This window comes from Eubalaena glacialis, chromosome 3 (assembly GCF_028564815.1).
Source record: "Eubalaena glacialis isolate mEubGla1 chromosome 3, mEubGla1.1.hap2.+ XY, whole genome shotgun sequence".
Classification (NCBI taxonomy): domain Eukaryota; kingdom Metazoa; phylum Chordata; class Mammalia; order Artiodactyla; family Balaenidae; genus Eubalaena; species Eubalaena glacialis.
The window spans coordinates 156,431,175-156,714,773 of record NC_083718.1 but is presented as its reverse complement, the minus strand read 5'-3'; the positions used below and the strand labels follow the sequence as shown (position 1 = coordinate 156,714,773).

General features: G+C 49.0%; 9 protein-coding genes and 1 pseudogene across 18 annotated transcripts in view; 3 read left to right on the top strand and 7 right to left on the bottom strand.

Annotated features, from left to right (window-relative positions):
• FAAH (fatty acid amide hydrolase) overlaps positions 1 to 1,188 on the top strand; it is an 18,890-nt gene extending 17,702 nt beyond the window's left edge. For 2 of the 3 annotated variants that reach the window (XM_061184268.1, XM_061184267.1), the window contains exon 15: positions 1 to 1,188. This exon is cut by the window's left edge and continues 1,239 nt beyond it. The gene's annotated coding sequence lies outside the window, so the exon portion shown is untranslated. The other variant, XR_009700395.1, reaches the window with a different exon arrangement.
• Positions 1,189 to 81,590: 80,402 nt separating this feature from the next.
• Positions 81,591 to 87,823, top strand: DMBX1 (diencephalon/mesencephalon homeobox 1). Of its 2 annotated transcripts, none has more exons than XM_061186631.1 (4): positions 81,591 to 81,753; positions 84,707 to 84,885; positions 86,038 to 86,386; positions 87,372 to 87,823. In XM_061186631.1, the coding sequence occupies exons 1-4, from the start codon at positions 81,600 to 81,602 to the stop codon at positions 87,821 to 87,823; spliced, it is 1,134 nt and encodes a 377-aa protein (XP_061042614.1). In that variant the 5' UTR covers positions 81,591 to 81,599. The 2 variants fall into 2 exon arrangements, with proteins under 2 accessions (XP_061042614.1, XP_061042613.1); XM_061186630.1 differs by having other exon boundaries at positions 81,600 to 81,751; positions 84,690 to 84,885.
• A 17,831-nt stretch (positions 87,824 to 105,654) lies between these two features.
• TMEM275 (transmembrane protein 275) lies at positions 105,655 to 106,188 on the bottom strand. The gene has a single exon (XM_061186629.1). It carries the CDS (start codon positions 106,186 to 106,188, stop codon positions 105,655 to 105,657), a length of 534 nt encoding a protein of 177 aa, XP_061042612.1.
• Positions 106,189 to 118,923: 12,735 nt separating this feature from the next.
• Positions 118,924 to 121,628, bottom strand: KNCN (kinocilin). Its single transcript, XM_061186628.1, has 3 exons — positions 121,478 to 121,628; positions 119,792 to 119,866; positions 118,924 to 119,003 (listed from the first exon to the last, which is right to left on the bottom strand). Exons 1-3 carry the CDS (start codon positions 121,626 to 121,628, stop codon positions 118,924 to 118,926), a joined length of 306 nt encoding a protein of 101 aa, XP_061042611.1.
• Positions 121,629 to 125,887: 4,259 nt separating this feature from the next.
• MKNK1 (MAPK interacting serine/threonine kinase 1) lies at positions 125,888 to 169,182 on the bottom strand. 6 transcript variants are annotated; one of them, XM_061184261.1, is made up of 14 exons: positions 169,110 to 169,182; positions 163,993 to 164,126; positions 159,678 to 159,859; positions 149,848 to 149,949; positions 147,375 to 147,472; positions 144,563 to 144,642; positions 142,928 to 143,001; positions 140,747 to 140,851; positions 137,606 to 137,661; positions 134,489 to 134,584; positions 132,190 to 132,384; positions 131,347 to 131,511; positions 130,059 to 130,102; positions 127,403 to 127,652 (listed from the first exon to the last, which is right to left on the bottom strand). In XM_061184261.1, the coding sequence occupies exons 4-14, from the start codon at positions 149,945 to 149,947 to the stop codon at positions 127,493 to 127,495; spliced, it is 1,173 nt and encodes a 390-aa protein (XP_061040244.1). In that variant the 5' UTR covers positions 149,948 to 149,949; positions 159,678 to 159,859; positions 163,993 to 164,126; positions 169,110 to 169,182; the 3' UTR covers positions 127,403 to 127,492. The 6 variants fall into 6 exon arrangements, with proteins under 6 accessions (XP_061040245.1, XP_061040244.1, XP_061040242.1 ...); XM_061184259.1 differs by having other exon boundaries at positions 127,560 to 128,703; XM_061184262.1 differs by lacking the exons at positions 127,403 to 127,652; positions 130,059 to 130,102 and adding an exon at positions 125,888 to 127,179.
• Positions 169,183 to 172,070: 2,888 nt separating this feature from the next.
• Positions 172,071 to 180,718, bottom strand: MOB3C (MOB kinase activator 3C). The gene is made up of 4 exons (XM_061186627.1): positions 180,587 to 180,718; positions 176,629 to 177,097; positions 174,359 to 174,561; positions 172,071 to 174,040 (listed from the first exon to the last, which is right to left on the bottom strand). Exons 2-4 carry the CDS (start codon positions 177,044 to 177,046, stop codon positions 174,011 to 174,013), a joined length of 651 nt encoding a protein of 216 aa, XP_061042610.1. The 5' UTR covers positions 177,047 to 177,097; positions 180,587 to 180,718; the 3' UTR covers positions 172,071 to 174,010.
• Positions 180,719 to 196,210: 15,492 nt separating this feature from the next.
• ATPAF1 (ATP synthase mitochondrial F1 complex assembly factor 1) lies at positions 196,211 to 223,267 on the bottom strand. Its single transcript, XM_061184258.1, has 9 exons — positions 222,811 to 223,267; positions 218,377 to 218,485; positions 215,223 to 215,273; positions 214,414 to 214,476; positions 211,611 to 211,661; positions 210,385 to 210,432; positions 206,780 to 206,875; positions 204,988 to 205,095; positions 196,211 to 199,019 (listed from the first exon to the last, which is right to left on the bottom strand). Exons 1-9 carry the CDS (start codon positions 223,140 to 223,142, stop codon positions 198,825 to 198,827), a joined length of 1,053 nt encoding a protein of 350 aa, XP_061040241.1. The 5' UTR covers positions 223,143 to 223,267; the 3' UTR covers positions 196,211 to 198,824.
• On the bottom strand, positions 219,389 to 221,526 carry LOC133089051 (neudesin-like; annotated as a pseudogene).
• A 3,580-nt stretch (positions 223,268 to 226,847) lies between the features above and the next one.
• Positions 226,848 to 228,222, top strand: TEX38 (testis expressed 38). The gene is made up of 2 exons (XM_061186626.1): positions 226,848 to 226,951; positions 227,615 to 228,222. The coding sequence occupies exons 1-2, from the start codon at positions 226,915 to 226,917 to the stop codon at positions 228,220 to 228,222; spliced, it is 645 nt and encodes a 214-aa protein (XP_061042609.1). The 5' UTR covers positions 226,848 to 226,914.
• Positions 228,223 to 231,217: 2,995 nt separating this feature from the next.
• On the bottom strand, positions 231,218 to 267,333 carry EFCAB14 (EF-hand calcium binding domain 14). 2 transcript variants are annotated; one of them, XM_061184256.1, is made up of 11 exons: positions 266,142 to 267,333; positions 264,413 to 264,561; positions 258,757 to 258,902; positions 248,465 to 248,563; positions 244,919 to 245,029; positions 242,441 to 242,545; positions 241,215 to 241,406; positions 239,457 to 239,543; positions 236,941 to 237,052; positions 235,770 to 235,895; positions 231,218 to 233,286 (listed from the first exon to the last, which is right to left on the bottom strand). In XM_061184256.1, exons 1-11 carry the CDS (start codon positions 266,321 to 266,323, stop codon positions 233,111 to 233,113), a joined length of 1,485 nt encoding a protein of 494 aa, XP_061040239.1. In that variant the 5' UTR covers positions 266,324 to 267,333; the 3' UTR covers positions 231,218 to 233,110. The 2 variants fall into 2 exon arrangements, with proteins under 2 accessions (XP_061040239.1, XP_061040240.1); XM_061184257.1 differs by lacking the exon at positions 241,215 to 241,406.
• Between the last annotated feature and the right edge of the window lie 16,266 nt (positions 267,334 to 283,599).

Below are 283,599 nucleotides of genomic sequence, written 5' to 3'. Positions count from 1 at the left end.
GGTAACAAGGCTGCTCCTTGATCCTAATGTGGGGAAGGGGGCCTGGGGCCTGAGCTAGGGCCCTGGCCCAGGTAGAGAGAGAGGTGGTTTGGGAATTGACAGTTGGGGGGTGGAAGTGAGCTGTCTCAGCTCAGGCTCAGCTCTGCCCAGTTTGCCAGCTCACCTCTTACTGGACTGCTTTGCCTGGTGGGTGGAGGGTTAGCTCGTCTGGATGACTGGGGGCTTCTTGGGTCCACCAGCACAGCTGCCTCGCTCCTCCCTGGCTCCAGCCCTAACTCGCCCGCTTGCTGTCGGGGATGTTTATGGCCTGAGCCCTCGGGCAGGGTGGGCCCCTGGCTCCAACCTGACCTACTTCATATTCTTTTCAGGGCAAGCTGCTTTCCCAAGGCTCCCTTCTCCACCGAGATTTTCCTGCTTCTCCAGTGGTGCTTTCCCCTCCAAGTCACGTGCCCAGTGGCACCTGTACTTTCTGCCAGTGGCGTCCCTGTCTCAGTGGGGCAAGTCTCAGGGCAGACATGAGGCCTTACCTTGGGGCTGACTAGAAGCCCCGACCCACATGGATGCCTAGATTGGGGTGACCAGGCAGCTGCTGCACTTTGCCCTGATTTCTCTTAACTGCTACGTCATTTTGCCTCATATTCTTCCATAAAACCACGTGCCATCTGCCCCAGCTTCCTGCCCCATTTCTCTCTTTGGTTAATGATAGCCTCGTGCTTTCAGACACGAGGCTGCCGTGGGGGGCCACCTCTCCTCCATTCCTTCCCTGGTTTATTGATGTCACCCTTGGACCCCAGCAGGGCCATGCCCAGCCCCGTGCTTAGTGGTGCCGGAGTTCCTCCAAGCCTGGCTCCCATCCCTGAGAGGCTCCTGGGCCTGTGTGTGTGGAGGATGTTGGCACAAGCACGTTGGCTCTCTTGTGATCAGGGCCGGGGGAAAGGGTAGACGATGGGGCCAAATGCTGCTGAGGGCAGCGGAGGTGGTCAGTGAGGAAGCGAGTACCCCCTGCGTTCCACCTCCACCTCTACACTGTGGTCCAAGCCACCTGCCTCTCACCTGGACACTAATAACCGAACTGGGCTCCCTGCTTCCTTCCTCACCTGTCCGCCAATCCATTCTCCATACAGCAGCCAGAGTGATCATTTAAAAGTGTATATCAGATCGAGTCACCTCTCTCCTTAAGACCTTGCAATGGCTTCCCAATCACCCGCAAATAAAATCCAGTCTCCTCCTCGAGTCCTGCGAGGCCCCACGTGACGTGGCCCTTGCCCACCCCCCTGCCTCCTCCTGGATGTCTCTTCCTCTCGTTCATCGTGCGTGCTCCAGCCACATGAGCACCCTTTGGTCTCTTGATCATCTCAAGCTGGTCCCTGCTCCAGAGCTTCTGTGTTAGCTGTCCCTCTGTTTGGAACACTTGGCGCCAATGTCACCTTCCCTGATCACCCACTTGGCAAACAGTTCCCCTTGACACCTTCTAACATGCCACCCTTTGTACTTTATAGCATTACCACTATCTGGAATCATACATTTTATTTTTTTGTGTCTCCACTCAGGCAAGCTTCCTGAGAGCTGCATTTTGTCGTGCTCAGCCTGATACTCAGCATGTGGAACAGTGCCTAGAAGGTGCTTAGTTAATTTAGTGAACATTAACTGAGCATCTACTAGAGACCAGGCACTGTATTGGATGCTGGGACTGCAGTGATGAATGCGGCAGACTAGGGTCTTGTCCTCTCGGAGCTGCATTCTGGAGGATATTCGTTGACTGAAAGGAGGCAGGGAGGCAGGCAGGTGTGATAGTAAAGACCTATGTATTTAATGCATGAAGTGATAAGGTGACTTTTAATCAGGACAAGGGGGATAGGACATTCTGAATATGAGCCATCTACCTTCTGGGCACTTTATAGTCATCATGTCATTTTATCCTATTAACCCTGTTGTGGGTGTTTGTGTCCCTATTTTACAGAAAGGTCCCACAGCTAGAAGCAAGGGAGTTAGAATCGATATCTGATTCATTCTATGTCAGAGCCTCTGCCTGGTGTCCCATGATGCTGAGGCACAGAGGAGTGACAGCATAAGCCAGCTGCCACCTCTTCCTGTCTGACCAGTCCAGCGGCCTCAATACCCTCTAAGTCACGTGGCTACTTCCTGGTCTCAGCCTTTCCCCTACTCCCCGGTCCACTGCCATAGCTTCTTGCCTGGCCTCGCCTCTTCAGACTGGTCTTCTCCAACTGTCTTTCAGAGGGCAGATGAGTGACCTTTCTAAAAACAAATCTCATCATGCCTAAAACCTTGTGCTCAGTCCAGACTCCTGGCTCTGACCCACAAGGCCACGCTTCACCTGGCCGTGCAACTGACCACTCTGGATTCCTCCCCTTCCTTGGGGCCCTGAGATGGTGCCCAGGGCCCTGCACACCTCCCACCTCCATGCCCTTTGCTCACTGCGCTTGCTCTGCCTGGAATGCTCTTCCTCATGTCTCCACCTGAAGATCCGCCCCCCGTCCCACTATTCCAAGGTAAGGGTGGTCATCCTCTTACAACTGTCAGGCTGTGTTGAAAGGGCTTCTTGGTGCTTCTGTTCATGCTCGGAAGCAGGGGCCGTGTCTTAATAATAGAATCCAATATTGATTAGGTTGTGGAGTTGATAATCCATTATCTCATTGGAAAAAGTAGGCATTATTACTTCCATTTTATAGATGAGGGAACTGAAGTTCAGAAAGGGTTGCTGATTTGTCCAAGGACAAAGATTTGAACAGAGAAGAGTTGAATCCACATGCCCGACTCCAAACTTAGTGTACTTTCCTTGTCTGCGCAATCATCCCTAGAATAGGCAGTAAACACCCTCTGGGTGCCAGGTTCTGTGCTAAGTGACCACAACACTGGAGACAGAAGCCACGTCCAGGCACTGTGCTCCTCTGCTGGTGTCTGTTTACAGAAGGGTTGTGATATTGGAGTTTAGGACATACAGAGGACCTGCCACTTGTCCCTGAAAGGCACCATCTTTTAGGGTCATCCCAGAGCTCCAGCTTGTTGAGAGCCTTTGGGATCCTGGCTCTGTTGCCCACTCTTTCTGCTCTGCCTCCTAGCTTTGTCCATCCACAAATCTGAGCACTGGACCTCTCCAACCTCATCCAAGTCGCCAATAAACAATCAATCAGATCAGAGCCATGGAAAGAGCCGTGGGGTGTGTCACCCCAGACCACCTGCTCAGACAACCTGGGCATAAGAGATTGCCACATAATTAAGTCTCATCAAGTCCTGAGCGTCCCAGCCAGCCTTGGCGAGACCTCCCAGGTTTCCTACACATAGATTGAGAGTGGCGACCCTGTGCACCTGAGGCAGATGAAGTCACCTGGGGTCAGGGCTGTGTGGGGTTTGCCCTTGCATGTCCGGCACCCAGCATGGCGCCTGGTACTCAGTGGGTACCCAGTGAAGGCTTGTTGAATGGAGGAGTGGGTGACTTGTTATTAGTGAACCCTTTTGGCCCCACCTGTTACTTCCTTCTCTCATCCTAAACAGGAATGTCCTGGTCAGCCCCTGTCCTCAGCCCTTTTCACATTTATCTTTCTACTGCTGTGACCTTGATTTGTGCCCATAAGGACAAATAGCTCCCAGTATATATTCAACCTGTGACTTTCTCCTCGTCTGCAAGTCCTCATCCATCCAGTTCCCCATCTCTATACCCCCTTCATCTCCATCCATCCAATAAACGTATTGAACTCCTCCCACAGGAATTACTTCAGGGTAACCAATCAGAAATAGTCCCTGCCTGAATGGAGCTTTCATTCTTCTAGCAAACAGACACCAAGTGCACAATCACATAAAAACACTTGTTAGAAGTGCAGTAAAGCAGAAGCACTACTTTATTTTATCAGAGTAAGCTAAGTGGTACCTGGTTCATCCTGGGTGTGTGTGTGTGTGTGTGTGTGTGTGTGTGTGTCAGGGAATGCTTCCGGAAGGAAGTGACATTTAAGCCAAGAGCTGCATTGTCACAAAAGCCAAGGAGTGAGTGTATTTCAAGAAGGGTGGAGGCAATGGCTTCAAATGCTGCTGAATTAACTTCAGGGAGATTGTTGAGATGATTTGGCATAAACCAGACTGGATTGGGTGGAGGAGTGAGTGAAAGATGAGGAAGTAAAGGCAGCAAGTGTAGATAACTTGAGAAACTTGGCTGGGAGTGGAGGAAAGATGTCAGGGTGGTAGCTATGAAGGATGTAGATCTGAGAGAATCTTTGAAAAATTTTTAAATTATTTTTTTAAGATGGCAGAGACTTAAGCGTGTTAAATGCTGCTAGAAAGGAGCCATAGAGGTAATAGAGGAGATACATCGAGATAAAGGCGGGAAGGGAGGGTTCGATCCATCTATCATTCCTCCACTTAAGAAATATTACTGAGCAGCTGTCGCGTGCCAGGCACTTTGAAAAAGGCTGACACGGTACTTACTTTTATGGAACTTATTTTTTTTAGGGAGGAAGGCAAGAAATAAGTAAATAAGATAATTTCAGCGAATGGTAAGTGTGATGAGGAGATAAAATGGGGTGATGTAATGGAGGGGTGCAATCAGGAAAGGGTGATGTAACAAGGCCCCAGGTGCTGCAGGGGTGGTGCAGCTGCCAGATGGCCTGGGGGAGCTGAGCCGTCAGGGGAAGCCAGGGTTCAGTGAGGGGGGTGGGTGTGGACAAGGGAATGGTGGGGGAAGAGGAGGAAGGACGTGGGGAGTTTGCTGATGAGGAGGGCTAGTTCCAGAGGCCCCTGGGAGACAGTGAAGAATGTCAGAGGGTGGATGACCTTGGGGTTACCCTGTAGGTCATGACTCCACATCTGGCCCTGGGTGACCCTGGGTGCTCAGACTCAACATTACGAACCACAAACCCATCTCCTTCCCACCAAATCTGCTTCTGACTTCCCAGTCTTGAGGGTGCGGCCACCATTCTCCTGTTCACCGGTGACTGGCAGCCTGAGATGTGACAGACTGCTCCCCTCTCCTCCTCTGATACAGAGGACTGGGCCCAAACAGACAAGAGTGGAAGGGCTCCCAAATCAAGTCCCTCCTGCTTTACTGCTGCACATCTTCCCCGTCTTTCCTGCCCCTCGTCCAGGAGGTTACCTCCATCCCCTCACCCCACCCCCACCCCGAAGATTCCTTCTCTGCACGCTCTCCCTGCTGGTAGGGAGCTCCTAGTCCAATGAGGAAACGGGACATGAGTCTGGAAGGGACAACCAGTAAACTGGGGAGGCTGGAATCCCAGGGGCAGCAGTGTGGCCTTGCTTTGGGAATCAGGAATGAAAGTCTAGCTGGGCTGGCGGGGGCAGGGGTGAGGGCTATGCCTGCCTGCCTCAGTCCTCACTTCCTTACATCATGTCCCCTGGGACGGATGCCTTCTGAGCTCTGCCTGCCCCCCAAGTGTCCCTTCCTTTCTTCTCTGCCTGAGCCCCAGACACCCACAGAGTGAGCTGCTAACTCTGGGCAGCCGTGGGCTGTTCAGTCCTTCTCCCTGTGACCTATGAGCCATGTTAAGGGAGTTGGCGATTATCCTTCAAGCCACAGGCAACCCCATCCAGAACTGGTGCGGGTCAGATTAGGGTGCTGGTGGGGTGTCTGATGGGTGGGATGGGGGAGGAGGACGTGAAGGAGGTGCGATCAGAGCCTGGTCACCCGCCCACCTGCAGTTTTGGGCTCCTCTTCAGGCTAGTTTCTGCCAAAGCCCCTTCTTCTGCATGGCCTGAGGAACAGGGGACTTTGTCCAGATAGGGGATAAGTCCAGATGGGAGTGAGAGCTGGCTGGGCGGAGTTTGGGTTCTGTCAACACCTGGGACCGTGGCTCCTGCCTCTTTGGAGAACAGGCGTGGGAGTGTGCTCTGGCTGCATAGCTGACAAATAAGAAGGCAGCGCTCTTGAGGAAGCAGATGGTGCATCCGCACGACGCCTGTGGCGGCTTGGCTGTCTTACTCGCTGGTGGTGCAGCAGGCTCCAGCCCTGAGCAAGATCCCAGGACGCAGAACCGCAGAGAGGGGGCGCTGCAGCAGATGGCAGCCCTGGCACAACGTCTCCGGCAGCAGGTGAGCGGACATTGACCCCTGAGGCCCCCAGCCCTCAGTCCCAGTAGTGGGTCCCACCTCAGGACAGGGCCCCTCCTGTTGCCCCATCTCCTTCAGAAGACAGGGAGCAGCACCCCCCTCAACTCCCCACCCTGGCTCCTTGTGTCCCTGTCAGTTCCTCCTCCATCTGTGTCCTTTGAGCCCCTTGAGGTCGGGGGCGGGGTATTTTCTCTTTCTCCCAGTGCCCAGCACAGGGCTCAGCAGCATTGTGGGTGTTCACCTGGGCTATTTGTTGAAATAAAATAAACTGATGGAGGTGATTGGAGGTAGGAGGCCAGGGCCCTTTCAGCCCCTGAGCACCCCCAGACCCCACTGGGACAGGACTCTGGTCTACACATTCTGCCTCTCACCCTCCCACCCCCCGCCAGCACGGGGCTCTGCAAATGTTTGCTGAGCACATGACAGGTGCAAAGCACATGGGGTCACTGGAGATGGGATCCTCCCAGGAAGCTATGTTTCTTAAAAGGGGGCTTGGACAGCTTGGCTGGGGATAGTGCAAGGCACTGAGGCAAGTCACTGTGGCTGGGCTGGGCCTCGCAGTGAAGCGGTTGAGCTGCGGGTAAGTCAGCAAAGCCTTCCCAGAGCGGCAGAGGGAGCGGGAGAAGGAGAGGCATGGAGACAACTTTGCACCATGCCTGCGGTTTGCCGTGTGGCCTGCAGGATGTGACAGTCCCTTTCTGGGCCTTGGGCTCCCCAACTGCCCCAGGAGGGGTGGGCTGGTGACGTCTTGTGTGATAGTGGCGGACTCCTTCTGGGAGCCCTGGGAGCGGGGGTTGGGGTAGTGCCTGAGGTGGTGTCCCCGTGCTCTGGAGTTCCTGAGTGTCCTCTGCTGTCCCCTGGACGGTGATTGATGGCCCAGGCAGCTTCTCTGCCCAAACTGCTGCAGTTCCTGAGAATGTGTATTAATATTAATTGGGGCTAATTAGTTGGATAAATCAATCTGCCCCCAGAGAGCAGCTACCCTCCCTGGTTGATGAGGAGGAAATCTGGGCTAATGGGGTTGCTGTGGCGAATCCGTGTGATGGAGAAGATTCCTGTGTGCGTGGGGAGGCCGCATCTGTGTGCAGTGGTGGGTTTAGGTTCCTTTACTGCAAACACCAGGGTCTGCTTGTGTGTGCCTCCTGCTGGCGTTTTATTGTGTGCTGGATGGGTGTGTGTCTGGCTGTACGCTGCTTGGGTTTGGTTACGGGCCTTGGTGTATGTGCCTGGCTGGGTGTGTACGTGTTACTAACTGGCATGTATTCATCTAAGTATGTACGGCTGGCTTGGGTCTGCATGTCTGGCTGAGTGTGTACACATGGGGTCGTGTGTCTGATGTGTGAGGAAGTCTGAGTCTGAGTGTGTCTGGGCATCTGGTTGGTGTATGTGTGGGTGTCTGGGATAGGTAGTTATTGGCTGGGTACCTGGAGGGACTTGTCTGATTGGCTGGAGGAGTGTAAAGGGTTTGGGGTGAGGTTACCCACGGTGTCTCCAGACTTCCCTCAAAGCCTCTTGGCTCTCAGCACCTTATTCTCTTCCCAACATTGCTGCACATGTCTGTCCTGGGCATCTTCCCAATCAGGTCACTCCTCTGCCAGGGTTACCCTCAAGGCCTCAGATGACCAGCTTTCTGACCCAGGCAGGTGGGAGGCTGAAACACAGGTCAAACCCTCACAGGATTCAAACAAATCCAATTCATTTCCATTTAGGAAAATTTCACAAAGGATTCCCCTGGGTCTTGCCTCTGCTGAACCCTGGGGACAGATTCATTATACAGATGCTGAATACAGAAACAGAGCTGTGCAGACCACGAGGGGAGGCAGCTCAGCTGAGGGTGGAGAAGGCCAGATGCCCAGGGAGCTGTGGGGCTCAGCAGGAGAGGTGATCTCTTCTGTCTGGAGAGGGCTGGTGGGGAAGGCTTCACAGAGAGGTGGTGTTGGAACTGAGCCTTGCAGGACATGTAGGAGTTTTCCAAAAGGAGGAAGGAACAGGAAAGGCAGTACCAGAGAGAGAAAAGCCTGAGATAAGGCAGTGTTTCTATAGAATACTTAGAAAATAATATTTGTAGGGTCCACTGGCTGAAGGCTGCTGCCTAGGAGGCTCTGGTCACCTCAGGTGGAAACTGGCCACCCTGAGGGTTGAGGGGTTTTATGACATTAAACATATTTAACAACCACTTTGGAAATATGAATAATAAATCAATCTACTAAAAACTTCAAAATATATTTTCTTTGATTTTCAAACGACACGTGGAGGCAGGACGAGCTGAGCGTGGAGAAGGCCCGACGTCCCTGGACCTGTGGGGCTCTGCAGGACGGGGTGATTTCTTCTACACTATTGGGCGGTCCAAAAAGTGCCTTCAGTTTTTTAAGTAAAAATAAAAGCCACATTTTTCATTTTCACCAGGAACTTTATTGAACGACGTATTCACCCTTTTGTTTCCCTACCTTCTGCCATTTTTCAGGCAACTTCATAATTCCATCTTCCCAAAACTTTTTATATTTTTGAGCAAGGAACTGTTCCAGGTGCCTTTTACAGTCTTCCAGGGAATTGAAATTTTTTCCACTAAGAGAATTTTGTGAAGACCAAAATAAATGGAAATCCGAAGGTGCAATGTCTGGTGAATACGGCGGATGAATCAGAACTTCCCAGCCAAGCTGTAACAGTTTTTGCCTGGTCATCAAAGAAACATGCGGTCTTGGGCTTCCCTGGTAGTGCAGTGGTTAAGAATCCGCCGGCCAGTGCAGGGGACACGGGTTCGAGCCCTGGTCTGGGAAGATCCCAGGTTGCCGCGGAGCAACTAAGCCCGAGCGCCACAACTACTGAGCCTGCGCTCTAGAACCCTCGAGCCACAACTACTGAGCCCGCATGCCTAGAGCCCGTGTTCTGCAGCAAGAGAAGCCACTGCAATGAGAAGCCCGCGCACCGCAACGAAGAGGAGCCCCCACTCGCCGCAACTAGAGAAAGTCCGCACACAGCAACGAAGACACAACGCAGCCAAAAATAAATAAATAAAATAATAAATTTATTAAAAAAAAAGAAACATGCGGTCTTGCATTATCCTGATGGAAGATTATGCGTTTTCTGTTGACTAATTCTGGATGCTTTTCGTCGAGTGCCGCTTTCAGTTGGTCTAATTGGCAGCAGTACTTGTTGGAATGAATCGTTTGGTTTTCCGGAAGGAGCTCACAATAGAGGACACCCTTCCAATCCCACCATATACACAACATCACCTTCTTTGGTTGAAGACTGGCCTTTGGTGTGGTTGGTGTTGGTTCATTTTGCTTGCCCCATGATCTCTTCTGTTCCACATTATTGTACAGTATACACTTTTCATTGCCTGTCACAATTCGTTCTTTTTATAAATTTATTTATTTACTTATGGCTGTATTGGGTCTTCATTGCTGAGCGCGGGCTTTCTCTAGTTGTGGCGAGTGGAGTCTTCTCATTGTCGTGGCTTCTCTTGTTGCGGAGCACGGGCTCTAGGTGCGCAGGCTTCAGTAGTTGTGGCACGTGGGCTCAGTAGTTGTGGCTTGGGGGCTCTAGAGCTCAGGCTCAGTAGTTGTGGTGCACGGGCTTAGTTGCTCTGCGGCATGTGGTATCTTCCCTGGGCCAGGGATCGAACCCATGTCCCTTGCATTGGCAGGCGGATTCTTAACCACTGTGCCACCAGGGAAGCCCCCACAATTCGTTTTAAAAACTGAACATTTTCATTACGTTTCCGTAGAGACTCGCATGTGGAAATATGGTCAAGAAAGGTTTTTTCGCTTAACTTATGTCAACCCAAACATCAAAGCAATGAAATAACCAAACTGGTGCAAATGATTTTCAACGCTTAATTTGGATATTTTGAGTATGTCAGCTATCTCTCACATGGTATAGCGTTGATTGTTCTCAATTATTGTTTTGATTTGATCACTATCAACTTCAACTGGTCTACCCAACTATGGAGCATCGTCCAGCGAGGAATCTCCAGTACTAGACTTCGCAAACCGCTTTTGACACGTTCGATCAGTCACAGCACCTTCTCCATACACTGCACAAATCTTTTTGTGTGTTTCAGTTGCGTTTTTACCTTTCTTGAAATAATAAAACATAATATTGCCGAAAATGTTGCTTTTTTCTTCCATCTTCAATATTAAAATGGCTACACAAAAATTCACCAATTTTGATGTCTTTTTTAAAATGCAGGGTGATATGACAGCTGTCACATACAATCTAACAAAATTGTTTCAAATGAAGTTAAAGGCAACTAAGTGCTATTAGAGCCATCTTACGGAAAAAAACGAACGAACATTTTGGCCCACCCAGTATATACTAAAATGGCTTAAAAGCAGTATAAGTTGAGGCTCAATTCTTTCATCAGATTATTCTAATAATTTCCAAATAATTTGTTGATTTTTAGAAAATTTATGGGGATTGTCTGATGTGGCTGTCATCTTTTGAAGATGTCCCTGTCTTTCAAAGCTCTCTCAATAAACTGAGTCGTTAGGTGACTTGCAGTCTCATTAAGTAGAGACTTTCTCTCAACACCAATGCATCCGTTCTTGGGCTGAGTCTCGCTCAGCTTCTGCTGAACCAGTAGCAGTGACACTCACAATTCCTAGGTCTTCTAATGCCCTCTGAGATTTTATATAGTCAAGCGTCTCTGTTGTCAACTAAGTCATAAAACTGTTATTAGAATGTCATATAAATTACATCAAACCTGATCTTACAGGCCTCGGGAGAACGTGTGTAACATGGTGGTTAAGAGTGTGGTAGTTGGGCTTCCCTGGTGGCGCAGTGGTTGAGAATCTGCCTGCTAATGCAGGGGACACGGGTTTGAGCCCTGGTCTGGGAAGATCCCACATGCTGCGGAGCAACTAGGCCCGTGAGCCACAACTACTGAGCCTGCGCGTCTGGAGCCTGTGCTCCGCAACAAGAGAGGCCACGATAGTGAGAGGCCCGCGCACCGCAATGAAGAGTGGCCCCCGCTTGCCGCAACTAGAGGAAGCCCTCGCACAGAAACGAAGACCCAACACAGCCAAAAAATAATAATAATAAATAAATAATAATTAAAGGTGCTAATAATTTAAAAAAAAAAAAAAAAAAGAAAAAAGAGTGTGGTAGTTAAGAGACTGCTGGGCTGCCTGTGTTCGAATCCTGACTCTGATGCTTACATTTAAAGTAATTTCTCTGTGCCTTAACCTCCTCATCTCTACAATGGGGTGATGATTATAATTATAGTACACAAGTAAGTTAATAAATGTTTACAGTGGGTATACAGCAAGCACTATCTCAGTGATAGTTCTCATTTTAGCAATAAAACTAATGTTGTCCTTGCTGAGTGGGCTTTTAGTGAGTTTCAGTGAATTTATTCTAGTAGATTTGTTCCATTCATCAGGGTTGGTGAAAAGCTTCCTTGGGCCCTTGAAAGCCCCCCACCCCAGCACTGGCAGAGGAGCAGTCCCAGAAGAGGCCTGCAGGGCCCCCATTTGTGTCTCCTGGCCTGCTCTCCCCACCTCTCCCCAGCTTCCCAAGAGGCTGCCATTTTCTCCAGTGGCCACGCAAGGACAGCTGCAGGGGAACGCTAGCCTCAGGGGTCCAGATGGACGCCGGGCACTTGCCCGCAGGGTGCCACCAGGGGTGCCACCTCTCCAGGTAGCTATGTGGGAATCGGGGTTGGCGTTCAGTCTTGGTGGAGTGCCCGTGGACCGGCGGGTGCTGGGTGGTCCTTGGTGGGGCTGGTGGGGCTCCTCAGGACTGGGGAGAGAAGGGCAAAGGGTGAGCACAGGCTGGCCCTCTGTGGCCCCCGAGGGAGTCAGAGGCTGTGCCTAGAGGAGCCCTTTACTTGTTGGGCCGCGAAGAGAAGATGCAATCCCAGGGGAGTGCTCAGGGCAGTGGCTCTTTGCTAAGTGACTCAGAAGGATTTCAATATTTTTAGGCACGGAGGGTGCAGCTGTTGAGGTGCAGTCTAGCCAAATGCTCGCCCTGTCCAGGATGATGCATATCCGGGCCCTCCTGAAAGTCCTTGTGTTACCGACTAGGGTTCTTGGCCTTCCCCAATCAATAGAAATTGACTAGAGGCCAGACAAGAAATGCAGGCAAGGCTTTATTGGGGCCCCTGCTGCAGTGGGGGGAGCGAGAACAAGCAACAGGCTCCCTTGCTTGCTCGCTCCCCGAAGGGGGGCAAGCTTGTTTCTTATATGGGGTGAGGGTAGGGGTGGGTCCCGGGGTCGGGCTGGAGGGGTGGCTTAGGTGTTTTGCCCACCCCTTAGGTGGTGTTGTGTGCAGGGGGCATGCGCAGCACCCTGCTTTTGCTCCCGACACCCTGTTTTTGCTCCCGACACCCTGTTTTTGCTCCAGGTTCTTCAAAAGTGGCAGTTGGGTTTTTGGTCTCTTTGTATGTTTTGGGTCCAGAATTTGCCCCAACTGTGCATGTATGCAGTCATTTTTAGTCCCATACAGTTTCTTTGTATTTTGTTGCTGGAGGAGAAGTGTGTCCAGGTGCAAGCACTGTGGCACAGCAGCAAAGGGGCCCAGGTCCCAGCAAAGGGGCCCAGGTCCCAGCCTGTCTCACTTGTGGCAAAACAGGCTGGGGAGCTCTGAGCTGAGGCACGGAGATGGCAAAATGGCACGGTGAATAGAAGGATTGGGCAGCAGTATACAGGAGGGGAATAGGCAAGAAGAGGCTGGTGAGATGGGCCCACCGGGACCCAGGCAGAGAAAGGGCCTAGTGCAGTGCCTGGCAACCAGGAAGTGCTTCATCAGAAAAGCTCCCCTCCCAAGAGCCATCAGAGGGTAGCGGTGAAGCTACAGATGACTTGGGCTTAAGTGTCCCCACCTTTATGACCTGGGGCAAGAAAGTTAACCTCTGTGTCCCAGTTGCCTTCATTGGTGAAATGGAAATGATAATAAAAGCACCCATTTAGGGCTTCCCTCGTGGCGCAGTGGTTAAGAATCCGTCTGCCAATGCAGGGGATATGGGTTCGAGCCCTGGTCTGGGAAGATCCCACATGCCATGGAGCAACTAAGCCCGTGTGCCACAACTACTGAGCCTGCGCTCTAGAGCCCGTGAGCCACAACTACTGAGCCCGTGTGCCACAATTACTGAGCCCACGTGCCACAACTACTGAAGCCCGCCTTCCTAGAGCTGGTGCTCCGCAACAAGAGAAGCCGCCGCAATGAGAAGCCCACACACTGCAACGAAGAGTAGCCCCCGCTCGCTGCAACTAGAGAAAGCCCACGCGGCAACGAAGACCCAACGCAGCCAAAAATAAATAAATTTATTAAAAAAAAAAAAAAGCACCCATTTAAGGGTTTTGGTGAAGATTTAATGAAATGGGACAGGCAGAGTGCTTGACGTGTTCCTAGTGCAGTAAGTAAGTACTGGGTAACTGCGAATATTGGTGTATCTATGTGTGAACACGTTATATGTTTATGGTGAAAGCCTTGTAAACCATCCTGAAGAGAATGGTGTTGCAACTTTATTCTGAGGGCAACTGAGACCTGTAGTCAGATTTGGGTTTTATAAATTCTGGAAAGGATCACCCAGGCTGTAGTGAAGAGGCTGAGCTGGAGGGGTAGAGTCTAGAGGCAGGGAGGCCAGTGAGGAGGCTGTAAGAAAATTGAGAGACAGAGAAGGTTCTAGGCAGGAAGGAGTCCGAGGAGTCAGAGGTGGGAGATTTGAAGGAGGCAGGACCACCTATTGGCATTGTGTGTGGATAAGAGAATGGTCACTGGGGCTGCACAGGCCAGTGTGAATCCAGGTCCTTGGGTAAACAGCTCTCTGTGCTTCAGTGTCTTCTGCTGTAAAATGAGATAATAACATGACCTACCTCCTAGGGTTGTTGTGAGGAGTAATATGAACTACTATATGTAAAATGCTTGGAATGGGGCCTGGCACGTATGAAGTGTTGTAACACATCTATCTTACATGTGATTGTGTTAGCATTTATCAATCCATGGTCAGAACTTGGGTCTGTCAATATTATGACATAGTATGAGTGTGTTTCGTGTTTGGTAATTGCAATCATTGTTGCTTTTGTTGTGGTCATCCATTTACAATGCTTGGTGTCAGTTTATTTATCTCTTGTAAAAATAAAATACAGTGTGTGTGTGTGAAAAAAAAGAACTTGGGTCTGAGGATCCAGGGTGATCTTGAGGTTCACTGCGTTGGTGACACAAGTATCATCAGTTGGGAATCTCATGAAGAAGAACAGGTTTGACAGAAAAATGATGAGTCCTGGATGACTGTGGGTCCGTGGGTGGGTAAATGGGTCTGAGGCCTGGTGGGAGGTGGGCCTGGACTGGAGAAATGGGGAGATCTGGGCGCTGTGCGGCCCATGTGGCTGCTGAGGTTGCCCAGGGAAGGTGGACAGGTAAGGAGAGAGGAGGGCCAGAGGAGACTGAGCAGGAATTGCTGGAGAACAGGGGAAAGTCACGGGAGTTGAGGGCAGGGAGAGTTTCCAGAAAGAAGGTGTCTCAGAGTCAGAGGCTGCAGAGGAGAGTAAGATGAGGACTAGGAAGAATCCAAGAAGCCTTGGAGCCCCCAACCTCCCAACAAAACCCCTTTGTCTCCCCCTGCTCCCCTCCAGGACCAAGAAAGCTCCACCCAACCCACACTCCAGCTTGCCAGTGTCAGGGTCGCAGCTGGGACCATGGAGGGCAAAGGGAGACAGCTTCGCCTTCTTGAGTGCCCGCTGTGTGCTAGGTCCTTGTCACCTTACCCTTGCCCCTGACCGGAGTCCTGAGGGCTGGTTCAGGCCCTCCCTCACACCCTGAAGGGCTGAGCTTAGAGCAGCTGGGGGGCTTGTCTGTGCTCACCTGCATGGCTGACTCCTGATTGACTTCTGGTCCTTTCCTCTCTGAGGAGACCTAGGCCATGGGAGAGGAGCTGACCAGTGCTGTGGTCAAGGCTGGCTCCCAGCTCTCCTGCCACCCACGCTGGATCTTGCCCTTCCCCAAGGTCAGACCAGCAGGGGTGGGAGGACTGGAGAAGAAGGAAAGGTGGGATGCCGGGCTGAGCCCTGAAGGCAAACCTCACAGAACTGAGCCTCACTTTCCGTAACCCCTGTGTCCCAAGATGTGCATGTAGCGTCACTCCCACTCCACTGGTGTCCCTGCTGGATAGCGGTACGAGGAGGGGGGCAGGCCTTCTCTGTGCCGGGCCCTGGGCTGGACTCCGGGGAGGCAGACACAGAAGAGGACACCCGTGTCCCTGTAGGGCTTTCATGCCAACCGGGAGACAGACCAGGAGACGTTTTTAATGCTAAGGATGAGCACAGGAACATGTGCTGAGCACACTGTGTCCACTGGAGTATGTGGGCATGATGTTGAGTGTGTGGGGGGCCCTGAGTGGAGCAGTATGACATCTGCCCGCCCCCCAACTCCACAGGAGCCAGAGCTGGACCCCAAGCCCATTCTTGGAGCTGCCCCAGGAGAGGCTGGCCCAGAAGCTGCGGGTTGACAAGCTGAGTCTGGAGAGCGTCCTCTGCAGCTACCTAGAGGGGGTGGCGGTCGGGGTCAGGGCCCAACCCCGGGGCTCTGGGTGGAGTGGGAGATGTCACCCGTCGTTGTTCTGCTTAGAGGAGTTGGGGGGTAGGTGTGACCCTGTGGCGCTGCAGCCAGCTTGGGAGGTGACTCATGCCACAGTCATCTGTCACTTCTGCTCTGAGTCAGGGTGGGCAGAGGGGATGGGGTGACTCAGTGCCCTGTGCCTCGCCACCCCCTGAGCCCCCCTCTGGTCTCCCTCAGTGCTGCTCAGGCACTGAAGGTGCACCAGGAGGTGAACTGCCTGACAGATGTCCTGGGAGAATGTGAGGAACAACTGCAGGCATTGAAGAAGATGAAGAAGAGGGAGCGAGGCCTTCTCTACGGGGTCCCCACCAGCCTCAAGGATACCTATGACTGCATGCTGAGCCCTGGGGGTACACGTGCATGTATACACATGAGCATCTGAGTGTGTGACATTGGGCAAGTTACTTAATCGAGGCTGTACAGTTAGAAAGTGGCCAACTGGGAAACCGAACCAGTGGTCGAGCTCCCAAACACCATCTCTTAACCACCGTGCTCTTCTGCCATCTGTGAATTCTTCTAAGGGTGCAGCACTTGTGTCTCAGAGGGCAGGAGAATGCATGTGAGTGTGAGCGGAGTGGGGATGAGAGTCTGTCCGCTGGCTGATTCCATCCTGACCCCCAGGGGCTGGAGCTCATGTCACTTCCCTGCAGGGCCATGACTCGACGTGTGGCCTGGCCCAGTTCCCGGAGAAGCCGGTGGCCAAGGATGGGGTCATTGTGAAAGGGCTCGAGGCCCGGGTAGCTATTCCCTTCGTTAAGACCAACATCTCCCAGACACTGCTCAGTTCTCTGCAACAGGCAGGCCAGGGCCGGGGCTGGGCCCAGGACGAAGAAGCAGCTGAAAGTCCAGACTCAGGGCCGAGGGTGAGGTGAGGGCCGGTCACGCAGACCTTGGGACCAAGGTTCTTGGGCAAGTCTTCTCTGACCTCTGAGCCTCAACTTCCTCATCTGACAACGTGTGGGTGGACTCCATGCTCCCTAAGGGCCCTCAGGTCCCAAGGTTCTGAAAAGTTACATCTCTGTTTCTATTCCAGCTTCTCTCTAATTGTTCTTATTCTCTATTCTCCTCCCCTCCCCTGCACCCCACTCAGCTGTTGGTGTATCTATTTCTATCTGTTTCTGGAACCTGTTCCCAATTCTGATAGCAGAGCTGTGGGCTCCTTGATCCTTATTTGAGGAGTCGTGGTTGGTCTCTCTTGCAGCAGCCCCTCACCTCAGCTGAAGGGACACCAGGAGGTTTCCAGCCCCCTGAGTGGAGCTCACCAGCCCTGGGGGTGACTCTGAGGGAGGTCGGCCTCTCTATGGGCGGGCCAGTCTTCTCCAGTTAAACTTTCCCCTCCCAGCCCCTTTTCTTCTGCTTCCATCAGCTTTGATTGCAGCAACCCCATCCATGCATAGATTCAACCCTTTGAACTTAAAGAAGACACCTGGGGACTTCTCAGGGGGTGAGGGAGCTCTCCTGGCAGGAGGGAGTTCCATCCTGGGAATGGGTACCAACACTGGTAACAGCGTCTGCATTCCAGCCAGCTTTTGTGGTGTCTGTGGCCTCCGGACCACAGGATACCGCCTCAGGCACTCCGTGGTGGGTTCCTCCAGCCCAGCCTGGAGGAACTAGGGGTCTGGTCCACACATCAACTCTCATTAGCTCAGTACTAGGGGAAGTGGGTGAAGGTAGGAGGGCTTCAAATAACTCCTGCCTCAGCCACAGCTAAACACACCATGTTTGGTATGGGTGGCAGTGGAATAGACTGTCCACTCATTCATTACTTCATTAATTCATTCGTCTGTATATGCATCCATCTACCTACCCTTCCCCTTACTCATACATCAACCCATCCATTTATCCATCTATAACAATTCCTCATCCATTCATCCACCCATGCAGTCATCATCCCAGTCTCTATCCATCAAGCAATTCCACCATTCATCTGCCATTTAATTTATTGGACAAAGACAGACACTGGACTAGGTACTTGGGATGCATCAGTGAACAAAATGGACAAATATCCCAGCCCTTGTAGAACTTACACACATCCTTCCTTCCATTCGTTCATTCATGCATTCATTCATCCATTTATCTCTCCATCCATCCACTCAACTGGCCATCAATCAATCCATATGTGCCTCCATTCATCCATCCACCCACCTCTCCATAGGTATTTCCATTAATCTTTCCATCTATCTTGCATTCATCCATACATCTATCCACCCCTCCACCTATCTTTCAACCCCACTCTGAGTACCTACACTGTGTGGCCACTGTACTGGGGACACAGAACACTCTCAGACCTAGCCCCTGGCCCTATTGTGCTCTTAGACATCCAAATGGCTTAGTCAGCAAGTGATCGAGGGTCAAATCTTGTGGGAACTTACAGGATGAAGCTGACATTTTCTTCAACAGAGATTTAATAAAAGCCTAGATTTTAAACTTTCAGAGGCAGGTCAAAGGCAGGGAAGGCTTCCTGGAGGAAGCAGCATTTGAGCTTGGATTTTTAAAATTAATTAATTAATTAATTAATTAATTTGTTCGTTTTTGGCTGTGTTGGGTCTTCATTGCTGCACGCAGGCTTTCCCCAGCTGCGGCGAGGGCGGGCCACTCTTCGTTGCTGTGCGCAGTCTCCTCATTGCAGTGGCCTCTCCCATTGCGGAGCACGGGCCCTAGGCGCATGGGCTCAGTAGCTGTGGCTCGTGGACTCCAGAGCACAGGCTCAGCAGCTGTGGCGCACAGGCTTTGTTGCTCCTCAGCATGTGGGATCCTCCTGGACCAGGGATCAAACCCGTGTCCCCTGCATTGGCAGGCGGATTCTTAACCACTGAGCCACCAGAGAAGTCCCTTGAGCCTGGTTTTGAAGGATGGACATGCGGAGCTGGAGTGGCATCTAGAAGGCTGTAATTCTGTAAGCAGCCTATTTTGCCTGGAGCAATATGTGTGTGTGGAAAGTCTAGAAGGGGAAGTTATGGAAGGAGTTGATATTTTAGAGCCTTGAAGGGCAGTCAAAGAGCTCAGATTATGCTGTGGGCAGTAGAAAGTCATGGGAGGGTTTGAAGTAGCTCCCATTCTTGTGTGCTGGGTCCCGGGGGAGTGCACTGGCTGGGTGCTCAAGCCTCTTTGGCACCCAAGTCCTTCCCTTCAGGTGCTGAGCTGGGCTCTGGGTGGGCGGGGTTTTGCAGCTACTCCGGAGTTGCCTCTGCTGTCAAGGGCAGGAAATCAGGTGAGGTCTTGTCTGCCTCTGGCCACATCCATTTAAAGGCAAACCTGCCTGCCTTTCTCCAAGGACATTTCACTTGTCCTGTATCTCAGACAGACTGGCCCCACTGATGATCAAGGAATCTGGGAGAAGGTTCTGCATGGCTCCCTAGTCTAGTGACTCTTGCCCCACTGAGAGGTGCTTCCTGTTCTTTAGCTTTAACCTCTCCTACTGGTCTCTTGATGTTCTGCCCCAGATGAGGGTCTCCTTTCAGGCACCAGAGTTGCTTTAGCCAGTCTGCCGACTCCACCCATCCTCAACCCCTGACCCAGGTTGGCCCCAGGGTCTCTTCCTTTTGCCCTGATCATGGCCCTGGTCCCCACCCTCCGAGGCCAGGCAGTGGGGGTCCCCAGAGCAGAAAGGATGCGGTGTATCTGCCTTCCTCAGCCCTCTCTGTGCAGTGACCACAGCGGCTGGCCCCATGGCCCGGGACGTGGAGAGCCTGGTGCTGTGCCTGCGAGCGCTGCTGATTGAAGACATGCACCCGCCGGACCCCACCGTGCCCCCCTGCCCTTCAGGGAGGAGGTGAGCCAGGTGGGGAGCAGGCCTGGAGGGCTCCCTCCCCCCGCCCCTCATTCCTCAGTGGCGGGTCTGCTGTCTGACCAATCCCCTGTGAAGCCCTCCTTTCTCAGCCCAGGGTGCAGTGAGCAGGAAGCCCACACGCTCGATCAGTCAGCTGGATGCCCGCTGCTTTGGCTTCTCTGCTGCCCTGAGCCGTAGAAGATATTACCCCCAGAGAGGGACCCCAGCATCATATACCCAACACACACAGACAGCGTACTCAGCAAGTGTGGTTTAGAGAGCCTGGTATCGAGTGAAGCTGGGCCTTTAGGCCTCTAGGTAACCCTGGCCAAGTCACATCTCTTCTCTAGGCCTCAGTCTCCACACTGGTACAATGAAGAGGTTGGACCAGAGGACTGATGGGGTGCAGGTGGGAGCAGGGTGGGCTCCACCCTCTGAGGAAGGCATCCCCCTTCAGTGGTGGGGACTCTGGGGCTCACGCCTATGATTCCCATAGCCGGGGTTTCTGTTGCCTCCATCAAATGGCTGTAAGGGGCGTTCTGTCCTCGAAATCCCCCCTCCCCGACCTCCCATGCCCCAGTGGCTCCTCCGTGCCCTGCCTCCCCTTTGAGAATTGCCGGACCAGTCTCTTCACCACCCTCTTCACCACCATGAGCCTCAGGTTTCTACCACACCGGGTGGCTGTGAAGGTTAAATGAGCTCACAGTAAAGCACTTGGCAAGGGGCTGGGTCACAGTTAATCAGGCAGCTCGAATTCTGTCTCATTTCTGTGTGGGGTGAGGGAGTGGGCATGGCACAAAGGCTTCTCATGCCCTGCTGAGGGGCTGAGGTGGATGGCAGTGAGGGGTGATGTGGTATTCTCTCTCTAAATCCTAAGAGATACAGAGAGAACACAGGGCAGAGCAGGAGGAGCTCCAGGCCCTGACTCGGCCTCTGTCTCCCCAGGTCATCCCCTTCTCTATCCCCCGTGCAGTGTATGCCTTCTTACACCTGTACAGCGGGGGTCTGTTTGCTGATGCAGGGGCCACACTTCTGGAGAAGCTGTACGTCTGCTGGGACTCAGATATGGGGCATGGTGGAAATGGGGAGGTTGCTGGTGGCAACTTGAGTCCTAGGAGGGGAGCTGCGGGCCTGGGCTGGTGGGATGCCTCTGGCTAATTGTGTGACCTTATGCAGCGAGTCACCCACTCGGGCCCCGTCTTCAGGATGCACACATTCCAGGGGTGGTGCTGGTGGGAACAGAGTGTTTCTTTGGGTCTGACCTCCCTCCGTGGCTTATCTACCGAGGGGAAGCTGGGCGGTGGGAGCCAGCTGGTGGCTGAAGGCTGTAACTGACCAGCTCTGTGTCTGTGGTTCCTCTGTAACGGGGACATTGTGGACCCCAACATGAAGGACATGGTCAGCCAGCTCCGCCTGCCAGACCCACTCAAGTGTTTCTTGGCCTGGATCCTGAAGTACACAGTGAGTGTGGGCCCAGAGCGGGAGGGACTCGGCGGGGAAGGGGCCCAGAGAGGACAGGGGCTCAGAAAGGAGAGGGGGCTCCCAGGGGGGTGAGGTTGGGTCAGAGAGGAAGAGGAGGCCCAGAGAATGTGGTGGTTCAGAGAAGGGCTCAACGGGAGAGGAACTGAAAGAGGGGGGATGGGGCCAAAAGAGAGGAGTGCTCTCAGAGAGGGGAGGGGGCTTCAGAGAGCTTCAGCGAGGGGGAGTTTCAGTGAGAGAGAAGGGGATTTAGAGCGGGTGGGACCTAGAGGGGGCCCAGGGCTTGGTGCGGTGGTCAGGGGCTTAGGGAGGAGCAGAGCAGAGCTGCTCTTCCTGGACCCCCGTCCCGGGCAGGCTGGTGTTGCCCTGTGGTTTCTGAATTCGGTCTCCCCCTTTCTCCCCTCCTCCGGGAGCCCCAGACTGGCCAGAATTTGGAAGAGATTCGTGGAGTGGGGTGAGTAGTCAAGTCTCCTCAGGTCCAGCTCACAAGGGTTTTCCATGGGAATTGGATGAGGGTCACGTGGCTGGGGAGGGCTTGTCTGCTGGGGACAGGGCTGTTTAGACTTTGGGATCTAATTAGGGTTTTAGAGTCATGCCTGACATGGGGTTAAATTTAGACTTTTGGGTGTGGTTGGGACTGGGGCTGGGGTTAGATTTGGAGTTGAGCTCTGAGTGCATGCTAGAATTGGGTTAAGTTGGGATAAAGGTTGGGCCTGAGTTGAGGTTAGGTTTGGGTTGGGGTTGGGGTTAAGGTTGGAACTGGGGTGGGTATGTGTTTGGGAGAGGAGGCTGGTTTGGGCTTGGTTTGCTGTTGGGGTTGGCCTGGTGCGCTTGCAGTTGAGGTGCTGTTTGGAATTGGGGCTGGAGCAGCCTGAGGGCTGACCTGGGGCCTCACAGTTTAGGGGAAGGGACCTGTGGTTTTGAGGGGGACTGTGGGTCCCTTTGGCTGGTGGTGGTGGTAGGGCTCTGATCAGGGGATGTGTACTCTTGGGAACATTGGACAGGCAAGGTGTCTCGGCCAAGGGACAAGATACAGGGTGATTCCCAGCCTGCCAGCTGATATGCAGCCAGCATTGAGGCCAGACCCTGCCTCCTGGGTGTCATGTCCCCATTTGTATGAAAAGGAGTCCTCCCATGCTGACCTTTGGACTTCTCAGTCTTCCCCATTCCCCAAGGACACCCAAGAAACTGTGGGAGCAGCACACAGCAGTGGAGGCGATGTATGCCTGGGGAGACCTTGAGGGACTGCCGGAACAGGGGCAGCAGACACCTGAGTGATGACAGGAGTAGCCCAACAGGGGGTAGATCTCTGTCTTGGCCGGCAGGGCATGCCCAGCTGCACCTGGATGGTGACCTAGGAGGTTAATGTAGTCTGCCCCCCTGGGGCCAGGTTGATGCATTGTCCCCAAATCACTGTAGCTTCAGACTCCCCTTCCCATCCCTTCACCTTGGCCCCTGGGAAGACCCTGACATCCCCCCGTCCTGCCCCCATCTCAGTCTGCATCTCACAGCCTGGGAATTCTTCCTGGTGTTTAAGCTGACTCGGCCTGGCAGCACCTGACCTTGTCCTGAAAACACTGACCTCTGCCAGTCTTACCCCTCCTGCCCACCACTATCCCTGCAGGAATATCAGCAAGAGTTCATAGCCAAGTGGATGTCCCTGGACCTGGACATGTTGCTGGCACCAGCTCTGGAGACCCTGCCTTCTATATCGGCTATCCTGCCATGGCATCAAGTGAGAGGGCACTGAGTCTTGGCGGGGGGGTGGTGGGTTGAGACTAGGAGTCCAGGACTTTTGAGTCCTGCCACAGACTCTGTGGCTTTGACTTCTGATGCTATTCACTATTTTTAAAATTTTTCTTAAGTTGAGAAAAAATTCAGATTACATAAATTCACCATTTAAAGCGTACAACTCAGTGGTTTTAAGTAGGTTTTTAGTATATCCAGAATGTCATGCAACCACCACCACTATCTAGTTCCAGAACATTTTCATCATCCTGAAAAGAAACCCTGTACCTGTTAGCACTCACTCCCAATTTCCATTCACTTTTTTTTTCTGTTTTCTTTTGGCCGCGTCCTACAGCTTGTGGGGTCTTCGTTCCCGGACCAGGGATCAAACCCGTGGCCTCTGCAGTGGAAGCGTGGAGTCCTAACCACTGGACCACCAGGGAATTCCCTCCATTCACTTTTTAAATGAACTTTATTGGAGTATAATTTACATGCAATAAAATTCACCAATTTTGAGTAACTTGATGAATTTTAACAAATGTATATATACATGTATAACCACCACCATAATCAAAATATAGACTATTTCCATCATCCTCCAAATTTCCCTCATGTCCTGTTGCAGTTCACCCCACCCCTACCTCCAGCAACCACTGGTCTGCCTTCTGTCACTATGGTTTTGCCCCTTCTAGGATTTCATATAAATGGAATCATAAGGTATGAGGCTTGGGGGTCTGACTTCTTTCTCTTAGCATATCCATTCACTCTTTTTTTTTTTTAAATATTACATTAAAAAAATTTATTTATTTATTTATTTATTTATTTATTTATTATCTAGGCTGCGCTGGTCTTAGTTGCAGCACGTGGGTGGGATCTTCCTTGCGGCATGCGGGATCTTTAGTTGCGGCATGCGCGATCTTTTAGTTGCAGCATGCAGACTTCTTAGTTGTGGCATGCATGTGGGATCTAGTTCCCCGACCAGGGATCGAACCCGGGCCCCCTGCATTGGGAACGCAGAGTCTCACCCACTGGACCACCAGGGAAATCCCCAAATGTTACTTTTTTTTTTTTATTTTTATTTATTTTTTGGCCCCATGGCATTTGGGATCTTAGTTTCCTGACCAGGGATTGAACCCGCACCCCTTGCAGTGGATGGGCAGAGTCTTAACCAGTGGACCGCCAGGGAAGTCCCCCCCCATTCACTCTTAACATGCTTTCTGCTGCCTCACTTCCAAAGGTGGCCTCAGCCCAGCCCACCTGCAAATGCAAGCCTCAGCACAGGGCAGCAACCCATCCCCAGCGCAGGTGCAGGTCTCAGAGGTGATACCATGCAGAACGCAAACCCACCTCAAGCCTGGATTCCTCTCCTCTGGGTTCCCCCGCGTGGCTGCCCAGAGGCACATCCCACACCTGGCTCTGCTCTAGTGCCCTCTGTCTACCTCACTGCTGCTTTGATGCTCACTCCCTGCACACAGGTGGCTGCTGGGAGGAGCTGCCTTTTCAACTCAGGATTGCATTGCACACTCCAGCCCTCTTGGAGCCCCATGTACTGGAGGGCATGGCTGAATCCTCTGCCGCCCACTAGCTGTGTACCTGTGCACCTGTCTGCCATCTTGGTTTCCCATTTGTACATGCGGGATAGTAATCCCCATCTCATGGGGTGGAGAGGAGTCAAGGACTCAGCAACACAGAGAGGGGAGCACAGTGCCTGGCACCTGAGTAAGGCTTTGCAGAGCGGATTCTTTTTTTTAAAATTTTTATTGGAGTACAGTTGATTTCAATGTTGTGTTAGTTTCAGGTGTACAGCAAAGTGAATCAGTTATATATATATAATAATAATCAGTTATATATATATCCACTCTTAGATTCTTTTCCCATATAGGCCATTACAGAGTATTGAATAGAGTTCTCTGTGCTATACAGCAGGTTCTTATTAGTTATCTATTTTATATATAGTAGTGTGTATATGTCAATCCCAATCTCCCAATTTATCCCTGCCCACCCATCCCCTGGTGACCATAAGTTTGTTTTCTACATTCGTGACTGTACTTCTGTTTTGTAGATAAGTTCATTTGTATCTTTTTTTTTAAGATTCCACATATAAACGATATCATATGATGTCTTTCTGTATCTGACTTACCTCACTCAGTATGACAGTCTCTATCTAGGTCCATCCATGTTGCTACAAATGGCATTATTTCATTCTTTTTATGGCTGAGTAATATTCCATTGTATATATGTACCACATCTTCTTTATCCATTCCTCTGTTGATGGACACTTAGGTTGCTTCCATGTCCTGGCTGTTGTAAATAGTGCTGCAATGAACATTGGGGTGCATGCATCTTTTTGAATTATGGTTTTCTCAGGGTATATGCCCAGTAGGGGGATTGCTGGGTCGTATAGTAGTTCTATTTTTAGTTTTTTAAGGACCCTCCATACTGTTCTCCATAGTGGCTGTACCAATTTACATTCTCACCAACAGTACAAGAGGGTTCCCTCTCCAGCATTTATTGTTTGTAGATTTTTTGATGATGGCCATTCTGACTGGTGTGAGGTGATACCTCATTGTAGTTTTGACTTGCATTTCTCTAATAATTAGTGATGTTGGGCATCTTTTCATGTGCTTTTTGGCCATCTGTGCAGAGCAGATTCTGATTTTCTCCTTCCCTCCACCGTGGGGAGCAGGAGACACTTGTCAGGCCGACTCCCTGCACTGAACTGGCTATTGCAAGCAGAGGGCTGCAGTTCCAAGAAGGACCCTGAGGGAGTGCTCACCCACATTCTTTCCCACTGAGTCTTTTCTGAGTAGATAATTTCCTGGGCTTACCTGGATCTTCCTACAGGTAGCTCTTCCTACTTGGCCCTGTACAGCATCCTGAATTTCCCTGTCGGTGTGGTGCCTGTCACCACCGTGATGCTACAGGATGAGGAGGAACTGGCCTTCTACAGGGGCTACTACAGAGATTGTTTCGACAAAAATTTCCAGGAGGTCAGTTTCCCTCTCTGCCTCTCTCCCTGTTGGGGTGGGTGAGGCTGGGGTAGGGCCGTTCATTCCTGGTGTTTACCCTTTACCACTTTGGATGCAGTTTCACCCCACCCCTGAGGACACACTATCTGACCTCCAAGTCAACCTCTGTCCTTGTCAGGGGAGAATACTTTGCAAAAGCAGTGGTTTCCTTAACACTTCTGTAGGGAAAGTCAATCCCAGAGGCAGGGTAAGTGGAGCAGGGCGAAGGTCCCTGGTTAGGAGCTTACTGTGTAACTGAACTGGACACTGCCCCTCTCTGGGCCTCAGTTTCTTCTCCGGGAAAACGGGATTTAAAACATCTACCTTGCGGGTTTGTGCTAAAGTTTAAATGGAAAAAGAGTGAAGCAATTAACATAATGCCTTGTATGTAAGAAGTGTTCAATAAATGCTACTATTACTAATTCAGAGAGGGCTTCACAAAGGAAATATTTCCATGGACCTATTTAATTCATGGTCTAAAATAACAACCCTGACTTGGGTGAGAGAGAGGAAGAGAGAGAGGGAAAGAGAGAGACTGGCTCTGAAAAGTATGCATGTGTCTGAGTCAGACATTAAGTAACTTATTTTTTCTGGAAATTGATTTTAGTGCTAGAGTTACCCAGTGGAACTGCTGACCTGAATTCTGAGAAGATAACAATAATGATACTATCTAATGTGTCTTGAGCTCTTACTCTGTTCCAAGAGCTGTTTAAAAGTTCTGTATATATATTAAATCATTAAATCCCATAACTGTCCTGTGAGGTTTTGCAAATGAGGAAATGGAAGCACAGACAAGTTAAGGGACTTGACCAAAGCCACACACCCAGCTGAAGAGAAGGAGCCAGGACTTGAAGCCATGTGACCTGGCTCCAGAGACAAAGGCAAATAAGGGCTTATATGATAGCATCATAAAGCAATGAAAACATGTTTGAATGCCTACAAGTATGCCTGGATTTCATGGCAGGGACTCAGGCTCAGCCCCTATGTTCCTGGGCCTGTGTTTGGGGTCAAGGCACCCCTTTCAGTGTAATGAGAAGTGTGATGAGACTCTGGGTCAGGGATTTGCACATTCTTCTTTCCTTTGCTGAGAACACTGGGGTGGATACTCGGTTTTATATTTCATCCTTGTATTCAGCTCTCTACACAGGGAGCAAGTTTTATATCTTAACCCTGGAGAATTGCAGCCAAAGCAGAACTGTTTTCCCAGGTTTTGCTGAGAGCTGAGGAAGCCTGGAAATCTAAGATCCAGGACATCTCTACCTTAATATAGACTGGGGGTGAGATATTTGGATTAATGCACACCTAAAGGTGGTGAGGAAGGCTGGACAAGGGCTCTGTGAGCAGGAAGCAGGCTTTGAGTCCACAGACCCTCTCTCTATGCAGGTGGTGAGAGGCTCTGTGGGGCTTTCGGCGGCTGTGCAGTGCACCGCTTTGCCATGAGAAGAGGAACTGTGTCCCCAGTTCATGAAGGAGGTGGAGGCCTTGGTCAAGAAGCACAGGGAATCCAAGTGACAAGACACTCCTTCTCCTGGAGGTCTTTCTACATCCTCATCTAAGTCTGCTCTCGACGTCCCTTCCTTCTCATGAATACCAGATCTGCCTCATTTCTCCTCCTCCTGGAAGCCCACCAGACTTTTTCTTTGTTGTCCCTCTGCATGTCTGCTCAACACAGACGCCCCAGATTATCCCAAGATAGGGAGCAGGATGAAGTGCTTAATAAACACTTTGACTGGCCAGCCTCGTGATCTCTGGTCTAGGTGGGGAGGTGGGGCTGTAGCCTCCTGGTTGTCTTCTGCCTCCAGCTGCTCTCCTCCAGCTCAGTCCCCAAGATACTGTCCCACATTGCAGCAGAGGGGAAAGAGCCCCAAACTGAGGGGTTGGAGACCTGGGTCCAAGTCTTAGCTCTGCTACTGGCTTGCTGTGCAATGCTAGGTAAGTTACTTCCCCTCTCTGGACCTCAGTTTTCTCATCTACAAATTGAGGAGGTTAGATTTGATGAGGTCCATGGTAACTGCCAGTACTTGACTATTAGTGAGCTGTGATTCCTAGGCATTTCTTTGATCAAGAACTTGCCATGGCTCCCACTGCTTTCTAGAGAAAGTTCCATAGAGCAAGGCCAAGGGAGTGAAGCCAAGTCAGAACAGACCCTGTGTTGGGACCTAAACCCTGCTCACAGTCCAGCTGCTAATTAAAAAAAAAAATTTTTATTTATTTTATTTATTTTTTTTGGCTGCATTGGGTCTTTGTTGCTGCGTGCGGGCTTTCTCTAGTTGTGGGGAGCGGGGGCTACTCTTAGTTGCGTTGCGCGGGCTTCTCATTGCGGTGGCTTCTCTTGCTGCGGAGCACAGGTTCTAGGCACGTGGGCTCCAGTAGTTTTGGCGCGTGGGCTCAGTAGTTGTGGTGCACGGGCTTAGTTGCTCCGCGCGGCATGTGGGATCCTCCCAGACGAGGGCTCGAACCCGTGTCCCCTGCATCGGCAGGCAGATTGTTAACCACTGCGCCACCAGGGAAGTCCCCCAGCTGCTGATTTTTTGGCCTGACACCCAGCACCTCCTGAGGGCCTCCACAGCCTCCTATGGCATGGCTCCACCACAGCACAGCCTCCCTCCATCCCCTCAAATGGGAGCCTTCTTGCCAGCACAAAGGGTGCTTCTGCCTCTGTGCCTCTGTTCATACTGTTCTCTTTACATAAACATCATCACTGTTTTCTCTGCCCTTCAAGCCCTATTTCAAATGCCACTTCCTCCAGGAAGCCTTATTTGAGCCCTCCAACTCCCCCATGATCTTCCCTTCACCTGAACTCTCTTGAGGTTCTCCCCCATCAAAACTTCCCCTTCCTCTATCCCGTTCCTCTTTGTAGCCCTACTTCCAATCAACCAGGCAAACTAATGAACTCATTCCTCCCTGCGTTTGATAGCCCAGACTTCCTGGAGATAATATCTCAATGCAGATGAATGGAATTCATCTAACCATCCATCCATCCATCTATCCTACATTTGCTGAGTACCTCCTCTGAACACAAATGATGGAATTTTAGGCAGAAAAAGCCCTGAGTTTAACTAAGATGGAGACCCCAGGAATCACACCAGAAAGGCAGCCCTGACTCCACTTACAATAGAAGGAATCATTTGGGTTGTTCAGGTTCAGGCTGGACAGGGCTATTGCTGACCTCACCATGGCCTCCACCTCTCTCCAGGCTCTACTTCAGAGTCTGAGATCTCTGCTGGAGAAGGATCCTCATGGTTTCCCCTTAGTCAGGGTTCGTAGGGCTGGCTCCTACTCTGTCCTTCCTCCCCCATAAGAGGGAGGTCTAAGAGGCTCAGAGATGTGGGGGGCAGAGAGGTTTTCTATCTCAAGTGCCTCCTGCCTCCTCCAGACGCAGGGAATGCGTCCCGCTGGCTGCACCAGTCTGGGCACCAGGGGGCAGCATTGAGCTTCACACAGTCCAGACATTACCTCGCCTGTTCCCCTGTCATCAGGTCTTTCCCAGACTTAACTCCATTGCGCAGATCGCAAATCAGGAAACTAGCGGGTGGAGATGAGATTGGAGGACCAGGAATAAGCCGGGTGCATTTGCAGATTTTAGGAGATGGGGGCAGAATCCTATTTTTGGCTGAAATCAGCCTGGGGAAAGGGAGTGGCAGATACCAGCCCAAGGGGCAAAGTAAGTGGGAAACCTCATCCTGGGCAAGACTTCCCTACAGGCTGGGCTTCTCTCATTTCTCTTGAGCTGACGTTTGGGGTCAACAATTGCCTTTCTCCCCAGTCCCAGCTCCATCTCCTGTGCTGACCTCTAATCTCTCACTTCCTGCCAGCACCATCTTCAGCTGAAATCACTCCCTGGTCTGTGTGACTGTGGGCAGGTCATTGGCTTCCTCAGACCCTTTCTTCATAGGGGCTTCTCTGAGGCCTGCGTGGGTGCATATGGGACCTCCAGGGACAGGGCATCGGCTCCCTCTCCCCTTCCCACTCCATCAATACTTCCATCGTGGAGGGCTTCATCTGAGTGTCCACATGTCCAGGTTCCGGCTCTGCCTCCTCCGAGGCCTTGGGCAAGTCTCCCAGCTTCTCTGAGCCTCAGTTTCTTCTGTAAGATGGAAATAATGATTACATATGACACGGCCTCAGGATGAGACATCCACAGAAGGTGAAGGCCAGGTGGAAGAGGACATGGGCTGCCCCTCCTCAGCCTTGGAGTCACAATGGGGATAGAGGCTGGTTCAGGTCTGGGAGTCTGTGTCCAGAATTCCCAGGGAAGAGCCAGCTCCTCCTGGGGAAGCCAGTCTGGGAGCCTGAGGTTGGTTCACTCATGGGGAGGAGTTTTGCTCAGTAACAGGAAATTTCCCGGGGGGTGGTTGGTTCTACAAAGGCTGGGACTGAGGCCCCTGACTAGGACCCTTTGAGTTCTGGTCCAGTTTCTGCACTGTGGGATGCAGATAAGACCTATGTCATTTCTGGGCCTCAGTTTCCCCTTTGGCTGCAAGGGGAAGGGGTGTCCATCCCCTCCCCATTCAGTTCCAAGGCTCTGACGGTCAGCCTCGCTTCGCTGCCCAGCGGCTGTCCGGGCCTCTGCGCCCCACCCACCGCGATCGGGTATATCCCCGCGCCAGGTCTCCCGTGGGCCGGACAGACAGACCCGGCGGAGGCGGCCCTCCCCGCCCGCACACTGACGGACAGACGGCCGGACGCAACCCGCCCCGAGTCCGGCTGGCTCCCCGGCCGCTCTGCCGCTCGCAGCTCCGCGCACTGGCCGCCCCGCCCGCCGCCCTCCCCGGGCGCCCGCATTAAAGCGCATATGCAAGCCATGAATTATCAACTGAAAGGAGTCAATTACCGGCTCTAAAAACGAGTGTCTGCGCCCGAAGCGCCCGGGGCCATCCGCCTATTTACGGAGCGATTTCCCCCGCCCGGCCTCGGGAGGGAGAGACTGGAGAGACGGGGCCCGAGACCGGGAGGGAGAGAGTGACGACGGGGAGAGAGGCTGGGAGAAAGAGATCCAGAGACCGGCAGAGACAGGGAGAGAGAAACTGGGACGGGAGGGCGAGACCGAAAGCCTGAGATCTAGAGAAACGCGCGGAGTATCAGACAGGCAAAGGCATCTTGGTTCCTTCTCCCCTGAGCGGAGGCGGGAGAGGTGAAGCCCCAGGACCGCCGAGGCCCGTTCCCTCTCCCCCAGGGTCCAATTCTCCTGTGCTGGGGGAGGCTGGACTCCTGGGGCCCTGGGGATAGATCTGGGGCTCAGAGCGTGACAGGGTGAGGAGCACAGTTTGCAGAGGTGCCTGTCCTGGCAGGACACTGTGTTGTCAGGTGACCAGGAGGAGTGAGTGAAGAACAGGAACAAAGTGAGGACAGAGCCTGATGCACGGTGTCTGTGCGGCCTCTCAGCATTGAAAGAGAAGAGGTGAAACCAACCCCAGTGGGCTCAGGAAGTCTTGTCTGCCTCCCAGGTTCTCACCCAAGCGGTTCCCTCTCTGGAAATGCTTTTCCTACTGGGCTCCTACTCATTCTTTGACTGCAGGCCTCCCCAGCTGCTCTGCCTGCCTTAGCCTCAGCACACACCCCATTCTATTCCATGATCCAGGTGTGACTTTTCCATGTGATCAGTAAGTACCATAAGGGCAGGGCCTTGGTTAGTATTGTGCCCTGTGAAGGGAGAGACATAAGTATTTGCTGAATGAATGGATCAAGGAGTGAGCTGGGCTAGAGGGGACCTTGGTCTGGCCTGAGGATGTGACCAAGGACCAGAGTTTGGATGGGAAAGGCCAAGTGTAAAGCGCTCTGTTCTGATCACATGGAAGGCTTCAAGCAACCTTGGTGCTAGTGTGAGTTCACAGTAACTGAGTCCAGCCCTTGCTGTGCAGAGGGTGAGTGAGAGGAGGGCAGGAGCAGTGGCAGGGAGGGGAGGGGTTGGGGGCAGGAGACCAGAGGCCTGGCTCACCAACACCAGCAAATTGCTGCCAGAGCCCCCAGGGCTCTGCCTTTAGTGCTTCAGGGCCTCTTCTGCAGTGGGTGGGGACAAGGAACCCCCAGGAAGGAGGAAGGAGCAGGGTCTAAACGGCAGAGGGAAAAGTCTAGGCTTGGGAATCAAGCAGAGCCTTTTTCTTCTAGCTGTGTGGCCTCTGATAGCCTCTTAACTTCTGAGCCTCAGGTTCCTTACCTATAAAATGGGGACAGTGCAATCACTTTTACACTGAGTGTAAAATGAGTGTTCTCACATCTGCATAGCACTTTCCCTCAGAGGAAAAGACCCTGCCTAAAGTAAGAATAGCTACCATCTATTGAGGCTTAGAGGTGCCAAGTGCTGTGACTAGTGGGTTATCTTTCTCTTCTTCTCAACAGCTTTCTGAGGTTGTGAAGTCACTTTGCAGACAAGGAAATTCAAAGAAGGGCAGGGTTTGGGAAGTGGTAGCCTCGAGTTTTGAAGTCAGGTCTGACTCCAGAGCCTCCTTAACCCCCGTGCCTCCTAGACTTGGCCCGTGTACCCCTGTCCTGTTTCTTCAGCCCTTCCAGTCTGACTGAGCCCAGGTCTACTGAGGGGGCCACAGCAAGTTGGGCAGGATAGCTCAGGTCCAGCAGAGGCGGCCTGTGGGGTCTTGTTCCCACCACGGTGTGCATGGGCCGGCTTCCGGCCTGATGAGTCTGCAGCCCCGCCGTGCCATTAGCTGGCAGCCAGAGGGGGTGTCTGCAAGCGCCAACGCTGGGGTTCCTGCGGCTGCTCGCCTATTAATGGCTGGTGGCTTCGCAGTGATTTATTAGGGCTTCTTCATTTCCCCTTGGTCCGCTATAAACATATTTATACCACCAGAGTGACCGATAAATTTCCCTTATGAATCCCGTTATCTCCCCCATTAACCATCCGTCACCTTTTATGCGGCCACAATGGGCTGGGCCAGGGCACGGGGGGCTGGGTGGGAGGCCCTCGGCCTGCAGCCCTTGTGCCTAGTGAACTCTTCACCTCCCCCACTGCTCCCCAGACAGAGCAACCGCTGCTGCCTTGGACCTGCCTCTAGGACGAGGGCACGGGCCTCAGAACAGACTGGACCAGCCGGGCCCGTTGAAATGTGGCCTCCTCCAGGGTTTTAGAATAGGGAGGTCCCTCTTGGGGCTACCCTGAGTCTCTCCCACTGTACCTCTGGCTGCTATTCCTCCTCTCCCCACCCTCAGCTCTCACCCTCATCCCTCTAAGTGCAGCAGAAAGCTAAGACACAGTTAGATGTGGTACTGGGGGCCAGATGCCAGCTGGCATTTGCCAAGCACCTCCTCTGTGCCAGTCACTTTACATTCATGATTTCATGTGATCGTCATCACAATCCTGGGGCCAGACATTTATATCTCCATTTGCCAGATGAGGAAGTAAGGCTCAGAGACATTAAATGAAGAGCCCAAGGTCACCCAGCCAGAGGGCAGAGAGGTGATTAGGGGACTTTCTGGCCCTAAAGCTTATGCTTTCAACTACTGCACTCTACCATCTCTTCAGATGCCCTGGTCTAGGAGGGATTAATCCAAGAAAGTTTTCCAGCAGAGAGGGCTACAGAGCAGAGGAGGAAGGAGAAGAGAGGGGAGGGAAAGGGGCCTCAGTGTAAGGCTGGCAGGGAGAAGGGGGCAGGGCCGTGGGAGTGGGGAGTGATCCTCACTTTGGGGAAACCTGGACCCCTGTTCAGAGTTAGGCCCCAAGCTGCTGGGAATGGGGGCAAGGTCTCTCAGAGCCCTAAGGCATCTGTCCTGCCCACATCCGGCAGGGCAAGGGGCCTGGTGCATGGTCTGGGCTAGTAGACTAGGGCTTGGCTTAGACCTTCTCAGCTGTGTGACCTCAGCCTTCTGTCTATACCTGGGCATGGAGGGTTCTGCCCTTGGAGTACCTGATATGTCGGCTGCCTTGGGAGATGGCTGGGTTTTTGTGGTGGGGGGCTGCCTGGGAGTCATGTCTCCTCCACCTTCCCCCACAAAGTCAGCCAGAACTGCTGAGAGCGTCTCTAGAGCTAAGATGACCCACAATCTCCAATGGAGAAGAATCTCTAGACTTAGGTAGACCAAAGTCTACCCTGAGCCTTGGCACTGCTTCTCTGGCCCAAGGAGGATGGGCATAGGCATTTTACGGATGAGGAAACTTCAGCCCAGAGAAGGAAGGAATCTGAGCAAAGAGCTGAGCCCAGGGTTAAGGTCTGGTGACTGGGAGGGGACTCAGCAGCATCAGAGCCAGGAGGTAGCAGAATGGAGCTGAGGATGGGACTGGAGTGTAGCCTGCTGGGTCTGGGTGGCCATGGGATGGGGGTGCAGTTCTATGAAGGCTGTCTAATTACTCCTGTCTCCAGCAGTGCCAGCCTGAGTGGTCTAGGTGTGGCTAGGGCAGAGGGGATTAGGGGCTTAACACCCCAAGGAAACAGATTCTCCTCTGACTTCAAGAGGATGTGGGCAGGTCTTTCTTTTTTCTTTTTGTTTTTTCTTTTGGCCAAGTGGCATGTAGGCTCTTACTTCCCCGATCAGGAGGGGTCGAACCCGTGCCCCCTGCAGTGGGAGTGTGGAGTCTTAACCACTGGACCAGTGAAGTCCCTGTGGGCAGGTCATTCTGGCCATTCTCCTGCCTCCCATGGTCCACAGGGAGGACATGTTGGGGGTGTTCACAAGAGCTAGTCCATCCACTTCCTGCTCCCCTCACCCCAGCACCCAGGTGGGGGAAACAGCCATGCTAGGAGGAAGGAGGCCTGCTGGAGCAAGTTCTGACCCTTTCTGAGCCTCAACCCTAAAAATCTCCAGCTTGGACTCCAGACTCCTTGCTGCCATATGCCATGGGGACACCCCTGCCCTCAGATGAGAGGTCCTGAAGTGGGGACCAGGCCAGAGAGAAGCAGGCACCACAGCCAGATACTCTGGTTGTCTCTCCCACAGCGGTCCTCAGCCTCGCTGTCTCCTGGTCTCCCTCGCTCTTCTTCCCCCTCCTTCCCTTTGCCTTCCCTGTCCTACCCCTACCCACTGTCTGTCTGTCTGTCTGCCTGTCTGTCTCTGGGCTGGCAGCTCTCTCCCCCATGTCCTCTCCTCTCTGCAAGGTTGGAGGGAGGGGTAGGGCAGGAGTGTGCGCGCGCGCGCGTGCGTGTGTGTGTGTGTGTGTGAGAGCGCAAGTGCTCCCTCTCTCTCCCTTCCCACCCCCCTACGCTCTCCTTCTCCCACACTCACACACACACTCTCTCTCTCAGTCATTTTCAATGTCATAAATTTCCACGTCTCTCTCCTCCACTCGGCTATTACCTGCGCCTCCGTCACTGGCCGCGCTCTCTCTCCCAGATGGGCTAGGCCATCTCCGCTCTGCAAATGACTCAGGGAGAGAGAGGCAGGGAAGGAGGGAGAGAAAGGAGCGGAGAGACACCAGGAGAGATTGAGAGCTTGAGAGAGAAACCGAGTGAGCAGAAGACAAGAGACTGAAGCAGAGAGGGGGAGAGAAGCAGCCCCGAGAGACCTCAGCCCCCTCTTACTGCCCCCTCCAAAAAAAGTCGCCACCAACAGGGAGCCTGTGGCGGGGAGGGGGGACCCACCTCGGCACCGGGGCAGGAGGCGTGGTGCTGGCTCTGGGGGTGGAGTCAGGTCACCTAGCTCTGCTCCCCGCCCCACCCCCTGGGACTTGCTGCAAGTCCTTCCCCTCCACTCAGGTTTCCCGTGGTCCTCCACATGCCAGCGCTGTGCTAGTGGGGAATCAGACACCTGGTATTCCTCCCTCCAGCGGCTCACAGCCTAGGGGGCAGACAGACTGGGGGCTGTTCCCTGGGTGGTACAAATCTGCTAGAACCCCGTGGGGACACTTGTGGATGGTGGGGGTGGTGTTCAGAGTTCCCACAGCTGAGAGTGGGCTGCCTGGGAGCTGTGCCTCGACCTTCAGAATTGGAGGCTCTCCTAGATCTGGGCTTCTCACCGTCAGTGTGAGACCCCCTCCTCCCCTCCTGCTATCTTCATAGCAGCTTTTAGATTTCCCAGTCCTGGTCTTTGGAAGAAAGAAGGGCCAGGAAGACTCAGGGGGTTTGGGGGAGAGAGCATTTCCAGGAGACCCCATAGGATGAAGAGTGAAGCAGAGGGTGTCCGGGCAGTGGTGTAGTGGCAGGACCCGGGAGAGTGTGGGGACCCAAGTCCCTCAGATGCTGCCGGGAGGGCCTCAGTGAAGCACCAGCTGGTGGTATTAATGATGGTGCCTGTGGGAGCTGCTGGCGGTGCTGGGAGGACATGTTTCCTGGGCCTGGTGCTGATACCAGAACCTCCTGGAAGTTTCCTGCTTTTACTCTCAACACCTCCAATTTCTTTTAAAATGCAGATATGATCATACCACTCTCTTGGTTCACCCCTCCGATGACTCCACATCCCACCGAAAAGAAAACCTAAACTCCTCACCGTGGCTTCCCAGGCCTAGTCTCTTCTGACCCCACCCTCCCCTCCTGCATCTCCCCTGACTTCTCTCTCCTGACAGGGGCTAGAATGTGCCCAGGGTCTTTGCACTCACTGTTCTCTTTCCACCCGGCTGGCTCCTCATCCCGCAGCTCCAATGTCACCTGCACGGAGGGGCCAATCCTGACCACTCCATCTAATGATGGGTTGATCACCCTGTTAACTCTATTGTGGCCTTCTGAATATTTATTTTGTGGCCCTTTTTACACTCTGTCATTATTCGTTTACTTATCTCTTTGCTTGTTTAGTGTCTATCTCTTCTGATGGATTGTACCTTCCACGAAGTCAGAACCATGTTTGTCCCGTTCCCCAAAGATAGTAACTGCCATATCACAAATCCTCAAGAAGTACTTATTGAATGAATGAATGAATGAATGAATGAATGACGTTGATCTAGGTGAATCCTCCTCACCTTGGTGTGTTGGGACTGACGTTTGAATGGATGTTGAGGCTGGACTGATGATCTCAGGGTTGCTGTCCGTCTGGCAAATTTGGAATCCCAGTGGGATAGATTTCAGTCCAACAGGGAAAGGCATCTTGCCCTGATGTTGGGAATTTAGCCTGTGATTAGGATCAGGCCTCATAAAAGAGTTTTCCTTGACTGAAGCCCACATACAGGAGTCCTTCCACCTGTGGGTAAGCATATATACACAGGCACACACACACGCACACACACACACACACTCTTACCACAGGCTTACTCAGAGCCCTGCACAGAGTGGCCTAAGTTAAGGCACACTCACATGCATACACAGACTCCCCACAGATGCCTGTACACACCAAGGCACACACAGGGACAAGCCCAGTACCCATATTCCTACACATGCCAGACAACCTCACAGGTATATTCGTGGACAGGTGTACACATATACACACACACGTACAAATACTACAAGTACTTATGTGTGCAGACACAGTCATAAAACAACATAATTAAACATTAAAAATGACATCAATGGACAAAACACCTGTTCCCTTGCTTACTGACTCAGGAGTCCACACCATGGAGTGACTAACTGGGCTCTGAGCTGCCCTCCAGCAGGGGATGCACTATGCTGAGTGATCCACACTCTCCTGTCTCATCCCTGCACCTCCCCCTGCTCCACTGCCCCAGCCCTCATGGTCTTGTGAGAGGCTCAGGCTCCAGCAGACTCAGTCAGGGGCCAGAGACAGGGCTCAGCTAGAACCAGGGTCAGGGCTTGGTCTGTGGCCAAGGTCAAGGTTCACTGGGTGACTGGGGTCAGGCTCATCTGGGAACAAGGTCAAAGGTCAGTCAGGGGCTGAGATTTCCTTGATGCCCGTGTCTCTGCACACAGGTTTACCCCCATGTGTGCCATCCCAAGGAGCTGCTGGTGGGAAAGAGACATAGGGTCCTTACCGTGTGTGGGCCTCTGTGGCTGGTGGAGGTGGGGGGAGGGGGGGCCCGGCCGGGCAGATAGCTGTGAGGTACGTTTCCATCTCCGCGGGTCGGGCGGGCGAAGCCATTTCCAATCTGCTCTCTATCATTTTCAATATCATTAATCCCAGACACTCTATTTTCCATGCCTGCGCAGCCAGGCCCCCGAGTGTGCGCCGTGTAAAGTGACACATATTCATCACCGGCTCGTGGCGCCGGCGCCGACGCTGATACAATATTAGTGTTGCCCCCCCGCTCGGGGCGCGCTCTGCCCGGCTCCCCGATGGCACGAATCCATCACCTGGAGCCCGTGTCACTTTCCCCAGCAGCCACATTTGTTTGGGCACTTAGGAGGTAATTGTGGCACATTAGCCGGGGCGGGCAAGGGCGCTGGGTCCCAGGGAGGAGGGGAGGCTGAAGCGTCTTCTTCCATAGCCCGAGCCCACCCTGGCCTGGTGCCACTCCTGGGCTCATGATGGGGTCCCAGAAACCTGGGTTCTTGCTCAGCCTTGGAGGGGGTGGCTCGAAGAAGCCAGGCCCCATCAGGAAGTCTCAGAAGGGTGCCCCAGCTCCCCTGTGAGCCCCAACATTGGGGCTTAGTCTAGATGGGGCCCCAAGCTTGGAGGTGATGGCTTTGAAACCATTCCAGCCATATCTCAGCACCGAAACTTAAGATGTGGCAATGCCAGCCCTCCTGGCTCCATTTCAAGTCCCATATGGGAGAGAGAAGTGGAAGGGAGGCGGGAGGGAAGGGACACTGTGCAGCCCTTGGAAGCCCAACAGTGAGGGAAAAGTTGGCCCTGCCCTGGGAACCTGGGTCTGAGAGGGGAGGCCACTAGTCTTAGAAGGGTGACATGGCCCAGCCCTCAGGAGCCCTGAGTCCAGGTGGAAGGAATGTCACCCAGTCTGAGCAGTAGTTCATGGCCCAGGGCAGGGTACTTTTGGGAAGACTGCCTGGAGGTGGTGAGCCAGACACAGGGACAGCCTCCGGCCAGTGGGAGGCCCAGAGTGGCTGCAGCGGACGGAGGAGCAGCAGCCGGGGTCATTGATCCGGGCAGAGGCCAGGCTGTGCGGGGGCAGGGGTTCTCCCTCCTCAGTCCGCAGGGCTAACACCCATTAACCTCGTCAGCAGACAAATTGCCCGTCTTGTCAAATTCCCATTTAAAATGCAAACTCGATTTGACAGAGTAAACTGAGCGGAGGTGGGAGCGGATAATCCAGTGGAAGCTCATTAGCAGGGCCCAATGAGAGGGCCTGCCGGGATGGCCTAACGAACCTGCCGTGATGAACCTCCCAGCCTTTTAACATCCCACCACCCGCTCGATACTTACTGGCCCTACTGCCCACCCCCCTCAAGGAGCCTGGGGACCCCAGCTGCCTGCCACCACCTTCGGGCAGGTGCATCTGAGAGCTCTGGAAGCAGACAGAGCTGGGAACTAGCCTCTGCCCTCTGCCTGCCCACTCAGTGGCCTTGGGTGGCGACAACAGCAATTGTGTCTCCCCACTCCGCACTGGGGTTCCCACTGGGACACTGTGTGTCTATTTGCTGAAGGCGGCCTGTGAGTTGGCATTATTAACTCATTTACAAATGAGAAGCTTGGGACCCAGCTCGAAATCAGCGGGCAGAGCTTGGATGTGAACCCCAACCCCTCAGACTGCCACAGTTACACTTGTAACCACTGCGCCGCTTTGCCTTCCTGGATTGTAGATGGCCGTCCTCTCCTCTCTGCTTCCCTGGTTTCTGCGCTGTCACTGGCTGTGTGGGTCTAGGAAAAGGGACTTCCCTTTGAGCCTCATTTTTCTCATCTGTAAAAAACGGGCAAACAACAGCCTCCCAGCCCAAGGGATACGGTAAGGAGAATTTTAGTAAGTACCTGGTTTAATGAATACTAATAACCATCCAAGAAATATCTGCAGACAACTTAGCCTGGGATGGGGTGGGGAAGGGGGGTGTGAAGGGGAGAGAGGGGAACTGGGTTTTCCCAGGAAGTAGCTCATGAGCAGACATGGGCCCCTCCTGGCTTCCAGGACCTGGGCACCCCTGGACTCACACCCTCTCCTGCCTTCCCAGCTCCCTGCCTGGGCCCCTCTCAGAGGAAAGAAGCCTGTGTGTGGTCGCTCTCACAAGCCTGGAGTGGGGTTGACGGGTCTCCCACCCCCTAGAGGGAGGTGTCCTGGGGCAGGTGAAGGTCCTGCTCACTCAGCCACTCCTTCTGTCCTGTGTTGCAGTCAGCCTGCTGCTACCTGATTCGAATAACTGGAATAACGGACAGTTAAGAGCCCTGGTTGGGCAGCCGCCAACAGCCGATGGGCTGTCGCTCCATCTCGCCTCCCCAGGGCACCCCCAGCTATTCCTTCAAAGGTGTACGCGGAGCCCCTGAACCGGGCTGGGGCTGCACCTGCCCCTGCCACCACACGGGGCGCTGTGCTGTCCCACCGCAGTGGGAGCTGGTGCTGGGTGACCTTGGGCAGTGGGCCTCTTTGGGTCTCATTGCCTGTCACTGGCATTGCAAGAGCCTTCTCACCCCCAGTCTCTACCCCTCTCCCCGAGTCCTTCACAGGCACCAAAGCAGTTGCTATGAATATTACCACTTCCCCACCGTGACTCCTTACTCTTCCCAAGGTAAAGCCCAAATTCCTCAGCTGGTGGAATTCAAGGCCCTACACAATCTGGCCTCCGTTTGGCCTTCCAGTCTCTCACATGACACAGAGGGTCCTGAACTCTCCTGTCCCTCTGTCGCTGCCGGGCCGTGATTACCCTCATATCCTTGTCCACACCACCTCCAGACTCCGCACCTCCTCTAGGGGATCCTCTTCAGCCCCTCTCTGCACCCCTCCTCGCCTGGCTCTAGCTGGAAGAGACCCCTATGAGACCCTGGGCCCTGGCTACGCGGGGTGGGCTGCAGAGGAGGAGAGGCGGGGTGGGTTCTCAGCCTCCCCCAGTTGTCTGCAGAGCCGTCCTCTGAGGCTGGCCTAATTCCCTTCAGAGCCTGGCTCCCATCTTCAGGGTGGTGCTTAGGGAGCTGAGAGCCCAACGTTAATGCCTGAGAAAGTCGTGGGTGGATTAGAAAGCGAGGCGGATTAGGGCCAGAGCTGGTGGCTGATGCAGGAGCAGAACCCCTCCTCCTGAGGAAGAGGAGGCTAATCCTGCTTAGCGACTGAGGAGCCGGCAGTGCTGAGGGTAGGGGGGCTTCTTCCCATCCACCCGGGGTGCTCAGACCTGCCCGGCCCACCAGGCCCAGCCTGGGCCCAGGGCAGAGCAGCATACAGAAGACCCCTGCCCGTCCTCCAAACTTTTGGTCCACTGGGGTCCCCCAACCATCTCTGCCTTGTCCCCAACACTGCTCTAGCCCTTCATGTGACCCCAAACCTCATCCTGCTGTGCCCACTCGAGCTGCCCTTTCTAGCCACGGCACCCGATTTTCATAGCTACCCGCATGTCCATGAACTGAGCCATCCCTCTGAGACTCCTGGTGCCCCATCGATCCGTGCTGCCCAGAGAGCCAATAGTGGATGCTGCAGTGCTGCCCAGATCCTCCTTGAGGGCCGAGGCACTCATTCCTGCAGCCGCTGGAGTGTTGGCTGCTGAGGGCTCATGGTCAAGTTCCTCCCTGGGGTATTGCTCTCAGCTGCCTCCCCCAAGGTTATGCCCTCTCCCTGGAGACAGTCCACAGGATGTCTGGTCAATGCAGAAGTACAAAGCTCTGGCCCCTTTACCTCCATCTGGGGCGACTCTGAAAGGCCATCCCAGCACCAGAGTTTTCCACGGAATTGGCTGAGGCCGCTGCTGCAACTGCATCACAGTTCAACCTCTCCCTCTGCCCAGTCCTGTCCTGCACTGCTTTGTGGGCTTTGCTCCCCAGAGCACTCCCCAGAGCACTCCCCATAAGCCCCCATCTCTGTGAGAAGTCTCACCTTTCACTTTCCTTTTTAAGTCTCAAGGTCAGGGAGAGAAGATTAGGTTGATCAGTGAAGGGCCTAGATTGCGGAGCTCCTGACCTAGATGCCTGCAGCCCAGCCAGGTGAGGACCGGCAGTCCTTTCCCCAGGGATTAATCCTTGGCCCCTTTGGTTTCAATGGTGTAGGCATCCTGTGGACTGAGCGGGGAGAGAGGTCCTGCCCTGGAGACCCAGTCTGGGATCCTGGCCTGAAAGAGGAGCCAGATTCTGTCTAGGGAGCTGATTGAGGAGAAAGCACCTGGTCTGAGAGCTTAATCTGAGGGAGGAGGCAGGTCACTTCCTATGAACCTGGTCTGAGAGGAGCAGCAGAATTCTGCTTGGGGAGCCTAGTCTGTGGGGCAAGAAAGGACGCTCCTTAGGAGCTGAGTCTGAGGAAGCAGACCAGGCTCTGGACCAAGAGAAAAGGCAGACCCTACCCAGACTGTCTGCCCCAGGACCCTCCACCCCACCCTCTGTCCAGATCCTCCACTGCCAGGCTTGGCTTGCTCTCCCAAGAGTCAGCCAGTCACTGTGATGCCTGAACGTGGGAGGACTGGGTTTCTAAGTTAATGACGGGGTGTGTGTGAGAAGAATAGGAGGGACACCCACTATGGGTCCTTGTTCCATTAGGCTGGAAGCTGTGGCACATGGGGACAGAGATCATCCTGGATGTAAGCAAGGTCTCTGAGAAATTCTGGTCCTCCGGTAACTTGAGAGCAGGGCTAGGGGACTGGATGGATTGACCTTTGAGAGTCAGTTTGGGAGGCGGGGGTCAGTTGAGGGGGACCACTCCCCTCTGTTCCCTACCTTTGATGGACAAATGCTAATGACATTACCAGCGATTGACCAGAAACAAATAAATAATTCAGTTTGGCTTGAAAATGGGAGAAAAGTACTTAAATGCTATTGACAAGCCAGTCCCTGGCCTCATTACCCATGCAGACGCAGGCTTCCACATCGACCATGCCCCCCCAACCCCGACTCCTTCAAACCCCACTGCGGGCAGCCTCAGGCTTCCCTCCCACCAAGCTGGCCCAGGCTGAGTGTGGAGGGTGACCTGAGGAGACCAAATGGAGGGTTGGGCCGTGTGGCTAGAGGTACCCCCAGGAGGGACAGCAGTCCCAACATCCTTCCCCCTTTCCCAGACCCTCCCAGTGGCCTCTGTTCGTGGGAAGGGTGTTCCTGGCCAGTCCCTCTCCAGCCCAGCCCCAGGTGTGCATACACGGGGCACAGGCGTGCACGCACACGCACACACAGAGCCCAGCAGCTGCTGCATCCTCTTCCAGGACAAGAAGAGTGGTGACCCCCGGGGCGGCTGTCAGTCACCGTGCTCTCGGGGAATACAAACTCATTAAATGTTTCCCTGCCTTGTTACAGGGGCCCAAGTCCCCGAGTCAGGCCTGAGGAGGAGGAGGAGGAGAAGGAAACAAATGTGCAGCTGATCCTTTAAAAGCACATCCTGTATTCCTGACCCCTGGAGAAGAGGGATTATCGAGGGTGGGGATTACCCACGGAAGGGCCTCACCGTGGGTTCCTCTGGAGTCAGGAGTTGGGATTTCCAGTTCCTGTGGCACATGGAGCTCCCCCAGGCAGCTATTCTGCAAAACAAAACCTTTCTATGCTAAGGGTCTCCCTCTCTCTTCCTTAGCTGCCTGGGCCTGACTCCCCTTCACGGTGCCTCCGCTGGCATCAGCTGGTCTCTTTAGGGAGAACTAGAGGTGCCATCCTTCCTCTGGCCTCTTCCCTGCTGGCAATACGTTTACGCCAGAGTCATGGAGCCTCCCTAAGCTTCCACAGTCAGAAGCCAACAATGCCCACTGGTTAGAGAATGGGGAGCCTCAGAGACCCTTCAGCCCAGCGGGCAAGCTGCCTCTTTGCTGGACGGCTCCTGAGCTGGACACAGTGGTGGGGAATCTGGGAGGGAGCGCTGTAACGTAGGCCTGGAGGTGCAGGATGCTCCGGTGGGTATGAAGGGCCCACTTCAGCCCAGCCCAGGAAATAGTTCTAAAAGGGACCCCATCCCTTTGTGAGCCAAATAACCTGCTCCTGGATGTGGGCCGAGGCCCTGGTGGCACCCCGATTGCCTATCACTGGTGGCCAGACTTATCTCCTCACTCCCTTTGGAGACCGCACCCCCACCCTGCAGCCTGGAGGGTTTGGGCTGGGGTCACCAGTCCTGGCTTCTCTCCTGGTGCCCTCTCTGCTGCCTGCCCAGATCCTGCTCCCACGAGGGCTTGGCCCCAGAACCTCCCAGAACCAGCCTCTCCCTTCCACTTCCCCCACCCCACAGAAGTGCAAGGACTCTTCCACTTTCCCATGCATGCCCCACCCCCCTCAGCGTGGGCTAAAAAGCTCTGCGCTCCTGCTCATCATCCGTAAGGCCCTTCCTCCTCTGTGTCTCTTCCCACCCTAGAGTCCCACGGGGAGTCATTTATCCGGATAGACTGGCTCTCCTCAGTGCAAACATTCACAGGAGCATTAACAGGCCTAAAACCCAATTAGCCTTCAATTACTCAGGCCTCAGCCAGATTTTCCGTGATGGGGACAGGGGTAAGGAATGTGTTTGGGCCTGCCTGACGGTAGCTCCCCTCCATTCCTCCCCCACCAGGCTCCGCTACTCCCTGCCGCGCTCCCTCCTGCTCTTCCTTCCTTCCATCCTTCCCTCGCACTCTTCTCTCTTGCCCTCCCTTCCTTCCACATCCCTCTTAAAAAAAAGCAGTATTCTTAAATATTATTAGTACATAACTAACACATGGTTTGAAAAAACCTTATTGTAAAAGCGTAATGCAAAAGAATGCAAAGTGAAAAGCTAAATCCCCACCCTACCTCCCGCCCCATAAATCCCAGTCAGTAATTGGGGGTTCTCTTTACTTTCAGACATTTGATTCTATACATTTACACATACACACCACACGTAGTTTTAAATGTTCTTTTTTTTTTAAAACATTTCAGATTGGGACCCTACTATTCATATTGGTTTTTAATTAATTTGGCTGCGCCAGGTCTTAGTAGTGGCACTCAGGATCTTCGTTGCTGCGTGCAGGCTCTTAGTTGTGGTATGCGGGATCTAGTTCCCTGACCGGGGATTGAACCCGGGGCCCCCTGCATTGGGAGCGCAGAGTCTTAACCACTCTACCACCAGGGAAGTCCCCATATTGTTTAATGACCTACTGTATTCACTGAACAATATATCATATCGGCTGCATCTCTCCATGTCAGCGCACAGAGCGCTTCCTTCTTCTGGGTGCATAGTAATCCACCGTGTGGCTGCTCCATGATATATTTGGTCAGTCCTTTCTTGATGGACACTGAGTTGTTTCCGAGGTTTGGGATGACAAGCATCATTGCAGCGACCACCTCTGTCCCTATATGGCCAGTGTTGCTGTGGGACAGATGCCTAGAAGTGGAATTGTTTGGCCCCAGGGGATGCATATTTAAAACGCTGATAATTATTGCCAAAATGCTCTCCATCTCCAGAACCGCCAAGATTGTGCCAATTTGTACTCTCAATTCTCCATTTCCTCTGCTCTCATCAACACTGGGTATTATCTTTTTAAAATTATTTTTCAACCAAATAGGGAAAATGACATCTTGTGATTTAATTTGTACTTCTCTTCTTCCCATCTACTATCTCCCTTCACCTCTCCTTTACTTCCGTGTCCCACTCCCTCCTCTTCCTCCATCCCATCCAGCCTGCCTTTCCTCTCTCTCTCTCTCCCCCCCATCCCCATCAGGTCCTCTTTTTCCTCGCCTCCTTCTCCCCTTCCGCTCCTTCTTTCCGCTCTCTTCCCCACATCTTCTCTTCCCTTTGCCTTCCCTCTCTCCTCCCTCCTCCCCTGGGTACTACAATCCTGGGGGGAGGGGCATCCAGAGAAGCTATTAGCTCTGCCCCCCTAATACTCTGAGTCCTGCTCGCCTCTTAACACCTCCCTGAGCCTGGGCCTCTAAGCCCCATCTCACTCGCGTCTCCCTCTAATCACTAAGGCTTATTTCTGATTTTCTGAAGTGACAAGGAGCTGGGTTTGGGGGAGGGAGGGCTGTCAGCCAGCATCCTCCAGGATTGAGCGAGGGAAGATGCAGGGAGGGAGGCCTGGCTCATGGGATGTGGCAGTGGAGACTCCAGCTAGGCCCTCCTCACTCTATAGGCCCAGATTCTCCAGCCCCTTCTGCCTCGGCTTATGGTGCATATACTTCCACCCTTAGGGTGTTCTTTTAGGCTGTTTTCTCTGGTTTCTTTTGTGAAAAGGAAAGTGACTCCCCCTTCCCCCAGGGAGCTCCCGTGGACAGGCTCAGTCCTCCACTGTGCCCCCTCTTCTCCCTCCCCTGCTGCCACCATCTCCCTCTGCCCCAGCCCTCTGATCCCCAAGGTGGGAAATGCCTCCATGCAGAGCACCCCTCATCTCCATCTCCTGCTTCTTACCCGTGGACATCCCGGCCTCCTCTCTCCTGCCCCAAATCCACTCCTCCAAAAGCTCAGTGAATTGGCATAAATTTAATTAAGGACAGCAAGCAAATCTCTTGTCATTATAAAGACATTTAAGGTTTAAAATATGTGCTTAGAGTAGAGGTCTCAAGAGAGGTAGGATGAGGGAACCAGAACTAATTTGAGGGAGTTACACTTGAGCCCCAGTTCTAGCCCCACTGTGTGACCCTGGATGCTCCCCTGGCGTTTCTGAGCCTTTCCATATCAGTCCCCCAGAACCTCTAAGAGGCCCAGCAGGAGTACCTTACTCTTGCCTGGAAGTGTTCTCTCTGCACTAATTTAATTACATGGCCTAACTGGGCCCAGGCTGGGGAGGTGGTTAATGGCAGCTGCAGAGACAGTGGGTAATCAAGAATTAATTAAGCGTTTCTGGGGATTCCCGAGTCTGGGCCAGGGATTTCTGGGAGCTTGGCTATGGCTGCGCAGGGGGCCAGAGGGGGGGCCCCTCCAGCTTCCCCTGTGCTCTGCCCCTGCCCCTGCTTCCTCAGGAGTTGGGGGAAGCAGCAGGCCCTAGCTCCAGAGAGGCTCTGGGTGCAGGGCTCCCCACTGAGGCGGTCTCTGATCAGTGGGATATGGAAGCACACAGGGGCCAGCACCTACCGGCCAATCCAGGAGCCAGCAGTGGAGTGGGCAGCGTGGAGCTGGACGGGCGTCTGTGCGAGTGGGTCTGGACATTGCTGTTAAGGGCTCAGCCCATGCTGAGGTTGGGGCTCAGTCTAGGCTGGGCAGGTGGAAAAGGAAAGGTGGGGCCTCAGCCTCTGGGCTTTGGAGTCAGGCAGCCTGAGGTGCACGCTCAGCTTTACTACTTGCTACAGGCTGGTGCTCTGCCCCAAGGCCTGTCCCCCAGCTCTTCATGGAGCAGGTTCCTCCCTAGTATTCAGATTCCACAGAATGCATCACCTCCTCAGGAAGCCTTCCTTGACCACTCAGGCTAATTTGCCTCCCCACCCCCGAGTTACTGTCATATTCCTCTGCCTTATTTTCTGTTCACGTATTTCTTGACTTGTTTCTTGTGTGCCCCCTGCCTTCTTCACTAGAATAGCGTTCCATATGCAGGCAGAGCCGGGTCAGCCTGGCTCACAGCTGGATCCCCAGAACCTAGCAGAGCGCTGCCCTTAGAAGGTGTGCCCGGAAGGAAGAGGTCTCTCTGAACCTGTTTCCTCACCTGTCAAATAGGGGATATTCACACTCTGCAGACTCTCAGGTCGTGAGGGGGATTTAGAGCCCGGACTCGGGAAGCGCTGAGCACCGCGCCGGCCCAGAGCTCGCCGCGATGGCGGTCACGACGTGATCAACTTCATCAGCGTCGTCCTTGCCACCGTCATCATCACGGGCGAATTTCCTGCCCCGCCTCCCGGCTCCGGGCCCCGCCGGCTGCGGGGTGGAAGGCGCCCGCCGGGGTTGGGGCCTCGCCAGGCCAGGCCGGCAGACCCGCCGCGGGCCCCGCTCCTTCCCAGGCGCCCCCGCGCCGCCGGCGCTTTGAAGTCCCAATCCGGCAAATAGAGTCAATCAATTATGAAGGGAACAATCTGGCGGCCCCTCGGGGAGCGGCGGCCGAGCGATCCCGGGGGATTAGGCCGCAAATCGCGCTGAGCCTCCCTAAGTGACAGCGAGAGAATCGCACGCGGCGGCGGCGGCGGGAGCGGGAGGGAGCGCGGCCGCTAACCCGATTATGCAGATCCGCGGGGGGCGCGGATTAGGCCGCGGGGGCGGCTTCGCCCTAAGCGGCTCGGGGATTTGGGAAAAGTTTACTCGGGCGGAGGGGGCGGGGCCTTCCCCGGGCGGGCTGCCCACCGCTCCCAGCTGGGTGGGTGGAGGCCGCAGGGCCGCAGAAGAGCCCGAGGTGGGGCGCACCTGAGACGCCGGCACGGCAGCACCTTTCCAGGCACAAGCTCACACACACACACACACGAACACACACACACACTCAAAGAGTTACACACGATAACCCTACGTACATAAGCCCACAAACCCACACACCCTGGCTCGCCATCACCCTTCCAAGCTGCAAAAGCACGTGAGAACACACAGAGGCGTGCACACATGCCCCCAGGCTCAGCGTCCCACGTAAGCCGTAAGCCGGGCCTATGATCGCTCACACACTCACACAACAGTGGCTCACGGTCACACGAGTGTTCACGTACACACTCGCAGACACAGGCAGACGCTCTACCATTCACAGACACACCATCCTGCATTCAGATGTGGTGCCTCCCTGCCGCCCCAGCAGACACCCCCAACACAGGTGGAGATGTCAGCCACAGGATGGCCCATGCAGACATGTGGTCAGGGGCATAGTCCCCCTGGAAGGAGCCTGAGGACAAGCATGTGCCAGTGTCTGTGAGCATGAGTGTTTTTGAGTGTAAGCCTGCCAGGATGGCCCATATTTCTGGAGTCTGGGCCTACTCTTGGGCTTCTGCAATGGGGTGGAAGGGACTGAAGCATGACACTGAGTCCCCTTGGTGACTCTGGCTGGGGGTCCTCTCTGCAGGCTGGGGGTCCAAGACTTTCCTCACCAGGTCCTCTGGGCCTGCTGCTTCCCTGAGGTGCAGTCAGGGAGGAGGTTGGGGAAAGAGGGCAGTAGCTTCCCCCTACCCATCTGGGAAAAGGGCACAGAACCCAGCTCCAAGACAACGGAAGGCAGGCTGTCAGGAATGTCTCAGCCACTTTTCATGTGTAAAGTGTTCAGTGTGTATGATTGGGGTATGTGCAGGGAACACACATGCTTTCATGCTCAGTGTATGTCCATGTATGCTTTTGTGGTTGCCGGTATGTATATCCTTAGCCTCACACCCCTCACACAAACATCACAGCCACATATAATGACTGAGGGCACACAGTGACCACAGACAGGCACTCATTTTGGACACACAAAATGACCATGGACACATATTCTTAACACACACAAACACACACACACACACACACACACATACAGCACGCCTCTGAGAGAGGCCAATCCTTTGCATGGGCAGACAGTGAACACTAAATGGAGTCACCTTCTCAGTCCCCACAGCTGCTGTCAAGGTGGCAGAGGGCAATTACTGTGGCATGGAGGACACCCCACCCCATGCCCTAGGCAGTGATAGAGTGATCCTGTGGCTGACTCGATCAATGGGGAAGAGGGGTCAGGGTTAATGAGTCTTTAGCAAGCATGGCACTGGCTGCTGCCTCCAGCCCCTGTGCTGTGTGCATGTGTGCCTGCGTCCATCACACACACCATTGTTGTCACTGGAAAGAGGGTATATGTGTGTGTGTGTGTGTGTGTATGAGAGAGAGAGAGAGGGTTATTTTCAGAATCTGGGATCCACCTTAGAGTGGTCTGGGCTTACCCCTGGACCCTGGTCAGTGGGGGAGGGAGGTTCTACTGTGGGGTGAAGATGCGCTCTGGTGTCTCAGGCTGCTGGGCATGGTAGGCGGAGAGTCCCCTCCCTGTGTAACTACAGCCAGGCCCCGATGCTGTCTGGGCTTGGTTCCCTCATTGGCCTTCCCTCCTGCAACCTTTCTGGTCCTGAATCCCTTGGAGGTGAAGCTGGAGGAATCAGACCTTCAAGAAGAAATTCTCTTGGGTATCCCTGACCTACTGGACAGGACCTGTAGGTCCAGTTGGCCAGCCCCTCACACCTAAAGTGCCTGGCCCCCCATGGGGCAGTCAGGCCTGATTTCATGCTCAGGAAGGATTCCTCTGGCTGCCAATGGGGCAGATATGATTAGCTGGCTGCAGGGAGGGCTGAGTCACAATTAATCAGCAGCCAGGCTGTGGGGAGGGGCCGCCCAGGCAGGAGCCCACCACAGGGGTACACAGGGGGAGGCCTGCAGGATTAAAGGGAATGAGGGTGGGAAAAGCACCCCCCTACACACACCCAGGGTTCCTCCGGGGGGAGCTCAGTGGCATCTCAGTGGTCCTTAGCTGGGTTGGGCCCTCCTTCCCCCCAGCCTGCCCTGATCCAAATCCTGCTGCACCACCTGATGGATATGTATCCTTGGGTAAGGTACTTCATCTCTGTATGCCTCAGGCCCCATCTTTAAAATGGGGATAAGATAATCCCTCCCTCATAGGATCTATATAAAGGAAATGTGAAGCATGTGGCAGAGTGGCTAGCAGAGAGTAGGTGCTCAAGCTGTGGGAACTTCTGTTATTGTTACTACAATATTATAATTAGTTTAGAAGAGGCAGACCGCAGAAAAAAATCCAACAGCCGATGAAATCTGACACCCCCTCCCCCAAAGGAGGGAGGCTGGGGAGAAGGGAGACCCCTTGGGATCCACGACAATTTCCCCTCCCCCATTCAGGTTTATTACCTAGGAGAGCACACACGGGCCGGGGGAACTAGTCTGGGCAGTCTGCCCTGAGGGGAGGCAGACAGAACCCCCCTCCCTCCAGCCCCCAAGTACAAGTGTGTGAGGAGTGGGTGGGGAGAGGGAGGCCAATCTGAAGTGGCTCAGCGGCTCAGTTGTTTCAGGCCAGAAGCCATTACCTTCCTGGAGAGAGAAGCCCATGGCCCATCTGAGGCTGGGGGCAGGGGCGAGCAGGGTGAAGATTGGAGTGAGACCCCATGTCTGCCTGGGGCCTTCCTGCTGTCTTTTCTCTTCTCTGACCAGGTGAAGAGGCAAAGTCCAACTCACTCTCCTCCAGTTTGGGCATGTTCCACGCTGGCCCTGGGGGTGAGGGTGGGGACCAGCAAAGAGGAAGGGGTCCCTGCCCACAGTGCCTCGAAAATTGATTGCACCTACTGTGTGCAAGGCGCCTAAGCATCTCCTGTTTACTTTGTACCCTCGACACAGCTGGAAACCAGCAGGGATATTCGAAAGAAAGGCATCCAATTATCTAGCCTGGGGGGCAAGACTCGGCAGCAGGAATCAGAGGATTTCCATATAGGGGTTGCAGAGGTGGCCAACAAGAGGGAAGGGGGGTGCTCAAGACCCTGCCTGCTGGGTTTGCACAGCAAGTGTGCTGTTTTATGAAGATGGCTTGCCTGCTTGGGGTGGCTTGGTGCTGATGATTGAGGAAAGGGCTAAAACTTCAAGCTCAGGGAAAACATTCTACTAAATTTCAGGCCTGGAACCCACTCAAGCTCAACGTGGCAATTTCTTGAGTCACCCCCAAGGTGGGTAAAGGGGGACAGAGATGGGAGTGGCAACTTGTGATGGGCCCTGGAAAAATCAAAGACCAGTTCTTATCTGTAAAGGACAAGAGGGGACCTGTGTGTCTCTAGGGGACAAGTGTGTCCCTAAAGAGCAAGGCTGTCTCAGTACCATGGACAGCAAGATCCTTCCTCCCCTTCCAGCCCCAAGTAGAGTTTATCTGTCCATTTATTCACTGGTGTTGGGTGTGTGTTGTGGGGTGGAGGACTGGAGAAGAAATGGGACAAGGAGAGGAATGAGGCTGTGTCCCTGCCACTTACAGGCTGTCAGTAGGTTGAGAAGACAGACTTCTAAGTAGCCAAATGGGGGGATTGTGTCTGTGCTGATGAATCTGTCCTCAGCCCAACTGTTTGTGAGGTAGAAGGTGTCTTTCCACATCAGAAGCTCTCAGAATGCTAAAAGGGTGTTTAAACCATACTAGGCGTCCTGGGTGAACTGAGAAGTCAGCTTTGCAAAGCACATCTTGCAGGCTCCAGCCAACCTTAAATTCTAGCTGGCACCTGAATAGCTTCGTAGCAATTTAAATTTCTTTGTCTGTCCTTTCCAGATCTGGCCACATGAACAGGTCTGAATCACTGGGAACATTCACACCTCTCAAGGCACAGAGCCTAGGGAAGGCAGAAGCAAGACTCTGTTCTGGGTAGGCTGTGAGTAGCAGTGCTGAGAATCTGGTGGTGGTTGAGACTGGCATGGGGCTGATGATCGTGGAGACGGAGACAGCCATGGAGGTAGTGGTGATGGTATTAATGTGCTAACGGCATGTGGGAGAGAGCTGGGGTGCTAATATGGTGGAGGTGATGGGGAAGTATTGGCAACAGTCAAAAGGTGGCAATACTGTAGGCAAAGAAGTAGGCCCTAATGGGAGATAGCTTGGCATAGTAGATAAGAACTCAGCCTGGGACTTCCCTGGTGGTGCAGTGGTTAAGAATCTGCCTGCCAATGTAGGGGGCACGGGTTCGAGCCCTGGTCCGGGAAGATCCCACATGCCGTGGAGCAACTAAGCCCCTGCACCACAACTACTGAGCCTGTGCTCTAGAGCTCGCGAGCCACAATTACTGAGCCCATGTGCCACAACTACTGAAGGCCACGCACCTAGAGCCTGTGCTCTGCAACAAGAGAAGCCAATGCAATGAGCAGCCCGCGCACCACAACAAAGAGTAGCCCCTGCTTGCTGCAACTAGAGACAGCCCGCATGCAGCAACGAAGACCCAACGCAGCCAATAAATAAGTAAATAAATAAATAATAAATTCTAAAAAAAAAAAAAAGCACTCAGCCTGGGTTCGACTTCTGCTTTTGACATTTGCTAGCTGTGTGACCTTAGGCAAGTTATTTTAACTTTTCTGTGCCTCAGTTTCCTCATCTGATAATAATAGTGCCTACCTCATAGAGTTGTCATAAGGACGAAATTAGTTAATATATGTAAAATACTTAGAACAACGCCTGGAACCTGGTGAATACTATGTAAGTGATAGCTGCTAATACTATTAAGGAAGGCAGTGGAGGTGGTGATGATGAGGGTGGAGATGGTGGTAATGAAATTGATAATGGTGAGAACAGGGATTATAATGACAACAACACTATTTACGGAGTACTAACTATGTGCCTTGCGCTATTCTAAGCTCTTTGTATGTAGGAACTTGTTTAATCATTTTAACCCTATGAGCTAGCTCATATTATCCCCATTTTAAAGATGATGAAGGTAACACAGCTAGTAATTGCAGGAGCTCTAGAGCCTGTGCACTTAACCACTTGCTGAGTGGCAACAATGATGGAGTGGGGCACAGCGATAGCGAGTGCTGTGTACTGTGGATGGTGGTAATGGAGCGGGCCTGGGCAGTGGTGGTGGTCCTGTAGGAGGTGCAGGGGCAGTGAAGTCACCTATAGGAGCATCCACTAGCCAAGTTCCCAGTAGTGCTTTCGGCTGCTGAGAGGAGGCTCTGCCAGGTTTCCCTGGTGCTGTGTGTGTGTGTGTGTGTGTGTGTGTGTGTGTGTGTTACTGACCTTTTGTATGGTTCCGCTCTGAAAGCAGGTAGGATAGCAAGGACCTTCCTTTCTGTTCAGCAGCAGGGGCTTTGGGTCCCCGGCAGTGAAGTAGGATGGAAACAGGCAGACTCTACGGGCACAATGTGGCAAAGCCGTGGGCTGGGGCTTCCCATTTGTCCTCCACCCCCTTCCTGGGATTTGGCATCCTCTGACCCCATCACTGCCCAGGCCTTGAGCTGCCTGCCAATGCCTGGCCTGCACTGATGGAGCAGACAGCAGCAGAGGCAAGCTGCCCAGCCCATCACGGAACTCTCTCGGCCTCGCCTGCCCAGCGCTGGCTCTGGCCTGCCTCCCGCTTGCTGCAGCGCTGAGGGGGGAAGCCTTAATAGAGAATCCGCCTCTGCGCCGCCGCTCCCGCCCGCCAGCCTGTCCCTATTATCAGCACCATCAACGGCGGCAAATGACACTCGCGGAATCTTGACTCCAATCTGATGCCTGGTCCCCGGGGCCGCAGAGAGGCGCAGGCTGGCCAGGCTGGGGGGCTGAGGAGGGGCTGCGCTGTAATAGGATGTGGCCGAGGATGGTCTATTAGCAGCGCCGCAACTGATGATGAGCCCCCTCCCCAGCCCCTTGGCGTCCCCATCCCCCCATGCCCCCCCCAGCCAGGCATACAGGAGGCTTGTGGAGGCGGGGGAGCTCGGGGAGGGGGGCTGCTGCAGGGGTTGGACTGGGGCATCTTTAAGCCTGGACACCAGGCTCCCTTGGGGAACCTGGGGGTTGGGGGAGGGAAGTTGGAGAAATGAGGCCCCTCAGACTCTCTCCTTCTGACCATGTGCTGGGGAGGAAGAGGAGTAGGGAGCAAGGAGTCCCTACTGAGGGAGGGTGACTTTTTCCATTCCTACCTGGGAGCATCCGGGGCTCCAGGTCTGGAAGGATTCTCAAGAGACTCCCATCCAGCCTCCTTCTCCAGCCTCTTCTTGAACTCTCTGAGACGTGGGAAGCTCAGCCCCTCCCTGGCCACCTGTCTCATTGCTTCGTGCTTCCTCATTTGGAGTCCTGAGTGGCCTTTCTTTCTTGGTACCAGGGCCCTGAGACCCCTAGGGGTACTCACCCCACAACCAAGAAAACCTCATAGGATGTGGAGACAGAAGGTAGGTCTCAAGTCTGCTTCCCCGAGCCCCTACCCCTCCTCATGGCCACAGATCTTCTGGCCTTTGTGTAATGTGTGTGTGGAAAGGTTCTAAGAGGCTGGGGGGCAGACGGATGAACACACCACAGGGCCCTGGATAATGCAGGACAGCCAGGTCCTAGCCCAGCTCATCTGCTGGGCGACCATGGGAGAGCTACACACTGTCCACCCTAGTCTGCCTCCCTCTCCCCTCCAAAAGGCCCTTGCTGAGAGAGGGAGGTAACGAAGCTGGCTTTTCTCCCACAGGGGACGGGGCGGGTAAGCACTTTGGGAGGCAGGAATCATGGATTTGGGGTGGGACAATCTGTAAGTATGGTCTCCTTAACACCCCCTCCACCCGTGCATATACAACTGCAAAGGGGTGGAGGAAGACGAGGCTGAGAGTAGACTGTGAGCTTGCCCCTTCCCTTCTTTGGGCCTGGCTGTCGGTGCTGGGGGCATAGTGTGTGTGTTGGGGGGTTGGGCTGGGAGGCAGGGTCAGAACACAGGGCTCTGTCCTGCCCTGAATGGGACCCGACAGGCTGGAAGCCCGGGCGCTCTGGACTCCAGCCCAGCTGGACAGGGCTCCCTTCCGAGCTTTGCAACAGGAAAGAGGGGCTGGGCCTGCCTGTGCGAGGACCCCTGGGGCCTGGCTCACAACCATAGCCCCCCGACCCCACCCCCAGGTCTGGACCTCTGACCACAGCACTGAACTCAATCTGTTCTGCCCACTGCCTCCACCATGCCCCGTAGTCCAGAAGCTACAGAAGTCCAAGCTGTTTGCCTCTGCTGAGTGCCTGCCCTCAGTGTCCCAGCGGGGGCCTGGCCATCAATCACAGGGCTGGCTGGACACGCAGGGTCGGATGTGCACCAGTGGATGGCAGGCAGCAGGGGGCACCGACTCCTGCTCGTGAGCCCCTTGGTGGCCTCCATTCACTCTGCACCTTCCCTGCGCCATTTGCTCTTGCCAAGATCACCTGTGCCCTCACCTGTGCACATCTTTCTTTCTCCATCACCTGTGTCTACCTCACCTGTCCTGTTCACTATGTCCTCTCACCTGTGCCCCTCTGCTCTGTCCCCTCTCTCCTCCCTCATCATGTTCCTCTCCCCTGTCCCCTCCTCCCTAGTCTCTGGGCCACAGTCTTCCCCTCTCTTAGCCAGTTTCCTGTGTTAGTCTCTCCACCCACTTAGCCCCTTAGGGGCTAAAAAAGCCAAGATTCAGCCTGTGACATTCCATTTCCCCGACAACTGCTCCTACTTCAGCCAGGCCCTCCCCTTTTCCAATCAGCTACCAGTAGGGAATTGGGACCCCAAGGCAGGATAGGTTCTTTGACCCAACTGGTGGTACAGGTGAGAGGAGGAGGCCTTGTGTGATTTTGGGGAAGAGGGGTCACTTGGCCCCGGCACCCTGGGGAGAGGGTGCAGTTCTGGAGGTCCGGCAGCAGGGGGCGCCCAATCCTTTCTCTATTCTCAGACCCCACAGCTGTAATTGCCCAGAGCCGGAATAGCCCACAGGGGTGAGTGTTGAGTACACTGTGGGTTGGAACCCTAGAGGGCCCTCGGGAGAGTGTGAGCTTTGTACAAGTCTGAATTTGGCCTTGTCTTGTTTGCTTTTTAAAGAAACTCTTACCTGTTTCCCAGAATAACTTCTCTATTTGAACTCCTACGAGGGATGAATGAGCTTGGCCTTAGACCTCTGGGGTAGAGGGAGGTGGAAGAGGTGCTGTCGTTCCTCTGGGGAGGACCACCTCCACTGTCCTCAACCCTCATGGAGACTGGCATTCCGCCTCGCAAATCGTCCCATCTGGGGGAGATAAGGAGTAAGAGTCTCCCCTCGGCTTCCCTAAGATTGCTCCCTTCTCATCTACAGGCAGTGTCCTCCCTCCACTGGACTAACACCTACACCAGCTGGGGAAGGGGCACGCCCAAGCCAAGCCCCGACAGACCTGTCTGGTGCCCAGTGGTACGGAGGCGAGGAAGGGGGCTGGGAGGTGTGGGCCTTCCCTGTGTGACAGTGTGACCATGTCTGTGACACACTAATAAATAGTGTGTACAAGTGTGTGCACAGGTGTGTGTGTCTGTGTGTGTGTGTGACAGAGAGACAGAGAGAGAGAGAGACAGAGAGAGAGAGGGAGAAAACAAGGTTTGTTCTGTTCTTTTCACAGCAAAACCTGAGACAGGTGCTACAGTGCACCCCCTTCTCCCTCCACACACACTTTGGGAAGGGGCTGACCCTTGGTGTGAGGTCAAAGCAAGTGAGTGTGACATTGACTCCAACTAGGTGGAGCAGCCCCTTGGGGCATGCCACCAACCTCCTTGTCCTCAGTGCCTAAAAGCTCACCACTAAAGTTTTGATCTTTCGGAAGGAAGGAAGGCACTGCCCCAGGCTTGCATAATATCATAATAGTCATGGCTCTGGGATGGGACAGCATGAGGGGCCCAGAAGTGACTTGGAGACAGAGTGTGGCAGGGGACACTTGCTGAAGAAGGCTAAACTTGATGGGGAGGGGTCTCCCATAGCCCTGTGACCTGGGGCAGGCAGGAGGGAGGGCCTGGTGCAGTCACTTCAGGCCCATAAACACCTTTCTGGGCCTCCCATTTTGCTGGGAACTGGAACTGAGATCCTCCGTGTAACACCCCCCTCTGCCCCAAGCAGGCCATGGGAGGTTGGTAAATATCGTAATCAGATTAGTGAGTGGAGACGGCAGAGGCTTCGGTGGGAAAATGCTCTGGGTTAGCCTGGCCCCCACCCCTCTCCTGGGAATCCAACCCTCTTGCCCTGCCCAACCCCTCCCCTGTGGGCCCCAAAGCCATCTTGGCTCTTCAGTGGCCTCTGCTGGCCTGGGTGATCCTACCTATCACCTGGCTCTCTCTGGGTTTGGTGGAGATTTCTGCATCCTGGGTCTCCTCAGGCCGGGGGAGAGATGGGGCAGCAGAAAGTCCAGCCCTGCTGACACCCCTCCCCTCCGCTGGCCTGCTTTTCTCAGACCACTGAGCCCAGCAGGGACCCCGGCCCCTTCTTCTGGTCATGATGATATGCTCACCTGTGAGACTGGGATGAAGCCTCAGGATTCCAGGGTGATCACAGCTGGAGGGAGTGTCTGGTGGGAGGCGTGGGTTTAATCAGGGTTGAGTCAGAATCACTTCCCTCCTCAGTCTTCTCCATGAGAAGGTAAGTACAGGTCTGGGCACGAGGGGCACAGGATGCCTGGCCAGACGGGATGGAATGGGGCAGAGATAGCCAGGTATATCCCGGGGAACAGTAGGAACATCAGGTCAGACCAGGAGGGGAGGGGCTGAGAGAACAGGGGTTGGTGTGCTGTGGAGGCTGGAGAGCTGGGAGACTGGAGAATTAAGGATTGGGGGCTGAGAATCTAGAGAGTGGAGATTGGGAAGCCAAGAGGGTGGGAGCTGGGGGTTGGAACTGGGGTTGCGAAATTAGGAGACAGAAGACTGGAGCTAAAGGATTTGGGTCTGGGATACTGAAGATTGGGATATTGGGGGGCTGAGGATTTGAGGTATTGGGGAATTTAGGGGCTGAAGGTTAAGAACCGGGGTGTTGGGGGACTAGAGGATCAGGACCTCAAAAGAGGTTGAGGCGTTTGGGGCTGAGAAATGAGGGGGCCCGTGGAGTTGAACGTGGAGAGAGACGAAGTAGAAAAACGTCCTCACGGGCAGGGAGAGGTATCCATGGCTGGGTGGGAGAAAGTGCTAAAGGTCCCAGGCCAGGCCCCCCTCAGCCTCTAAGACCGAGCTGGGGCCACTGGGGCGGGCAGCGGGCCTCTCCTTTTCGGGCTGTCAGAGCGGGTTAGGCTCCAGGAATTGGTTCTCTGGATCATCTCCCGGGAGCCAGCCCCTCCTGGCAGCTTTGTTTGGCGAAAGCGCAGGGATTAGTGGGGCTGCCCCCCACACCACCTCCCGGCCGCCAGCTCCTGGCGCTTTCATCCCTGAAGGTCGCTAAAGCCGCAGTGCTTTGAGATTAGGTCCCACAAAGGGGCCCCTTGTGCTCCAGCCAAGCCTTGGGGGCAGGAAGGGGAGGGGGTCCCGAGAACTCAGTGCAGACTGAGCCCCTGAGACAAATCCTTCTCTCCTTCCCTGGCGCATCACGAAGGTCTCCCTGGCCAAAGGCCGAAGACCCCTCCCATCTCCCTGCCCCCAGCTCAGAGACTGCGTCTTCAGTGGAGCCTGGTGAAGGGCATTTCAGGGCAGTTAGAGGTGATTCCCGGGCGTCCCCTGCCCGCCCCCGCCCCTCCCCCCCCCAGCATATCAGCATCCACCTGTGGTCATCTCAGGGTGGGGAGGACTAAGGGCACCCAGCGTAGAGGCCAGAGTGGGTCTAGACCATAGACTGAGAAAGAACATCTGTCCCACCTGCTCACTGAGTGGATGGGGAGACCAACCAGGGCTGGAGAGAGGAAGGGGCTTGTCTTGGGTCATACCACATTGCAGGCCCAGCTGGGGCAGGAATGTGGTGAGCTCCCCCTTTCACCCAGGCTAGCGGTCAGCAGGCCTTCTTGATGAGGTGGGGACAGTTTTGTGCTTCCTACATGGAAGAGAGTAATATTTAAAAATGTGGCTTCCAGCATAAAGTTGCCAGCTATTAATTTGTCCATATAAGGGCATTGAGAGAAAACTAGCAACTGCTGTCAGAATGATTTCATAAAAGGATATTTTCATGTCAAAAAAGTTGAAAAGACATAATCCCAAATAGAGAGGATAGAGCTTCATATTGAATAGACAGCTTTAGGAACAATTTCCTACAAAAATCTTATTTTTCTCTTTTCTTGACGTTTGGGTGAAAGGTCTCGGGACTCTTAGACCAGGTGACCTCAGAGGGAGTGCCTGCCCCAAGGGGCTGAGGGTCTTAGGTCCTATGCATCCAAGTCCCCTAGATCCAGGTCTTCCCACCCCTCCATGCCAGGGGTTGGGGGGCAGCAGCTGTTTCGGGTCTGGCCCTGGGGAAGTTGGAGGAAGAGGCCCTGAGATTGGGCTGCTCCTTAGGGGCTCTGCTGAGAGGGCGGTCTTTGCCTTGTCCCCTTCCTCACCAAGGAGACACATGAAGAGGAGGGGAAGGGAGCAGGTTTGACTGCGGGTCGATAGAAGAAAATTTCTTCCTGTCCTCTCGCTCATAAAATGTTTGTGGCCAACATATTGCACAACATTCCCAGAGAGGCCACAAAAGGCAGTACTGGGCTGGCGGGGTCAAATAGAGCTCATGGAGCCCAGCCCCCTGCCTAGCCCCCCACCAGGGTAATTGGGGTGCTGGTGGTGGGGATATGGGGTTAGTCTGAGGAACATTGAAGGTGCTCAATAAATGCCTTGTGAGAAAGAGCCCACAGGCTGCAATGAGAGGTAGGAACTGACAGTATTAGCCAATACTTATGTGCCATTTACCACTTACCAGATACTACGCTAAATGTTAACTCATTTAATGTTAACTCATTTAATGTTAAATGTTAACTCATTTGATCCTCACAGCAGCCCAAGGGGTAAGTACTAGTATTTCCCTCATTTTACAAGTAAGAAGACTGAGGCATGGAGTTAAGTGGCTTGCTCAAGGTCACACAGCTACTCAGTGGCTGAGACTGGATTTGAACCCAGACGGTCTGGCTCCAGGGTCCATGCATTTAACTACTGTGCATGTGATACTGCTCTACTGTAGTCCTGAACGAGGGTTACCTCTGAGTCCCCACGATCGCCTGGCCATGCCCTCCCCACTTCAGGATGCTCCATGGTTTTTCTAGGGTTTGGAGCCATCAAGAGGTGCTTGTCATTTTGCAGACACTGGGTAGAACGGAAGTGTCCCCTTGCCTAGTTGTGGTAGTTTAAACAATATGTCCACAAATTTTTCAATACTTCTTCCTTTGAGTGGTAGAGCTTAATTCTCCTCTCTTTGAGTATGGGTTGGATTTAGTGACTTGCTTATAATGACTGAAAATTAGCAGAAGTGATGTCACTTTTAAGATCAGTTTACAGCTTCAAATAGAAGACTACAGCTTCTATTTGACCTTTCTCTCTCTCGGATCCCAGCCACCATACAAAGAAGTCCAGGCTATCCTGTTGAAGAGACCACATGGAGGAGAACTGAGACACACCAGCTGAGAGCCAGCACCAACCGCCAGTCCTGTGAATGAGCCTTCTTGGAAGAGGACCCTCCAGCCCTAACAAGACTTCAGATGAAGTAGCCCTAACCAGTGTAATTGCAACCCATGAAAGACCCCAGGCCAGAACCACCCAGCTAAGCTGCTTCCGGATTCCTGACTCTCAGAAACTGTGATATAATCAATGTTTGTTTTAAGCCACTTAAGTTTAGGGGTAATTTGTTATTCAGCAATAGATAACTGATACACTTGGTCAACCTCACTGTCTGGAATCGCACCATTAGAGCTTCACCTATGGGTGGGTTAAGTCACTGTCACCTCCATGTCTCTCCCCAACCCTGAGATAAATAACAACTGGCTGATGCTGATATGCTGACTCAGATAACGGTTAGAGGATACGTCCAATCTGGTTAGGGGATGTCATTCTGGGAATGGTATGTAGCCACTTAATCATTCTGAACCCACCCAGGACAGGGGTGGTCACCAATGAGCAGCTTTGACAGAGTTGTATGACTTCACAGCTTTCGTATGTGGCAGCTTCCAGAAAAACCACCCCCTGCTTTAGCTGACAGCAAAGGGGCAGGGCTGTCATGGGGATGAGGGCTTGAGGAGAGCTGAGCTCTGACAGGAGTAAGGCCCAGGTTCCACAGATTCCTGACATTCCTGGGCTCTCTCCATTCCTTGTCTGGTAGTGGCCAGAGTTGCATTCATGAGACCCCTCTCAGCGTCTTCCAACCCGTTTCAGAATCCCCACCCTTGGCTGGCCACTGGGCAGAAGTTAGCACCATGTGACTGTGCACATCTTAGTGTCATGGTATGTAGGTGTGAGTGTGTAAGGGCATGAGGTGGAAGATATTTGTGTGCAGAAGCATGTGCTGGTGGGAAGCATGCATTTGTGCACGTGTGCATTTGATTTGTGGGTTTCTGGGGGGGAAGGAGTGTGTATGCTGCTGTATTTTTGTGTGTACCTGCGAGAGTTTTTGTATACATCTATGAGAATCAGTGTATCTGCATGATGGCTTTATTGGAGTGGGGGCCTGTGCACTTCAGTCTGTGTGCCTGTCTTTGCTGCAGTTGGGATGCGTGTCAATGTGTCTGGCTTTCCACAGGCAGGTACCAGCGCTAGGAGAGCCTGGGCTGTGGTCCTTCAAGGGTTAAGAGAAACAGGCACCGCCATAACTCTTAATCATAGCTTTGCAAGCTTAGCCAGTGCCCCTGTTGAAAAATGTTTCAAAAAGCAAAATAAATGATCTTTTAGTTACAGAAGTATTGATTTTGCCCACATCTAGTAATAAAGAGCAAGTCACCTGTAGCTAAAACTCTTGTAAAATATATTTTATACTCTAATAGTCTGCAGATAGAGTCACCCGCTGAGCACAGATGACAAATCTCCCCAGCGCGGCCTGCGCCCCCCATATTTCACGTCAGGGACGCAGTGGTGGCGCAGGCAGCGACGGAGCTGGGCCTCCCTGCGGGTGAAGACACAGCGGCCTGGTTGGCCAGAGGAAAAGAAAAAGCCGGCTTCCCGGCACCAGGTCCATTCCCCGGGCCCCAACCTCCACACTCAGCACCAACCTGGCTCATGGTGGAGGTTCCAGACCACCTGCCCTGCAGAAAGAGCTCCCCTCCTAGATCCTGATCCCGCAGAAGCAGCTCCCCCAGGCTCTCAGAGCAGGGCTCTGGCTCTCCTCACTGCCTAGCTGCAGCAGCTGACAGTTTGGGAGTGTTGAGGCTGGATCTAAGAGAAGAGTGAACAAGGGGGTGGGGACTCCTTCCTGGTTTGAAGCCCAGTTACCCTAGGTGTGCACACACACGTTCACACAGGTGCCACACGCTGCCCCTCCCAGGCCCCCATGTACACACAAAGGCACACACTTAGCCCCCAGTGTACACATACACAGAGAAACCCTCCGTACATTCAGAGGGACCCCACCCTGTGCAAGTACACACATGGACATTTGGCTTTATCCACGTACCCAGACACACACCCAGGAGCTCATCCAGGGCATGTCCAGTTCCCCCACACAGTCCTGCCGTGTAACTAAAGAACCAGACTGCGTCCACTCTACCCAGAGAGTTCTTTCAAGAAATAGACTTGTCTGAAATGACCAAATAGTTACTTTGCTTTTGGGGATCGCTCCCTTCCTTCATTATCTATGTTATATCCAGATAAATCTGGTCCCGCACACACCCACATATACCTCTCCCCACCCCTCTCTGCAGGTGGGAGGGCAGTTGCTTAGTGAGGGCACCCTGGTCTCTTGGCCTCTTTTACCTCCCAGAGCGGTGCAGCCAGGGATGAAGCCCAGGCCTCGGAGGCCACACACCTGGTTCCAGTCCCTCTTCTGCCCTGATCTGCTGTGTGGCCCTCAGCAAGTTTCTGCATCTCTCCGAGCCTCTGTTTGGATGGTGCCCAACATTTCCCCCCAGCCTTCGTGGCCTCTCTCAGAGAAAGTCCACCAGACTCACCATGTCCCTGGTCAGGGTACTCCTGGAGAAGTCACAGTGTCCTCCCACCTCCATAGCCATCCAGCCGGCTTTGGGCCACCTCAACCCCGACAGTAAGATCACCTGGAGCAAGAGCGGTCAGAGGAAACTCAAAGACACGGCAGGAGAACCCCTCCTCGCAAAGCTGGGAATAAACAGCGTTTTCCAATCCCTGATGGCAACGGGGTGGGTAGAGGAGGTGAGGAGGGTGGAGAGTAGAGGGAACCTCTGGGAGTGAGAAGGTGAGGGGCGAAGTCAGCACTGAGGCAAGGCTGAGAGATGGTGGGAAGGGGCCAGGAGCTTGTGGGGGATTTGGGGAGTGGTTGGGGGGCAGGAGCTGATGGGGGGAGGGGGCCCCCAACAGGTAGCGCTACCCCAGCTAGGGGAGAAGGAACTCGCGCGGGGCAACTAAGAGGGTGTGTGTGGGGGGGGACGCTTTGGGATGGTCGGAGAGCGCCAGGAATCCACAGGGGTATCTTTGAGCGGTGAGGGCCAGCAGCCGGGTGGAGGGAGGGAATAGAGCAGGTAGCTGCCCCGCGCTGGGCTGGGGGCGGGGGAAGGGCTCTTTAAGCGGCGGCCGCGCTAATAACCTGTCCAGGAGATGGCTCGTGGCAAATTGCTTTGTTAGTCTTGTCAGCGCGGCCGGGGCCGCCGTCAGCGCGCGCCATGGATCACGATGATGAATCGCCGCGGACCGCGCAGATGCGGGCGGCCCGCGGCCCTGCCCGGGGCTGGGGGTTGGGGGGGGGTGGGGGTTGGGAGGGGGTGGGGGTGGGGGGGGGTGGGAGGCGGGGTGGGGCCGCGGGGGGCCGGGCCGCCGCCGCCATTAGGTCTCGAATTAGCTCTAAGCCGCCCACCCCCCAGCCACTGCCCGGGGGAGCGCCAGCCGTGGGGGTGGGAGCGGGCCAGGACGGGGAGTGGCAGCGGGGCCCCCACCCCGCCAACCCCGAGCCCGGATGAGGCCTCCGAATCCCGGCAGATCCGGACGCAGAGAGTGGGCCTCCGGGAAGGAGCGCGGGGCGGCACGGTCTCCAGCCTCCCCGGCGAGCCTCCGACATCGCAGCCGGGTGTTCCGGCAATTCGAGGGTATCCTCTGCCCGTCTGGGGCGCCTAGAGAGTGGCCGCATCCGGGCATCCGCCCCCTCCCCTCTGGTGCTGAGTGGGCCTCTCCTTCAGAGTGTGTGTACGTGCGGGGGATTAGGGGGGTTGGGTTTGGCACTGCTGCTCTAAACCGAGTCCATAAATGGCAGGGCTGGGGTCTGCCCTGGGACTTTCGGGGAACCTCGGATTCTCACTCAGTTCCCAGATCTTTTTGCACAGACGTCTGGCACCCGGGCATCTCGGTTTCCAGGCTGCCCGAAGCTCTGTGAGCACCCACTTTTCCAAAGTTCCTAAGTTAACCCCTCCCTTGCCTACCCACCACCTTGGTCCAATTTAGAAACATCTCCCCACACACTCATGCGCGCAGCCCACAAAGGCACAGTCTGCATCCATATGTTACGTATTTAAACCTGTACACACATATGTTACATACAAATATAGGAATATATACCTGCAACTACAACATACGCATAACTCACGGGATAATGAATACACACAAACACACAACACCTCCCAAAATGCACGGCTGCCTCCACTCCCAGCCCCAGTAGCCCCCAGAAAGTCTACTGGGGGTGGGTCCCCAACCAGTCTGGGATGCCTTCCTTTTAAGCCCTTTGAAGGTGTCAGCCACAGCCTTGGGGCGGTGGGTGGGGAGGCTCTAGGAACACGCTAGGGAGGGAGGCCCTGAATCATTTCCATTTCTTAGCTCCTGTCTAGACGGTGGCACCTGCGGAATCATTTTGGTAAATCAGTAAAACCCACCCACATTGTGGCATGCCAAGCTCTCCACCGCCCCAGACCTCCCCAAAGACACCTTCCCCTTAGCCCTCCTACCCTGTTTTCCTCTCTGACTTTCTGTCCCAGCACATGCCAGGGATTTTGTGCACCCCTCCCCACAAGAATCCACAATCAACTCAGAGCCCAGCACTTTGCCACCATGTCTCTGGAAGTGCACAGGGGTGGGAGTGTGAATGAGCAGCCCATGGTGTCCCCTTGTGTAGAGGACCAGTGTGTACCCTGAGGCTCTAGGCATACTGGCCACCCAGCCACCACCTCCAGACCTCTAGGACTGGGACAGCTGGCACTGGCCAGGGCCTGGGTAGGAGGCAAGCAAGGGTTTCCCCAGCTGGGCCCAGAGTCTGTGTGGCAGACATGTCCCTTCAAAGAGCAGGTGCCTAGTTGAGCCCCATGACACACCGCCTGGAGCCCTCAGTAGCCCTCAGCTCACCAGCAGAACCTGTGCTCTCCCTAACAGTCTGCTTCCCAAGTCCGGGCCTGGCCCCAAGTCCGGGCCTGGCCCCAAGTCCGGCCTAAGCGAGGTTGGAGTCCTCACCCCCAAGTCTGCCCAGCAGCCCCTGTCCTGTCTGAGGAGGGTACTAGGGAGGGATAGGTTGGAGTTGGGTCCCTGGGCAAAGAAAGATGATGCTCCCTCCTGCTGGAAAGGGAGACCCAATTGCAGCCAGGATTCCTCTTGTGGGGAGTGCGCTCAGCAAACCCCCCCTGGGACTACCAAGTAGGGATGGCTAGGGGCAGGGAGGGACTCCACATCTGTGCTACCATGGGAGGGACTTTGGTGACCCCCCCTTCATTTGTGTGTCTCTAAATGTGACCCTCTGCACGTGCACCTGTATCCAGGTCTGCGTGTGTGACTGAATGACTAGTGTGCGTAGGGGGTGATAATTTTCTCTAGGATGATCTGTGTGCGTGTGTTTGTGTGTGGAGGGCAGCCAGCTGGGGGCGCAGCGTCCCACCATTTCTCCAGCGCGTGGAGCGAGCACCTGGCCGCTGTCCCGATTACCTAGGCCAAAAAGTCAGCCTGGGCTCCCCTTCCTTTCCCTTCCCTTCCCTCTTCTCCTCTCCCCTCCCTCACAGGGCCAGATCCCTGAAGGGAAATTAAAAGGTTATTTAAAGCCCCCGCCTCCACCTTTCTTGTCCCTTTAAATGGAGCCTAAACGGTTTTGCTTTGGCAGAAGAAATCTTTTCTGGAGCTTGGGGGTGGGGGATCCTGGTGGGAGGGAAGGGTCTAAATGGCCTAATCCTCTTACCGCCCCCTCCTCTCCCCTCCCTTCTGAGGCCCACCGCTCCCCGCCCCGCTCTGAGGCACTCAGTCCCTAACTCTGCCTGGGGATCGACCCTCAAATCTGTCTGTGGCCCCTTCTGGCCTGCCCAGGCCAAAATTCCTGACCTCCTCCACCCAGGCCAGGACTCTAAAATCTACTGGCAGCATCGGCCAGTCAGTATCTCCTGCCTCTCCATGCCTTTGCCCCTAAGGAAACAGCCAGCTTCCAGGAGCTAGACCCAGAAGCATCACAGACCAGAGGGAATGCCAGAACCAGGGCCCAGCTGCCCAACCCTGAGCGTAAAACCCGCGTGCCTGCCCTGTGTCCGTCCTGCACTCAGCCACTTGGATTCACAACCACGCTTGAACTCACAGTTGCACAAGGATTGGTTACACACACAAAAAGGACTTATGGCCATATGAGGCTCTGCAGTTACACGTGGACTTGTGGTCACGGGAGCATGGGTCACAAGGACACACTCCACATGTGACTCACAGTCGCTACCACTGTCCTAAAGGCAGGCCACACAGAATCCCACTAAACAGGGACACACACCATACGCACCCCACAGCCTACCTACCCTTGGCCAAGCACCTCTACAGTCATAGAGCAGCCACACACGGAGCTTCAGTACAGTCCTTTGCCACTCCAGCCGCACCAGCAGTGTGGGCGTTAACCTGCCCCTCTGGCACACAGACACCTTTCAGGAGGCCAGCCTTCGTCATTGCCAGGCCCCAGAGCCAGCTCGAGAACACGTCCTTCTGCGAACAGGTCCTGCTTGGAGGGAGTGGGGCACTGGTAGGAATGGGGAGGATCCCAGGCCCGAGGTTTTCCCCATGTAGGCCAGGCGGCAGGTGTCTGTCCCCCTTGAGACAGGTGCGTGTGCTTCGTGTGAAGCTGAGTCCCAGGCCAGCAGCCTCTCCAAGAGGCCTCCAACTGCCAGACAGGTGACCGGCTGCTAGGAGCGCCCTCCTGTGTATGGGCTGAGTGTGTGTGGGGTGAGCTCTGACGGCTGGTGATGGGATGGTGTGGTGGCACTGGGCTGACAGGGCTGCGGGTGGTGTGGGACTGATAGGGAGTGTGTGTGTGTGTGTGTGTGTGTGTGTGTGTGTGTGTGTGTGTGTGTGTAGCTCTGGACCGATCTCAAAGAGGGACGGTGGGCGTGGGAGTCAGTCAGGGCGCTCCCACGCCATCGCTTGCTGACCCTGGTGCTAAGCGCCCAGCTGCGGGTGAGGCTTTGGGAGGGGACGGTTTCTCAAGACCCCCCTCGCCCTAGGGATTGGCCTATGGCTTCTGCAGACCCGAGAGAGGCAAAGATCTGGGGACCGGGAGGCCGAGACACGGAGATTCGGAGGAAGTGACGGACGCTGATCGGGCCCACAGACCCACGGACTGTCGAACCGGGGCAGCCTAGGCCGAGAGCCGCTCTGCCTCACCGGCGGGGCGGGGCGGGGGCGGGAGAGGCGCGTGATTGGCAGCCACCCGGGCCATTAGGGAGCGCGTGGGCCCGCGCGGGGCGCCCGGGAAACGCCGTTTAAAACTCCAGCCCCCGCCAAGGCGCGCGTAGATGGCAGCAGTGGCGGCGGCGGCGGCGCGGGCCGGGGAAACCAGGTGCGAGCGGGCGGGGCCGGCAGGACCGAGACGGGACGGGGAGGACGCAGGCCGAGAGCTCTGGGGACCGCCACCCCTCTAGTGGTCCTGCAATCCCGGACCCGCTAGGAGGACCGGAAAGTTTGCTTGGGGCCAGGGACTTGGAGACAGACAAACAGACTGCGTAGGGACAGAGGAAGGAGGAAAAGGCCAGGGAGACAGAGTCTGGGAGAGACCGGGAGACAAGCAGGGTGAGACGGAGGGAGGGATACCCAAGGCTGACAACGGAGTCAGAGAGAGGGAGCAGCCCAAGGAGCCAGAAAGAGCGCAGAACTCGAAATTCCGAGGCAGAAAGAGAGAAGAGAGAGCCGTGGGCAGAAACGCGCCGAGGCAGAGACGGAAGCCTCGGCCCGCGGAGACGCAGGCACCCGCAGAGAAAGCTTCGGATCCGTCACGGTTTTGCCTCATTTGGAAGATATTACTTCGTCTCTGAAAAAAAAAATACAAAAAAGGTTTGGATATTAAGCGGAGACAAATCTTTCTCAGTTTGGAGGGGGCGGGGAGGAGGTGGCCGGGGGTAATGCGGAACAGATGCGGCCCCGGGCTTCGCGGAGCCCGGGGCCGGGGCTGGGGAGGGGGTGCGGCCCGCAGCCCAGGACCCCGCCCTGGGAGCGCAGGGGCCGCCCGCGCCTCCCCAGCTTCCGCATCCACGCCGCCCGGCGAACCCCACGGTGACCCGGGCATTACCAGGGGTCTCGCATTGGTCCGGCCCGCGCAGCTCCGGCTCAAACTCCACCAGCGGCGAGTGAGCCTTTTCTCTCGGGATTGCGATTCTGCACGAATTCTCCGGTCGGGGGTGGTTCAGCGCTCAGCCAGCTTCTGTCCTCGTAAATGCAGCCTCGGGCTGGAGTTCCCCAGGTGGGTGTTTGGGGCGCAACGGGCCTAGACCCCTGGAATTCGTTTTGCCTCCCGCGGCCTCGGCTGGCATGGGTCGGGTGAGCTGCGTGTGGAACCGCAGGCTGGGGCCAGCCCCCGGAGCCTCTTCATGGTGCTTCGGGTGGAGCGGTCAAGGGGCTGGGGGCACTGCCAGGGACTCCCTTCTCTGGGCCTCCTAAACCGGGTAGCTGTGACCCGGTTCTGGACGGGGACAAGTGGTGTCCCGGACTCTGCCGGCTGAACTTTCTCGTCCATCACAAGTTTCCGGGCTCTGAGCCGGGGCCGCGGCAGCCCTGGTGGTGCGCGTAGGGGGCCCGAGCGGAACCTCTCCTCCTCCAAATTCGCCCCGGATCTGGGGCCCGAACTTTCCCTGATTCCGGTGTGTGTGTGTGTGTGTGTGTTCCTCATGCTAGTGATTTGTCCGATGAGGGAGTCCGGGATTGAGGGGTGGGAGGAGGCCGGGATCCGCGCCCTTTCCGCCCTTTTTCAGTGTTTCGAATCCCCCAAGCAGGGAGCCCGCGAAGCCTCTTGCGCAGCCTCAGGGCCAGTCCGCCCAGGGCGCGGGACGATCTTTTTCCTTTTAGAGAAGTCTGCAGAGGCAAGGGGTCGATCGGGCTAGTGCTGGTTTTCTAAGGCGGCTCCGGGTTAAGGACGTCGGGGAGAGAGGAGGGCTTTACTGCCTCGATCGGCCTTGCGTGTTGGGGGTTGGGGGGATACTGTTGGCCTCGCGGCGGCTGTTTGCGCCGCAGCCGCGAAATTGTGCTGTTCCCAGTTTGCAGCCGCGACGGCCGGGTGGCCGGGTCTTTCCCACTCGAGCTCGGGATCCTGTGCGCTGCAGGCGGGTTGGCTGGGCCCGGCCTCTTACTAGGAGGTCCTGTCGTCTATTAGTTTTACGTGGGGTGGAGTGAGAGTTGTTTTCAATTTTGCAGGGATTCGTGTTTCACTTCTCTTCATCCTCAGTCTTTCCCCAAAAGAGAAGGCAGCCTGACCAAAGGGTTGGTGAATTTAGTCCCTACCTCCCCTCTCTGCAAACCAGCTGTGCTAATGTTTGTGTAGGCGGTCAGAAAAAAATCGAATTTGCTGCCCAGTGAGAGCAAATTATCCGGACAACTGTCTCAAATCTCTCTCCTCCGTGGCCGGGATAGATACAGTCTTTGGACAAGAGGCAGAGAATCGCTACTCAGGATGGGGGTAAACACCTTCCCCCACCCGCTTGGACCTTATGGGCGCCGACTCTTGCTGCGAAGCGGGAACCTGTGCGTCCAGACGCACAGACCCCGCGTAGAAAGTGGAACAGAAGGGCAAAGGTGCAGAGGAGTGGAAACCCGCCCTGGGCGAAGGCAACCTCGAAGGTGAGCACCCAGGCCTCCGATGGGCTCCACCCGACCTCGGGCTGGCGAGTCAACTTCAAGGGCAATGGGTGAGTTTTTGGAGGACCCCTGCACTGGTCCCCACCACTTTCACGTGCAGAATCCTGTGTATCTCGAAATTGGAGCCGTTTCTCTGCTCCGATGCAAACATAACTTGCTCTGGAGACCCAGCCCCGCAAAGCCCCTCAAACGCAGCTTAGTGGATCTTTAGGAAACAAAAGTTTTCAGAGGACCCCGAGCTGACAGTACTGTGGCCCTCTCAGGCCTGGAATGGGGGATCAGCCCACTGCCCTCCCCTCCGAGCCCGCTGCCCTGAAACCTGGGTTCTGAGGGAATGCCCGATTGAGTTTGGTGATTAGAGCACTTGGACTTGCCCGTAGGTTGCAGAACCTGACCTAGGGGCAGAGACCCCTCCCTCCCCAATCTCTGAGCTAGTCCTGTGCACCCACACATTTTGGGGCCATCCAGATGGACAGACACATAGGGATACACACACATACACACGCTGACCACCACACAGAGTCAGAGGCATGGGTTAGAGTTACCTGGGCTATGGGTGGCTCACTCAGACACATACAGGTGAGAAGTCACACAGGTAGAGGAACACACACATAGGGGCACACAGGCAGATCTGCTGGACACATAGAACTCCTTAGACAGATACCAAATACACAGGTTAAACGCACACGGACACTCACGCATATCACACAAGACACCCTCAGGGCACCCATCAGAGTCCCAACAGCGCCACTTCTCCCCCTCACCCGGTTCAGCCCAAGGGTCCCCCGGCCCACAGCTCCCGCCCCGCCTCTGCTCCCCTGATTCCCACCACTAGCCTGGGGCCTCAATGCTCACTCCGATGCTTACTCCCCCTGTCAGGTCTCTGGTCCTTGAGGAGCTAACCCCCACTTCCCCCTCGTTCCCAGTCCCCGCCCCCCATCCCCCAGTCCCGCTCGGCCGCCCCGCGGTGCCCATGTAAATGACAGCAATAAATATCTAATCAAGGCCCCGGGCGACGACGCCCGTCGCCCGCCAAAGCCCATTACCGAGCAGGCGGGCGGGTTAGGGAGGGGTGCTGGGGGGACGGTGAGTGGCAAGCCGAGCATGTGGTCCGTTCTGGACCTTCGTTCTGCACTGAGTACCCATCATCTCTGACCTTGGGCGAGTCATTGCTCCTCTCTGCGCCTCAGTTTCCCCTTGGGTAAGACGGGTGCTGAGCTGGGCTCTCCGTTATCCTGGCCTGCCCTCCCACCATCCAGCGATCTCTCTTTCCGCTTAGTCACCTCTCTGTTCTTCGGACAACTTATTTGACTCGGCCCAGTGCTGCCAGATGGGCGGGCATCCCAGCTCGCAAAGACCGAGGATCTCAGCTCTGGCCCCGCCTGTTCTTCCAACTTTAGCTGGGTTTCCGGCAGCGGCAGCGGTGGGGAAGAGTGCCCTGGATCTGCGGTCACCAGGCCGAGTGCATTTCCCTGACGGGGTTACTTCCTGAGACCAGTCTACCGCCACTGCAGGCGCTGCTTCAGTGTGTCCCCAGGTCACTGGAGCCCACTGGGTCTCGCGGCCCCTTCCAGCCCCCACGGGTCTGTGCGCCAGGGTTGTTTGCTTCCCCATGGCCGCGCGTCCCTGTATCTATCCATACTTCTGTCCGAGCACGGGGGCATCCGGGGTCTCCGAGTCAGCACGACACACCCCTCCAGCAGCCCGAGGCCCACACCTGGGCCAGGAGCAGGGACTTGCTGTCCCTGTTTCATGCCTGGCCAGGCCTGGGTCTGGATGATCCTGGGGCGACCCAGCTGGTCCCTGCGGGACTCCGGGCTGGGGCAAACCCGGCGAGTGAGGCCGCCTCCTCTGTGCGGGTGTGAGGCGGGAATGCTGGTGGCCCACCCTGCCCTGCTCCACTCCAGCTCGGTCCAGGTCTCCTCGGTCTTCTCTGGCTCTCTAGCTGCATCTCTACTGGAAAGGAAGAGGAGAATCAAGCAATTATCCTGACAGTTCGATTCCCAGGGCCTGCGGTCAGACCTCCCCCGAGCCAGCCTGTCCTCCAGAGCAAACGCTGGATGGGATTCGAGAAAAAACAACAAAAATTGGCCTTTCTCATTTTCTCATCCTTCCCCTGCCGCATTTCCCTGCCTTAAAAAAAAAAAAAAAATTAATTCCAGCCGCCTGATTTCTTTGCACCCCCCCAACATTGAGCACCTCAGAAAAACTGAGAACAGTAGGCGGAAGGGCCTCCCTCAGTCTCGGCCCATTAGCCTGCGGGGGGCTAATTACCCCAATTAGCGGCTGATTTATAATTAATGGCTCGGACCGAAGGATAATTGGATGTTAATGGATAACAGTTTGTGTAGGGAACTAAGCGCCTGGGCTCCTCAAGAGGGCCCCGGGGCCAGGGCCGGGGCCGGGGTCTGTCCTGAGACCCACCCGGAACTCTGGGGATCTCTGCGCTGGCGCTCCTCTTCCTCCCCCCTCTGTTCCCATCCCTAAGCCAAGAGGCTAGGTGAGAATCTCCTTTGAGAAACTGATGAGTTCTAGGTGCCTGGAGACCAGCACCCCATCTGACTTGAGCCTTGCAAAGCCACACACCCTGAAGCCCACCATCTGAGGTCCTTGGCTCCAACTTTAGGACCACTTTGGGGGCCCTCAGCTGAGCTGGAAGGGGGATGCTGGAGATTCTGGACCTCGACAGCCCATTACCTCACCACATGGATCAAGCAGTGTGGGGTTAATGGTAGCAATGTGTGAATCATGGTGCCTGTATCAAATGCCACTGGGGGGTGGGGCATGGCCAAGACGAGAGCAGTGGCCAGGGCTTGGTGTGGGACAGGGTCAGGGCTCAGTCTGTGGCAAAGTCAGGGCTGAAGGAAGCTATGGCCAGGAGGTGGCTTGGCTTCTGGTGGGGACATGGAGTCTTCCCTGCTGGGTAGGGCAGGGCAGGCAGGTGAGGAGACTCTGGGCCTTGGCTCCCTCAGTTCTGGGTTTTGCTGCCCTTCTCACATCTCCCAGAGCTTCACCCAGGGCATTTGACCATCTGACCATTCTGCTAGAATTTGAGCCCCTGGAGCTGGAACTCATTGCATTACCCCAGAGTTCATTGCCTGACAAACAGTGGCTCTATCTTTACTTGTGGGATGAATGTCTCATGTCTCCTGTGCTGGGTAGTGAGTACTTGCTCTGGAGCCAGACCCTGCCTGGCAGGAGCCCCAGATTGGTGAGGTTAAGGGCTGTTGGTGAGCACTGAGTTCACGCTTTGGAGTTAGACTCCATGGATACCATCTTGGCTAAGTTGAGTAGCTGTGTGGCTTTGGGCTCTGTCTCTGGGTTGCAGCTTGCTTACCAGTCAAATGGGATGAGATTGTTGTGAGGATTAAATAAGATGCTGCCTGTCTCAGGATGGCTGGTAAAAAATAGTTATTATGATATCTTGGGTGAAGGGCAGGCAAATGGGCAACTGCAGTTTGGTGAGGTAATGCTGTGATGGAGAGTTCAAGAAGTCACCTGACCCAGCCTGGCCTATCAGGGGAGGCTTCCTGGAGAAGGGGGTGCGTAAGTCTAGTGTGAGGGATCAGGAGTTCTCCACGTAATGCTGGTGGAGGGACAGTGTTCCCAGAGGAGGAGGCATGGTGACTGTGGGGAGCTGTGTCTCAGTGGGTGGGAGGGTGCTGGTGCAGAGGGTTAGGAGGGAGCAGGGTGGGGAAGTGGAAATGACAAATATGTGTGTCTCTAGAATGTGTCCTTGGCTGTTCTCTGTGGTTTTGCTGGCCATATCGAGTCGCTGAATTGTGGGCGCCCTGGCTCACCTTCCTGGGAAGTGAGGCATGGCTGAGGGGAATCTGGTGCCTGGCAAGGGGAGAAAGAGGCTGGTTCCTGGGCTTTCTGCACTTTGGCGTGCCTGACACTGACAGTGGAGATTCGGGGATCTTGGAGGGTTCGGCAGTGACCTGAGAATTGATCTGGAAAATAAACAACATCTGAGAGGGAGCAGCTGGGTGTATCCTCATCTCAGGTCTGCCCTTAGCCCTGGCGCCTGCAGAGTCCTTGGTCAGGGTAAGGTCGCGGTTTCGGTGTCCTCTTGTATCATATGCTCCCATTGCTGATTCCTGGCAACTCAGAAAAGATGTGGGAATAGGGGTGCTTACTGGGATGGTGGCTCAGGCTTTCCAGTTCCCAAACAGGTCAGCCAAGGGTGTCTCACCTTCTCTGAGCCTCAATTCCTCATCTGTAAAGTGGGAATAATAATAGTGCCTCCCTCAGAGAGTTGGGGTAAGAAATTAATGAGGTTACCATGGTTGAGTATCTGGCATGTTCCGGGCACAGAGCTTCTCTTAAAGTCCTGTGAACTAACACAACATTGTAAATCAACTATACTTCAATTAATTAATTAATTATTGTGGCTGGGGCATAGCTTGCAGGATCATCTTAGTTCCCTGACCAGGAATTGAACCCAGGCCCCGGCAGTGAAAGCGCTGAGTCCTAACCACTGGATGGCCAGGGAATTCCCAACTATACTTTAATTTAAAAAAATGTTTTGAATAAAAAAAAAAATCCTGTACCCACTAACTCAGAGCTGGAAGGCGTCTGGGTCATCTTGGTCAGCTACCCCCTACCCACTCACACACATTCATGTGCACACACGCACACACACGAAGGACTCTCTCCTCCTCAGCTTCCTCAGGTGGCTGGCCGATGCTGGGTTACACACTTCCCCCGACCAACCAAGATTTCTCTCCCTCCTGGGGCAGCCATTGGGTCAATGTTGTAACAGAAGAGGTCAGGGATGGTAGGGTCCTAGCCAGGGTCAATAGCAGCCTGGGGTTGGGGCAGGAGCCCTGGTCTGGAGCTCCCGGGTTCATGTGTTCGTGTTCTACCTGCCTAGCTAAAGTCTTTTGGTGTCCAAACTACTCGGTAGGAGGAAAGGCAGCAGGGGCCTCTTCCCCCAGAGGGTCACTGGGGAGCCTCCAGGGCTGAAGGGGTGGTAGCATTTCTCAGGGCAGGAAGTCCAGGGCAGCAGGCCCCCTACAGTCCCTCCCACTGCTGTTGGCACCCAGGGCTAGTCCTCACCAGGGCCTAGCTCTCGGTCACACTCTGGAAATAAATACCAGGTAGATCCTCGGCAACCAGGGTTCCTGTTCTGCCTCTACCCCTTGGTAACTGTGGGGCCTCGGGCAGGTGACTTTACCTCTCTCAGCCTCAGTTTTCTCACTCCTATAGTGGGGGTAATAAGTCCTACCTAGTAGGGTTGTGTTGAAGCTTGTTAACGTGAGCAGAAGAGGGTTTGGCTCACGGTAAATGTTCAGTAAGAGGTAGCTGTCATTGGTAGTGAGATAATGTGTCTGACCATGCTTGGAACAGAGGAGGCAAATTGCTCAGAGAATTTTGGTTCCTCCCCTCCTGCATTCTTTCCTTTCCTTTAAACAAATTTGTTCTGCTTGGTTCTCCACTGTGTGGGGAAATGAGAAGAAATGGAGGGGGAATTAAAAGTTCAGAAAAGGAGAGGAAGAGGCGAAGAGAGATGGGGTAGTTCTGTGGGGTGGCTGAGCCGGGTGTGGCTGAAGGAAGGGTCCACTTTCCTTTTAATCAAAGATGCCTTACGTGTGGTTTCCTAGCAGTGCTGCCGTTAATTTATAAAAAATGCCCCCTAATAAAATTCTGCTTGATTCTTCGATTGGCTGGGCATTAGGCCGCAGCCAGCAGCGACGCGGGGACATAACGGATGCATTTGCAGATTTGGAAAATTAAAGCCATCTATATGGTGCCTGTGGTGGGACATCCGCCGATCTGCTTGCTTAATGAAATATAAAGATTCTTTTAACCAATGTAAGCACAATTCGACAGCTTGTGAAACACGGCCGCTCCATGATGGATGGCTCTCCTGGCTCGCCAGGAATTGTGGGGTGGCACCTTTTAAATATATAATTGATTCTGTTTGGAGTGTGCAGTGGGCTGAGCCCATGCACAGCCCGGCCTGGGGCCAGGGGTGCAGGGCCCTGTTTAGAGGCTCCGACTAGCCCTGCAGGACTCCAGCCTGGGCAGCTCTTGGCCTCCCCCTAGGACCCACAGCACTCAGAACTGGATGTGGATGGGGCTCTAGCTGCTGGGCCTGGCTGAGGACCCCGGGGGACAGGTCTGGGCTGCCCCTTGGCTGGAAAAGTGCCTACCGGGCAGGGTTCCCCCCAGTCCCAGACTTATAGTCCTGCGGAGAGAGAAGGTGGTGGTAGCAGGGCCTGAGGACCATACTGGGCTGTGCTGGCCCTGCCTCCCGTACCATCTCTTAGCTGGTGAGTCTTTCTCATGCATGCAAGATTTATTCTTTACTAAGCACTGGCTGTGTACCAGGCTCTGTGCTAGGTGGTACAGAAACCCAAAATGGGTAAAACAAATCTATTTATTTTCTCTGTGTTGATCTGTCTTGCTCTCTGCGTCAACTCCATCTCTTTGCTTTTTTTTCTTTCTTTCTTTCTTTCTCTTTGTGTTTCTCTCTCAGACCCTGTTCAGGGCCACATGACTTCTGAGGGTACCATTTAGCGTACATTCCTCTGGTCATACACACACACACACGTTCACACACACCAGCCCACAGACATATAGATAACCACAGACACCCACCTAAACACAGTGATGCATACACAGTCGTGTGCCTGGTCACAGTCGGGCTGCGTACACACATGGCCACACGTGATCACTGAAATGAGCTACAGGCCTGTGGCTGTGTGGTACCACATCTGTGCAGCTTGGATGGTAAGCAGCATCATCAGTCAGGGGCCCCTCTGTGGCCTCAGAGGAGACCTGGGGCCCTGATGTCCATCTGGAGAAGGAAGAGAGTGTGAGGCTGGGGAGAGAGGCGCTCAGCTGGGAGGATTCGGGCTTGCACAGCCTCATCTCACGACATACACATGCTCACATGTGCACACACGTGCATGTATGAGCACACACAGTGGGAGAAGGTGCTTTTTCTCTGCTGTTGTCCTATTGCCTTGGATCAAACCAGAGATGCTAGAAGTCAGGGAACGGAACATGCTGGAGTAAGAACCTGTGAGTGGGGTTAGGAAACACCAGCTGGTGGGAGGAACGTCACCTCACCTGTGGAAACTTGTTCTACCACTTCCTAGGTGCGTGGCCTTTAACAAATTATCCAATCATTCTCACCTTCCATTTCCGCATCTGTGAGATGGGAGTGATAACAGTCCCTACCTCCTAGGGCGTTGGGAGGATGGATGGGGATGTCTGATGTATCTGGGGCACTTAACAAATAGTTGTTATTATTAATTCATTCATCCGATCCTCATCTCCTGAGCCCTGCCTCTGTGCCAGACCCTGCGACTGGGCTGAGTTAGGGAATCCAGAAATGCATGAGATACACTTTCTGCCCTCAAGGAGCTCAGTCTAGTGGGGAGATAGAAGTGTCATCACACTACTGGTCCAGGGCTAGAATTAAGAAAAGCCACGTAAAGTGCTTTGTGTGGTGCCTCGCTCAGTGTGTTCAGTAAATGGTAGCTGTTGTTGTTACCATCATTTCTGTGACCTGAGCTTAGTTATGTGCCGCCTGAAGAGGGGAGAGATGCCTTCTCAGGGGCGGGTGGGGAGTGCCCCATTTCTGAGGAGTAGGTGTCAGCTGAGTAGCCTTGTCAGGTCAGTGGGAGGAAGGGCAATGATGTTTCAGGTGGAGGCCCAGCAGGAGCAAAGGCATGGAAGTGACACGTGGGAGTGGCAGGTAATCTGGTATTGCTGGGTACCAGGGAGGGGGAGGGCATCAGGCTGGAGGGGAGGGGTGGGCAGACGCCAGGCTGCGAAGGTTCCGGAGGCCGTCAGAGGGCCAGTGGGCTGGGGCGGTTTTGGGGCCGAGAGAGGCACCGCTCCTGGCGTCCGTTAATAAAGACTTGTCGTGCATCAAAAACTGTGAGGTCAGCAATAATTAAGTCAATTAAAATGTCACTTACCATATTAACAACAGTGGAGTTTTAAGGCCACAAAGCCCCTGAGTTTGGTGGGGGAGGGGCATTCCAGCCCAACCGGGGCGGGGGATGAATAAAATTACTTCTAAACTCTGTTCCCTCTTCCCCACATGGCCCCTGTGACACGTTTTGGAGCCTGGCTCCATCCCCACATCCCTTGGCACACAAAGATAACCCTCCCCCCACCCCCACCCTCAAAAAGGAAAGAAAGAAGGAATATAAACGTGAAGATAACCTGTAATCCCATCTGCTATCTCCCAGAGATAACCTCTGTTAACATTTCAGGGTATAACCTTCCGGACTTTTTTCCTATGCATATTTATACATACATTACAGAAATGGGATCACATCATGCATACTGTTAGCTATTTCTTCCACTCAACAGTATATTGTGAGCATCAGCACATACAGATACACATCATTGTTTTAAACTGTGGCACCGTCTTGCATTGCGGGCACGACCGTTCCCACATTTACTGAACTAATCCTCTCTTGATGGACAGTGAGGGTTCCAATTGTTTGCCATCATAAGCAAAGCTGTCATAAATATTCCTATATCCATATCTCTGCATACTTGAAGGATAAATTTCTAGAAATGGAATTGTTGAGTCCAATGATGCTCTCTCTAAAGGCTTTTGATGCAGGGAGTAAAGAGCTCTTTTGTCAGTGAGGTAGGAGAAGGACCATTTCCTACTCCCCTCACTATCCCTGGGTAATAATTTTTCTTCATATTTGCTAATCTGATTGGTGAAATTCTTATTTTATTGTTTCTATTTTTATTTCTTTGGTGACAAGGAAGGCTGAGCATTTTTTGGTCATATGTCAGACGGCTATTTGTTTTTCTTCCTTAATAAGTTGTCTCCGGAATTCCCTAGTGGCCAGTGGTTAACACTCTACGCTTTCATCGCCAAGGGCCCGGGTTCAGTCACTGGTCGGGGAATGCAGATCCCGCCAGTGAGGCGCGGCCAAAACCAAACAAACAAACAAAGTTGTCTCTTCATTTACTTAGCCCATCTTTTATTAAGGTGACCGTCTTTTTGTTTCTATATAAGAGCTCTTTGTATGTTACGGGTATTCTCTTTTATTTTTATTTGTGCTATTTTTTAAATCAATTTTGCTATGTTATGTATGGTAAATATTTTCCCAGGTTTGGTGTTTGCCTTTTAGATTTCTTTATGGTACATTCTATTATACAAATGCTTAAACACTTTATGTCGCCGTGTCCATCACTCTTTTCTCTTAGATCTCTGCCTTTGGGGTCATGTTTACAGTACATAGAGTGGGATTCTGTAAGTAAGTGTTGTTGGTAGGTGTCATGTGTGAGTGTCGACTCAGAAATCTGTAAATCCAGCCCTCAGCTCCCAACTTGTATATCCAGCTACCAATTTAACATTCTTTTTTTTTTTGGCCACGCCATATGGCTTTCGGGATCTTAGTTCCCCGACCAGGGATCGAACCCGTGCCCCCCGCAATGGAAGCACGGAGTTTTAACCACTGGACTGCCAGGGAAGTCCCCCCAACTTAACATTCTTACTTGGAAGTCAGATCCATATTTCACACTTACCATGTCCCCAAAAAGCCGTGATTTCCATTCCTCCGCTCCAACTTCCCAGAGCCGCTTCTCCCCTAGAGCTCCCGATTCAGGAAAAGACCCATCTTCACTCAGTGGCTCAGGCCAAAAACTAGAGTAATCTTTTTTTGCCCTCTTTTCCTCACATCTTATAACTGACCTATCAGCAGTCATGTCAATTCTACCTTCAAACTATGTCCTGATTCTGACCACTTCTCCCCCCTCCACCCGTACCACCCTAGTGGAAGGCACCTCGGTCGCTGGCCTGGGCTTCTGCAGTGGCCTGGTCTCTTCGCTTCTCTTCTTGACCCTCTGCAGTCTGTTCTCCATACAGCAGCTGAAGTGAGCTTTTAACAACAAATCGTCATGGTCCTCACCTATTCAAGACCATCCAGGAGCTTCCCATCACACTCAGGATAGAATTCAAACTCCTTACAATGGGCCATGAAACCCCCTGGGATCTGGCCCCCTCCTCTCCCTCCCACCTCACCTCCCCCACTTGCCCCCTCCCCCTCTGTGCTCAAGCCACCCTGGTTTCCTTGCCGTTTCACACACACACCAAGCTTATTCATGCCTCAGGGCCTTTGTCCTTGCTGTTCCTTCTGCCTGGAAAATCTCCCACCCCCCACCCCGAGTCCCCCGACCCCTGAGATTCACACGGCTTATTTCAAACATCATAGTGCCCTTTCCTGACCACATGTTCTAAAACAGCCTCACCTTGCCTCTTGTTATGCTCTTCCTCTGCCTTATTTTTCTTCAGAGCACTTATTCTTGTCTGATTCATTACATAGGTTTTTTTGTTGTTTTATAGCCTTCCTCCCTTCGAAGGTAAATTCCATGAAGACAAGGACTTTGGTACTTAGTATGTGGGTGCTTAATGAATATTTGTTGAATGAATATGTGTAATACATGAATGTGTATGAGTATCATGTTTGTGTGTAGATACATCTGCTGCGTGGATAGGTATCTGTGAGAACATCTATGTGTGGAACTGCGGAAGTAATGACATTGTGTTTGTGAATGTCGATGAATCTGTGTGCAAATTTGACTGCTTACGTGAATGCTTTGCTGAGAATGTCTGCGTATGTGTATTTGTGCATGAACCGTGTGTATGCCCATGTGTGCATGTATGTGCTGTGGATGTTTGGTGATGTGTCCACTTCAGTGAGGGTGGGGAGCTGAGACATCTGGACACGTTCTTCCTCTTATCAAATGGACCACATTCCAAAAGTGACGTTTCAGGCCGATACATGGTGGGCACTCAGATGAGGACTGCAAGGGTCTGGAGGAGCCCTGGGGCTGGTGGGGCCCCGGCAGCCTCATGCTGATGCGAGCCATCTCAGCAGAAGGGATGTGCTCTCTGATGCGTTGGCCACCAAAGAATGAGGCTGAAGCAATGTGGGGCAGAGCAGGCCTTGCACAGGCTGTCTGGCCTCAACATGTCACTGCTCTTTCTCCAAGCCCCAGTAGACTCATCGGTAAATGGGGTTCATTGCTCTTGGCCTGCTTGCTTCTTGGGAATACGGTGAGAATAGAGGGAGGCAATGGCAGTGTGTGTATCACAGTCATAGTAACAGTGTTCTTAAAGCTGTGCAGCATATGAGGGTTGTAATCCACTATCTCATCAGAGCGAATGCCTCAGTGTTCCCAGGCCAGCTCTGGACTTGGCCCCGTGTGAGCCTCAGTGGCTGTTTGTTGAATAAATAATAGGTGTGTGAGCAAAATAATGATGTACAAGTGAGTAAGTGCCTGGGTGATTAAATGAAGAGACGACTGCATGAAGCAGCAAACGGATTGATGAATCCCAATGAGTAACATGTTTGAGCACACGCTACGTGCCAGACCCTATTGTAAAGGCTTCTCTTAATCCATGCAACAACCCCATGAGATAAGTACTATTACTAACCCCATTTTGCAGATGGAGAAACTGAAGGTCAGAGAAGTTAAGTGACTTACTCAAAGCCACAAAGCTCCCAGGTGGCAGAGTGGAGATTCCAGCCCAGGCAGGCTGACTCCAGAGCCCAGAGCACTAAACCCTACACAAGTCCTGCTTCGTGAATCAATGAATGAGTGGGTGAATGAATAAATACATGCAGGAGCCCTCTTGCTCTTAGCTGTGGGCAAGGCAGGCCACTTTCTGACGGGGAAGCAGAATCTCTCAGGGGTGAGGTGGGCATCCAAGGCCCGGACCTTGGGTGGTGTCTCTGCCAGGGTAGAGTGTGACCGCATGGCCTCACTCACATCCCCTCCCTCTCCCTGGTCTGCAGGCACATGCCGCGATGCAGCACTACGGGGTGAACGGGTACTCACTGCACGCCATGAACTCGCTCAGCGCCATGTACAACCTGCACCAGCAGGCGGCCCAGCAAGCCCAGCACGCCCCTGACTACCGGCCCTCGGTGCATGCGCTTACCCTGGCCGAGCGCCTGGCTGGTAAGGGCCGTTTGTGGGGATGGGGGCTGGGGGGTGGAGGAGAGATCTGGGGGAAGAGGCTCTGGAAAGTGAAGACAGGAGGAAGTACTGGGAACGTTTACTCTGGGAGACTCAGGAAGACCCAGGTCACTTAGTAACACAGGGAGACGTCAATTCAAAATCTATGTGTGAGTGTCCAGAGCACCCTTGTTTGCCAGCACTGTGCTGGGCCCTGGAGCTGCCCTATACCTTCAGATTCCCTTAACCACCCTGTGAGGGAGGGATTCATTAGCCTGTCTCACAGATGGAGAGACTGAGGTAGGAGGTAAGGGACTAGCCCAGAGCATTCCAGCTAGGAAGTGGCTGGAGTGCCCAGGGAGTCCCATCCGTAACAGCTCCCATGTTTTGATCACTGACTGTATGCCAGGCACTGTGTGAGGTGCGCTCTCTCTCTCTGTGCGTCTAACCATTCAACTCCAGTAAAGGGAGGTTATTATCTCCATTTTATGGACAAGGAAATGGAGGCTCAGAGAGGTTAACTCTAGGCAGGGCTGGGGTAGGAGATTAGAATGTGACATTATGGCTAAAAATCTTGAGCTTTGAAGTTACATACTTGCAGTCATTGTAGGGTCTGCCCACTCACCTCTCTTCTCTGAGCCTCAGCTTCCCCCTTTATAAACAGGGAACGTGGTGCCCATCCCATAGGATGGTTGGGATGTTATTTGAGATAACATACTCAAGGTATTCAGTAAGGACTGGTAGGTGCTCAGAGGAAATTATTACCCAGGTCCCAAGCGAAGTGCCCATGAGGGAGCTGCAGCCTGGTCCCCCCTCCCCCAGTTCAACTGATTGTTGCCCTGCCCTGGTAGCCCCTCAGTGAGCGTGGGAAGGATTTGATGGCATAGGTGGGGAACGTGATTTCCTGGGAGGTGAAGCCACCCACCCCATCCTGTCCCAGGCCAAACCTCAAGCAGCTGGTGAATTGCTCTGACCCTAGGCCAGGTGGTCCTCAGAGGGCTTTAGGGCACTCCCAGGGAGACCAGGTGCCCAGAGACCCATGAGATGGCACGGCAGGAAGAATGTGGCCAGGATCAAGTGGTGGAGCAGACCAGAGAAGCATGATCAGCTGATGCAGTCAAGGAGGGCTTCCTGGAGGCCATGGAACAGGAGTCAGGCCTTAAGAGGGCAAGGAAGGGGGACTAGCATGAGTAAAGGCACAGAAATGGGATGGGATACGAGGCCTGGGTAGGGGTTCCGGCCTGGCAGGGAGGGTGAGGCAGCCGCTTCTACTCCTCTAGACCCTGCCAGGCTCTGGGAAGGGCTCAGTGGATAAACTGGAGCCCCTGGTCACCTTCTGTATATTAGCATGGGGTCATCAGTCTCCACTATGGGAATGTGGGTGCAGTCCTGCCCGGGCTATGGCTGCTTCTCTGGTTTGGAGTGAATTCCCTGTGCCCAAGCTGGTGGTGACATTTGATCCTTACCATGTTCCAGGGCTCACAGAGGAAGAGTCAGGGACAGAGGCTCACCTCTGCTGGTGGGAGTATTCAGTGCTCCCACCAATTCTCTAATCTTACGAAGGAGGGATATGAGCTCCAGGTGGGCCTTTGTAGGGAGGCCTCACCTTCCAGCAGGAGGTTTTGCTGATGGTACCGAGAACCTGGCCTCCCAGGCTGTGACTACCTGCCACCTTTGTAGTCCCTGGAGCCAGCAGCAGAAGGCTGACCTGTTGCTCCCACACCCAGTGTTCTACTGAGAGGGGTCCTCACTCCTTCCCCTCCCACAGCGTGACCAGCATGAGCTCAGGGCTCGGTCCAGGCTGGGATTAGTGCCAGTTTGTAAGAGGTTCAGGGCTCCCTCTTTACACTGAAAAAGGAGCAGCCCAAAGTCTGAGGCTTCCTGGATACCCAGTTGCCTCCTACTTCCTCGTTCAGAGTGTGGCGTTGACTCCCCAGTCCCTGGAGTGCAGGGGAAGGACCTTGGCAGCCCTGTGCAGAGGTTGACACAGCTTGGGTTCCCTTCAGCATAGATAGTCCAGGGTCCACTTATGGGTGATGGTAGGCGGGGAGAGAGAGGTTAACTGTCCATCCTCCAGGGACTGGTCAAGCAGAAGGGTTGGAGGCTAGACAGCAACCCCAGACAGACATCTATGCTGGGAGGTTCATGTTCCCAGCACGTGGGCAGGACTGTGGAATCTGTGGTCCACCAGGCCTGTCTCCCTTCCAAGCCTGTGGTGGTTAGTACCTGCTCTCTTTGTCCTTCCCTCCTGGAGGAAGCAGCTAGAAGGGTCAAGACCACACGCAAGAAGCCTGTCCTGTGTTCTGAGGGCCCTGCCAGAGCCAGGCTTTCTGTTGAGGAGACATAAGAGCAGGAGCCTCAGGTCCTGCCATCAGAGATTCATAGGCCAACGGGGACGATGAGATTCATACCCAGAGGACATAGGATCAAGTGCCAGTGAATTCCATCTACTCAGTCAGACCTCTCCTAACTGAACCTTGCAGATAAGTCATGGCCTGGCTTCTCATGGTTGGGACAGTATTCTGTTGGTATCTAGAATCTAAGGGTCATAGGCTATTAGAAGCTTTGTGACGTGGACTTCCAAATTATTAGCATCATGTACTCTCAGAATATTATACCCTTATTATTCTGGGACTTTAAGGATTTTAGGGCAATGCCCACCCACCTACCTACCCACCCACCCCAAACCAAATAAGGAAGATCCCCCTCAGTCATATTCCTGACAGCCATTCATAGAGATGAGCTAGACCTCAGTGGTCCTGATAGTGAATGACGGGGTGGAGCGATCTTGAAAATCCAGCCACATGGAGAGGAGATGTGTGATTTCCAAGGGGGAAGGACCAGGGTCTAGCTCTGGCAGGACCACAGTGGGTCAGAGCAGGGTAAGATTCAAAATCTATTTCCCATAATTAAATGGGCCCCCTCTCCTTGCCCTCCAACGGCTGTACATTTCAAGACATCATCTTGGAGGCCCGCTATGGCTCCCAGCACCGCAAACAGCGTCGCAGCCGCACGGCGTTCACGGCTCAGCAGCTCGAGGCCCTGGAAAAGACCTTCCAGAAGACTCACTACCCGGATGTGGTGATGCGTGAGAGGCTGGCCATGTGCACCAACCTACCTGAGGCCCGGGTACAGGTAGGACCCAGCTCCTCTAGCTAGTCCTTGCAGGCAAGCACCAGCCCATCAATCTGGCTTCCTGCTGTCCAGGAGCCAGCACTTCAGCCCTCGGTGCCAAACTGCAACTGGTGTCTCCATGAATGCCTTCAGTGACAGGGAGGGTGGGCTGGAAAGGATTGTGGGTGTGTGTTTGCTACAGGGCGGGGTCAACCTTGTCACTCACATTCCCTGCGGGAGCACCCTGCTCCACAACTCTGCTGCTCCCCCCCACTCCTGCTGCTCCCCCTCCACTCCTGCTGCTCCCCCTTCACTCCTGCTGCTCCTCCTCCCACTCCTGCTGCTCCCCTTCCCACTCCTGCTGCTCCCCTTCCCCCTCCTGCTGCTCCCCCTCCACTCCTGCTGCTCCCCTCCCACTCCTGCTGCTCCCCCTCCACTCCTGCTGCTCCCCTTCCCACTCCTGCTGCTCCCCTTCCCACTCCTGCTGCTCCCCCTCCACTCCTGCTGCTCCCCCTCCCACTCCTGCTGCTCCCCCTCCACTCCTGCTGCTCCCCTTCCCACTCCTGCTGCTCCCCTTCCCCCTCCTGCTGCTCCCCCTCCACTCCTGCTGCTCCCCCCCCACTCCTGCTGCTCCCCCTCCACTCCTGCTGCTCCCCTCCCACTCCTGCTGCTCCCCCTCCACTCCTGCTGCTCCCCTTCCCCCTCCTGCTGCTCCCCTCCCACTCCTGCTGCTCCCCCTCCACTCCTGCTGCTCCCCTCCCACTCCTGCTGCTCCCCTCCCACTCCTGCTGCTCCCCCTCCACTCCTGCTGCTCCCCCTCCCACTCCTGCTGCTCCTCCTCCACTCCTGCTGCTCCCCTCCCACTCCTGCTGCTCCCCCTCCACTCCTGCTGCTCCCCCTCCACTCCTGCTGCTCCCCTCCCACTCCTGCTGCTCCCCCTCCACTCCTGCTGCTCCCCTCCCACTCCTGCTGCTCCCCCTCCACTCCTGCTGCTCCCCCTCCCACTCCTGCTGCTCCCCCTCTACTCCTGCTGCTCCCCTCCCACTCCTGCTGCTCCCCCTCCACTCCTGCTGCTCCCCCTCCCACTCCTGCTGCTCCCCCTCTACTCCTGCTGCTCCCCTCCCACTCCTGCTGCTCCCCCTCCACTCCTGCTGCTCCTCGCCCTGTTCCCAGGTGTGGTTCAAGAACCGCAGGGCCAAGTTCCGGAAGAAGCAGCGCAGCCTGCAGAAAGAGCAACTCCAGAAGCAGAAGGAGGCTGAGGGCTCCCACGGGGAAGGAAAGACTGAGGCCCCGACTCCAGACACCCAGTTGGAGACTGACCAGCCCCCCAGCCTGCCCAGCGGCGACCCCCCTGCTGAGCTTCACCTGAGCCTATCTGAGCAGTCGGCCAGTGAGTCAGCCCCCGAAGACCAGCTCGACCGGGAGGAAGACCCCCGGGCAGGGGCTGCGGATTCCAAAACTGAGAAGAGCCCTGGGGCTGAGAGCAAGGGGCTGGGCTGCAAGAGGGGCAGCCCCAAGGCAGGTGAGGCTCGGCAGCAGCTGTGGGTGGGCCGGGGCCCAGCCTAGGGAGGACAACCAGGTCTAGTCGCACGGGGGCCTGGCTACGCGAGGGGGGTCAGAGCAGTGGTAGAATTAGCCTTTGTGGCACTGGACCTGACCCAGAGAAAGGACTTGGCCATAGCAGGCCTGTTCCAGGTGGTCACCCTTTAGTTGCTGAACCCTGGAAAGGTCCAGGGAATTCGGGGGGTCGGGGGAGAGGCTCTGTGGCAGGGGAGGGGTACTTGGGGAGCTCAGGGCAAAAGCTATTTATCACGCATTGTGGAAATTTTCCAGTATTTTAACAACCAGTACCGATGTACCAGTGTATATTGGGTGAGTACCATGTGGGTACCAGAGAGTCCCACATGCAGCAGAGACTCAGAGCTGTGTTTTTGAAGGAACAGAGCTCTGGCAGGAGGCATAGCTCAGACACAAATCCTGGGCTCAGGCAGGGAGGGGATGGGGCTGTGAGCTGAGAGCTGGAGGGGAAGGGGAGCCACAGACAGGAGAGGGGAAGGGGAGGTGACCGCCCTTGAAAAGAAAAGGAGTCTTTGGGTGGGACATTTCTGTGCTACCTGATTTGCTTATGGTTCAGCCATTCCCCATGTCAATCTGTGATTCTGTTGTGACGATTTCAAGAGTAAATAAAACTCTTTTGTCCCACCAAAACCAAACAACAACAACAACAACAACAAAAAGAAAGAAAAAAAAAGAAAAGAAAAGAAAAGGAGTCTCCCCAAAAAGTCAGACATGGGGGCCTTGGCAGAGTCTGGTGCTCCTCCAGGAAGCTTGGGTCCCTCCCTCCCAGGATTCTGGGGGATGCTCAGCCCTGGCTGAGATGGGTGGATATGGTTTCAGCCAAAGCCTGTCCTGTCTGCAGCTCCAAGGGGGTGGCAAGGCCGAGGGAGCCCCTCCTGGCAGACCAGTGCCCTGTCCTGAGTCCTCGATTCTTGGTTCTCTGCTTGCAGATTCCCCGGGCAGCCTGGCCCTGGCCCCTGCAGCCCCCGGGGGCGGCCTCCTGGGCCCCTCCCACTCTTACTCCTCATCCCCGCTGAGCCTCTTCCGTCTGCAGGAGCAATTCCGCCAGCACATGGCCGCCACCAACAACCTGGTGCACTACTCCTCCTTCGAAGTGGGGGGCCCGGCCCCCGCTGCTGCTGCGGCTGCCGCCGCTGTGCCCTACCTGGGCGTCAACATGGCCCCTCTGGGCTCACTGCACTGCCAGTCCTACTACCAGTCGCTGTCAGCGGCCGCTGCTGCCCATCAGGGCGTATGGGGGTCTCCACTGCTGCCCGCACCCCCCGCAGGCCTGGCACCTGCCTCAGCTGCCCTGAACAGTAAAACCACGAGCATCGAGAACCTGCGGCTTCGGGCCAAGCAGCACGCGGCCTCCCTGGGACTCGATATGCTGCCCAACTGACTGCTGGCCTCCCACCCAGCCAGGGCTCTTGGGTGCCCCCAGCCCAGCCCCATGGTTATCCCAAGATAGCTTTCAGGGAGCCTTGGAGTCCTGCTTCCTGTCCCTCTCCCCCTCCCCCCACCAGAGCTCCAGCCCTTGGTGAAGCCCACACCTACGCCCTCTGCATGGCCCCGCTTGGATCCCACGGAGGCTGAATGGGGAGGAGGTGAGAGGCTGGTGCCCCCAGCTTTCCTCGGGGAGGGAGAAGCTCTCGCTGGCTAGATCCCCGCCTCAGCGTCACCTCCTCCCATCCCTCCCTTCCTCCCCTTCTGTCCCTAGTAAGTTTGTGTGTGGAATGTGAGATATATAAAGCTATATTTTCAGGCACCTGCCTACCCCAGGCCCCCTGCCCCGCTCCATCTCTTCTCCTCTGCTGCTCCTGCCTCCACCTGCAGCTTCCGCATCTCACTCTGGCCTTCCCTTCTCTCTGTCTCCCCTTTCCTTCTTCCCTGACCGCTCTCTCCCTGTCTCTGTCCAATTCCCCACCCCTTCTCTCCCCAGCCTCTGTCTTCCCCTACTCTGGATCTTCCCCCATGTCTCTCCTCCCTGCCCCTGCTTTCTTTTTTTGGTGCTGTCTGTGTTGGTGTCGTCAATTCCCAAGCTATGTTTTGTTTGGGGTTGTGGCTTTTTAGTTTTAGTAATTTTGCTTCTTCCTGTTCCTCTCCTTTTGCTTCTTCCCTGCCTGTCTCCTCCCCGCCGGCACCCTCTTGAGGCAGCTGTTCCTTTGCATCCCCAGTAGAGGTGATACGGCCCTCGCTGGAGACCCTGGAACCACTGGAGCTGCAGGCAGGAGGGGGCACTAATTGCCCTCCTCCCCCTAGCCCAGAGTCTAGAAGGGCATGTTCTCTTCTCTTTTCTAGCTTTGAGGCGCCCCCCCCCATACCCCTGATTGAGGAGGAAGGGAGTGGAGGCAGGAGTCAGAGTGGGGCAGGCAGTAGAATGGCAAGGCAGCATCTCTGGCTGCAACAGCGTTCATCCAGGCCTGACCACAGGGCTCTCGACCTCTCTTTGGTGAGACTTCCCTGGGTGGAGGGAGGCAGCAGGGAATGGGTGCTCTCAGAGAAGAGTCTTCAGAGGAATGCGGTCCCACGCCCTGGGCCTCCAGGTTCGAAGTTAGTGTCCAGGGCAGGGGTGTGGCTAAGCCAGGAGGGAAGGTCGGACTCCAGCTCCTGATCACCGTAAGCGCAAACCATGCAGCAGTGCGGAGTCTCAGACTTCTGCTGGCATCCTGTCCCAGAGCCAGCTGTCGAAGTAAGGGCTTCTGTCCAGGTAGTCACTGGCTCGGAAAGGTATGCTCCTGCTTATGGCCAGGAACCCAGCCCAGCAAACTCCCTCTCCAGGTGGAGTGACCTTGAGTCAGCCCATAGCCTCTCTGGGCCCATTTCTCCACCTGAATTAGATGGCCTGTAACGTCCTGTCCAGCTCTAACTTTCCGCACGTCTGTGCTTACAACCTTGCGGGGCAGAAATTTTTAGTTAAATTAATAACAACCACAAAAAGGCTCTCAAAAGCACAATGTATGAATTAGAAAATGACTGTTGCCTTGCTGTGGAGCAGTGGGTGTTGCACGCACAAGCCCCTCCATGGGTACAGCCACAGTCTCTGCATCTCAGTTTCCCCAGTAAGTATAATGGGTCCTTTCAAGTTGAGACAATCTGGATTTGATCCTGTTTTTCTTGAGTTTTAGTCCAGCCTCTCTGGTCACCCCATCTCTAAGCCTTCACATGGTCTCAGGGGCTCAGGGTAAGGGGAGGGAAATGGCTTGCACAGATTCTGGGTCATGATGCCCAACCCTGTGCAGCTCACCACTGAAGCCTCCACACCCTGCTTAGGGAAGTTGCATCTGAAAACCAGGGTAAAGATTCCTAAGGCTTACCTCCTCTCCCAGTGGGAAGAGAGGGGGGTCTACTGGCAGGATTGCTTTGCAGAGTAGTCGATGCCCATGACCCTTGGGGAGTTCGTCTGGGCTAGGGCAGATGGAGAAGGCTTTGGATGGGAGCAAAGTGAGGGGGATGGTAGCTTGGGCCAAGAAAGCTGTTTGAACAAAGCAGTGGAGTGAGACTTTGTGGATGATGGGGAAATGGTGGCTGGCTTCATGAGAGGTGGGGCTGAGGATCCTGAATCCAAGATCTCACCTGGATGTGGCAGGGCCCAAGGCAGGCAGGTGAGGGTTTCTGAACAGGGGGATCAGTTGAGCCAGGATCAGGTATCTGAGATTTGGAAGGTGAATCCAACAGCCACAGGAGATCAGAGGAGAGACTTGGGCAGGGAGACAGGAGGGTAGCAGAGACTCTAGGAGACAATAGGGATTTCTGGTTTATCCTCTGGGATCAGCTCCAGGAAGTTCTGTTTCTGAAATGAAAGCAATCTCATCTAGCCCAGGCATGGGGACTGAAGCTTTTTGCCTGTCCCTGGAGGCAAATGACTGTCACTGGACCTTGGAATCCAATAGCTCTAGACATTACCACCTCCTCCAGGAAGCCTCCCCTGACTTCCCAAGGAGCTAGTCCACCCCGGAGTCATGTTCTATTATGGCAGAACCAGGCCCACCTCCAGCTCAGCCCATCTTCCCTCAGAGCTTTGTCAATACTTCCTCATTCAATTGACCCAATTCCACCAGCCCAGAGAAGGCAAGGAAAGTATATGTGGTCCCCTTCCCCAGGCAGATCTCAACGTAGCTTAGGGGACCAGCCTCAGTGACTGAAAGCAGCTAGAGAGCAAGAGGGGAGAGTACTTGTAAGTGGTACCCTGCATCTCCTATGAGCTTGGGGCAGGCCCACCACACCTGAGACTAAGGCTGAAGTCTCTCCCAGGTTGGCCTGGTCATCTCAAGGCTGAGAGCCAGAGGCTCTGACTGTTCCTTCCAGGAAGGCCTCATTCCTCTCCTCTCCCTCCTGTTTGAGGTCTCCATTTCCCTGCTTCCTCACTTCTCCAGAGCATGATCCAGGGGCCTGGGCCCCCACCCCGACTCCGCAGCAGCGGACTGTACAGACTGCTTTCCAAACCAGCTGTTTTGTGACCTTTAGTGCTTAGAGGTCGTGCCAGCCCGTGGCAAAACCACTGTGTACCGTATTTATTTATTCTGTTAGTTGAAAAAACAAGACTCAAATGCCCCTCCCCTGCTCCACCCCCTGCGTAGTACAGCATGACACTCTGTCCTGTGTATCCCTGCGTCTGTCTGTCTGACTTCCTGTGACGTTGTGACCTGTTCTTTGTCCTACTTGGCTAATAAAAGAGAATCTGGCAGCACAGCCCTCAGTCCAGGTTCATTCCCAGAGATGCCCGTGGTGGGCTGAGCAGATGTCGTCTGCCTGAAGGTCTGCTCACGGTGATCCAGCACTGTGGCCAGTGGTCACGGTGGTCTAGCACTGTGGCCAGTGGGGGAGGAAGGCAGGACTGCCTTGTGATTGGCCTCTCCCTCCAGGGCCCTCACCAGTCTGTGGCTGGCGTGCCACTCTGGGGAGGTCATGGGGAGCAGAGGGACCAGGGCGGGGAAGGGTTCCACCATCTTCTTGGGCTGCTTGGTCCTCACCCAAGCCTGTGTGGCAGGGCTGCTGGGGGCTAGGGCCAGCTGAGGGTATTCGGGGTAGTCTGGGGGAAGGGTATGTAGGACGGAGAGGGGCGGGGGTTCTGTGGGAATGACAGGAAGGCACACTGGATCTAAAGCCAGAGCTGCTCTCCAATGGGATAGGCAGCTTGTGGAGGGAGGGAGCCCTTTGTCCTCAGAGGTGAGGAAGCAGAGGAGGAAGAGGGACTCTGCTGTGGTGGCTGGATGGATTGGAGATTTATGAAGCTCCTTTTAAGAAAAAGACGACTGGCAATTTCCCCTACTCAGCCGTCATGGCCCTTCCCCGGGGTTTTGCACAGAGGGTCTGCACAGGGCCCCTGAGCCAGAAGGGGTGGTGCAGGCTCGGGGTTGGGGTTTGGGGGTGAGAGTCCCCTCTGGGGGTTTCCTGGGAGGAGAACACCGGCAGACCTGACTAGTGTGCAGGGAGCTGCTTGCTGGGCTTCCCAGGGAAAGCGCCTCAGGCCAGAGGGACCCATGGGGCCCTGAGCCCCCATTTCCCAGGTCGCTGCTGGACCCTAGGAGGCACATTCCTCTTTCCCCAGTGGGGCTGAGGATTAGGGCGGGGAGCACCCCCTTCACCTTGCCTTCCCACCTCCCTGGGAGGGGCTGGCTGATCAAATGTCTGCCCCAAATCTCCTACTGCCCCTCCCGGACCTGAGCCCCGCCTGCCCCTACATACCTCTGCCCCAGGTATACACCTTCCCTGGTGGAGAGGGCGCCCTGGGAACTCTGCAGTTCAAATCACTCATGCACTCAGCACTTACTGAGCACCTGCTGTATGCCTGGCCCTGTGCTGGGTACGTAGAAACGAGTAAGGAAAACATGGTCCCTTCTCTCAAGACAGTACAAAACAGGGTTATTTGAGGTTCAAAAAATAGAGAACCATGGGAGTTCAGAAGAGGGGTCCCTAGCTCAGCCCAGGGAGGTCAGGAAGGCCCCTTGGGAGGGGGAATTTTGAGCTGAGTCCCATAGGTCCAGTGTTCACCAGGAGGGCAAGAGAGAAGAGTATCCTGGGAGGCACAGCACACACAGAGCTGCAGGACCTACGGCTGGTGAGCCCCGAGCCCTGGGGGAGCCAGGGCCTGTCCAGGTGGGGCTTGAGAAAGGTGGGGGTAGTGTCAGGGGCTGACGAGGGAAAGGGAAGCTGGGAGCTTGGACTCAAGCCCAAGGGGCATTGGGAGCTATTCCCAGTGGGGGAGTGGGGTGATCAGATCTGCATCTTAGAAAATCCCAACCCCCCCATACCTTTGCTGCATGGTGGCTCGGGAGGAGGTAAGGAGACGGGAGAGGAGGCCACTGTCACGTCCTGGTGGGAGGAGGGTGGCATCAATGTGGACTAGGGGAGGAGGGGTGGGAGGAGGGGTCAGACTGATGAGAGATTTAGGAAGTAGAATTACTATGGTTACTGCAGGCTTGGGAGGGGTCAAGGGTGCTCCTGAGTCTCTGGCTTGGTGGATGGGGACCCTTGGGCTGGCGTGAGGGGAATGAGCCTGAGTTAGACTGGTCTTTGGGGCACCTTTAATTTATTCAAGGGAAGATGTTGGGATGTACTAGATCAGGGCACAAAAGAGGGGTCTGTCTGTGCTGCTTAGACTTTATTTAATAAGTACTTACATAACACTTTCTCCGTGACTGGCACCTCACAGATATTGTCATTTAATACTCACATAACGCTATGTGGTATTATTATCCCCATTTAACAGATAAAGAAACTGAGGCACAGAGAGGTTAAATAACTTGCCCGTGACCACACAGCTAAGTATTGGGCAAACCAAGGAATGAACCTGGCTAACCTCAGAATCCATGCACTTCACCTTGGTGGTTGTCAACAGAGACAGAGAATGAAACCATGTCACTAAGTAAGATCACACAGGGGACTCTGAGGATGGAACCTCAGCGAAACACTGACTACAAAGCAAAGAAGATTCTGTTATGGAGTTGGGACAAGCTGCTCCCGGCTTGCTGTTGACTTTGGGCAAATAACTGCCCCTTTCTAGTCCTCTGTTTCCTTTTCTGTTGACTGGGAATCATTAACTATGTCCAGCCTGCTTCCTGGGAGGCTTAGGTGAGACCAAGAGGAGAAGGGTCTGGAGGAGGCCGAGGGGCTGAGTGGCCTGTGCCCGGCACGCAGTAGGTGCTCAGACAGCCCACGGTGGGTGAGATGAGAAAGGCATAGGGGCTCCCTGGAGCTTCTCCCTGAATCCTCATTTCCTTAGACCTTGGCCCCTGTTTTCCTTCGGTCCAGGGTTCCTTGGGGGCCCTGTGGAAGGGGCACCATCTGAGAGGGTCCTGGGGGATTGACCCCTTTAGGGCGGGGTGTGGCGGGGTCCGCCCCTCCCCCATTTCCCACAGAGCTGCCGGGCCTGGAGCTCCCCCACCTCCACCCCGCCCCATCTCTCATTCTCCGCTCCCTTCTGGGAAAGCCGATTAGGAGGCAGCCTCCTGCCCGCCCCCCTGACAAGTTTGTCTGAACTTCCAACAAAGGCCCTCAGAGGGCTGCAGAGGGAGGGCCCGGCACCAGGAACCTGACACCACTGGCCCAGGATCACCCGGGCAGCCTAGGAGGCAGCTGTGCAGCTCTGCTCACCCTATGCAGGCAGGAAGGTCTCCCAGAGGGGACCTGGCCCCTCCAAGGCCTGGGGGCTGGCAGGCTGGGAGACATCTCCCCTTGGGAGCCCCTCCTAACGGGGACAGGGCCAGCCCCAGGAGGACAGGTGGGGATCTGCATACATTCTCACCCACAGTCACACACACACACACTCCCAACTCCCAGGGACACTTGTACCCTCCCCTGCTCACAACCACACACACACTCACACACGTATCCTCTCTGTGATACACACGGGACGTGCTGACTTCTGCATTGCACCACACAGTCTCAGGGTGTCTGTGTGTCTGTCTCTGCTACGCTTGCACACACCACCCACACAAGCCCTCAGCCTCGCCTGGAGGTTGCACACTTGCCCCACTCCCAGACGTGCACTCTTCCTGGCTTACACTCCGGACAGCATCCCCCCAGTGCTGGGATAGTGGCTCCAACTCCCCCCTACACACAGGCCTCCCAGCCACACTGCCAGCTTGGCGCCTGGAGATACTCCACGATTGCTGCCCCGGGCCTGCTGAAGACACTGCCCAGATACCCGCACGAGAGGTAGACCCGGGCCCGAGCTGCCGTTTAACACCCTCGTTCCCTGACTCCATGCATCCATCCTCACACGCCATCTGCTCTCTTGAGGACACCTTGGGGACACATAGGCCCCTGGGCTCAAGCCCTGTATTGTTCTGATGTCTCCATTTCAAAATCCTTAACTTTTAAACAAAGGACCCTGCATCTTCATATTGCCCCGGACTCCACCAATTATGTAGTGGCTCTCACTCCCTCATCACAATCTCCCTCAGTCTGACTCACTCGGCCCTTCTGAGGCTTTAGAAACTCAGAGTCTCCAGAAAGCTCTCAACTTCTCCCACCTGCCCGAATGCCTCCACTTCGTCTTACAGCTGAGCCTTCCCTGTCCACCCCCATCCCTCACCAGGCAGCTGAGTGTGATGGGTGGAGGGAACCACTAAGAATATACTACACTTCTGTATACCTCCTCCTAGTGCGATCTTGGGGCTCAGTGTCCTCATCTGTAGAACAGCCTGATGATAACACTGACTTCGGGGTTCTTTGTGAGGTTTAAATAACATCTGTAAAACACTTAGCACAAAGCCTGGCATTTAGTAAATACTCAATAAATACTTGTTATTATTGCTATGATTACATTCTTATAAGTGCTGGCGAACAAAACTAGACTGGCCCTATGATTGTCTAGTGGGTAAAATAGAGATTACTCGAATAATCACACATACATAAATGTGAAGTAGCAGCAGTGAATGAGGAGCACAGGTCTCTAACCTCGTGAGGTTTACAGCTAACAGGAGAGGCAATCTGAGGCAAGGATCAGGGATTGGTCTGGAACAGGGCCAGAAATAAGTCTGAGGCTAGAATCAGGGATCAGCCCGGGGCATATCGCTTAGGGGACAGAGGTGGGGCTCAGAATGGGGCCAGGGTCAAAGCTTTGTGTGTGGCTGGGATCAGGGATCATTTGGGGCTGGGGGTAGGGCTCAGTCTAGGGCAAATCACAGCTCAATTAGAGGTCAGAGTTGGGGCTCAGAATGGGGCCAGGGCAGAGCTCAATTCAGGGCAGGGCTGAGCTAAGTCTGTCACTGGTACCAAGTCAATTTCATTTCTAGCAGTGACTCACTGTGGGGCTGTTTTAATAAGCTGCTAGGCTTCTGTGAACCTCTGTTTTATCATCTGTAAAATGGGGAGATCTCTGTCTACCCCCCAGCCCATGGGAATCCAGTGAGCTAATAATGGAAGCGGAGGATTAAACCACTGCCACAGCTGCTAATGATTCTAAGCCTGGCCCCCTGGGGTGCTCCTCCCCCTGCCAGGCTGGGGAGGCTGTGCCATCCTCACCTAAGTCCCCAGCTGTGGGGAAATCGCCACCCCAGCCTGGGATCCGTTCCAAGAGGAGTCTGGAGATTTCACAAAGCCCTTTGAACAACAAAGGCCACAGGAGCGATATTTCCTCCTGGGGGCTGACTGCCCAGTGGTTCCTTTATCTTGGCAACCAGGGTTGAAGAGCCATTCTTGGAAAGAGCTCGTGTGGGGCGTGTGCGGGTGCGTGTGAGTGTGAGCATGTGCTTACAAAGCTGCTCTTTGTTGCCGTCCCCACCTGAGCGGCTGCAGACCTGGAAGCCTGGGTCCTTCAGAGTTCAGCCCATCCATCCCTTGCCTCCACACAGGAGTGCTGGGCAACCAGGAGGGCGGGAACACTTTCTTTTTTACCTTAAGATTTTCCCGGAGGAGAGAACTCCAAGAAACAGGAGCCCTAGTGCCTCAGGAACAATGCAGGCTAGGCTGAGGTGGATGCTTGACAACATGGGAGAGATGAAAGGGAGTTTTGGTTCTTTTAGCAGGTGCAGGGCATCCTCGGCCCTGGGGTCCCTCCCCAGCATACACGGCCCCTCTGGAGGCAGGGCCGACAAGATGCCCGAGAGGCTTGCCTCATTCAGACTTACCTTCAGTCTGTTCTTGGTAAGCCACCTAGAGAGAGACCGTGCAGCCAGCAAGCCCCGACCTGCCTCTCGGACTGTGGGACATGGGAGAAGTCCCTCTCTGGGCCTCAGTCCCTGTGTTTAAGTTGGGCTTGGACTGAAGCCCCTGACTGCGCTGGGTGGAAACTCCAGGTATACAGGCAGGACCTGGAGTAGCTGGACCTGCAAAAGGAGTCTTTCTGCCTGTCTTTTCCTCTCCCTTTGTCCTGTTCTAGCTGCCAGGATCCCACTAAGCCCAAGCGAATGGACAAGGGTGGGGTGGCGGTTGCCTCCTGGAGGGCCTGGTGTGTGGATGGTCTGGGGATTCCTGCTACAGGTTCTCAGAACAGACATCCTCAGGGGCCCTCCAGTTCAGTCCCCATTTGGGCAGGAGTCACTAACACCCAGACCCTGCCCACAAACCCGCAGGGATGGGAAGCTCATTACCTTGCAGGGCAGCCTGCTCCAGGTCTGACTGGGAAGTTCTTCCTCATTTGAGCTGAAACCTGCCTCCTCCTCATCAGGCCTGGCCTGGGGGGTGGGGGTGGTGTGCACACAGAAGACATCTATTCACACTGTTCTGGGACATCCAACCAAACTGGACCGCGTGGCACCTCCCACACTCACTGTACCCCTTCCCACCTGTCTGCTCTTGCTGATCAGGCCTTCTGGGGAAAGCCTGTTCACTCTTCAGAACCCATCCATATGCACCCTCGCCAGGAAGCCTCGCCTGATCACTCCTTAGCCCCTCCCTCTCTTGACCCCTCTTGGCCACCCAGGGACACCCAGATGGAGCTCCCTGAGCAGGACTTGGCACGGGCAGAGCCAGGCTCAGAGTTGTTGTGGAACCAATACTGCACCTGTCTAACTGAACTGGAGGTGCAGCGTGAGGGGCGGGCTCTGCCTGGGACCCTGGGAGCCCAGTTCCTGTCTGGCCTTGCTTTGCGGCCCTGGGCAAGCCCTGGCCTTTTCTGGGCCTCTGTTTCCTGTGTAGAGGTTGGAGGGTAGTCTATTCAGGCCACCTGCCTGCCTTGGATGGCCTTGCTTTCTGAATGTCCTGCTGAGTTTTCTCTTCTGTGTGATATTCACCCCCCAGTTTCCTCAGTTGTTCCATCCAGGGCCTCTCCCCATGCTGGACCACATGACCCCCTGTGGGTGCAGATGGGGCTTGGAGGCACTTGTGGCAAAGGCCCAGCAGCTGCCCAAGGAAGTGGGATGAAGGGGTGTCCAGGGATGGTGCCCAAGGACCAGTGAGCACCCTTTGGCCATGCAGGGCCTCGCCCTTCTCCTTTAGAGATGAGGCTGGGCCTGAGGCTGAGGCTGTAGCCCAGTCCCTGTCTCTTCCTGTCTCTTCTCTTCCTGAGGATGTGGCCCTGTCTTGGCACAGGCTTTAGCTCCCTCCTCTCCGTCTTGAGCCCCAGTGCCCACACTTTAGGGACCACCCGCCACCAGTCTTTGTGAGGTGGATAGGAGGGGCCTCAGTCAACTAATGTTTACTGAGCACCATCTATGTGCCAGACACAGCCTGGGAACTGGGGATGCAGTGCTCAACGAGACTGTCCCTGCTCCCAAGGCACTCATTGCTGGTGGGGAGACAGACAACAGGTAGATAGGTGCTGAAACAAATATGTTTGGGGTGCTGATTAAAGGTTATGAAGAAACTCAAATAGAGAGTGGGGTCAGTGTGTAGCTGAGGAGACGGATGGAAGGAGCAGACCAGAGTGAGGCCAGAGAGGACCAGACAGATCAGATTGACAGCCAGGTGGACAGCTGGTGAGGAAAGAGGCTGGCGCAGGCCTGGAGGCTCCACTGAAGGCTCCACTGAAGGCTCTGGGGGAGAAGGGGTGGGGGGGTGGTGGGATCTATTAAGCTGATGACTCCAGGCCCTAATCCTGTGCCAGGCCTAGGCGGGTAGTGTTGGGGGGGAGGGGAGCACCCCCGCTGGGGTGTAATTTCACGCTGAGGGGCCTGATGGGGCATCCCAGGGACTGATCCTTTCTGGATCAGAAAACTCACTTCCCTTTGTCGCATGCAGGGCGATTAATGCCTTAACCCTTTGTGGGCTGGCCTAGGGCCAGCCCCGCCACCCCCCCCCCCCCGCCCCCGCCTCCAGCCCCTTGGAACCTAGCCCAGAGCCCTTCACCTCCAGCCCCGTCAGCTCCTGGACCCGGTCCTGTCTGCAGAGAGGGAGAAGCTGTGACTGAGGACAGCCAGGGGACAGCTTTCCAAGCAGCTTTTCCATGTCCCTGTTCCCTGGAATGCAGCTGCCCAGGCCCTGTGCCCCCAGCGACGTGAACTCCCCACCCCTATCTGCAGGTTCTCTTATAGCTCAGTTCAAGTCCAGTCTCCTTCAGGAAGCCTGGGGTCTAGTCCACCGGCCACCACAGCCTTCCCACATGTCCTGCGAAGGGGCGCCCACTCTCTCCCGGGGGGCCCCTCCCAGCGGCCATAAGCAATACAGCCATAACTGCCTAGTCCCGCTGACCTCGCAGCGAGGAATGAACACTGCTCCGCCCCACACCCCCAGAAGGCCGGGTCCCCTGACCCTCACAGTCCACGCCTCCAGTAGCACCCCAGGGATAGCCCTGGCCATTCTGTCCAATGGTGGCATTGCAGGCCTGGGCAGCTCACCACCGGCAGCCCCTGCCTCTCCGCCCGCTCGAGATCGCGGCCCCCCTCTCTCCCCGTCTCTGTTCAAAGCCCCACCAGGAAGTTGTCGCACCTTCTTTGGCCCCTCCCCTCGCTCCTCGCAGCGTAACTTCGCCGCATCCCCGGGCAGCCCCGGCGGGTCGCCCCTCCCAAGCTCCTCTGGGGTGGGGGGCAGAGGGGCAGGGACCCGGGCTGGGCCTCCCCTAAGCTCCCCGGGTCTCTGAAACCGCAGCCCCGTTAAAAGAAAGCCCCTAAATGTTATTTACACTTCGGAGTCTTAAAAACCATTAACAAAAGCCACTTAATTCAATTATCTTCCCGGCTGGCTCGGTTCTCAGAGCTGAGCGCGGGCCTCCCCTTGCCGCCCCCCCTCGCCACCCCCCCCCACTGTCATTGTGTCGGGCTAATGAGGTAAACTGAAGCGAGCCCTGTCCCCCCTGACAGGTTTATGAGAATTTAATAAAGCGTGGCCGGGACCAAATGAGTTGCCTCAGCCTGGGAGAGCTCATTGTCTTTGGCGTCAGCGTTTTTGACTCGAGCCGCCCCTCCCCCGCCCCGGCTCCCGCCTGGCTCGGCCCCCACCCCCGCGCCAGTGCCGCCCAAGGTGAGCCTGGGGAGGGCCTGGCAGAGGCCCGCTCGGGCCCCGCCGGGCCGAGGCTCCCCGGGCTGGCCCTGACCTGGGCAGTGTGCCCTGCGGAGGGGCTGCGTGGTGCCTCGCGGACCTGCCTGTCCTCGCACACACACCAGACCCCGGGAGGGTACAGGGACCTCCGGGACTCCTCCTTCCCACCTCCCTGCTCCTGTCTCAGCCACCACTGCCAACCTGAGGCTGAGGCCTGGCTGGAGCCGCCTTGAGCGTGATTCACTTTCTCTTGCTTGTCTGCAGTGACTGGCCAGAGCAAGGGGGCTTCTCTTCCCACCAGGGTACACGGTGGGGACACGGGGCCCTCAGTCATGACCTGGTCACCTTCTCCCTTTTGCCCTGAAAGGTAACGAGGAGTGGAGCACAGCGCAGTGAGTGGAAGGGACTTGCCCAGGTTTCAGCAGGAGGCAGAAGTGCAGATGGAAGAGGCGCCCAGGCTGGGGGCCCCCAGACGCACAGGCAGGCGGGCAGGCCTCACCGGAGCTCCAGGGGTATCTGGAGAAGGCCCAGCTGTCCTTTGTCCCTCATGTCCCGGACAGCCTAGAACCGGCCTTTCTCTGTCTGGCCTCTCAGGGATGCAATGTCTAGGAGTTTCCGGACCATTCAGAGACCCAGAATTCCTTCTTTCCCCTTCCAAAGTGTTTCCAGAAGTTACTTCCTTCTGGGGCTGAAGCTTGGCCTGAGAACCTCACCTGGAAGGTCCTGAAGTCAATGGGGTGTGTGGGAGCCAGTCTTAGGGATGAAGGCTCAGTCTGTGACCATGATGAAAGCTCAGTCTTAGTTCAGGGTCAGCATTCAGTGTATTGATTAGGGTCAGAGTTCAGGTTGGGACCAGATTCAGGGCTCTGTGACCAGCGTCAGGCTCAACCTGTTACTAGAATCAGGCCTTAGTGCATGCATCAGGGCTCAGTCTGTGACCAGAATAAGGGCTTAATGTTTGTCCATGACCAAGACTCAGTCTGTGCCCAGATCAGGGTTCAATTTTTGATAAAGGTCAGGGTTCAAGTCAGAGCTCAGTCTAAGATCAGGATCAGGGTTCACTGTATGGTCCAGGCAGGGTCAAGGCTCAGAATGTGATCAGGCTCAAGCTCAGGTCAGGACTTAGTCTAAAATCAGAGTGAGGGCTCAGTCTAGGACCAGACCCAGGACTTACCTGTGTCCTTGATAAAGGATGTCTGTGTCCAGCATCAGGCCTCCCTCTGTGGTAAGGTCAGGTTCCAGGGATGGAGGTGTCACTTAGTGAATCTGGGTGACTTTAACACCCACCCTCTTCGTGCACACCCAACTCCCTACTCCCCACCTCCTCAGAAGAGGAAAAGGCAAAGTTGTGCAGTCTGGCTGGGCTGTCACCTCTATCCCCTGTCATGTGCCCAGGGTGCCCTCTGGTGGTACTCCCTAGCAGTGCCGGTTTCCTCAGTCTTAGCCCATCCATCTGGCCATCTCCTACGTAGGGGAGCCTGGCCCTCAGGTGCATCCATTAATGTCCATCTAGCCAGCTCTATATTCCTGCGTCACCCCACCTCCCCACAAAGCAGAAAACAAGAATTGACCAGGAGAACTCCCACACGCATAAGGAGCTTTTCTCCCTTCCTGTCCAGAATCAGGCATCTTGATAAATCCCTATTTCCGGCGGCCCAGAACCTTAGCTGTGTGATAACATTCACACCCTTTACTCATTCAGTCGTTTGACAAATATTTATGGGGCGCCTACCTTGTGCCAGGTAGGCACTGAGTGCACAGCTGTGAATAAGCCAGAAGTTCCAACCTCTTGGAGCTCACATTCTACTCACTTCTCCCTGATCCCCAACTCCTAGTGCACAGACCTCACCAGAAAGGCACTGGCATCAGCAGAAGGTTGGGCGAGATTCAGAACTGGGCAACTTCAAGTCCCTTCTCTCCCCTAGAGTCAGAAGTTGGACTACTCTAGGTTCTGGCTCCTGGTCTTCATCTCGCCTCATACGCCTCATCTGGACTCATGGCTTCACTACCACCCACAGGTCAATGGCTTCTGGATCTGCCTCCCCAGGGCTCTCCATCTGGAACTCGGGCCTGCGGCTCCAGCTCCTACAGGACAGCTCCACTGGGTTTACAGACCTTTCATCTGACCACAGCCCTTGCTTTTCCTCCACCATATGCCCAGCTGCTCAAACCAAAATTCTAGAACTTCCTTCCAGATTCCTCTCTTTCACTCCCTTAAACTCCCCTGACAGGGAGACCTCAAAAATGGGTGTCGAATTGGCCCAGCTCACAGCCACCACTCTGGTCCTGACTCCCAGCGTTTCCCACTGCAATGACCTCCTAACCTGGCCCCTCTTTTCCCTCGTGTCCCTCAACATCTATTTTCCACACAGTAGGCAGAGTGAGCTGTGCAATCATAAATCAGATCATGTCACTTCCCTGCTTAAAACCCGCCAGTGGCTCCCATCTCACGGAGAATAAAATCCCAGCTCCTCACCCTGCTTACTAAGCTTTACAGGAGCTGAGCACTACGCCTGCTCCCACCTTCTCCAACTTCATCTCCCACCCTTGTCTCTACAGCCCTTCTTTCTTGGTCTGACACATGGAAGCCAAGTTCATTCTCACCTTAGGGTTGCACTGGCCATTTTCCTGAGCTTGAAATGTTCTTGCTCTAGACCCATGAGTGGCTAACTCTTGTCAGTCAGAGCTCAGCTTAAATGTCACCTCTCAGAGAAGACCTCTCCAGCCATCGAAGTCCCTCTGTCACACCTTCCTATTGTGATTTTCTGCACAGCACTATCAACTAGCTAGTATTTTTTGTCTTGTTTGCTTACTTATTTAATTCTTTAATTCTCCCCCAAGCAGAACGTAAGCTCCTCCAGAGCTTGTTCACCAAGCTATGGGTTCATAGTAGGGCTCAGGGATTATTTGTTGAATTAATTAGTAAAAATGGTCCTAAGTGGTTGCCCTCGTTTCTTCTAGTGGGAAGAGAGGGAGAGGATCCGAGTTCCTGGCCCTTAGTGGGCTCCCTTGTCTTGGCCCTCTGGGAAGTGGCCTCACTGTGCCACCCCTGAGCTCCCCCAGGCCCCAGGCGGCACCCCTCCTTTCAGAAGGACCAGCTATGTGTCCTCCACTGCAGCCCCTGGACCTCTGAGGACATACCCTGGTGCCTCAGTTCTGAATCTCAGGGCCAGGAGTGGGAGTGGGAGGGTTTAGCCTTCATCCCAGGACCCCTCGGCAGTGTCCCAGCGGGAGGTGCCAGTCCCTGCTCAGATTCCTCAAGGTCAGGGAGCTTGCTGCCTCTGTGCCGTCAGAATCATCTCCTCTCCTTCCACAGAAACCTGCTCCCCACCCGGTGGCCCCCTGGAGCCCCTCTCTGCCCTCAGGGCCTGGAGCCTGCCCTGGAGGGGCCCGCAGACGTGCGGGGACAGGGCAATCCTCCAGCCTCCTTGTGTGTGGAGACTGCGGCTGCCCTTGGGCCTCGCTGGCTCCAAGGTGGACGCACTGCCCTAGGGGGGCCTGAAGGGATATGAGGGGAGGGGTCCCTGGGTGTGGCAGGCCTGGAGGGATACTGGGGGGCTTTGCTAAGGCTGGCTGATTGGAAAGTGGGTCCTGGGGTATAGAGCATATCTCCTGGTGTGCCTGGGGAGGGAGAGGAGGCACAGACGGGACAAAAGATGACCTTCAGCTGGCGGTGACAATGGAAGGGAGACTCCAAGGAGCCATGCCCCACAACCCGCCCCCTGCTGCCACCTTGATCCCATTCTATTCACTCACACCATCGATCTGTGGCCCACTGCCTTGAACCCTATCACATGCTCAATCTCCTCCCCAGCAGCCAGGCTCTAAGACAGGATCTGGAAGTCTTCTTGTAGAAGAGGAAGAAACCCTGATGGTGCAACTCCAGGCCTCTGCCAGCAGAAGGGAGAGGGGTTTGGGCTGGGCCTGGCTTTCCTGGGCTAGAATCTGGGGTGCCTCTTCTTAAGAAGGTGGTGGGAGAAGGGTGGTCCACACCCCAAGGCGGCATCAGCAGTGGCCCCTCTCACCTCCTACTCTTCCAAGGCAGCAGGTGGCGTCTGAGGCTGCCAGTGGACCAGAAGAGACAGGTCTGGAGCCTGGAGAGGTGGCCTTCCTTATGCACGCGCGCACACACACACACACACACACACACACACACACGCACGCACGCACGCATGCAGGTGGGGGCGGGGAAGTGCTCTGAGAAGAGGTCATCAGCTCCAGGGGCTAGATGCTTCAAAGGTTAGGACCATCGACCCGTGCTAATTAATAGAGATGACCTGCTCAGCGCCCACTGAGAGGGAGTCACTCTTCTTCAGGTCAGTGGGAGGGAGACAGCAGGAGAGGCAGAGGCAGAGAGGGGGTCAGAGGAAGGGAGGAAGAGCCCCAGGGCTGGTGGAAAGTGCCTGGGCCGGGGCAGAAGAGCAGCAGAACCCAGCCTGGAAAGAGAAAGGGAGGCTGATGAAGCCAAGGGCAGCTGGGCAGGGAGTCATGGCCAGCCAGGGGTGGTGGGCCAGTGCGTGCCACCATCACTGGGCACTGCTTGCCTGGGTCCCTGAAGTGAGAGGAGGGGCTGGCCCAGGGTTGCAGTGTCTTCCCCCCAGCCCCCAGCCCCCTTGTTTCTTCTTGCACGGCAGCCTGCATTTCTCTTCCAGGCACTCTCACCCACGTGGACAGAAGACAGGCTGAGCCCAGACTGCAAGCTCAGCCAGGCCAGGAGAGAGGTGTAGGCTTTGCAAGGCCTGGGGAGCCCTTCTTGCCTCACCATCCCTGCTGGGTGACCCAGCCCTCAACCACCAACACACACACACACACACACACACACACGCTCCCACACAGGTGTGATGTCAGACAGTGTCACCCAAAATACTCCCACGCTCCCCATCTCATACACGTAGCCAGGCTGTCTCACCCACAGTCACATTCATATACTCATCCAGCCCCCCATCCGACACCCTGTTTCCACAGACGTTCACAGGCACCCACAGTCTCAGACAGTCTTTTGTTCACAGTCACACACTCCTCTCCCTGGGGCTCCCTTCCAGGTCTCCAAGGGGGGCTGGTGCTGCGATGATGAAGCACTCCACCGCAGGGTGGGAGGGCCGAAGACTCCAGGGTGCTGGGTCAGAGGCCCCGCAGTCAGCTCCTCCCTCCTGCGCTGCACAAGGGCAGAGGACGACTCCAAAGGTGATTTATTAAGGAGCGAGCGAGGTACAGCGGGAATACACGGTGCGGTTCACACCGAGACCTTCAGGGTGGGAGGAGCCCCCTCACCACTGCTCCCTGTCGGCCCCCAGCTCAGCTCCCCCCGCTCTAGTCGGGCAGAAAGGGTGGAGTGTGCTCAACACAGCTCCATCTTAGGGTTGACCTGGCTCAGATCAGATCCTCCCCCCATTCATCCCAAAAGGTCATGTTGGGGTAGAGACAAGGAGGGCGGGGAGGGAAAGAAGGGGAGCGGGCAGCCCTTCACAGCAGGCGGGGACAGGAGACGGCCCAGGCTGAACCCCTCCTTTTTCCCCTCTTCCTCCCACCCCTTGGGGGCGCGGGCCTCGCTGAGAGCCCCTCAGAGTGGCTCTGCTCACAGTGCCCAGGGAGGGAAGGACCAGCAGCCCCGTTTCCGGACGTCTGGGGAGTGAGGTAAACTAGGGCCCAGCAGACCCCACCCTTTAAGGGCCGTGCCTGGACGCCATCATCACACTCCCCCCTCCTTCCCCCGGAAGTTCCAGAGATGGGATAGAGGAGGTCACCTGTGCCCAGCACCGGACCCGTATGAAAATTTTCTTTTTCTTGTCTCTCCTCCTCCCTCTCTTTTTTCCTAATGGCACTGATGGGAGGGAACCGGGACAGGGGAGTCAGGGCCGGGGACCCGGGCGGCTAGGGGGCGACGCGCTCCCCGGGCAGGTCGCGCCGGACCCCGTCGGCGCGCGGCGCGTAGACGGCTGCGGGCGCGGAGGCGTCCAGGGCGAAGGGGCCGGGGCTGGGGCTTGAGCGGCCGGACGACGCGGCCGAGGCGGCGGGGCTGAGCTGCACGGCCGTGGTGTCCTGCGCCGTGCGCTCGCTGCTCTCCATCTCCAGCGCCACCCGCCCGCCGCCCCCGCCCTGGCAGGGACCCGCGGCCGCCGTCGAGCGCGAACGGGGCGCGGGCCCGCGGCGGCGGCTACACACGCAGCAGGCCGCGAAGAAGCCGAGCGCCAGCACGAGCAGCGCCGGCCCTGCGATGAGCGGCGCGTTGTGTCCCGGGACGAAGGAGGCGAAGGCGCCCACCAGCGTCACGTTCACGCCCGCCAGCAGCACGCACAGGCCGCAGGCGCAGAACAGCGCGGGGGACGGCGCGCCGGGCAGCCGGCCTCGAGCGCGGCCCGCGGGCGCCCGGGCCGGGGGGCCCTGACTCTTCTCCGGGGGCGGCATCGGCCTGGGGACTCCGGGCACTCATCCAGCTCCCTCCTGTCGCCGGCCCCGGCCAGCCCACATGTCAGGGGCTCAGCTCACAGTAGTCCTGTGGGCACAGAGCAAGGGAGAGGTCAGCAGGGCATCTGGGCTTCCAGCCCCACTCTCGGTTCTGTGGCTACATTCAGTGCCTGGGAGTGCAGAGGCCATGCCGTCTGGGCCAGCCCCTGTCTCTGCCTCTGCCTTTGGGAAGCAACGGCTCACCCCCCATGGGAAGAGTCCCTTATCCCACCAGGTCCTTGGAGTTCCTCGTGGCTAATCTTGCCATCTTCCCTCCCTCCCCACTTCCCTATGTCCTCCAGACAGACACAGGTCCTCCACCTCCTCTCCTCCAGGAAGCCTTCTTGGGCTAATTGAGAAAATAGGTGTAAAGTCCTCGGCGCAGTGCCTAGGTGCTCATTGAGTGATAATCATGATCAGTAGTAGAGGCCAGGTGGCAGCTCTTGGGACTTAGACAGCTTCCTCCCTTGAGTGGTGGAGGCCCTAGAAATCATCTGGTCTAGCCCCAGCTCGTCCAGAAGAAGAAACTGAAGCTCAGAGAGATCTAGCGATTTACCCAATATCTGGGACTGGGACCTCATGACCTGCTGCCTGGCCTGGGCGTCACCACCCTAGGCTCTGACAGGCATAGCATTGACATTAACTTTCCCGAATATCAGATGAGGCCCTGGAGTGAGTGACCACATGAGAGTGAGGAGCTCCTGAAGTTTTAGATGGTCAGTGAGAAGAGACAGTCCCTACATGGGTTGGGCAGGAGCAGACCCAAGGCCCCGGGTCCTTCCCAGACTGGGCATTCTATTAGATTCCACTCCTACCCCCATCCCATCCCCCAGGAGTCTAGTGTTGAACCTGGACTCAAAAGCCCAATCACTGGGTACTAGGATCCCTTTCTAGGATTTTCTCATTGTATCTGGTTGTGGGATCTATCACTGGATTCTATAATTCTGGGAACGCATACAGAAGCAAGGGTAATGTCATCAGAGTCTGGGAAGTTTAAGACTTCTATTTGAGAATTCTGCTCTATAACATGAAATCACAGGTATTAAGGCCCTCGAAGGATGAGATCATAGCCATGGAGCTGTGTTAGAATTGTGAAAAAGTGTCGGAAAAGGGCTCTGAGTTGGGGTGGGAGGGGGGTAATTAGATGGGACTACTGGTTGGCACGGAGCATGCTGGATGAGTAACGGAGCATGACCTGGACAAGTGGCCTCTCTATACTTCAGTGTTAACACCTGTAATGTGGGGCTAATAAGAGAACCTACCTGACAGGGTGTGGTGATAACTAAATGCTGTAAGCTAAATCAAGTGCTTAGAACAGTGCAGGACATAGTGAGATTTCCATGTTAGTCATGTCGTAGTGGTGGCTGATAAAGAAGGGGCTCTAAGGTCTCAGATCTGGGGGGGTCAGTCATGTCAAGTTTGGAAACAACAGTTAGTCTGTCCCTCAGATGGAAGTGCCTCAGGGACAGGCCCTAAATTATCCTTCCTGAGTCCAAAGCCTGTACACAGAGGAGTTGGAGAGAATTTGATGATGGGGTGTGTGAAAACGAGGACTAGTGCTGGGGAGGGGCAGCTCAGGTTGTCACTCTGGACACAGGTAGGAATCAGCTTGGCCCAAGCAGGTCAGAGGGTCTGGAGGCCACCTCCGGGCCTGGCCAATGTGATGACTACAGGGCTTCCTCCCCTGGCATCACAGTGGGAGGTGGCACCAGGGGAGGTGACAGCTCTCCTGCGACCCCAGCGAGAAGCTCCTGGCTGACACACTAAGCTGGCAGGAATTCAGAAATCCCCAAATCCTGGCAAAGAAAGCATGTGTTGACCCTTGAGGGCATCTACCAACCACAGATTCCTCAGGAAGCTCCATATTTGCATGAACCATCTTTGATCTGCAGCTGTTGGTTCTGCCAGGCAGCAATAGCAGCTGCTGAAGAGGTACAATTTACTGTTTTTAAAGCAGCTTCACATCCATGACATCACTGAATGATACACCTGCTTGATATTTATTAACAGCCATATCTTACAACTGAGGAAATGGAGGCTCAGAGAGGGAAGTTGATCTGAGTCTAGTGGCTGGACTAAAAGGAAGACCAGAATCAGAGAACACATGGTCTAGTTCACACCGTATGCAATCGTGCTTCATTTTAAAGAGAAGGGTTTGATCCCCTTGGTGTTGATGTGGAGGTAAATCTCAACACTTTCTTCCTGTTGCCCTCAGGAGGGGCTGTGAGATTCCCAAATTTCACCCCTTCTGTACCTCATCATTATCTGACATTGTCCTTCCTGTGGGGAAGGCTCTGTCTGAGGCTGATGGAGGGAGCCCCTGATGGAGGGGATAGTGTCTGGCCTTTCACCTTATCTCACAGCAGACTCCTGAAAGCTGACACTGGACAAGGGTTGGGGGGCGGGGGGAAGGCCTAGGTGGCTAGAGGATCCAAGGCTCTCCTTTCTTTTCCCTTATAGAGAAGACTCTTTATCTTTGGGTTTTGGCAGTTTTACTATGATGTGCCAAGGTGAGATTTTCTTTGTATTTATCCTTTGTGGGCTTCCTGATGCTTCTGCAATCTGTGGCTTGATTTTTGCCCGTTTTGGAAAATTTTCAGCCATTATCTTTCCCCCTATCCTCTCTCTTCTCTCCTTCTGGAAACCTAATTGCATACATGTTCAACCATTTGACATTGTCCCACACATCTCTTATACTCTATTCTTTATTTTCTAGCCTTCCACCCCCGCCCCCCCGCCTCAGTTCTCTCTGGCTATTTTTCTACCGATCTGTCATCCAGTTCACTAATCCTCTCTTCACCTGTGTCTTCTCTGCTGTAAAATCCGTCTATTCAGTTCTTAATTTCAGTTGTTATAACTTTTCAGTTCTAGTATTGCCACTTGATTCTTTTTCATAGATTTCAGTTTTATACTGAAAAACTCCCTCTTATGTATTTTCTTGAACATATTAAACTCTTTGAAGTCCATGTCTGAAAACTCCAACATCTGGATCTCTTGTTTCTATTGTCTGTTTTATTGCTTTTGGTTTTAGGTCATTCTTATCTCCTGTAATGCCAGATCATTTTTTTATTAAACGCCCAACATTGTAGAGATAGCTTGAGGCCCTGGATGATGTTGTCTTCCTTTAGAGAAGACTTACTTTTGCTTCTCACATGCAGCTGAAGAAGGGACAGGCCCAATCTAGGACTGCACTGACTGGGAGCTGTGTTTCTGTCTTCCTGAGTCTGGTCTATATTTGGTTAACCAGTACTCCCAGAGGATAGCCTTTTGGGGCCCCCAACTAAAAGCTGGAGGTGTTTAACAGGGCCTTTCCCCTTTTTAAGGCCTAAATTCCAATTTTGACTTCCCAACTCCATGGCCACTGCCCCCTACAAACTGGAAAATGCCTTAAGGGAAAGAGTGAAATAAAATATTACTTCTCTTCTCTCCAAGATCTTGGCCCCTCAAGTCCTTACTGCCTTGGTAGCTCTCCCATGCCTTTAAACAGATTTCTTCAATGTTTAATCCAGCCTTTTTAGTTACCCTCAGTGAGTGAGTTGGTCTGATACAAGCTAGTCTTTCTTAGCCATTAACAAGTCTAGATGAGAATCTGAAATTAGCACTTTCAGATTGCTAACCAAGTTAGTTGTGTTATGTTGAGCACTTTGCAATAACATCTAATTTAATTTTCACAGCATGAGATTAAGTATTATTGTCATATCCCCATTTTATATATGAGGATATTGAGGCACAGAAAGATTCAAGTTTCCCAAGACCATTGAGTGGCAGTGGTGGTGCCAGGATTTGAAAACTGGTGTCTTGACACCAAAGCCTGAGTTCTCAACCCAGTATAGCGCTAGGTTTGCTAAGTGCTTGTTGAATGACAGAAGCACAGGGCACAGGCTTCTGTAGATAAGCTCCTGTAATCAGCACTTATGCTGCTCAAATATCAACAGCAGAGGAGGACAGGGTGTGTTTTGTGTGTCTCTTAAGGAAGGTAAACTCACTTTGCTCCTTCCTTGGCTTAGCACACTCAGTTCAACTAAAGCAAATACCTGCCCAAGGGCTGAGCTTCCAGGGGCTAATTGCCAACGAATGATTCTTACCTGCTCCTGGGAGGCAGAACTGACTCTGGAAGACAGACTACTCCCAGAGTCTCCACCCCAGGCAGAGAAGAGGCTAAGGGCTGATTCCTGAAGTTTGCCTCCACCCTGGTTAATTGGGATCTGGAGCACGCAGGGGTGAGGTGTTGAGGTCGTTCAGCTATTGCAATTCAGTCTGCAGCACCATTTCCATCTGGTGGACTGTGGCCCTCCAGCTGGGGCTGTTGGATACTGTTTTGTAGCGAGTGCTCTGGCTTGCTCTGCTCTGGGTGTCGTTGGTGCTGTTCACTAAATCTTTTTGGTACTCCCGCCTTCTGAACACATGTTATGATTGCACTTTCTGGCCAATTTGTGATTAGGTGGGGCTGTGTGACTAGTTCTGGCCAATGAATTGTGACATTCGTCACTTCCAGGATGGAGTATTTAATTTCAGAAGCAGGACCCTCCAAGTTGGTTCTATTGCTATCCTTTCAAATATCCCTTCAAACCCTTTCTACCTCATCCCAAGGCCAGTCTTCAACCCCATTGCCTGAGCAGGAGGGAAGGTTATTGCTCTGAATCTTAGGTTTTAGAATTGGAACCTTCTCTTTAGTGAGCACCCCAAGCTGCTGAACCTGTAAAGATCATCTCGTTCCATTCCTTCATCTACAGAGGGGGGACACTGAGGCTAGGTGTGAGGAAGTTCATGGAGGGAGTCTGTGGCCAAGCCAGACCAGAACCTGGCCTTTTCCCACAAAGCCAGGGCTCTGACCATTGCCATTCAGCTGCGCATGACCCTCGTCAGGCAGCCAGAGTCCCCCCTGCCCTGCCTTGGCCTGGGAGACCGTGTGGACTCTATTTGGGAGTCCAGGCCATAAGGCAGTTTGGGGCAGAGACAGACACTAGGGGCTGGGCCTCAGATAACCAGGGTTCTTGACTCTGGTCTAGTTGGGCAACTTGGGAGGGCCAGGAGCCCTCTCTGGGCCTCAGCTGCTGAATGTAAAGGGAAAGATTTAACCAGATTATTGTCTCTGAATCTGTCCTCCTGCTGCTGGTGGTTTGTGAAGGTGGACATGGAAACCAATCAGAAATTACTGCCAATATATCAGAAGATCTCAAAAAACAGTACACTTATCTGTGATATGGCTGTTCTTTGCTTTGGGCTGGGATTAAGTCATTCCCCTCACCCTGCCCTGCAGAAGTAACGTGCTGCTCTGCTGTTCAGGGTGGGGGTGGAGTGGGGGGTGGCTCTGATTTTGGGGAGAGGGGCGCTCACGTTGAACAGCAACTCTGTGCTAAGCACTTTCCCTGCACTAACACATTTAATCTTTCCTATGACCCCGTGAGCTGTTGCCATCCTGAACCCAGTTCACAGTGAGAAACTGAGGCTGGGAGAGGTGAAGAACATTCCCTGGTTTACTCAGTTGTGATAGATAAAGCTGGGATTTGAACCCAGTTCTGTCAGATTGAAAAGCCATGTTGTTTCTGCTACACCAGAATTTCTGCTTACAGAAGGTATAGAGATATTTGATTATTTTAAAAATTAGTAATTGATTATTACTATCCAGCCAATCATCAACTGGGACTATCCAGCCAATCATCAGCTTGGGGCCCAGGGAGGATGGTCCTCATAGGTGGATGCAGAGCTCCTAGAGAGGGGGTCTCCGTCTGAAGCCCCTCAGGTCAGCCTGCCCCACCCAGTCCCTGAATCTGGGATGTCTGTGTTGTTCTAGAGCAGTTACTTGACCAGGGGCAGTTGCCAGGCCTCCTGGTCCCAGGTTCCTGCTGCAAGGGTCCAAGAGCCTCTGGGCAAGGGGGCTGGGGCTTCGGTCCAAGCATCAGGCACTGGTCCCAGCACCCTGTCTTCCATGTGAGATTGAGTCCCTCATTTGCTCAGTCTGAGCTCTTTCCCCTCACTGTGAACCCCTCTGTTTTCCTTAGCTTTGGCCCTTCTGTTCCCCTTCAGTCCCAGAAAGTCTGGGCCAGCCCCCTCCCCTGGCCTCCCCATCCACCCCTCTCCATTCCACCCCCATCCTCAGGGAACCTCCCACATCACCATTACTCAGTGCCAGCTTATTAACTACTCTGGAAGCTCTCAGCTTCTGCCAACTGAATTCTGCCTCCTGGGAGCCCCCAAAGCTGCCACCACCCCCACCCTAGCCAATCCCACGGCTCCCCTACTTCTGCCCAGGCAATAGACATGCGAGAGAGAGAGCGCGCGCGCGCGCGCGCGCGCACACACGCACACACACACACACACACACACACACACACACACACACACACACGCACAAGGCTCACCCAGATTCTCCAGGCTGGAAACAAGAGAATGAAGAGAATGAAATCTGGAGGTGTGGCTTCCCAGCTTCTGCGTCTGACACCTGGGCCCCATGATCCTCATCCCTGAGTGCATGTGCACACACACACATCACACGTGTACACTCAGTGGCCAGACATATCCAGAAACACACACACAGATGCATTACACACTGAGAGCTGCAAACACAGGCCAACACATAGCCAGACAGAAAGACACTCTCAGTTGCCTGCCTATCTGGTAGAAAGAAGCTGTTGCCCAGCAGAGGTACCTCTGGAGACTTCTCTTTGCCTGGGAGTGTGGAGGTGGACTGCAGATTGGCTGCAGTGGAACTGCCCTTCCTGCCCACCTCCTTCCAAGGCTTTGGGAGGCGCTCTTTCTCCTCCAGCCCAAGTCCCCTGAGGGACTTCAGCATCCTTTGCACAACTGCCCCACCCTGCACCCTCTTAGTTCCTTGGCTCCTCATTTCCAACGCCCAATTCCTCCGTTCCATCCCAACTATGCTCCCCCCCGTTACCCCAAGGACCTCATCACCCCTGTCATCACCCTGAATCCTTCCACCTCTGAGAAACCCAGCCATCCTACTCTTGACTAAACCCCATTGCTACCACTATAGAAACACCTGTACAGCACCTACTATGTGCCAAACACTGTTTTAAGCCCTTTATATTATTAACTCACTTAAGCCCTATGACAACCCTATAGATAGATGCTATGGCCATCTCCAATTTTGGATGGGGACAAAGAGGCTCAGAGAGGTTGAATCACTTGCCCAGGGTCACAGACATGGTGATAATATGTGGCAGAGCTGGGATTCAGACCTAGGCTGTGTGTCTTCTAAATCTGTGTTCTTCACCACGACTCCACAGCCTCTTGCTGTTAACAGTGCTCTGATCTAATGCAATCCTGGAACTCTCTACATTTTCTCCGTGAGCCTCTTGCCTCTGCTTCTTTCTGCTTCCACCCGAGAACCCCCACCGCCTTACTTCGCTTACCCTCTTGCAGTTTACCTTGTCTTGCCACTTGTTCCTTTGTCCTTCTGCCAAAGCTGCCCAGTGATGCCTCGACCCTGCATCAGTCCAGCTTTCTGTCTCCTCCACGTTTGTGCCCAAACTGCTAAGCTTTGTAGGTGAAAAGAAAATCACCAGCTGGGCGGCAGGGCCCTCGTGCATCCCTGTCTCTGGCGCCACGCAGGCCCTCAAGGCTCCCAGGGAACGTCCCCCTTCCTAGTCGGTGCTCAGCCCTTCTCACCGCGCCTGCATCTCCTGGAGGCACTCGAGCCTCTCCTTCTTGAAACCAAACAAAGCCCCCACCTCCCCCACACCTGCCTGCATCTTGAGAGCACTGTCTGCGCTCCCTACTGTACCTCCTTCTCAAAGGTCAGTCCACTCCCATCGCGCTTCTGTGCCACCGCGCTCCGAACGTGCTTTCTCCAAGGCCGCCAGTCACCTCCTCGGTGCTGAATTCAGTGAGGATGGTTCAGTCCTTAGCTAACTTGACATCTCCACAGCTTTGGACCCCTGAACCCTCCCTCCTGGGAACATTCTCTTCCTCTTGGAAACAAGCCCATTAAACTTCATCTTCTCCCACAAAGCCCAGACTCCCAGCCGGAAACCTGGCTTCATCCTTGCTCCTCCTCCTCCCTCAGGCTTTCCCCCCCACATTTCCAATCTAGTCCGTCACCAGCCCTGCAGATTCTTCCCTCCAGGGATCTAGAACCCATCCCTTCCTCTCTAGTCTCACTGCTACCCCACTCCACTCTCCTCCCCCATCGCTCCCTGCTGAAACCCCTCCTGGGCTCTCCCAGCCCTGGCTCCCTCCAGGCAGCCCTCTAGATTTTGCTGGAGTGGAGCAGAACTCGCCAGGTGTGGTCAGGTGGCCACGCTGCTCCTGTTGCCTCTACTTTCACCTGGCTAACTCCAGCTCAACCGTCAGAGCGCAGCTGGGACATTGCTTCCTTCAGGAAGCCTTCCTTTGCCTCCGTGATTGGGAACTGCTGTGTCCAGGTCTGTATCCCCCACTGGTCTACCTTGAGGACCAGGATTATATCCACCTTGTTTGCTGCCACATCCCCACTGGAGTGTCTGGGTCTCCCCAGGTGCCCAGGAAATATTGGTTAGACAAATGGTTAAGGTCAGAGGGGCCACTGCGGCCTGCCTTTATCTGTCTCTTGGTTTTGAAGTCGCTCTGTGCCCACTTCTCCCTATTCCCTCCTCACTTTGGGTCTTGAGAGGGTGTGGTGGACAGCTGGGTGGGGACTGGAGGTGGATTCTAGGGCAGATTCTTACTGAGTTAAAGTCCGGGGAGGGATCAGGGTAAAGCAGAGGGGCCCAAGGCAGCCTCTCCATGCTGTGTGTTCCCCTTCTCCTGTTTCCCTCTCTGTCGTTCTCATCTCTTTTCAGAGAACTGTGCTCAAGGCTACAGGTGCTTGACCTCTTGTCTGGGCACTACTCAGTTCCCCTGGGGTTTAGGGCTGGATAGAGTATCTCCTCCAATCCTAAAGCTACCCTCCCCATCGTCTCCCTTCTCCTTTCATCCCCTTGCCCTCCCTCCAGCCTCCCCCAACGCCTGTAGCTTGCACTTGCCTGAGCCGGTCCAGTGGACAGTTCTCTGCCGGTCCTGCCCCGGGAACCCCCAGGGGAGGAAGGATCCCTAGAGAGGAGGGCAGCCAGGGGGGCGCCGACTTGGAGGGGGTTGCTTGGGGGAGCGGCGGCTGGCCCCCCTCACTCACCCGGCTGGCGGCTTGCAGATCCCGGGCTTAGCGGGTGGGCGGGGGTGTGAGGGCGGAGGGGCTCCAGGGAGCAGCTCCCGGGGACCCCGAGGTGCCGGGAGGGCCCTGGTTGTGGGCTGCGCCGGTTCGGAGCGCCCATCTCAGCTTCCTTGCGGCCCCTCGGCTCCCTTGGACCCCCCACGGATCAGCGTTCCCACCAAGTCTCTCCTCTTTGGCTCCAGCTCCGCACCGCCCTTCTCCCCTCCCCGCCTCTAGGTTTTAAGCTTTTCAAGCGCCTGTCAATGAACCGCCAGCCGCCCACACACTCTCCGGTCTGGACTTCGTGAGTCCGGGATGGACACATTGCCGTTCACTCTAGAGCGAGGGGTGTAGGTCTCACTGGCTCTGTCTTCAGTTTCTGGCGGATTCCCAACCCTGGGCGGGGGTGGGGCTTGGGGGGCGGATGGGAGGGGGATGGAGCCGTGGGAGCAGGAAGATTTTTCCAGGGATGGGGCTTGTTTTCAGCAACCCTTCTCCAATCACCCTCCGCAAATCCTGCATCCTAGAAAGAGGTGTGGCCACGAGCCCCTTATACAGCTCCTGGTGGGATTTGGTGGGATTTGTAAGGGTTTCTTTGGGGGTGGGAGCGGGGAGGGAGTGCTTGGCCTGCCTCCAGGCTGGACTGTGTTGGCCAGGACTGGGTGGGAGTCTGAGGTGCTGATTTTCCAGGACCTGGGGGAGTTCAGCTGGAGGAGCATCTCCAACCCCCCCTTCATTCATTCACTCATCCATTCATAAATCCGCCCTGATGTGAACCACGTGCCAGGCAACCTTCATCCTGACAGTGGCCTGGGAGGGACCACTCATCTTCCATCTGCAGATGAAGAAACTGAGGCTCGAGGCCTCACAGTCTGTTGCCCAGGCCCTGGAGGGGGGAGGGGGGTTGCTGAACCAGTATGTGAGTCTTATCCCTAGACTCCAGCTCCAGCCTGGTCAGTCCTCCAGGTTGGCCCAGTGGGGATGTGACTTCCAGGGGGCTGCCTGGACCAAGCACTCCCCACCTTTGGTATAGTCTCAGCACCCAGCCCAAGGCTGGCTAGGCACACCCACAGTTGAGGTCAGAACAGGGCTATTGGATAGAACTGATTTCATTTATTGAACAGACCACTGTCCTATAACCTGTCCCTGTCCCCCCCCCCCCAACGCTGAATGGAGGGTTCCGGACCTGCTCAGAGGGCAGAGGGCGCTTTCCCCTAACACTACCCACCGCACCACCCCTGTCTGCTTGGCCCAAACTCAGCTTCTTCCAAAGCATGGATGGGGAGAAGTCACGTGTCTCCACGAGGCCACTACTGGGAAGGGGTGGGGGTCAGGAGTAGAGATGCAGTTGGCGAGGAGGTATCTGGACACTCACCTGGACTGGGGGAAGGGAGTTCTCAGGAAGCCCATGGCAGGGGAAAGAGAGGAAACAGGCCCAGGCCTTGAGAACTCCCAGAGTTTCAAGGGTCCTTGGAGCCCCACCCAGTTCTTCCCCAAAGGACATAGCTCTTGCCTTTTCACGTGTTCATTTCCTAATTTAATCCACTCTGATGCCCAATGCTGCTCTGTGCCTGGCCCTGCCAGGCATCTGGGATACCATAGCCCTTCCTGGGGGAGATCATGGCTGGGAAGGGTTGATGGTGGGTGAGGGGGGGACCACAATCCCTACAGCTCAAGCACCACCTTCCTCACTTCCACCCCATCCACCCCTAGGCATCTCTTTGGGGTGCTGCTGGTGAGGAGGAAGATGGACCGGAGGAAGCGTTTCTTTACTGATCAAGGAAACCAGGCCTGAGTTATTGTTGATGACGATGATGTTGAGGAAAAGGAGAAGGGAGAGGGAGCAGGCGGGAGGGAAATGCAAGGAGGGGAACACTGACTTCCCTCGGGCTGGAGGAACCAAAGTCTCCCCAGCCCACCAGCATTTGTGAAATTTGTTCTATCCATGGAGGTCTGTCCCACTGTAGTCAGGGAGTTGGTCCCTGAGGCCTGTGCAGAGGGCAGCAGAGGGTAGAGCCATGGGTGGGGAGAGGGAAGAGGCCTGGATGCGAGGTTTGGGACAATCTCTCACCATGGGACTTGATGAGTCCTTTTCCTGCAGGGCCTCAGCTTTCCCATCTGTACAATGGGGTGCTCTCTCCTGCTTTTGGTGTGGTTTTCCAACATCCACTGGGTACCTTCCACGTGCCTGGCCCTCAGCGCCCCCACTCTCGTGAGGGGGAAATAGAGGCCATTCAGAGTGCTGGGGGCTGTGATGGAGGGGAGCCCTGGGGCTGTGGGAGCACAGAGAAGTCAGGGGGAGGCTTCCAAGAGGAGGTGTCATCTGCACTGATCCTTGAAGAATGAGACTCTTCCTAGCTTGTCTTTTGCTCACCGACCAGGACAGAGGCCACATGGAGAAGATGTCTCCATAGAGGTCATACAACTCTGCTTCACCCTGAGGTCGCAAGTGTATGAGGGGTGGCATGGAGGGAGGAGCAATGTTTCCTGTACAGCCTGGCTCCAAACCCTGTACATATGTGGAGCCTTGAAGTGGCTCTCCTGGGAAAGCCTAGGGAATTGTTTTTCCACTAAATTTAAGCCATTTAACATTTATTGAGCACTTACTGTGCACCCTGATGGTAACTGGAAAAGGGCAATAGACAGTAGGTTTAAACAGGATTAATAACTGTTTTGTGAAAAAGAAGACTTCAACCTGCCTGGAGGGTGTCGAGAGAGGGAGACAGAGGCTGGTGGAAGAGGATGAGGAGGGCATTGTGGTTAAGGGGACACTTGGAAGGAGGCCTTTAAGCGTGGGGGATTTGATAGGCAGAGAGGAGCAGAGTGGGGGGCATCCAGGAGAACACAAGCCAAGGCTTGGGAGCTGGAACATGTTTAGATGGTTCAGGAGCAGTGAGAGGGTGGGGAGAAGAGGAAGGCTGGAGGTCTTGTTTGCAGTCAGATCATGAAAAGCCTTAAATAGTGGAGTCAATCCCCAAGAGTCTCAGCGCAGGGCTCAGCTCAGGAGACATCTCCTCCTGGAAGCCTCCAGGCCCGTGCGTCACCTGGGCTCCTGTCAAGGCAGCGACCATTTTGTTTTTCTAGGCTATGCCGCTGTCTGGGTCACTGCTGCTCAGGGCCCGTTCCTGAGCAGCTGCCTGGAGCTTTTGATATTCAGGGGAGTCTGGTCCAGGCCCTCTATGCAGCCAGGGAGCTCCTGAGGCCCAGGGCCAGGCCCAGACCCGGTGTGGTTCCTGTGAGCCTGCGGTTCACTTCCCTGGCCAGGCTGGAGCAAGAGACTGGGGTATCACTGGGCCCCAAATTCCAGAAGATCCAGCCAGTAGATCAAAAAGGGAAGAAAGCTGAGCTGCAGTTCAGAGAGAAAATCCAGGTCAAGAGCTTGAAACCAGAGACACCGTGGTCCAGGCCCCACCCCACCACAGGGAATCCATTTCCAATGACCTTGGTGAAAGCAGGTCTGGCATCTCCAGGACCTGGTTCATCTCTGGTTTGGACGCAGGCAGGCTCTGAGATTGGGGTAGCGGGTGGGAAGAGAGGGCAGGGCAGGGGGCAGCCCGGCAGCCCCTGCCTCAGCCCTCCCCAGCCCCCCGGCCCCCTGGCTTCAGCTTCTCCAGCGTTCTGCTCACGGTGGACAGGCTGCTGCGGGCTCCTGCGGGAGAGACCAGGACAGGGCTCGCTGAGTAGGCAGGTCCCGGGTCAGAGCCACCCAGGGGGACCCGGGGTCAGAGCGGGCTAGAATGGGGAGGGAGGGAGGCGCGGATGGTCAGAGTGGCCCTTCTGGAGGACAGCAGCATGGTGTGGGTGTTAAGAGGCAGGACTTGGGGCTGAAGGCCTGGTTTCTGGACGCACCACTTCCCGGCTGCCTCACGTAACCTCCCTGTGCCTCAGTTGCCCCATATATAAAGTGGGGCTAATTACAGCACCTGCCTCATATGGCTGTTCTGAGAATGAAACAAATTAACATATGTAAAGTGCTTGGCACGGTGTCTGGAATGGAACCTTCTGCTGAGTACTAGGCACTACCACTGGCAGCAGACCCTGAGGGTGGTGGCATCTTTGAGAAACTCTTGCTCTGGCATCTTCCAGTGTGTGGGGATGAGGGAGGAGGGAGATGCCCAGTTTCAGGTACCAGCTCTGAGAGTTGGATTCCTCAATGGGAGAGGAGAGTGAGAAAATAAGCGGGCCTAGGGGAGGGAAGGGGGCAGTGTGGTGCCATGCTGGGCCTGACAGAGAAACCCTGGGGACCAGAGGAGCTGAGCTCAGCTGGGAGCAAGAAGGGTTTTGACTAAGCTCATGGAAGAAATACCCAATGCTGCTGCCTCCCTGTGATTGGAGAAGTCCCCTCTGCACTTCCCTCAAGGTTTCTCTGGGGCCCCACAGAGCTGTGCACCCAGAGGGGGAAGATGGCAGATGGACTCTGGGATTTCTGGAACTTACCTTCTTTATTACCATTGGCGCTGGATCTTCCTTCCCCGTGGTCTGGCCCTGGCTGGGGGTGGATTCTCAGGCTCCCTGTAGGATGAGACCACCCCAAGCCCCCTGGTTACCAAGCCATTCTCAAATCAAGTCCAGCTTTGGGAAGGGAGGTCCTTCTTGTTGTCTACTCTCCATCCCTGCTGCTGTCTTTGCTCCACTACATTCCTTTACATCTCCCACATGATCTGAGCTGATCTGGGGAGAGGAGCGAAGGTGGGAGAAATGGGCCCTGGAAGGAGAAGGTGGCAGATTTTTAAGGAGGTGGGGGTCCCAGGGAGACCCAGGGATACATAGCCCCACAGGATTGATGGAGATGGGAGCACGTATGTGGGGAGCTGAGAAGAGGAGAGGAGCTGTACAAGGGTCCTAAGGTCTCACACACAGCCAGTACCAGCGACACACGTGGGCTCGGCTCCACTGCAGAGTGGGCCACAGACTTACAAACAAAGTGTCTCACACAGTCCTTGGCAGGGGGTCTGCTGGGGGCCGGGGAGAGGACTCACCTATCGTAGGCAGGATGTGGTCCAGGTTGAACCGAGCCTTCAGGAAGGGGTAGGCAAAGATGAGGAGCCCTGAGAAGAGAGACACAGAGGGGTTCCGTGATGGGGAGGGAGCCTGTTTAGTTTGAGCTGCATGAAGCTGTGGGCTGTGAGCCTGGGGGTGGGTTATGGGTGAGCATGGGAGGAACCCGAGTGGCAGGGTTGGGACTGTGGGTGTGTAAATGCAGCCTGTGAGTGTGTGCATCGGGGGTTCCCCAATACCCGGCCCCAGAAGGGGTTGGGGAGCAGTGCCTTCTGCGGAAGGGGCTACAGGCTGGGAAGGCCCAGGCCCCTGGCTCCACACTGCCCGGGTGTTGAGCAGGTGGCTCTCTTCCTTCCCAGCTGGCTGGAAATGGGCCCATTGACACTCCCCAACTCTCTGATGCCCCCCCTCCCCTAGGGCCCCCAGGGCAGGACTGGGGGTGCTCCTCAGTGTGCTCCTTTTCACCCGGACCTGGGGAGGGGGTAGCAGAAGAGTGGGTCCTGCTCTGCTGACTCCTAAGGGTCTGTGGCCCTTGGCCTGAGTTCACAGGTACAGATGCCCAGAGCCCACCAGCCTCGTGCTTCTGGTTCTGCTTGTGGCCCAGGTGGTGGAGTGGGGCGAGGGATGGTACCCAACACCACTGTGGGGAGGTGAGTGGGACTGGCCCAGATAGACGGATAGATGCCTGGACAGACAGACCTGCTGCTGGGACATTTGGGAAAAGAAAAGGAAGCCCTCTCTCTGAGCTGGATCCTGTCCTGGCTCAAGGAGGGCCCCACAGAGAACTCTGTCCTCTTCCACCTGTCCCCCATCAACTCAGCCCCAACAGGCTTCTGAGTCCCAACACTAACCCAAGAGCCCAGGGCTTGGGACTGGGAGCCAGAGCTGGAGCAGCCCAAGAGGAGTGGTCGCCAGCTCCTCCTCCACATCTCCTGGCCCCTGCAGCGTGCTGTGGGAATCTCACCCCAATCTCCCTCTCCCTCCCCATACCCCCGATGGCTGCCTTGCTCACACCTCTCGCTTCCATCCTCCCCAACCAAATTCCTGATGACCCAGCCCTTCCCTCCATTTCTCGTTCACCTGACCATGGTCCCGGCTCCCTCTCCGAGCCCAGCACCTGCTCACCCAGAGCAGCGGCACCAATAAAGATTCCGCCCACGGCAGCTGCAGCTTTGGACATGGAGACACCAATGATGATGCTGCCGGCCACCAGGCCGAGGGCCACGCAGGCCAGCTGCAGGCAGCGAAAGTCTCTGCTGCTGATGGGGATGTCCATGCAGGCCCACCCGGGGCACAGTCTCCAGCCAGCGGAGCCTTTTCCCCTGAAGAGCCCTGGAGGTCTCAGTCTTCTTGGATGTCTCCTTGCTGGAGCTCCACCTTTAGGGAGGGAGTTTCTGGGCAGTAAGATTCTGGGCTGGTAACCCTTGGCTTTATCTGCAACCCTATCCGACAATAGTCTTAGCTAGGATCTCTCCCAGGTCGCCCCAGCTTACTCTTCCTCCCCTAAAGGCCCCTGAAGCTGGAAGCCACTCTCGGGACTTCTGCCTGGTCACATCCTGCCTTGGCTGCCAGAGTTCTGGAGAGCTGGGACTGCCCCACAGGGTCCTCCCCTGCCAACCTCCTCTCGGGAGAGCTCAGCCCGAGCTCCCCTGCCCAGGACCTCCTGCCCCAGCTCCCTGGAGCCTGCTCAGCTGCCACTGAGCCTTGGCCTATTAAAGTTTAAAGCAATGGAGGTGGGAGGGGGGGGGTGGTCCAGAGGATGTGGCTTCCTCAGAGATGCAGGCAGCAGGAGGTGCTGAGTTATTTATGAGGTTGCAATGTGAGCTGCTGCCCACAGGCCCACTAGGGCAGTCAGCCCAGGTTCCACTGTTGGTCCTGGACGGGGCAGGATGAGCGGGTGGCTTCACATGCGGCTCGGCAGCCAGAGATGTGAGGAGACTCCTTGGCCACATGCTCAGGACCCACTCTGCTGTCCCTTTGGTTGGAGGTGCACCTGGGGGCCTCTGCTTGGGGACTCAGAGACAGAGGCATGGAAGGAGACCTGGACGAGGCTCAGGAGACAGGAACAGTGACGGGGACAGGAGGAGGAGTGGGAGAGGGTCCTTCCAAGTCCCCTCACTAAACCCACCTCTCCCCCCTCCTCCCCCCTCCCATCAACCTCTGGGCCCCCAGGCAGGGCTGAGAGGTCCTAGTTTGAGGACGATCTCAGGCGACCCTCTTCTCCTCAGGTAGGCTTCCTTTCAGTTGCCAGTGGGCTGAGAAGGTGAGCTCTTCCATCTGCCCTGGGATCCCTGGCGGGGGGCTGACAGGGAAGAGCAGTGGTGGGTGCAGGGGTGGGAGGAAACACATGCAAGCTAGGGGGCTAGGGCTGGGAAGAGGAACTGGCAGGGGCTGGGTGTCAGCAGTCGGGGTCAGGAGACGGGGACAAGGCTGGTGCCTCCTGACCTCCGGGCTGAGCTCTGCCCAGCCTGTCTGACCTACTTGCAGAAGCCACCAAGTCAAGGCCGGGCAGCGGTAACCCAGCCCAGCCCGGCCCCGCACCCCAGTGCCAGCCATCACAAATTGCATTCTCTGGCCCTTAATGAATCAACACAGTTCCCAGGGTCCCATCACCAGCCCTACTGGCCTCTCTTTGGATCTCCCATCTCTCCCCTCCATGTCTGCCGTCCGATGCAGCCAGGCCCAAGGCCTCTGGCCTCCACCTGCCTCCACAGCTCCTCCTGCCCCCGCCCCCCCCCTTCTCCTCTGCAGCCCTTCTGCTGAGTGTGTACCTGGCCTCTGCCATCTGGAGAACCCTCATCCTGCAGGACCCTGCTTGGGCAGCCCCAGCTCTGCAGAGCCATTCCTGATGGCACCTGAGTGGCTGCATCCCCACACTGAAGTGCCTGCCACCTGTCCCTACGCTCTGTCTCCTCTGTAGACGGTGAGCCCCCTGAGGGCAGGTTCAGGGAGTGAGCACCACTGAATGGCTAGAGGGCACCTGGGCTGGGCTTCTGGACACAAGGACAGAGCTCGGGGAGGGCTTGGACCTGTACGACCACCTCGGGTTGGCAAAGAGGAGGGCCGCGGGCACCATGGGACCTCTGTCTCTAACAGGAGGCTTTCCTGGCTGGGGGTAGGGGCCTGGGAAGGCCAGGGTCATCTGACTGAGCTTCAGCTGAGGGAAGGCCCTGTCAGGAAGCTGGAGTGAGGCCTGGGCGGGGACACGTGTGAACTCAAAGGTGTGAAGAGAGGAGGGGTGACCGCGGAGCACCGATGGGCCCCAGAGCCATGTTCCCGGCCCCCATACGAGGAAGGCCCTGGAGGTGGGCATCCCAGCCACAGCTGCTGCTGCCAACGTCCCCTGTGCCTCTCGCCAGGATGAGGTCTGATTATTCCTCTAATTAGGCATCAAATGACAACCCATGTCTCTGTCACACATAATTTATCCCCCACTGACTAGTTTTAGAAGGAGCCATCAAAACAGTTGTCCATGAAAATGTGTTCCTGAGACATGAAGCTTTGGGAACCTGAACACCCTCCACAACGCCCCTGGCCCCTATTAAGTGTCTGCATAACTCTGGCCGGGCAGGGCCTGTGCCGGCTCCTCTCCTGCTGTCAGGCTGAGGGCGACGCTCCCACACCATCAGCAAAACAGAGGCTCCCCGGCCACATCTCCGAGGTGGGAACCTTGCACTGTGGGCCTCACTTTGCTCATCTGGTGAATGGGGATGGGGATGGCAGGGGCCAGAGTCAGGGATGCCTGTGCATTGTGAGTTTCAGATTCCAGAACACCCTGACTTCTAAAAGCTGGAGACAAATTCTAAATTAGAGTTTTCCTTTGACACTGTAAATCCCTCAGGGCACAGAGGCAGAGCAGAGCATATGGAGGAGAGACACATTAAGCCACCATCAGTTACAAGATCACAGAACCTCCCAGCTCCTTTCCAGAACAGATGGGGAAACCGAGACATGGGGAGGTGGAAGGACGGCTTCAGAGTCCATGATGGAACCCAACGTCCAGATTCCCCGCTCAGCTGGGAAGTACGCTAGCACATCTCTAAATTATCTTATTTGACGTGGGAGGAATTGGCAACCCCATCATCAGAGGGAGACATGGTGTTCAGAAGAATCAGTCAAGGCCTGCGTCGTTCCCGCATGACAGGAGTGTCACTAAAGGCTACTGGAAACTTGTGACACCTGCTCCTCTGTTGATTACAAATGTAGAGAGGGAGACTTGCCAATTCTTTCCTCAATACTGGCCGTACCAGCTCTGAAAAGGAAAGTGCATGCTTGCCCTTGGGTGATGAGCTTACTGTCACAGATGGATGAGATGGGAGCCCAAGGCTCTAGAGCCTGACCACCCCACACTTCCCCATCCCCAAGCTCAGAGCCCTCCTAGCTGAAGCCTCGGTCCTCCAGGCCCCCGGATCCAGAGTGTGGCTAGGCCGTGAGTCACTGCTGAATTCTGTCACAAAATCTCTTTGTCTGACAGGGAGGCCAGGGCTGGAGGGTGCCTGCCTATGCTCTTTCCTTCCCGGAAGCACCAAGTCCAAGGGTGGCATGGGGGTGGGGAGGAAGAGTGGGTGAAAAGGCCTCAGCTTGGTTTAGTTCTGTTTATTTTCCTTGAGGGGTGAGGACCCTGGAAAAGAGCTTGATTAATTCACTGATCCCCTGGGGGACAGGCAGCTTTCTCGGACTGTTTGGAAGCTGAAGTCAGGGAAGTGGCTTCCAAGGCAACTGCTACCATGGCAACAAGGGTGCCAGCCGTGGGGGGACCTTGCTTCTCGCTGCTCCCCTCAGACCTCAGCAGCTGGAGCAGTTGGCATGGGACTAGGGCACTGCTGTTCACCGAGCTGGATCTGGAGAGGGGCAGTCAACCAGAAGGGAGGAGGGGCCCTCAGAGCTCAGGCAGGTGGACACTTGGAGGGAGAAAGACTCCATCCCTGTACTTGAGCCCCCAGACGGAGCTCAGACAGGAGTCCTCAGGGTCCACTTGAATCAGGACGGGCTGGGGCCGAGGCCTGCCGAGACTGGATTTGAGGCAAGAAGCCCGAGGTCCAGGACACTCCAGCCCTCTCCTAAGGGCAGCCCGCACGTGAGCCCTAGAGCTGGGGCTCTGGCTGCCACAGTTCCAGGCCCCAGAGCCTCCCTCAGCACGTCTGCCTCTGCCCAGCAGAGCCAGGCACATGGCCTGGTCCCCAGAAAGGGCAAGGGACTTCCCAAGGTCACCTAGTGAACAGTGGTAGAGGAAGGACTAGGACCCAGGGCCCCAGCCCCCAACCTGGCTCTTCCCGTGGCATAACAGCTGCCCCGTGGGGACAGGGACCCCCGCCAAGAGGGACAGAGCAGCCTGCCATCAGGAGGATCCCACAAAGGGCCAGAGGCCACCAGCCCCGTGTGGAAAGGCCAGACACATTTCCACCCACACAAGCCAAGAAAAAGGTTTCCTCATCTCCATCACTGGGGCCCAGTTGAGCAATTCTGCCCCAGGAGACAACAATAAAAGTAACTACAACCATCACGGCTACTGTAATATTTATTGAGCACTTACTATGTGTGCTTGGAACTGCTCTAAACACTTTACATTCATTAATTTGTAACTTTCACAGTAGCACCACGAGGTAAGCACTAGCCTCCCCAATTTTTGGTTTAACAAACTGAGACCCTCAGAGATTATGTAACTTGCCCAGGGCCCAAGGCCAGTAAGTGGAAGAGCTGGGATTTGAACCCAGGTAGCACAGCTCTGGGTATCAGGTCTCTCTGGAAAGAATTCCAGTTCTACCTTCCTAGCTCTACAGCTGTGGGCAAACTATTTTTTTCCTTTTTCTGCTTGGTTTTTCATGGTAAGGGCGGTAAAATAGCACCTTACCTCATATAACTGCTCTGAGAATTAAATGAGATAATACCTGTGAGCTTCTCAGAAAGTACTTGTTACTTAGTAAGTGCACAATAATGCCAGCAAAACCGAAGTAGGCACAGTAGCATTTAAGCAGAGCTGTGGATGAGAGAGGCCTTGCCAGGTGGACCTGGGGAGTGGGATGGGTGGAATACTCGGTCCAGGAAGCTCCTGTAAGTCACATCCCTGCTGGGCCAACCTGGAGGATTGACCAGGGTGCGGCTGGAGTCCAGAGACAAAAGTCACACCCTGTTTCCCAGTCCCCAGGGACAAGGAGACTTTGGGTCAAAAGGCTCAGATTCTGCAGGCCAATTTATCCAGCCCATCCCACACCGGGTAGATGAAGAAGGGACGGGAGGATGGTAAGGGTTCCTGCAAAGGAAGGACCATCAACAAAAAGTATGTCCTCGTTGACACGGAGGATTCACGGTGCAGAACACCTGGCAGCCTGGCCCATGACCTGCCCCCACAGGGAAGAGCCCCGCACCCCATCTCGGCTCTCTGCTCCCCCAGGGAGCAAAGCTGGCAGCAGCGCCCAGTCTTCTGCCCTGACACTCAGAGCTCCCTCTGCCACCTCCTTGGGAATTTCTAAAGGCGCTCCCCATACAGTCCTCTGAGTCTGGTTCTGAGGATTACCAAGGCAACGCGCACAGAAGCCTTCTGCTCGAAGAACATGAGGACTGTGGATCGAGGCGCCATTTTTCTTTGTTGCTAACTCTGGCAGGACGAGCACAGTCCCAGGCACACGATGGAGCCTCAAGAAAGGATTAGTGCTGCTTCAGACAGACGGGACTCTGCTCCACTTGGGTGGGTGGGCTGGGTTGGGTACAGGGCACGCCTGTTAAAGTGCTTTTTGAAGCCAGCTTGCGTGATGGTTGCTGACACGGTCTCTTCCACTGGATAGGGAGATCCTAAAAGGCAGAGGCTGTTTCCCACTTATCTCTGGGTCCTGGCACAGAAAAGGAGATTGACAAATGTTTGATGAATTTCATTTCCTCACCTAAAAAAGAGAAGCAATGATCTCTCCTTCACCTTGTGTTATGGATCCTCTGAAGTGCTATATTCAGAGGTCTCGACAAGGGGCACCCCCCCTCGGCTGGACCCAGCCCCTCTCTAGAAGGCCTGTCTCCTCCTCAGGGTTGCAGGTGAAGAAAGGACCACCAGGAAGGCACTAGAATTTAAAACAGTTTTATTAAAATAAGCACAATGCATAATAGCATCCTTGTGTTGTAAAAACATCTGACATATGCAAATCGATTTTCTTAGATAACTAAGCAGCTCAGCTGATGCTCAGCTATCAGCTCCCCAGCAGAAGGCACCACATGGCTCAGACCAGGGTGGCTGGGCAGCCTCCGGACTGGCTCCACATCAGGCACAGAGCTCCTCAGTGCCCCAGACCTGCGCTGCCCTCCACACCAGGCTCTAGGAAGGAAGCAGCAGACACACTGGTCTCTAAGTCACTCATCATCTGAACAGCTTAAAACCAGTTAGAGTAATAGGAAATAGCTCATTAAAACCTTCCAAATGCATGGAAATTCAGGAGAGAAGAGTGAACCCTAAGAGCTCTGGAAAGTCCATGGGCTCACAGTGGGAGTTTAAAGTCTCATCTTTGTCGGAACAGCACGGTTAGAAAAAATGCCAAACATTGTAAAAAACAAAATAATACTGACTTCAGCAGCAATCCCAAACAAGGAAGAGGATGATAAATGACGGGCACATTTTGGTCACGGCAAAGAAAGATTATGTGCTTCTCTGCGCTATCGACTGGAAGACTGATCTGGCTTCCTGAATGCAGAAGGCTCCCTGCCCTTCCCTGAATTGAGGGGATGGCTTCGCTCAGCCAAGGGGGAGGACATCCGGAGGACAGAGGAAGGTGGAAGGACTGCCAGAGGGGGGTGACAGTGCAGAGAGAGGGAAGAGCCTCTGTCAACTGACGCTTCTCAAGGCTGGCTCCCTGAAGGTCGCAGCCCCAGCCAGTGAGAGCGGGCTGGATCCTCGATCCGCAGGCGGGTGAGCAGGTGGGCAGGAGCCCAGTAAAGAGATGTCTCTGCTGCAGGCGATTATGCAAAGTGACAAGTGATAGTTTCCCTTTCTAAGACAACCCCTTCGGAAAAAGCTTTTTCCTTGAGGACTCTGGGGAAAGGAGGATGAGAGCCTCTGTGGATGAAAAGGCCTGGATGGAGCCGCAGAGCAGGCCCTTCACAGGTTTCCAGTGGGGCAAGGCCTGGGGCCCGGAGTGGGTCAGAGCGCTGTGGGTGTTGGGCTCGGTTGCGTGTCTCCACTGCGGCCTGCCTGGGCCAGTGCCCTCCGGCGGGCCAGGCGTGACTTGGAGGGAGGGGAAAGCTTCACGGAGCAGAGGCCCTCAGCCAGCGCCTCTGACTCCTTCGCCAGTTCATTCTCGTGCTGAGACAGCTGGCGGTTAAGGGCGATGGCCTCGGCCGCAAAGAGCGTCAGGTCCATTGTGCTGCTATTTCTGCAGGGATGGGGGGAGCAGAGAAGAGAGGGAGGCAGGGCTCAGTGGGGTCCGCCAGCTAGCTCCTCGACACCCGCACCAGTTGCTGCGGTTCTATGCTCCCACTGGATTTTTCTGAGCTGGCACAGGCTGCTCTCTGAAGAAGTTCTTGCATGGGTTTGGAATCTGACTTCACTGGGGCTGGAAAGGCTTTGAGCCTCAAGGACAGTCTCTGGACTTAAGAGTTGGGACAAACGCCGCCTTCCATCCAGAGCCCCCTCTTCTGAGCCCTGCACACGCTCTACCAGAGGAAGGGTCACGGCACTTGAAACTCACCCATGTACATCCCTCTCCCCCGTCAGGACAGGGGGCTCCAAGAGCAGGGGCTGTGCCTTTACGTCTGTGTCCCCAGAACCCAGCTCAGGGCTAGCATGTAACGGGCACTCTGGGTTTGCTGAATCAGTTTTCTCAGGTGGATCTGAGGTTTGGAGCCTCAAGGCATCTGGATGCAGCTCTAGAGAATCAGGGAGGAACCCAAGCTGGGCTCAAATGAACTGTGACTATAAAGGTGTAATACTTGCCTGTTTAACTCCCAGAAACTGGCCAGGAGGTTGGTTCCCAGAGGGCTTCCCATGAGGCTTTATTTAGCCCTGGCCCTTGGGGAATAGGGAGTGCTCACTGGGAACATGATCTAGTGTTAAAAGGCACTAGAGTCAAACACATCTAGGTTCAAAGTCCCACTCCTTAGGCTACTGTGTAGCCTTAAGTTAACTTGATTTATCTATTCCTCAGTTTTCTCATCTATAAAATGGGGCAATAGGAGCACCTCTCTTTTAAATGTATCGTAAAGCTTATGAGATTCAATATATGTAAAGCCCTTAGTACGATACCTGGCGGGTGGTTAAGTATTTCCTATACAGTGGCCATTATTATTGTTTGTCTAGTAGTGTATATGACACTTGGTCCCTCTGCCTTACAAGGCCCCAGGTTCCTGCTACTTTCACCAACCCGCAGCAGTAGAAGGAAACCTTGGTATGCTTCGGGCTGTAAATAGTGATTTCCAGTTAGGATTCATGTGGATCCACAGAACAGGTTTTTCTCCTGCAAACAGCCTAAGGCGGGATCTTAAAGATGCTGGGGCAGGGGAAGCCATCCAGGTGGAAGAAGAGAAGAGAGGGAGCCAGACCTAGTGTAGAGGGAGACAAGGAAGAGGAGCGAGGAGAGGGAGGCCAGGAGCCCATTCAGGAAGAGGACACCTGAGCCTAGAGATGGGCTCCCCGTCCCCCACAGGGGGATGGGCCCCAGTGTGGCTGAGAGCTTGAGGGGAAAGTCAAAGCCAAATGAGGAAGGGTGTGGAGTGCAGCAGGAGCATTTACCTCTGGAGGACTTGCGGCGTGGGGAGTCCCCTTTCTGGAGCTTGCTAGAACGGGAAGGACAGATGTGTGGGTAAGCGCTGCTCCCTCTTTCAAGAGCTGCCCCCACCCAAGCCAGCGGAGTGGGTAGGTTACCAGAGGCTCGGGCCCAGCACAGGGACTTGCCCATGCGTGCTTGCAGGGTCAGACCTTCCAAGGAGACAGAAAGCAAGGTACAGCCCCCAATCCAGCTGCCTCTGCATGGAGAGCCCTCTCTTTACCTGGCAAAGTCCTAATCACCCTCCGAGACCCAGCTCCAGGGTCACTTCCCCCATAAGACAGTCCCCATTCCTTGCTGCCCCCCAACCCCTGTCCCAAGCAGAGGTGGGTCCTTGTCCTTTGGTGCCCTGAACACTTCTGATAACACTTTTGTCGTACTATCCTATCATTCATTCCCTTGGTTCCCTCTCCCCATCAGAACACGAAGACAGGGCTTGGGTCTCGCTCCTCCCACTACTGCCAGTGTCTGGCATGTGGTAAGCGCTCAGTGGTGCAGCACTTGGGTGGCTGCAGCAGCTCTTGGGTGGCTGGGAATCAGCCACTTGGAGACCCACGGATTGGGTTCCCACCTGTAACGGGCTGGCAACGCTTGCTTCCTTCCACTGTCAGGGCCACTGAGGTTGGCTAGGGACTGGCAGCCCAAGGAGACACAGTAAATCACAGGAGGTCTGGCAGACCCCTTGGAGGGACAGAGGTCTGGTATCATGATTAACTGAGGAGGATGGTTAAAAATGTTTTCTAGTGAAGACTTGGAGCCCTCCTTTGGGGAAAACACCAGCCTTTGCCTTTCAGGAAAGCTGCAGCCAGACCCCAGCAGCACAAGGGGAACCTATGAGCCCCCAATGCAGCCGCACAGCAAGCAGGGTGGAAAGGCCTTGTTTCTGCGCGCTCTCAGCTAATGAAATTTCTGTATTAGGGGATGGTGCTACCATCCAGGCTGCTCCCTCCGCTGTGTGCCTCTGCCAATAGTGGGACGCACACGGAGAATCTCCCAGAGGCCTCTTCCATTCCAGAGGGGCATGGGCCGCCTGGGGCTTAGTCTGTGGCCAAGGTTAGAGCCGAGTCAGTGACATCTGTAAGGCGCTCGGTGTGGGGTTAGGTCAGGGGTCAGTTCAGTTCTACGTGCACAGGGGTTGAAGCTGCCATCTGGCTCCCTCCAGCTGAGATCAGCCACTGGGGTGTGAGAGCTTCCTCATGCCTTGCTGCAGCCCTGAAGAGGTGGACGCCCCCACCCCCCCAGCCAGTCACTCACCCCCTGCACCCACGGGTGCTGCAGAACTTGGGCGGCACTCAGTCTCTGTTTCGCGTCTCGAACCAGGAGCTTGGAGATGAGGTCTTTGGCCTCGTTGGAGATATGAGCCCAGTCCTTGTCAGGAAACTCATACTTGCCTTCCTGGATGCTCTCAAACAGCTTGTTCTAGGTAAAGAAGATTCCTAGTGAGGCCACACTGGCCAGGGGATGGGCAGGATGTGCCTGTCATGGTCTGATCACGTGGGTCCAATCGACCTCAGCTGCACCTGCAGCTAGTGGCCTGGGTATTTCCCAGACTAGGGTCCCTTCCCCAATCCCCACCCTCCCCTAAATCATCCAACCACACAGAACGCCCTGGGTGGGTGGGATGGCGATGCTACTTGGAGGGCCAGGTGGGTGATGAGTGAGGAATGTCAACTAGAGAACAATGCCCAATTCCTCGGCCCTTCATCCAGGGCCCTCCATCCAGATGACCGGGCTCATCTCCCGCCACCAGCATCCTTATCCTTCCTCTTCCTCCCTCGACATACACCGCTGTTTCAAACCTCCTATCTTTGCTCGTGCTGTTCCTTCTACTTGCATTTCTTGCCTCTCTTCCCCTCCTGGAGGGGGCCAGACTCCTCCTTTGAGACTCACTCAGCTCAGGAATGATCTTCTCTAACAATCCTCCCCTGAACTCCTCTCTGGGCTGAGGGCCTGATGATCTCCATCTCATCTGGTGGCTGCTCTTGGACTGAGAGGGAAGGGCACAATACACCCCATTCCAGATCAGGCACAATCACCAAGCCCAGTCCTGCTTGGCCTCCCCCAGTCGCCTGACCTCCCAGCAGGCCCTGTGCTCACCTGGCACACCGTGCAGACCTCTCCCCGGTCCCAGCCACAGTCAGCTCCGCAGTGACCCACAAAGGGCGGGTAGCCACTCAGCATGATGTAGAGGACCACACCCAGGCTCCACAGGTCACAGCGCTTGTCGTAAAAAGTGGCCTCATCCGTGAAGACTTCTACCACCTCAGGGGCCATATATTCTGCAGAGCCACACTGGGCGGGGCCAGAGGTGGAGAGGGGGAAATGGCAGAGAAGAGAGAGGCTTAGTCACAGGCAGGGGACCATAATGGGACTTGAGCAAGAGGATGGAGTTGCAGAGTAAGAAGCTGTCGAGAAAGTGAGCCAGAGAGCTTGACTGGTGCCACGCAGGCACTTAGAAAAGCTGGGCCACTGGACATTTGTAAACTGAGTCCTATCATTCCCCACAATCCACAGGACGAGTTAGTTCCAGGTCACCTTCTTATCTTCTCAGGTCCTTCTCCACTAGGCAGAGACCCTTGGTCAAGAAGCTCCAGGAATCTCTCCCTGCCCTGGCTCTCTGTAAACAGTCACTCAATGAGCAGGTACTTCAATGTACCAGGAGCACAGCTCTTGGCAGGAGAGCCAATTCCATAAAGCAAGGATTTCTTTCTTTTTTTAAAAAATAAATTAATTAATTAATTTATTTTTGGCTGAGTTGGGTCTTTGTTGCTGCGCACGGGCTTTTCTCTAGTTGCGGCGAGTGGGGGCTACTCTTGGTTGCGGTGCGCGGGCTTCTCATTGCGGTGGCTTCTCTTGTTGCGGAGCACAGGCTCTAGGCATGCGGGCTTCAGTACTTGTGGCTCACGGGCTCTAGAGCGCAGGCTCAGTAGTTGTGGCACACGGGCTTAGTTGCTCTGTGGCATGTGGGATCTTCCCGGACCAGGGATCAAACCTGTGTCCCCTGCACTGGCAGGTGGATTCTTAACCACTGCGCCACCAGGGAAGCCCAGCAAGGATTTCTTAAAGTGAAGTCCTGCCAAGCTTCCCTGCTAGCTTTGAGCATGGAAGAATAAGAATTTAGAATTAAGAGACCATCAAAGCTAGGAGAGCTCTTAGAACAAAGCTGATTTCCTCACTTCTCCCACTTATGGATGGGAAAACCAAGGACTAGAATGGGACAGGGATTTGTTCAAGCACATCAGTGGCAAACCCAGGTCAAGAATCCAGGATTCCTTCCTCCCATACTTGCATGGAAGACTGCTGATAAAAACAAAACAAACTCTTTTTGCTTCCCTCTTCATTATTTCAGGCTCACCAGGAGGCAACCCTCCCCCCAGCCCTGCAACATACACAACTAATTGGATGGGAAGATGGTGAGTGGAGAAAGGACATTTTTTTTGTTATTGGCAATTAGAGTTAATGACTTTGAGAATAAGGTAGCTCAGTGTAGCAGAAGCTAATACAGAGACATATCTAATAATGTTGCTTAGAATGAGACATGGGCATATTTAAAAACGTCTTAAAAAAAGATTATTAGGGACTTCCCTGGTGGCGCAGTGGTTAAGAATCCGCCTGCCAATGCAGGGGACATGGGTTTGGGCCCTGGTCCAGGAAGATCCCACATGTCGCAGAGCAACTAAGCTCGTGCGCCGTAACTACTGAGCCTGCGTGCTGCAACGAAGAGTAGCCCCCGGCTGGTCACAACTTGAGAAAGCCCGCGCACAGCAACGAAGGCCCAATGCAGCCAAAAAAAAATTAGGAAAACTCACTTTTGAAGTGTGCAAATCTCAAAAGAATTATAATAATTATAGTATATCCAGTATGTACGAGAGATGTCTTACGAAGAAATAGCTCCCAGCAGCACCATCTGAGCAGGAAATGGGAAGTGAGAGAAGCAACAGGATAACTCAGCCAGGCCCTTACGTGCAAAGACCTCTCAGTTCTTGCCACAGAGGCCACACTCCCTAACCTTCACCGTAAGGTGGATGCGCCCCGACTCCGCCATGGGAATGGGAGCTGTCCACATGCTCATATGCAAAAGGGTGGGCCTGAGAGTAGTGTCTGTCTTCACCTGGGTCAGGAGTCAGGGCTCAGCCTGTTCTTATGGATATAATTTGTCTCCTCATGAGCAGTGGACCCACCCCAAACTGAAAGCTCTAATGTCAGTTCCACTAGCACCTAAGCAGGGGTGGGGTGGGGGATGGGGGTGGTTGTCAAGATAGGAAGTGAGGCCAAACAACAACTCAGGCAGCAGCAGATACACTCGGTTTCCCTTCCTTAGCCCTCTGTTCTGGTCTGCAGAGCATTAGGGACAGGAGCTCAGAAGGAGAGGGCACAGGTGCCCAGCCATACATACTGGAGTGGTCAGCTCTGGTGTGGTTATGGGGGTGCAGGAGTTGTTCAGTTTCACCCCACTGCCCAAGTCAAAGTCACAGATTTTCACCGGAGACACCTGAAAAGGAAAGCAGGAAGCAAAGTTACAAATAGGAGCAGCCAAAGAGCGTGAGGAGACAGCGTGACTATGTGGGTACACTGCCACAGTGTGGCTGCCACAATGAAGCCCAGCTTTACCTGGCAGTCATGTTTCCTCTTCTTGAGTGAACTAGAAATCACCTGAGGATTTGTCCTAAGGTGTCCTCTTCTCCATGCTCTTTCCTTATTTCCCGACTAGGAGAAAATGTGTGCACTACATGGGGTCAGACTGTGGTTGTGAACTTCGTATAAGACAAGGAGCAAACCTGTGGAACTCTTGCCAACAAGGTAGGTTGCAACTCAGAAGTTAGAGAAGTTAGCACGTATTCCTGAAAGACTCCTTGTAGCTCACTCACTGCAGGGCAAAGGAGTTTTGCATAAAACCCTTGAGCACCTCAGGTGGCTTAGGGTGACCAACCTGTCTTTGCTTACTTGGGGTTTTGTTGGGTTTAAGCACCGAAAAGTCCTGCATTCCAGGAAATCCCTTAGGCCCGAGCAAACTGGGATGGCTGGTCACTCTAGGCAGCATCAACATAGCAGCCCAGTCCACTGGGACTAGATGCTGCACCCGAGACTGCAGAGAGCGTGAGTCACCTCTGGAGCCGAGTGGGAGGTGCTGTGTGCATGCATGAGAACGGCCTGCGTGGTGGAGTAGCACAGCGAGCGAGTCAAAAGTGCTAGTCCCCATTCGCCATTTACCTGCTGCAGCTCCCACCTCTCTTTCTTTCCTCCCTCCCTTTTCTCTGCCTTACATTCTAGCTTTCTTCTTCTCTTTTTCACTTAGCTTCTCTTTTTCATTGTGGTTAAAATACATATAACATAAACATGCCATTTTAACCATTTTCAAGTGTACAATTCAATAGCATTATTACATTCATACTGTTGGGCAACCATTACCAGTATTTTTCCAAAACTGTCACATCACATCAAACAGAAACTCTACCCATTAAGCAATAACTCCCCATTCCCCCGCTCTCCAGCCCCAGTAACATTTAATCTACTTTTCGTCTCTATGAATTTGCCTATTCCAGATATTTCATATAAGTGGAATCACACAAAATTTGTCCTTTTGTGTCTGGCTTATTTCATTTAGCATACTGGTTTCAAGGTTCATCCATGTGGTAGCACGCGTCAGAAATTCATTCTGTTTTACGGCTGAACAATATTCCATTATATGGATATACCACATTTTGTTCAGCCATTCATCTGCTGATGGACACTTGGGCTGTTTCCAGCTTTGGCTATTATGACTAATGCTGCTATGAACACTGATGTTCAGGTCTCTGTCTTCAACTCTTTTGGGTATATACACAGGTGTGGAATTGCTGAGTGCTATGGTAATGCTATGCTTAGCTTTTTGAGGAACTGCCAAACTGTCTTCCACAGTGGCTGAACCGTTTTACATTCCCACCAGCGATGGGGAAGAGTCCCAATTTCCCCACATCCTCATCAACACTTTTTATTTTCTATTTTCTGTATTGTAACTATCCCAGTAGGTGTGACATGGTATCTCACTGTGGTTTTGATTTGCATTTCCCTGATGACTAAGGATGTTGAGCATCTTTTCATGTTCTTACTGGCCATTTGCATACCTTCTTTGGAGAAATGTCTTTTCAAGCCCTTTGCCCGTTTTTAAATTAAGTTGTCTTTTTGATATTGAGTTTTAGAAGTTCTTTATATATTTTGGATATTAAACCCTTATCAGACATATGATTTGCAAATATTTTCTCCCATTCTGTGGGTTGTTTCTTCACTTTCTTGATGATGCCTTTTTACACTCAGTCTCTCTTAATTTTAACGTCAGCCATAAAAAGGGGCAACAAACCTGTGTCATGAAGATCAAATGAAACAAAGGACATGAAAGTACACTGTAAACCAGAGGCACTATGACAGAGTAGTTCAGAGCACCAGTGGAGTCTGGAGTCAGACTACCTTAGTTTTAATCCCTACTACTTATCAGCTGAGTGACTTTGGGCAAGTTTCTAAATCTATCTAAGCTTCAGTTTCCTTATCCCCATAAAATGAATATAATAATAGTGTCTACCTCATGAGATTTTATAAATACTAGATAAAAGAAGTGTAAGTGCCTGGTACAATGTTAAGTGCTCAAGAAATGTTAAACATAATTATTAATAATAACCATAGTGATAATCATGATAAATTATAAAGTTTTATGCCAGAGCCACTGACAGGAAGTCACAAGATTTATTTGAATGAATACATTTCTATTCCCCACAAAAGCATTGTAAGTAGCAGGCTGACTCACATGTTCCCTCACAGCCACTCCTTCTTTATGAGCTCTCCCCTAATCCAGACCAAGACACGTGTGTCATGTATATGCACATGTATACACACACAGCTAGGAATGTGGGCCATCAAAACCACCTGGGCCTAAGTCCCCCCTAACAAACAAAGACTTTGTCAAATTCATACATGCTATGAAGATGCAAACACTTCCATTTACTAGTAGATTAAGATAAAGATTAAAATAGGTTGCATTTGTTCAACACCAAGTAAAAATGTCTTCTTTTTAATGGGCACCTTTGGAAATAAAAATGGAAGCAGAAACCCTTTTCAAGAACTTGCTTCCTAATTATCACTTCTAGTGGTGGACACCAGCAGGCATATATACCATAACATAAACATCATTTACAGGCAGAGATTTGCTTGATGTAAGATGGAGTTGCTGTCTGACTCACATCTACTGCTCTAAAGGTAGGTGCATTGGATTAGAAAACATTCATTTTGTGCAGGTCTCATATATTTTACAAACACTCAGGTTTAAGCCAATCTGCTGATAAAGAGCACAGAAGGGCCAAGGATTAGCCCTACTTGGGATGTAGAAACAGTACACGTTAGGTATAATATTCTCATGTGCCTATAATAATCAGTTCAACTTGGTACCTGAGGCCGAGAGAGCTGCTAATGATTTACATTGAAAGTAAGGGTGGCTTCCCTGAGTCAGTATGAACTGTGACATCCCAAATCAGGCCCTAAGTACCTTTTCTGGAGATTCACACAATATATTTTCTGGCTTCAGATCGCGGTGAGCAATGCCTGAAATGACAAAGAGCAAAGAAACGGTTAACATATGCAATTGATTATCAAACATTCCACACACAATTAATTTTTTCCAAATGCTGTTGTTCGCAGATTAATTCCCAATTATGGTACATTAAAAAATCAACGAGCTGCAGAAGGCAGAAATAACCAGAAACACAAACCAAAAGCACAGTTGATTCTCCAAGTTCTTTTGAAGTGGAAGCTTTAGAAGTCAGTCAGGGATAAGAAGGGCTAAATGAATCCCAGCCAGCCTACCTCTCAGCACTGCACTGACAACCCAGAATAAGCAGCCTAATACGAAGCACAGCAAAGAGCCCTGCAAACAGCGATGCTTGGAACAGCAATGAAGAAATAATTAGTGCCTTGTTTAAGAGCATCTCAGGGGGCTGGGACTGCTCTACCTCATTTCTTCTTGTGTGGCCGATTCAAAAAAAAATGATTCCTTCCGTGGGACTCCCTGAATGTTCAGAGGATCAAGCGTTAGTTAACAAGTCTCCCAAAGCTTGTCTGGTTCCCTTCTCACCTGCTCTGCATGTCCAAGACAGTCCTGCCAGAAGCTCAGCAAGGACTGCTTTGGCCCGAGGGTGCTGTTCTTAAGAGAAACCTCTCCTGTATTTTGGTCAGACCTCCTTGAAGGAGACTGCGGATTTACAGCCTACCCCGTGAGGCATTAAAAGTTGCTGACCTGGCCAAGAAGGCACCTGGGGGCAAACCCCTTCTAACCAAAGACAGGGACAAAGAACCAACTCATGGCCATGGTGTTCTAGTGGCGGACACAGAAATCTCCCATTCCTTTTTCCTCCTGCAGAGTGTACGGCGCAGAGATAGAGGGCTGTAAAGTCAAGCAAAAGCCAAACGGCTACTGCTTGGAAGTACTGGGAAGCAGCAGAGGATTCGTGGAATAATGGGGAAAAGCAGACTCTGCTTCACTACAACTCCCTTGCTGATCAACTTCTCAGGCAGCCCTCTAGATCCCCAGCAGGAGGCACTTCACTAGGGAAGAAGAACCTGAGCTCCAGCAGGCTAAGTAACTTCATCAGTCACCTAACTGAATGAGAACCCAGAGCGACTACGTCTAGGCTGCACAAATTGAGCTGGGCTGCAGCTCGCCGCGCTAAAAGTGAAAGATATTTTCCATTACAGCAAGTGCTCCCACAGAAGGGTCGCGAGCCACACGTGGAGCCCTACTCTCCAAATAGGTGCCGATGGCCCCGTTGTCCCCCGGCCTGCGAACTGAGAGCCAGGCCGTAATAGTGGGCCTGCCTCGGTGAGCACACCGGCCATCGAACTGCTCCAGTTCATTTCCCAGAGGTTGAGCTGCAGTATGTCCAGTATTTAAAAGTATGGAACTTGTTTCAGGCTGACCCATTCTAGCCCAATTCATCTTTCCAGCATGAAGTTATTTAGAAAACAGCCAAATTCAGCTGCAAATCGTTTTTCATCACCTCCAACTTCTAGTCACATGGGCAGCTGGCCAGCTAGATGTTAACTAGCACTTCAGAACTCCTAAGACACCACCAGCCTCTGTTCCCTGTAGTGCATTCTGGTAAAAAAAAAACCACACAAAAAAACCCGCCTTTACCCCCCTCCAAGGTATGGATCTTATAAAAAGCGTGACCCAGTTTTGCAATCTACAGAGGCGGCTTGGGGAGCAGCTGTAAATCTCTGTCAGGCAGGTGTTACGTACATGCATCCCAGCTTTCAGAAACAGAACTACTGCTATTCATCATGCTGTGCAAAGTACAGACACCCCCTTCTAGGAATTTTCATCCCATGTGCAAGTCAGGCCCCCAACCTGGGCAGCGTCAGCATGGAGCACTCTCCTCAGCCACCGGAGGAAGCGAGGTGGACTGGTGAACCTCCCCTCCGGCACATGCCTCACCAGTCTGCACAGTTATCACTGGCACATAGCGGGATGCGGGAGCAGCATGCCTGCAAGTGGACCTGAGCGCTCACAACCAATGAGGCTGGCCAACGTCCATGGAAGCGAAGGGAGCAGAACTAAGCCTCAGGGCATGCGCTCCACCCCCACGCCCGCCAGGCAGAGTGCGTAATTTTAAGGGAATCAGTATGCGGAGTAAAAATGCCTCTGCCTGGCGGGGAGGAGGGGTAGAGAAATGTTACTGAAGAACTACTATGTGCCGGGCACTATGCTCCACCTATATATGTATATGTTATAAGTATACAACACATACACAAGAGACACACAATTATGTAAGCGAATCAATATATATAAAAGGCCCAGGATAGTGCCTGGCACATAACAAGCGCTACGTAAGTGTTAGCTACTGTTGATGATGTCATTATTATCTCTCTTAATTCTCACCATAGCTCTAGGAGGTAGGCATTGTTACTGAGAGAGCACACAGCTGGTAAAAAGGTGAAGCCAGAATTCATTTTTGCCATGGCACTGCTGTTAGGCAAATTTTAAAAACATATGTAATAGTCAAACATATTTCAAGAAATGCAAAAACATATAATTCGCAAAAATATTTAATTTACTACAAAAGTTCTAGCTAAGGAACTGTAAACTGAAGTGTAATTCAAACAATAGCAGCTTGCTATTTACACAATGTTCAACAGATACCTCAAACTCACCATGTTAACAGAAAAATGCATTTCCCATTTATTGTGAACAAGATATAAAACTACACATATACTACCATGCCAATTTTGAAAAGAGAGATACAGGTGATATATTTTAAAAGACTAGACTGAATAATACCCAAATATTTATACTAGAGTCTAGGTCATATTATGCATGATTTTTGCATTCTTCATTAGTAAAGGAAAAGATCATTCACATACACACACTCAGACATACCTTGTTCAACATGAAATTCATTTTTTTTTACTCCTTGCTCTTTCTCCTGTATCCCTATCCTGCTTAATAGCTCCATATCTACCCACCATTCACATTAGAGATCTAGAAGCCACCCTGGCCTGCCCCCTCACCCTCGTGGGTGGGCCTGCTAGCTGTACCAGCTCCTGGCCGAGCCCTCTACCTGGCCTGCCCCTCTCCCTTGGTCCTCAGAGGCAACCAGCCCAATCCACCCACCACGGCCAAGGCCTGGCTAACCTTTGGTATGCAGGAAGTCAAGGGCTGCGGCGACATCCTGCACCACTCGGCTGGCTTCTCGCTCGTTGAAGTGCTTCTGCTTCTGGATGTGGGTCAGGATGGAGCCTGGAGAGCAGAGGGACACAGAAGAATGCCTTTCAGGCTCTAGTAAGTGTTACTTCTCAGAGGCCAAGTTTTCAAAAGTTTGGGGTGGGGACATAGGCTTATTCATCGCTAAATGTCCAGCACCAGTGTGGTACCTGGCACAGAGCAGGTACCAGCACAAAACTGGACCAAACAGAACTGAAAGCCTATCTTCTGTACCTGTCTATGATGAGCACAGAAGGGAGAGAGAATACCATTTAAGTGACCAAAAAATATTAATGCCACTGGGGCAGATTCGGCTTCTGAAATTGAAAAGAACTAAAAGTGAATCCACACGGGGTTGGGGGCCTCTCTAGAGGAACTTTTCCTCCCTTGCATCTGATCTCAGTCCAAACAAAAGCACATGCCTTCAAATGGAAAAGCCACACCTTTACGCGTTATGTAAAGGTCTAGTAAAAGGGAAAAAAATGGCTTTCCCCCCGAACTTTCCCATTTATTATTATTATTGTTATTATTATTATTATTTTGTTGGCAATGGCTAACATTTACTGGGTAGTTAACTATATACCAAGCACTATGTGATACTCTTTAAATAGATTATCTCATCCTCACTGCAATTGTACAAGATGTACAAAATAGTCATCCCCATTACACAGCTATAGATGGGGAACCTGAAGCCAAAAAAGGTTAAGCAACTTGCTCAAGATCATACACCAGGAAGTGGTGGCATCATCAGGACCCAAGCCCAGTAAGTCAGGTCTCGGAGCCTGTGCAGACTTCTCCTCAGCAGGACCTATGGTCTGACTCCTGGGGGGATGGGTTTTCCTGAGCCAACCACACACTCTCTTTACCCGCTGAGTCTGCCCTCAGTAGAGCTGCGCTCTAAGTGATATAGTTACTGATGACCCTGGCTGCATCAAGCATCTCAGATAGGTAATTCACGGTGCTAGTGTGGTTGGGAGGGGTGGGGTAGACAGACACAGGCACGAACATATGGCTTGGCTCCATGTGGTCTGTGCTCACCACTGGAAGCCAGTATTTTTGGGCAGAAGGTGTCATCTCTGTATCCTAAAAATGGCACATGTTTACTTATTATCTCTGGTTTTTGTCATGGGGAGGGGATGAAAGATCTTTCACTTGCCAGATTAAACAATCAAAGGATCCCAACACGCTGTGGAACATTCTGAGAAAACTGGCTCTTGGCTAGGTCTCAGGCTTGCTCTACTGTAGTGAGTCTCTTATTTTCAAATTTGTTAAAAGGGAGAGTGGCGAGTAATACTCTACACACTTCTAAGATAGCCCCCAGCATACCCAATTGTTACAGCTGACATTTATTGAACCCTTAGAGCCTACGGGGCACTGAGCTAAGCATTTCACATGAATTATCTCATTTAATCTTCACAGTGTCCCAAGGAGGTAGGTGCTGTCATTATCCTTATTTACAGATATAGAGAATACTGTTGGGAAAGATTATGTGACTTGCTCAAGGTCACACAGCTAGTAAGTGATGGAGCTCCCTTAACCACCAAACCCCTCCGTGTAGCCCTCCACTAGGCTCCAGACATCCTCCCTAACCTTCACCTTGCAAATGCTTCCTAGGGCTGGGTGAGTGATGGGGAGAGAAAGGGCTTCTCTATGTCAGAAAAGCAACTTAAATATATATTCCGGTGATCATGTGTGTGGGTGATGGTGGTGATGGTCGAGAATGGCATCTGTCCATCTGAAAGATGGCACCTTCTGGTGAGCCTTTTTAGACTTCACAATGAATGCAAGAGCTCCCACCCCATAATTAACTTCATTAAATAGTGAATGTGTCAAAACAATGGATTGATAAATTGATGACTAAATGTATCTATATATGAGTCCTATTATAATGAGAAGGCATTTATAGAAGTCCACACAGGTGACATTCTGAGTTCTGCAAAATGCTAATTACATCCTTCCCTCCGGCCTCCCTTCTCCCAAATCAAGGGCAGTTTTAAGTCCTTCATCCTTTTTATTAGCTTGACTCGTTTTAGAAGTCTCTGGGATTCATGATGGATGATCACCGCCCTGGGTCTTAATCAGAAGTCCAAACACATACTCAACAGTAAGTACCTCCTTGCAATTTCTCAAAGACCAAGTAAAACCTTGTGTCGTCTTCAAAGAACTCAATCAGCTCCAAAATGTTCCTTAAATAGGGAAAACAGTATTATATATTGAAGCCCACTTACAAATACACAATGAAAAAAACAAAAACAAAAACCAATGCCCTGTAACAGGGCAGAAATCAACTTGAAATCAGAATGCTTATTAAAACCCCATGTTTGAGAAGTAGCCAATGGTGTTAGCAAGATTCAGGTCACCTTATCTTTCCATAATGTTTAGTCTCTGGTGTTTTCACCAAGTCTGTGCTGTCAAACCCCAACCCTAAAACCCACTAGGTAGAGTTATAAAAAAGTCCCGGTCACATTAAACTGAATAAAATCTGCAGCCGACTGGAAGCAATTGCAGCTAATAACACTGAATAGTAGGTGTGTGTCCTGGAGGCAAGCAGCAAATAATTACCTGCCCTCCCTCTTGCCCATAAATCACGGGGCAGTATTTACATTGCCTGGAGAAAATGGAAACATCTGTCAAATAGACTTGGGGCCTAACGTGGGCACCGCTAGACCCTAACTGCTAAGCGCTACTTAATGAAACGGCCGCGTTCCCGGCCACTGTAGCACTTGTGGCCTTCCCCGGTGAGCGCTCTCTGCCTGCCTGAGCATTACTGCGCTCTGCCAACAAGGTCGTCTTGTAACTCAGTAGGGAAGCCACCAGCCTGGATATTGGAGGTGTTGGGGGCTTTTTTTCTTTTAAAGAACAAAATAAACCAAGTAGAGTCTGTAATGCTGAACTCAGAAGCTGCAGGGCTGAAAATAAAAATCTGTCCCTCATAAAAAATGCTGACCATTTTGGGAGACACCGGGTGTTTACTAGCAAAAAGGTGTCCGAATAAGATGGCCAAATGGCCTAATTTGAAAGAAGATTGTAGAGGCAGTGCCTGGAGTTAAATCAACAGCAGCCCCCTTCCTCCAAGCTTAATGACAAAGCCATCAATACTGGCCACTGGCTCCCTGCTGACCCTGCCATGGAGGGAGAGAGAGGGGGGAGCGGCATCTTAGAGGTCACCCTGATTTAAAGCCACAGTGGGAGAGCCATTCATTTGGAGAGGGTGGTGAGTAGACTAAGATGGGGCTAGAGACCACCTTGGCCCAGTTATCAAGCAACGAGTGTTAAACAAGGTTTCAGGACCCTTAGTAGTAGCTGCACGTATGTAAATATGCTAGGAACAGAAAACAGCCCAAATAGTCTTAACAGTTCTCATCATCCTCGTCTATTAACTAAAGCAGGTCCCTACAGATTTCTACTAGGCAACACTCAGTCAGCCTGCTTTCCACAGGCGCTTGAAAGAAATAAAACCCCATTTTTTCCCAAGCAGCCACTGATTCAGATTGCTTGCTCTTCTAACTTGCATAAATTCCTGATATGTACAGTATTTCAGCCGAAATAGAAGACAGCTTCTTTGCTGCTGCTGCTTCTCCTCTTTCTCTCTCTCTCTAAACATTGAAAGATGGAAGGAGTTATACACAGTTGTGGGGGAAAGAGTGAGAGCTAACTGCTGGGGTCAGGAGATGGTAAGAATAACTTCCTTTTCTGCAGCCAAGCATCCCCCCAGAGAAGCAGCAAGTAACCCAACACTATACTCACTTGTTTCCTTGACACTGATACAGCGTCTCCACCTCCCGAAATACCCTACTCCGACTGTGTCCTGCATGTTTTTCAATGATCTGTGTGAAAAATAAAATCTGTCATATACACCCACCTGGTCAAAACACCCCTCAGCGGGTGCCCCCTGGGAGAGTGCAAGGCCAAATTCAGCCCAAATCCAGTTTCAAGCGCAAGTCTGGAGTAGGCCTTGTGGCTCTGTCAGCAAAGCAACCTACTGGCCCCAGGGCTTTCTAGCCCACCTGGGCTTGTTCGACTCTGGCCAAGTACATCACCATCGAAGCCTGTGAGGTTGCTACCCCCAGCCGCCCAGGGGAGACCGAGGCAGCCAGCAAGACAAAGAACCAGCTCTGCCAAGCTCCTACCCTGAAGGCATCTCTCTCTGCTTTAAGGGTAAGAATTTACAAGCTCTACTAAAGGATCTTCTAGTGCTGGAGGAAGAGCAAGGGGAATAAGGGATACAGTGAAGAGGAACTAAAGCCCCAAGGCCCAGCTCAGATGCCACCTCTGCAATTCTTCTGAGAATCTACCTTTGGCAGGCACCGTATTAAGTCATTTAGGTACATAATCTCAGTTAATCCTTAATCCTTACAATCCTGAAAGATAGGCAGAGGTAAAACATTTTGCCCCCAGCTCTGGTAAGTGGCAGGGCTGCAATTCAAGCCCAGAGCTGCCTCCAAAGCCCTTGCTGTCCTATACCTGCTTATATCCTACACAGCTTTTTCTCACATAACCTAGAGGCTCTGTCTCTCCTATGATATTGTGGGCTGCTCCCCCTCCCCACCTGTACCTGGAGATGCTTGGCAAGTACTGACTGAAGGAATGGGGGAGCCAACAGCTGAGCAGGTGGTTTACACAGGGACTGGCTGACCGTGCACATCTCTACAGACCCATCCAGAGCCCCAAACCGTTGCTAGTAGAGCCTGTGGGCAAGTCTTCTGCAGAGCTGACTCTGCCTTATAGTCCCATGTGCGGAGTGGGCAGACATCCGGTTCCTTCATTCCAAGACTGCTGTCAAGGACACTTCACACTTCTCCAATATGCAGCAGCACAAACATCCACAATCGAGTAATTTTCTAAATAAGCACACGTCTGTTAGGAGACCACTGGACTCATTTTCTGAGCTGTCAGAGAGGTGAGGTGCTGGGGCACAGAAGCTATTCAGCTCGTTTGTTCACCAAGCAGATCAAAGTCAGGAATAACTTTCTAGCAGGCAACTATTCAGCAATGGCATAATTTTCTCTGAGGAGGTAATGAGCTCCTGCTACCAGGGATGGGAGTGGCGGGTGCCAAACACGGAAAACTATGTGAAGAGTTACAGGGGAGGCTGAGGACCAGATTACCTTGAAATTCCATTCCAACCGTGAGACTCTAGGATTCATCAGTTGGATGCCTGTAGGGAAAGTCCTAATAAAACCAAGTACTGTGGAGTCAGGCTGGAGAAGTAGCCCACGTCTGGGGAGCTTTCAAAGAACAGAAGAGACATGAGACATGGGCAGAACAGCTGAAACCAAAGAATTGCCAAGACCAGGTCTGGTGTTTGCCCAAAGATGCCACGGAGCATGAAGGAAGGGCAGCCTTGAAGAAATAGCTCTGTCATCCATAAATGTATTCACATCTTTGAAAATCAATTTACATTTGTGGTTTTTACCACACTTAGGCATTTTTTTTTAAAAAAATTACTTGTAATTTATACTGATCTGTTTCCAACAAGGAATCGAGGTAATGCTTTTTTTACCATATGAAGCAAAAAGGGACATGGCTTAGCAGAAGTGTTCTCCTTTATAAATCCAGCTGGGACTAGGACTATGACCAGTTGGTTAAAAGAAGAAACATTTCTTTCAGGAGCCAGTTTGGCTGGGTTTGCCCACATGAGGCAGCACTTAGACCTGGTGGCTCCGGGAGATGATTTGAAAACTTTGCTGGATACCAGAATCACCCGGGCAGCTTGTTAAAATTAATGTTGCTGGGGCCTACCCCTAGTTTCTGATTCAGGAGGTCTGGGATAGGGCCAGATAATTTGTATCTCTAACAAGTTCCCAGGCCATGCCGGTACTGCTGGTGCAGGGACCACACTTTGAGAACCACTGCTCTAGATCCATCTCTTCTTCCATGTAGAGTCAGCAAACGGAAGCACAGAGGGATACGGTGAGCCACTCCACGGTCATGCAGCTGGAAGTCACCTCTCCTGCCACAAAGCCGAGTGCTCGGTCCTCATCACCACATTGCTGTACATCACTTGTAGAGCATCTTGTAATTTATAAAATGTTTCTACTTCTACCAGTTCATTTTTGTTTTCATCTTCATAACTACTCCATGAGACAGGAAGGACAGGTATTATTATCTTCATTCTAGAGATGCGGGAACTGAGGCTGAAAGAGGTTCAGTGACTTGCCCCAAGTCAAACAGTAGTAGTTTGTCAAAAGAGAGATTCAGATAGGCCCTCTAATTCCAAATCTGACTGTCTGCTCCCTGAAGCTAACTTCATTCATTAGAGGCATTGTTCTAAGCACTTTACACATATTAACTTATTTAATCCTCATGACAATACTATATAGGTTCTGTTATTACACTCATTATACAGATGAGGAAACTGAAGGACAAAGAGGTTAAGTAACTTGCCCAATGTTACACGGCAAGTAAGCAGAGAAACCAGTAAATCCAGTGAATCCAGCTTCAGAGCTCCCATTCTTATTAAGCCACTATATCACAGAATATAAAATTTATCTGGTTTAGGACAAGCTAAGACTGACTACCTGCAAAGTAAAGCCTGGCATCCAGATGAGACACTCACTTTGACAGCATACTCCTTGCCATTCTGCAGGCTCACGGCACCCTGAACTTTGGCATAGGCTCCCTCTCCAAGCAGCTCAGAGGTCAGTTTGTACGTATCTAGAGGTGAAATGCATGAGAAGAATAACAGGATGAGTCACCCCTTTGCATAGAAGGAAAGAAGAGCTGTGTCACTTGGCTTCCCCAGTCTGACAGCGCAGGCGCACGAGGACTCCGCAGCTCTCAATGACGAGAGAGGCTAGTGCTCCCAGCCGCCTCGGGACTCGGCTTCACAACAACCAGGCCACATCGCTGAAGGATCTTGTTCCTCATTTTAGAGATGAGGTCAGTGAAAGAGGTTCAATTTGGCACATGCTTCCCGAGTACCTACTATGTGCCAGACGACATATTAGACTCACGATAGGGACACGGCGAGGAATAAAGTATAGTCCCTGCCCTTTGAGAGTCACGATCCAGTGGGGAAGACAGACACATACACAAGTGACCCCAGAATAAACCAGGCAGTGGTCAGCACTCTACTATCACAGAGGGACAAGACACAGTAAAAAAGAGTGGGGGAAGGGAAAGGTTAAATCTGTTCAGGGAGTCTGGGGGATCCTCACAGAAGGGGTGTGATTTGAATGGACATCATTCATTCACTCATTTGTTGAGCACCTGCTATGTGCCCAGCTCTGTGCTAGGAACTGGTGATACAAAGGCGAATAAAGCACTGTTTTATTTTATACCACACACAATGGAAGTCGGAGGTTTTTGAGACATTTTCAGAAATCACCGACAGGAAATAGGAGACAGAAGTAAGATGCAAACGGATGCCTGGAGGTTTTTAGGGTGCTGAGTCAGAGCGGTTCTAACACAGCAATAGGCTTGGGTGAAAGTATATTTAGGTGGCCTGCCCAAGGCCCGCTCCTCACAAAGAGCACAAGCTCTCTGACCCCCTTCCAAAGGAAGCCATAGCTCTATCATGGTCTCTGCCAAGGCCTCTCCTCCCTTGGTCTCCGTTCTTCAGCTTTTTCCTCTTGAGGCAGCCTAGCATTTAAACCCACAGACTACTGAGCAGAATACTTTTAACCGTGAAATTAGATTTTATCACTCTTAGTCATGAGAAACCCCATAACTGCACAAGCCATCCTTGAATAACAGGAAATACTCTCATGTTCATTGAAAGAGAAAGACCTGTTGATTTGGAAACTATTCTAAAAAACCTTGGGACTTTTGTTCATTCCCCAACCCCCTCTGCCATACACACACATCTACTGTTAAAGACAAACAGACAAAACCTACACTAAGCATCTTGTTGGTTCCATCAAGGTTTGGTCTCACAGCTGTTTGTAAGAAAGCACACTGCTGTTTGTAAGTATTTTAAATGACGTGCTTCTCTTACAATGGACACTTGGGTATTAGCCTTTGCATGTGTCAGGATAGGTTGGTGGCTGGAGGTCCAATATTCCTGACTCATAAAGGGCTTGTTTTTAGGACCACTCTACAAAACAGTCAATTCACTAGTATGTCTGCAGTGTTGGAAAGAGGGACCGTAAAGAGAAGCTATTTCAAGCTTCACAATGAAAGAAACAAAATAGATGATGGGGGCTCGGTCACTCCTAGGAGTAGCTACTTATCCTTTCAGTCCTTCGCAGGAGTGTCCAATGAGTCACTTCATCCCACCTGGTGCCCAGTGATAACAGGACCAGCACTGAGCCTGGTGCCTCACACACACTGTTCAAAATGTTTGACGACTCAACATCGTGTCCCCTGAACACAACATGCACTATTAAAACAGAGTCAGACTCATCCAGCACAAGTAGTTGCAATCTCTATAAGCTGAATTCTCTGCTTATAGAAGATTGAAGTTTCTTTCCTTCTTTCTTTCTTTCCTCCTTCCTTCTTCCCTCCCTGCCTCCCAACCGCCCTCTTTCTCTCTCTCTTTCTTTCTTTCTGCCGCGCCACGTGGTTTGCGGGATCTTAGTTCCCCAATCAGGGATTGAACCCTGGCGACGGCAGTGAAAGCACAGAGTCCTAACCACTGGACCGTAAGGGAATTCCCTAGAAGATTTCAGTTTCATTTGCAGCCATGGCCCTTGATGTTCCCTCTTCCTCTGACATGGCTGTTTTACCTCTCGGCAGCTCCTCCAGGACCAGCTGAGGGAAAGATCACATCTAAAAAGCGGCTGAAACATTCCAGGCGATCTCACTCCATGTGCAACTGTGACACATTGGCCTTTCTGTTCCCTGATGAAATGCTCAGACCATTCAGAGGAGGCTTGTGCACCATCCAAGAGCTTTTCCCATCCCTGCACTCTATCACCTCTTTCTGTAAACTCTCTCACCCCTATCTTTCACGCCTATCACACGGAGAATCATGAAGCTGGCTCTAAGATGATGCATCCTATGACCTTTACTCCTGGGCTACCAGGACACTCCTCCCATGTCTGGGAAGCCACCAACCCAGCTCTAAGAGATCAAAGAGAGTGACCAACCTTCAAACTTTCCTGGCAAGGAGTCAGTGGCCCGGGCCTTCCGCTTCTTCTTCTTCCTCTTGTCACTTTCTGCAATGGGAACGGGTTCACTGCTGCCCATCTCTGGGAGAAAAGAGGAGATGGAAGGGAAATATCACTGGACTGATCAAGCGATAAGTTCACCCAAAAGGAAAAAAAGGAGGGGGGGGACCCAGGAGCTTTATACTCACGTTTTTAAAATATCTATGAGGGCTATTTATCTGTTTTGACCCAAGAGGCAAAACTAAAAGCAAAACCATTATAGATCATTAACTGTGGAAAGGAACTCAGACAGATAGGCTAGATTAAAAGAGGATAGCAGAAGCCTGCTGTAACCAAGCTCATTAGCACATGGATTTAGATCTGCTCCCAAACTGAACAATGAATCCTTAAGCAGAATCCCACATGTGACATCCTCCTTCAGCCTCAGCACCAGAAAGGCAGGACCCAGGGAGCTTAAGCAGGAAGGGAGGTGGGTTTGTGGGGGCAGGGGGGGGGTCCATGCAAATGAAATCACATGCTGCTCAATAACATCCCTGTGGATGTGCATAGGGACTCAAAAGGCCCTCAGTGGAGGCTGCCTCTGTGACGGTACAACAGGGCAGGGGGTGGGTTTGAGGATGGCCCTAAATTCCTTCATGTCCAAGAGCACAGACTTGAGTGCCTGGGAGGCCAGCGCATACTCTCCCTCCTCAGCTCCTTATTTGAGAGGAGGCGGTAGGGTCCATTCAGAAGCCTGCAGTTGACGGGTCTACACCGGGTTGCTGGATGCAGTCATTTATTGCAAAAACATTACTATCTCTCTGGCAAGCACCTAGCTCCCCACCTTAAAGGGAGGATTTGTGAGGCAGACATTCAGACATTGGACAAATTGGGCAGGAAAGGGTGGGGACAGAAAGAATAAGCATGAAGACTGAGAGGGGGAAAGAGAAAAGGAGGAATAATGAACCAGCAGCCAATCATAGTCCTGTTTCTAAGACACTCGAGTAAGGGCCTTCCCATGTTAAAGATAAATTACTTATAGAACATGTCATGCCCTTGATCCAGAGTGGAGCCTTAATACTCTTCGCCTGCAGTTAGAAATAATAAGATTTCTCTGAAGTCTCTGGGTCTAAATCCCCACCAGGGTGATTAAACCTTTACATCCTTCTAAAATAGAGGCGGTCGAGCACTGATGGGGCATACAATGTGAGAGACTTTTAGACCAACCTTCAATAAACACAGGCTCTGGGTTGCTGGATTTTTTTTTCTGAGACTTTGAAATGGAAGCTGGCTCTTTGCCCACTGAGGGGAAAGGCCCACTCTCTTCTCAGAGGACCCCAGCTGAACATGATCAGAAAAATGGCAAGTCTGCTCAGGAAGACTGATTAGAGCCTACGCATGTCTACTGCACACTGTTCTCAGAAGCAAGTACACACAACCATTAGGAGAAAGCACACAGAACAATGGCACGTTTCAATACCACAGTCCAGAACCTGGTTAAGCAGCCAAGTGTCTGACAGCTCAATTGAGGTGCATTCTTCCTCCCATTTTTAGGATCTGATGACAGCAGACTTTCATTTACACTTTAGAGAAGATAAACATGTGGAGAAAAGGAATCCACAGAGGATCTCAAAGTATTACTCTAGCCAACAGCTTCAAGCACAAGATATACCTGGGGACTGCAACATGCTATGAATTCAAAGAACTGAACTTAAACATCAGCAGCCAAAGATCCACCCTCACCAAGGGAAATTAAAAGGAAAAAAGCTGCCCAACATAGTGAGAAATTCTACAGAAATAAAACACAGGGTCACTCATCTCCAGCACCCCAGGAAAGGGGTACCGGCCATTGGGACAGCAGGCTGAGAAGGAAGGACCACTGTCCCTCTTGCCCTGCCCTTGAGTGCAGTCCAGTGGCACCCCTCCCCACCCCATCTATTTTCTCACCAGCACTGCGAGCTGAGTGCAGAGAGGACAGATTTGGGATTCACTTCTCTTCCTCCTTCCCCTGCGCACACTCTGAAGGAGGGCCGAAGGACGAGCAAAACAGCCCAAAGGCAGCAATGGAGAGGAGCAGCAAGACAGCTGGTGGTGTTATAGTTCATGGGGGATGCTCAGACATACTTATGACTCTAGCTAGAAAACCCCGTTAGCCGCAATTTATACTTGGTTTTCACCACAGCAGGGCTGAGGGAGCCTTTCGTGGAAGAAGCATACCTCTGAGCACTGCCGCATACATGATATTAGATTTTATGGCTTCACACACAAAAAGATCGAGTACCTGGTCTATTCTGCATGGATTTCAATGGAAGAGGGTGCGCCAGAAGGGACAAATGGTTAAGACTTTCCTTGGAAACAGAACTTGTTGAAGGAGAGTTGTTTTTGAAACTAGGAAGAAAAAAATGTAGGAAGACAGTGAAGTGAAAAAAACATGCTTAACTTCCCTGTTTACAGCGGGGGAGCGGGATGGAGATGTGTCATAATCTTACCAAAGGGCTTAAAGCTCTTCACCTGGAGCCTGTCCATACACTCTATTGGGACCTTAGTTTATTATGCATGCAATCATTTGAGAAAGGCCTCCTCAGGGTGCGAGGCTCCACAATCAAGCTGGCTTACCTCCTTCCCTTGGACTAAGAACTCCTCTCAGCCATCAAAACCCAGCTCAAAAGTCTCCCCACCTTAGAGTAAGTTAAGGTTTGCACAAACACTTTTGAAATCTATGCAAATAGATGGCGTTACTGCACAGAACTCGAATCCGGTGCTTCATCCTCTGTTCCCAAACACCCTGCTAGCAGCTATACTAGAGCACTGGTTTTATTTGGCCTTGAGCTCTCTCTACTGTTCCTAAAGGCCAGGGCTATCCTTGCCTGTTCATCTCTGCATCTCCTATAAGTCGTGGTGTGGTGTCAGACATGTATCAGGCATCAGAAAACGTGCACTGAAATGAGAATGATAAGAGGACGCACATCCTTGGGGTTAGGTGCAGGCCTGTCACCCAGGCCCTCTAAGTAACGAGTGCACACGCTGAAAGAAACGTAGGTACACCTTTGCCCTGCAGGCAGCACAGAGTAAGGCTTTACTCAGTCTATGAATTCCCTGATAAACTCCCTCTCAGCGAAGCCCTATGACTCAAAAGGTCCTTAACTTTCTAGCAAGAAGCCTGGTCTTTGCTATAGGATTGGGCGATGTGTCTGCTATTTCAGAGGAGGGAGTGAGCACTTCCTTCACGTCTGTAGACAGACCTCAGCTGCCGTGGAGGCTCCCAGCACTTCACTGCCTCCAGCCCTTGCTTTCCTCTTGGGCCAGGCTTGGCGGTCGGTCCACTACTTGTGTATCCGCGGAGGTAGAGCTGGAGAGGAAGCACACTGCTGACAGGGAAGGCTCGTGGGCTTGGCATCAGGAGACCTAAGTGAAAGTCCGGTTCAGGTATTACCAGACGTAGCACCCAAACCAAGTTACTTTGCCTCTTAGAGTCTCCGTTTCCTCATCTACAGGTTAGGTTTAAAAATAACACCTGCCCTTTCCAGCAATGCTGTGAGGACCCAGTGAGCTACTTAATATAAACGCACTTCAAAAAAACATATATGTATGCATAAGTCTGTATGCTCATACAACAGAGTAGAAAGATTAGACAGAAATACACAAAACTGTTATACTACTACAATCTGAAAGAGTGCCTATTATGTGCCAAGCACAGGTATTTTACATACATTATCTCTAATTCTTACACTAATCTCCAAAGTAAATATTTCACCATATTTCAAGTGAGGAAACTGAGGCTCAGAGGTTAAGTTATCTACCGAACACCAAACATCTAGTTAGTGATTTAACTTGGATTCAGACACAATGTTGCCCTTTCAAGTCCAGGTCACAACTGATCTACAGTAGTTTTCTCTGTGTGATAGGTGATTTTTATTTTCTTCTTTATATTCTTCAGTATTCTCCAAATTGTATACAATGATGTTTATTATTTTTTTAAAGTGCTATTATTGTTTCAGTCAATTTTCATTTTTCAACAAAATATACAGTAACATTTCTCCAATGCACACTGGAATTTAGAGTCTGATTGTACAGTTTTACAAATTATACCTAGATTTCTTTATATTGAAATTCAACAGTAGGTAAAGAAAAAACATTTCAGGAATACTGGGGCCCTGATTTTTTATAATCTTGGAAAAACAACAAATGGCATTTTAACTTTTATCTTTATAAATGCTATTTTTTAAAAGGAAAAACTTTGTGAAAAAACCCCCAAATAACACACTGAACATCTGCACCTGAGATACACCCTTTTAAATCATGGTCTTCACACTGTGTGAGCTTTGGCAAGTTGCTTAGCTTCTCTGAGTATCAGTTTCTTCATATACAAAATAAGGTCAGAGTAAGGCCTGGCCTCCCTAGATCACAAGGCTTTTGTGAGGATCAAATAAGAAAGGAGAAGTGAAAGCACTGCTGACTTACTCATTCAACAAATACTGTTTTTTATTTGGCACCTACTGATTGCCCAGTGCTAGACAGTGAGAACACAAGAGAAGACACAGTCTCTGCCCTTATGGAGTTTAAATCCACTGACATGTAAAACGATTTCAATTCAGTGGGACAAGTGCTATGACAGGGGTACCAGGTGCTGTGGAGCAAAAGACAGGCGGCTAACTCACTATAGGTCACTAGTGACTAGTTTGGTCACTAGAAGAAGGGACAGCTAAGTTGACACCTGAAGGATGAGCAGGAACCAGCCAGGGTGGGGGCTGGGGAGAGAGACAGAGGAGGTGCATGAGCTAAGGCCTGAAGGAGAGGCAGCGTGGCCGGCTAGCGCCACTGCAAATTGTTCAGGCTGGCTGGAGCACAGAGTATGTGGGGAATGATGACAAGTCAGCTGAAGGGGTGAGCAGGGGCAGATCATATGCAGCTTCACCCCCACAGTATCATCACCATCATCACTATTATATGTTTCTATTTCTAGGCATAAGTTTATCTTGTTTTCTCCATTAAAATAAGTGTAGGGATGCATATTCTCCTTTCTTTGTAAAACAGGTATTCACTGGAGGCGTAGTAGATGCTAAAGATACAGATCCAACCACCAACCTGGCTCCTGCATGGGGAGAGGGCCCAGAGGACTCACAGAGCAGATGAGGAGCGGCCGGCCGAGGGGTCTCACCCGGTGGGACTACAAGAGCCACAGATATTCCTAACATGCCAGTACCGAGCCACTGTTCAGCCCACAAGCTGACCTCAAGGCCCCCCTTCTGAAAGAACTGTGTCATTTCTCCATGAGGTCTTACGAGCCACATCGTCCCCAAAGGCACCAGATCTGTTCTCCACCTTTTGGTAGAGCTTAGAGAGAACTAACCAGCTCTAACATCTGGTATGTCACACCAAAGACGATCCTTCTTCCCCAAGAACATGACTTTGCTGGCTAACTCAGCTTGACAAACTTAGCTCATGCTCCTCTCCCAACCACCCTAGAGTTCTTTTCAAGATCTAAGATTCACTTCTCAACGTGTGAGAGCTAGTTCCCTCAGTCGCTAGAGCTTTCTAGAGAAGGAATAGCGGTGACAGTAAGCTGATGAGGGTAATTATCAATTCATCTGCCTTCTCAGTCTTCAGCTGGCTGAGGGCCCCCAAACAAATGGAGAACTGACAAAACGAAAGGAAACTGAGGAAATGAAAGGAAGGGGGATGGACACTCCTAAGGAAGAGGCCAAGACTAAGAAATCTGAGCAGAGGAGGCAGTGAGGAGGAATGGGGAGACTAGCCCGGGACACTTACCTCTCTGAAGCAGTAGTAATAGTAGTGGTAGTACACACACTTACATGGTGCTTACCCCATGCCAGGCAATGTTCTAAGCATTTTACAAGTACCACAGTTTTACATATACTGACCTACTTAACCTTCACAACTCTATGAGGTAAGTATAATTATTATCCACATTTTACAGATGAAGAAACTGGGTGCAAAAAGATTAAGTAAGTTGCCACGATCACATCGCTAGTTAAGTGGCAGAGCTGAGATTTAAATCTAAACAGTCTGGCTCAGAATTCAAGCTTTTAACTATTACAGCATACTTAAACATTAATGCTGAAAGGCAGAAGGGGACAGCCAGTCAGAGTTAGTGGGGCACCAACAAGAATGCTTTAATTTAGAAACCTTAGCACAGAGCCTCCCCACTGATGTGCTGTGAGTGAGATATTGATCCTCTCACCAGGCTGAACAACATCATTTTCTCTGTGTGCTACGATGTCCAAAAGGTTGGGTGGCACTGCTCCAGCTTAAACACAAGGGCATTACGACCACATTATCACTATTATATTAATCTAAAATCTAATTTATCAGAAGTTTCCTCTCCTTGCTCTGAGATAGCTTTGTATTTTGTGTTTTGGCCTGTTTTGTAGGATGAGCTACAAGCCAGTCCAACCACATTATTCCATGGCAGTTCTGGTATCAGGACAAGGCTACTGTATTCTTCTTCTGTCTGACCTATTAGTTGGTTGATTTGGTTTCTGATGGTATCATTACCACGTAGGGGACAAGGTCAAGGGTACACTCAAATGGAAGCTAGTCAAATTTAACACACGGTGGTTGAAAGGAGCCCCCTGTGAAATCAGCTTGTCCTGATCAAAGGACGGTCTGTTAATGTGATTCCAAGGAGCTAAGGTATTTCACAGGTTTGCTGCAGAGTCCAGTGTGTAGTGGGGCTGGGCAGCATTACGCAGATTGCAGTCTCTCACTCAACTACAGTGAAAGCAGCTTGAGGCCCACTAAGGTGCCAGAGGGGTGGTGATTCACAACAGGCCTCAAACAGGGCTGGGATGGTAAGATTCCCAGGGGCAAAAGGTCTAGCTTCAGGCCCATATTCTTCCTCGGTTCTGATTCTGGGATCATATGCAGCTTTCAGAGCTGTCACTGCATCACCTGGTGGAAGGAATGAGAACAGGAAAGGTGGAGGGGGTAAAGGGAGTGTGTACTTAAGAAATAGCAAGCAGGAAAACAGAACTACCATATGACGTAGCAATTCCACGTCTGGGTATTTTTCTGAAGAAAATGAAAGCACTAACCTGAAAAGATATCTGCTCCCCCATGTCCACAGCAGCATTATTTACAATAGCAAAGATAAGTAAACAACCTAAGTGTCCACTGATGAATAAGCAGATACAGAGTGGGAGATACACACACACATACACATATACATACAATGGAATAGTATTCAGCCATAAAAAAGAATGACATCTTGCAGTCTGCAACAGTATGGATGGTCCTTGAGGATATCAGGCTAAGTGAAATAAGTCAGACAGAGAAAGACAAATACTATATGATCCATAGGATTTCACTTATATGTGAAATCTTAAAAACAAAACCAAAAAACAAGCTTATAGATACAGAGAACAGGCTGGTGATTCTTGGAGGTGGCAGGCGGAGGGTAGGTGAGATTGGGGGTAAAAGGGGTCAAAAGGTACAAAATTCCAGTCATAAAATAAATAAGTCATGGGATGAATGTACAGAATGGCAACTACAGTTAATAATACTGTACTGCATATTTGAAAGTTGCTAAGACAGTAGATCTTAAAAGTTCTCATCACACACACAAAAATTCTGTAACTAGGTATGGTGATAGATGCTAATGAGACTTATTGTGGTGATCATTTCACAAACATCAAATCATTATGTTGTACACTTGAAACTAATATCATGTTGTTATGTCAATTATACCTTAATTTTAAAAAAAAAGAAAAAGAAATAGCAAGTAGGAGTAAAGGACTGGATTTGTGTGAGCAGGACAGTATAAAAAGCTGAAAAAGGCTGAAGTCAGCTCATCCAAGCTTATTAATACGGCCTACAAGGCCCTCCAACATCCAGTGCCTGTCTACTTTCTAGCCTCACTAACCATCAGTCAGTCATTCTTTCAAGGAAAAATGAAAATAGTAGATAGTTCAGCTTGCAGTGCAGCTTCACAACCTCACAAGTGCTTTTCCTTGAGACAAGCGCTGTGCTTTGGTATGCAGCAGGAGTGCTTTCGAGCATTTCCACTGTGTCACGCAGAACATTAAAAAGATGTGTACTCAAGGGCTGAGATTCAATAAAATTAATAATTTTTACTGCTTCATCAAGGACATACTTAAGTGCAAACGGCATTTTTAAAAAACTGTGAGTGCATAGCAATAAGAATACAACGACTGCTAGTGCAGTTCAGCGCCACTGCCTTGATTTGCGCTAAGGCATCAGCAGTTTTGCCCACTGTTGTTTTGCAACAACAAATAGCATCTTGGCACTATTATGAAAGTAGTTTTGACCTTGCAGATACCTGAAAGGTTTTCAAGGATCCCCAGGGTCTGTCGAGCACACTTGTGAACCACTATTCTAGGCAATGGGGAGGGACTGGGCCCCACTGGAGCTATGCTTTAGGGTCATCAAACCAGCTGTGATGGCAGAACAAACTGGAGGCTGGAGGGGGACTAGAGGGCAGAGCGAGGCTGTGGCAACAACCCGGAGGAAGGCAGGGAAGGTGTGTGGCTGAGGTGGGGATAGAAAGGAAAAGGAAGAGGTGGGGGGTATGATGGGGAGAGGGAATGAAGCCAGAGAGGCAAAGCTGTTCCTGGTCCTGCCCAATGACTGGAGATGGTGGAGGAGTCCAAGACCACTATCCTCCTTGAAGGGAAGGCACAGAGTCTAATTTCTCTCTATCCCCACTGCCCTGTACGGAACCAGGCACAGAGGGGGACCTCGATATATGTTTATTAACCAAAATCAGGTAACTGTAAGAGCAGTAGTACCATCAAAGAAGGGGAGAATTCAGGAAGGGAAGCTGGTTGGGGATGGGGAGCAGGGGAAGACTGTGCCCCTGGAAAGCTTCAGTTGAAGGAGGGTGACATAGCAGCAAAGTCTGAAAACTCTCAGAACAGGCTAAAGCCATTCTCACCTAGCCCTCATCTGAAACAATCTACAAATGAGGCATTGTTTATAACCCACCAGGCATGATGAGACCTCAGGATAGTGTGTCATACAGAACACTTCAAAATGTCCTCAGATAGGTCACAAATTTTTAAACCCTGGAAAGATATATCTCAAGCCATTATTAACAATAGTTACTTTGAGAGAATGAAATTGAGTGGGTACAGAATTTTACTTTTTACACTTTTGTTGTATTTGATTTTGTTTTGTTATGATACAGTCGTTTTACCTTTATAATTAAAAGGGAATAAATATGTTTTCCTTACTGCATAGTTTTCCTTATGACCCTCTCTGCCAGTTTATTCTGGTAGAAATGTGCTCCACCCTACTGAGTAACTGTCTTAGGCATGCCAGAAAGCCCAGCTAATCCTAGCTGCCCAACTGAACACTGGAGTCTCTGACTCACCCCTTCCTCTGGAAATATCAGACACAGGTCTCCCAATTTTCGGAAAGTTCGCTTCACACCACTTTGCTTTTATGAAAGACCTACATTAGTATGTACCTGTTTTCAAGACATACTAAGAGGATTTTCATATTTACGAGAAAGGGTGAAAAGTGAAAATAGGGTTCAGCATTTGTCTTCCAGTGAACATTACAGAGGCACCATGCACCACGAGCAGTGAGAGTGGCACTGCCAAGCTCCTTCCCCAGGAACTACACTCAGCATCAAGCTGACAGAGCTTGGAACTGTGTCTGTGAGCATCTGCGCTTGACCCCCGTTTATTCTGTGCATCTGTTAGCAAGATGTGTCCTAAGATAATTGCTTTACACCATTTCTGCTTAAGAAAGGTTTCATGGGAACACTACTTTCAGATAGTGGGGGAACCTGCAATTTCAACCTGATGCAATCTAAAAGGTTAAATAAAATGTGCATCCAATCTTACCTATAGGTCTACTCAACTTTGCGAAGCAGACCCTCTGTAAACTTGAAATTCCAAATGCAATAATGCTCCTGTCAGGGGGCTGCTGTCTTCCAGCTGCAGGAAGTGTTTCAATGGCCTCTGTACATAGCAGACATTCTTCAGTTTTCCACTGGCCTCTGCTTCATCATACCTGGCATGAAAATCTTCAGAAAGCAGAAACAGAAAGGGTGTAAAAATGCTGACTTAAAAAAAATGACCAGAGAAGATAAAGATCAACTTGTGTTCCCCAAATCTATGTGTTACACCAGTAAGTAAGTAATCACAAGGCAATCACAGATTTCCCCAGTCTTTAAAATTGGAGCATTTAAAATGCTGACACAAAGCATTTGAAGATTTAACAAAGGTCTGGGTAAAAGTTTTCGGATTATGCTTCCATTGTGAGATTCCAGAACCAAAAAGATGTAACTGGACCTGAATAACTGATATGGGCACCTCTGTTCGCTGAGGAGACTCACACGGAAGGTAAAAGCTGCCACTTTTCTGTTGTCCACTTTTTTAGAGATGAATGAGCTCTGGTTTCATCTCCTAGTGGTTAGGTCCAACACTCACAGGCAGGAGGCACCAGAGTCAGAAAGGTAAAGTAGATGCTGAGAGCAGCAGGTGGCATGAACAAGAACAAGGTTTTATGCCAAATGCATAACTATTGCTAGTTTTCCATCTGTTGACTTCATTTTCTGTATGTCCACTGCTATTTTTAATCTCAGGGCTCTAGTTACCATGTGTCAAAGTTGATTTGTCAATTTCTCTACTCAATGAATATGTATTTCCCCTTTTCCCAATGGAAAAGCTCTAAAAATGTAGTTTAAATCCGAATTCTAGGCCCTGGAAGCCAGATGTGTTTCACCATTACCTCAAATCACATGTCCCAAACTGGACTTATCCCCAACCCCCATCTATCACTTCCTTCCTCCTTCCTCTTCTTCTCTATCAGATTATATCATTCTGCCAGTCACCCAGCCACAGAACCTTTAAATCATTTCTAATGTTGCTTTCTCCTCCAACCTCATAAACTCTATATATTCCCATTGGCAGGCTCTCCCTCAGCCTGGTACATAGTTCCTTGCAAACAACACCTATTCATCCTTCCAGGCCTATCATAAATTACTGAAAGTAGTCCCACAAATTACAGGAATAGTCCCTCTTTTTTCAACTTCATTCTGCATTTAATTGAAACCACATCTAAATACTATTGTAATGCTTAGAGTTGGCTATACTCATGCACATGTGGTTCTCCCATGAGGCCATAACCTCCTCAAAGGCAAGGACATGTTTTTTTCATTTTTGTATTTCCAGCACCTAATGTAGTATCTGGCACAAAAAAGGGCTCCAGTAAATATCTGAATGAATTACTTCATCCACAAAATATTTCTTTATTGTTCAAAAGAGAATGTTAGCACATAGAATTATCCTTCATATTGTGCTTTGTATTCCCAAACAAATCTCTGTGGCCCAACGAAACTATTTCCAGGGCCCCAAGAAGCTCAGGTTGCGTTCCCTCTCCCTATGGCCACAATGCTTCCAGGGACAAACTTGAACACCTTGACTTTAACTCTTTGCCTTCAGTCTTGCCACAGGTTTAAACCCCTTGGTCCCTTCTTGTTGCCTATAGTAAAGGTCGGCAATTTGTTTTCTGTAAAGGGCCAGACAGTCAATATCTTATACTTTGTGTGTCACATGGTCTCTGTCACAACTACTCAATTTTGCCTTTGCAGAGTGAAAGCAGCCAGAGGTGATACGAAAATGTGATTGTGGCTATATTTCAATAAAACTTTATTTATGGATGCTGAAATTTTAATTTCATATGATTTTTCTGTCACAAAATATTAATTTCTCTTGAATTTTTCCCAGCCATTTAAAAATGCAAATAGCTTGCAGTCCAGACAAAAACAGGTGGTGAGCCAGATATGGCCTGTAGGCCATAGTGCGCCAACCCAGCTTATTTACTTTCTTCACCAACTCCATTCCGCTACACACACACACACACACCTCTAGTAGGCCTACAGTAAAAACAACCTTCACAATTCCTCTATGGACTTTGTTATTTTGCTGTTTGGAGCCACTCTAGGGCTGGGGAGGTAGAAAATGCATAGGCTTTTGAGGCCTAGATTCAGAGTCTGGCCTTACCATATACTAATGTGGTAGCCTTGGACATAATATTTAACCTCTCTGTGCTTCACTGTCATCATCTATAAAATGGGGGCAGTAACCCTACATGACAGGGATTTTGTGAGAATTAAACGAGCTAATGTGTATCAAGTTCATGGCACAGTGCCTGGTTTATAATAGGCACTCGATAATAGTAATTATTACTCTAGCTTGGGATATGGCTTCCCCAGATCAGCTGTGACCCTGGAAAGCAATCCAGACACTCTGTAAACCACAACTGGGCAGCAGGAGAGAATGAACTGAGAGCAAAGTACAAAGGCAGGGATAGAATTTGGAGGTTTTCAGACACATGACCCACGATTCTAAGTGCCTGGTTTGCCCCGATTCCTTCTGACACCATTCCAAATTCCACTGGGCCTCTTTTCCTCCTCAGAAAGAACTTCTGACTCTCACACTACCTGAATCTCCTCAGCATTCCTTACCAAATACCCATATGAGCCCTGGAACCCTCTCCTCATTCTTGCACCTCTTCCTCGTATAGGGCTGGGAAAGGGTGAATGCGGCCAGACCAAACCTCACAGACTGGCCTGCCACTGGGTCTTAAATAGGCCAGGCACCCAACTCTCTCTCAATTATTCATGAATTTCCTGCTGTACAGAGAATGAACTTTTTCCAGAGGTCAAGAACTAGTCTCTCTATAGAAGTTTTAGAGCAAAAAAAAAAAATCAAGTATACAAACAAGGGTCCCCCCCATAAAACATCAGTGGTGGACAGACAGGACAGATAAGCTTGTGGTATCTCTGTCCTTGGTACAAAAAGCCAGATTTGAGCCTGGTACTTCCTTGCTCCAACACGTCTAATGGGGGTCTACTGCCTCTGGAATGACCAAGCTCCTGTGCTGTCACTCAGGGCCTCCACAGTCTTGCCCTAACCCACCCCTCCTGCATTATATCTTACCACTCCTCTGTAGAAGTCCTCACCTATAGCCCAGGCAAAACGGACCTAACTACCTACCTAACTACCCTAAACAATTTCCAACTTCCCACACTTGTGCATAACTCAATCATAGCACCTGTAACATTTTACTGCACATCTCCCCTTAGACTGTGAGCTAGCAACAGGGTAGAGACTGTGTCTGATTCATCTCTGGGTCCCCTACACCTAGCACAGTGCCTGACATGGGGAAAACATCCAATAAATGTTAATGAATGAATGAAAACACCTGAAATTATTCCTCCCTTAAACTGTTTTAGTTGGACTCTTATTAGCAGCTAAGCGCAGTCTGGGTCACTGCCAAGAAGTAGAAAGACCTAAGAAAAAGAAAAGAAGCATGACCAATGTGATCCAAGCAACGGAAAATAGGTTTTAAGAGTGAAGTAAAAGAAACCAAGGCTGTTTAGCCTGCAGAAGAGAAGATGAGGCCCAACTCGATTCTGGCTTTAAGTCTACAAAAGGTCCTCATGAGAAAATCTTGATTTCATCCTCCCTTTATAATCAGAGGGAACTTTTCCATATTCATGGAAAATGGAACAAGAAGAAATAGCTTAAGTTAAGGCCAGAGGGCCTTAAGCTAAAGAGAAAGAAGAACCAAATTAGGCACCACTTTTCCAAAGATACTGTTATTGTACTTTTTGACAAGTGAATTGGAGGGGTTTTGCTGAAACCTTTTTTTTTTTGGCCACACTGTGTGGCTTGTGGGATCTTAGTTCCCGGACCAGGGATTGAACCTGGGCTCTCGGCAGTGAGAACACAGAGTCCTAACCACTGGACCTGGACCGCCAGGGAATTCCTGCTGAGCACTTTTGTTGAAGGCTGTGCAAAAGGAAATGAATATGCTGCTCTGTTCCTGTTTGCTGTGGAGACCAGGTGGGTGAAAACACAAGTCGGGTAAGATTTTCTAATAAGCCACTGACTTTTAATTGACCCTTTTTTCTATAGGCACTTTCTGTCATGTCATGTTTTGCAGTCCTGTGATAGAACAACCTAGTATAGGCATACCTCAGAGATACTGCAGGTTCAGTTCCAGACCACCATAATAAAAAAATTACAGCAAAAAAGCAAGTCACACAAATTTTTCAGTTTCTTGGTGCATATAAGAGTTATATCTACCCTATACAGTAGTCTATTAAGTACGCAATAGCATTATGTCTAAAAAAACCAATGTACATACCTTAATTTAAAAATATTGCTAAAAAATGTTAACCATCATCTGACAACGCAGGGTTGCCACAAACCTTCAATTTGTAAAAGACGCGATAATTGCGAAGTGCAATAAAATGGGGTATGGCTGTACTTCAAATTTTCCTGAAGGAACAATGGAAAGAAAGAGAAGGCAACAATGTCAGAGTAAGATAGTAGGGAAAATGGCCCTAAAAAATATACTTTCTATAAAAACAATACCTAGCTGGATATTAATAATAATTTTTAATAGTATTACTATTAAAGCTAACATCCACTGAGCACCTACTATGTGCCAGGCACTGTGCTAAGTGTTTAACATAAGCTATCTCAATCCTCATAACAACCCCGTAAGGTAGGTTATATATGTAGCCCCATTTTACAGGTGAAGAAACTGAGACCCAGGAAGGTTATATAACTTGCCCAAGTCACACAGCTAGGAAGTGTCAGAGCCAGGACTCAAACCCAGGCAGTTCAACGTAGAGTCTACTAACTACTGTCTCCCTGTAAGAAGGGTGACCGGCTGGAATTTAAACCTTAGCCCCTCTGAATCCAAGTTCATATTCTCAGCTACTTCCTTATACTGCCCCAAGCCAGGAAGAACAAAGCAACACATGACATCAGCAAGAGAAGAGATCTCAGATGTGAACCAAAAACACCCCCCATATTCCAGAGAAAGAAGCTAAGATGTGAGGATTCACAGATGCTAGTGAGCACAACCAGGACTTGAATGCCAGCCTCTTGACTGCAAGTGGAGTCCTCTTTCCTCCATTATAGATTCTTGTTGAATTTGAGGGTGAGAAAATGAAGGGACAGTATGTGCCAAATGGGCTCCCTCCCCAGGCACTGTTGTAATGAACTGCTAAACTCACATTAGAACCTGTGCCTGAAATACCAAGGCGCCAGCAGCCTCTGTAGACTGACTCTAAGATTCTAGTAGTTGAGATGGCCATGAACTGATTAATGGTACTAGAGGAGCTGCCAAAATGCTCACATAGTAAACCAATCAAGCAGACCTAGACCAGGCAGCTACCATACTAAGTCAGTGGCTCACAGTTTAAGCCTGGACTGAACTATTCCAACAGCTTCCTTGTTGATGTCCCCATTCTTGGACTTCCTTTGCCCCAGACTAGCCTCCATTCTGCAGCCAGAATAAACTGAGCCCCAGTCACGGCATTTAGAGCCTTGCAGCATAATGAAAAGAACATGGATCTCTGAACCCAACACTCATAGGTTTGGACCAAGCTCTGTCACTTACTAGCTACATGACCTTGGGCAAATCACTTTAATCTTTCTGAGGTCCAGTTTCTTCATCTTTAAATTGGGGCTAAATATCTCCTTGTTACAGGATTCTGAGGATTAAATAAATTATAGTGCATCTAATATACTCTTGGCCACAAAGCAGAGACGAGACTGGATAAATGTTAGCGTTCTTCTTCCCACACCCCTCTCTACATTTTGGCCACAATCAATCATTTCAGCTTATTTCCCTTCCTCACCAACTCCATTCCTCTTCCCCAACACACACACACACACACACACACCCCACCTCTAGACCCCTGCTCAAGCTGTTCTTTCTCACAGGAATGAACCTCCTCTAAGGCCCAACATAAATTTTCCACCTTCAGGAATCCTTTCTAGACCCTCTTTGGTCGTGTTGGGATTTGGAATTGATTTCTCCTTTTCCCAAACTCCCACTTTGTTTACATTCTTTACTACATTTACTATAGTCAGTCTGATTTCAGTTATTTATGTACTTACCTATCTTGCCAACCACACTGGAGGGAGAAGGCTCTAAGAAGAGAATTACTGGGGGTGGTGGTGGTGGGATGAATTGGGATTGGGATTGACATATATACACTGATAAGTATAAAATAGATAACTAATAAAAAAAAATGAATGTGCATTGGAAAAAAAAGAGAACTACTTATAGGAGGGCGGGAAATGCGTTGTTCTCCTCTGTGTATATTTCTCAACACCTGGGTCTTGTACATAGCAAGAGCTCAATATGCGTTTATTAAACTGAATCTTGCCACCATTGACTGGGCATCTTTACAGAAAGATCCTGGACTGAGTTTACTCTAAAATTCTGCTTTCACTGCCTGACTTGATCAACATGCAATTTTTAAAGCATACTAATATTCCTAAACTAAGAGCTACCAATACTCATGTTGGTTTGCTTCATTCTTTCATCCTTTCTTTCAACACACTCTGGACTCCTCTCAAGACATCTCTTCAGGATACAGGGAGACGTGGCTGGGAGGACGTCTCTCACTCATGGAGGTAGGGTGACCCTGGAGAACTGTTCCACCCCACTGGTTAGGAGACGACAGTCATTAAAACCATATTAAAAAGCAGAGTTGGGGAACCCGAAAATAGATCTGAATGATTTCTAGCTGTCTCAGTTTCTAAGTCTGTAAAATATAGAGTTTTGAGATGTTACATAAAAAGCACTTAAAACAGTATCTGCCGCATAGTAAGTACTCAATAAATGTTAGAATTTTATTATAATGTAGTAGACTGGAAAAAACAGAGTCAGGACTTTTCACTTCTAGTACTATCTCCACCACTGACTGATGTCTTGTCCAATCTTGATCAAGTTCTTTCCCCTCTCTGGGCCTCTCCCCATCTGTAAAACTGAAGTAGAACCAGACGGTTCCCAAGCTCCTTCTACCTTCAACGAGGTATATTTTTCTATGATCAACAAAGAGCCTTCTGTTCCAGATGCTGAAGCTGTTGGCAAGGAAAAATTGTAGCTGCTGGTTCCCAGAGGAGAGGGGCCAAGACCAAGGCAAGGCCAGGACAACTGATTAGTAAACCACCTGTGCACCTTCCCCTGTGTGAACTATAACACATTCAGTGCAGGTTCCTGAACAGAGCACCACCTCCCTGCCAACAAAACTCACAGCAAAGGCAAGACAAGAGCCTGAAAACAACAGCAGCAATGAAGAATCCTGCCTTGTGCAGAATTCCTGCACTTTCTTACCTTTGATGCCTGTAATTAGGGCACCATCAATCTAAACTAGGGCCCTCCTTAGGCACAAAGAGAAGGAAGAACACAAAGGCCCACTCTGAACATGAAAGCTCATAAAACAAAGACCAAAGCGAGTAAATAAAAAATGTCACTGACTCATTCGACTGCACACACTGCAGAGGCCTACTATGTGCTAGGCAGAGGAGGTATGAAACAGACATGATCCCTTTCCACCACTGCAGTCAGAGTACATATGGGGTGACACATCCCAAAGCAGACTGTAATAAGAGCTATATTTGAGGTGTAGCCTCTGCTACGGAAGATGGGAAGGGGGCAACTAATCCAGTAGGGGGACCAGAGAAGCTTCAATGACAAGCTACATGAGACACAGGCCTTGAAAGATGGGGAGGTGGGAACCTCAGGAAGACAGAATATAGGCAAAGGAACATGCAGGGAGTACTTGAGGAAAAAAACAAACAAACTAGTTTATTTTGCCTGGGCCACAGGGTGCAGGTTTGGGAGAACAAAGGGAAACAGGGCAGAAGAGAGATTTGGGAACAGATTATGGAGGGACTCATCCATGACGCTGAAGAGTCCGAAGTCTATATGGCAGGCAACAAGGCCCACCAAGGTTTCTGAGCAGAGATATAACATGATGAGAACACTGTCTCAGGAAGATCACATGGGCACCCATGAAAACGATGCAAAAGGAACCAAATTACTAGATTACTACGGGAAGCTTCATAAGTATGTGCCGGAATCCAACAGCTCCTGTTCACAGAGCTTCTCACTGCCCAGGTTCAGCTTCACGTAATCTGAATTTAAGAGGTGTTCCCTTGCCAGGCCCTTTAACCGTCAAAATCTGCTAGCATAACAGGCCTTCCAGACAAAGTCAAAAACCCAATTAACCCTATGGATCACGGAACAGGAAGAGCTGATGTGGGAGAAGTTGGGGAGGGAGCACCAAAGTCTCCAGCTGGCCCAGCTCCACATAAAAAACCAACCCTGGATCTCCTCTCTACATCACTTCCAGCCAAGCCTTCTTTACAGGGGCTGAAGCTAAGTACAGTGGGGCTGAACGCACTTGGCCAGAGGCTGAGGATCTAGTGAAACAATATATATGAAATGCCCAGCACAGTGCTGGGCACATGGGCACTGGTCAGTAAGCACTGACCCAACCTGCAAGGTCAGTTCCACCTATAATTCCCACTGAGGCTTCAAGACCTAAGTCACCTTAACTCTTCCCCCAAGGCCTCTCTAAAGTACCCCAGTCCAAAATGACCTAATTCCTAGATATCACACCCATTTCATGCGCCAAATATTCAGCACCCAATTCATGACAGGTGCCATACAAGGTGACTCATGTAATCCCATTCAACCTTCACAGTGACCCTCCTAAGCTCTTTTAATACAGGAGACACTAAAGCTCTGAGAGGGGAAATGACTTTCCCGAAAACACACAGCTAGGAAGTGGCAGAGGTGAGATCTGAACCCAGGACTGCCTGACCCAAACTCAAGCACTTCCAACACTTCAATCCTGTCACCAGCGATGGCCTCTGATCTGCTACTGACCATCTGACAGGTAGCCTGGAAACTCCCTAAGGAGAGGGACGCTACCTGACACTATTCTCTCTCCTCACTGTACAGCGACCCACTTATGTCAGGAGCTTTTAAATGAAAACATCTAACTTTAAAATAATGGAGTACACAGATATGATAAATTCCTCACATGAAAAACTATTCATGACGTTGGACTGCCTGAGCCCTGAGCCCAGCCATATAGCCTGATAGGGACTGAGTCTCAAGCTGGCCACAGGCTGAGCTCCGACCTCAGACACCTGTCACAACCCAAGCCTCGACCCTAGGCACAGGCTGAGCCCGGACCGGAAACACACGCTGCACCCAGAGCTCGTCCCAGACGGAGCCCTGCCAAAGGAGAGCCCTAAAGAAGCGTCCCCTTCGGCTGTCCCCGCCCCCCCCCACCCCCCCGCAGCAGAATCTGGTCGTGACCTCGGGCAGTTCTGAAAGCCCCGACTGCTCCGTCCCAGGCACACGACTCATTCACAAACCGCCCCCCCCCCCCCCCCCCCCCGCACCACTTCACTGGCAGGGAAACCTCGCTGTCTGGGCTTTACCTCAGCTGACTCCCGACAGGGCCTGTCGCGCACTCCCAGCCAGCAGCTCGCTCAGCCAAGAACGCGGAAGAGACGATCTTAGCCCCGAGGGGTGGGCCCGATGGCGTGTAGGGAGGAGCTGCGCCTGCGCCCTGATGGCTACGCCCAGCGAGAGTGTGGGGGGGGGGCTAAGCAAACTGCGCAGGCGTGACGGGAGAAGGGCGGGGAGGTTGCTGGGATAGGGGGCGGGGCTTTGCTCCTTCTGGCAGTACCTTTCCTGAGTGGAGGTCGGGAAAGCCGGGAAGCGCCAGGAGGGAGGAGGCCCGGCAGCAGCAGGTATAATTATATTTACCGAGCGCTTCTGCATGCCGGGAAGGAATTTTTTAAATCCCTTTTACATATGGGGAAATGCTGCCAGTCTTTTTAAAAACGAGAACGAATTCTGTAAAATTTCTTAAAAGGTTTGCGTGCCTGTAATTTCACCGTGAGAGTTTCTCCTTGAGTAAAGTATTACCCCCAGTGGGTAATGGTGGTTTAAAATAAAAAAAGTAAAAAGTTCATTTCTTGCAGAAAACTACCTGCAAATAAATTAATATTTCAACCAGCCCCCGACCCTCCCCCAGGCTGCAAGTGTGATGAGGGAGTGAGAGTGCTGACTTGGGGTTAAGTCAGGCCCTAACTGAGTGTGTTTCCTCCGTTGTGAAATGGAAGTAAACATCCCTTCCCTGCCTGTCTCAGGATTGCTGTGAGGGTCTGGCGAGCAATGCTCGTGAAAGAGCCTCTTGGACTTCCTTCCCATCATCCACCCGACCAATGTTCGTTCCCTTTCCCCTTCTGGGCTCAGTCTTCTCATCTGTATGATGGAAGGAGGTCTGGAGGTCTGGAACAATAGGGAACATTCAAGGCTTTGCTAGATTTCCCAGTCTGGGTGACGGCTGGAGCGGGGGCGGGTTTTCCCAAGCTTCTGTATTAAGTAAGTCACTTCCAGAATCTCTCAGTTCAACCTGAAAGCCCCTGTGTAAGTTGACCTCTCCCACCATCACCTTCCAGGACCATCCAAGCTTCAAGTCCTCAGAGGCCGCGCTGGCCTGTTCCCATCTCTGTTCCCTGAATGTCTCAATAGCTAGATGATCCTCAGGTCTGTGTTCCAACCCAAGTTCTCAGAATTGCTGTGTTCCCTGCATGGCAACCAAGTTCAGTTAACAGCAGAGATGAGGGCTCTGGGGGGCTCAGAGGAAGAATGGCTTAAGGAAGGGCTCCCCAAATCAGATGGAGCTCCAGCCATGCCTGTGGCTCCCTTCATCACACACTCCACACAGCTCCTGATGATGGGGCAGTGGGAGTGGCAGCAGGAAACTTCCAAGAGGCTGCAGTGTTCCTGGGGGCCAAGGGTGGTGGGGCATCTTTTACTCAGCAGGTGAATGCTCTGCTCCAAGGTGGGGAGAATGGCTGGGCAGCTAGGCTGCAGACGGCTTTGTTTTCCTGTTGGCTCAAGAGCCGTAAAATATTTGGAGCAGGGAATGAGGAAGGGAGCCAAACTATCCCTCTACCTTCAATACATTGCCTCTCCCAGGATCCTCTTCTGCCAAGTTTTGCCCTATGGGGGGCTCTTTTCTCTGTGTAGCTGAGGCCTCAGCTCTCTCTTTTATCTTCTCCTTTCTCTGTCTAGTCTTCTCCAAGCATCCGTCTCTGAATTTCTCAAAGTAGTTTTGTGAGGGCTTCCTGATGTATTCAGACATTCTCATGTAAGGTGCAGGCCTTGGCCACACAGTTCTGAGATAAGTCTACACTCATATGGTGTATTCCAGAACAACTATGATCCCAGAGCCTGAAGTTTCTAAGAGTCTAAGCTGTCCAGTAATTGAGGAAGTAGTCCGTGACCTGTCATAGGAGGTATGCAAGCAGAGCCACCTTTTAGAATGCTGGACTGGGGCCTCCTCTGGTAAGCCAGAAGAAGGGGCTGCAGAGTGCAGGGCCTTACAGATCCTACAGCAATGAAAGGAGGGATACCGGGCACCAGGAAGGGAGCTAGGCAACTAGCCAAAGACAAACGATTCAACAAGCTATTATATGTCAAGCATCTAGAGCTGTACCTAACACATAGTATTAGTTATTATTGTGAATGATCCACAGACTGTAATGAAGGAGGTTAGAGATCAGTAAGTCCCTCACTCCCACACCTGATAATGAAGTACATGCCAGAGTACCTTGGGGGCTGGGCTGGGGCTGGAACCCAGGTCTCTGTCTCCCAGGAGAGGCACTGCACAAAGCCAGGCTGTCTCCTTCTCAGGTAGAAGGAAGAGCTCTAGGTGGGCCTTTGCTGACTCTTAGGAACCAAGCTGGTTTTCAACTCTTGGCTGGGCAGTTGAGGGTAAGGGGCAGTGGACTGACGGCAAGACCGGAGCTAAGCGCATCAGGTGTCTCCTGGGGAAGAAGCTCAGGAGTCAGCCCCATGTCTTGCCACCACTTGGAGCTCTAGCCAGCACCCGACAGACAGCCTTCTTTTGAGAAGCGTTTCCTCTACTGTGATTACAGTTAGGGCTGTATTTCTGCCCTGTTCCTTAACCCATTAGCTCCAATAAACCACCCAGATTAAGGGGGTGGACTGAGAGTAGCCAGTGCCAGGTGACCTGAGCTGAAACAAGGAAAGACTTTCCCAGGAGACTGAGTTCCCCGAAGGTAAGGGCCAGCCCTCCCCACTCTGAGGTTCCTAGCCTAGCCCAGGAATTCTGGGTCTAGGATTCTCAGAGCCCTGGGAAAACCTTGGTGACTCCACCCTGGAGAGCTGGGCCAGACATGACCACATCAGCCAGGCCTCCACATGGCCCAGGATCTCAGGACAAAAAGCCCTCCCTGCCCCATTCTGGCCCAGTTCCTTCCACAGCCTGCCCAGGAGCCATGTGGCACCCAGACCACAGCTTCCCACCAGGGCCTTTAGTTTGCCTCCTTTATTTTACCAAAAATAACAACAATAAAATTTCCCTCTGTTTCACAAAAAAATACACCCCCCCGCCCCCTGCCGCGTAATCAGCACTGGCCATAGCCTAGACTACATCTTCCAATCCACAGTCCTCCTTGGCGGAATCTTTGACACACACACCCCGCCCCCCTCACACCAGAGCTTCTGGCAAAGCTGCTGGGCCAGTGCTTCCCTCGGGAGCTTCTCTGGAGGCAGCTGTCCCAGGTCCAGCTGGCTGGACCCAGGAGCCCCATCTGCTTCCCCAGAGATCCGGCAGCTGCGGGGCCATGGAGAGGGGCATGATTTTGGAGGTGTGGCTCAGCAGACAACCCCAGCAGACCACAGGGGTGGTGGGGCACTCTAGCATCAGGCTAGAAATCCTTGCTCAAAGCAGGAACAGTTGTATCCTGGAGAGGGGCTGTCAAACCCTCCTTTGGAGTGCATCTCATCTCCCTGTGTAGCAATCCACAGGCCTGGGGTGGGAGTCAGAACCCCTGGTTTCCACTCCAGCTCCACAAAAGCTTTGCTGGGAGGTCTTGGACAGTTTCTCCCGCCTCTCCTCTGGCTTCAGTTTCCTCCCATGTACGTGGATGATTCTGTGAGTGAGACTGGATGATCCTCAGATTCCTTCTGGCTCTCCATCCTGGCCCCCCAGCCTGGAGTCTCCAGGAGAGGAGGGCCTTGTCCCTGCCTCAGTTTCCCCACCTGTGGGTTTGGGCGCAGGGCTGGGCATGGCAGTGCTGAGTAATAAGTGCTGAATGGACACGCCAGTTTCTCTGTGGATAGCTACGCTCTGAGATCCAACCAGCTGGAATGTTTCAGGGATGGTTGGGAAGGAGGCAGGTACTTGCAGGATGGGGGCTCTCCAAGCCTGGAAGAGTCCATTCACAGCTATGTGGTCCTCAATGTCCCAGGCAGGAGATAAGGCTCCGGAGCTTCCCAATTCAAGCTCACTAGCTTTGTGGGTTGGAGGATTATCTTGTGTCGGGCTTCAGATCCTCACAACCACATCTGGAGATTCAGAAAGCTAGATTGGAGTGTATGATTCCTGATTTAAGGACTGGGGATCTTTGTGGACATGAAGAATCACCCCCGACGCCCATGAGGCTATCTATAATCAGGCCTCCTGGAGGCAGAGGGATGAAGGAAATGACAGCTCCTGGGCATCTCTAGCTGAGCAAATCAGAACCTATGGTGGGCCAGGATTTTAGTCAGGGCAGGGCCCCCCTTCCTACCTGCCCCCATCAGTAGCTCCCCAGAACTCATGCTGATGGAAGATGGTAACCTGGAAGATTCAAACATGGAGCTACATGTACAACCACAGTTCGTGCACTTACACACATAGTCAGACACACCAAATGGGAAGACTGACTTGTCATCATTCCTAAGTGGTCATGGTCCGATGGCCCTAATCCCTACTTCCTTCCTTCCTTCCTCCCTTCCATCCATCCATTCATCCACCCATCAATTTACCTAACATTTATGGAGGGCCTACTATGTGCCAGGAACAGTCTAAGGCAGGTAGCTCTCACAGACACACCCCACAGTCAAAATCATACACATACACACCGATATACACATGTCATCCGTGTCCACTCACACATAGGCTGCTCATGCTCTTGCATCTTTCTTGCCGTCACTTCAGCCACATCCACGTTCCCCAAACAGGCTTGGCAACCACCGTGGAAGGGTCAAGTGTCAGAGCAGACTAGACTTCACGCTAAGGGTTTAGCTGCTCCTTTTCACCTGTCTGCCCACCTTTAAGCTCTTCCCTGCTCCACTCACAAACAGTCAGGGGCACATGTGGGCAGACTCCTGAGAACCAGAAGTCCAGGGGCTTTGTGTGTGTGGAGGGGCCCCAGGGCCTTCAGGTCCCTCTGCTACCAGACTTCTGAGGGTCCCCTCCCTGGCCACTCTGTGTTCAGATGGTCCATCTGATGGGCAACAAGGTCCAGGTCTGGGCTCAGTGACAGATCCGCTCTGTCATCTCCCTCTGCAGAGACACAAGGTGGGGAGGGGTCAGTCAGAGCTCAACCTGCCAGGCAGCCCGTTTCCAAACCACAGGGCCCGGCTACTCTTCTGCCTGAGCCTGGCCCCTTCCCGCCACCACCGCCTCCCAACTCCAGGCTGCAGATCTGTTGTTTGTAAACTGATACTTGAATGAAGTCACTATTAAAGTACAAAATCCATTGTTAAATGAATTGCGGTCCCCTAACATATCCACTTGGATATTCTTAAAGCAGGTAGCCTTCGGATCTGAAAACTCAGAGGCTAGCCCTGGTGGGGGAGGGCAGTGGGGGCTTGGCCTCACCAGTGGCTCCAGCTCCCGCTGGTCCACCAGGCTGAACTCGCGGATGAAGTAATAGAAGTGCTTGTAACAGGTGTTGACGTGCGCCTCGGCCCCCATGCTGAGAATGCTGTCGAAGTGGTGGATGTAGACATGCACAAAGACGCGGAAGAGGCGGGTCAGGATCTTGGTGCAGACCTGCTGGAAGTTCTTGGGGAAGGGAACTCCTAGGGGGCGGGATGGGCAGATATGGGGCATCAGCAATCTGATGATGAAACTCTGCCCAACCCTGCCCTCCCCTACACAGGCAGCCTTTGCCCAAGATGGCCTCTTCCCTAGCACACTTCCCTGTGGGAAACAGAGATCAAGGTTTGCTTTCTCCCATACTTCCCTTTTTAATGAAGCACTGTGCCTCTCCTCTGCTGAAATACAAATCGTCTTCTGATTTTCCCATCACCCTGAACAGGACTCTGCAACTTTGTTGGGTCACTGACCAACCCGTCTTAGACTATAATGGAAGTTATGCCAAAACTCTCCCCAGAAACATGTGCATCTGTAGGTGCTCGCACACAACACCCTTGGATGCAATTCCAAGGGGAGTTCATCAATATCTGGGGTCCATTTTTAAAAATATGGGCCTTCAGGATTGAGTCCTAACTTCCCAGCATGGTGCCTGCTCAAGGCTTTTCATGATCTGATCCTGACTTGCCTCTCCAGCCCTACCGACTCCTTCTCCTTCGCAACATTCACACGGCAGGCCCCAGACGCCAATCCTGAGAATTACTAAATCTTCATGAACAAGTTCGTATATCTCTCAGTCCTTCAAATAGTCAATAAGACTTACAAGAACCTTCCATCTGTGAGCCAGGCCCTGTGCTGGGTCCTTTGCACCTTTAGCCTGGTATGATAATGGGTATGGCAGCCATTCTAGATATGATAAAACAGAGGTGCATAAATGTGGAACCACTTGCCCAAGGCCACACAACTATTAATTAGTACAGACTGGAGGCAGGATTCAAGCCCTCTTTGCACTGCACTGCAGCACCCCTCAGGGAAAAATGCCACAGACCCTGCCAGAGAGAAGGTCCAGGACCTGTGAAAAAGGCACAATTTCTGTACAGTCCCCCATGCTCACGGTGGAGATCTTGGTGGCTACACCCTCTTCTCTGCTGTGGCAGAGCCATCCCAGGATTAAGGTACAGGCACCTGGGATCTCACAGGCCTGGGGGTGAAGGCTAGAAGGGAACAAGCGCTCAGACGCAGGCCCACACTGACTCACCCCACTCCATGAGGCCCTTCCCCTTCCTCACTGCTCTCGGGTGGGGCTGAGCCCTGTCTCCCTGTGAGCCCTTCCAGGCCCAGCCCAGGTCCCTCAGACTTGTCCTGTCCATCTAGACGTGGGGCCCTGGGCCTCAAGAGACCTGAGCTGGTTCTGAGTCCCTCCTGATTCAGTGCACTGTCCCTCTCTCGGCCTGTTTCCTCTCATGTGAAATGAAGATACCCATGTTGGACATGATAGTGCAGGAAATGGAAGGCCACCGACTGGGGAGGGGCGTGGGCACTGATTTGTGACTCAAGGCCCTCAGCATTCAGACTTCTCCCCTCCAGGCCTGACCACCCTGCCCCACCCATCTCTGATTCCCATAGCCTTAACACAGATGAACAGGAGGCCAGGTGGGGCGGGGCTGCTGTGATGAACACAGGGTCATGCCTGCTCAGCTCCTGAGCCAATACCATCTCTTGCTGCCCTTGGGTGGGGAAGCCGGGCCAGGATGACATCATTCACCTCCTCTCCTCACCCTCACCTGCCCAGGCTGCCCAGCTGAGAAAAGAAAAGGCTCCATGGGTTGGGCTTGACAAGGGAAAATTCTGCCTTCAGAGCCCACTGAGGAGGAGATACCGTCTGGCCCCCATGGGGCCCCACCCCCTTCCCTTTCCTGGGGCCAGGAATCAGAGGGGACTCCCAGGAGGCAGCAAGTCAGATTAGCCCAAGCAGGGCGACCTGCTAGGAGCACCTTGAGGCACTTGTTCTGGAAGGTTTTGAGACTCATAGTGGTCTTGCCAGGGTGTTCCCTGGAGGGACACTCAAGCTTCAGACAAAAAGAGGCCCCAAACTGGGAGCCAGGCCGCCCTAGCTCAAGATGCCTTATCTTGAGCAGACACGATCTCCCTGAGCCTCCGTTTCCTCTTCTACAACATGGCCGTATCAAGCTAAATGCCTCATCTGCGCGATGGGCCCCGCTGGCTCCCTTCCTCCCTGGCCAGGCCTGACCTGCCTGCCAGGCGGCACTCACCCACGCGCGTGGGAAAGACATCCTCGTCGTTGATGAGTCCCTCAATCCAGTCCATGAGCAACGCCATGTAGCGCGGCGCCGAGAGCTTGGCCGGCCGCCGGTACTGGCGCTCGTCCTGCCAGCGGTACTCGTAGCGGGGCCCGCCGGCCATGACCGGGCAGCTGGTCTCGCTGCAGCGCTCGGCCATGGTACCGTAGATGAGGTTGATGCGGTTGAAGAAGTCCACCACGTGCACGGCGATCCAGTCGTCGATGTTCTCGCCCGGTGGCAGCCTCACCACACTGCGCAGGTCCAGACCTGACTTGAGCGACGCCTGCGCTTTCTTATACAGCTCAAAGCGCTGTGTGCCCGGCTCGAAGCGCTTCCGCGGCCTGAACGTCTTGTCCTTGGCGAACACCTGCTTCAGGCACAGCGCCATGGCCAGGATGGGTCGAGGGCCAGGGGTCCAGGGGCAGGCCCTATGGATGCCCTGCCAGGGCCAAGGGCATGGGGGAGCACGGTGGTCAGGTCCTTACCAAACGGGCTTGACTTCCCAACACATCATTTCCCTCCCACCTCTCGGCTTTTGGCCTGGAATTCTCTGCCTGGAATCTAAATCCTCGTCATCCCCACAGTCCAGCATCCTGCCCTATTTCCACATACCCTAGCTCCCCCTGCCAAGCGTCCACAGCCCTCCCATCTTGTTTAGTTTCCTCTCCACTTTCATTGTGTCTCAGAGAGGGCTGGGCCTGGGCTCCAGACAGGTGCTCCTCAGACTTGCTGTGAACCATTAGAGAGCTGGCAGAGGCTTCCTGCAGGCAGAGGCCCCTGCAGGAGGCAGGGGCCTGCACAAGATGACCTCTGGGGATCCCATGGGCTAGTTGGTACAGCGTGGGAGAGCCGGCCTGCATTGTCCTGGGGGTAGGGGGAGAGCCCCCGCCCTCGGCTTCCTCTGAGATATCCCACAGTCCATCCGGCCACCGGGGATTCCCAGGGAGCAGGAGGGACTTTTCTACCAAAAATGTCCTTTCCTTTTATTACCCTGAAAGGAAAGAGCTCTCATATGGCCAGCTGGGTGGCCTCCGAGCGTGGCTGCAGGCACTGGAGGGAGGGGGAGGTGGCAGGTCTAGAAGGGCACCACTTCCTCCAGCAGTGGCTGGAGATCCTTCCTCCCAAGCTAGCCTCCTCCAGCCTGAAACACAAACCAGAACAGTGCTGGCCCCTCCCACTGCACCTGACATTCAGTAGACATTCCTAGAGCACATACTATGTGCCCGGCACTGGAAGGTAGGAAAATGCAGTCAAATCACCCAGCTGGGCCCATCCAGAATTCAGAAGAATTTGCTTTGCCTCTTAGAATTGAAGGATCTCAGTCTCCGAACAGACTTTGGGGACAGTGATGGGGACAGCCCCAGGCTTTGAGGCTGGAGACCTGGGTTCTAGTCTCATCCACCACTGCTGGGTGACCCCTGCAGCAGGTATGGATTGGACCATACAACTTTCTCGGTCACTCACAGGCCAAGTTCCTGGGACTTCCAGGGTAGTCACCTCATCTCCCCTGTGAGTGTGTGAGCTCTTGGGAAATGCAGAGCCAAGTACCCACTGGAATTTAGCCACATGAGCACTGATCCTGACCCCAGACTGAGCACTAAGGCTGAGTGTAGGCTAAACACAGAGCTTTTTGGCTGCAGGCTGAACTCTGACCTGGCCCTGACCCTGGTCAATTTGAGTCCTGGACTCTGACCCTAGACTGAGGCTTGAATACAGCCACAAAGCCTGGCCTTGACCTCAGAGCTGACACTGGAGTATTTTCCTTTCTCACATCTCTAGAAATACTGGGACAGGTTTGGGGAAGGGAGGGTGGGAACAAGGTGACAACTGGGTGTAACCAAAGGTACATGTGGGTCATCATGTCAGACAAGTCAAGCTAGTGGAGAAGTCTGAAACACACAACACACAGGCCAAGAAGGGGAAGTCAAGTAAAATGGGAGGAGTTTGGAGAGTAGGGGCAGGTCTCCCAGCAGGATCTTGTCCTCTTGAAAAAACCTCAAAGATGTGGTAGGTCATCCATCCCCTACTGCTCAACTTCTTACCCAAAGAAGTCCCCAGTGTGGGACTTCCTGATCCAAGAGGAGATTTCCATGCTTGAATTGCAGCCTGCATTCTAAACTCCGCTTGGGGCAGGAGCTTCCAAAATCATTCACACTGCAATTAGGTTGGGTCCTTGGGCTCTCCACCTTTGCACAGCCCCCCTCAGTGACAGCTACCAACAGACCCTCACCCTGGCATTCAACACCTCACCCTAGCTTTCCTGCCTCACTTCCCTACAGAAACCACCCTGGGCTTCTTCCTGATCCCTGAACACGCCCCCAACTCCTGCTTCTGTGTGTTTTCTTACACTGGTCCCTTGGCTTGACTCACACTGTCAGGTTGAATGCTACCTCCTCCCACAGCCCCTCTACTGAACCCAGATCTCTTTGTCCTTGGGTAGAGATTACTCTTTGGCCATTTGGTCCCCCACCAGCCCCACCCCCCAGCCTCGGTCAGGGCCTGGCACATAGCGGATGCTCAGGCTTTAAGGAAAGCTCAAAATCAAGAATCATAGGGTTGAAATAGCCCTGAGAAATCAACTGGCCCAACCCACTTCTTGTATGGATGGGGAAACTGAGGCCCACTAAGGGGACTTGAGGAGACTGCATTCACACAGCAAGTTACAGGCAGGGGATCTCCAGTGGCAGAACTGGACGCTGGGATAAGGTGGGGCATGACAACTAGTAAAGGGCCATTTTCCTGCACTGGCTGGTCGCTGGTCTGGTGGAGATAAGGGGAAAGGAGGGGAGTGGAGGGAAAGGGGAAGCATCTCCCCATCAACTAGACCAACCTAATTCTTGTTCCCCCAGCACACTGAGCCTTCCCCACACCCCACAGCAACTTTGGTGTCCTAACCAGTGAGCTAGAGTCCCACCTTCCTGCTGCAGAATTTCAAGGCCTGGGTCTTTCCCCAGGAAAATGAAAGCTTGGGGGTGGGGGGATGGATAGAGGCCCTTGTATCCATGCCACTTGTCTGTCTTCACTTCCCACTCCCATCCCTTTACTGAGTTTCTAACTCTCACAGAATCTCTGTCCCCTCCCTGAACTTCCAAACCATGGCCATTCCCCCTCTCGGCCTCCGTTTCCTAACTCTGGTTGTCCTTTCACTCCTGAAGTGGCTAGTGATGGCTCGCTCCCTGGGTGAGCATCTGGGTTTCCCAAATGAAGACCACAGAGGGGCCCTGCCTGATTCTGATGCTCAGCCACACCTGCCACTCCCCCAGGCCTGACCCAGGGTCTTGGCCCCAGTCTGAAACCAGAATCCAGCCTAGAGTAGTGCGTGTGTGTGTGTGTTGGTGTGTGTGTTGTGTGTGTTGGTGTGTGGGGTGTGTGTGTGTGTTGGTGTGTGTGTGTGGTGTATGTGTGGTGTGTGTGTGTGTGGTGTGTATGTGTTGTATGTGTGTGTGGTGTATGTGTGGTGTGTGTGTGTGTTGGTGTGTGTGGGGTGTGTGTGTGTGTGTGTGTGTGTGTGTTGGTGTGTTGGGGGTGGGGGCAGGCGGGAGGGCTGAGGGCAGAGATCCAAGAGAAAAGTAGAGGCGAGGACTCCCAGCTCTTCCCCGCGGCACTTGGCCACCTACGACCACTCCTCGGCCTCTCCCAGGACCCCTGCCGCCCCTCCCTCCCCAGCCCAGCTGCCAGGACAGACGGGTCGTAGGACCCAGAGGAGCAGGCCTGAAATTTCCGCCTCCGAAGACACGCCCTCCTCAACCGACTCGCCTCAACCTTAGCCCCGACTTTCCAGCCCAGAGCTTCGGACCCGGACCGAGGGCTGTGGCCAGCCTGCTTGGGCACAGGTTGCCTCGGGACGGTGCCACGCTGGGACGGCCGGAGAAATGAAAGTGGAAACGAGGCTGGGCCGTGTGCGCGGCGGGGCGCGAGGGGCACTCACTCACGAGGTCCGCCGGGTGGGCTAGCGCGAGTCCTGTCTGGCCGCGAGGTCACATCCCCAGCAGGCGTTCCCCTCCTTTTGCTCGTCGCCGGCCGCGCCGGTCCTCTCGCCCGTCTGCCTGCCAAGCCCGCGTCGCCCTCCCGCCCCCAGGCGACGCCAACTCCGCCCCGGCCCTCCCTGCCCGGCCACGCTGCGGCCAGGGGGCGGGGAAGGGGCGGGGAGAGGGGACCCCCCCCAACCCCAATACCCCCGCCTTTCCGGAAAGTCTGTACCGCTCCCCGCTTCCCAGGGGCAAAGGACTAAGAGCTGGCCCTCTCAGGAGGGCCAAGGAGGCAGCCTCAACTTCTTCGACTGTAAAATGGGGACAAGCCCAGCTTCTGTCTGGAGCTGGATAATGGTGGTTTCCTTGCCCTCCTAGAATCTTCCGTGTCTCAAGTGTCCCTGAGCTCGAGATCACTATGCACTCCCATACCCTCAGCTCCTGGCATAGTGCCTGGCACATAGCAGGCACTTAATGAATGAATGCCTTGGGTACAGTGAGCTGAGTCCCTTACCCCAGCACTGAAAGGACTGGCCCTCAAGAGTGCTCAAATCACAGACTTTCACCTCCCCCACCAGGGCTGGGGTCTTGGCTCAGGCTGGGCAGATTCTCCTCACTCCTGGGCGGAAGTCACCCCATTTCCCCCCACCACATTTTTGTTCCAGCTGCTCCCACTTTGAGATATCTTCTTTCCTTCCTTTCTTCCAGCCAAATCCAAAGCCTTCAAGACCTGATTTGCTTTTGCTACTTTTCTACTTGGGTTCTTCCCCTGAGGGCAGACAAATATTCTGCAGCAGCACAAAATGCACACGGTGCGCCCCAGGCCCAGGGACCAGTTGGCTGGCTCTGCCCTAGGGTGGTAGGGAAGGTTCGAGGCCTTCTAGGGTGGGAGAGCCAAGGCAGACAGATGGGCTACAGAAGTCACCTTGGAGGGGTATGAGAGGTGAGCAGGCAGGCATAAGGGAGAGCTCGAGGCAGGAGATAGGCATTTACATGGCACAGAAGCCCCACTGGGCTCCCCTTGTGTCTGGATCTTCTGCTTGCTGGATGGCATGAGAACACACTGGATCCTTAAAAATCTTAGCTCATAGAACTGAAGATTCTTTCTTTTGTTGAATACCTATTTTTATCCCGGTCTAAAGCTCTCTTTTTTTTTGATGTCTGAGTCTTAACTCAGCCCCAGACCCTCTATAGGCCAACATTTGCATGCTCTAGTGTATGCAGAAGGAATTCAAACCTAGTCCTTCATTTGTTTGATATCCTAATTAATACCCTTTATTGAGCATGGCTGTGCACTGAGAGCAGGGGATCAGGTGACGGAGCTGACCCAGTCGCTGACCTCAGGTGCTGACAGGTCAGCTGGGGGGTCAACACACAGAGATAACACAGGGTCAGAGCTTAGTCATCAGTTGTGAGAACATGGCTATGGACTGACAGCGGGCACTTCGTAAGTGCGGAGTTATCGGCGTGAAACACATGGAATACCCAAAGTGGGTGCTTTGAGGAGAGTTTAAAGAAAGCAGTATTTAGAAGTATAGTCAGGGTGTAGGGAAACCACAGGGATAGCATATCACCAAAGGACTAGTAGCCCTTTGCTGTCTATCCTAGGCTGGAGGGAGGGGTAAAAGTGGGAGCCATGAGGATGGCACTACTGACTAGAGCTGTGGCCCGAGCTCGAGGGACATACCCAGCCCACAGCAATCATACTGCAAAGGACTGGGGGTAAAAAGGGGCCCCACTTCCCTCCCTCTGATTTCTGGCAAGATTTCCCCATTGGCAAATCCTACCAGAAGCCAAGGACAAGGGAACCAGTTGATGCAGCCCATAGAGGTCGGCCTCCTGGGACCTAGAGCTTGGAGGAGGAGGTTGGAGTGCATCTGGAGGGGCAGCAGAAGATACTCAGCACGTAGGCCCAGGGACTTTGACTTCACAAAGGAAGTAGAAACTGCTTGTGCTTTCCTTATCATTCAGTTCTAAATATTTCATAATTTCATTGTCATTTCCTCTTTAACCCATGGATGATTTAGAAGTGTTTAGTTTCTCAACCTATGGGAGGTTTATATCTCTTGTTGACTTCTAATTGTATTTCATTGTGGTCAGAGATCATGGACTGTAAGATTCTTTGGAACGTGATGTGACTCCCTCTGTGGCTTTGTACATGGTCATTTGCTGTACCTCTGAGCTGGGTTTTATAAGATAGGCAGGAGTTTGCTTGCTGAAGAGTGAAAAGCATGGAATCTTACACTGTGGGAAATTTAGATGATCCATTTTGAAGAAACTTCAGAAGTTCCCAGCTTATCAACAGAGCCCCTGGGTGTCTGCCTCAATACAAGCTGACAGGCTGGCATGTGGGATGGGAGGCAGGTGGAAGGGTTGGGAGAAGCCAGAGATAGCCCAGATCCTACAAACATCTGTACCCCCTTCCTGTGACTCGCAGTCTGGGCTAGAGAGACTCTGTTCTTCCAGGAGGCTCTGTTGGGGCTGAGAAGACCCAGACCTTGGAGAACAAGGTCCGGGCTTTACCATGTATTAGCTGTGTGTCCTTGGGTTACTCCTGCCCTCTCTGATGGCATGCTGTAATACCACAGCACTGCATACCTACACAGGACAGGCACTGTTCCCTGACACTGTGTCCTGAGTATGATAAGTGCTCACATAAGGCCATCTCTGAAGCTTGGCAGGAGTCGTCAAGGACCTAGTTGAAGATGTACCCTATCCCACTGCACAGCCCAGGCTCCTTGATGGGAGAGCCAAGTGGCAGTGGAGTGGTGTCCAGACCTGGGTTCCTGCCCTGCTCTGTGTCTCTGGGAAAGCCTCTGCCCCTCTCTGGGCCTCACTTTTCCCCATCTGTACCACAAAAGCATCTTCCAGCCATACCATTCCAAGTGCCTTATCAAGACCAGCTTCCTGCTCCTGCCTCTGTGGGCCTGTACCCATTGACTCCACTGATACGGAGTGACGTCTCCATGGGAACTCCCCAGCCCCTCCTACGCCAGGAAAGGCCCCCCAATCCCAAACTTCTCCCAGAATGAGCAACAGTAGTCCCAGCTCACCCCACCAGGCATCTGGCTGCTCCTGTAGTCTGATGGGGCCCACCTTCTCCTCACTCGCCCAAGATAAGGTTTCTATTTCAGTTTCTGCCCCTCCCTGCCCAGAAGGCAGGATCTCCCGTCCTGGGTCTTCCATCCTGGCACACTGAGGAAAAGCAAAGGACACCCTCATGGCAGTAAGAGGAATTAAGGTTGGACTTCCTTTAGCTTGAAGAAGACAAGTTTCAAGGGAATGTGACAGGGGAAGACAAGGTTGAGAAGCATGTACATCAAAATTCTGTGGGACCTCTCTGAGCCTATTTCCACATCTGTAATACAGAAACTTAAACAACTGGGACTTCCCTGGGGGTCCAGTGGTTAAGACTCCACGTGTGCACTGCAGGGGACATGGGTTCGATCCCTGGTCAGGGAACTAAGATCGCACATGCCGAGTGGCATGGCAAAACAAAACAAAACAAAACAAAGAAACAACAACAATAATAGTAATAATAAGCCTCCCATGGAAGAGCTGTGAGGATCAGATGTGCTAGTCCTCGTAAACAGCAGAAGGCTGCAGCCAGTCTTCCTGGGGGTGCTGCCTTCAAGCACCCTGCAGGCTTTTGTGTAGAAGAGGGATTGCACTTATTTCTGTGGTCCTGGCGGGCATGAGGCAGGGACCAGGATAACACGAGGAGACACTTGGCACATCAGAGCTCTCCAACCATGCAGCCTGGATGGCTACACTCACTTCTCCGGAGAGAAGTGTGCAAGCGAAAATGGCACCGCCCCCCTGTGACATGGGCTCCAGAGGGTTTCAGTCCCTTTGAAGAGCAGGAGTGCCCTCTTGACCCTGAGAACCTTGCCCATGCTCCAAGGTCCTCCTCCCTCTCAGCTCCCCATCCACCTCTTGAGTTGGAGGCAAGGAGACCTCTAGAGGCTGTGGTGGAAGCCTGGGGTGCATAAGGGCCTTAGGACAATTTCACAGCCCCCCGACCTGACCCCCAACATGGCCCTGCTAGGCACTGCCTCCTCCCCCAGGTGCACGCCCTCCAATCACTTGGGTTTGTTCTCAGCTCAGAAGTGTCCCAGGAGTGGAGGTGATAGTCGGGTGGGGGGAGGTTCACCAGTGTCCCAGGCTCAGCCTTCCATAGAACCCACCACGAAGCCTGCACAGGACGTTCTGTCCAACCCTAACTCCTCCTCTGCCACAGTGGTGCCTCACATTCAGCCTCTGAGGCTGCCTGCCTGGAGCACCACCCCAGTTCAAAGCCCTTCTCCTACAGGCAAGCCTCCTCAGACTGCCCCAGTCCCCATGGCATTCTCTTCCTTCCTCCACAGTGTCCTTTCGCCAAGTGTGTTCAGTAACATGTGCCTCAGAGTTGCCAGTGGGGATGGAGGTTCCTTACAGAGAACCATCTGATTCTGACTAGGCCTGGAAATCTAACTATCAGTTATATGAAGGACTGGGAATAGAGGAACAAGTGAAATGACACTGGGGATGAAATCAGCAAAATCCGGAATGAGGAAAATTCTCTAGGATAGATTCTCAATAAATAAATAGCAAGAAAATAAAAGAGATGAGGGGATACCTATTAGTTAAAAGTGACAATACGGAATATTACTCAGCAATAAAAACAAATCAACTATTGATATTTGTAACAACTTGGATGGTTTCAAGGGCATTATGCTGAGTGAAAAAATTCAACCTTAAAAGGTAATATACTATATGATTTCATTTATATAAATTCTGAAAATAACAAAATTATAGTGATGGAGAGCAGATCAGTGGTTGCCAGAAGTTAGAGTTGGCAAGGTGCATGCAACTGTAAAGACATAGCACATAAACCATAATGGAAAAGACTATGAAAAAGAATATATATACATATATATATATGTGTATATATATATGTGGATCACTTTGCTGTACAGTAGAAATTAACACAACATTGTAAATCAACTATACTTCAATAAAATAAATTTAGAAAAAAAGACATAGCACAGAGGACTTTGTGGGTGACATTTCTGTATCCTGACAGTTCTGTATCCTGACAGACCTATGCATGTGATAAAATTTCATAGACTTATATACAAAAGGAAAAAAATGAAAAATGAGTACATATAAAGGTAAAATCCAAATAAAGTCTGTAGTTTTAATAGTATTGTACTGATGCCAATTTCCTGGTTTTGATAATTCTACTATGGTTATGTGAGGCTATCATTGGAGGAGGCTGGGTAAAGGGTACACAGGAATTCTGTATCATTTTTGCAACTTTTATGTGTGTCTAAAATTATTAAAAAATAAGAGTTTAAAAAACTGACTTAAAAGACTATCCAGTTGCAACGTATGGATCTTATTTGGATCCTGATTTGAACAAACCAACTGTAAAAAGAAAAGTTATAGGACTAACAGATACACACTACTATATGTAAAATAGATAAACAGCAAGGACCTACTGTATAGCACAGGGAACTATATTCAATATCTTCTAATAACCTCTAATGGAAAAGAAACTGAAAAAAATACATATATATATATATGTCAATCATTTTGCTGTACATCAGAAACTAGCACAGCATGGTAAATCAACTATACTTAAATTTTTTTAAAAACCACCAAAAAATTAGGAACACTATTAATAAAATTCATCATTAATAGATCTAGGGTGAAAATCAAATTATCATCTCCATATGTATTGGAAAAACATTTGACAAAATCAACACTTGATTTTCAAAAGTAACTCTATAAGATAGAAATCAAGGGCATTTTTCCTAATGTGATAAAAATATATGTTTTTCAGAGCCAAATGGAGTAGTTATGGTACTAATATTTATTTTTTTAAAAACTGCTAATTGTTAAGTGGTAATTCAAGAATGATTTCTACTAAAGTCACAAACAAGATGAGGATGCCTACGTCTATTATTTAACATTATATTGGAGGTAATAGCCAATGCAATTAGGTAAGAGAAAGACATTAGAAGTGTAAAAATGGAAAAGAAGGAAAATGCTATTATTTGCAGACAATACGGCTGTCTCCCTAGAAAACGCAAGAAGTCAACTAAAAATTTACTATAAACAATAAGAGAACTCAGTAAGGTAGCAGAGTACAAAAATATACATAAATTAATAGCTTTCATATATTCAAACTACAGCTAGCTAGAAAATATAATGGAAAAAGGAAGTCCCACTTACAATGGCAACAAAAAATGATAAAATAACTAATAATAAATCTAACAAGAGATGCAAACCTATATGAAAAATCTTTAACACTGATGGATACAAAATAAGATGAGCAAATGGAAAGATACGCATTCTCAGATAGAAACACTGTCATTATTAAAGATGTTGGGACTTCCCTTGTGTCGCAGTAAAGAGGCCGCCTGCCATTTCAGGGGACACCGGTTCGAGCCTTGGTCCAGGAAGATCCCACATGCTGCGAGCAACTCAGCCTGTGCGCCACAACTACTGAGCCTGCACTCTAGAGCCCAAGCTCCACAACTACTGAAGCCCATGCACCTAGAGCCCGTGCTCTGCAACAAGAGAAGCCACCGCACTGCAAGGAAGAGTAGCGCCCCCTCGCCGCAACTAGAGAAAGCCCGCTCACAGCAACGAAGACCCAACGCAGCCAAAAAATTAATTAATTAAAAAAAATGTTGATTTTCCCCTAAGTTAATGAATAAATTTAATCTGATTTCAATAAAAATTCCTATAATGTTAAAAAAAGTTATGAGACAATTGGGGAAATTTGAATATGACTGCACTTTTGATAGTATTAAGGAATTATTGTTATTTATTTTAGGAATTTTTAAAAAGTACTTGTCTTTTAGAAATATAAATGGAAGTATGTATGGATGAAACAATATGATATCCAGGATTTGGAGGGAAAGTGGGTGGGGATATAAATGAAACCAGATAGTCATGTGTTGAAATTTTTAAATGTTGGATCATAGGGACCTGGGTTCATGCTATTATTGGCTCAATGTTTGAACGTTTCAACAATAAAATGTTTGAAAAAGGAACCACACTAAGGGCAGATTTCTGGGCCTCGTCTCATAAAGATTTTTTTCAGTGTCTCTGGGGTGAGCCCATGAATCTGCCATTTAGCAAGCTCCCCAGTAGTGTTTATATAGAAGACTAAGGTTTGAGAACTTCTATTATGGACTGAATGCTTGTGTCCCCCCAGATCCATATGTTGAAACCTAACCCCCACCGTGATGGTATTTGGAGATGAAGCCTTTGGGAGGTGATCAGGCCATGAGGGTAGGGCCCTCAGGAATGGGATTAGTGCCCATATAAAAGAGACCCCAGGGAATTCCCTTCCCCCTTCCACCATGTGAGGACACAGTGAGATGACAGCTGTTTATGAACCAGGAAGGAGGTCCTCACCAGACACTGAATCTGTGGATGCCTTCATCTTGGACTCCCCAGCCTCCAGAACTATGAAAAATAAATTTCTGTTGTTTATAAGCCACCCCATCTATGGTATTCTGTTATAGCAGCCTGATGGACTAAGATAACCTCTTCCTGTTCCCCATACTATTGGTACTTGTGGGGTGGGGTAAAAATGGGGGACTTCCAAGAGGGCTAGGGTGATGTCTTCTAATAATAAAAGTGGTAAATTAGTATAGTTTTAACATCTTACAGAGACAGCATGGTGGGGTGGAAACAGTATATCTATTTCATTCATTGGTTCATTCATTCATTTATTCCATAAGTATTTACTGAGGGCTCATTAGATGGCAGGCACTGTACTGGGGCCAGGTGCAGATATTGCCCTTGCTTTGTAGGTGATGACAAAGCCTCAGTCTTCTGAGGAACTTCCACTAGGTCCAGGTGTCCCACTTCACAGCTCATAAGACTGAGGCTGCAGAAGATGCTTAGTAAGCAGCAGGTCAGAGAGGGGGTGGTTCTTAAAGGGGAAGGGTCCTTGGCTATCACTCAGTCTAATCTCAACAGAGTACATGAGAAAACTGAGGAGCAGGGAGCAAAGGGGATCAGCCCACAGATAAATACTGATGATGATAGACATTCTCTGAACCTTCTCTACACCTGTGCTGGAGATGCATTTTCTCTTTTCTTCCTCTCATCAACCCTGGGAAGGAGGGAGATTTGTCTTTCTGTAGCTGTTAAGTTGTCCTTCCCTCCAGAGGGAGGGATGGAGGGGCATGAAAGAGAGAAAGACAATCCCCCTAAGGGGGAAGAACGCCTTGGACATGTTAGGATGACACCCCAAACTGTGCCCTGCAGTTCTCTTTGGGAGAACCCCTAGGTGCCATCGTGGCTTCATTTCCTGGAAGTGGGAAAACTGTGTCCCCCACATCCAGCAAGCAGCAATTCAGGCAGTGGGCAGGAACTACTTCTTGGTGGAGACCCACACTGCACTACGTGGAGTCTGGATTCCATGGCAAGTACAGCCTGTGACTTCCCGAAGTTGTTATCCAGCTGGTCATGGGCTGCATTTGGGCCTTTTTCAAGAAGCATCTGTAGGAGCACAGCATTGCCCAAGGCTAAGAGAACTAAGGGCGTGTGCTCTTCTCTTCCAGGAAGTCTTCCTGCCTTATGCCAGCTGCCTGGAACCAACCCTCCTCAGGGGGGAGCCCTTGGCACAGAAAGTTCTTAGTGCTTTGCAGAAATGCTCCTTGCTTAAGCCCATGAGATTACTGTCTTCCCTTTGGATTGTAAACCCTTAAAAGTGGGTTCTTATTTATTTTACCTTCTCCCCTGGAACACTGTAGCAATAACTGACTGTTGTATGGAATTTTCTGGTTTACAAAGTGCTTTCATCACTCCAGACGTTTTTGAGTCCTGCAACAACCATGGGAGGTGAGTATTGGCAGCAAAAGGTGAAATGACTTGGCCAAGGGGCACAGCCTGAAAGTGGCAGAGTTGGGACTCAAACCCACGCCTCCCAACTCCATTCATGGTCCACCCCCTTGCCCAACATTGCCTGAGTGCTTAGCAGATGTAGTCACATGACCCACCCTGTAAGTTAGGGAAAGGAGAACAAATTTGAAAGGGGGTAGGCACTTTTCTAAAAGTGTTCTTCTGGGAAAGTAGATGAACGCAGACATTTGTACCTGGATCCGTGTTAATGCAATTAACAGCATTAAGATCATCAGCCATCCTCAGTAACCTTGACACCACCTTAGATTTCTTGCTTACTCTTTGATACCCCGGCAAAATCTGCTGGGACAGGTCTTACTCCATACAGGTAGCACCCAAGAAAGAACGTCATTTAGTGTGAGCCGAGGGTAGAAAAGGAGAAGGAGATAGGAAGGAGACCAAGTACAGAGAGAAGGGGTTCAGGAAACAGAAGGCTACTGGAGGGTCACTTGGTTTCTAGGGTGGAGGGTTGCCTGCCTCTGGGAATAAGGCACATGGTAGATCACCTCTGAGATACCCAGAGCTTCCTTGACCTTGAGAGCAATTCCTTCTCCACCGGGGCACCCAGAGGACACAGTGCAGGCTGCTGTCTCTGAGAAAAAGTGAGAAGGGCAAGAAAGTTCCAGCCAATCAATCCTAGCTCCAGTGGGGTGTGAGTCTCCCAGCTGAGCTTTGTAGCTGAGTTTCCATCCATTCTCCATCATTGCTGCCTGCCCAGCTCTCCATACATCATCCGCCTCTGCTCCCTCACCACAGGCGAGAGCAAATGCACATACGATGGATGGAGAGCTTCAGCCTACACAGGCAACACACAATTCTCCATGCAGCTGCAGGGGCCAGGCACAATAATCCAGTGCAACAGATAATCCAGCATTGGGCTCCAGGGGTCATGGGCCTGGGGAATTCTCAGCTCTCACAACTGAACGAGGAAGCTATCTGGACTTCAAGAGTCAGAAGGCCTCTGCTTTCCTCTGTTGTCCCTCAAGGTCCTCACCCAAGACATGCTAGGAACAGCTAGCCTCTTCCCGGAAATTGTCCCTAGAAGCAGACAATAATCAAATCCTTATTTTTCATATATCTTCCACTTGTGTTGCCTGGGACGAAAGTGCAGAGAAAATTTGCAACAGAAGGATGGAAGGAATGTTGCTACCAATACCCTGTATGATGTAGGGGAAGTCATTTCACCTGGTTTGGGGTCTTTTTCCTCAGCTATAAAATCACTAATTTTTGCAGGAGTTCCCAAACCAGGCTGAGCCTCAGAATTACCTAGTTTTAAAAAAATTATTTTCCAGGCCCCACCCAGACCAAAAAAATCCATATTTCAGTGGTGGGGCCCAAGAACCGACATCTTTGGCAAGTTCTTCAGGTGTTTCTGATGCCCAGCCAGGTGGGTAAATTACAGGCTTTGGTCTCTTTAAGCTGTAAACTGTTATGTGCAGTGAGTTGACAAGGAATTAAGTAAGTAGCGGTCTGTAATCAGGAGTAACTTGGTCTGATAAACCAAATAATCTGGCAGGCCCTGCAGCTTGGCCTGGAACTTCAAGTGCCACCTGGCTCCTGACCCATATGTCAGCTCCCAGGCTCTGAGTCCTGCATTCACGCCTCCCTTTCTTTGTCCAGGTATGGGCACTGGGTCCAGCCAGCTGGTGGTTAAGGAGAGAGAAATAGTGGTCACTCCAACCTGTATGCTCTGGTCTGGGCTTAACCCAGCCTTCCCCTCCTTGCTCCCGCCCACCAGCTTGTGAATCCAGCCTTAAGATTCCCCAATTCCTAATGTCATGCTCTCTGGCATGATTACTATTGCTCAAGCCTCTTTAAATTCTTGGAAGAGAATTTCTGAAAATGGCAATACAGTGCAGGAAAAATAGCACAACAGAAACTTGTGTTCTAGAAGTAGAAGATCTATGTTCCAGAAGCAGAAGTTCCCACCTCGTCTATATAGGAGACGTGTGCCTTGAAAAGGTAAAGTACTTAATCTAACAGCTACTACTCTGCACTTTTATTATGTGTGAAGTATAGAGCTAAGTACTTTAAATATATCATTTAATTCTTTCTTAACTTTTGAGATAGGACCATTAATTTTTAAATTTACAGGTGAGAATACAAAGGCTCAGAGAGGACTTCCCTGGTGGCGCAGTGGTTAAGAATCCGCCTGCCAATGCAGGGGACACGGGTTTGAGCCCTGGTCCGGGAAGATCCCACATGCCTTGGAGAAACTAAGCCCGTGCGCCACAACTACTGAGCCTGCACTCTACAGCCCGTGTGCCACAACTACTGAAGCCCGCGCGCCTAGAGCCCATGCTCTGCAACAAGAGAAGCCACCGCAATGAGAAGCCCCTGCATTGCAACGAAGAGTAGCCTCCGCTCTCCACAACTAGAGAAAGCCCGCACGCAGCAACAAAGACCAAACAGATCCAAAAAATAAATACATAAATTTATTTTTAAAAAAAGGCTCAGAGAGATTGAGTAATTTGTCCAAAGGCAGAGCTGAGATTCTAATTTAGTCCTTACTCTTAACATCCACGATGCTGTCTCCCCAGTGTCCTCATTTGTAAGATGAGAGTAATGTTATCCTCATAGTATTGTTGAAAAACATCAAATGGAAGAAACTTAGGTAGTGGAAGCAAATATCTCAGTCTTTTGGAAGTCATGCACCAAGTGAGACTCAGGAAAACACCTCTGTGCTTCCTCTTTTCCCCTGCGAAATCAGTGTCAAAATATAAGATCTGTCAGCTTCTTCCCACCTGACCAGAGGCAGGGCGAAAATGCAAAAATAAATGTAGATTGAAGAAATAAGAATGCAAGGTGGGGATTCACGCCAAATCATGAATATCGGAACAATAACAATAACAACAAAAGTGATCTGGGGATCACAATGGACCAAAAGTCAAACATGACCCAGTAGTGATGCTTCAAACCAAGGCAAGGATTTTTGTGTGTGTGTGTGGGGAGGGGGTGGAGTAAGTGAAACACTTGAGGGGACACCTCTGATTACCTCTGATTACTGCCATGGCAGGTGTAGAAGAGCACCAAGGAAAAGCGAGTATCACATCTGTAGGGAGGGACACGGGTTCCGGGCAACAGGCAAGGTTCAAGTCAAGATGTGATGGGAATGCTGGGCTGAAACCAGCCTGATGAAATGATATAGGGATAAGTGTAGAGACCCAAAAGTCAAGAGTTCCAGGTAGGAAAAGCCATGTTTGACAGCAGATCCTGGGAAGACAGCTGAGGGTGGAAGTGGGGACGAGGGTGAGGGGAGGGCACGGTGGAGAGGCAAAGCGGAGAGGTGACTTCGGAGTGGGCCAGGCCAACTCCCAAAGGACTTCCATCCCAAATCCACTCTGGTCACCCCACAAGATTATCTTTGGCTTAACTCCAGGCCCCAACGGTGAGGCAGACACTGGTGAGTTTGTCCAGAAGCAGGGGCTGGGGTTTTGGGTCATATAAGGAAAGATAGAAGGTTGCTCCATCTGCTGAAAAGACTCCAAGGCAACTTGAGAGCTATCTTCACACATCAGCAGGAGATGCTGTGGGGTAGGAAAGCCAACAGACTTTTCTGGGGGGCTCCAGCTATGTGGGGCAGAACAAAGCCCAGTGAGGGGAGGGAGAGATGGTTAGATTTCAGTGCATGGTGGGGACAAACTTGCAATCACTCAGAGCTGTCTCTGCAGGGCCCAGGTCAGCTAGCAGGGTAGAGAGCCTGCAGTCCCTGGAAGTTTTCGAACAGTTGCCCAATGGCTTGGAGATGCTGTAGGCAGGGCTGCTGTGGTGGGTGGGAGGTTAAACTTGACCAGGTTTTTTTCAGTCTTTCTTGGGAACGGTTTCTTCAAATGACAGCTTATGGGAAGCCCAGTAAAAAAACAAAAACAAAAACAAAAACCTTGCTTCTTTCTGGTTGAGTTGGGGATAAGGACCAGGCTCCCAGGATCCCCACCTCTAGGAACTGTTGGGATGTTCTTGAAGTACAGTTGAAAACTAGTTACTAGACAGCGTATGAGATCTTTTTAATGCTAAGCCCTGGTAAGCCAAGACAGGAGCTTGAATGTGCCAGGCTGGTAAAAATAATTGTTTTGCTCCCCAAGTTTGTTCGCTGTCTCAGTTCCTTCTGCTTACAAACCCTGGACCGGCTGCCTCCTCTGATGGCTCCTTGGCTTTGTTTTCACATGCAGCCTCTGCAGTAAGAACAAGCGAAATGGCCACTGCCTGGGGCTGGCCTGGGGCATAATCGCGATGGGTTTGCCAGGGCTGGGTCTCATTGTACAAGGATGTTTGTGGACACAGGTGGTCTGAGCTGAGCAGTCATCCAAGAGGAATTTATTCAACAGTCACTGGTATCTTCTCTCTCTGTGCTGGGCTTCATGCTGGACCCTGGGAATACAATGTCCAGTAAAATATGATCTGTGTCTCTGAGGGGTGTCCAGTCTATGGGAGAGACAGCCTTGTAAAGGCAGAGCACAAAATGCTGGGGAAGCTCAGGGGAGTACACAACCAGGTGGGGACAGCGTAGAGGGGGTTAAGTGCCAGGGAAGGCTCTGGTAGAGATGCTTCAGTGGAGCTTTGAAAGACAAATAAGAATTAACTTGATGAAGGGGGAAAAGCTGGCAAAGTCTATGCTAAGATCAAAGCAGAGGGAAGAACAGCACAGTGTATTTGGGGAACTGCCGGTCATGCGGACTGACTGGAGCTAAGGGAGTCAGAGGGGCCTAGCAATAGATGCGCCTGGAGAAGTCACCAGCGACCAGTTCTTAAAGCTCTTGTGAGCTGATCCAAAGGGACTTTGTTCTGAAAGCTCTAGGCAGCTTGGGAGGACGCGTAAGTCGTATGAACTGATTTTGTTGTAGCTCTTGCAGTCCCTGGGGCCCAGAGGGCTCAGAAGTTGCCCTGTGGATTTGAGGGATGAGCCTGCTCCGTGGCCGTGACAAAGGATACCGTGAAGTCTGGAGCACGGCCTTCTATTCCTGGCTTGGTTCCTCATGCAGCGACCTTCAGGTCATCTCTTGCCTTTTCGTGCACCAAGTCTCTCCTTTAGCAGAATAGGGGTAAAAATGCTGCCACCACCCTGCCACATTAAGAGAGTTGCCAAGACCAAAATGTTCCATGTGGTATGAAACAGAGCACAAAAAGGTCCTCCTTTAGGTAGAACATGATGTCTCTTGAAAGAAAGTTTGGATGAATCAGAAATGTATAATGAGTGCATTCTGTTCTTAAGTTGTTGGCAGGATAACTGGCACACCTGTTTCTCAGAGCAAGGGCTTGTTCAAGAGACACCCATGACTTCTTAAGGCCTGAGCTGGCTATTGGAACGGGTTTGGGGTGATTGGGAAGCTGCCGTCTTTTCTGAGCTGGAGGTAGGGGAAGGCAGGGGGTGCAAGGAGAGCAGCAGCACATCCCACCAACCAGCAGGTTCCTGCTGATCTCACTGGGTTGTTAGAAGGACTGAGACAATCCAAGTAAAGGGCTCAGCACCATGCCTGGCTCATGGTTAAGCCCCAATAATAGATGTTAGTGGTATTGTTAACGTGTATATATTTTGAGACCAACTCTGAACTCAGAGCGCCTCCTGTCTCTTGGATGGAATATATATTCTTTGAGATTTTAATATCATCTACCTTTTATTCCCTGTTAAGCCATGGGTGCTTCAGGGCAGGTACCATGGTTTCGCAAGATTTGCATTCCCCACAGCACCCAGTAGTGTTCTCTAACCCTCCTTGCCCCTCTTCTGAGATGGCACTGGTCAGTTTGTCTTGTATTGTAGTTAGTATTCATGTCAGTGTCTTGCCTCACTGAACTCTGAGCTCATCAACGCTGGACTGAACCTTTTAATCTGTGCCCAGAAACAAGCATGCTTAGCTTGGCCCTGCTTCAAGGCCTCAGCACTTGCTGAGCTCTTTACCTGGTACTTTCCCCAGCTCAAGCATCAGCTGTCACCTCTGCAGAGATGGTGTTCCTGACCATTAAGTTATTGCCTTCACTCCACATTCTATCATATTCTAAAATTTTCAGTATTTGAAATAATCTTGTTGGTTTACTCATTTGTCTTCTCCACAAGAATATAAGCTCCATGAGAACAGGGGCCTTAGTTGTCCCCTTCATTGCTGTATTCCCCAGTTTCTTATAATTGTGCTTGGCATATAATAGGTGCTCCATAAATATTAATGAATGCTGAATTGATTCTAAATTAAATGGCTGGGGGAGTGGGCCTTTGTACCTCTTCTCCAAGACTGAACAACAGGTCAGTATTGCAGAGATTGCAAAAAACAGAGCATGTGGCTCCTGCTTCCCAACTGCTTGGGGAAGAAAGAAACAGTAGTATAAACATCATCAGAACAAGACAAGGCAAACTCTTACGAGGCGCTAGATGTGAGGCACAGAATCAGAGGCAAGAGACACAGGTGGTGGCTGGCTGGAACACAGCTTGAGTGCAGGGATCATCGTACTCACTCCACTGTGTCAGCACCTAACTCAGAGGCTGTAGAGGAAGTGCTCTGTGAGCGACTATTGAATTGCACTGAGCAGACAGCCCACCAAAGAAGTGCAGGAGGTTAGCTGAGATACAGAGAATTTGTGTTTAACTTGCTATCTTCCTACTCAGTTAAATTTTCGACCTTTGTGTGTCAAGAGAGCCTCTTAAATTCAAACTATTTAAATATAAGCATATACAGAACAAGATAATGTTTTGGCTAAAATCCATGTCATTTATTTATTCAACAAAAACCTGAGTATCTTCTCTGTTCCAGACCATGTCCTTGGTGCTGAGAATGGAGATAAACCCTGGCCCTCAAGGAGCTCACAGTCTGGGGGAAAGATACATACATGAGTAAATATAATGTAGCGTATGCCGAGGGGACCCCTACAGGAGGCAAAGAGCAGAGGCACCGGATTCTACGGTTCATGTCCACAGGAACGAGAGACCTGGCTAATGGGTATTTTTTGTGAGGAACAGATAAGGTAGTGGTCCTCAGAGTGTGGCTGGCTAATTATCTACATCAGAATCATCTGGAACACATATTAAAATGCAGATTCCCAGCACTTCAGCAGGTTGGGCTTTGGGACCTGGGAGTCTGCATTCTAAAGTGCTCTAGGTAATTCCACTGCAACTTAAAGTTTGAGAACCTGTGAGATAAGGTTTGCTTATAAAACTGGAATGAAGAATGATCTGCACATCTGAAATGCTAATTTGTGTTGGCCTTCGGTGAGAGGTAGGGCAAGAAGGGAGGAAGAAGGGAGTTGACATTTATTAAGCTCTATATAGTCTCTATGTAAGTTAATTTAATCCTCACAATAATCCTGTGAGGTAGATATTATTACTCTTATTTTACAGATAAAGAAACAGAATTAGAGAGCTTAAATAATTTGTTCAACATTTGGAGCTAATGAATCCCAACACTGAACCTAGATTCACTTAACTGTAAAGCCTGTCCACTTTCTATAACACCATGTTGTACCAGGGGACTGATTAATGTAACAATTTTCTTTTAGTTCTTTGCCAGATCTTGCTAAGTAAATATAAAGAACAGCCAGATGGTACTCTGATCATGTCCAATGTAACTGGCCATGGATACATCCTTCTTTGGCGAGTGGGGGATTCAGGGCAAACTGGGAGGAACAATAAAATGAGCAGCCAGTTCTGACTTCTTTCCCCATCATTTTCTCACCTTCTGGTGGAGGTGTTATGAAAGGTACTATGGCTAAAGCCTGGGTCCATCTGGAGGGAAAAGGAAACATATCCATGAAAGTAACTCCACCTGATATCAAAGATTCCTGGGACTCCAAACACCCAGACTCAAGTTTCTCAAAAAAAATTAACTGTCAGGAACAGAGGCCTGAATTTGCATTAGGAAACAGCTCAACCTTAAGAGAAATTGTGAAAGACCAGCAACTTTTCCAGGTTAAACAAACACTATCTGTCTCTTTCTACACACAGACTCAGAAGTACAGCAAAATAAACACAGCTCAGAAAATAATGGGAAGTCCAACCCCATTTAAAGGACTTGGGGACAAGCCCAACTTATAAAAAGTCTCCTGTAATAAAGAAAACACACACACAAACTGCAAATCCTGGTTACATTCCCACTCACCATATTTTGTCATTCGCCAGACCATAGGCAGGAGCAGCAAAGTGGAGCATGTTAGATGAAGAAAAGGAAAGGTATTATAATCGAGGCGGCTGACAACAATCCCGGGGGCGGGGACACGCTCTGGGGCCTCGAGTTCAGAAGGCTGGTGTGTAACCGCCACCCGCTTCTATCGCTGAGCTTGGAGCCACAACAGTGGCACTACTAACCAAACCTGAGTTTCCTGCGTTGGAGAGCTTCTTTCTTATTTCTGGCATTTCAAGCAACTGCTGAGTCCAAAGATGAGTTTTGATGAAATCAGCCCACAGTACTGACGCTATGGATAGCACACAGCTTAGATTTCACTATTTAGTGTAACAAAGATTATAAGCCAGACTTTATTTTATTGCTACCACACCCAATATGGGTACATTTGCTTCCGCCAACCTTTTCTATAATACTGGCGTGGTTTAGAGTTGTTAAAAAAAAAAAAAAAGCAAATCTGGATTCATCCTCTCTTTACAAAAGTGTTGATTTATTTATACTGCACTTGATTCAGCCCCTCCAAATACACAGCTTCCAACAGGCAGAGTTAGAGAAGCAGGTGCCACAAGCCATAGTTTCAAAATATGCAGGCAGCAGGCACTGTACCCGTTTAACTATAACTGAAATCTGCTGATACTTCAAACCAGCTACACTAAAGCCATCTCTGGGGGCATCTAGACGGAGTCTTAATCCTGATGGCAATATCTGGTTGTTCTAGAGTCTAACAGGATATCTGGGTTATGCCTTTGGCCAGCCAAGTGGGAAGAGTATGTAAAGCCCACATCTAACTACAGGTCTTCAAGCTTATTATCCTGTCACAGTTTATAAAGATGAGGAACTAATCATTTGGGAGCTGTGCAGTCAAAATGTCCAGAAAACAAATATACTATTACAGTGTGTAAAATCAAGTCAACCATCTTGTGGATCCTTGGCTGTCTCTGGTTATGACCTCAAACACTTAAAAAGGAAACCTCAAGTATGCTGGGAGATAATGATCAGAATGCTTGGGTACCTCTGTTCCTGACAATCAAGTAACGGGGCTCACCTCCATGTTACTTCTTGCAATAAGCATACAGGGCAGCTCCTTAGAGACTGCTCATTATAGATGCTGAGCTCCCGAGAGGTCAAGGGGTGGGTAGGCTCAGGACTATCCAGGGCTGAGCAGACTCTGTAAACCAACCTCACAGCTCTAAGTCTTATCCTGGTTCTGAGAACATTTCAGTTCTGCTCCAAGTCCGCTTTGTTCCAATTCAGCGATGACAGACATATACTTGAACTCATTTGGCCTGAAGTTAAAGGTCTCCACTAACCCGTAGGTTTCTCTTCGATCAGTGGCATAGAAGAGCTGAACTTGGTTGGCAATGCACTGTGCCTCAGCAACATTCTGAAAGGTAAAAAGAACAGTCAGGTCCTTTCCAGCACAGGGCCATGAAGCTCTGTGTCTAAGTCCTATGGCAGTTGGGGGCCCTCACCCAGGAGTCACTGCTTGCAGAAAGCTTCCCTGACATCCCAAGTCTTGGTGAGGTGCCCCTTTTCTGTGTATTCAAATTACCCTACACGTCCCTCTAACATAGTATGTATCATACTGTATTGGATCTGTCCTTTTTTTTCCTCTTTTTCTTTTTTGTCTGTCTTCCTTTGTGTGAATTTCTCAAAGTATGTGCTTCTTTTACATCCTGCACCCAGTGAAATTTGGTGAATGTTTGCTAATAAATTAATGCATATGTTAAAAATTTCCCTCTTCATTCAGTTCTTTAGTAACTGTTAAGTTTATCTCAAGGGGGAAAAAAATAGCAATAGTTACCCAGTTCCATGAACCAGTTTGTGAGTTACTACTAAGTTCTTGACTAACCAGACATACTCTTGAATAAAACCTGTTCCTCATACCACCTCAGTCAAAAAAGTAGTGCTAAAGCCAGCTGTAGTTTTACAATTTGTCCGTAAAGTCTATGACACAATGTTTTTTTCTTTTTTCTTTTTTTTTTTGGCCGTGCTGCGTGGCTTGTGGGGTCTTAGTTCCCTGACCAGGGACTGAACCCAGGCCCTTGGCAGTGAAAGTGAGGAGTCCTAACAACTGGACCGCCAGGGGATTCCCTATGACACTCTTTCTTCCCTGTGATGGAGCCTCGTTTCTCTTTCCTTGAGTGTTGGCTATACGTAGTGACTTGCTTCTAACAAATGGACTAAAGTGGAATGATGAAAAATGACTTCTGCTATTCAATCACAGAAGACATTGTAGCTTCTGTCTTGCTATCTCTCTTGAATCACTTGCTTTGGGGAAAGTCAGTTGCCATATCATGAGGACATTCAAGTAGCCTAGGGAGAAGCCAGTGTGGCAAGGAAATGAGGCCTCCTGCCAACAGCCATGCAAGTGGGGTCAGAGGTGGATCGTCAAGCCCAATCAGCCTTCAAATGACTGTAGTCCTTGCCAACATCTTGACAGCAACTTCATGAGAGACTCTGAGCCAGAAACACCCAGCTATGCAGCTCCTGAACTCCTGACACACAGAAACTGTGAGGCGATAAATATTTGTTGTTTTAAGCCACTAAGTTTTGGAGTAGTAATTTGTTATGCAGTCATTTCTAACTAATCAACCCGCAAAGCCCCAGGGAAAAGAAGGGGCCACCTTCTCTAAAGCTCAGTAGCAGGGAAATGGTGACCAGACCACTCTATGTAACAGAAGTGGGGTCAGGACACAGGCTACACTCTTGAAACCTTACAAGAGATTTACTTCAAAAACTCTTACTTTTGCTTCCTATACATTCTCTAGTGCTAGCTGATCAGAGGCACTTATTCACGATTACAATGTTCACACAGCCAAAACCCAACCCCAAACGATAATGGAAAATTCCTACTAAAACTGTCAAAAGTGTGCTATGTCTAGCTACAGTGATGAAAATAGGTTTATAAATACCACAGCCTGCTTCACCTCCATTCCCTCCCATGGGCCTTGCAGGTCATTTTTCACAAGCAGGCACTGATCTCTGAGACTGGATCTTCAATCAAAAGTCATTTTCCAAAATGCTGGCTATTTCAAATTAATAGAATTTTAGAGCTGGAAGGGGCCTTAGAGATCACCCAGTCCTCATTTAATGGACCAGGAAACCAAAGCAGATGAGGGTCAGGGATGGACCCAAGGTCATATGGCTAACAAGTGGCAGAGCAAGGACCAGACCTCTGGACTCCCAGGCTGGTACTCCCTCCACTTCACCCTGATAGTATTTCTGGTGGGGCAAATAATTAAGACTGATCAAGGTTGATAACTCTACTTCATCATTTTTACCTTTCTTATATTCAAACATGCCTCAAGAACAAACCATCTCTAAAGCAAGTGCATAATCTGAGACAGATCCCACCACTCTCTGAGGCCCTGAACTGTAGGGCCTGTGAGTCAACTTTTATCTGAGGCTTAGGATGGTGGAGGTAAGGGTAATTTCAGTTGTGTACATTCTAGAACAGTGCTGCTCAAACTGCAGAGTCCTAGGTGGAGGTGCCTCTGGTCCCTTCACCTCTCTTTCAGCTGTTATATCCTGGGGTTTTACATAATAAGATTCTGTGTGGATAAAGGGCTCTGACCACTAGTTTGAAGACCACTAGAATGGTGGGTAGAGAGTTAAGATATGGAGATATGTGCAAATGTCTCTCATGGAGGATTATGGAAAGCTCCCCTGCACCCCAACCCCTGCCCACTTATTCATTCCCTGCCTTTTATTCTCTCAACATGAAACAGTAGTCTCTTCCCGTTCCAAGACCCAAGAAGATAAACATATTAATTCCCTATGTTGCTCAACAAGGAGGTTTATTAACAAACCTGATTTCTCCCTCTCTTTCAATCTTAATAGCTACAATCAAATTACCAAGTCTTGCCCATTTTATTCCCTATATATTTCTGGAGTCATTCTCTCTCCTCCATCTCTACTACCACTGCTCTAGTTTAGGTCTTTACTACTTCTTGCCCAGACTATTGCAACTGCATTTTAAATGATCACACTGACCAGGCTAGAACTAAATAATATTTAGGAAGCAAATACTTAAGGTTAATGGTCTTAAAATCCAACTCTTTATGGGTCAACCCCCATTCAAAACCCTTTAATGATCTTTTTGTGCCCGCAGGATAAAGCTGATCCTTTAAACACAACCCACCAAACCTCCATTTTTAACATACCAGTGATAGCAAACTGTTTGTAATACCCCAAGTCATTTTATGCCTCCTAGCATTTATGTATTCTATTTCCACCACCTGGAACATTCCCCTCCCCCTCCCCACTTTACCCTGCTAAACTCCTGCTAATCTTTGAGTTTCAGCTCAGGTGTCATCTCTAGGAAGCCTTCTTCCTCCTTCTGGGCCAGGAACACTCCCCCTGCCCCCTCCCCCAACGCTGTGCATGTCTCTATCCTAGCACTTACTACCTTCCAATGAAATCATCTGTTGACACACATGTGGACCCAAATAAGGCTTTCTAATACTATACTAAATTTTCATCATTAAAGTTAATCAGTTCAGAAGAAACCTCTAGTTTCCAGGTGTTTCTATCCATTTGCTTTACTGTATTTGGAAACACTATGCCTAAAGTGCAAACTCATGCATGAGTGTGCAGGGGATCATATATTTATATTACATTTCTAGGTTTCCCATCTCTGAATCATGTATCTCTACACTAAATTCTAACATGTCTAATTCTGTACTACATTAGAAACTCATAGTCAAGTTGACTTACACAAGGCAAATGTATGTTGTCTGGTATGATGTTAAATGTTATAAGGCTAGGAAGCAAATTTTAATAATTATGGGTTTGAGACCACTAGGGTGAGGTGGTATAAATGCTAAAACAGAAAGGGTCTCCTCTGACCTCTAGAGTCCACTTCTAATACAGTTAGATATTATGCTTTGCTGAAGATCAGAAAATGCAGTACAATATCTATGTCACTCACTCCTGTGGTCAAATTTTAAACCTTATCATTATTGATAACTATATCCCCTCCAAATCTCAACTTGAAACATCCGTACTGTGTCTACTATTTCCTATATTTAACACTCACTCCCAAATTTAAAAATCCTTTAACTCAAGTAGGACTCGCAGTTCTGTCTCTAACCTTTCTCATGTTTCCACTTCCCTCTTTATCCAACTTGCACTCCATTGTCAATAATTACAATCATTCCTTTGCATTCACTTTTAACTTCCTGGTCCCTATCTTACTTCATTACATCACTTGGCTAAACCATAACCCTAGTTAAATCCAACTCTCGATCTTCCCTCTCTGTGCTTGTACCTGCACAGCCATTCTCTCTTCCATTTTCCTAGATCACACATCAACAAACACTTTCTGGAAAGGGAGACACTGTTAATATTTTTGGCTCTACGGCCCTATAGTCTCTGTTGCAGGTACTCAACTCTCTGCTGTAGAGGTAAAGCAGCCATAGATAACATGTAAATGATAAGCATGGCTGTGTTCCAATAAAATTTTATCTACAGACACTGAAATTTGAGTTTCATATACTTTTCACAGGCCATGAAATATTATTCTTTTTTAGTTTTTTGTTTGTTTGTTTGTTTCCTCAACTACTTAAAGATGTAGAACACATTCTCAACTCATGGGCCTATCCTAGACAACAATTTCACACTTTCTCGTTTCCACTCAAAAGTCCAACACCTATTCTTCCATCTTCACTCTCAGCTGACGATCTTTCTTTTCACTAAGCGATCTGAAGAGAACTTCTTACAAGCTACCACCACCTCTATTCGTTTAACTGTATTTGTGTCATTATATCCTGGTTTCTCTCCTGTTGTTACATTTCTGGCAAAGATCAACCCCTCATTCCCAAGACTCACCCCACTCAAAAACACCACTTCAACAACTCTCCAGCCTCCTTCTCGTGCATTATCAATAGTTCCCTCTCTACTGGATCTTTCCATCAGCATATACATATAATGTTATTTCTCTCATTTAAAACAAAACCAAAAACACACTCTCATCCCCACTTCTTACACCCCATTCTCTCCTTCCCTTCTCAAAAACATCCCCTGAAAGACGTGTTTATGCTTACTCTTTCTCTTCCCATTCTTTCTTAAATGTACTCCAATCATGCTTTTGTCCTACCACTCCTTTGAAACTGCCCTTATAAAGGTCCCCAATGACTTCCATGTTGTGAAATCTAGTAAATTCTCAGTCCTCATCTCATTTGCCCTACCAGTAAGTGAGATTTGGCTAGTTGAGCACCCTTGTTCCTTGAAACATTTTACCTTAGCTTCCAGGGGATTCTACCATCTTAGTTTTCCTCCTATCTCTCTGACTCTTCCTTTTTAATCTTTGCTGATGCTTCCTCATCACTCCAAGGCTTAGTTCTTAGACCTCTTCTCTTTTCTACCTTCATTAACTTCCTTGGTGATTTCATTCAGTCTCATGGCTTTAAATAAAAACCTGTATGCTGACTACTCTCATTTTTCTCTCTCTAGCTTGGACCTCTCCCCTGAACTCCAAGCTCATATATCTAACTGCCTACTACTTGGATATCTAATAGGCATCTCAGATTTAACGTGTTGAAAATTGAGCTCCTGATCTTCCTCCCAAACTTCTTCCGCCTGCAATCTTGTCTGTCTCAGTTAATGGCAACTCCATTCTTCTGGGTAGGATTTTGGGTGACTTCCAGTTGAGTGTGATGGGTAGAAGGAAGAATGGGAGAAATGGGACTGAACAGTTACAGGAATAACAGACAAGGAAGTAGAGTCTCAATTATATCCTAGACTTGGGGCTTACTGCTACTATGAGATACTAGCTGAGTACCATAACTTTTCCCTTTCTTGTATGCAGCTGATTAACAGACAGAAGAAAAATAAGTGGGTGTTGTAATAAAGAACCTCAGGAGGAAGAGGCACTAAGTGCCCACTATCTTGAGGACATCCTGAACTTAAACTCTGCCAGATAAATAAGACTGAAATGAGCAAGGACTACACGAACAGGCTGAACAGTAATCATAAAACTGCTCCTGGCCCTGGATATGTAAAGAACAAACACAACAGACATCATTACCAATGGGCATATGGTCAATGCTCTAACCCAGGAAATGGGAAAAGGAGGAAGGAAATTCACTATGTATGATGAATGCTGTACATGTGAACAGCGTGGAGGAAGATAAAAGATTAAGAACTATTCTAGACTTTGAACTCTTCCCTACATTTAAGAAGCCATTTACTTGTCCATAGTCTCTTGCCTGAAACCCCTAGGGCCAGATGTGTCTTGGAGTCAGAATTACTGGATTTTTGAAAGGTAACAAGTGCAGATACCATATAACTGTATCTGAATACCTTCAGGGTCACCAGGTAAATCCAAAAAGGTAAAAGTTGATTCTTACCAGAAACGTGGAATCCATTTCTGCTGTCATCAGCACTATGCCCTTTTCTTCCTTAAGTTCAGGGTAGTGATATAAAATCAGCTGGCTGGCTGCAGCTTCCCCTCGGGTCTGTAAGGAGGAACACTTAATCAAGGCTCAATAAGGTGCCACCACAGCAAAACTGCGACTTCACAGCAATAGAGAGTCTGGAGGGAATTCTGGCTCTTAACAGCCCCTTGGGTGGCTGGTGAGTCGGAGGACTGGCACGTGGCGGTGGCCAGGTCTGCCAAGGCACATCGAAACCGACAGCTTGCACAGTGTTATTTGTGTCTTCAATTGAAAAAGGTTTGGCTTTTCTCCCGGAAAATGTTTACAGTAGGCAGTGAATCCTTCATCACGGCCATATATTTAAAAACAAAACGGCACAAGCAGCTACCAAGTCAAGTCCTAAAGAAAGCAATATGCCTGTGTAATTGCCGCTTTTATGGACTAGTGCATTTCACAGTTGAAATCTACTCCCCTTGGCTGGCTCTGAGGACTGAGCTCTTTTAAGCTGTAGCAAACAGCTGGAGAGTTTGCACATGGGCCAGATTTGTAATGTGCAGTTTTAAAATATAATCTGGGTGGGAGGAAGGGGGGAAAGAAGAATGGGAACATCATAATTTCATGAAGAATGGACAGGGCAGTGGTGACTAGACCTCACTCCAGACTAGGAAGAGAGGCTAGGTTCAAAGCCTAAGCCATCATATAGTATAGAAGGAAATAACTATACATTCAGAAGATCTCTGGGTTTCATCTTTAAAATTTCATCAAAAGTCCTTTTAATTATCAATACCTAATTATTGCTAGGGTACTCTTAATAATAGTTCAGCCTCAGTTCTCTCGAACATACTTCAAATACACTATCATTTTGGTCATAATTATGTTTCTGGATCTTTTTCCTATACTTGTATATGAGCTTCACGAAGGCAGTCCTAGCATAGTTTCCAACACAACAGCATAATGGTTAAGTTCATAGACTTTGGAGTCCATAACCTGGAGTCAAGCAAACCCAGCTCTACCACTTACTAGCACTGTGAACTAACTTCTCTGAGCCCACTATTTTTTTTCTTTTCTTTCTACTTTTTTTTTTTTTTAAACAAACACAATACAAGTTTTGGATACAATCACAAGGGCTACAGTCATGAGCAAATTCTCATTCTGTTTTGTGCTCCCTTTACCCCAACTTCAAAGCCATTATAATACATTCTTGTTTTTGCCAGATTCAGCCTCCAAATATAGACTGTCAATCCTAGTGATGATCTCATTTAAAATACTTTTATTTCAAAAGCTTCAAATGCTTTGGATCAAACTTCTTAATCTAATACTTGGGAGTAAAACAAAGAAAAAGGAAGGAGGGAAGCAAACAAAACGACATCTGTGAAATGAAAACTATGCATCTAGCACCTTAGAAAGTGCTGACTTGGTTAATAAAACACATGTAAGACACAGAGCCTACCTTAAGGTTATAAAGATAACCATCATGACTCACCATGTTTGTTAAGTGAGGTACATGCAGTAAATGTTATAGATGTATGGGGAAGAGAGGAGAGAGCCAGAAATAGTCAGAGAACATGTTTTGGGATCGTTTCAATTTCTAGGTAGTGAGTGGGGCCTAAAAAGCTAGCCCAACAAAGTATGACAATTCATCAGTGCTACAGCAAATCCTGCTGGTAGTTAGTACATATTCTGTGTCCTCAAGCCTCAGCAAGGGCTCATAATACCACAAAGGGGTAGGCCTCCTTCATCTAGGGGCTGAGCACAGGCCACCTACCTGAATATTTATAAGTGCAGTGAAGTGGAGTTCAGTACCTGTCCACTGCCCGACAAAAAACTCATAACCTTCCCTTCTTGGTAGTGCACACAGAAACTGTGGGAAACAAATACATGAGGAGACAGATGAATAAATAAAATCATTTGCTCTATGTCCAACCACCTGTGTCATGCACTCCACTTCTTCAAAGTTTGGTTTTAAAAACTTTTTTTAAATTATGAAATTCATATGTGATAATATAACAAACACTCATACACTACCCAACCCACCTAAGAAAGAAAGCATTAGAGATCCAATTGAAGCTCTCTCTGTAAACCCATTCTAATTCCATTCCAGTATAACAGCCAAACTGCATTTGGTGTCTGTCATTCCCTTTCAGTTTTTTATACTTTTAATGTATAGGTATACATCCATAAACAAGAAATAGTACTGTTTGCATGTTTAAAAACTTAAATCGTATCAAACTATATGTATACTTTTGCAACTCGCTTTTTTTACTTCACATCATACGTCTGAGATTTACTCATGTTGATAAATATAACTCCTAATTCATTATTTTCACTGTTATATGGAATGTGACTACAGAAATTTACCACAATTTTATCTATCCTTCTTTTGATGAACTTTTGGGTCTTTTTCAATTTCTAAACTTTCTAATGCTGCTGCATTAATTTTTGTCACAATTATTGTAATCACTTCATATTCTACTATCTGAGGCTGATACTGAAGCATGTCTCTAAACACCAAGAAATAATTAGTTTTATGCTCAAGATGAATTGGGGAGGAGTGGTGAAGAGAATGGTGCCAGAACAAAACAAAGTATCATCAGTCCAATATGCATTAGTCATGGAATTGTCTCCTTACTGCTAACCACTAAGGCTCTGTTTTATTATTATTAGATGAGATAACATCAGTGCCTACCTAATGGGTAAACACTTTTTTTAAAGCTTTATTGAGGTATACTTGAAGTATAAGTTGCATATATTTAAAGTGTACAATTAGAATAGTTGTGACGTATGTATACAGTGAAACCATTACCACAATCAACACAATGAACGTATCTATCATCTCTAAAAATTCCTTTGTAATTCATATCTCCCTCTCTCCAACTGTTCCTAAGCAGCCACTGACTTGGTTTCTGTCACTACTGGTCAGTCTTCATTTTCTAGAATTTCGTATAAATGAAACCACAGAATCTATACTTCTTTTTGGTTTGGCTTCTTTCACTCAGCACAATTGTTTTGTGATCTATCCATGTTGGTGCATATATCAATAGTTCATTCCTTCTTATTGCTGAATCTTACTCCATTATATATGTATTGTATATGATGTATATGTACACACACACACAATTTCTTTATTCTTTCACCTGTGATAGAGTTGGGTATCTTCAGTATTTGGTTATTAAAAATAAAGCTGCAATGAACACTTGTGTACAAGTCATTGAATGGACATATGCTTTCAGTCCCTTGAGAAAATATCTAGGAGTAGAATGGCTGGGTCTTATGGCAGGTATATGCTTAACTTTTAAAGAAACTGCCAAACTGTTTTCTAAAGAGGTTGTACCATTTTACATTACTACCAGCAATATATTAGAGTTCCAGCTGTCCCATATCCTCACCAACACTTGGTATGGTCAATCTTTTTAATTTTAGTCATCTTAGTGGTATCTCACTGTGGTTTTAATTTGCATTCCCATTATGACAAATGATGTCGAACATCTTATAACTTCCATTGCACTTCATTGGTGAATTGTCTGACTCTTTTGCTCATTTTTAAATTGGGTTGCTTGTCCTCTTATAAAGTTGTAAGAGTTTTTAGTATATTCTATATACAAGTAACTTGTCAATATATGTTTGCAAGTATTTTCTCCCAGTCCGTGGCTTACCTTTTCATTTTCACAACAATGTCTTTCGAAAAGTAGAAATTTTTAATTTTTTTATTGTGGTAAAATAGACATAACAGTTACCATTTTAACCATTTAAAGTGCACAATTCACTGGCATTAAGTACATTCACACTGCTGTGAAACCGTCACCACCATCCATCTCCAGAACTTTTTTCATCTTCCCAAACTGAAACTCCATACCCATTAAACAATAACTCCCCACCCTGCCTTCCGCTCATCCCCTGGCAACCACTGTCCTTCTTTCTGTATATGAATCTATTCTAGGTACCTCATATAAGTGGAATCATACAGTATTTGTCCTTTTGTGACTGGCTTATTTCACTTAGCATAATGTCTTTACGGTTCATGAATGTTGTAGCATGTGTCAGAATTTCCTTCCTTTATAAGGCTGAATAATGTTCTACTGCATGTATATATCACATTTTATTTATCCATTCATCTATCAGTGGACACCTGTGTTGCCTCTACCCTTTGGCTACTGTGACTAATGCTGTTATGAACATGGGTATACAAAGAGAAAATTTTAATTTTGACGAAATCTCATTTATTGATTTTTTCTTTTATGGTTTTGTGCTTTTTGTGATGTATCGATACTTAAATCTCTGCCAAGCCCAGGTCACTAAGATTCAATCTAAGATTTTTTTTTTCTAGATCCTGAGTTAATTTTTGGATACTGTGTGAGGTAAGAGTAGAGGTTCATTTTTTTTGCATATAGATACTCAAATTGTTTTGCACAATTTGTTGGACATGTGTTGAAAAGATTATCCTTTCTCTATTTAATTACCTTGGCACCTTTGCTGAAAAACAACTGACCATGCATACATTGGTTTACCTCTGAATTCTCTATTCTGTTCCATTGATCTATTTGTCTATCTTTATGCTGTTACCACACTGTCTTCACTACTGTAGCTTTATGAAAACATAGTCTTGAAATCAGGTAATGTAAGTTCTCTAACTTTGTTCTTCTTTTTCAAAATTGTTTTGTTATTCTAGGTCCTTTGGATATCCAAATTAAGTTTTTAAAATTGGCTTGTCAATTTAAAAAAAAGAAAAAAGAAAAAAAAAGTCTATTAGGATTTTGATTGGGATTATATTTTATCTAGAGATCAATTTGGAGAGAAATGACAACAATAGTGAGTCGTCCAACACAGTATATCTCTCCATTTACTTAGATGTTTTTTATTTTGTCTCAGCAATGTTTAGAAGCATGTTTTGAGAATCTTAGAAATTAGTATAGACACCAAGTCGGCTGATCCATCTCACCTATTCCCTTTCTCTTAGGTCTTCTGGCAGCTCAATACCCCAGCAACAATTTCATAATACCTTTTGGGTATATATAATCAAAATAGCATGGCCAAAACTGAAAAGAAACTGCCAATAAAAGAGAAACTTAAAGGAGGCTGAAAAGATTAAGGTCTCGGGTGTTGCTTCCAACATTCACTTATATTAATAAATTAAGATCCACATCAGAAAGGGCTGAGATGTTTCAGAGAGCTAAACAGCCACAGGCTTATTGGGCCAAACCCACATGATTTCATAAGGCTAAAAATCTTACTTATCAGTCCAATCAACATGTGAGCGTCTTTGTTAAATAACTATAACATGTGAGATGGTATGGAGCATGAAGAGATTGGTTAGGAAACATCCTTGTCTGGCAGCACTGATAAGCAATCCTCATATGGTCACTGGACACTTACTGTTGGACAGGACTGAGCCCGGTTCCAGATCAAATCAAACTTCTCTTTCTGTAGGTTAGAAAAGAATAAAATTCAAAAACAAGAAAACATAAAAGGCCACAATCACATTTAAATTCACCAAGACTGAACTCTAGAACTAAAATACAACTAAAACAATCCCAAGTTCCATCATTTGCAAATCCCTCTTACAACAAAGAGGAAAAAGCAGAGGTATGCTTTCCTGTTCAATATCAGAATTATGTGTGAAGAGTGGATACTGCAAATGCTCTAACTCTTCAGGGGACTCTGTCCAGTGTCAGAGACAACAGGTCACTTAGTTTGTCCAGGGAGAGATAAGAAGGCCTGTTCAAACAATGAGTCAGCATTGGAGACCTAAAATATCATGAAAAGTGCTGACCCTTCTGAATGTTGGACTCATGAAAGGAAAGGGTATATATGTAAAAGAGGAAGAAAATAAAAGATAGCAATACTCTCACAATAACCAAAAGGTCTGGCTTTATTTTTCCATCTGTAAGTTTTCCCCCTTAAACTTACACGCGTAAGCTCAGTATATATTTGGGTGCTTGATATAAACTTAACATAAAGCTACTTCCTCTTCAGAGAAGAACAATTAAAGAACTAGCTGATAACCCAGTACATTAAATGCTTTCTTCTGGTAGAAGGCAGCAGGACATAAACCAGAAGAAGTCAGCAGCATTCCTTCCCAGTCACAGATCTTAATGGTCAAGCAGTGGCCCGTTACTATCTCCAAGAAAGCAATTCTGAGAAAGGAAAAAAAAAAATGCCACTTGCTAAGGGGAAATGCCAGAAAAAGACTAGGAGGAAGCTCCAAGTCAGCTCAGGTACAGGTCACTCATAGACAGGAAGGGAAGAAAGCTAGGCCAGAGGCCCTGTCCTAAATTCCAACAGCTTGGCTGGAAAACACCAAAAAGAAATAAAAGACACTTGGAAATTGCTCAGCAACATAAACTTATACCATGCTCCCTTGTCAGAGACTTGACTCAAACAGACATTTCTAAACCAGAAAGATGAAAAACAAAAGCCATAAATATACCATATGGAGCTCCCAATCTTTGGTGCTCAGGGCATAATAAAAACCCTCAGAGCTATAAATGTAAGTTCTCAAGAGGCAATAAACATAGGAAAAGTAAAAGCAACTGCCTGCTAAGGTTAGAGCCCTGACCTTCATGTTATAACACTTTCATTTTCCCCTCCAAACTACTTACAGGAATAACTGCGTAGACTGTATCTTTTGCTGCAAAATACAGCTGCCAAATCTGTACAAAAAAGAGACAGTGTCTGTGACACATCAGTAATCTTTTCAACCTGTACCAAGAAGTGGTGACAGCTTTCATTGCTCAGAGTAATATACTATTTGATAACAGGGAGGAAAACCCAACGTAATACTTTTATTATTAGTACATGATTACAAAAAAGATTTAATACCACCTACTCTTCTGGATGATTAAAATGTAACTCTTAATAACAAATTCCTATCAGAGAAACGGATTCTGAGACCTTGTTAATCACTTCTCCCAAGGTGTGCCTTGTGTGTAATAGACAAGCTATTTTTTATTACATCTTCTCTCTTCTCTCCCAAAACCCGCACTGTCCGGCCAACTGTGGGCCCTCTCAGAGAGCCAGGATCAGTCATTCGGAACCCAGGGTCTGAAGTCAGGCAGATCTGGATGCAAATCCCAGCTCCTATCATTTGCTGGCTATGCTACTTTGGGAAAACTACTGGAAATCACTAAATTATATCAATATACTCATCAATAAAATAGCAGTAATATTAACCTTAGAGGATTACTGTGAAGACTACTGAAATAATGTTTGTGCTTAGCACAACAGAATTACAATGCAAACCAAAGCCAAGGTGCTCCGAGGGCAAAAAAGATGCACTTAATCCAAGTTAGGGAACAAGTGCCAGAGGAAGGGACACCTGAGCTGTATCCTGAAGAATGATCAGGAGTTAGGCAGGTGAACAGGGAGTCTGGGAAGATAAACAGGTAGGAGAGAAGATAAGAGACACATTCTAAGCAGAGAATGACAAGCAGTAGCAAAGGCATAGAAGTTGGGGAAGGCATCATAGCCAAGGTGACACCTGAGGGAGCTGGTGTTGAAGACTGGGTCACCTTCCTTTAGAGCTGCTCTGCTTTGTCAACATTCCCATGAAAATGGGGGTGGAGGGGGGCAACTGAAGATAATGCAGTAAGGTTGCTTTTCTTTTTTTTCTTTTTTTTTTTTTTTGCATGTCAAAACACTGTCTCCTCATTTTAGGACAGCATATCCTGCTTATTTTTATTTAATTTATATTAGTAGATAGTTTATGAATCAACACTGAATTTATGAGACTGACAGATGTTCCCTAACATAGTTGACCTTGGTTACTCAAAATTATATTAATGAACACAAATTCGTATCTAAAAATATAGGTCTAAATGATATTTGTCATATGAAGATCAGGCCTCCTGGGCCTGGCTTCTCTCTCCCCAAAGGACATGCCTGGTGTCCACTTTCTATTGGCACTTCTTCCCAAAGGCAGTTTGAGGTCTCCTGGAGACTTTGCATTAAGCCTCTATTAACAGAAGTTAGAACTCTGAGCTGTTCTCTTTTTGTTTTTGTGTCTGTCTTTCCACTAGGCTGAAACCCCTTGAAAGTTGGGGATTCTCTCATTTATTTCTATGCCTGGCACAGAGGCTGACAGTTAATAACTGTCTGCTGAAATGAATGACACAGCGCTCAAGGACACCCACAGTAATTGGCACAGCTTCCCATAAGGGAATATGATGTATAGTCAAACAGACAAGGGTTTGAGTCTTAGCTCTGCCACTAAGTTGCTTCATGTCTTTAAGTTACAGTTTCCTCAGCTGTAAATTGGGAATAATAGCACCTACTTTATAAGGGGGTTACGAGAATACAGTGAAATAGTGTTACGAGAATACAGTGAAATAGTTACGAGAATACAGTGAAATAGTGAATAGTGTATAAGGGGGTTACGAGAATACAGTGAAATAGTGTATATAAAGCACTAAGTACAGTACCTGACACATAGTATACTGCTTTGATTATTATTTTGATTCTCTCAATATACCTAAAATATAATTCATGGAACTATAAGGAATGCCAATAAATAGCTTATTATATTCTAATTAGAGAGAAAAGAATCAGATGTGAAAATGTAAATAGCATTTACAAATGCTAATTCAAGCAATATGGAATGCTTGGTATATGGAATGACCAAACAAGCGGAATAGATCACACGTGCTTTGAAGGAAGGTGTCCAGGAAGCTTCCTGCAGAAGGTCCTAAAATAATGGAGGACTCTGAATGTCAAGCAAAGGAATATGGGAAGTCACTGAATATTTGAGAGCAGGTTACTAACATAATATTTATTTTTACTTATTTATTTAAAAACACAAATATAGCACTTATTCTGTGCCAGGCACTGTTCCAAGTACTTTATAAATATTAACTCGTTTAATTCCCCAAATAACTCCATGAGGTAAGTACTATTACTATGTCCACTTTACAGATAGGGAATCTGAGGCCCCCAAAAGTTAACTAACTTATCAAAGTCATTCCGCTAGTAAGTGGCAGAGCTAGGACTTAAAACTGGCAGCTTGGTCCTAGAGTCTGTGTTCTTAACCAATACACTACGTGAAGTAGAACTTTAGGAGGATTGAACTGGTGAGGATATGATAGGGGGAGAGGGGGTGGGAGAAGTAAGAGCAGGGAAACCTATTTAGAAAGGTAGTCATCCAGGCATAGAGTAGTGATGATTTTAAATAAGATGTGGACAACAGGAATGAAAAAGAAAGGGGAAATGTGAGTTGATTAGATATATAGGAGTGAGACCAAGTTTTTGTATGCACTATTTTTCATGTAATTCATCACTTCTGCTTTCAATGATTGCCTTTCATTTTGGCTAGAAAGAGGTGTCAGGAAATGTATGCTCCTTTCTACTTTCAGATTTGGTTCACAGAGCACACATTTTCATAAAGTATGCCAATTCATTTTCATTCATTACCTGTTTTATTTCTTCTGCAGTTTTGTCTTTCACCATCTCAATGTTAAAGATTGAACTGAGAGTCTGAAAGAGAAAATAAAAGGCAATTAACACCCACAATTAAAAAAATAAAACAGTTTAACTGTATCTGTAAGCCTTGTGGGAAGCAACATGGGAGGACAGTAAAGCAGATCTTCAATAAGCGGATAATGAGTATAAGAAAACCCACATGCTCAGAAAGGGAGCCCCCAGGGCAGGTTTCACAGTTCTATTTTCAGGGAATATCTACTGGTACTTCCCAAGTGTTTCACGCTCACTAATAAGCGTTGCAGCACTTTGCAGCTCCTAAGAGGAGAAAGTTCAGTTGTTACCTTTAACTGCTATTCTGCCAGAAGTGGCTCCTTATTTGCAAGTTAAATGACAGAGTAAACATGTTCTTATTTGATTTTTAAAAACGACTTCCTGGGACTTCCCTGGCGGTCCAGTAGTTATGACTCCGCATTTCCACTGCAGGGGGCACGGGTTCAATCCCTGGTTGGAGAACTAAGATCCTGCATGCTGCGCGGCATGGCCAAAAAAAAAATCTACTTCCTATACAAAGTAGGAAGTAGTACACTACATTTCCTTCACATTTCCTCTAGCACGCCCAGGACCCACACTATACTAGGAGTCATATCAAGGTCTTAACAAAAATTCGTAGAAATATCTCTCATCTCCACAGTTAGAAAATCACAAAATCACTGAACCACAGTAAATATGTTCAGACTTGCAGCCTCTTGTTATAGATGTTCCATATGAATTCACGCTTGGATATTTAATTAGAAACCTACCTTGTCCTTGGTGAATCCTCTGCTCATACGCTGTTTCGCCAATGTGTCTGTCTGAAATATACAATGGGACAGGATATTAATCTATACTTTACTCTTAAGAAGAAGACCACCCTCCCTAGGTGAGGTGCCTCATTTATTAATGTTGCATCTCAGAACTCACTTCTCTCCACTCTATACAGTAATTGTACACACTGTTCTAAGAGTTACTGTTTGTGAGACAACTTTTCTTTGACTGATTCTGAGATACAGAGATGAGAAAGGAGTTCTTTGTTAGTAAACACCATCTACTGGTACTGAGAGTCCATTCTATCCCTGACACCATGGATGAGGGAATCCTTCCCAGAACAAGCCTACTTGGGTTTCCTGTGCTCTCCTTCCCAGTGAGCCACAGAGGAGGTAAGAATGGAATGATGTGTTTTCCAAGCTGCTTCTTATCTGTGACAGCACTTCTGAAGTCAGGCAACCTCAGCAGACTACTGAGTCTTGTCCAGTACTCCATCTTAGCATTCCCTCCCTCAAATTAGACTCCCCCTCAAAAAAGGCCAAGAACAAATGAAAGTGATTATTTTCTCTCCTAGCCCACTCTCAGATAAAGGCCATGGCCAGGAAATCCAATTTTGAGTTGTTTCTGACAGTAGGGATGTGTTGTTCTGAGTTCTCCATTCAATTTCTGTGCCTTTCAGAGAGGAGTGCAATCTACACCTGGGATTCTGAGCTGAAACATACTTTCTGCATTAAACCCTGTTTTTCATTACTCTGTGCTTTAATGAATCCAAACCTTTCATAAATGATGTCCGTAGAACCAGTAACCACAAATTAGACAAAAGCGTGCTGTAGAAGAACCTACTGGATACACCCTATGTGCCCAAAGTCTCAAGAGCAATTAATGAAACATTTAAAGCATGTCTACTGCAGATGCTTTGGAAACCTATGGGGACCTGTTTTTTTGTTATCACAATAATTGACTGGATGTTTTCACCTGCATTTATGGGAGAGGCAGCAGTGCTAAATGAGCTGCAATTTTGCAGATGAGTTCTACATAATGAATTTTCCCTCATCCCACACAACTTTCCAATTCTAGCCAGACCTTCCCTCCTTCCTCCCTCCCTCCTTCTTTTCCTTTCTCTTTCTTTCTCCTTTTTAAAACAGTTTTATTCAATACTGAATTTTTCAGAAATGCAACTACTATGTAACTTAAGAGAAGACTGTACATTGTGGAATCTCATGAGGGTCACTGATAACAACACTGCTTATGGTTTGGGAGTTTTTATAATTACCAACATAACATCCCGTACCAGTTTGCATTTGTTGCTTACGTATTCATGGTGATTTCATACAGAAGTGAAAGAACCTGATGACTGTACTAGGTCTCACAGCATAGTTGTGCCCAAGAACTTACATGCTGAAATCTGTATTTTATTTAAAAAATACTTCCCTTTATTACAGTTAAGGCATTATATTTATTTTTTCCCCCTGAAATTATGTGTGTAGGTGGGTTATATTGTCTACATTTCATTTCAGGGTAGAATTAGAGAGAATTAAATACAAATTATTATAAAAAGGGGATGTTGGGTATCATGTGGTAGGGAACCAATGACTCAAAGTAAAGAAAAGGCTTTAGAAATGGAGCCATTAGCCATTAGCCTTCCTCTAGCTAGATAAGAAAGACAGTAAGTGAATATTTACCTAAAGTTGCCATAATTTAAATTAAATCTTTACTTATTCTGCTCTTGTCATCATAAAGCTGAATTTCTAAGTCTTGTTTCAAAAAGGGGCAAAAAGCTTTCCCAGATAATATTGAAAGTTTATAATACAGTAATATTTCCCATAGCTATTGATTTGTAATCTTGACACTATAAATGTTTGCTAAAGGAAATTACATTTGATAAAGTATTTGTAGTAGAAAGTTATTTGTTCATATAAAATTGTAAACTACGTTTATCACAGGTTGAATTTGCTCCCCAACCTTGTAATGATTAACCCATTAACTATTCTTATTCTAATTAACTCAACCAGTTATTAAAAGACTGAGTGGATTCTCTTAAAATTTAGGATACCCAAGGCAAAAAAAGTTATTTTCCAAGTAAAATAAACATCTCTCCTTTTACAATGTAGAACCCCAATTTTCCACTGTAACTACCTTATTTCAGGCCCATGCAGCCCACACCTGGATATATTCTCCCTGGCTTTGACCTCTCCCACTCCAATTTGTTCTGTGCACCACCTTAGATTAGTATTTTTCAAATCATAGGTTGTGAAATCAATTTAGTGGACTGTGGCCAAAGTTTTTTAAAAGATGAAAATAATAATAAGAGTGCATTGCATGTATCAATAGTAAAAGTAAGCATTTGTTTCAGTTATAATTATATACATATATGTGTAATGAATTGCAATGTGAAATATATTTCTTACCGTGGGTCATGGTCAAAAAGTTTGAGAAGCACTGCATTAGATTAATCTTCCTATACAATTGTCCCCTGGTATCAGTCAGGGATTGGTTCCAGGACCCCTGAAGACACCAGAATCTGTAGGTGCTCAAGTCTCTTGTATAAAATGGTGTAGTATTTGCATATAACCTACACACATCTTCCCATACACTTTAAATCATCTCTAGACTACTTATAATACCTAATACAATGTAAATTCTACGTAAATAGTTGTAAATACAATAAATGCTATGTAAATAGCTACCTGTAAGTGGCAAACTCAAGTGTTGCTTTTTGGAACTTTCTACAGTTTTTTTTTTCCCCCTGAATATTTTCTATCAGCTGTTGGCTGAATCCACAGATGCCAAATCTGTGGATGCAGAACCTGCAGATAGGGAGGGCTGACTATACACAGCTTTCAACGTGCTTTTCCCCAGCTCTGATTCTTGTTTAAGGGTAATAAGAGCTAACATGTATTAAGCACTTTTTCCTCCCTGATCCCTACATGTGTGCCTTGCCTTGACCACCCGACTATACCCCCTGGGAGCAGAGATTACCCTTTTCATCCCCTTATATCTCCACCATGACTACAGTACCTTGCCAGAAAGAGCAGAATACCATTTATGGATGGAGCAGATCCCCTCAATGAGCCCACTCCCAGGATAAGGGTCAGGGGTGGGGATGTAGAGCACTGGTGAGCCAACAACACCCAAAGGGGTAGGTCTTACCTTCTGTTCCACACATTTGATAAAGTCACCTTGCTTGGAGTGCCCCACTGGCTGCTTCCGAAACTCACTGCACTTCTCCAGTCGGGACTCAAAAGCAGTTGGGTCAGACCTGATCAAAGGTAAACCAAAGGATAAACCACCTGGGCCTTTCTAGACTTCTTTTTTTTAAAATAAATTTATTTATTTTATTTATTTATTTTTGGCTGCGTTGGGTCTTCGTTGCTGCAGGCAGGCTTTTCTCTAGTTGTGGAGAGCGGGGGCTACTCTTCGTTGTGGTGCGCGGGCTTCTCATTGCGGTGGCTTCTCTTGCTGCAGAGCATGGGCTCTAGGCGCGCGGGCTTCAGTAGTTTTGGCACGTGGGCTCAGTAGTTGCGGCACACGGGCTTAGCTGCTTCGCAGCACGTGGGATCTTCCCGGACCAGGGCTCGAACCCGTGTCCCCTGCACTGGCAGGCGGATTCTTAACCACTGCGCCACCAGGGAAGCCCGCCTTTCTGGATTTTGAAATAACAAAGCACCATGTTCCACTTTCACAGAGAGAGGACACAGACAGTCAGAGGCTGAAGGATTTGTCTTAATTTAGTTAGGCCTGAGCACAGGCCTACAAATCAAGAAAGTGGAAGAAGAAATCCACTTATTCAACTTTTATTAATCCTCAAGGGGCCTGTGTAACATTTTTCTCCTGCAGGATATTCCCTAGGGTGACACAGGGCTTGCTCCCTCAGGTACTTACACTCTGGGTATTTGGAATTTAAATCCTTAAGATGGGAAAGGTACTTTGTGGTCATCTTGCTGGGTTAGATGAAAGAATCCTCAGGCAGGAATCCCAGGTGTCAAGCTTTTACTGGAACACATCAAATTCTTAGACATCTCCCTTCCCTCCCCGACTAGGGCAAATCTCTATTTATTCAGATCCCGGCAATTCAGAGGCTTCAGGCAGCCTATTTTTCAGATTTAGCACCTGAGTTCTCCCTGACCCTCTCTCCAAAGAACCTGCTCCAGTTGATGGAACATCAGAATTTGTCCTTTATGTCAAAATGGGGCTGGTCTTCAGGCGTGAAGTCCAGGTTGGGGCTGCCATCTGTTAAGAATGCTTCAGGCTGTGTAGCTGACAATATTTGGCTGTGTACACTTTGGTGAAGATGTCATCCAGGGGCTCCAGCTCCCGGGCCATGAGACCTGTAGTGTCATGGGTGACGTCTGCAGGCTCCAAGGGCATCCTGGTCACCCCTCTGGTCCTTCTTGGTCAAGGCAACATAGGGCACTCCTCCTCCATGTAACTCCTTTCTGGAGGTGATGTCGAACACCACTCCCTTCACTGCCATGTACTTGGATAGATCTTCCTCCCTTCCGGAGAAGGCCAGCTCCTCCTCGATGAAGAGCTGCACCAAGGGCCTCACCTGGTAGGGTGTGGCACCTGCCTGGCCAGGGCTGCAAGTACCAGGGCCTAGGTCAGTGTTGCCAGTGAGCAGATGCAGACGGTGAGGGGCGGCCCAGGCAGTGGAGCCCTGTGTACTCTCACCCTGGCCATCTTTTATTATTAAAACATTCTGAGTCTAAGTCTACCTCTCTGTATCTTTCACTCCCCCAGGAACAAGAGAAAATGTCTAATTCTTTTTATGAGTACCTGAAAATTGCTCTTATGTCACCTCCTAAGTTTCTCTTCTCTAGGTTGAATTTCTTCAGTTTTTTCAGCCCCTCTTCATATATGTGATTTGTAAATCATTCCTTACTGTGGACCTGCTCTCTGGGCATGTTCGTTTATGCACACTCTAGATACAGTGGGCCTAAAGCTCTCACCAGTGTAGAGTGTGATGCAAAAACCCAGGTACTGGACTGGAGTGGGGTCAGCAGGGCACACAGCCTTGTCTTGTCGTTGGCTCACACTGACCTGGGGTTATAAGTGCTCCAAGAGCCCAGGTTTTAGTGAGTATGCTCCAGCACTAACCAATCAGGATTATAATTCCTTTTAAAATATCTCACGATAGCCTACCTGTTGGTCTTGGGCCTCACGGCGAAGCTCTGTCTTGCCTCTTTCCTTGACTTGGCCCAGGTTCTACTGATCCTTTTTTGGCCCTGCTTTCACTTCGTACCTCCCTTTTCCTCTACCTCATGTTCTTTTCCTTTTTGTAGCCCCAGTTTTCCCTCCCATCTCACTCAACTTCTTCTAGGACTTATTCCTTCCTCTCTCCCTTTCACTCATTCAACAAACTTGACTTGTTGTCTCTCGCCTGTTGGTTAACTTGCTGGGCTTCAAGATACAGAAATAAATACGAAAGAGTCCCTACCTCAAGGAGCTTACTATCTAGTAGGACAGAAAGACATGTAAATAAGTACATTAGAGTGCTACAGGTACTATGATGAAAATTTGCTCAGATATTCCCAAATGGTTGAGGTGGTTTCAGGCTCTGTTGCTCCCCTTACCTGGAACACCTGCCCCCAACATCAGTCCTTTATTCCTTTGCGTTGGGCCATAGAGCTAAAAGGAAGTTTTGGTATTAGATAAAGCTAGGGAGACTGGCAGATACTAGAGCACAAGGGCCTTGCATGGAACACTAAGGATATGGAGTGGCCTTGGAAAGCCACTCTCTAGGAGACAGCAGTAGTATGTGTGAATACTGACACAGGAATGATCTAGTGGGGAAGGAAAGTAAAACCAGTCATTCATTTGTTCATGAATAAGAATGAACAGGAGCTGTGAAGTATTCAGAATATTAGTAGACCACTCTTCCGAGATCCTTGTCTGTGAAAGGGATCAGTGAGAAAAGGCTGAAGGGGAATGTAGGTCAAGAAAAGGTTTTTAAGATGACAAATACTTGAGTATATCTGAATTCTGCTGAAGGAGAGCAAAAATACTCATTCAGTTATTCTGTCATTCTTTCAAAGAAAGATCATTATAGTAGCAGTGACATGGACTGGGGGTAGATGGGTCTAAGACCAGAAGTGAGGAAGACTAGTTAGAGCAGGGGTCCCCAACCCCCGGGCCACGGACCGGTACCAGTCCGTGGCCTGTTAGGAACTGGGCCACACAGCAGGAGGTAAGCAGCGGGCAAGCGAGTGAAGTTTCATCTGTATTTACAGCCACTCTCCATCCCTCGCATTACCGCCTGAGTTCCGCCTCCTGTAAGATCAGCGGCAGCATTAGTCTCATAGGAGCGCGAACCCTACTGTGAACTGCGCATGTGAGGGATCTAGGTTGTGCGCTCCTTACGAGAATCTAATGCCTGATGATCTGAGGTGGAGCTGAGGCGCTGATGCTAGCGCTGGGGAGTGGCTGCAAATACAGAGTATGGTTAGCAGAGAGGTCTGACTGCACAGAGACCATAATAAATCAATTGCTTGCAGACTTATGTCAAAACCCTATCAGTGAGTGGCAAGTGAAAACAAACTCAGGGCTCCCGAAACAAGCTCAGGGCATCCCGAAACAAGCTCAGGGCATCCCGAAACCCTATCCCGCCCCCACCTCCCGCAGTCTGTGGAAAAATTGTCTTCCACAAAACCGGCCCCTGGTGCCAAAATGGTTGGGGACCGCTGAGTTAGAGGATGACTGCAATATTCTGGGTGAAGATGATAGAGTAAATTAAGGCTGTGGAAGTAGAGGTGAGCTAGAACTCAAAGAAGTTACAGTATCAGTCTTAGGTTTCCTTTCCTAAGACAACTGTCTGCCCACCCTGCCAGATTCTCTCCCAAGTCCCTTCAATTTTCACTTTTGATCTCTTTCAGCTCTTCCTAGTTCAACTCTTTGGACCCTCCACGGCCCCCTTATACCCACCTCAACCTCCTCTAATCTCCAGGTCCTTCTCTCTGGAAGGTGAAGGGCAGTGTTAGGAACCCTGGATTCCAAGTCAGACAAATCCCAACCAGCTGTGTGACCTTTGGCAGGCCTCTTACTCTCTCTGATCCTCAGTTTTCTCATCTTAATGAGAGAGTTCAACTGAGAGCCAACTGTAACACTATTAATCTTTGATGCCCTGCTCCCACCCAATCTCCTTTCCTTACAGTCAGGGTCCTCAGCTAGAAGCCTGGGAACCCGAGTCCTAGGACGGGGCTCAGCTGACTCAATAGGTGACCCTGAGCAAGTCAAGTCCCTTCTCTGGAAGGCTCCATTTTCCCATTTCGATAATGAGGACAGGTCTCTCGGAGTTGCCTGCCTCTTAAGGGCTGTCGTAAGAGTTGACCTCAGCGTTTTGAGAACTAAAGCAGACAGAAAGACAACTGGGGCTTCGCAGAGACCCCCGGCTCTCACACTAGCTGTGTGATCTTAGGCAAGTGACCAAGCCTCTCTGAGCCTAGATAACCATCTGTAGAGTGGGGACAGTGCCAGTGGTCCTCTGGCAGGGCTGCTGGAAGGGCTGAGAGCGCCAGATACAGATACACCAGGAGCGCGGGCCGAGCGCCGCCCCTCCTCCCCGCCCGCCGCCGGCCGGGCCCGCACCTGCGCAGCTGCTGGATCTTGTCGCGGTAGCGGTCGTAGAAGGGGTTGGCCTCGATCTCGTTCCCGACACCACTGCCTTCGGCGCCCCCCGCGGGCCGGCCCGAGCCGCGGCGCACCGGGAACACGCGCAGCTGCGCGGGTGACACGAGCCCCAGGCCCAGGGCGCGGCTGCGCACCGCGCACAGGCCGCGGTAGAGGCCGGCCACCTGCAGGACGGCCGGGCCCGCGCCACCCGCTGCCGCCACCACGGCAGCCATAGCCGCCCCCGCCTCCTCGTCCTCCTCCTCCCCAGGCGCGTCGGCCTCGGCCCGCGGCCCGCGCGCCCACTCCATCGCCCTCCGGGTCCGCCGCGCCCGCGCTCCAGCAGCGAGGTTCCGCGCGCTCAAGGTTCCGGGAGCCGGTGAAGGGCGTGGTGGGAGGCAGGGGGTTCGCCGCTCCTGCCCCGGCCCCCGCCCGCGCCCCGCGTCCTCTGCAGCTCTAGCGCCCCCGCCCAACCTTCTCGCCGAGCCTGCGACCAGCAGCCCTTGCGGGCCAAGTCTCCTCTTGAAAGCTGCTCGGACCTACTGGTCCTCACCGAGCTTGCTCCCTTTTAAATTCTTTAGGCACATGCTGGAGTAGTCATCCTTCAGCATCGAAGGCCCTTTCATCAGCTGTAATCACAGTAGCAGCTTCTCTTTATTGAGCGTTTCTATGTGCAGGACACTATCTGCTTCATACTGTGTGAGGCAGGTTTTATCCCCATTTTACAGACGAGGAAACTGAAGCTGAGAATCATTAAGAGACTTGTCCCAGACTTGTCCAAGGGCTGAATTCTTTTAAAGATGCCAGCTGCCTCCGAAGCCTTTTCTTCCTCTGCTTCCTGACACCCACCTTGAACTCCAGCCAAACTGAACTACACTTCTCCCCAAAGCGACACCTGGATTTGTCCTTGACAAGTCTTTATACCTGGAATGCTGTCTCTCCACCCAATGCCACCATCTTCTTCACCCCCTGAACCAGGTGTGAGTGAACTCCTGGGGTCAAGGACGGTGACATCAACACCTGGTCTCACCTGTGCCCAGCACAGGGCCAGGCCTGGAGCAGGCCCCCTGTGATGGCACTGATCAGTCTGCCCTCATGAAAGTCCTCCTGTCTGGGTCTTACCTGATAGAAACCCCTCTTGAATGATGGACCTCTCATGGGCAGGGACAGTGCCTTCAACTCTGCTCAGTCCAGCCTGCACTTTTGGAGATGGGCCTTGGGCCCTGGCCTGTGTGGGAGTAGTGTGGTGAACCCTGAGATGAGCAAGTCCTTTAAGTGTGCCAGCCTGTACCTGCCTTAGCATCCTTGCACTGGCTGCTCCCTTTGCACGTGGCTATCTCCTCATCATCTAGGGCTCAGTTCACAAGTCAGCACCTCAAAGGGACTTTTCTTGATGCACCCCCATCACTTTATATTCTTTATCCCACTACCTTATTTTATTTTCTTCAGAGCAGTTAAGGCTACCTGAAATTCTTACGTATTTATTTCCTTGTTTACATTAATTCATGGAGCTTACATTCTAGTGGGGTGAGACACAATATGTATACATACCTACCTACATACATAAATAATGTTAGGTGATAATACATGTTATGAAAAAACAAAGCAGGCTAAGAGAGACAGAGATAAGGGGCCAGTTGAGCAGAGACCTGAAGGAAATGAGGCATGGTTTGTGTAGATATCTGGGGGAAGAGCCTTCCGGATGGAATAGCAAGTGCAAAGGCCTTGATGCAGGAGCATGCTTGCCCTGCTTGTGGAACAGCAAGAAGGTTATTGTGCGAAGGAGGCATGGGGAGGGGTAGTTTGATCGCTCAGGGCTTTGTAGGCTTTGGTTTTAAATCTGAGTGAGGGTCATGCTTGGTGGCGCAGTGGTTAAGAATCTGCCTGCCAATGCAGGGGACACGGGTTCGATCCCTGGTCCGGGAAGATCCCACATGTCGTGGAGCGACTAAGCCTGTGCACCACAACTACTGAGCCTGTGTCTAGAGCCCGTGAGCCACAGCTACCGAAGCCCACGCCTAGAGCCCGTGCTCCGCAACAAGAGAAGCCACTTCAATGAGAAGCCTGGGCACGGCAACAAAGAGTAGCCCCCGCTTGCAGCAACTAGAGAAAGCCTGCACATAGCAACGAAGACCCAACACAGCCAAAAATAAATTAATTAAAAAAAATAAATTTATAATAAAATAAAAAAAATAAAAAAGGCTCATTCTGACTGCTGGTGGAATATAAGGCATGGGGGACAAGGATGCAAGCTCTCCCAAGGGTGATTAATTTGTCCTAGTTTACCTGGGATTTTCCTGATTTTAGCATCAAAAGTCCTATGTCCTGGAAACTCCCTCAGTCCCAGGCAAACAGGGATGGTTGATCACTCTAAAGGGAGACCAGGTGAGAGAGGGTGGTACTTGTATTAAAGTGATGGTGATGGAAAAATGGTCAGATTCTGGGTATGTTTTGAAAGCAAGGCCTAAAGATTTTGCTACTGGAGTGAATGTGGGTGTGAGAGAATGAAGGGCATCAAGGGTGACTGTCAGGTTTTTGGCCTGAACAACTGGAGGGAGAGAGTTGCCACTTACAGAGAGGAGGAGGCTGGAGTAGGTTTTGGAGATGGACCATCAGGAGTTTGGTTTTGGACATGGTAGTTTGAGATAACTTAACAGACTGGCAAGGAGGGATGTCAGCCAGGCTTTTGGGAGTATGAGTCTAAAGTCCTGAGGAATGGTCTGGGCTGGAGGTACAACGTTGAGAGTTGACAGTGTAGATATGATAGATATGCTATTTAAAGCCATGAGTCTGGGTGAGATCACTGAGGGAATGAATGTGGACAGAGGGCTGAGGACTGAGCCCTAGGGCACCTGACATTTAGAGATCAGGGAAAAGAGGAGAAACTAGCAAAGGAGACTGAAAAGCAGAAGCCAGTGAGGTAGAGCCCAGAGTAAGTGGAACCTGGAAAGAAATCTGTGCTCATTAGTGCCCCAAGTCCCATGCTGGGGGCTTAAAGAGGGAAGTACTTAGATGGTGCCCAGAAGCTGAGCTAGGCCTAGTGGTGCAACCTTCAGGGAGGCTGACGTGGGTTTAGTTAGGGGAGGGCTTTCTAACTGAGCTGCCCATAAATGGATCAAGCTGCTTCAGGAGGTGTGGGCAAGTCCCTGACCCAAGCAATTCCCCAGGGATTAGTGCTGGGTAGGGGAGATCTGCCTCTAGGGTTCAATCATGTGCTGGGAGTTGGACTAGACAACTCTCAGAGTGCCTTCAAACTGGAGACGGTGTGATTCTAGGAAGCCAACTGAAAGAACTTTGTCACAGAGTAGGGGGTGTTGAGCTGAGCCTTGAAGGATAAGCAGGTGTTCAGTGGGGGGAGAGTGGGGAGGGGCACTCCTAGGTGGAGAGGCAGTGTGAGCAAAGCTCCAGAGATGTGAATAAGCAGGGTCTGTTAAGCAGGGTCTGGTCAGAAGGGAAAGGTGTGTGAAGGATGGGGAGGAAGGTGAAGCTGAAAAGAGATGTAGGGCCAGATGGTGGGGAGCTCCCATAGGGCCTGATGCCCCGGAAGCACTTGCCAATACTTGTTGAAGGAAGGTAATGAAACAGAAACAAAAGAAAAATTGTAAGAGCCAAGGAAGGAGGTGTTGACCACATAGCTCCCTTGAGCGGGTTGTCTCCTGACAAGTCAGTCATAGCAGACTTGATGGGAGGGCTGCCCACTGCTCTGGGTGCTCCCTGCCCAGGGATCCATCAACTGTTCCTTAAAGCCTAGGGACAAAATAAGCCCCCGAGGAATCTAAGGCCCTTTCCTGGGGGCTGCTCTGTGGGTCAGAAGTAGGGGGCCGACAATTCAGAGGGTGGGTCAGTCCCTGGTAGAAGCAGTAGAGAGGCACTATGCCTAGGAAACACCACTGGTAGAGTCTGTTCCTTCCATTAGACTTCACAAGCGTTGCCCTTGGATGCTCAGTGTTCAGAACTCAGTGACCCACCTTTAGGGAACAGTGGGGTCTGGGCATTCTGGGGACTCCTATTGGCTAGACAGATGGGTAGGTGAGCTCCCTCTCCCCAGAGCCATCGGCCAGCTAGGTACCAAGATTTGACCTTATGGATTCCCAAAGGGAGGACCTCAGCCTCCCTGGAGGTAAATGTGCTCCCTCCCCAGTGGTAGATGTGCTCCCTCCCCAAATCCCTGCCCCTTGCTTTATGCCCTAGGCTTGGGGGCACTCAGGGAAGACCTTTTGCATGGATGGGGGTGATGGCTACCTGCGTGGAAGCATGCTAAGAGTTAGGACAGGGTTTTCTCTAGAAAACTATGGATTTCTTGAGGGCATAGACCATGTCTCTCTGCCGGCCCAGCGGGGGTACCACAAATACCCCAGGACATCACAGCTGAATGGTTAGGGGTGTGGTGGAATGGGATGGGACATTGGTGTCCCGTCGACTGGTAAACTTTTACTTTCTTGATGGGCTTTGCCTTTAGTGAGGCTTCTCATTCTGATGGATCGGATGGGGCCAGGGTTGGGAACCAGAGGCTTGAGTAAGCCTGGGCAGGTCGTGCCCCTCTAGACCTAGCTTTCCTTATCTGTGAAGAGCGAAAGGTGGCCTCTTAACCTCCCTGGAAATCCTGCTTTGACTGAATAAAAGAATGATGAGGCCAGTCAATAAGGAGAAAAGGAAGGAATGCAGAGAGTGGTTAAGTGGAGGGAACGATTGGTGAAAGGGCTGAGGAGAGGAATGAGAAACAGCTGAGACCCCAAGCTACAGCTATCAGCCAGCTTGATTTTTTTCTTATTGCCTTCCTTAGTGTGGGTGTCACTGTACTTTGGATTCCTGGGGCTGTGTTCTGTGATAACTGGCGGCTGCATTCTCTTTCTGCACTGGAGGAAGAACCTGCGGCGAGAAGAGCGTGCCCAGGAGTGGATGGAGGTGATGCGAGCAGCCACATTTACCTACAGCCCGCTGTTGTACTGGATTAACAAGCGACGGCACTACGGCATGAACGCAGCCATCAACACAGGCCCTCCCCCTGATGCCACCAAGACCGAGACTGACACCCAGAATTCAGATCACCCGTGGGAGTTGGACGTCCCTGAGAACAGGAGCTATGCTACTCAAGACAGCAGCCCCAAGGTGGAGGCCCCCAGCCCCCTGCAACCTGCAGTGCAGCTGATCCCACAGCAGCTCCTACCTTCCCCGGTGCTGCGGCCCCAGGCCAGCCCCCCACTCCCGATTCCCATTTTTCAGGAGGCGCCCTTTGCCCTCTCGCTGTGTAACCTACCCCCGATGCTGAACCACTCAGTCTCCTACCCTTTGGCCACCTGTCCTGAAAGGAACGTCCACTTCCATTCCCTCCCCACACTGGCCCAGAGGGACCACTGCTTAAATGCCAAGCTGTCTGCTTCAGAATTGTAGCCTCCTCTCACTGAGGATGGGAGCTGGAGGTAGCGGGGCAGTGCAGGAAATGGAGCTGACCTCAGGGAGGTGGTACTGACACAGAGGCCAGGGCCCATCTAGATGTCACATAATCAAAGATTTAAAAAAGTACAAGGCTCCCTTGTGTCTCATTTTCTGTTAGGAGGGAAAATGTCTGAGGGGGGCACTTTGCAAACCAAGCTGAAGGTCAGAGTCTCACCAATACCAATGGAAACTGAGGGTTGGCTGTGGGGAGACATGCTGAACCAGTACTTGTGATGGGCTCAACATCCCTCTATCCAGTATTTAAGAACAAAACCGTATGCCAGACCCTGGGCTATGTACCCAAAGGCACTGCCATTCTGTGGGACATTGAGCACAGTTGCGACACGAGTGACAGCCAATGAGGATGCATGAGAGATGGTGATTGGTAGTGGCCAAAACAAGTCAGTATGAAACCCATGAGCCACACTGCACTGCTGCTGGAACTGCATTCTTTGTTAACATCTAAGATGTATTGCGTTCTTGTGTGGTTGTCTACATTATTTCTAATACAAGAACACTGCCAAACGGATATCACAATCCTCCTCTTACAGATGAAGTTTCCAAGGGCATTTGCCGTATCATTTTCATGTTGCAGAGCAAGATCTCAAATTTATGTCTGTCTAGCATCAAATTTCCTGATCTTCCCACCATATACCATGGTGTCCATTCCCTAATGATGTCTTGTTTGAAGACACTTGGAAAATGATTTATTGTGTGTGTGGGGTGTAATTAACTTGGTTCAAGGATTGGCTTGGGGGAAGGGCTGGTCAATGAACCTCCTAAAAAATGTATTTTTTTTTTTTAATCTTTCTCAAAGGGATTCATGGCCTCTCCCAAAGTTAAGATCCACTGTGTGCAAATATTAATTTTTGTACCTTCTGGAAACTATTCTAAAAGGAGAGACAAAGATAATACTGGCTATTTGGTCCCAGTTCAAAGATAAGAAAACCCAGCTCTGCTCCAGGATATAAAATTTTCCCTTTCACTTTGGAAATGAGAAAATCATCTTACCATATTTGTAAATGAGCTAAGCTTTTTTCCTCCTGAGAGGAAAGGCCACCCAGATTGTGTGTGTGTGTGAGTATGTGTGCAATCCCAGAATCTAGCGGTCATGTAGAGCTATTAAAAATTTTTTTTTCCTGTGTGTGAAAAAAGCCCAGCCCCTCCCTATATGACCCCTTATCTTGAAATGGATTTCAAGCCTTTTTCCTTCTTTTTTTCCAAAGACATTGGAATATTTCTTGTAAACATTCTCTTACATTGAATCTCAAAATAAAAAACAGACGTAAGTGGAACTTCTCTGGTTGATACAGAGGCAGGGGCTCACTCTTCCCTCATCCTGCACATGCCAAAACAGCCTTCATTTCTTCAGGCCAAATTGGGAGGATCTTCAGGCAGATTCTTCAACGTTACTTTCTGTCCACCATCTGTTAGGCTTTGAATTCAAAAGGAGGAAGGAGTCCATAAAAATAGGGATCAAAGCAGATATTTTTCTTAGTAATTGGGGGGATGGGGGGGGCGAGCCTTTAATCACAGACACAGTGAGAGAAAAAAGAAATGTTTTATTTAAACTAAAATTGTTTTATTACTGATATTAAATTAGCAAAGCTCAAATCAAGTGATGGAAATCTTGAATTCCCTCCCTAAACAGAACCAAAATTGCTTAAACATTACCAAAATAGCTCCACTTAAGCAAAGTAGATTTACATTTCTTAATATGAGAAAAAAACAAGGTAGGTTAGGTTCGTATAACAAACAGTACACGCTCTATAAAGTCCTAGGAATACCCAAATGTGTTCTGGTTTGGATATGAAAGAGGGGACCATATCAAACTGGCATTGGTAAGCAAGCCAATGAGGTGTAGCAAACAAAAGCTGTTACTAAAAACAACTCAACAGCAGGCCATATGAGTATGAGCCCATCACAGTCAAAATCTTCAACTGTGACCGGCAAGACCAACACGGGGGGCGCGGGGGCGCACAGATGTGGTTACGTCCAGCGATATAACGTGAGGGGGAACACCAAAGGAAGGGAAAGCAACCAGCAGCAGCTGAAGGGTGTCCACTCTTCAGCTGTGCTGTATCAGACACAATCCTAAGAGCCAGGCCCTTCTCGGCCTTTAAGACGACACTACAGTCATCCCTAAGCCAGGTTCTCTCTTCTTTTGGTTCTTCTCTTCCTATAATACATTGCCTCTCTGATTTATGGGGGAGGCTCTCTAGGTAAACATTATACCAGATAGAAGGCGAAAAAAAAACAGGACCAAGAAGACATGCTTTGGGTGACTCAGGAAAGCAGCAGGAGGAGCTGCCGGAGTGAAAAGGTAAAAAGCATTTGAAACGAAAACCAAAACCAAACTCACTACTACTACCTAGCCTTCCGCTCAGGGCTGAGGTGTGGTAGGTGAGGCTTGATTACAGATCGACACAAGTCATAGGTTGGATAAGTTAAGACAACTTTCAAATAAAAATCCCAAATTAATACTGAATGATATACGCTTATGAGAATTCTTTTTTTAAGCCAATGAACATGCTCAACTTAGAACAAAGGAGTTCAAGATGTCCTAGTTCTGCCTGGGAGATATGGCACTTTCCCAGGCAGTGTGGCAAGGGTACTCACAGGTCTGAGGGTGCAGCAGGAACACCTCTGCCAAATCTGGTGGGGAGAGGATGGAACCATCCAGCTGGCTCAGGGATGATGGTAGGTGGCGGACAAGCTTCAGGTGGGAAGAATGGAGGCTAAACTAAAAAGCACAGCTGATGCAAAAGAAAAGTATATACGAAGAGTTAAGGTGTCCTCAAAGTATTTGCCTATGAATAAGAATTTGAAACTAAAAAGGACAAGCTACATTACCCTCAAGTATACTTCATATAAATCAGTTCTCAAAAAAATACCTTCCAGGTACAGACATACTATTTATGGTACAGTACATATAAATATAGCAGTATAATTCAATTTATTGCTAGAATTTTATTTGGTTGTTACAAAATCTGCAAGGGTATATATATTAAAAAGGGGGGGGCATGAAAGGCAGCCAGAAGAGTAAGTTATCTTCAAGTTACCTAAAGTGCCAGGCTAATTTTATACTATATTTAAACCTTTCCAAGAAAGTAAAATAGCATAGGTAGGCAAAGGAATTGTTTGAGAGAGAGAAATAGAGCGAGAAGCATAAGCCATAATGAGGTAAGCAGACACATTCACGGGAAAAGACTTCATCCCACTTTAACTAAATTTTAATATCTCTAGGGAAAAAAACCAAGGTTAGCCAACACCGAGCTGAACATCATATAAAGAAAAAAAAACATCCCTTAAATATTTAAGGGTGCTCCACTGCATCCATGGCTAACAGGGCAACTTGGACAAAGTTAAAATGGAAACAAGGTTTACTAAAGATGTCTGAAAGCTTCTCTAGTTTCTCCCTGACTTGGCCTACAGCACAGTTAAGTTTTGCAGAGTTTTCCTTTTGTGTTGCCTGAAGATTGCTTCTAAGATCAACACAGCACACACAGTGGTGACATGGAGGAATAATTCCTTCCAGTTCAGGGACCTTTAGTAGCAGGGCTACAGAAGTATTTAATGGGAGAAGTACTGCACTTGCTTGTATTAGATTTGCTGCCATCACGTGAAGCCCCCGCCCTAGGCCTGCCTGCCATGTTTGGCATCCTCCGGACAGAAAGCCTCTAGCTATTTCTGAGCTGTAACTGTAAGGAAACCTAATATGATTTCAGGTGTTTCATTTCACCACCTTTTTGGCCTTAGTCAGCCCACAGAAGAACATATTAGGTTCTTGGTTAGGCCCCAGGTAAAATCTCAAGAAGTTTCCTGGATCAAAATTAGAGGCAGAGCTTTCCTCTATAGTTCCTGAGTAGCCAGGCTGAGACAGTGGCCGAGGGACTGCAGCCCTGCCATTCAGAATGGAGACAGTATCAGAGGTGAAAGTCAGTTACGGCTTAAAGGTAGACTTGAGTGGATGCGTGGGGGAAGATAATCTAGTTCACTCAGGGAGGAAATGTAGCTCCCACTGGATAACTTTTTATGCTCATAAACCCTGAAACAGGATTAAAAGAGAGAAAATCCCCAACAAGACTTCGCTGGTTCACAGGTTGGGAGGAGCTGAGAGGATAGACCAAAGAGCCAGAATCCTGAGCCTGGAGGCAGCACCGTCCCCACAGTGTCCACTCCCTAAATCTACTCCCCCAGCACCAGGCCAATCCCCATGGCAGCACCCAGAGAGGATGTCTTAAGGAGATGGGGACACAGCTTCCAGCTGCTACCAGATCAGATTAGCAATTTTTAACAGCAAGTCATTTGTTCACGTCCTGTTTCAAACCATTCTTCCTACTTCCCACAAAATATGCACAACTCTTTCTTTCATTTTAAATATTTACAAACAGAAAAGGTCTATCTGTTAAAGGAAAGACATTTTCTGAGTCTGTATAAAGTGCAGCTAATTTAAGGCAAATTTATGCGAAATATAAAAGGTGGCTTATTCTCTCTATATACACATTTTCCAGTTTTAAAAGATAAGGTCTCCTCCCCTCAAAAAAAAAGGAAAGAGAAAAAAAGAGGGCTTGACTTTTTTTCTGGCAATTTTAAAATTAAGATCCTACTGGTTTAAGGAAATCATAGATTTCTGAGTATCATATTATAAGTAAAATGGTCTTTTTTAAAAAAATAACTTTTACATAGCTTTTTCAAACAAGTTAAAAGGTGGCAATATGTCTGCTACTGTAGTTTGGAGGACTGGAGGATTGATGGGTAGGTAGAAGGGTTGTTTTTGTTAGCTAAGTAGATATTAGGTAGTCCAGGGCATACATCCATTTCTAAAATAAGCCTGATGAGGCTAGACACCTAAAGCTACTCTTAGCTCCAGGAATGAGTATCTTCCATCTCCATCAGAATCAAACTCCCTCAAACGCTCTGGTTCTGGCACAGCAGAATGTAAGGAGTCCCAGATTTCCTGGTAGGTCAGCTTCCCATCCACATCCTGCCCAGTCTTACGGAATAAATCCTGAAGATCTGTTAAAAAGGAATTACAAAAAAATGTATATGTCTATACATATAACTAAATTTAGTTAACAGTTTAAAAAATAGTCTCAACAGAATTTAAAGCACTGAAAGAAAAGCTACTTTGCAGACTTTGTTCCCAAAAGGTAAAGTTTAAGATCTCACTAAATCTGAAAGACTAATTCTTGATCCTTTAAGAATGAGAGGAACACTGTAGGGCACTATCGTCCCAAAATAGAATCAGTGACAGATAATCACAGGAGAAGTGAATGGACTGGCTTTCTCTCTGTTCAGGGCCTTTCTTTTAGATTTTCCAGATTTTATTCTTATGTTGAAGGGGTGGAAAGGACTGTAGAAGCCTAAAAAGCTAACTGATAGGAGCTCTGATAGCCTATAAAACAGACTACGTATGGCATATTGTCAGTTCAACAGTTACTATATAACCCAGCAATTCCATTCCTAGGGTATGTACTCAAGAGAAATGAAAACATGTTGTCTACACAAAAAGTTGTATACGTATGTTCATAGCTTCATTGTTCCTAATAGTCAAAAAGTGGAAACAACCCAAATGTCCATCAACTAATGAAAGGATAAACAAAATGCAGTATATCCGTAGGATGGAATATTATTCAGTGATAAAAAGGAATGAAATATTGCTGCACGCCACAACATGCATGCCAACCTTGAAAACATTATGTTAAGTGAAAGGAGCATATTGAAAGAAAGAAGCATACATAAGACCATGTATTATGATTCCACTTATATGAAACACCCAGAATAGGCAAATCCAGAGACAGTGGTTGAGAGATTAGTGGTTGCCAGGGGTGGGGGCAGGGGGATAACAGGGTGTAACTGTTCTCTCTTGGAGACTGACCCCCTCCCCGACCCAAGAGAGGGCCCTATAATTAATACCTAGGAGGGCCGATTGTTTACACAACGTCTAAAAAGGGCTTGAATGTGTCCCCACTGAATGACTTAGTGGATTCAGTCTCTAATACCAGAGGACAGTACTATCAAGCAATTTTGTAGACAAGCTTTTGGGTAAGTCCCTACTTTTAGTCCTAAGAGAGCCCCAACAAAGCAGCTAAGTAAAGTCTCAAAAGCTCTCCGAAAAGCCAGAAAAGCAGTGAGACACTTGTTCCCAATGTCTGCCACCAAGTGGCTAGCTGGAAAATGTTTGTGTGTGTGTACATGGGGCATGAGTTTATAGAACATGCTATGTACTCTATAGCAGTATTCAAATAAAAATCTGATTGGTGCCTCAGGTCATTTATAAAACGTAGTCATTCAAAAGTGTGTAAGGTCTACGTTAGGGATTAAAGTATAAATGTTAAATTGGCTATTTCTTAATCTGCTCTAACAGTCTTTCCTCCTTTTATTCTCATTAATTCTTGATGTAATAATGAAGAGTAGGAGGAGGCAACTTGTGTTGCCAATAAACACAACTTAACACTCTCTTGTCTCTCCAGAAAACAGAAAAAAAAAATTGGAGACAGGGAAAAAAGTAATTGCATTTAAATGACAATATAAATTTAAGCCTTCTATGCTTTAAAAGCATTAATTGTAGCCTGTAGACAACTCATTCACTTAACAAATATTCACACGTACCAGGCACTAGACTAGGGGCTGGGAGTGAAGTTAAATGTTATAGGTCCCCAGGAAATTACAACGGAGTGACACGTGCAAATGTAAGATATTATGAGTGCATACACAGGAGGAGCCTAATCCAGTCCTGGGAGGTAAGAAAGTGTTTCCTGGTGGAAAGGTATCTAAACTGAGGTGAAGAGCCAGGCAGAGATAGGGTGACAGGAATGGGTGATTTTTCAGGCAGTTAGCAAGTGCAAAAACAGGAGACCAAACACCACGAAGAGGGATGGAACACACACTGTTGGAAGCAAGGCAAGCACATTTCTCTGTGAATCATATCCTTCCTACTAAAGTTTTTCTTGCTGATTTTCAGCCAAAGGACCCCTCATTTTCGGAGGGCTCTGACAAATAGGGTCAACTTTTACTTTATTTTGCTAATCTCACAGTATTGTGTTTGCTTGCTTGTCTTCTCCACTAGACTGTTATATCCATGAAGAAAGTGAGAATGATTCTTATACTGTATTCTTACTGCTTACACTGGGTCTAACTAGGCACTCACTGAATGAATGAAGAAGACTCTAAAAAACATTCATAGAGAGATAATATAGTGCAGTGTGGTTAAGAGTGCAAACTTCAGCGTCAAACTGCCTTGGTGTGAATTTTGCCTCAATCAATTATTTGCTATGTGGACTTAGGTAGTTTCCCTATCAGTAAAATGGGTATAATACATGAATGTTGACAGTCCCAGGTTTGTTATCAGGATTATATGATATAATGCATATCAAGTATCTGGCCTATAGGAAGTGCTCAATCAATGTTAGATATCATTCTTTATCTTACAAGTTAAAAAAGTCAGAAAGTTATAGCTTTGAGCATTTCCTCTATCACTCCATAATATAAAAATTTACCTTCGATGCTAGAAATTCCTGGTAGGGAGACAGGCCTTAGCTGGGCAGCTTTCTCAATCTGGCCTCCAAGAGACCGTGGGAATTTTGGCAATGCTGATGGCTTTGATGTGAAACTCTGAACTTGCTCTGTAACAAACAATACAGTTTTAGTATTACTAATGTGACACCAAATTAAACCAGTATTGAAGGTCCTAACCTTTTAGGGCAAATTCATATGTACTTAATTTAAGAGAAACAGCTGAGAATTAAGTAGCATCGTGACTACATGAAGTTAAAGATACGAATTGAGATGTTTTGTGGATAAGTGAAGATCAATCAATATTATGTAACATTAAGGTTTGAAGCCGTGGTCCCACTGGATGCTCTTATAGTACAAGTTAGCATTCCACATGTTTAGAGGTTGAGAGTTCAAGCTGCAAGTGAGAAAAGCATAGGGTATTTGACATCCTAGGAGCTGTGCTATGAGCCCGATCTGCGGGTATGTGCCACCAGACCAGCTGGTGCTGAAAGAGTGCTAACATACGATTATGTAGCACAGTGTTAGGGCAAGGCCTCCCACTGTACTTTGTCTCTCACTTAAAAGAGAATAAGAGAAGTTGTATTGCTTTCCCCAAAATGAAAAATACTTGTGGGAGGGTAGGGGTCAAAACCAACATAATCTAATGCCGTGGTTACATCCTCATAGAGCAGCACCAGCAGAGGTTGATGCACCTGCTAATATCGATTAGGTTATGTCCCTGACTAAAGCCAAAGGCCCTTCCAACCCAATGATCCCATTGTTATTTGTTAATGGTTTTTCAGAAGGACTAATATTTAAGTAAATTTTTATGCATTTACAGAAATGAAGACTCCCGTAAACAACATTTAGGGCTGGTTTAATACATGCTACGACAGTAATGTTTTTGCCTATAATTGGATGCAGACAGCATGGAGAAGTCTATTTCCAGCTAAACATTACCCATTTTTCCCTTAATAGACTGGAGTACAAATCATGTGCAAAATGGGCTTTTTCTAAATGAAAGCAAAGTGTAGCAGCTTCATCTCGGTGCGCTCAGGCATCATTCACTCAGTGCCATCAGTCCTGCTGGAACACCTTTCCCCACTCTCTGTGTGGGAGGCGAGCTGCCCAAGCCTGCGTGAAATATTCAGAAGCCAACCCTGAATATCTCACCTTCATCGGCAGTCTCTGGAGGCCTGCTGCTCTCAGGTTTGCTTGTGAGAGCACTGATCAGCTGCAGTTTCTCTCTGAGCTTGTATACCTGAGAATCTGAACTATCTTCTTTCTGTCCAAAACAAAGATCACAGAAGGTTTAAGGCGGAAGGAAGACCTCATCTGATTCTTCATGATATACCCAAAGCCTATTTAGCCTGTATTGCTTGACCCCAAGTAGGCTTCCTCTGAAGGCAATGAAGGAATGAATCAACAATTACTAGAGGTATCTTCAGTACTCAGCGTTGATCAGGACCTGGCTGGATTTGAGCCTAGACCATCAAGGGAACATTATGCTACAGATGATCTGATTCACTGTGTGCATTTGGCGGACGGAGAAGGCAAGCATGTGTCAGCAGTAAAGGAAACATACACTTGCTCAGGTGCTGTTGTGATACCCATTTCCTAAATGGGTAGGATATTGTTTTCTAGGTACTATTTCACACTAAATAATTTTCCTGAATAGCTTACTTCACCTTGTGACTAGATCGCTTTAGGCAGAGTTTTATGCTCTCATCACCTTAAAAAAAAAAAAAAGCAACCAAACCACAAATATTCCCCCTGATCTTCCTTCTCTGCCACCATGGTAATGATTCAACTGGTGGCAGGAACTGTTAGGAACATAAGGGAGCTATAATATTTCTTTTTTTTTTACTGTTCTTCATTCATTTATTTATTTTTTAACATCTTTATTGGAATATAATTGCTTTACAATGGTGTGTTAGTTTCTGCTTTAAAACAAAGTGAATCCGCTATACATATACATATATCCCCATATCTCTTCCCTCTTGCGTCTCCCTCCCTCCCACCCTCCCTATCCCACTCTTCTAGGTGGTCACAAAGCACCAAGCTGATCAGGGAGCTATAATATTTCTAATTCGAGGCCTTACTTGTATCTTTAAAAAAAATTTTTTCCCCTACCCTGCCTCATTCCCAGATGATATAGTGGCATATAAAAAATACAATTAATTATAAAAAGAGAGAAGTCTGGTTTCTGTGAGGTCAGTTTCTAACTGCGTAGGCTAGTGTGAAAGGTCCTGAGCCCATGTTTAGTTAGAATATCGACCATTACACATTTCTTTTATTCAATATATATTTACTTAGTTCTCTCCTATCCTTATTCTACCCTAATAGTTACTGTACAGTAGATCACTCTTAGTTTATTTAGGGAGCTAAAATATGGATGTATATAGCTAAAACTAGGTACTAAATGCTTGAATAACTTATGGCAAGGAGAAATTACATTTCTTTTGGACACTTAGATGAGGTAGGACAATGGGGTAACAGTTAAAAACACAAAGGGTCAGAAAGTAAAGCCAAAAAATTCAGGCAAAAATGTGTACTAGCTCTATTTTATTCTGATATTTACTGTCAAAATCTGAACTGTTGCTGAAATCACTACTATTTTCCAATAATAACCACCCGTTACTTTTTTTGTGCTTGAACATTTTTATCTGGATCTTAAATTTTTCCTGTCATTCTCTAGGTGAAGATAAATTTTTTTTTGGGTAGCAGCAGTTAGAAAACTCAACAAAAGCCTAGCTTATAAAGCACTAAAATCTTAATATATGTGATTTTTATCCAGACAATACAAAACTGTTAAGGAAGAACAAGTCTAGATGCAAAGCATTACATTGAAAACTGCCTGACATATGGTTCATTTCCAAGTTCATTTCCTGTGAACCCCATCCTTGAGCTCATCGAATGCAATGTGCATCTGAAATGATATTTTAGTCACTCAGTCACAATCTTTCTGGCTTTTCCTTTATTTTAGCCCAGATCTTATAATATTAAACAGTACTCTAATCACAGAGAATGCTGAAAACAAACTTTCTTTCCTGGGATAACAAAGCACATCACAGACTACTTGTCTTATCTTGACAATATGTCTGGGAAGATCAAAAAAAGGGAAGGTACAAGGTGAAGGGAACTGGCTGAAGCTTAAAGGGACTATGTATGTACTGAGACTGCAATCTTTCTTTTCCCCCTTCCACCCCCCAAGAGTCTGTAATTTTAAAAATAAGAAATAATTTTTAGTTTAGACACCATTTTTAGATTATCTATGCCTCTCATCATTAGTACAGATAACTTACTGTCTTAGCTTAAAAGTCACTTCCTTAGGGAAGCCTTCCTGTTCTCTGTTAGCACTGTTATACCTTATACCTTTCCTTTGTAGCACTTACCATACTCGTGATTATCTGCTCAATTATGTGTTAATGATCTTCTGGCTGATGGACTTTGAGCTCCACCAGAATAGGTGTCACGTGTCTACCCTGCTCACTGTGGTCACACCAGCTCCTAGCAAAGAGCTGGGCAAGGGGCAGGTTCCTGATAAAGCATTTGCTTATTTACTAATATACTAATTTACTAATTACTTTGTCTTGAAGTTTCAAAAAAAGACCAAAGTGCTCCCTTTGAGAAAGAAGCAGGTGCTCATGCATTTATTCTTACTTCAGAGAAAGCCTCCTATTATTTACCTTTATGCTCTGGGATTTTACTGACTCTGTTCTGTTGGTCACTTGATGCAAAGACTCTCTCTTCAGAGTGGCAGCTCTATCATTCATCTTAAAGGGTAAAAGGAACAAAACAAGAGAAGATTAAAGGAAAACATTAAAACTTAAACAACATCCAGCATTTTAAAAACAAACTGGCCAAACTTATTTAAAGGGTCTCGATATACAACTGATTCACTATGCTGTACACCTGAAACTAACACAACGTTGTAAATCAACTATACTCCAATAAAAATTAAAAAAAAATAAATATATAAAGGGTCTCAGAACACTTTCAACAGAAAACCAGCAGGAGAATGAGAGGAGAGAGGGAGAAAGGCCTCAGAGAGACAAAGCTGAAACTGGTGCTTCTAGTTTCCGTCACAAACTTTAAAACTTTGAAGTATAAAAGGCGAGAGGACTTCTACCCAAAACCATGCTGGGTATGATGCTGCTGGAAGAAACAGTAGGACAGATGGCACTATTAGCAATTTCCTCTTCTGGAAAAAAATAGGGTGAGGAGGGGAGGGACAGTATGGAGAGTTTTGAGGCTGGTGAGTTTTCACTATAAGCCTTGAAAACCAACCTTCAAGACCTAATACTCATCAAATCATCCAAAATTCCTAGCCTCTACCGTACTCAGTTTAGCTAAGTTCAAAAAGGCTTTTAAAAATAAGGCTCCTTTAATCTTCACAGCTTTGTAGTAAATTACACACCCCTGTAAAGGAGGAAGAGGAGCAGGTCCTCTTACTCTACCCTCAAAGCCAAGGCCGGGCAACTTGCCAGGGCTCCACTGTAGCAGAGCCAGTTCAAAGGCTGCTTCTGATGTGCCAGAGCTTGACTTTACTTGTAGGCTTGCTTCCAGCTTTGGTAGTTACTTGATTTACACAATTTCTAAATTTATACAATTTATACAGTTACTTGACTTATACAATTTATACAGTTTCCTGTATTTGGTTTCCATTTCTATATGCCTATGTCTTTGCTGTATGAAATCTTTAAGAGTGGGGCTTGCAGCTATTAAAAAATAACCCACGTGGATTCCAGAACAATGTATATGTGAAAGGTGATTAAAAAAAACAACCACCACATCTTATTTGCAATAACATGAAAACCAGTAAACCATACGGTCTGTCAGCATCAGTGACTGAGTACGTCATTCAGGTTCCTCTTATGTAAAATGAGATAGACTCAATGATCTCTTAAGGGGAGGAGCTGGTCTGACTGATTTGTCTTAAATAGCTTTCCTGACATTATCTGCAAGGGGATCCCCCTCATATGCCCATGAAACAGGACAAGTCTGAAAGCCGAGTCTGGGCTTAAAGAAATGACAAAAGATTCTCTAGTTATTGTCACTGTCATTGTTCCCACCCGTAATAAATTAAAAAAGTAAAGATCAAGAAGACCTCCCTTGGAAATATGTGCCAGAGCTTCCCTACCAGATGAGTCACTGGTAACATAAAAGGAAGCTTGTCGTCTCTGCCAACTACTTGTGGTGAGGCCTTGGCAAGCAACTGAACCTCTCTACATCTCCCTTCCAAATCAGGACTGACATCGTCTGTGCCATTCACATCACAGAGCTAGTGTAAGGATTAAAGGAGACAAGGATTAAGCATAACACAAACGTGGACCCTCTCAAGTATCCTAGAAGTCATGGTCTGAAAAGGTTGTGGAATGTCATCCATGTACAGACAACACACACTGCAACACAGAACATGTCACAAAAGACGTGAAGAGGCTTACCATGCTGAAGGACAGGTTCGCTCGCTTTTCTACCTTGCTCATAGCAACCAGATCTCTTTCTATCAAGTTGACTCTCTGGGTAAGATTACTGACTGTCTCATTCATCCCCTCGAGTTTAAGATCATTCTCTCTCTGGTACCCCACTAGGGCACTGTTTACCTCCTCTAAAAAGTTGTGGAGGTACAGGATATCCTGGAGTGGAAATAAATCAAGTTGTGGAATCCAGCTAAAGACATGTACTAGACAAGCAGGCCAGCAGCACTGAACAACCATTACTATGTCAACTTATTGAAGTAAACTCCTTTTCCTGCTCTTGACCATTGATCGTCGGTCTCCGTTTTGTCCCTCCACTCTGAACTGCTCCCAGTTTACTCCCTCTGGAACTGTCTGACCTCAGTTAGACAGGAGGGGGAAAGAGGGAAGAGACTACCAACATGATTCACTCTCTGGTCCCAGAAAGCTGAGAGCTTGGGAATTGATTTCCCAATGTTTACCTCACCTGCTGGCGAGAAAGCCTGCTGGGTTATTAACTGAAACGCTCATTAACCTAATTTGTCAGAACAAAACTACCATAGAAACAATACCAATTACTGAATTGGCTCATGTAGCAAAACCATAACAGGTAGTGCATTATTTAGTACAAGATTCAATTATTTTTGACATTCTCCAGTACTGATTGTTATTTAGAAAGGAATGATGATTATAGGCTTTAAAGGGCATTAAACTCAGGACAGGAATTCTTCTCAGTGAAGATTTCTTTTATTCTTTTTAATGTGATTCTGAACTCACCCTTTTCCCTCCTCTGGTCTTTAGAAAATCTTGATTTTCAAGGATATGCTTTCTAATGTTCTTAGTATTTACTGTGACCCAAAACAGCCATCACTTTGAATTAATCTGCTATCCATCCATCTTTAACTTGCCCAGATTGCTATTCAAAAACTGTTCAAAAACAGTTTCAGGATAATCTGGTCACTTTATGACTTTCAAGATGTGAAAAGGAATTTACTCCACTGATCGACATGCAGCGAGAAAAAGCAGACTGCCAAGGAAGACACAGGCAGCATGCTGGCTCCCTGACAGAGCCACACACCCCCCTCTGCTCAGCTCTCAGGCAGGCAAACGTGTGCACAAGATGCCTGCTCAGGGATCGCAACATGGAGCCTACACTACTCAGGCCGCCTCCAGAGTTCACTGGTCACAGGGAGTTAAGCCAGAGACAAAAGTACCTGTTTCAAATTCTCACTGTGGGTTTTACTGTCAAGTTCAGATGTAGCTGAAGGTGATGGAATGATCTGGTTGCTTCCACTGGTTTCCTTTAAGGCGTGCTGATTCTGTGAACAGGAATGAAGGTTGGTATAGGCAATAAGTAATAACTAAGTCTACTTATCCATCAGGGATGGTCCTGGAACATTCCAGCTTCTCACAGGTGGCATCCACAGATTAATCAACAATTATTTCCCAGGAGCCTTGGTATGACCAATCCTGTGCTAGGCCTGAGGGCACCAGGTACTTCTGGGGATCCCCAGCCTAAAGCCTGGACTGGATCAGCAGCACCCAGACTGCGTCAGGGAACTGAGGGCCTCTGTTTCTCAGTCTCTGAATGGAATGAACTCCCTAGAAACCAGGCCTCCTCTCCCTGTCACCTGTACTCCCAGAGAAACTATACAACCACTATATCTCCCAGGACCAACTCAGTCTGAACCTGGTTAGTGTCATTGTTTCCCCAGGACTAAAGAGATTTATACATTCCAAGAACAGCCAGTCAAGGAACCACTGGCTTTGGGCACCGAGCACAGTAACCAACCATGCACATTATTAGTTTTTCAGTTTGTACAGCACATGCCAAGAGTTATGAGGGTTACCCTTCCTTTCTCATCCCCTTCCCACTGGTCAAGTCTCTCCTGGTGGCGACTGAAGTATAACATGCTTATATACACTTTTCCCTCTAATGGAAAAACTTTGTATGGCTTATTCAGTAGGAGGATTACCACTGGCAATCATGGAAGTTTAAAAGATGCACATTTAATGATAACAGGATGCAACTGGTCAAAATAAATTGTTTTCCTTGAAATCTGAAATCCTAGACATTTGTCAACTCTGCTTTTATAGGAAACAAATGGTAACAATAAAGAGAAAAGGAGGAGAGGATGAGAAAAAAAAGAAAAAAACCCCATGGTTCTATAAAGTATGAATTTTTGAGTTAGTAAAAAGCATTTTAGAAAATAATTACTTTGAGAAAATGCTCAAGCTATTAAAATAATAATAATAATAATAATAATAATAATAATAATAATAATAATAATAATAATAATAATAAAAGAACTGTTGAGTTAGAGAAGTCTTTATTATTATGTATCACACAGTTACTCAGTGGCAGAGTTGGAAGTAGAATCCAGGGTGGCTGGATACCTAAATCAAGGCTTTTTCCTCTGGGTCAGCCCCACTAAATAAAAGTGAGGAGTATTTGTTCTGAAGAAAATGAAAAACCCTCCTTTCTAGAGCTCTAATATAGCCCAGGTCTCCTTGGCACAAACTGTCCAGTTTAAACTTGAAACTCCAAAGCTTGAAAAGAGCATGTAGGGCAGATCTGGAAATTGGTGGAGAAGCTAGGGAACTTTTGTGTGCCTTGAACTGTCCTGATTTCACATATGTATAACTCATCTCTCCAGCAGGAGAGCGAGGGCTGTGCCATCCTTTTTCACCCTTCATAAATCTTTCATGGAGCTGAGTATCCATTAGGAGATTAATTAAGGCCTCTGAATGACTGCAGACAGCTTACACCTGCGCAGCATTAAGCAATGTTTGAAAACAATTCCTGAGCACTGCAGGGGTTTGCTTCTGTCTCAGTTATCTGCTGCTGTATAATAAATCATCCCCAGGGACTTCCCTGGCAGTCCAGTGGTTAAGACTTCGCCTTCCAGTGCAGGGGGTGAGGGTTTGATCCCTGGTTGGGGAGCTAAGATCCCACATGCCTCGCCGCCCAAAAACCAAGGCATAAAACAGAAGGAATATTGTAACAAATTCAATAAAGACTTTTAAAACGGTCCACATCAAAAAAAAAAAAATCTTAAAAAAAAAAAAATCATCCCCAAACTTTGTGGCTTAAAACAAGTTTATTATTTCTCATGATTCTGTGGGTTGACTGGGCTCAGTGGGGGTGGGGTGGCTTCCTGTTCCCCATGGTATAGGATGAGGTCACACACGTGGCTGTATTTGACTGCGAGACTGGCTGAAGCTGGAACACCCAAGATGGCCTTTCATCCTCTGGAGCTCCTCTTTGCTTTGCCTCTAATCATTCCACAGTCTAACAGTCCTGCCCAAACTCCTGATCCACAGAACAGTGAGAAATAATAAACTGTTGTTTTAAGCCACTAAGTCTTAGGGTGATTTGTTATGTAGCAATAAATAAGCCACCTCCCCACTCCCCTTTCCTTCTTTTCCATTTTCCTTCCTACCCATTCAACTCTAAGGACAGTGTCTTAGTGCTGTATCTCCTCTACCACGTTTGCAAAAGACTCAGCTTTTAATCCTATCTACCTCAATTTACAGATTGCAGTAAAATCAATCAACACTGCTTATTTTATCTTCTAAAAAGGTGCCTGTGGGGCCTGTTTAGGTAAATGGAAAATTGGTATCACAAGATTACACAGAAAAGGGTAGGCAGGAGTATGCTGACTTTCTGTAGCATTTGTAGATTTCCGTACCATATCACTCTGCAGTAACTCCATGGTTTTCTTGTGTTCGTCCACAGTCTTCTGTATTGCCTCCACAGCAAGATGGACGCTGTTTAAAGTATTGCCAATGGAAGCTACACTCTGAACAGAAACATGTAGTAGGGTCAGTGTTTTTTCCTTTTTAAAAATTTTTAATAACTTTATTAAGATATAACTCAGAAACAATAAACTGCACGTATTTAAAATGTATGACTTGATAAGTTTTTACATATATATATATATACCTGTGAAACCATTACCACAATCAAGATAATAAACATCCATCCCACCCAAGTTTCCTCATGCCTCCTTGTAATTCTTCCCTCCCTGTTCCCAGGCAACCAATGATCCACTTTCTATCACTATATATATATATATATATATGTGTCACTATCTATCTATCCATACACTTATACATATCAGTTTGCATTTCCTAGAATTTTACATAAATAGAACAGTGAGTGAGCATGTACATTTTTTATTTTTTTGGTATGGCTTCTTTCATGCAGCATAATTATTCTGAGATTTATGCATGTTGTAGCTACTCAGCATGTTGTGGAGTAGCATTCCATTCTACAGATACATCACCTTGACCTGTTGATGGTGTTTTAGGTTTTAGGTTGTTTTCAACATTTGACTATTACAAATAAAGCTGCTATGAACATTAACGTACAAGCCTTCATGTGGGCATATGCTTTCATTTCCCTTCATCATAAGCTTTCTCGTTATCACAATTCCTAGGAGGTGAATGGCTGATCATATGGTAGATGTAGTCTTAACTTTTTTACTCCATCTCCTCATCAATACTGGTACCCTCAATCTGTTCCATGTTAGCCATTCTAGTGGGAGTGTAGTGGTATATCATTGTGATTTTACTTAAACACTGACCTAATGGAGGATTATTTCAAATATCTTCGAACTATGAACTCCATGTAGTTTATACTGACACAATTAACCAGAAACTACACATACACACACACACACACACACACATAATTTTCATAGAGGAAAGCCAGATCTTTCCTTAAAAACAAAACAAACAAAACAAAAAAACCCCCAAAAAACTAGTTTATAAATCTGGGATCCGCAGATAAAGTTCTCCCACAAACTGCCTCTATCAAGCCCTGCAGGCAGACGGCCAGAGCTATCATTGTAGACTGCCACTCTCAGGAGCAAATGATGACTTTTGAGTAAAAATGGGTGGAACCATTTTTGGCCTTGGAAAACCCAGTATTGCAGAGATGAAGGGAAAATTCCATTTGGCAGCATGTGTTCTTCTGCTTTAGAATCCCATCAGTAACTACTGAGTAGAGTTAGATATGGCTAGTTGCTTACTTGCTTTCATTAGGTCTAAGGAGCCCAAGTGGATTGCAGACTTAGGAATATAATTCAGAAACGATCTTTTAAAAAAGGCTTGTCCTAAAGGAACATCCAAGAGTGTTACTAATTTGATAGGTTTTGGTCTTTCATTAAGATATACTGACAATTTTATAGTGTCCCATTAGTATTTTTAACCAAGGGTGTTTTTATTATACTGATAGCCAAGAATCCAAGAGAAAAATAAATGACATTTTCAACATTAAAAAAAAAAAAATTACATGAGATACATTGAAGTTAGGTTTTTTGAGATGACCTACCACTTCAAAACTGAGCCACCTGTAATAAAAGTAGTGCCTGACATTATAAATGCACAGATTTGCAAAGAGACAACATACTGGGTAGAAGTCTCTAAGCTGGGATTTTGTCTATGTAAGCTCTGTTGTTATAGAAGCTACAAGCATTCAAAGACATCCACTGTTAGAGAATCCTCACTGGCTGGATGCATGAGCCCATCAGGACGCAAGAAGATAGTAAGCTCTTGTTTAAGATTTTTTTTTTAAGGAAGCAGCTGACAGAGCCATGTGAACTCTAGAGCAAAACCCTGAAACTAGTATTCTCACCAACTGCAAAGTGCCTGGCACATACTGGAGGAAGCCCCACAAATGTTTGTTGAATTAACGAATGCAAGAATAAACCAATTTCCTTTTTGAATGCAAGACTGCCAGAGTTGCTTCTGTATTAAAGGCTACAGAGGCCTACCTTTTCCCCTACTTGACCCTTGGGAATAATGGCAAAAACAGTCTGGCCTCAACAAAGTTGTCCCTACTTTTTTTTTTAAGTTGTAGGCAGATGACCATATTGGACAAACAGCAGACTATAGAGACTGAGCACACACAGGTGGTGTGGCTGTAAAATAACAAGTTTTGTTTCTGGCTTAGGAATTTCTCACTCCTTTGAGGAAACAATTTATATGTTTATAGAGCCTGGTATATAATCAAATCAAACTCAGCACACACTGACTTTCTTTTAAATTTTATTTATTTATTTATTTATTTTTGGCTGTGTTGGGTCTTCGTTTCTGTGCGAGGGCTTTCTCTAGTTGCGGCAAGTGGGGGCCACCCTTCATCGCGGTGCGCGGGCCTCTCACTATCGTGGCCTCTCTTGTTGCGGAGCACAGGCTCCAGACGCACAGGCTCAGTAATTGTGGCTCATGGGCTTAGATACTCCGTGGCATGTGGGATCTTCCCAGACCAGGGATTGAACCCGTGTCCCCTGCATTGGCAGGCAGATTCTCAAGCACTGCGCCACCAGGGAAGCCCCCACACTGACTTTTAAAAGCCAAAGATTCTAGATTTGATACCCATTGTTTGGGGTTTCCTGCTCCAGAATCCCTCTTCCACTTCCTGCTACAGGGCCTCATGTTGCTTGTGTGCCCATTAAGCACCCTCTTTTCCTTCCATTCCCTACCCACTCTCCCCACCCAGTTCTAAAGATTCCAACATACTCTTCATCTGGTTGGTTACTGCCTCCTGCTCTAGGCTGAATCATAGGGATCAAGTAAACAGAAATTCTAAAGTAATGTTTGCCTAGGCCCTAGAGTCTAGGGCATATACCTAAGAGTGATTTGCTTAGAGGGTGTGTCTCTCTACCTTTATAAAATAATATATATAGTTTTCCAAAATGCTTTTTACCAATTTATACTCCCAGCAGGAGTGTTTGAAAGTTTCCCTCTATCCACATCCTTGCCAGTACTTATCACATCCTGAATTTTTATTTTGCACTTCCCCAAATTATCTTTTTTTAAAAAACAAAACCAACGAAAACAAACAAAAAATCCCCTCTTTCTCAATCATGGAAAATAATAGCAACTTAGAGCAACTCTCATGTACAATTGCTCTGCTTTCATAAAGACGTTGTGGATGATGAACTGAAAAGGCAAGTAATGAAAAGCAAACCCACACATGTTAACACAAGAGTCCCAGCAAAGCAATCCTGGGACTTGGAAAGCCAGATAAAAAGGTGTGAATCCATATAAACCATAGCTAAAACCACCTGTTGCAAATTAAAGGTCCAACTAACCAGACCAAAGCAGAGATGTCTTGAACTCTATTACTGTCCTCTTGGAGTAGCTGATTTCAAATACCAGCCTTTCAAAGAGAATTTGTAAGAAGACAGAATTACAGTAGGTTAATTTCAGTGCCCATACACAGCACTTACCTTCTGAAGTCCCTCTACAGTGGCAGGCAGGCTAATTAAGTCTGCAGCTGACTTGACATTGGCTTTGAGGTGGTTTACTGCAGAAGTCAGCAGAGAAATCTGAAAGGAAATGAGTAATAAACAATGAAAACAGAACTTGTAGAACAATGCTCCCTTCACACACTCTACAGCTGATGGTGATGTCAAGCACCTTTGGACATCATGCGATTCTGTGATCCAGACGTTCTGCCCGGTCAGGTCACAGGAGTAGAAGAACTCTGCAGAGTACCTTGGACAGACTTGAGATGTGGGAGGAAGCAATAACACCCCTTCTCTCCCTGCCCAGTTTAAATACCAGTGCCAAGGAGGGAAAGGCAGGCATTATTCTTTACCCCTCTCCTGTCAGCTACAAGATCCAAAAATCTTAAATTACCCAAAAGATGCAGTAATTACAACACAGTCCTTCAACAACTGGACAGGAAGAAAGCTAATGATCAAGGATCTCTGAAAGATTTTATTTTGGTAAAAAATACCACCTCAGTTATTTGCTGAACTTTTGTTTCTGCCCAAGTGGGAACATATAAAGTAAAAGCCCAACATCACAATATACAGTTGACAGCAACTGAACCCTGACAACTTGAATAGCACTTTCAACTACTTGGGGATTTAGTTTTGGTTTAACAATGTGATTAATATTTCAAATTCAATAGCTCAACCAAAGCACTATTTTGTACCCTGAAGGGGCTCAATAAATACCCACTGACCTGCTGGCTGACTGATATACTGAATGTATTAAAATAGGAACTGAATCAAAATAAAAAGTATCTTCCCTTCTGCTATTTATGGGTAAAATTCTAAATAGCTGGACTTCTCTCTAGAATGAGGACTGGTGGAACCTGTGTAATACTCAGTTTCAGAATGCAGAGATCATATTCTAAAAACCTTGCAATGTGGCTCAAAACTTGGTTCCACACTACTTTCCTGTCCCAAATTCTAGGATGAGGACACAGATCTACCAATAGCAATTATATTCAGAATGGCCTCACAGAGTAACCATGAAAGTTTCTGGGCACTTGTGACATGCCTAACCCTGTGGTAGGCATCAGAAGGATACAAGACAAAGTAAACCTGACCCCTTATTCTTTTATTCAACAAATGTCTGGCACCTTCTCTGCGCCCAGAACTGTGGAGAAAGTGGCAAATAAGACCGTGAGGTTTTGCTTTCATGGAGCTTACATCCTGGTAGGAGGTGACAGAAGAACAAAGAAGCAAAGTTTTAGATAGTAATAAGTACTGTGTACAGTATTTAAAGAGAGCTCCTGGAGTGAGCAGCAGCGTGTTCTGAACAAGGGAGGGCAGTGAGGAGCCTTAGAACTCTTCTCCCTCTTTCCTTTTAGGAGGGGTGTGTTCAGGGGCGTCAGACCATTTTCCTTTCATTCATCCACTCATTCATTCATTCATCCACTCATTCATTCATTCCTGCAACAAATATCTATTAAGCCCTATTTTATTCCAGTGGTGAACAACACAGATGTCAGTGATCTTTGGTGTTTACATTTTAGTGCAAAGAGACAGACAATTTGATATAAGAAAAATATTAGATAGTGGGATACATTAGAGGAAAATGAAAATAAGGTGACTTCTGTTTACAACAGCCAGGACATGGTAGCAACCTAAATGTCCATCAACAGATCAATGGATAAAGAAGATGTGGCGCATATATACAATGGAATATTACTCAGCCATAAAAAGAAACGAAATTGAGTTATTTGTACTGAGGTGGATGGACCTAGAGTCTGTCATACAGAGTGAAGTAAGTCAGAAAGAGAAAAACAAATACTGTATGCTAACGCATATATATGGAATTTTAAAAAGCGGTACTGATGAACCTAGTGGCAGGGCAGGAATAAAGACGCAGACATAGAGAACGGACTTGAGGGCATGGGGAGGAAGGGGAAGCTGGGATGAAGTGAGAGAGTAGCATTGACATACATACCCTACCAAATGTAAAATGGATGGCTAGTGGGAAGCTGCTGCATAGCACAGGGAGATCAGCTCGCTGCTTTGTGACGACCCAGAGGGATGGGATAGGGAGGGTGGGAGGGAGGCTCAAGGAGGGGATAGGGGGATATATGTATACATACAGCTGATTCACTTTGTTGTACAGTAGAAACTAACACAACATTGTAAAGCATTTATACTCCAATAAAGATGTGAAAAAAAATAAAATAAGGTGACTTGATGAGTGTGACTGGGTAGCTACTTTAGATTGGACTGCCAGAGAGGGCCTCTATTAGAAGATGAAATTTAAACTGAGATCTAAATAATAAGGAATTAACCAGAGAGAGAGATAAAAAGAAGTACATTTCAGGGCAGAGGGAATCGCTAGGGAAAAGGTCCCAGTGTGGGGAAGAGCTTGGCATATTTGAAGAATAGAAAGAAGGCCTGGGGGACAGGAGCAAAATATGAGTGAGAAAAGGAGAGGGAGAGGGGGAGGGGAAGAGAGAGGAGGAGGGAGAGGCAGAGGGAGGGGAGAGGGAGTGAGGGAGAGGGAGAGGTAGAAGTAGATAGGTAACATTAAAGAAACAAGTACTAAATGTGATACTGAATACAGTCTGAGAAAATATTAGCACAGGTTGAAAGGGACAGGCTTCATTGAATCAGGACTCAAATCAGACTCTGATAGAGAAGTAAGAGTTTTATATATAGAAATAAATCAGCTATCCTTTCTAGGTTAGAAGGGTGACTGTGGCATCAGGGAATAGGTAGGGAGCAATAAAAAGAATAGGCCTGGGCTTCCCTGGTGGCGCAGTGGTTGAGAATCTGCCTGCCAATGCAGGGGACATGGGTTCGAGCCCTGGTCTGGGAAGATCCCACATGCCGCGGAGCAGCTGGGCCCGTGAGCCACAATTACTAAGCCTGCGCGTCTGGAGCCTGTGCTCCGCAACAAGAGAGGCCGCGATAGTGAGAGGCTCGCGCACCGCGATGAGGAGTGGCCCCCGCTTGCCACAACTAGAGAAAGCCCTCGCACAGAAACGAAGACCCAACACAGCCATAAATAAATAAATAACTAAAAAAAAAAAAAAAAAAAACGAATAGGCCCAGGAATACTTTTCCTTCATAGCATTTCTCAGAGTGACAATGATTTATTTATGTGTGTGATTTTAAATTAAGATTTCTCTCCTCCACTAGACTGTAAGCTCCATGTCATCAAGGACCATGTCTGTTTTATTTTCCATAATATGCCTGACACAAAGACAGGCATTCAATAAGTATCTACCCAATGAATGAATGGCTAAGAATGAACACTCTGTGTCTGGGATGGATGCTGAGAAGGCTAGTCCAAGCAGAGTAGAGGGTAGAGTCTAGGAAGTAGGAGATAAGGCTACATAAGTGTGAACTCATTTTCCTCACTGGTAGTATGGTATAACAACAACCATCTCATAGGGACATGTGATGGTTTTAAAATATGTCCACAAATTCTTTGATAGTCCTCCCTTCAAGAGGTGGACACTAATTCCCTTTCCCTTGAGTGTGGCCTGCATTGAGTGTCTCACTTTTGGCCCACAGAATAAAGTGCAAGTGACAATGTGCAACTTTGAAAACTAGGTCATAAAAAAGCACTGTCTTCCTTTTTGCTCTCTTTTGGATCACTCACTCTGGATATGCCAGCTGCCATGTTGTGAGAACACTCAAGCAGCCCCATGGAGAAGCCATGGTGGGAGAAACTGAGACCTCCTGCCAACAGCCATGTGAGTGAGGATGCTTCAGTCCCAGTCAAACCTTCAGATATGCAGCCCTGGCCGTATATCTTAGCTGCAACCTTAGAGAGATCCTAGCCAGAACAACTCAACTAAGCTGCTTCCAAATTTCTGACCCAGAAAACCAGCGAGATAATAAATGTCTGTTGTTTTAAGTCATTAAGCTTTGGGACAAATGTAACACAGCAACAGATGACTAATACAGGCTATGAGGCTTAAATGAGATACATATCTAGAGCTCTCAGCACAGTACCTGATACAAACAAAATACCAAGTAAGTGTTAGCTCTTTAATAATGAAATTTAATAAGCACTTAAACATGCAATTCTCCATAAGTGCTCCAAAATACTCAGACTAATCTTCAACATTCCAACTCTATCCATTTAAAAATAAAATGGGTGAGAAAATTCAGCTCCAGAGAGATACTCTCAGCAAACTATAAACCTCTTAAGAGCAGCAGTTACATCAAGGAGGTTTTAACACATGCCCTTAAAAAGATATGAATAACACTTAGGTTTGAAAAGCACATACAGAAATAGGTATTCTCATGCACTGTTAATGGAAATGTAAATTGGAGAAGACTTGTTAGATGGTTATCTAGGATTATCTGTCACAATTTGAAACGTTTACACCCTTTAATTCAGCAATTTCATTTCTAGAAATCTATCCTAAAGGTTACTTGTTTAATCAAGAAGAATAAAATACCTAGGAATAAATCTAACTAAGGAGGTAAAAGACCTGTACTTGGAAAACTGTAAGACCCTGATGAAAGAAACTGAAGACGACACAAACAGATGGAAAGACAGATCGTGTTCATGGATTGGAAAAATTATTGTTAAAATGACCATACTGCCCAAGGTAATCTACAGATTCAATGCAATCCATACCAAAATACCAATGGCATTTTTCACAGAACTAGAACAAATAATTCTAAAATTTGTATGGAAACACAGAAGACTCTAAATGGCCAAAACAATCTTGAGAAAGAACAAAACTTACAGGTATCATGTTCCCTGATTTCAAACTATACTATAAAGCTACAGTAATCAAAATAGTATGAGACTGGCACAAAAGCAGACACATAGATCAATGGAACAGAATAGAGAGCCCAGAAATGAATGCACACTTATCTGGGCAATTAATCTACAACAAATAAGGCAAGACTATACAATGGGGAAAAGACAGCCTCTTCGATAAATGGTGTTGGGAAAACTGGACAGCTACATGAAAAAGAATTGAACTGGACTACTCTCTCACACCATGAACAAAAATAAATTCAAAATGGATTAAAGACTCAAATGTAAAGACCTGAAACCCTAAGACTTCTACAAGTAAACACAGGTAATAAGCTCTTTGACACTGGTCTTATTAATACTTTTTAAAATATGTCTCCTTAGGCAAGAGAAACAAAAGCAAAAATAAACAAATGGGATTTCATCAAACTAAAGTGCTTTTACACAGTGAAGGAAACTGTCAACCAAACAAAAAGGGATCCCACTGAATGGGAGAAGATATTTGCAAATGATATAGCTGACGAGGGGTTAATACTCAAAAATATACAAAGAGCTCATACAACTCAACATCTAAAAAACAAACAACCCAATTAAAAAATGGGCAGAGGATCTGAACAGACTTTTTTCCAAAGAAGACAGGCACATGAAAAGATGTTCAACATCACTAATCATCAGGGAAATGCAAATGAAAACCACAATGAGATATTGCCTCATACCTGTCAGAATGGCTACTATCAAAAAGACAACAAATAACAAGTATTGGCGAGGATGTGGAGAAAAGGGAACCCTCTTGCACTGGGAATGTAAATTGGTGTAGCCGCTAGGGAAAACAGTAGGGAGATTTCTCAAAAAAATAAAAAACAGAACTACCATATGATCCAGCAGTTCCATTCCTGGGTATTTATCCAAAGAAATGAAAACATTAATTAGAAAAGATATATACACCTCTAGGTTCATTGTAGCATTATTTACTATAGAAAAGATATGGAAGCAACCTGAGTGCCCATCAATAGATAAATGGATAACGAAGTTGTGGTGTGTATGATATATACACACACACACATATATATACAAAATGGAATATTACTCAGCCATAAAAAAGAATAAAATCTTGCCATCTGTGACAACATGGATGGACCCAAAGGATGTTACGCTATGTGAAATAAGTCAGACAGAGAAAGACAAATACTGTATGATATCACTTATTTGTGGAATCTAAGAAACAAATGAACAAACATAACAAAACGGAAACAGTTACAGATACAGAGAACAAACAGGTGTTTGCCAGAGGGGAGGAGGCGTGGGGGAAGGAAAGAACTAAGTGAGGGAGATTATGAGGTACAAACTTCCAGGTGAAAAATAAATGAATCACAGGTATGAAATGCACAGTGTTGGGAATGCAGTTAATAACTATGTATTATCTTTATATGGTGGCATAAGTAACTAGACTTATTGTAGTGATCATTTTGAAATGTATATAAATATCAAATCACTATGTTGTATAACAGAAACAGTATTATAGGTCAATTATAGTTCAAAAACAAACAGACTCATAAAAAGAGACCAAATTTGTGGTTGGTTACCAGAGGCGGGGTGGGGGGGAATTGTGAGGGGAGGGGGAGTGGGAGGAAGGTAGTCAAAAGGTACAAACTTCTTGTTGTAAGATAAATAAGTACTAGGGATGTGATGTACAACATGATAAACATAATTAACACTGCTGTACGTTATATATGAAAGTTAAGAGAGTAAATCCTAAGAGTTCTCATCACAAGGACAAATATATATATTTTTTCTACTTCTTTAATTTTTTATCTATATGAGATGATGGATGTTCAGTAAATGTACTGTGATAATCACTTCATGATGTATGTAAGTCAAATCATTATGTGGTACACCTTAAACTTATACAGTGCTAAATGATAACTAGTATAAAGGCTAAATGATAACTAGTATATCAATTATATCTCAATAAAACTGGAAGAAAACAAATTAAAAAAAGATTACTTTATGCTCACCAGCATAAAGATGTACGCGCAAGACTATTCACTGCTTTCTTATTTGTAATAGCACAACTCTAGAAACATCTAAATGTCTAACACTAAGGATGTAGATATATTGAGTAAACAGAGAAAGCTGTAGAATATATACCTAATGATTCCATTTAGTCACACACATGCGTGTGCATGTGCACACGCTAACCTAAGAGCTAATTCATATTAAAAGCTATTACAATTCTGTAAATGCATATAAAGGGGACTGTAAGAATGTAGCCCAGACTATTGACAGGGAAGAACTATGGGGACAGGGAATGTGTGTTATGTGTCTGTATCTGTGTGTGATGGGGGCACATACAGAGATGGGGTTGAAGGGGAGTTTTCGTAAGAGTTCTATGTGTATTTTACTATTAAATCTTATATAAGAACACATTCACATATTACTCATGAAATTTTAAAGACAAAAGATGGGAAAGAAATATACACATAGGAAAACACATCACAAAGCTTTGGAAGGGGTGTGACAGATTTCCTTGGCTGGCCCTTTCCCCATGCCCTCCACTGGGCCTTCCAAGACTATCTTAACATACTCAATCATAAAGTACTTGGAAGGGGTCTACCCCATGTGTGTTTTACTCAGTGCCCCAAATCATGTACACAATTGGCGCTACACCAACTTGATGGGCAAGGATATGATTATTCCAAATGACCTATCAATTGTGTAGTTCCTTTTTTTTCACCTGAGGGAACAACTCCTTCCACTGACAACTGGCCAGATCTTAAAGGGACAACAAGCTGTGTTCTAGGTGGAACAATCTGGGTAGAAACTACTCTCCCAGGTACGGCTCTATCCTGAGGCTGTGGCAGAGCCTGATGCTAGTCACAGGTATCTCAAGAATGGTAATGGCCTCACAAATGGCCAGTGTGGCTGGCTGACAGCTATCGTTTCACCCAAAACCAGAGGAGCAGCCTGAAAGCCGAGGCAATGTAAGGTGAGGTGCTGTTCCGCTTCTCCCTATGCCCCAAACGCTCTAGGTCTAGGGTATCAGCTGCCTCACAGAAAGAGTATGCTCTGGAGAGCTGACCACTAATTCTCCAATTACCAGGCAACACTTAGGACTTCTTACTCACTTATAAGACCTGGACCACACACTGTCACTAGGACCCAGCTACAGTCCCAGAAACTGCAAAGCTGGATTCCATTTTTCAGCATTCCTCTCTTGGGTGGAATAATGCCCAAATCTGTAGAAAACTACAGCAAAGCTACATGTTTAACTAGAATAGAGAGACAAGGGGCACTCTCCCATTACTGATATCTGGGACTGCTTTGGTCTCTGATAGACACATTCTAGCATGTCAGATTGGATTCAAGTGTTATAGAACTTATCTCTAAAGTCACACATTGCAATTCAAAGAGTCTAAAAAGTTGAATTAGGTACAAACCATTAAGGAAAAGTCTCCCACATTGCAGCCAAAAGATGAGTCATGACTTTCATGCATATTACATGACTTTTCATTAATGAAATTAAAAATAGCTACTGTAGACCATTTTATTAGACCGTTTTATACTATAAAGCCTGAAATGCTGCTTTTCTGCTTTGGGGTTAAAATTAAGTGCTCTTTAAATAGTAAGTAAAAAAGTTACTAAAACAGACAATCATCAATGATGAATGATTATGAGCCCTGATAGGGACTTGACTTCACATCCTTTCAGCTTTATCTACTAAGCACCTACTGTGTCCTTTAGAGGTTATAAAGATGGAAGGCAGAATAGAAAATTGGAAAGAAAACAGGCTCCTACAACTTGAATATTTTGTTAGCATTGCTACACAGCTGTTGACCTTGGGCAAACTACTTAACCTCACTGAGCCTTAGTTTTCTTACCTATAAAATGGAGATAGCACCTCCTACTTCATAGAGTTATAGAAGCGAAAAAAGAGAAAGGAGATCTCATATGTAGTACATCTAATTGGGGCCTGCATAAAGAGGCATTTAATGAGTGGCAGTTACCATCTTAAGTGCCATCATCATCAGTACTATGCTCAAAGCTCAGAACACAATATACAACCTTCTGGTGTAATGAGATGCCTCAGAATGGTAAACTCCATGACTGGCTACTATAAAGAACCCACAGTTTGCCCCAGAGAGAGGTGCTAATTGTCTCTCAGTGCTTCATGGTGGTTTACTTTCACCTGATGTACTGTCTGGACAAACTGCTCATTTGCTCTGTGAATACAAGCAAGACCACGGTTTATCCTATTTTTCTTGTAAAAACGGAGTGAATACCTGCTTTTCCCTCATAACTCAGAGTCCAAGGCTAAATGATAACTAGTAAATACTAGGTGCTGCAACCCATCAATTATTTCATGAATACTTTTTAAAAATGAAAGAGAACTGAATAAAAAATAATAAAATATCATAAGGCAGCATAATATTAAGGACAAGTGACTGTTTTCAGAAACTTTTATTTCAGTTACATACATGTATGCATGTGTTTACTGGGTAATGACGGAAAATATTTCTTACTGTGGGTTCCAGGCAAAAGTTTGAAAGCTTCTGCCCCAGGCCACTGATCTCTGGTCACAAGTGCTGAACCGCCCCACTCCCAAACTACTGCTGAAAGGAGGGGGTAGCTTCAAAAACATTGGCAAGCACTTTATTCTAGCACGGTGCTCTCTGCCCTGGCTGATTCTGAACTCTGTGACTCTACTCTGAAGAACAGAATATCCTCTTAGCCACGACAGGGATGACAAAACAATTTTTAAGCACTTTGTGGGTGTACCATTCACTTGGCACTTGAGTTTTCTTCTCGACGCACATGTCTTTCTTAACTAAGCCACAGAAACTGAGAACAGGGGCTATAGTTACCAAGTGGCAACTGCAGCACCTTATTCATATAAGCACAAGGTTTGACTGTTGAATCCTGACAATGCTGCATCAACATCTTCTGAATATGCTCTTCTCCTCTGGCAGAGTCCCTCTTTCGGAATGAATGTGAGATCTGGCCAATTTAGGGACTGGAAAAGTTTTGGCTCTAGTCCTGCTTGCCTGGTCAAGGTATTTAACCAACTCTGTCATTTCCTCCAATGCTATTCTAGAATAATACTTATCATTAGCTGCTGATAAGTTTTTAGTACAGCATATAGCACTACACCCCAAGGCTGTAAGTCTGTAAACTATATTAAACAAAATAAGCTCTCATTATCTAATAAAAACAAGTTATCCAATTTTCTTGGGCATTAGACGACACTGTTCTTAAGTTGAATACCTACACTGTTCCTTAGGAAAAGTTGATTCAAGAATTTCTAACTTCCTCTGTTAAAACTCTGTTCCTTTGCAGAAAGGGTTAACATTTTAAATACTGGGTAAATGCATAACTATTACCTATTTTACCTGACTTTAATGTGTTGGGACCACAGTATGCAAAGCACCATTTCAAAAAGTAAGACAATCTGAAGTCAGTTCCCTATACTTACAGATACATACTAAACAGACAAAATGAAATATTCATAGCTTACACAGAAATAAAATCACACTTTTGTTACCTGCTTATTCATTTCTGTGATGTTTATCCAGACTTTGTTCAATCCCAGCTCTCCAGATTCAATCTTCTCAAGTTGTTTTTGTTTGCTGAGTAGTTCTTCGTTAAGTTTGGGTATTTCTTGGAATGAGCTTTTCTGATTAGATTCCACTAAAAGCAAAAATAAGAACAATAATAAATAGCCATAAAGTTCCCTCATGGCTCCAAGATGAAAAAATGATCATACAGCAGGAAAGAAGATAGATTAATGAAAGTTAATTCTGGGAGGATAATGACAATTCATATCTATCAACTCCACTGTTCTTTTATTTACGTAAATGTGTATCTTTAACACTAAAGCTCCATTTGACTGGGGCTATTTCACTACTGGCAATACAACTTTTTAAAGTCAGATGGCTAAAAATGATAACAAACAACATCAGCAGAAAGAGTTAGATTTGAATTTCAACTCTGTAACTTACTAACTGTGATTTTGAGCAAACTACTCAAATTTTTTGAGCTTAGTTTCTTCATCTGTAATACAGTGATAATTCTAACCATCCCGTGAAGTATATTTTAAGTGAAAGAATGGCTGTAAAGCACTACACACAGCTGGCCAGGCATACAATATGTGATAAATAAATGTTAAGTACTGACCTGCTCAATTAAGAAGCGTTCTGACTGGTCAATGAAGATTTATAAACCTTACTCCATTAATGCTCAAGGTGACATCCTAAGTTATATCTCTAAATGTTTAAATCTATTTTTTTTCTATCTCAAATTGGTCAAATGCAAGATAGATTCTTACCACCTTTCAAGTACTGTTATGAGAGAGAAGATTTTAAATCTTTTTCATAAACAGCAAATAGTGTTTTCTTAAATCAGCCCAAAAGCTCAAAGTGAAACAGAAGATAAAGGAAAATGTTAGGTGAAGTATAGGGTATTATTTGGCCTTTCTTTTGGGAAACAACATCTCATGGATGGTTTAGAGATTTGCCAGCCTGAAGGGAGAGGCCTGAAAGAGTGCTTTCTCTTCTTTCTTTACAGAGTATTCTTTCCTTTTCATGGAAAATAAAATACTGATAGTGGTTGGTCCTCCAGAATAAAACCTATGTCTTTCTTTTAAAGCCACAGACTGCCTGATTAGTTATCGTATGCTTTCTTTAAAACCAAAAACTGGCATAATAGACAGATAAAAAATAATTTACTAAAATGTAAGTTCCCAGACTTTTTTTGTTCATTTCTGTATAGTTGGCATTTAGAATATACCTGGCACACTTCAGGCACTCAGTAAGTATTACAGACTGGATAAATCTGGCCTTTGCTTACCTCCCAACCATATTTCTCATCACTTTAGCTACCACTTCAATCTACTTTCTAGCCAAGCTGATTTTCCTGACACACCAACCTCTTTAAGCCTCAGTGACTGCACACACTATTCTCTCTGCCTAGATGCCCTTGGCTTGCCCCTTCTTCATTTCTGCCACCTTAGCCTAGTTAATTCCTTTCAAGATTCAGCACAAAGAGCTGGCCCCCACCTTGGACCACCGCTACCTCTTTACCACTCCAAACTCTACTGAGCACTGAACACACTGTGCTATACTTATTTACTTGTCTGTCCCCTCCATCAGACTGACAGAGAGCTGCCTGAGGACAGGTGTTATTGGGTCCTGTAGTCCCAGGGCCCAGCACAGTCCCAGGTACACAGAAGCATGCAAATCTGTATGGTATGAAATGGAGTTAATGTTACCCTATTAAGTTAAACAAAGAAAACTCAACAAATAAATAAATTCAACAACAAAAAAATCCCCACAAAAATCAGGGGGTAGCGGTGGTATCCTCACTGTAAGCAAACCCACTACCTGAAAATTCAGAATTATTAAAGAAAATTAGATATTTTTATTCACTTTTCAAAAATATGTGCTGAAGGGTTTCTTTAAAAATAGTAGACTTGGCTAAGTGCTTTTAACGTAACATTTGATTTACACACAGTTTGCAGGAATACATTCATCTCATGTGGTAGGAATATTTTACCAGTCAGTCGAAATTAATGTAGCACTTATAGCACCCAACTGAATTTCGTATACATATTCAGTTAGGTTATAAAGAAAAACTTATCCCACACACGTCTGCCATTCTCTGGTGGTAAAACATCCTAAGGCTGGGGGAGAGTCTCTTTTTTTCCTGCAATCTATATGAATTAAGTAGAAGAGGAAGTAAGACAAACACGTAAATAACTTGGATTAAAATTATTAACTAATAAACATGTGAGTCTGACAAGCCCTGAAAACACTCTGGATCCTGAGGATTGTATGAGCTAAGAGGGGATTATATTCATGATCTGATTTGGGGTTTTTTGGGAGAGATAAGACAAGTAAAGGCACTCTGATTACATAAACGGAATGAAGTGTAGTAAACAAACAATTTATGATTACTAATTCATGTTCTTTCAACATGGAAAGCAACTTATTTAAAATTTAGTATAGTAATACTCAAAAGAACTTACTTAGCTCTTTTCCTGATCTTTAAGATCAGGAAATGGAGACTTTTGCCTACACCCTTTAGATACAACATACAATGCCAATAACAATATTTTATAATTATACATCTTTATAATTTGCAATAAACTTTCATGTAATTACTCATCTTGTGATCGAGCCCCTACTATGTGCCCGGCCCTGTACTTGGCACTAGCGCATACAAAAGACCCTGCAGCTCTCAGTCTAGTGGGGAGCAAGGCGTCGCCCCAGAATTACTATACAGTGTGACAGATGTCACGACAGAGGAATGCCCAAAGTGCTTTCGTAGCACAAATACATCTTTACATATTACGGATGGGAAAATGAGGCTCAGAAAGAATAAGTGACTTGCCTATGTTTCATAGCTAGTAATGAGCAAGTCAGGATTCAACAGTCAAACCTTGTGCTTCTAAGACCAATACTCTTTCTAGTGTACTTCAGCCGTCACAGATGCTTATATCCTAACAAGACCATTTTTAAGCTCTGCACTGAATGACCAAACTGCTACTCTCCCTGTATAACCAGAAATGAAGATGTCTGATTTATCAATACTGTCCTTTTCTTCCAAATTCTTTCGCCTCACTTTAGCCATGAGCGATAGGGAAGACTGCTTGGGAACAGAATCTCCTTTATAACTGTGGCGTCCTTCTGGAGTACCTGGTTCTAGAAGAATACTGAGCTGAGAGTTTCAGGCCAGCCAGCACTTCAAGCTTAAGGATCAAGTTACTCCTTGGCCTCAAGGGAAAAATACCAAGCCTATCTGCTTTGCTTTTGGTTCCAGATATTTCAGCAATCCTGCCTCCTTTCCTCACAAGTGTCTCGGAAGATAATGAGATAAACGACAAGGGGCTCTGAATTTTTCAAAAAGGTATTTAAACCAGGTCAGCAGGTGGTCTTATTTCCACTGTCCTCTTGAAAAACAAGAAATAAAAATAAACTTATTGAAATATATTGAAAGTAGAAGCATAATTCAAAGGAAGATTATTTAAGTTTAACAAGATTAACCTCATTTAGCCAAGAAAATGGTTTTCACAAAAGAACTCTTGCCAAGTAGTCCACAATGGTTCAGCCTGCAGACTGATTTATGCCCCAGGCCCTACCCCATCCTCCCTCAGGAAGTCCTGCTTTAGACAGTATAGGTGCTGGCATATCTATTGCAGCAAACCAAAGCCCACAGAGCAGCTGGACTGACAATTCCAAATCTGCTTCATTCAACTGGCTGACAAATGCAGTCAGGGTCCCAGGGGAAGGCTGCTCAGTGATAGAAAGCAGGTCTCACAGTCCAGGGTACAACTCCTGGCATCTCCTGAATAGAGTATTTCCAGGTATTAACATGTGCTCAATAAATATTTGTATTAACATGTGCTCAATAAATATTTGTTGCCTGATCGATTGTCAGGTCTATTACATGTATACACTTCAAATATGCATTTCTAAACAAAGAAATTTCCTGAAAATGAAAAGCTCAGCTAAGGTACAAATTACACTGGTGTCCTGAAAACACAGGCACAGAGCAATCAGAGAAATGAATCCCTGGAAGGCAGAACTGAGCAATGTTTTGAAATGTATAAATAAATAATTGCTATATGTAACCAAAACAAGCTGTAGTACAAACGTAGGAGGCCCAACTAGTTACGGAGAGATGATGGCACAGACAGGTGTCGTCAGTGGTTATTTATAGTTAAACACTGCTTCTCAGAACCTCATTTCCAAGTTATGATTACTACTTACCAAGAAAACACTGGCCTTAAAAACACCTTGTAATACTGCTAAGGACAACATTCAGGAGGGAAAATAACTAGAATACAAATCTCATTCTTACACTGTACTCTGATCCCACCAGTTGATAAAACATATAGGTCAGGATGATCCTGGCAGAGAACTGTGGCCTACCCAATCCCATTCCCTGAATCAGAAGCTCAGAAGAAAACCAAAGTTAGTATTTCAATATATTTTTTTCAAGCAACATCACCAGGAACGTCATTAACATACTCACTAAGGATTAGCTGTCCCTAGGTCAGGTTTGGAACTTAACTAACTGCAGGCAGCAAAGAGAAGCTGGGGTGAAGGAAAGCTAGGATGTTGTGATCTCCTATGGCTTAAGAGAGGAAGTAAGGAAACAACTCTAATTCTAGTTCTGGGGCCAGATTTCTTTATGACCTTGAGAAAGCCTGGTGGTCAGTTTCCTGGCGTGTTAAAGCTGTTAAAGTTAGGGTATTTTTGATTAACCTGAAACTGCTTCCTTAGCTTAGAAATTTTTTTAAAAAATTAATTTTATTATTTATAATAAAATTCAGGTTGTAATTGTAGCTACACACTAACTGTTAGTTAAAACAAAGACTGAGTAAAGCATCTTTTGGGTATAACTTTACTTTCTTTTTTTTTGTACTCTGTTTTTTGTTGTTGTTTTTTAAAAAGTTTTACTAGCTTTAGAAAATTAACCCTTGAAACCTAGAACTAAAGATCTCAGTGTTACTAAAGGAAGATCTTTAGGTTAAAACAGGTTGAAGCTACCATGCAAACACACCTTTCAGAAAAAGTACTTTGGATGTGCGAAATACAACTTGACAGTTTTGAATATATAAAACTCTTCAACTTAAAGTTTCTTAAACTTTAAAACACTCATGAGACAAATATTTATTTCTGACTTGGCACACAGTAAGCACTCCATAAATGCTGGCTATCATTATTACTGCTCAGTCCTATGTTTCTATAGGTTTTTCTTGAGGAGGAAACTGTCTGACAGACACTCCCACATGCTTTCTCAAATGTCCCTGTGAGGAGAAAGGAAACAGCCTAGTGTTGCTATTGCCACTTTAGAGTTGGGGAATATGAAGTGGCAACAGGTGGAGATTAACCAAGATTCTAGACTTCTGGATCTCAGCCCTTCCCTTCTGCACTGTAAGTGTTGACTGCAATACCATTATTTCAGATGCTATTTGTCCTAGTGGTGCATAAGCACAGTTTTTTGTTTGTGGATTTAAAAATGAGTAACTGTTACTGCATGCAAGGTGACAGCTAAGAAAGAGTTTAAAAATGCTGACAGGAACATATAATTGCTTCATCAGAGTGAGCAAAAATCTTAATTCAGTGTGGTTCACTTTGTCCTAGAACCTGGAAAAAAGAGTCCAAAATTATACTCTGAAAAGGGTGACCACTTACTTGTTCTAAATTTTTCCTTGAGGGCATCCAGATCCTCCTTCAGAGCAACTTGCATCCACACCAAGCCAACGCAGGCCACGACACAGGCGGCAAGGATGACAAAAGCACAGAGGGGATAACAGATCTTGCAGCATCGTAAATAGTCTCCCCTGATCATAAGGACAAATTCAACCAGGAGTACAAAAGAGATTATGAATACAGCTTTATTCAAAATAGCACATTTCGCCATGCAATTATAATCTCTAATGAATACCAGTTAATTCACCAGGGAACGCAGGGGTAACACACTTAAATCTGAACAGCAGGTTGAATATATCTAAATTATTAATATGACCTATAAAGAGTTCATCTATAGGGGACAAAGGTTTCAAACTTCACATGAAACAGAGGGAGTTCCTGTGAGCTACAGGAAGCACCTGTGGGCACTGCAGCTCACTGCCATCATCAATTCACCATCAGTTTCTTTGGAAACTGGCTCAGGTTAGGGAAGTGTAAAGACCAGAGCTTCTCTGCCATTCCATCACTGTACTGTAATTCACTTATCTATTTCTCTCTCTTAAATATATACTCACTCCAGAGGACTTCGTTTCAGTTTACTGAAACTTTATAAACTTTTGAGTGAGTTTTACTCCAAATGGAATGAAAAAAAGTAGAACAGTAGGTTTAAGTGGACACCTGGTACACTCCAGCTTATTGGCTCAGAAGGAAGGGAAACATAGAAAGGGGTTAGATTTCACACCAAACTTCAACCAGCACTCAAGGTCTAAACTAACCCAACAGGATAACTATTCCAGTTAACTATTCCACTTCATCAGATCTTCACAGCCCAAACCCAGGACTACCCTGAACTGGCAAAGAAACCAATCTCTTCCTTTAACATAAAAGGACACAGACATTCTAAACAAACAAACCTCAAAGGATTCAATCTCTTTTCTTCTAGCATCCCAACCTTCTGCCTAGCTCTTGCTCCCACAACCTCAGCAGCATACTCTTCTTTAAACGTGCTCCTTAAGAGAGTCCAAGGGCACCTTCAAGGTTCCCTTCGGCCCTTTTCTACCATAACCCCCAATTCTCAATGTCTTTGTGCTCACTACTGGATTTGTCTAGTGGCTGCACCATCTAAAAGTGGTTTGAGAAAACCTGCTTCTTCTTTTTGTTTCCCACCCGTCATTTCTCTCGAGGCTCATGCTTTTTACAGAATGTCCCTCACCATATTCCCCCATCACCAAGATTCAGACCCATCAAGAGTGCAAAAAAAAAACAGAAACAAAACAAACAAAAAAAACCTCAACAACAACCCCTCCCCCAAACAACAACCAAAAAAATCCAACCAACCTAACAAAAAAAACTGCAGTCTTAAGGTCCCTGTCTCTCCTATACTTAACAAAAGGTCTAGTCCCCCAAATTTCTCTGCTCTTAGTTTCCTATTCTTAGCTTCTTTGCTACTCCCCCCTTGGTCTCTCTGGGCTCTTAGCACATTCCCCAAGTCCACCCTTCCACCCTAGATTCAGAGCTCTTCTTTGTATACTCAGAGATAGATCTCTAACTTATCCTTCATTCAGAAACTGAACTCATCTTCTCCCTAACATTCTTCCTCCCTCTGTGCCTTCCAAGGTCTACACACTTTTTTCTTCCTAAGAACTCCCTTCTCCTTCCCTTTAATTTGCCTCCTTGGTAGTGCAAGGAGATGCCTTTTCCCCATCCCACCCCTGAGTACTGCATTACTCACTTGACAAAGCGAGAGCGATTTCCAGCTACACCAAATTCCTCTTCCTCCTCTGAGCTGGACTCAGAGTCTGAGTCAGGAGGCTCGGTGCGAAGCAGGCGGTGGCCTGAGCCTTTCTTGGGCTTCTTTCTCCGGCTGTCCCCAGCCAAGCCGATCAGTGCATTGAGCTCTTTGCGCTTTTTCATCTTCTTGTGTGGGGTAAGTGGAGCACCCACTCCTGAGCTGCCAGGTTCGTACCCGACGCCCAGTTCTCTCGAGGCCTTGGAGCCGCCTTCCAGGGTGAGGAATCCTGGGCCAGAGCCCCTCTGGTCAGTCCCACCCAGGAGTGGGACTGACCAGATCCGCTGGGGGCTGGAGATCGGAGCCCAGAGGAAACTGTAACTCAGATAGGTGGGGGAAGTCACATAAAGATGGCCAGGGAGCTGGTGATCCAAATGGATAAAGCCCTAGGCATGCACTGTCAGTTACCGAAGCGGGTGTTGGACATGGAGGAGGTGGGAACCTTTGTCTCCCAAAGAGGATTAAAAAGTCAAGTCAAGAGATTCTCAGCCCTGGTCAGTAGATAGTATTTCTAAGGGTGCTCCAGGAGCTGGGGAAGAACACAGATGGGTGTTTTGGACTTCCGGGGTAGAATTTCCAATGGAGAGAAAAAAAGAAACTTGTTCTTCAATGGAAGGAGAGGGGGAGATGCAGAGCGAGACGGTGGGAAGGCGCTGTTCCCTCCCTAGCTGGCAGCAGGAGGGGGCTCCCAGCCGCTACAACCCCGACAGAGAAAATGCCCGAGTCTGAGATGATCACCGTCCTCCGGCCTCCGTCCTGAGTTTGAAGGAAGCCAGAGGCCGAGGAAGACCCAGAGCCCGGCCTGGAGGGCTCGGCCTGAGAGGAGCCAATCCCGCGCCTGGGGAGACCCCAGCTCTGCTGTCTGGGCCTGGGGGCGCGGTGAGGAGAGGCGACGGCGGCTCAGCCCACCTGAAGCGCTCCCACCCAGAGTTTGAGGTGTTCCGGCACGGGCGACTCTCGGCAACTCACACGCGCCGCCTCCACTCCAGCCGCGACTCCGGCCCCCGCTCCGGCTGCGGCCGCACCTGTTCCCGACTCGCTGGTGGCGGCGGCGGCAGCGGGGGCGGCGGCCGCGGTCTCCAGACCCGGGCCATCGCTCCAGCCCCAATTCACTTCCCCTTTGGCAGCGACCGCCGGCGCCACCTGCCAGTAAGGCGCGCTCCCATTGGCCGCCCGTCTGGTGACGTCACGCGAGGGGCGGTGGGGAGGTGGGGTGTTAAAGGACGCAGGCTCAAGCGAGGGCAGGTCCCACCTGCCAGTCGAGGAGGTCCCGCCCCCAGGAGGGTCGGGGACCTGTAGCTCACCTGACAAGGGCGAGTTTTGTTTCTTGAGGAGCAGGGATGGGCCAGGCAAAGCATCCAGCTGCTCGGCCTGCTTGGGAAATTCATCAGCCGCCCGGGCCCCCCCAGTTGTGACTAACCCAGCCTAGAGGCTCGAACCCTCTGACTCTCATGCTGTTTATTAAAGGTTTAGGCATGTTACAGATTAATGACCTGGTTGAACACGTTCATTCATTCATTCCGTAAATATTTATTGAGAGATTACCACATGTCAGGAGCAGTTCTACCGCTGAGGATACAGCAATAAACAAGATAACCACTATCCCTGCCTTCCTGCATAGGGTTGCCCAATTTAGCAAATAAAAATACAGGATACTCAGTAACGTTTGAATTTCAGGTAAACAACGAATATTTTTTTAGTATAAGTATATCCCATGCAACGTCTGGGACATCTTCATACTTTTTAAAGTTAATTCTATTTTACCTGAAATTACTTTTAACTGGGTGTCCTGTGTTTTATCTGCCAACTCTATTCCTGCAGCTTATACTCGAGTGGGAGGACAGCAATAACATATAAAATGTCAGGAGATGATAAATATTATGAGGAAAACTGAAACATGATAAGGGGACAGGGAGTGCCTCTGTGATAAGGGGACCTTTGGTTAGAGATCGGGAGGCAGTGAGGGAGTGAGTTGTGCAGTGGCCAAGAGGAAGGAGTGCCCTGAAAGAACTGCTGTGGCTGGACTTGAAGAGCAAGAGGAGAGCGGTAGAAAATGAGGTCAGACAAGCATCAGGGGAAGATCTTGTAGGGCCTTATGGACCACTGTGAGGACTTTGGAAAACCCTTGGTGCTTTAAGCTCTGGCTTAGATTTTTAAAAGATCACTCTAGCCACTGTGTGGAAAAGAGAATCAGGGAACAGTGAGGGACAAATAAAGATGATGGCAGTTGTGGAGATGGTGAGCATTCTGGATGCTTCTTGACCACAGAGCTAACAATATTTGCTGATGGTTTACAGAGAAAGTGAGCAAAAAAAGAGGAGTAATAGATGACTCCAGGGTCTTAGGGTGCAACAGCTGGAAGAAAGGAATTGCTGTTTACTGAGATGGGAAAGAACAGATTTGGGGCAAACTTGAGAAGTCAATTCAGTATTCAGATGGACTGTTTGGTATATCTATTTGGAGTTCTGGGCAGAGGTTGGGGCCTGAAATGTAAATCTGAAAGTCATCAGATGTAGATGGTATTTAAAGCAAAGTGCTTTGAACTACTTGGAAAAAAGTCACTTAAAGTAATTTTTATACCCACATTCTTATTGTGGCAATCACACTGTCTTTGTCTAGGGATACCCACCCAAAGTCTGGGTCTGTCTCTTATTTATCTTTATGTGTCTAGACCAGAGGTAGATGATCCGATATATATGTGAGGCCTACATGAGTGGGCAGAGTTATACAGAGGTATAAGTGGAGTTTTGGAATCAAGAGATCTGCAATGAAATCATGCTTTGAATATTTGCTAACTCTGTCAACATGGAAGCCATATAAATTCTGAGCTTCAGTTTTCCTCTCTGCAAAATGAAGATTAATATCTATTTCACAGGACAGACAAATGAGAAGATGCTTGTGAAAGTGCTTTTGAAGCCCCCAAACATGGGCAATTATTTTGGTTTTTTTTTTTGTCTCCTTTTGTTTCTAGAGCTGCACTGCCCAATATAGTAAGTAGTCATTAGCCACATATGGCAATTTAAATTTACATTTAGCTTAATTAAAATTAAATTAAAAGTTTAAATTAGTTCCCCAGTCTCACTGGCCACTGTGCTCCACAACCATATGTGGCTAGTGGCTATTGCGCAGCACAGAACAGTACATTTCCATCATTATAGAAAGTTTTATTGGACAATTCTGCAGTAGCACCTCCCTGAAGGTCTGGGGATGGACAAGAAAAGGTCTTGACTTCAAGAACCATTTCACAAACAAACCCTATGGTCATAAGAAGACACAGGCAAAAGGGGTGACTGGCCCAGGATGGCCCTTCCCATGGCCCTCCTGTGCTGCAGATGTTACATGTTCACCAAGGGAACCAGGGGCTGAGGAACCCAAGGGAGTAAGGTGGAGCCAAGGATGTATCACCTAGTTACAATGACATCTGGTCAGCCAGGCCCTGCCCTTTCATGCAATGGACTGGTCATGGGTGGGGAGGCTGGAGGAGGGGAGTTGAGAGCTAATGGGATGCTTCTGCTGGACCTATCATTCAGTCCCTCTGTCTGACTGTTTGTCTATTGGTCTATAGATAACACACCCTTCTGTGTTGGGTAAACATCCCATGAGATGCTGAGTCATCCTTTGAAAACTGATGGCCAGATGTTTTTTTCTCTCAGGAGCTCTTGGTACCTCTCTAGCCTCCACCCTCATACCTGGGACCCTCAAGGCCTGCGATTAATCCAACCGTCTCAGAGCGAGGGCTCCTGCACTGAGGAGCCCATGGTGCCCTCCTACACCAGGACTCCTCAAGGTTGTAACCCATCTTTTCATTTGGGGATGTTCATATTATGATCTTGTGTCTAGGGAGGCCTGTTACCCATTCAAAACTTGCCTGAAACGCAATATGATCTTAGGTAAGTCACTTTGCAGCTCTGGTACTCCAACTTTCCTGTCTGTAAAATGAGAATAAGAATATTCCCTGCTCAGCCTTCTGCTCTGTGCTTTTTGGGGGAGGGAGCAGCATGAAAGTGTTTATATGCTGTGAAGTGTCATGTAGGGTGGGCGATGCCTGCTGAATCCTCCTAGCAGCTCTGTGGGGAGAGTGAGCAAGGATGACTTCCCTGTGCTCAAAATTCCATCCTGTGTGAGTGGCAAAGCCTCTTGAGATGCTGTGCTATCTTAGAAGACTCTACAGAGCACTTCCACTTGGGAAAACTGAGGCAGGGAGTGGGGGCAAACTTGCCTAGGGCCATGATCAGAAATGGGATCCAGGACTTCTGATTCCTGGGCTGAAGCTCTTTAAGATCTCAGAATCCTCTCTTCTCTGGGGTCGAAGTCCACATCTGAACTCTGCCACTTGACAGCTGTGTGACCTTGGGCAAATGGCTGAGCCTCTCTGAGCCTCCACTTTTGTGAAATGGTGGTAATAAGCGTACCCAGGACCAGCCATATAATTTGTGGGGCCCAGTGCAAAAGAAAATGCAAGGCCTCTTGTTCAAAAATCAGGAAAAAAGCTTTTTTCCATTCTCTCGTGATTTCTTGTTCAGCACATCATGCTGTTTATTGCTCACTAGTTAACGTCGTGCTCTTTTGGGCATGGGGACCCTCACGGGGCGGGGGGGGGGCCCTTCCTCATGAGTTGGCATGCACCGCCAACCCAGCCCTCTTTGTGCCTGCACCCAGGCCCCTGTCTAGGATGAGGCGGGGCAGGGGGACAGGCAGCTGAGAACCCATCCTGGGGATGGGGAGAGGGAGGTTAGGAGAGGCAGGACTATGTATGAGTGGAGCTTCCAAGTCCCCAGTGTATGCTCCATGTTCCATCAGACTTCACTTTCAAAACAGAAATTCAAAAATAAAATGATTAAGAATTTCAAGATGGCGACCACAGAGCATTAAACCCCAATTGTGGGGCAAACTTCTGAGTTACGGGTTCTGTGCAACTGCACTGGTCACATACCTGTGAAGCTGGCCCTGACAATACCTAACTCACAGAATAGCTGTGAAGAAGTAATGTGCCTGACTCATAGTAAATGCTCAATAAATGTACCTGTTCCATTAATGTGATTATTAATTATTAAATGTGATTTATTACAGATTTATTAAGTGTGATTTTGATGATGACTCAGTTGTGGTAATACATCTTCATTTACCCAATAGAAAACGCTGCTTCCACCTGCTACAAGAACCCCCTTTGCCATCATCTTTCTTGGTGTTTTTCTGTGGTTAAAGTGGGGGGAAGGAACAGAAATGAACTTTTAAAAATACTCAGGTATTAGGCATTTTTGTGTTAATTGTGACTGCAATAAGCTAATCCTCAGTAGGCAAGCATCTTATCCTTGCTCTAACTGAGAAGAAAATTGATGCTCAGAGATTGTAAGAGGCTTGCCCAGGGACACACAGCACATCAGTGGCAGATACTGGGGCTTGAATCTGGATCTGAGCCTCTGAAGCCTGAGTTCTGCACCTGGTGCCCAGCTCCATACTGGAGGAGTCTGCTGCCTGGGCCTTTGTCTGCAGCTCATCTAGGAAGGGACAACCAGCTGAAGCGTCTTACCTCTCCTGGGATGGCCTCATCTGCTCCCCCCAGCCCCTTCCCCATTCTTTTTGCTGCTGTGTCGGCAGCTGCTTCCTGTACCCTGATGAGAGGGCTAAAGACAATGGGAAGGGGAAGGATTGGGTGGTAGGAAAGGGGCCAAGCTCCAAGCTAAACAATGGTTTTTCTCCCGGTGGGTCCCAGGCAGCAGGAAGCAGCACTGGTTCCCAGCATTATTGTGGGCAGGGGTGAGGGCTGCCCCCGCCGGGTTTCTTCTTCTATTCCAGGCACAGTCTCCTCCGAGTTGCTGCAAGCTTTTGTCCCTTGGCTATGTAGTAGCCTCAGTTTCCCCATCTACTGACTGTGTCTTAGCACCCAGAACAGGGTCCAGTGTTGGAGGGACCTCAGGGACTGTTTGCTGAATTAAATTATTGGAAGAGCAGAGGAGACCCTAAAGAGTTTCCAGGCATTGTCCTTCATCTTGGTGACTCCATCCATCCATCCATCCATCCAACAATCCTGCCTTAAGGAAGCCCCTACCATGTGCGAAGCCCTGTGTGTGGCCCTGGAATACACCAGTAATATCCAGGCTCTGTTCTGTAAGAGTTCCCAGGAAGCAGGCAGTGGTCCCCAGGGTTTATATTGGGGGGTGGGGGAAAGAAAGTCTGGAGTGACTGGGTTTATTTTAGGATGAGAACAATAATCCTGGGAGGAAAGTATGTGCACCATGGTCTCCAGACCACCTGCTCCTGCCCTCTTCCCTGGGGGCTTGAGCTGGAGAGGGGGTTGCAGCTGGACCAGAAGGAGCCCTGGACCAGTATAGTCTGCTGTTGAGTCTCAGCCTCTTCACCCACTAAACTGTGTGATCTTAGGTGAGTTCCTTTTCCTCTCTGAGTCTGTTTTCTCATCTGTAAATTGGAACTAACAATGCGCACCTCCTGGCAGTGCCTGCGGTAGGATTAAATTTAAATGGTGGGCATTAAAGGACTTCAAGGTAATTGCTAAGTGCATTGAGTGGACAGGGAGGCCAGGAAACAGACCTCTGAGAAATCCTATTTGGAGCAGGGAGCTTAAACAGCACAGGCTGGGAGAGAAGGTGGTGGGATCGTGAAGGGAAGGCTCTTCTAACTGAGGAAGGGCTGTGTGTGTGTGTGTGTGTGTGTGTGTGTGTGTGTGTGTGTGTGCTCCCTCCATCAATGCCGGGTGTGAATGAAGGCGTAAATGGCAGGAGATGCTGAATCAGCAAGGGGTGGGGGTAACCAGGAGAGGCTGCCTTTACTGAGGGAATAGCACTAGCTCTGTGTGTCTAAGTCAGCCTGAGACTACAGTCCAGCTCCATCTGAGACCAGTCCCTACTTACCTGAGAAGACTGGCACTAGAAACAATAGACATGCATGACCTCGTGCTGCCCTCTGCTGGTTTCCTGCACAACTGCACCTTTTGGATGGGGACAATTTCCATTCAACGCAAATGGTAACTCTCCTGTGTTCAGCCCTGTGTAGGGAGATGGGGACACAGAGATAGACATGATCACACTCCTGTTGTGTAAGAACTTCTGGGGTGTGTGCGTGCGTGTGTGTGTGTGTGTGTGTGTGTATGAGAGAGAGAGAGAGACAGAGACAGAGACAGAAACAGAAACAGACACATGAACAATAAAGATGTGATCAGCACCATGATACAAGATGCAGAATGGGTAGGGATGGCATTAGGGAAAGATTTTGAAAGGAGGTAAGCTTTCATCCATCCATCCATCTATCCATCATATATTTTTTGAGCACTTAATGTATTCTAAGCCCTAATCTTTGTGCTAGAGCTATAACAGGGAACAAAATATACAGATATCCTTGCCTGCATGGAACCTACATTCTAAGGAAAGGAAACAATTCATAAATAAGATGGTAAATATATACAGTGTTGGATGATGAGTACTAAGGAGAAAAACGAAGCAAGAAAGGAGGACAGAGAGTATTGTTGGAGTGATTACAACTTTTGAAGTGAAATTTGAATGAAAAGACCCAAGGGAGAGGGATTTTAGCTTCTGAACATGATTAAGTTGTACTGGACTTTCTGTCCTGCGTAAACAACTAGAAAACTGGACAAATATATGAAACAACTTTTCAGTCATTGGACAAGTGTTAGCACAGAACTATGATCCTTGAGAGAAGGAAAACAAATAAGATGATTCTGATGATCACCCTAGCTTTATGCCTGAGGCACTTTCTGGCAGAGCAGGGAGAGAAAACCCAAGTAGACCACAGGGGTATTTTTGTGTTGATGAGAGGGATATTGGAGTTTGGAAAGGCTGACACATTAGAATTTGCAGGGTAAGAGTACCAGAGAGGAAGCAGCTACTCAGAAATGAGCTCAAGAAATATGTATAGGGGGTCTCACTTGAGTCTTTGTCTAAATGCTAAGTTGTGCATGCACAGGATGAAACTCCATGAGTGTGGGTAAAAAACTACTGGAGAGTTATACTTTCCAGAATTCAGACTGGGCTGGGAGACATTCACGTTCCATTTGTATAGAGTGGAGAGAACTTGTTGAACCAGGGACATTCAGTAGAGACCTCAAAAGAATCATAATAGTAGGGCTAAAGTAGCCTTAAAGACTACTCTAGAGCTACCTTAATAAAGCTTGAAAAAGGATGGAACTGATCCACAAGTAACTTAATTGCCTGCCCAAACAAAACACACTTCAACATTATTTAAAGAAAGGAAACAAAATTCAGGCTCTCAACAATGAAACATTTGCAATGTCCAACATCCAAGAAAATGATTAGACATGAAAAGAAGCAGGAAAATATGATCCATAACCAGAAGAAATCTTAATTCATAGAAATAGATCCAGAAATGACAGAGATGATGGAATTAGCAGACATAGACTTTGAAGCAACAATTCTAAATATACATTAAGAGATTTGAATGGAAACATGAACATAATGAGGAAAGAAGTTGAAGTTACCAAATGGAACCTCAAGAGTTTAAAAGTACAATATCTGAACTAAAGAATACATTGTATGTCTTTATAGCAGATTAGATACTGAAGAAGAAAATATCAGTGAATTTGAAAACACAGCAGTAGAAAATATCCAAACTGTAGCACAGAAAGAAAAAAGACTTAAAAAAATGAATAGAGCCTCAGTACCCATGAGCACTACAAGTAATCTAACATATTTGTAACTGGGGTCCCAGGAAGGGTAGGGGTGAAAAACATTTGAAGAAATAATAGCCCCATTTATCCAAACTTGAAGACTATAAACAACAGACCCAAGAAACTCAACAAACCCTAAAAGGATAAGCACATAAAAAAAACCATACCAAAGCACATCATAACCAATTTACTAAAAAACTAGTGATAAATAGGAAATATTAGAGGCAGATTGAAAAGAAAATATGTATTATATACGAGGGAATAAAAAAAGAAGTATCACTGATTTCTCACTAGAAACAATGCAAGGCAAAACACAATGGAATAACCTCTTTAAAGAGGAGAGAGGGAGAGAGAGAGAGAAGAGAGACAGAGAGATCAAACTAGAATTATACACCAGTTAAAATGCTCTTCAAAATCAAAGGAAAATAAAGACATTTTTAGACAAACAAAAGCTGAGAGAATTTACACAAACTACTTTGCACTAAAAGAAATGCTAAAGGAAATTCTGCAAGCTGAAGTAAGGCGATACCAGATGAAAATTTGGATCTATACAAAGAAATGACAAGCACAGGGAATGTTAAATACAGAGTCCTTTTGTCTCAATTAAAAAAAATTTAAATTAACTATTTAATGCAAAATAATAACAAGGTACTGTGGTGTTTATCACATATGTAGAAGTAAAATGTATGACAAAAAAAGATAGGAAGGAGAAATGGAAGCATATTATTATTTTCTTCAATATGTGTGAAGTGGTGTAATATTGTTTTAAGGTAGAGTGTGATAAGTTATGGATGCATATTTTAAACCTTAGAGAAAATAAAAGATGCATGACTGATAAACCAATGGTGGAAACAAAATAGTAAAACAAACAAACAAACAAAAACCCCTCTATCCAAAAGAAGGCAGGAAAAAAAAAAAAAAAAAAGGACATCAAAATTTGAGGGTAGTGACTAAAATTACTTAAAATGAAATCTGTAATTTAAAATTCTTGCATTAGAAAGAAACAAAGGTTGAAAAGTAATTATATAAAAGTTTACCTTAACATAATAAGAAGGACTTCCCTGATGGCGCAGTAGCTAAGAATCTGCCTGCCAATGCAGGGGACATGGGTTCGAGCCTTGGTCCAGGAAGATCCCACATACTGTGGAGCAACTAAGCCCCTGTGCCACAACTACTGAGCCTGCGCTCTGGAGCCTGCTAGCCACAACTACTGAGCCCACGTGCCACAACTACTGAAGCCCCTGTGCCTAGAGCCTGTGCTCCGCAACAAGAGAAGCCACCACAATGAGAAGCCCACGCACTGCAACAAAGAGCAGTCCCCGCTCTCTGCAACTAGAGAAAGCTTGAGCATAGCAACGAATACCCAACGCAGCCAAAAATAAATAAATAAATAAAAGGCTTTCCTTAAAAAAAAAAAAAGCATAAGAAATAATTTTTAAAAACGTAATAGGAAAAAAAGGAGCAAATTAAGTTAAAAACAAATACGGTTGACCCTTGAACAATGTGAGGGTTAATCTGTGTATAACTTAGAGTGGCCTTCTGAACCCGTGGTTTCTCTGCATCCACAGATTCAACCAACCACGTAGATCTGTGTTATTTACTATTGAAAAATATCTGCTTGTAAGTGGGTCCATGCAGTTCAAACTAACGTTGTTCAAGGGCCAACTGCAGAAGGAAGGATATAATAAAGATATGAGTGGAAATCAATTAAGTAGAAAACAAACAATAGAAAAAAATTAAACCAAAGCTTTGTTCTTTGAAAATATCAATAAAACTGGTATATCTCTAGTCAGACTGATTAAGAGAAAAGAGAGAAGATGTGAATTATCAATAACAGAAATAGAAGAGAGAACATCACTACATATCCTTTAGATGTGAAAAGGATAATAAGGTAATATTTTGAAAAACTTTATGCCAATAAATCTGACAACTTAGATGAAATGGAAAAATCCCTTGAAAAGTACAAACTGCCAAAACTTACTAGAGAAAAATAATTCTGTATTGACTAGCCCTATATCTATTAAAGAAATTAAATTTGTAATTAAAATCTCTCCCCACTTCCCCCCAAAAATAATAAAGGAGAAGAAAATCCAGGACTAAATAGCTTCTCCGGTAAGTTTTATTAAACAGTTGAGGAAGAAATAATACTAATTCAACACAAACTCATTAAAAAACATGGGAAAAGGGAAATTTCTCCAATTTATTTTTTGAGATGAATATTATCCTGATATTAAAACCAAACAAAGATATTACAAAGAAAATTACTAATTTTCTCTTATGAAAATAGGTACAAAAACATTTAACAATTGTTACCTAACTGTAACCAACTACAAATAAAAAGCATATATCATGACTAAGTTGGGTTCATCTTAGAAATGCAGGATTAGTTTAACATTTGAAAATCACCATGTTTTATAAAATAAAGGAGAAAAACAAAATTTATCACAATACATGAAAAAAAAGAGCATTGATAACATTCACCAGCTATTTATAAGAAAAGCTCTAAGAAAATTAAGAGTAGAATGTGATAAAAAGCATCTATGAAAATCCTACAGCTAATATCATATGTAATGCTGAAAGAGAATACTTTTACTCTTAGATTAGGAACAAAACAAGGACGTCTGCTCTCACTATTTCTGTTCAACATTGTACTGAGGTCCTATTCATTGCCATAGCCAAAAAAAAAAAAAAAAAAAAAGGCACATAGTTAGATATGAAGAAGTAAACTGTCTTTATTTACAGATCAGATGATATGATCATATACTGTAAATAAAAAATCCTAAGGAATCTACAAAATAGCTATTAGAACTAATATATTAGTTTAGCAAAGTCACAAGATAAAAGGTCAATGTACAAAAGTTAATTGTATTTTTATATACTAGAAATGAACAACTGGAAAATAAAAAATTTAAAGTACCATTTACAATGAGTTAAAAACATGAAATATTTATGGATAAGTTTAGCAAATTATGTGTAAAATTGGTACACTAAAACTACAAAATATTGCTGAGAGACTAAAGTAAGACCTAAATAAATGAAGACATGTATCATGTTCATGGATTGGAAGACAATATTGTTATGATGTCAGTTATTCCTAAATTGATCTATAGATTCAATGCAGCCTTAAGCAAAAAACCAGCTGGCTTTTTTTTTTTTTTGGATAAAAATTGACACGGTGATACTAAAATATATATAAAAATGCCAAAAACCTATAATAGTAAAAAAAATTTTGAGAAAGAAGAACAAAGTTGGAAGATTTACAATATTTGATTCTAAGACTAGCCCCAAGGTGGGAGCATGTTTGCACGTTTGAGGATACCGGTATGGCTGTAGCAGAATGATTGATGCAAAGAGATAATGGATTTCATTCTAAGTGAGTTAGGGAGCTATTAGAGGATTTTGATAAGAGGGATTATATGATCCCACTTAATGTTTTAATAGGATCGCTTTGGCTGCCATGTTCAGAGCAGAATGAAAGGTGAAAGAGCAGAAGCAGAAAATCAGTTTAGAGGCTACTGCAATAATACAGAGGTGATGGTGATTTAGACCAAGTGGTAAGAAGTGGTTGGTTTATGGACACATTTTTGAAGGCAGAGCTGACTGAATTTCCTGATGAAATGGATATAGGATATGAAAGAAAGAAAGAGAGAAGTTAAGGCCTGGGCAACTGGACAACAGAACTGCTGATTACTGAGATGGGGAAGCTGGTAGGAGGATGAGACCAAGGATTTTGTGTGGCTGAACCACACTGACTCCAACTTGTCAGCTTCATCTTACACCTGAAGTCCTACCCCCTCCCCTTTCTGCATGACTGAGCTTTAATCTACTCACAAGGAAGGCGCCCAAGCCAGATAAGTTCTCTATCAACTTTTACCCTTGCCTCATTTCATATGAGAACTGGAAGAATGCTTTTTGCTGACACAGATGGTTAATGGTCATGAGAACCTTGGGGGAGAGGAAAAACGCCCAGTTCCATCTGGTGCTGACGTGCTTCTCACTTGGTAGTCGGGTTCTACTTTTAGCTTTGGCCCCTTTAAATCCTCCTGTACCCCTTCCGCAGTCCGGTGTGCAGCACCGCTACAAATGCCTCTGGATCATAGTCTGCCCAGTCCTGCCTGTATGTAAGTTACCCACAGTAAACTTCATTATTGCACTTTATGGAGTTGCCTGCTGTGTTTTTCAATCTTAAAGTTCCTTCTCAATTCAGAGGATATTATTCCGTATCCCTCCTCCCAACAATTTTGTTAGAGACGTAAATCTGAGATATCTATTGGTTACCCAAGTGGGGCTATCAAGTAGATAGATATATGAATCTGAAGTCTAAGGTAGAAGTCTAGGTTAGAGATGTATTTAAAGCCATGGGATAGGATAAGATGACTAATGGGATGAGTGGAAATAGAAGAAAAGTTCCAAAGACTGAGCCTCGTGGATCCTCCAATATTTAGCACTTGGGGGGATAGAGGGGTTCATCAGAGAAGTAGGAGGGAAAGCTTTGCTAGGAGCAAAGGTGTTAGGAAGAGAAGAGACTGATAATAGACATATGGGCAGTGGAAATCATGAAGGGCCTTGAATGCCAGGATAGGGATATCACTGAAGGGTTTCTAAAAAGACAGAGTCATGATCCGATTCAAGACATAGAAAGATTGTTCTGGTAGCACTGTGGGGCTGGAATGGAGGTTAAGAAGGTGTGAGGCTGTAGGCAGGAAGACCAGGGAAGAGGCAAAAGCAATCATAAGGTCATCCAATCAAGCCAAATCAGGACTGATGATCTCCTGATCTGGGATTTCCCTGTCCTTGAGCTCCTGGAGCCCAGGGATTTGTCTGCCAAAGATTCCAGCTGGGTGTTCCTGGCTTGACCTGAACCCTGAGAAGAAATGAATAGTCGAGGCCTCTGTCCGTGGTGCTGATTTGTAAGGTCCTCTCTCCACCTCTTGAAGGCACTTCTGTGTTCCTATCTCAGCTTTCAGGACTGGCACAGAATCAACCAGCCCAGCATCACTCTGCATATAGCCAGAGGCTCAGAGCCTTGGGATGTGATAAAAGATGTTTTTGGGTTGTGTGTCTGGCTCCACCTCTTTTCAGATCTCCCAGGGCATTGTTGCTTTGATAGAGTCTTGCTGGCCAGACAGATTGAGAAAGCCTTCATACCTAGGCAATGGAGGGCCCTGACCCAGTCACTTTTCTAGGCCCCACCCCACCCATGTGTTTGAGGTTGTTGGACCTGCATAGTTCCTTAGACTTTTTTCTTTTAGGGACAGTTCCTTAGCCTATTTCCCATTCTGCTCAGCAATTATCCTTAACAACGCAAGCCCAAATTTCTGGCCTTTTATATTTGCATGTTGACTTTTCCTGAAAAGCCTTTTTATGCCTCCTTCATCTGAATCAATCCTAGGTGCTCTTCAATGCTCAGATTAGGGATACCTTATTCCAGAAAGCTTTCTCTGATATCCAGGGTGCTTAGGTGTCTCTTTCTTTTCCTACTCCTCCTCTTCTTCTTAATTGACACCAGTTGCACAAAATTGGCTTATCTATAATCTTGGCTCATGACATTGTCATCATTAGTCTTTGCATAGACCTCTTTTCCTTCCTCCTTCCCTCCTCTTCCCTCCTTCCTTCCTTTCTCTCTTTCTCCCTCTTTCCTTTCTTTCTCCCTCTCCCTCCTCCCTCCATTCCTCCCGCGCGCTCTCTCTCTCTCTCTCTCTCACACACAAACATACACACACACAGAGACATACAGAAGCTCACAACCCAACCCAGCAAGTAACATCAACAATAATTACAGAGATTGGTTCAAGATGGCAGAGTAGAAGGGTGGGTGACTCACAAACTGGAGAACAATTATACCACAGAAGTCCACCCATTGGAGTGAAGGTTCTGAGCCCAACGTCAGGTTTCCCAACCTGGGGGTCTGGCAATGGGAGGAGGAATTCCCAGAGAATCAGACTTTTAAGGCTAGCGGGATTTGATTGCAGGACTCTGACAGGACTGGGGGAAACAGAGACTCCACACTTGGAGGACACATACAAAGTAGTGTGTGCACCAGGACCCAGGGGGAAGGAGCAGTGACCCCATAGGAGACTGAACCAGACCTACCTGCTAGTGTTGGAAGGTCTCCTGCAGAAGCAGAGGAGGGGCTGTGGCTCACCAAGGGGACAAGGACACTGGCAGCAGGAGTTCTGGGAAGTACTCCTTGGTGTTAGTCCTCCTGGAGTCCACCATTAGCTCCACCAAAGAGCCTCTAGGCTCCAGTGCTGGGTCACCTCAGGCCAAACAACCAACAGGGAGGGAACTAAGCCCCACCCATCAGCAGACAAGCGGATTAAAGTTTTACTGAGCCCTGCCCACCAGAGCAACGCCCAGCTCTACCTACCCCCAGTCCCTCCCATCAGGAAGCTTGCACAAGTCTCTTAGATAGCCTCATCAACCAAAGGGCAGACAGCAGAAGTGAGAAGAACTACAGTCTTGCAGCTTGTGGAACGAAAACCTCATTCACAGAAAGACAGGCAAAATGAAAAGGCAGAGGACTATGTACCAGATGAAGGAACAAGATAAAACCCCAGAGAAACAACTAAATGAAGTGGAGATGGGCAACTTTCCAGAAAAAGAATTCAGAATGATGATAGTGAAGATGTTCCAGGACCTCAGAAAAAGAATGGAGGCAAAGATCGAGAAGATGCAAGAAATGTTTAACAAAAACCTAGAAGAATTAAAGAACAAACACCTAGGAGAATTAAAGAGCAAACAAACAGAGATGAACAATACAATAACTGAAATGAAAAATACACTAGAAGGAATCAAGAGCAGAATAACTGAGGCAGAAGAATAGATAAGTGACCTGGAAGACAGAATGGTGGAATTCACGGCTGTGGAACAGAAAAAAGAAAAAAGAATGAAAAGAAATGAAGACAGCCTAAGAGACCTCTGGGACAACATTAAACACACCAACATTCGCATTATAGGGGTCCCAGAAGGAGTAGAGAGAGAGAAAGGACCTGAGAAAATATTTGAAGAGATAATAGTCGAAAACTTCCCTAACATGGGAAAGGAAATAGCCACCCAAGTCCAGGAAGTGCAGTGAGTCCCAGGCAAGATAAACCCAAGGAGAAACACACCAAGACACAGAGTAATCAAACTGACAAAAATTTAAGACAAAGAAAAATTATTAAAAGCAACGAGGGAAAAACGACAAATAACATAAAAGCAAACTCCCATAAGGTTATCAGGTGATTTCTCAGCAGAAACTCTCCAAGCCAGAAGGGAGTGACACGATATATTTAAAGTGATGAAAGGGAAGAACCTACAACCAAGATTACCCTAGCCGGCAAGGATCTCATTTAGATTCGGCAGAGAAATCAAAAGCTTTACAGACAAGCAAAAGCTAAGAGAATTCAGCACCACCAAACCAGCTCTACAACAAATGCTAAAGGAACTTCTCTAAGTGGGAAACACAAGAGAAAAAGACCTACAAAAACAAACCCAAAACAATTAAGAAAATGGTAATAGGAACATACATATTGATAATTACCTTAAATGTGAATGGATTAAATGCTCCAACCAAAAGACACAGGCTCGCTGAATGGATACAAAAACAAGACCCACATATATGCTGTCTACAAGAGACCCACTTCAGACCTAGGGACACATACAGACTGAAACTGCAGGTATGGAGAAAGATATTCCATGCAAATGGAAATCAAAAGAAAGCTGGAGTAGCAATACTCATATCAGATAAAATAGACTTTAAAATAAGGAAATAAGGAATGTTACAAGAAACAAGGAAGGACACTACATAATGATCAAGGGATCAATCTAAGAAGAAGATATAACAATTATAAATATATATACACCCAACATAGGAGCACCTCAGTATGTAAGGCAAATGCTAACAGCTCTAAAAGAGGAAATCGACAGTAACACAATAATAATGGGGGACTTTAACACCTCACTTACACCAATGGACAGATCATCCAGACAGAAAATTAATAAGGAAACACAAGCTTTAAATGACACAATAGAGCAGACAGACTTAATTGATATTTATAGGACATTCCATCTGTAAACAGCAGATTACACTTTCTTCTCAAGTGCACATGGAACAATCTCCAGGATAGATCACATCTTGGGTCACAAATCGAGCCTCGGTAAATTTAAGAAAATTGAAATCATATCAAGTATCTTTTCTGACCACAATGCTATGAGATTAGAAATAAATTACAGGGAAAAAAACATAAAAAACACAAACACATGGAGGCTAAACAATACATTACTAAATAACCAAGATATCACTGAAGAAATCAAAGAGGAAATCAAAAAATACCTAGAGACAAATGACAACGAAAACACGACAATCCAAAACCTGTGGGATGCAGCAAAAGCAGTTCTAAGAAGGAAGTTTATAGCAGCACAATCCTACCTCAAGAAACAAGAAAAATCTCAAATAAACAATCTAACCTCACACCTAAAGGAACTAGAGAAAGAAGAACAAACAAAACCCAAAGTTAGTAGAAGGAAAGAAATCATAAAGATCAGAGCAGAAATAAATGAAATAGAAACAAAGAAAACAATAGCAAAGATCAATAAAACTAAAAGCTGATTCTTTGAGAAGATAAACAAAATTGAAAAACCTTTAGCCAGACTCATCAAGAAAAAGAGGGTGAGGACTCAAATCAATAAAATTAGAAATGAAAAAGGAGAAGTTACAATGGACACTGTAGAAATACAAAGCATCCTGAGAGACTGCTA

Excerpts from the sequence above, each read along its gene's own strand:
- DMBX1 (XM_061186630.1), top strand. The coding sequence starts at position 81,600 with ATGCAGCACTACGGGGTGAACGGGTACTCACTGCACGCCATGAACTCG. Across the intron at positions 84,886-86,037 it reads TACCTGAGGCCCGGGTACAG|GTGTGGTTCAAGAACCGCAG; the intron begins GTAGGACCCAGC and ends CCCTGTTCCCAG. Across the intron at positions 86,387-87,371 it reads GAGGGGCAGCCCCAAGGCAG|ATTCCCCGGGCAGCCTGGCC; the intron begins GTGAGGCTCGGC and ends CTCTGCTTGCAG.
- TMEM275 (XM_061186629.1), bottom strand. The coding sequence starts at position 106,188 with ATGCCGCCCCCGGAGAAGAGTCAGGGCCCCCCGGCCCGGGCGCCCGCG.
- KNCN (XM_061186628.1), bottom strand. The coding sequence starts at position 121,628 with ATGGACATCCCCATCAGCAGCAGAGACTTTCGCTGCCTGCAGCTGGCC. Across the intron at positions 119,867-121,477 it reads TATTGGTGCCGCTGCTCTGG|GGAGCCTGAGAATCCACCCC; the intron begins GTGAGCAGGTGC and ends CTCATCCTACAG. Across the intron at positions 119,004-119,791 it reads CGCCAATGGTAATAAAGAAG|GAGCCCGCAGCAGCCTGTCC; the intron begins GTAAGTTCCAGA and ends TCTCTCCCGCAG.
- MKNK1 (XM_061184259.1), bottom strand. The coding sequence starts at position 149,947 with ATGGGCAGCAGTGAACCCGTTCCCATTGCAGAAAGTGACAAGAGGAAG. Across the intron at positions 144,643-147,374 it reads GCAAGGAGTATGCTGTCAAA|ATCATTGAAAAACATGCAGG; the intron begins GTGAGTGTCTCA and ends TTTTTCACACAG. Across the intron at positions 132,385-134,488 it reads CACCAGAGCTGACCACTCCA|TGTGGCTCTGCAGAATATAT; the intron begins GTATGTATGGCT and ends GGCCCCGCCCAG.
- MOB3C (XM_061186627.1), bottom strand. The coding sequence starts at position 177,046 with ATGGCGCTGTGCCTGAAGCAGGTGTTCGCCAAGGACAAGACGTTCAGG. Across the intron at positions 174,562-176,628 it reads TGTCTTTCCCACGCGCGTGG|GAGTTCCCTTCCCCAAGAAC; the intron begins GTGAGTGCCGCC and ends CCCGCCCCCTAG. Across the intron at positions 174,041-174,358 it reads AGCGGGAGCTGGAGCCACTG|AGGGAGATGACAGAGCGGAT; the intron begins GTGAGGCCAAGC and ends GTGTCTCTGCAG.
- ATPAF1 (XM_061184258.1), bottom strand. The coding sequence starts at position 223,142 with ATGGAGTGGGCGCGCGGGCCGCGGGCCGAGGCCGACGCGCCTGGGGAG. Across the intron at positions 211,662-214,413 it reads CTGCAGAAGAAATAAAACAG|ATTTGGCAGCTGTATTTTGC; the intron begins GTAATGAATGAA and ends TTTTTTGTACAG. Across the intron at positions 205,096-206,779 it reads CTGCACTTATAAATATTCAG|ACCCGAGGGGAAGCTGCAGC; the intron begins GTAGGTGGCCTG and ends TCCTCCTTACAG.
- TEX38 (XM_061186626.1), top strand. The coding sequence starts at position 226,915 with ATGGATTCCCAAAGGGAGGACCTCAGCCTCCCTGGAG. Across the intron at positions 226,952-227,614 it reads GGACCTCAGCCTCCCTGGAG|TGTGGGTGTCACTGTACTTT; the intron begins GTAAATGTGCTC and ends TGCCTTCCTTAG.
- EFCAB14 (XM_061184256.1), bottom strand. The coding sequence starts at position 266,323 with ATGAAAAAGCGCAAAGAGCTCAATGCACTGATCGGCTTGGCTGGGGAC. Across the intron at positions 258,903-264,412 it reads CAAGGAAAAATTTAGAACAA|TGGAATCTAATCAGAAAAGC; the intron begins GTAAGTGGTCAC and ends TTTTGCTTTTAG. Across the intron at positions 237,053-239,456 it reads TAAAATCCCAGAGCATAAAG|AAAGAAGATAGTTCAGATTC; the intron begins GTAAATAATAGG and ends TGTTTTGGACAG.